Genomic DNA, 245,674 nt, shown 5'->3' with positions numbered 1-245,674 from the left:
TTAACCCCTAACGGGATTTGACTTTATCCTATGTGTACATGGTTGTGACGATTAGGGGTCAAGGGAAAATGCTATCCTAAAAAAGATTTAGTATTGGAGATGGTATTATTGGATCAAAGGTGTTACAGAGTCAAACGTGTTCGTGGGGTTAAATGTTGCATAGTTCAAACGGTTTATGGGGTCAAAAGTTTTATAGGGACAAGAAAAAATGTAATGTTAAAGTTTGTATGTATAATGCAACACACAGCCCTACTATCCAGCACCCGCTTTTTAATTACAACACACACACACACACACACACACACACACACCATCCAGCAACACACTTTTTGATTGCAATAAAAAAAAAACATACCACATACACAATCCAGCACCTGCTTTTTATTACAATCCAAACACACACCCTATTATCCAGCAAACGCTTATGTGATTACAGACAGTCGAAACACAATAACTACAGTCCAGTAACGTTTTTATTTAATTGCAATTCAAACTCACATCCTATTATACAGCACTAGAGATTTTGATTACTATCCAGCACACCACACATACTATCCAACAAACTGTTATTTGATTACTATCCACCACACCACAAATACTATCCAACAAACTGCTTTTTTGGTTACTATCCAGCACACCACACATACTATCCAACATACTGCTTTTTGGTTACTATCCAGCACACTACACATACTATCTAACAAGCTGCTGTTTGATTACTATCCAGCACACCACACATACTAACAAACTGCTGTTTAATTACTATCCAGCACACCGCACATACCATCCAGCACACCACACATACTATGCAGCACACCACACATGCTATCTAACAAGCTGCTGTTTGATTACTATCCAGCACACCACACATACTATCTAACAAACTGTTGTTTGATGACTATCCAGCACACCACACCTACTATCTAACAAACTGCTGTTTGATTACTATCCAGCACACCACACATACTATCCAGCATACTGCTTTTTGGTTACTATCCACCACACCACATATACATACTATCCAACATACTGCTTATGATTACTATCCAGCACACCACAGATACGATCTAACAAACTGCTGTTTGATTACTATCCAGCACACCACACATACTATGCAGCACACTACATATACTATCCAACAAACTGTTGTTTGATTACTATCCAGCACACCACATATACTATCTAACAAACTGATGTTTGATTACTATCCAGCAGACCACACATACTATCCAGCACACCACACATAATATGCAGCGCACCACACATACTATCCAGCATACTGCTTTTTGATTACTATCCAGCACACCACATATGCTATCTAACTGCTTTTTGATTACTATCCATCACACCACACATACTATCTAACAAACTACTGCTTGATTACTATCCAGCACACCACACATACTATCCAGCACACCACACAAACTATGCAGCACACCAGACATACTATCCAACAAACTGCTTCTTGATTATTATCCAGCACACCACACATACTATCTAACAAACTGCTGTTTGATTACTATCCAGCACACCACACATACTATCTAACAAACTGCTGTTTAATTACTATCCAGGACACCACACATACTATCCAGCACACCACACATACTATCCAACAAGCTGCTTTTTGATTACCATCAAAACATGCACCCATAATATCCAACGAAGAAGGTGGCAGTATTTGCACATAACACTTAATACTAATTTATAGACACACTACTCTACCGTCTTACACATACTATCACGTAAAGCAGACAGGGTTAAGGATTTTAAGTTTTAGTTTATGTGGGAAAGGTAAAAACAGCCCACAATGCAAATAAATGTACACAAACTTAAACTTTCGGCAAATATGATTAACATCTCTCCTGTATAGCGATCTGGCTGTCCCTAAAAAATGGCTGTTTGTTTTTGCTGCCACAACACAGCACATTAGTGGTCACTACACCTCCCTGGTCGGGCGACTCAAACCACACATCTTTTTATCCAACTTTAAGTTCAATTACTTGGGAGGTAGAAATTTTGATAGTTATTATTTTAACGACCATACTGCAAGGTTGGATTAATTTGGTCTCTTAAGTCTTAGTTCATATTGAGGTTGAAAAGTTGTAAACTTTTCTCTTTCAAGTACAAAGGTGCATAGTGTATACTTTTTCTCCAAGTGGGAAAGAATATGGGATAGATGTTTTAACATTTATTTCCGAGCTAGAGAAAGAGAAATTAAAACCTTAGTGACCGCGTCGATGGCCTAATGGTTAAATCGTCCGCATAAGATGCAGGATCTTGTGGGTTCGATCCCCGACCGAGTCATACCAGAGACTTTAAAAAATGATACTAACAGCGTTATCGCTTGGCGCTCAGTATTAAGAGGTTAGATTTAGGACTGGTCAGCTTGGTGTCAGGATAACGTGACTGGGTGGGACATCAATCTAAATGTCTGCGGCATGATGTCCCAGTGCTAGACATCACTATAAACTACCACACTACAGACATCACAGCGATATGACTGGAACATTGTAAAGGTACGTTAAAATTCCAAATCACACACACACACACACACACACACACACACACACAAAACCCCTTGGCATGTACATAAAGAATTCATATTTGGACGGTAAGACACTCAGAACAAACATCACCAAGAGGATGATACATACTTCTGACCGAGGTAAATGTATTTTCATTTTACCCAAACTGATGTACCTAATGTTTATTTTACAGGTAGGCACATCGCGTCTGTCATGTAAGTACTGCTGTTTTATCGATGTGTCCATCTTCCAGAGCCTTATATTGCGATCGAGCTTGCCGCAATAACCATGCGATATATTATGTGCATTTTGGTTGCTTTTCTAACCATTACAAGCTAGTATCACACCTCTTAAGGGGCCCCGAGTGGCCGAGTTGTCTAAAGTGCTCACCGTTACGGATCACTACCATCTCATCTCTGCGTGGGTTCTAATCTCGGGCTCGGCCAATGCATGTGAGAAAGCTTGCCGGTAGCTTCTCCTGGGTCGGTGGTTTTTTCCGGGGTTTTCCTGGGTTCTTCCTCCACGATTTGCACTGGCCGCCATGTATAGCATATCCTGTGCTGAAAAATGGCGTTCAACCCTATAACAGCAGCAACAATGCACCTTCGGTTCTTTTCTGTTGGCTATGTTGGCATTGCGTAATTGGGTAGTGCTTACTCACGTGATATGTTTTGGTTTGATTTCAGTAGAAATAGCGTGCATGTTTTTCAATAAATTTTCTGTGCCCGGGTCTGTCAAGTGACTCTGGTAGGAATGAAAGAAAGTAGATGTTAGCTGATTTGATATGTAACGGTAGGTTGAACGATCTGACAAATAATTACCAACATGTCATCATACTGCGTCATATCCAAGTGCCGTCTTGGAATCAGACCAGATAAAATCTTTTCAATATACTTGTTTGTGACGGGTTTGTCAGGTGAATAAGATCATTGTGAAAGGAAGTAGACGACATCTGATTTGATATCTCTGGTAGGTTGAAGAATCTGCCAATATTCACCAATATATTATCATACTGCGTCATGTCCACGTCCAGGCACGCTTGTCGTAATTGATAATTAGTACACGAACATGCCGAAAGAACAACTTTTAGAAGCAGTGAAGCAATGCCACATTCTAGTATCTCAAATAGAGATATACTATCATATTTGCTAAATTCTTACCTTTTCTCTTTTTTGTAATAGTATATGTGAGATGGCATACTAGTTTCTCTGTAAAAACGTCCCAGCTCCGTGTGATAGTGCGTTTGTATACAAGCACTTAAATCCTTTTCGTTTTCTTAGTCTAGGTGCGTGATTGGATATTAATCAAAAAGCATTTTGATGCTTTTATATGTGGTGTGCTGGATGGTAATAAAACGCAAGTGCTGAATATCAGGGTGAGTATTTGGATTGTAATAAAAAAAAACCTTGTGCTTGATAGTAAGGGTTGTGTTTGGATTTTAATTGAAAACGTTGTAACTGGATTGTAGGATGTGTGTTTGTATTGAGTTTTACTCATTTTGTGCACGAATTATTATGACGCTATAACAAATCATTCTGCGAGATATACCGTCATCTGTTTGACTGCAGGTTCAGTTTCGCACGTTTCACAGCAAAGCTTAGCTCGTGGGCTCCGTATGCAGGCCCTATCCTTACTCCTTTCTAGAAACTTTACACGAAAGAAGTGGCAAGAGAAAGAAACTTTATAGTGTCTTATTTACAACACGAAGATCTCTGTAGAATATGTTAACTTTTACATCGTGCGCATTTGGTAGATTATGATAGTAGCAGAAACTTGATGTGTCAGGAGCGAGAGATCTTACCTTTTGATGACGTATATAATTTAGTTCCCATGTCAGAATAACAACGTGGAAAGAGGCTAGAAATTGGAGATGTTGATTTTAAGTGTGTATAGACCAGTTACACTTCTTAACCAAAATGAGCGAATTTGAAAAGTTCGTACACGAGCTACGAATATATATGGACTACTTCACGACATTTCAAAATTAAAACTGTAATAAACCTACAATTTTTTCTGATTCGAAATACCTGTATCAGGATTATCTTCTCTTTTGATTATTTTGTTAATGATGTTCTTTTTAATATTTAGGATATTTGTATATATTTTTTTTTCATTCTGAAGTAACTCAGTTGATATAGTAACCGACATCAAAAGAAATGAATTGTATTAACCTATAATCTTTAATTTTCTTAGGCGTTTTTTTCCATCATTAGTACTGAGTTCAAATTTCAACAAGTATGTCCGTTTTAAATGATTTAATGAACTCTGATATAAACATAAATTAATTATCAATATTTAAAGAACCAAAAAGAGAATAAACAGCAAGGTTTGGAAATAATTTTTTAAAATTCTTCTTCATAATACCCCCCCCCCCTTGTGTGCCTAATAATAGCCTTAAAGGTGCTTTCAGGTGTTAAAGCTATGTAGTTATAACCTTTTGAGTTTAGAATAGTATTAATAAAGTGATTTAAACTTCTTGATCATCGGTGATAGGGCATGATCTTCAAACAGAAACAGACGCACAACATAAATATCGATATGTGGACGATTAACTGACATGCTCATTTATCTTTCATATTGCCGTGCACCCGACTGTTTCATACTAAGAAGTTCTGACTGGACCTCCTTGTTATTTGTCATATGGATACATTGAATAAACACATGCTTTAGATACAGTGTTTTGTACTAGAGATAGGCGTCCCTTACTGATGCCACATTCCTGATATGGTAAAACAGAGAACCGGCTCATTCGGTATCTATGCACGTAATAATGTTTATAGCCATGTCAGTCCAGTTAAGGGTACTGAAATGCACTCAAGAGCTCTTCAAATCCTATTAGTATGTTTCTTACCTTCCTTTCCTTCCTTTTTTCTCTTCTTTATAGAAATAGGCGCACCTTGCGTGGAAAATAACATTGGCAAAACAACCAGAATTCAAACGTTTGGAATGAAAATGTACGGTGTCTGCATGAATAACATTTCCTTTAAAATGCAACCACGTTTTATTATCAAGGTCACTCAGCGTTCGGTTTCAAAATCACCTGATGATTACAAGTATTTAGAACATAAAGTGAGGTGTATGTATGAAGAACATAAGTCATTTAAAATATTACTATTTTGTGCATACAAGGTCATTCCGCTTTCGATTTCGAAATTATATAATACGTTGGCACGACCAACTCAATTAGACAAACTTGCTTTTATATTTTTGTAACGCATTGTAAGACCTTTAGAGAATAGTTTTTATTATAAAATTTACATATTGAAATTTTATTGCATTCGTTTAAATGGATTGTTTGTATTATATACAGAAAACAAAATGCAACTACTATGTAACGTCAAGCTCATGTAATGCACATATGCGTATCTTTCCGGAATTTAGTTTACAAGAATCTGTTACAAACTTTCAATTTATTCAGTTCCTGCTTCGTTCGAAAGGTCGTTCACAGTAATAATACATTTTAATATCATTTCAGAAATTTTTAGTCAAATTTTCAGAAAGGCTCAGAATCAATGCTTGTTGGCTTTAATTCAAATTGAGTTGCTTTCATTGCAAAAGATCGATAAGGAGGGGTTTCTTTAATCCCCAGTTAAACTATATGTCAACAAATGACAGATAAACGATACGCATGTCCTACAACGGCAACCTTGTTTGTTATCAATGTTGATCAAGAGCTTTCGTAGTTCCAGTCTGAATAAATCGCTACAGACAATAGGGATACGCGATCCATTTCAACTGCAAATCAACGGGACATAGGTTTCTTCTGCAATGTCTTTTCTGGAACGTTTAACAGGCTTTGTGACTTTTTTAATCTTGTTTGCATTTATCAGTGGAGAGGTGAGTTGGCTTTAATTTGTCGTCTGCCTGTCTGCGTTTCTATCGTTTTCCTTTTCTCTACCTCACGGTGTTATCTGGTCTGTCCGTCAATCTTCCGTCCGTCTATCCGTTTGTCAGCTCGCCCGTTTTCTCCTACCTTGGTGCCATGTTTCTATTTATTCGTCTGCCATACTCTTCGTTCGTTCGTCTTTTTGCATGTGTGATTCTCAGTCTGTCAATTTATGATTATATCTATTGTCTGCCTGTTTATATGTATTATTGAAATATTTATTCCTCTACTTTTTAACGTAAATAAGGGAAAATTCTAAACGCATCGTTTCAAGTATGACCAAAGTTCAGATGAGAAAACGTGAATCGTATTGTCAACAATTTAAACAGTTTTTCTTAATCTAGCGATATAAGCTGACGTGTATTATTAATTTTTTTACAGTCCTGTACTGTCAGTCCTCAATGTAACTGTTCGTTTGGAAATGTAGAGGAGAAGGCCTGGGGGAATGAAGTTCTCGCAGGTGTTGTAGCTGCACTCGGATCTGTTGTTGTAGCAGGAGCCGGATATGGGGCCTGGAATCTCATTCAGTCCAAACGAGGTCCAGTGGAAGACCTTTACAGTCGGTCAGCATCCAGCATGTCCAATGAATCTATCATGGACCGACGCGACGGAACGAAGGATCCTCCACCCTCACATAAGAACCGTCCCCGGCGCGGCTCTGGGTTCGACCGACCTGACTGCGAATCCCCAAGGAGCAGCGCCGATTTGGACAACACACCACGCACTACGAACATTTACCGAGCCGGGATGAATGACAATTTAAACATGCGTGTCGGAGAAAGAGGAATATCCACTCCACCAGGGCTTTCTAAGAGTGATTGGAGTGTTCCTCATTAGTAAGACGAGGGACAAGAGCAACAATTTGTTACGCTCAACTCACCATTTTTTTATATAATTTCATAAAATTGAAACACAAGCGTTTGCGGGTATTATCTTTTTTTATTGAATGAAAGTAAGACTGTAGAAAAATATTATTTGTTTCTCGGCAATTATTCGAGGTCATCTCACTGACCTTTGATTTAAACACATTTTATTGCTATATCTTATATATCTTACATTAAACAAGTATTATTTAGAGACAGCATTTCAAAGATAAAATGGATAAAGTTGAACTTAATGATTGAAAAGGTATCATTTTCTAGCAAAACAATTAATCCCTACAAATTTATAATCTGGCAGGAACCTTGAAAAATGTAAATATGTGTGCAACAAACTGTAGCATGTGCTACTGCTGAGGAAAAACTCAAAACAAAAATGTTAGGAAAATTCATAAGCATAGACGTTGTTTCCTTTGATTAAAAAGTTTGAACTTCTTGCAAAATACTGACATCTCGAGTTTCATTCCCAAATAAAGGCATTTTTAAATGCATGGGAACTGCTAATACGCGAAAGTAGTTAATATGATTTCGCGTGGTAATATCATCTAATCTGCATTAAAAAAGTAAAATTGTTTAATTTGCTTCAGGAATGCCTCACATCTGATTGACATTCATACGATTTATTAAAAAAATCCATCGTTAAAGATGAATGTTTATTTTGTAGTCGCATATAAAAGAACAAAGAATTTTCTTTCTCATGTCAAGAAGTATGCGGGAATACATTTATTTTGTTTGAAGTAATTTTCTAAGAATGAAGAAGATATTCCTGACTCCTTGCTGTCATGTCGTAATAAATCTGTTCAATGCACCAAAGTTTATCTGAAATTTGGATGGTCTTTAAAGGAATACCATAACTATGTTTATTGCTCAGGTTGAATATTTCGTCTAAATTTTCAGCAGCAAATGAGGTAACGCAATCTTTAATCGAATCTGGTGTGATATGATAAACAATTTTGTAAAAGGTTATTAATTTAGGAGTATGCCTTTGTATTTGTAAGGGTTGCCAGTCATTTTCATTGCACATACAATATGATGTCGAATGTTAACCCAGTTACTATTCTGTGCATATTATTTCTGGACATTTTCTAATATATGAGTTTTCGTTTGACTACATCTATCCCACACAATATTGACATATTTGAATATAGGTCTAACAAAGGCTGTACATATTATGCTTAAACAGTGTGTGCTCAATTTAAATATGTCATTAATGGCAGTCGTTTTGGAAGGCTTTCAGATCAGATGCATTTACTCCAGTTACCATCGTTTCGGATTCATAATCCCGAAGGATTTATTGGTTTTGAGAAATACGACTGGTCTACTGTTATGTTTCATCTTTTGATTATTTTTTCAAATCTGAATTAAAGAAAAGAAAAACAATAGAACCACTTTATGTCTCCGTAGAGACATGTTATTGGCGAACCATAACACTCAGACAATCTTTCATTGATACCAAATCAGAACGATTCAAGAGACCCATATACTGAATTTGACCCCTGGATGCGCAAAAGACTCATAATGATTTTTTTCATAGTACTAGCAGCGTTTTGATAGTTGTAATATTTGCAACAAGCAAACTCGGGTTATTTTCAATGTCCGGCAACATATTTCAATTAAAACTGAAATTTGAATACAAAATATCACCATGTAGAAACGTATAGTTTATGTGGGGTTTTTCAGCTAGCAATATCAGAATTAAAATTAGCAAAATGCTAGATTGAGATTATACATTTAAAGCATTGAATACGTACAATTCTCTAAATTATGTATAAATGTACAATATATGGTTTTAAATATACATCATATAGCTATGTTTCTTGTATTAATAACCAATAGAAATCCACAGTAAACTGCAAGTTTTCAATATTGAACACAACATTTACAGTACTGAAATTAGACATATTCCTGCTATCTCTGTATATTGATGTAATGTTCGTTGAGAAGATCTGATCTTATTCTCTGCATTTTAAAAAAATAAAAGCAATAGAATGTGTTGAATATAAAATTTATAGAAATTTAAATTTGTCACTAGCCTTGTTAAAAAGCAAGCAAAAATGAATAGCATTTGGCTAACATTGGAACACACATATCTGTCGTCTTTCGCTGTAGAAAAGTATGCAAGAAAAATAAATTTCAGTTATAAACATGTTACGGCCAGTAGTAATTATTTAATTCATTAATTTGTTTTAAATTTTGTACAGATTTAAAAAAATGTAAATTACAATAGACATCATGATGTTTGTATAAATGAAAACAGCAAGGTAATATAACAAGGACGAGAACGTCACGTTCAGAATTATGTTGATACAATATTTGCTTTCCATTAATGAAAATGGCCAAGTAATGGAAAAGGACGAGAACGTGCTGTTCAGATTTTTACTAATACTTGATATCTGCTTTCTTCCAAAAATGTTAAATACCTAGTATTTTTCTTACAAAGAAAAACATGTTTCGCATCTTGTATTACTTAATTGGGTAGAATTTGCACAGAACATCGCTCATATTAACTAAGAAACAAGTATTACAGTTTCATGGTATGTCGAAAGAAATATACTTTTTAGTCGTATATTATGGTTAATTTTTTTTTTAAATTGAAGAAACCAATACTGCTTTGTACACGAGGAACCCTTTCTGTTTTCCTTGTTTCTTTGTTTTATATGCTTTTTAAGCAAGATTGGCTATAGTTAAGGCATTCTACCTGTATATCGGTCTTTCTAGTGCCCAAATCTTCTAACTAAATAGCTAAGTCGAAATTTGCTGAATATTGCACATATATCGTTTTTTTTTTGTCCATGTGATAAACATGTGCAGGGAGAATTAACAATATTTGACTCCAATTAATAGGGTGTATTAGAGACGGCCAAAGATCAACGGTGCTAATATTTAAATTACAGTGCCATTTATAATAATAATAATAATAATAATATTAGATCATGGTTTGGGTTGGGTTAACAAAGGTTCATGTTGTAAATAAGTAAGTGGGAAATATGAAAAGTGTAGAGAATCCTGATGGTCAGATATCTAAGTTGCCCTTGTTAAGGAATTCATTAAGGAATTAATTTCCTGATGTTAAGTCGTAATATAAGGAAGATTTGCTGACTTGTTGAATTGTCTTATACCAAAAGTATGCTTTTCTTTCTCTCGGAAGAGTGAATATTAGATCTGAAAAAAGTCATGTATTTGCTGGTGTCTATGATGACAAACATAGATTTAAAATAATAAAACCGTCCTAATCGTTTGAAGCGATTCATAAGGGACGAGTGAAATGCTCACATGCCTAAATAGTCTGTGATAAATTTGTTACTATGATATTTAAAGCACAACTGTCACTGTAAAAGGGACATATCTGATGTATATTATTTGATTTAAAATAAAGCATGTTATTTAGATGCACTACGTGTATTCCATCGTTCCACACACACAGTAACACCTACAAACGCACGCTCACTGCCAAATATGAGGAGAGTCGGATTCTTTATTATAAATACCATACTAACTACCCTACCTCCCTGGATAACACTACCTTTCTCGTCAATATTTATAAATCGTTCGGCTCTTTTCTTGTTTACTACAGCACTATACTTTTTTATTATTCAACCTAAAGCCTTTAATCATATTCTTTACCTGTTCCATATGCACTAGTTAGCAATTCACCCACACCTTCACTAGCTGAACAAATCGCCCACACATTCATATAAACTGTGTATGAATCCTTTACCTATGGGAATTCCATACTATACCTGTACTATATTTTGTTTCTTTATTTATTTTTTAACCCGAGGCCAACCACATTCTTATTAGCCGTTTTGTTTTGAAAACTCCTACACATCCCACCCTTCATTTCAAACACCAATAGAGTACCTACAACACGACTAAAATAATCATTTTCATAAAAAACCTAACCAAACTTACCTATCCTCTGCATTTAAAAGAAATCGCAGGTCGTCTAGCAGCTGATGCTTATAATTTTTTAAAAATTTTATTATCAAAACCATTCCTTAACCTGCCTTGAGTAAAATAATTTTGTTTCTCACAAAAACTCTATGCCACCTACCCACCTATTTTCCAACATTTTCCACTTAAAATCATAAATCACCCATACTCCATATCCTCCAAATGTTTCAAACAGCGCTACGTCAGGAACACTCAGATTTCTGCAAAAGACACCCCCACCTTCCAATCCTCCAAAGTTTTCACAGAAACCGTTGACTAATTCAAAACATTTCTCGACTAGCGATAGTACAATTTATAACACACACACACACACACACACATTCTCTCTCTCTCTCTCTCTCTCTCTCTCTCTCTCTCTCTCTCTCTCGTTTTTCAAATCAGGGTCCTCGTTCCTGACAGATATAGAAGGTATCTCGACTTTTAAACCGAGGGGAGTAATCAGAAGTCTTGTATAAATCACATACCGGTAGTTCAATCTGTTGTGACTGTTCCGATTTCACAGATTGAAAACTGAATGCATTCTCTTATATTTTATATACGAGGAGAAAACTTTCCGAGCAAACGTCATATCAAACATGACCTACCTCCACTGAGCAAAGAGAATCAAAATCAACCTAGAAAATTCTTCGTTCGGTTGGTCCTGAAGATTAGTTTCACATTCCAACTACCCAAAATATGACTCTAAGAAAATTTGCAACGATGGCTTACACTTACCCTGTTAAATTTAAACAGTTCAAGTCCCAGTTGTTGTCATATCTTTGCACCTACTGTTCATAAATTTGTCACAAATATGTGTTGGTACCACACACACGACACATTATTCAAAATTCAAATGAATATTCTTGTTTCGTGTACTCAAATGTTTTAACAGTACTTAGTAATCCACTAAATCTTAAACAGTGTCCTTGACTTTCCTTCATTGCATTTGATGTAACACGGATAATAGAATTCGTGGCATGGAAAGTCTCGCGGTTGATCAGTATCTGACCATTTTAACACTTTTTAAGGAATCGGTAAAACATTCATATACCAGTGATTAAAAGTCTACACAGTTTCGGATGCAATTATTCGTTGCGTTTCACTTGAAAATGTACAAAGTAGCTGTAAAAACGTTTTAGCAGCTCAGGAAGTAGATTCCGAATGCGCTCCTCCAAACTGTCGATTTACAGGAATATCTTCTAACAATTTGAACATATTCAAACTAGTCAGCATTGTTATCGATATAATTCCGATATCAGCATCTATGTGGTTAAGAATGCAACAGTTATTTTTGTCAACAGTCAATATAAACCTCACAAACTTGAAACTTTTTATTATTCATATGAACATGTTACCCACAGGCTCTAGTATAGATATACTCACTGTCAAAAGGTTTTGTTAATAATATTACTACTTTGGAAAAATAAAAATGTTTTATATCATTTGTAATAAAATATTTATTTGTGGTAAGAATCTGGTATTTTTAACCTATAAAATAAATATACTGGCAACTCTGAAGATGTCGAAAGCTTAGAAGGGTTGTGCGTCGAGAAAAAATATTACAAGAATGGATTTGCGACAAAATCTAGTCACGAAAATTTATATACAAAAATTCTAATTCAAGTAAGTAGGTAATATATGCAATTTCTGGAGCACTGCTTATTTCAAATATTGGAATTTAACAGTGAGTCTATAAAAAAGTTTTTGAGCCTCTATGATCTCTAACATGAAAGTAATTTTAAAAATGTCGAAAGGTCTCAAAATATAGACCTCTTTGTTCTCAAAGGTGAAATACAATATAAAAAATGTTCATATCTTTATCATTATAGATCTTTTTTCTCTAACGGGAAATTTTATGCTAAAATAAATACTTACTAACAAATATACTAATCTGAGTGACCAACACTCACTTATCTACTATTCAAAATCCAGCTGTCTACTAACCAACACAAACACCATACCACCAAAAATAAAACTCATTGGAGTGACAAACACTTACCAATACATTAAACACCAAGATATCATCAATCTAACATGTCGTATGGAGTGACTATTATCAAATTGTTTACTATTCATCACACAGTTATACTACATCCAACAATCACTCTTCACCATGAACACTCTGTTGGAGCGATCAGTTCTCCACACTATCAAATACCATGTTAGAGTGACTAACACCAAGTTATCTACTATCAACACACCCACATTTACTTGCCAACGAAAAGGGGCTGGAATATGCACAAACTGTACTTACAAACACATAATTATACTATTATTCCCTTGGCTATGATGTAAAATAAGGGGAATGAAATCACACACACACACACGCTCGCGCGCACACACACACACACACGCACGCACGCACACACACACACACACACACACACACTGACAAGCAAGAGTAGGAGCAATGATACGCGTATGCCTATACAAATATGCAATAGACTTTAACAGAAGAAGGAAATGGTGGCTAAGAACTTGTGTGTTTTAGTCTGGTTGCCATTGTAAATGGTTTTGACCTTTTTGTTTTAAGCTACGCTTTATACATCGCGCTAACCCTCAACCTTCTTTGGGTGTGAGTGTTTGTGTTAAAGAGGAACCTCTCCCCATATAAAACATATGTCGTTTACAAAGACTTAAGTACTCTCCCAGGAATCCATCTACTTTCCAAACGACCACAATATGAAACATTTTGATTCTAATGGATTACCTCCTTTTGAAGAGACATTACTGTGTTTATGAGAAGAAATGCTGTACGGACTTGAATCAATTAATGTGAGAATACAAGGATCATATTCAATTTGACAATATTGCGTTTATTTTCTTCATCAACGCAATCTTGAATTTGCCTTAGAATATTTAGTGACTTGTTTTGATCGACAGTATAATAAAAACAACGAGAAAGCAAAAATGGTGTCTTTTTGAATATTATGGCTATTTTCTTTAGCTCAGAAACGAAGTGTGTATCAATGGTTAAATTACAGGGTAGTAAATCACTGGACTTCTAGTCATAGTCCTCAACACTGTCAACCTTGGTATTTTGTAAATGAAGAGGAAGGTACTTGCCTAATACTTCCTTTTCATAATCGATATTGCAGTGAGCGGAGCATATTAAACAAAAAAAAGTTGATTTATTAAGAAATAGAAAAAAATCTTAGCAAATCAATTTCTGTATGTACCTAAAGCGCCTCCCAAAGCAAACCTAAGGCGTAATGTTAATCCCATACCTACCTAGTAACTCATATTACTAATAATTTATGTTAATATAGCAAATGAATTTAACGACATAGTGATGTATTACACATTAATTTTTGTACCAGATAATACACATATTTGATAAATACGTTTTAAACTTTTGATAATGATAATCCAATGAGAAGCAATAGAACGCAAAGTGATATTTAATCTTCGAAAATCAATTCATCGGACCTTTGTGGATGGCAACATCAGGATGTGGATTATTTTATTATCAGTTATCATATAAGAGTTTATCTGATTTAGTAAAGTCAATATATACTTATCATATATGAAGTTGATCGAAAAGTTATAAAAACAAACGCAAAAACTTCTAAACAAAGCAACAACAAAAAAAAAAAAGAAATAAAAAGTGTTCGTGTTTCCAACATGATGTTATTGTTAAGTTAATGAAGTCACAGACATAGTGATGCCATCTTTCTGCATGTCATATATTAAGAAGCCATATTGCCAATGGCTCATGAATCTGTTTTCAAAGAGAGAGTGACTATCGAATTTTATTCAAAATTAGAAAAGTCCATTACACAGATAAAACCTGACTTGGATGCTGTTTATGGACCTAAAGCGTTTGCTTAATCTAGAATTAGTACATGGAATAAACGTGTTCGACCTTGCAGTGGAATAATAAGGTATGCACAAGGGTTGTGTCCGCTTGGTGACAAAATTGATTAATACAGAATAAAAGTTTATGTGTAACGATCTGGATGCAATTCTTGTACAGCTACAAAGCGGAAGACTATAAATTTTTTAAAAAAAGATCACCACATGTGTCTAAACTCTAATACAATAGTTTGAACCCGAGATGAGGACAAATTAATTGATTGAAGGACATAACTCCGCAATCGCCTATTAAAGCATGCATTTTCAAATCTGTTGGAAAGACTATGTTCTTCAACATCTAATTAGAATTTCTGAATCACATATAAATTGAGAATACCACAGTAAATGGATACAAGTTTAGCTATTTTTCTATGCGTCTTAAGTCGTCCGTTTGGATAAGCATCACCGTATCAAGAATGGGATGGTACAGTTATCAATAAACATGTCGGGTAACGAGGTTGGTGAAATGGTACCTGATTTTAATAAAAGCCGACTCTAAGCGGAGCAGTTATTCGGATTCTGAATTCTGGTGTGTATCGTTGTCGCAGAAGGAAGCTAAAAGAACAGTGAGACAGTCAAGATAATACAGAAGTAATTATGGTAATATGCACGCCAGGGGTGATGTGTCTGAAGAAGGTACTATAAAATGTTATAAAGGAAACAATTATTTTATTTATACGCATAGGCAAGTGGCAGGTCTCGAAGAGATTTATCGGCTACATATACCAGACTCTGGAAAACTGAAAAAACTAACATCAAGTGGGAATGCTCATTACCAAAGCTGTACGTAATTATTGCTGCATACGCCGATCCCCCCCCCCCCCGCCCTTTAGCACGTCACTTAATAAATTGATGGCAGCGGTCTGATTGGAGTAATGTGCTGGTATGTTCATTAATGTATTTGAATGACCCACATGATAATTGGTGGAGTTAGTGGTTATAGTAAAACATTGTTTATTCTAAAGCTGATAAGGACTGATTGCATGAAACCTTTTTAATACATCGTTAATACATTGTTATAATCTGACAATTTTCTTTTATCACCATGAATTAGAGAATGGTAACTCAAAATTAAAAAAAAACAACAAATTAGATAAGTTAATTCCCATAACCCTATCTTCACCGCATCCATTCATAATTAAATTGTTCAAATTTGAGCACTGTTCCGACGTGATCGAGACAAGGGGGTGGGGCACACAACTTAAATGGACTGATAAATACCAGATTTTCTAGTGTCGGTCCGTGTTTGCACAAATACCTTCACTAAAACACACATGTAATGGCTTCCCTCTGGTACTTAGTCATACTTTCGATGTTAAACTTACAAAGAAACCTTTTTTGGTCAATTACAATGCACCCGGCTATTGGTTAATTTGCATTATACACTAAGAGATGCAACACATGAAATCCAATAGATGTCACTAGAACAAAGCAACATTAATCCTGTTCGTTCCGCCAAGGTGTAGATGTGTAGATAGAATTTTTGTTTTATTCGCGAAAATAATTCATCAACTGAAATTTCATTCAGTGCGCAACAGTACCTGCGCCATAGTAACAAAGACGATGTTTAGCAGATAACACAAAAGCTGATGTAGTCTCTCCAAAACTTTAAATGAGTAGTTTCATTTTTCTCCTACAGTACAGTAGTTTAATTTTCTGGTAACAGAGTTATTACTGATTATCTTAATATTTTTATCATTAAATGTAATCTGTAAATCAGCAACATTCCTGAAACAATGTACATCTTTTTATTATTAAAATAAGCAAATCATCATTTGGATTACCTTAAATATTGTTTTGTATAACAACAAGTGTGATAAATCACCGTACCCCAATCTGTGTTGAGACTGATGGACAATATGTTTGTCTGATGTCACCTGTTCATTAAAATGTCAATTTTGCTGTATGTAAATTTGTTCACTCTTTAGACATATACTGGTAATTGGTAACAGTCATATCTAGCGTGCCATTCAAAATGGCCACATGACAGAGGGTTGTACTTTTCCATGTATATTCACAAGTCACTAAATATAGGATTTGCTGGGGAAATATAATGTACATGTCACCCAAAAAAGCCTTCGACCAATGGTAGCTCAACAGCCACGAGAAATACATGTAATAGAGAAACCCTGTCATTTTATTCATATGCACGAATTAAACCGATGTCGATCTGCGATATCCCTAGGTGAACCGATTTTAGTCAAAAACTGGAACACAAGATTTGATGACGCTATGTCTGATTGTCTTCATCCTAAGTTCGCCTTCAAAGTACTTCAGCGACCCAGCTGATCACCAATATTCACCCCCATTTTAATCTAATGGATGCTTTTTTTCTCAGATCCACTTTGCAATAGTGGGCCCACCACTTTTCGTTGCCTCTCGAACCAATTTGTGCGCCACGTGCGAATCTTGTTGTTATTAGATTAGTTATTAACAGAATTTGTCGAATGTATCACAACAATACTTTTGGAGCACTCTCGACAAAAATGGAATTACAAGCGACTTTGTTGAGATTTGAGATTGCTAAGCAAATGTCCATGAAAACCTTCTATAGGATGCAATAAGAACTAACTGGATCGTTTAGTGTAGTGATCGGAACTTCTAGTAGGATGCAACAACACCTGACTAGCTCCAATAGTATATTGACATGCCAAATGTTGTACCTATTTAATATATTACATTTTATGTGTCTGAAGCCAATGAAGCATAATTGAGAGGTATGGATGCATTTACGCCGGTGTGGTTTGCAACGGAGTTTAATGTACGTTACAATACATCAGTTTACCTTAAGTTGTATGCCATCGATTATAACTGTAATGTTCAAACGCAAGGACTCACGTCCTATACTCATCATAGAATAAAGCTTCTTTGATGTTTTTTCTCTAGTTAGAAAAACATTTTTGCATTAAACTTTTATTTCTTTTCTACTGACCAATTTAAATATTTGTTTAACGTGCAATATTTGAATTTTTTCTGATGATGGACATTTAAGCATTTTTTTAACCAAAATCTAGTAATATTCCACCCATCCAAAGGTTGATATGGTATTACCAATCTATCAGCAAATGGACTTAGAGAAAGTACATAACTTGTATGCACCTAAGGTGAATTATAAGAGGTTTTGAGAGCCATGGGACATATTGGAAATTTGTAAAATTACAGAGCTAATAGCTGCCATAAAATGTTCATACACACTTTGGAATCAAACAGAATGTAATAAAATTATTTGCATCTTGTCTTCCAATTGTCATGATTTATTTACACTTTTGAAAATGGCGAATTGCATAATTTAATGACTTTAGAGGCAGATATTTAAGATACTTCAGGCAAAGATTACGTTACAGACAGTGACTCTTTGTTATATCTTGTTTGCTGATGACTGTTCCCTGAATGCTCAATCTGAGTCTGACATAAAACAAGGTATAGACCAACTCTCTCCATATTGAGACAGTTTTTGTCCACCATCATTATCAAGAAGACAGCTGATGCACCATCCTGCGCCAAGAAAGCCTTTTGTAGAGTCTACCGTTACAGTTAATTGCAAAACCCTCCATGAAGTGAACAAGTTCATATATCTCCGCAGTACATTGTCACGTGTAATCCACGCTGATGATGAAACCAGGGCCAGAATTGCCAAAGCAAGTGTGGCCTATGGCGGACTACGTGCTGACCTACTACCAAAGAAGCTCTTCTATGGTGAGTTGAAGAAGGGAATGCGATCTCAAAGTGGTCAAAAGAAACGCTTCAAAGAGTCTCTCAAGTCATCCTTAAAATATTTCAACACTGACCCTGAGTCTTGGGATGATCTTGCACAGAATTGTCTGGCGCAGTTGCAATATAATGGAGTTCTATACATTGTATTGTATTGAGAAGAATCACAGAGACAGTGCAGAAGCACGAGCAGCATAAATCTCAGAAGCTTGGCTCGTCCTCTATTGATCAAGCATCCCAAGCATCATCTTCTGTGCAGTGTGTCATAAACAGTTAAAAGCAGAAAAATGGCCTGATTTGCCACTCTCATACTTACAGAAGCCAAGTCTGTTATTGATGTCATCGATATCTTCAAACTCGAAGGACGAACAACGCCACAGTAACTAATTTATAGAGCATAGATACAAGATTTGAACTAATGGGACTTTCAAAAAATCCATCATACCAACATAAAGTTTGGTATATGTAATTAAATATATTCAATGATATATATCTATTAAAGAAAACCTACTAAACAGGAATTAATGATATATGGGTACCACATCTATCGATGATGCAGACTTAAAGAGGATCTAGTGTTTTAGCAAATAAAAGATTTCTGGATGGAAAAATTGAGGATGATTTTGTAGCAAGGTCTCGGGAGTTACTCCAAAGAATGAAGTGTCTTGAAAGAAATCAACCATCAAATGGACCCTGATACACATCTTCGGAAAATTGCATCGGGTGCCTTAAATATGATGATACAATCCATAATAACCACCTGTAATTAAAGTAGAACATACCAACGGAGGGGCATCGAAATGCAGCGATGCAGGTCAAACAATTCAAACAACATCCATATACAGAGTGGTGACAGTTCCAACTCGTCAATCTAGTTCCCGCAAAGCACATTTAACAGCAAAATCAGCTTACCACCACCAACTAAAAAGCAAATGTTTCCAAGTGAACCAAAATATATGAAATGGAATAAGTTCTTTTCCAAATTTGAAAGAATGTCTAGTATGGTAACATTTTTAGAAAGCTTTAAAAAAAAGAATTTTTGCCTTTTGATATTGGAGATGCCACAATTGCAGCGAGGCGAAAATTGCACCTAAATAAATAGGAGGAATCTTTGAAGGAATATCTTCAAAGAGTGCTCACGGTGACTTAGGTGAATTTGAAAAAAATATAGACGAAATCAAATCCAATAGTAACCATACTGAAAGGAGTGTCGCAGTAAAGATACATCGGCTTGTATAATGAATATTTCCTCAGGAAAATTCATGTGACATTAAAAGATATAGAGTTTTATTGTCAATCTGATATTCTCCGAATTAAAAAAGAAACATGTTCCCAGGAATCTAAAATGACCAGTTAATATCAATTTCTGGTCATATTTATATTAGAATTGCTTTAAATTTTAAATACAATTAGCTCTTAATTTAAAAACATTGAAGTACACACATGACACGATATGAAAGTCACTGAAAATCAGAATAGTTGTCTTCAAGGACAGATAATAACGATCTGATAATATAAAACTATCATCCGTGCACTGCACTAATTGGTAATCCATTTCAAAATAGAATGTATCATCTGAGGTTTTGTTTAGATTTATTGCAAGTTCAATTTCAATTATAAATAAATAGGGTGACAATTGGTGATAATTGGTCTCCCTGGTGAAATCCTATATCCATATTCAAAATAGAGATACATGAGCCTTATTAAAGACACGGTTGTTTGATTTATTGCAAGCTACTCTGAACTAATGACAATTGGATTATCCAAAGTTAAAAGATTTCAGAGCATTTTCCAAAAAGTCGCATTCAAAATAGTCGAAAATCTTCGGAACGTCAATCAATAGGAGAATGTCAGAGTTATCATTTTCCCTCAAGATGTTGCATCAGGTCATACAAAATTCTGGCATTTCACCGACCATTCTCTCTTTAATAAAACTCTTTTGACTGTCGCTAGTGATTAAAAAAGGTCAAAGGTTTTTATTCATTATATCAACATATGCACATCTAGGTGGCAATTAAAGTTATCTTCACTTGACACAAGGATTGGTGACAAATTTCGTGAATATTTTAGTTACTCCTTCCGCTCGTATATAGTAGCATGCTCTCTACATACTGAGAGCCCCTGCAATCCACACACAATCATTCTTCAAGCATTTTTTTAACCTTAAGTTGGAGATGCATCTTCAAAGAGACATATGCTTCTTATAAATTTTCCTTACGAATCCTGCTTTATTTTTTTCACGACAAAGTTGTATGTCCTTCTTTTCAATTATAACCTTGCTGTCCATATTCAAGAAGGCAACTTTGATACGTACCTGCACGGGTCGCTACTGCGTTTCCTCACATTGCTGTGGCTTTTTTATGTGCATGTATTATGTGCTATATAAAACTAAGTTACCTTACTGTATAGATTACGCTGCGGTCGGATATCTTCAGGAACGTTTTCTATACATAGTTTATCCATATCGTTAATTTGGTAGTTATTATAAGCCACGCTTCCGTGACGTTATTTGTATAAGCAATCAACTGGCCTTTCCTACAGGTGACGTTTATTAGAATTGATACTGTGGCTTTCACTTCGTTAGTAATAATAGCGATGCTCCAATACTCTACCTGTATCGGCTGACACGTGCGCCCTTTTACAAGTAAATTGTTATGGTGTGTAGCTATGCATGTTCACTTTTTGTGTTCATAAAATATGACGCCTGCCGGGCTGCACCAGTATATATTATCTACTCTATATTTCTTACGTATTTAGACCACTGACAGGACCAAATATAATCATTGGAAACATTGGAAACACGGACTGACAACCGCGATACACGTGTAGCATGGTTGCCAATCTAAGAACACCTGTCAGACTTGCACATCGTGGATCGAAATCAGCAGGCTGCAGTGCATAGGGACACTAAAGGGGAAGGCGCAGAAGCACAAGTTCATTTTGCAGTATCATTAGTATACTCTCTGACGTCACATTGGTTAATGACCTGCTTCTCGATGGGTATCGCACTCCGCACGTATAATGTCACAATATGGATCCTAGCTATCAAGGTAAGCAACAGCTCCAGCTCCTACATCAGCGCCTGATCCTGGTAAACCTTTCTTGGTCAGAACCGTTTACCGTACTGCGTGCACCACCCAATATCCTTGATGACTAACCATTGAAAGTGATCGCGATCATAATAAACCACCTCGTTTGCTCTCTCGCACTTCAGATGTACGGACCGGCTACTTGGATCAAATATCTCGTACCCCGTCACAACTTATGAATAGGATGACGTCATGACAAATACGATGGTTTCTTTCCCCCACGATCAGACTCTTCCATATGGCTTCCTTATTGCAATGAGCCACCACAACAGTCAATTGTATATTGTTATCCGAACTACGAAAGGCTATTATCCATTACACTGGAGCGAGATCGAGATCAAAACAAATCGATCCAGCTATTATCTAGCAGATCAATTGAATGGACTGGTTTGTAGATCAAATATCCCCATAACGTTTCCAACACAAAGAACATGACAATGTCATGCAAGATAAAATGGCACCGTTTCGTCATAAGTCTAATATCGCAACGGGTCACCGCCACTGTCTTTCTTACAATTTAAGCCAAAATACAGAAGGTGTTTTTCCTGTTTGTCTACTCCAATGGATTCACTGCGTTCTCATGCTTTTGACACTCAAAGGGAGTACTCGCTTAGTTATTGTTTGGAAGTAACTGTATCCCCATCAGGATTTTCGGCTAGCATGGTGGGTCGTCCCTTTAGACAAACTTCTCAAGCTTCATCGCAGAATTCACGGAAGCGTCGGCGTCTCTCCGTACACATAGAGACCACAAACTACATCCTCTTTGCTAGATTTCATTTTGACAAGAGAGTATTCTGACTTCTGAGCGGCAATCGTGGAAGTCTTTCGCTCGTTGTCACCATCTCCTCCATCCCTGTCAACATCATGATCCAGAGTTTCAGCAACTGTTGAGTTTCAGCAACTGATGACAGAATAATCAACAAAGACCAACCGGCATTCAACTGCTATCGCTGCCGAGTCGAATTGTTGACTTGGAGAACATCTAAGAGACATAGCAGGTATGGGATTGACGAATCCTTCATCGGTAAGTACCTACGATACCGGTTTGAACGATGAAAGTAGACACAAATTTTGTAGATTACATATCCTATAACCCGCTCCAGCATAAGGAACCTTACATGGACATGGAGGAAAAGAGTTTCAATAACGAAGTGATTATGTCTATTATGTTGAATTATGGGTTATGGGAACGCTCACATTAATTGGCATTTTGTATGCAGTTCCGACACTGGCACTGGCACAGACACTTCTAGCGCTCAGTCTATCCTTCACAGTACCACAATGGAACACGTGATGGAGGGTAAAATGGTCATTTTCCTTCACGATAGGACTATATCGGACGGCACCAGATCAATAACGAAGATTTTGCCTATGAGGTGAAATAATTGGTCAGAGTACGTTGTTCAGTATCTCGTAAAGTACCACAATCCACTCCACCCAGCTCTCTCCATGGCCATTTGTGCCATACCACCCAGCTAAATGCACTCTTCTAGGAAGGAAACAGTCCTGCAGATCGGATACAAGCTCAAAACCATGGTCCTCGAAAATCAATGGAGATTAAAACAACCTTCTCAAACCTTTGCGTTCTTTTTTGGAATTATGATCTGGTGTCTTTAACGAAAAATCCATGGACAAGTGCGACATATTCCATGCCGACTAAATATAGTAGCGGACTAACTGTAGCGGAAAAATCAACTAGTACAAGCAGATTGGTCGCCTCATTCCTCGGTTTTCACTCACATATGTGACCGTTGGGATTGATCACTAATGGATCTATTGGCCACTAGGGGAATACAACACTCAAAACCTTTGTCTGAACAGCCCCGGATCCGAAGGCCTGGGAAGGTGACACTATTTTCATAGATTCGGATGGCATGGACGCATATGCTCATTCTCAACTGATACAGAAAGTAAGAGAATCTAAATATCGCCTCATCCTGATTCCTCCACTCAAGTGCGAAACAAATCGTGAACCAGCGACCTCGTAAATCCAACGGCGGAAGTCCACCTAAACTTTTATATATTTCTTCACCTACTCAAGTATCCACAACGACAGACGTTCCATTTTCATTGAGACTTGAACCTGCGCGCCTGGATCATATTAAAAAAAAGCCTTCAAGTGGTGGATAGAATCGATCGAGTGAGACAACAAACCACTTTGAAAGTGTGCGAGAGAAATTGAGCATTTTCACAAAATGGCATGAGCCCAAACACAATGCGCCGCTAAAATCATTAAGACCTGAAATAGACCAACTGTTACTTTGGCTTTTGGACAAGAAACAGCACTAATGACGACAAAAAGGTTACCATTACGTGGTCCTTGACGCGCTGACTCATCATGGAATAGAGAATATCAAACGAAACGAAGATCTTTTCGTTATTCAGTCAATTTCTGTTTGCGATCGTGTTGTGATCGGGTAGGTTCATTTCTTCAGTTCATTCATAACAGTTGGTTTATTACTGAGATTCACTAAATTATTTAAGGTACATATTTCAGTTTCGATTTTACTGAAATTTGTTTCTGTTGTTTTGCCTTAGCATGAGAAGAAGTAATTGGTTCTGATTTTATTTTAAAACTTAGAAAAAGTTTAATCGCTGTAAGTTTATTTCGTTCACAATAGTATTCTTCTACTTTGTTGGCGTCTACTTGTTTCATCAATTTAATATATTCATTTTGCTTTAATAGTTTTGATATGAATTTCCTGTACCTTAAATCTCTAGGTAATGCAGATAAAGAGAAATTTAGTGATATTTCTAAATGTCCTATTTTATAGCCAGTAATGATAGGTACGTCCGTACAATTTTAAACAATAGCCTCAGAGATTAAAATAAATAGTCCGGTCTACTCTGTCTCACACGGTAAGCATGTCGCCAAGTAGATACATTAATGTCAGGATTGATTGTTCTCCACGGATCCAGTAATTCAAGATAATTTTTTATGTTCTGGACTGCTGTTTATCTGGAGCGTTTATCATGAAAAATATTACGAGTCAAGCTCCATGTCCGGAACAACATTCCAATTACCACAAGAAATAACAGGGGAATTGCCATTATTTGTAATATCCTCTTCCAAATTTCTAAAAGCTCAGCATTATCATCAATATCAAATATTCACTAGTTCTAATGTCTTATTGACTAATAATTCTAAGAGAATGTATCTTCCAAGGCAATCACGCCTGTTTCTGTGAATAAGAAATTTAAAATTATTTCTAAGCAGGATAGAAACACCAGCACTATTGCTAGATTTATGGCTTAAAATACACTTGTAAACCATTTCAGCCGCCCATTACTTTTCAGTTTTAGCTGTATTATGTGCCTCTTGAAATTGGAATTGTGTAGACCCCTAACGTTCACTGACAAAGTTTGAATCTCAATATCTATTGTTAAATTTAATCTTCACTAAAAAATTTCACAAAGCTTATGTTGCTATGCATTACATAACCAGTATCGTGAAAAACATTCTCATGGCTTTTGGAATAATCTCACACATGCAACCACGAGATGTTTAAAAATCAGGTAAGCAAAGTACACATCCATGCACGACTGGGTACATATATAACGGTACCCAATATAGAGGTTTAAGAGATCTTTCACTATTTTAGTGTTGGTATAGATATAAAATTTTAACATCAACACACTTTTTTATCATCCATTTTCTTGCTTTACAAATGATTTCAAGCCATTACATACGAGTTGTCATTTTTTGGTCTCCTCTATATAGGTATATTGGATAGCGAACAATAAGCCAAATATATGTACTAGGTAAATAAAGCCATGATCAACTCCGTTTTTTAATTAAAAAATTTAATCACAGTTTTGGTGAACAATTTTTCAATTAAAAGCTTGAAACAGGTTTAATGACCGAACTTTAAGGAACCATTGACAATAATTCATCATTCAAATTTTGTTCTTAAATTGAGAGTGTGTCTTTATAAAACGAAGAAAGAAAAATAAAACTTTAAACTTGTCTATTAATTCGTCCACCCATCTGTGAAAACCGATTAAGACTTTATATTTCGTTCTACTTAAATTTACGTCATTTCAATGTACCAACATCGCTCAAGGAAATTTAGATAGTTGATGAATTAATCTGTGCTTATATGTTTATACGGATTATAATATTTAGATGATTAGAAAATGAACATACATACAAATATAACTATTTGAAAATGGCACACACACAAACGCACCACCACTACCACCCCAACATGTCAACAATCACAATAAATGCCACTGGCAACTCACTGCCTAAGAATGTACCACCAAATGTTCAGAAATGAATATGAAAATAGGTTACATGCACAATCTTTTCAATATTCAAACACGCAAATGTTGAATTTTTTCTGCATAGATTATGTGACGATCCTTACTCATTGGCTTTGTCGTTCTACAAAAGTTGCTTTTCTACGTTAGAATATATATATATATATATATATATATATATATATATATATATATATATATATATATATATATATATATATATATATATATATATCGGAAACTAAAACTATACACATTCCTTTTTGTTTCAAAGTTGTATTACCTCCATGTGTATCGAGAATCAAAAGGGAAAAGTATGTCACTTCTGGGTTAGGTTTGACTGTTTCACTGATGTCATCGAAAAAATCAAATTTATACCTTTTAACGGCTTTTATTTTGGTGTAATACCAGGCAGATTCTTATTATGTCTTTATGAATAAATGTGTTCTTTTCTCTTGTATGTTGTATTGTGCAAAATTGAAATGACAGTGAATCAAATCAAAAGCATGACAGTGTCTATACGATATTGTTAGAATGTCGGTTGGTAAACGCTGTGTTGGATAGTTCTGTGGTGGTACCTCTTATTTATGATAAATATTTCCATGAAATATTTGACTACTACGAAACTTAAACAAAGATTACTTTGACAGAGATTCGTACTGACTCGGTATATGTAAATTTGGTTGCTGATATATTTATTACTATAGAATCACATATATTGCTCCAATCAGAGACTATGCATTTTAAGTTTAAATCTTTTGAGACTATTATAAACATAATAAACTTTGGGGAAGACTCTAAGTTCAATTATTGCATATTTAATGGTCTCAAATGTAACAGTCTTGGAAAGATCTCACTCTAATACCAGAAGCACATTGGGTTATGTCAAGGTAAAACATGAGCCACCTATTGAATGTTTTTATGTTGTTGACCCGGTACACTTAAAAACGCGCTCATTTCAGCATTATTTGGTAGTGGAGGATCCAATCATCTGTAAAGTCATAAATGACGCCAATACTTTTGCGACTTTTAAGAAACATTGAGCAATAAGCAGAACAGATTCTGCTTGTAAAATGAGGATGCATCTAGTACACCATGATAGGCTGAAAGCTTGCTTTGATTCCAGTTGTCCATCAGTGTTACAAAGAAGCAGACAGCCTCTTTAGCGCTTTGCTATTAAAAGGGGATGAGGAGGAAGATTATGAAGCTATGACACCCAGCACAGATTACAGCTTTGAACATGGCGAAACTGCAACACTTGTTAGGCAATGGCATGAACAGTGATTAATATGTCGCTCCACTACCATATCAGTTAAGTAATTTTCAGGAAGAAACCATTGTTGTCGGTGTCTCGCTTTTTCAATCTGACCCAGTGATTGAATCTTTGGTACATGACAAAGAAGACAGTACCAAGAGAACTCGTGCTCGACGTCTTGAGTAAATGTATCAGCCAGATTTGGATGTTCTTCGTATGCCTTGTTTTTATGACTTGCACTAGTAAGTGTCTGTCAAGATAAGCTGGTACGTTTTGACTTGACGTGTACTACAAGGCAAAGATCTTTGTCCGTTTGTCAGATCAGACTTGATATTATCAGCATGTACGTTTTAACTGGGCAGCACACTGGTTTGTGGTTGGATGAATCATATTTGTTTTAATTTTTAGGATTATTTTACCTCGTTTTGCATAAAATAAATATAACAATAATTATATTCTAAATATATAACCATTTTTGTATGGTCGTCTTTAAACATTCCTGGGATTGGTAAGAGCAGCTAACTATGCGCCAATGTATTCTGTATCACACATATCCCAAACTGGCCACTGTCATCTTCTAGGTTTCCTTGAGATTGGTGGGAGAGTGTAATGGTGATCCAAAGTATAATCAGTTGTAAACTGAAACTGTCATCATTAGCATGCATTATTCATATTCCACATTTTTACTGATTTCAATTATCTTGCTTGTTTTGCTGATGACGGCAAGCAAATGGAATATAAGTCCAATATTTGTATATCATATATAACAATTGACTAATTTCCATAATCACGTTAACTTCAGTCAGCTAGAGGGTTCTGTTGATCTTTAGTGGGACAACGGAATAGTTCATAATTATGAAATGTTATTCTTATGTCAGTTGTTTAGGCTCGAATAAACAGTAACACAAGAAAATGTGAAAACAACAAGCTTTTAAGAATGCGATAATTTATTTCCCTGGGAAAATTTCTGTAAAGTTGAAAAAAATATGAACTTTCGGTTTTATAGAATTAAACCCAAAAATGATCCAAAAATAATCAGAGAATAAAATGTTAGTAGTCCTAATAACAAAATGTTCTACTGATTTCACGTTCGAATCTCGACGAAGAATCCAAGATGGAAGACGATGACGTATGTTACAATCTATAGTGTTGAAGTCTACAGTTCCTTGTAGAAATAAAAATCATCACTTCGGTTTCTGATAGCTGAATTAATTGTTATAAAAACTGTCCTTGTTCCACAATATTACATGAGCACACGTATTTTCCAGAAAAATAATGGAATTAATCCTTTTGAATCCAAGTAATTTGAAATAGTTCCAAACCAAGTAATTTGAAATAACTCCAGACAGCACAAAATACAACAGTGTAGCAGCCCAGCTTCTACTGATTAATTCTCCAAAACATGGGTTATATGGGCTTTCTAAAACGTAAACAAGGGTCACGTGATCATCTTCTAGACGTTTATAGAACCAAATACTTGTTACAGCTCACGTTTTCCCAGTGTGGCCCTGACGAAAACCAATAAGTTTTACTCTACGAAATAAAAAATTAAAAATTGTTTATATCTTAAGGACAAGGTCCCATCATGACCTTGGAAACAACCAATCATTTTAAAATAAAATAGAACTTGTCTACGAAGGTTGCTACGAATTCTGAAACAAGGTCAGGATTTAGATCAACACCTGGTGTTTATAAACTAACAGTCATGGTCAAAATATTTTATATAAAAAAGTATCATTTCTAGTGAATAGATTTACATTACAATATCATGTAATGAAAAATAAAAAATTTAAAACTAGCAAACAATTAAATTGAAATAAATATATATTAAATCAGATATAATTAAATCATATATACATAGCATTATGTATGGGTGAAGTAATCACAAAGAGGCAGCCGGGATTCATATAGGTGTCAAAACTACCTATGTTACTCCATTCTGCTACTCTTAATCAGCTTGTGTGTTATGTTAGGACTGGTAGGGAGGAACGGAATATGCATGCAACATACGCCCCTGCATGACGTATGTTGTAAATAGTTAATATTTCCCTGTGGGTTTCACATGTGTTATCTATAGGTTATATGTTTGAAACACATACAAATTTTATATATAAGTTCACTGTAAATATCATTTGTGATCCGTCCTCTATGGTTACATATCTAATGAGAAACACTTCAATGTTTTTGCTTTGACCCATAACTTGTCTTCTTAAGATTTATAGAGGTGGAACCTATATCAAAGAAAAGCAATCAGATTTAAAGAATGTAATTTGTGTGGTGTTGAGATAAACACATTATGAGGCACACATTACGAATTCACTTGCCTTGGAATGTGAACCTTGCTTCTACCTGTTCGGATGGCCAGAGAGAAATCTGTGGGGAAAAAAAAACAACTTAAAAGTTTCACAGTAAACATCAGACATTCGAGGGAGAATAATGTACGAATTCTTTGTGTTATTTGATGAAGAGAACTTTATTCTTCAAGAGAAACCGCCTTTACCCTCTATTAACCAACTTCTTTTATATGTGGTTTAATACAAATTTCTAAAATCATCTCTCTCATTTTCTGATTCGAAATGTACCTTTCTTAGGGCTTGTTCCATAATAAGCCATGTTTATCCAGAAAGATGGGTCTGATTGCAGCTCAGGTTCAAGAAAACGCTTATCCCATGGTGTTGATCCGCATCTGGTCTTCAAGGGGACTGCTGTTCGTTTTCTTACAAAAGACATAAAAAATTTGATTCGCGGGTTTCCTCAAGCTGTTTGGATCGCAGAAGTGGGCCTTGACTAAACTTCCATCTGTCGTTGTCGATTATCCGCAATGTTGTTCGTTGCTGGTTTTTTACGGCAACTGTTGTTACTGGTCAGTGAATTAAAAGAAACACATTGATGTTACGTGTCCTGAAGAGGGGTGATGGTAGTTTTGCACGAGAAGTGTTGACACTATTCAAGCAGCTGGAGATGACCAGAGTACCAATTCATCGCCACTGTTTCGTAGGCAATGACGATAAATATAAAGAATGAAGCGCTGAGTAGTTATTTTGGCTTCACAGGGGCTTTACTAAACAGAGATAGCACAGTCTCCGCATTATTGTTGAAGAGAAACCGGAACGACTTACTTCTGGAGACAGATGGACCATATTTACTTATGGGTACAAATATTTCTTCTTGACCATTGTTGGAATATCCATATGATTGCAAAGAAAGTAGAACACTCAATACATCTCTTCAGAAACTTCTGATCGGATATAACAGATATGCTGCTCGATTGTACAAATTACTTATTAGGGCAATACGTTTTCTACAGGTCGTATTACACAACATATAACAGATACGCTGCTCGATTGTACAAATTACTTATTAGGGCAATACGTTTTCTACAGGTCGTATTACACAACATATAACAGATATACTGCTCGATCGTACAAATTACTTATTAGGGCAATACGTTTTCTACAGGTCGTATTACACAACATATAACAGATATGCTGCTCGATTGTACAAATTACTTATTAGGGCAATACGTTTTCTACAGGTCGTATTACACAACATATAACAGATACGCTGCTCGATTGTACAAATTACTTATTAGGGCAATACGTTTTCTACAGGTCGTATTACACAACATATAACAGATATGCTGCTCGATCGTACAAATTACTTATTAGGGCAATACGTTTTCTACAGGTCGTATTACACAACATATATATTTGATAAATAAAGGCATCACTTCAGAACTTTGACTTGTGCTAATTCTGTTTTCATCTCCTCTTTCGAAATGGAACAAGCTTTGCGTTCAGAAGGACATTGACTCTGCAATGCTCAGCTTGTATTCATGTCGTTTCAGAATCAGCGGTAACACAATCATGTTTTATGTGTATCAACTCACATTTCAGAGAAGCTAAAATTTTAATAATTTTGTATCTAATTAAATAGTTTCGCCTGGAGTGCAACTGGTGACAAGGGATGTCCGTTAATCTTTTCATTAATGAAACAATGGTTTGTCCAGATTTTTAAGTTTGGAAAATGCTGAAAGTCGTATTTGTTTGATACAGGTACAGGAATATATAGTTTCGTATCCCAGATAACCTTAAGGTAAACTGTTTTGGGAGTATTTGCAGTTTCACAGTTAAAAGGCTTTAAAAGTGGATAAGGATGGCATCTGTAAGTAAATTAACGTATATGCACTAGAACTCTGTAAGTAAATTAATGTATATGCACTAGAACTAGTTAGTACACATTGTCTTGTTAATAATGTAACTGGACTACTGTGGTTGCCATTCATGTTTAAGCATCGTGTACATGCCCAATTCCATTCTATTATTTATTGTACCACAATGCAATACTCTGAAATGTGTTACTATAGTTTAACCCTTGGTTTTAATGTTTGCATTAATTCTGACTTTATTTTCCATTCTTCTTTTATCACTGCATTCCTGTTTTGGTTTGACTGCTTCATTTTAAACGACACTTCGCTATAATGAAGGCATGTGTAGTATATATATATATATATATATATATATATATATATATATATATATATATATATATATATATATATATATATATATATATATATATATATATATATCGGTACTCATAATATTGCTGCTGCAGTATAAATTGTTGCTTATGTATACTTTAACACGTATATAAGCTTCTATTTTAATCAGCCTGTGTTTTAGCTAAGTGTTTATCATAGGTTTCTTTATATGACTCTTATTTAGCAAAGCGTTAATGTGTGATAACATCTGGTATTTGAGTTAATTTGCTTTTTGATTTCATGTTTTGAATTCTTAGCATGAACTTATTATTTTTTAAATTAATATTTCAAAAGTTATCACTCTTCATTTTTAAGTTGGTAATTCTGTTTTTAATTGTTTCATTAGTGTTTTTGTTTGAAGATTTACCTAGTTCATTCTGTCGTTTGCAAGTTAAAAATCAGCATTTCCCTTCCATATTTGTTAATTGTTTACTGTTCTACTTTGGCCAGAATTCTATAGTTATGACTGGTATTTTCCTTGCTTTGAAAATATATGTAATATACGGTATGCTCTATTACTTTGAAGAATATAAATGATTAACGGAGTTAATAGATGGGATAATGTTACGGCTATAAGCTTATATCAGCTACCTAAATTCTTAGCAACTTTACTATTTGAGGAAAAAGAAAAGGAATTTGTTCTATAATCATATTTTCTCTCCCGTATGGATAGTGATAGTAGAACAACCTTTTGATTTGTAGAAATAAGTATGATTAATTATATTACAAAAAAGTATGTGCATATTCTTCAAAAATTGAGACATGCACGGTTATTTCTGTCAGGGTGAATTCTCTCAAAAGAAGAAATGATTTGTGGCTATAGTGATTTTATCTTGTCATATATACAGCGAACTCTATATAATATAATATAACTATGGAGAGAAAGTAATTTTAAAGCGACCTAAGAAACTTTTAAGATCAATATTATATATATTTGTTTAAAAATTTATTTCCAAATGCCGTGCTCACAGGATCCATGGGGATCGGTCAAAATGATCAAAATCGGGCCCCGCGTTAGCCAAGGCCGTGTGTGTGTGTGTGTGTGTGTGTGTGTGTGTGTGTGTTTGAGCATTAAAACACGCGTGACAGGTATTATTATCTATTGTGTGGCTATTTTATATTTCGCACATGTTTTAACGCTGATTTTGTTTTGCATGATGACACTCATTAAGCTATGTCTCCGTTATCGTATGATTATGTACTTGTCGCAGAATTGCTCAGATGTTCAGAAGATCATGGTCACATGAATGGTAACGGTACCATATTCTTAATTTATGTAAGCATACAGGTTTTCTTGGATTCGACGGGTATATTGGATGTAGTCAGGTATGCATTTACGGGTCACGGAGGATTAAGTTAATCTAGGTTTTAGCGTTTCAGATGCATTATTATGCAAGAATTATTTTAGATACATACACGACTATTTTGTCTGATGATTGTCTAATATCTTTTTAGTTTTAATTTGATTAGTTAGAGAATGAATAACGATGTTAATGTTGATGATAATGCAGTGATATGTAAAACTATGAAAATATGAAATAAAAAAAATACCCGGAACTGAATGTGCTGTGAATTACGTTGAATTTGTAAAAGTGGACAATTTCTTGTGAAAGTTTCTATCAAGCAAGGAAATTGTACAATGTTGTACAACAGGCAGTAATGTAATAGTTTTAAAACGGTATAAAACATCAAAATAATCATCATGCTTGATAATTTGTCTTTATATATTATCAACAAGACAACAGTAGGTCAATATATAAATGGTTCTTTTATTTTCAAACAATTTGAAACGTTTTTTTTTTTTATCCTTGCAAACGTTTAAATGAGTTCGTATTTATTTTGCTATACGGTTTAACTTTACTATCAATAGCTTTTATACATGACAGGATGAAACACGGACTTTTTTCGGCCAATATGACATTTTTTGGAACCAGTAAGCCCATGAAATTAACCTCCGCTTTGCGTCGGCTAATATGGGTCTACTATTTTATAAAAGTTCATATTCCCCTCAACAAGAGGTCAGTCACTGTATATTAGCAAAGCGACTATGTTGAATAATTCACTCGCGTATGTGATAAAGACAATCTCCCATGATGAGGCACTTGTGAATTATTCAGCACAGTCGGTATTACAAACATCTCTGCTGAACTATGCTAATAAATATATAAAAGTAGATAACCTGAAATTTCCTTATAAGCTTATAGCTAAACGCAAACTCAGACTAGTTTATGCTTAAATATAACGTTAATCGCAGTGTTTATGCATTGTCTTCTGTTGGTTATTGATTGGAACTCTCAGCATATATTATATATTTGTAAAACACCTTTTAATTTGCGGAACTAGTAAACAATTACAACCAATTAAGGGGTTCTTAGATTGGTGGAAGATGTCAGTCTGAACATATATGGATGAAATAAATTACGGACAAGCCGTCTGATGACATTTGTATGACTGATACGATTGTGTTCATCCTATGCCCAGTTTCACATTTCCAATAATTTGAATATGCTCCAATAATATTGCCAGATCAGTCCAATAAAGAGCTCTGTACTTTTCATATAATTCAACGAAAGTGGCAGTCCTTGGTGACTTAGGTATGTTCTGTTAATTTAATCTTGTAAAACATCATGCCTCCGTTGTTTGGATCATCTTTGTCAGCCCTTTGAAATGTTAACACCAAAATTATCGATTGAATGTCCCCACTGAGCTATACTTCAATGGTCCAAATTTGACTATCTTATTAACTTTTATAGGTTTGATATATCCACTCTACTTAATCCCATAGTTATCTGATCATCATAGCAAATACCAGTTGTCGTTTGGCCCCGTATGACAGTGCACTAAACTATCACGATGTATGATTCAAAATATGCATTATTTGCTACCAGTACAAATAGTCCACTAGTGGAATTATTTCGTTCATGCAAGGAGATGTTCCAGCAACATAACAGTTGCTGCTAGAATCAAGATTCGATTTTGGAATTTTTCGCATTATTTTCAACACTAACTATATTCCAAAACTGGAATATTTGCGCTCCTAAAATAATCCAAAAATGAATATTTCTCTTAACGGTGTTCACTGATATTACTTATTTAGAATGTTGCATAATTATTTTCAAACATGTATTTGCCAGGATAAAGCATTAATTGCTAAACGATAGACAACATCAAGTCCAAATATTCCATATTTACAAAATCGACTATTATAGCAAATATTGACTTGTTCTCATTAATTCTATATAGAAGCTACTATCTGGTTCGAATATTTTAACTTTCAAATATTCGGGGACATCAGCAATACCAGATTTGGAAAATCTTTAATAAAACAATACAAAGCCTTTCATATTGTCCATTTCTTAAAATATATTTATGAACTACACAAAGAATTAAATTCAGAAATATTGCACTAAGTATTTCTTTATGTGATACATTAGAACTTTGATATTCTACTTTGAAATATATGAAACTAATCCTCGTATGAATTATTGCAAAATGATTTACTATAGAATATACTGATTTGGATATTTCATCGACGTTTCCTTTTGGAAGATACTTTAAACTTCAATATTTTTACTGTTGGGATATCTGAAGTATGTTACTTTCCACTGTTTGCCTCTGTGTGTGTGTGTGTGTGCGTGTGCGTGTGCGTGTGTGTTTGTGTTTGCGTGCGTGTGTGTGCGTGTGTTTGTGTGTGTGTTGTTGTTATAGTTGTTGTTTTCTGTTGACTTTTCTCGTGGGGCGGCATAACGTAAATAAAGACCAACATTTTGCTCTTTAAAGATTGTCTTTTTTTATATACAGCGTATGTTATATGAGCTCCTTGGACTGTAAATAGTTAAGTAACTTAAAAGAATGAGATTTGTTAAAATCTGAAATCGGTCTAAAATATATTGCTTATACCTGAATATCTTTCATAATATCTCAATTAGCCACCCCGTTGGCATATGTGGCACGTGTTAAACGTGTGATTAAATTATCATAACTATATTTATAATGTTCAAAGTTAATTTGTGAAAAAAAAATATTATGTAAAAACAAGTAATTTATTTAATTTTTATGATTTTGTTTAATAATTCAATTTATAACAAGATTAATCGGCTAATTCTGGATATTGCTTGCTGAAGGAAACTACTGAAGTACCGGTACAGTGAAAATATACCGTGATAAGTACGACCAGACAAAAATTAAACCAATATACTGGTAATACCGTGCAATTCTATCTCTTTCTAAATACTATTGTAGTGTTGGTAAGCATGTTGAAACAGCGCCAAAAATGTATGATTCCAAGCACTGCAACAACAACAACAAAAACATTCTGCTGAAGGTAGTTTTGAACCCAATTATTGTATAATAACAATCTCGCACTTTCGCACTTAACTAATTTGTTCGTCAGTTTTGAATTCCTTTAGTCTAACTTTTGAATATAAACGACTCTCGTGTTATACTTTTGGAAGAATTGGTGAAAATTTCATAAAGATAATTTTCTTAAATTTTGATACTCCATGTTTGGAAATTTACGACCACCGCGAAAATTCAGCTGACATATTGTGTTAAGCCAAGCAGGTATTTCACAAGGGATCGTTTTACGACCGCTACTCTTTCTTCTATATTTATAGGTGACTGCATTTGTATGGGAATATATGAACGAGTTTTTTCTGTTGGAAATACTTCATGACCTTGGGAGTGAAGCATATCCATCAGACAAAAGAAGTTCATATAGAAGTTCCATTATATGCTCAGTTTCTTATTCTACCTAAGGCCTAATTTAATAAACAAAATACACTATAAGAAATAAAGTAACTGAATGTATGCCGTATTCCAAACTAAACACACAAGTGCAGATTCATCATTACACAATAACAACATTTTTAATGCACACATAACTCCGCCCAGATAAATTTGAATTTAGTGGTGCGCTAGACATAACTTTCGAAAGAAAATGACGTTTTTGGTCTACTGAAATGTTAAATTTGGAGTCATATTGTGAACGAATGCGCAATGCAATATTTTTGCCATTTGATCTACAATGAGTAGATTTGGGTAGTTTTGTCATTTCAACGAAATTCTGTGATTAAGGACTGGTTTTATCTATACCGTATCTACATGAAGTACATCGGATTTCAGCGGCGATGGAGCAGCGTGTTGACATCTGCAAGTGTGTTTCTGTTCTGTCATTGAATGTTAAAATCATAATGTGGGAAAATATGAAGTTTTTCGATTGCAATTATCAAAAAGACGCTATGGAATATAATGTTAATTTCATTTTGAGTGCAGGAAGGAGGATGTAATTACACATGGAATACAGTCGATATTACAATACAATTTCGAAATGTGTAATCAAGCTTGAGAACCAATGACATGGCACATGTAACTCGGAGTTGCAGAACTAAGAAAAATACATTTTGAGAAAATTCAGGATGTAAAATATTAAATATATTTTTGCCATTCTTATTACCAGCTAAAGAAGGCAGTTCATGCCTTGTCACTTGCATGTTATTTGTAGAAACCCGACAATTTTATGAAATCTGACGTCTATCGCCCTCCTAAATCCGAAACATTGTATCAAAAAAGTTAACACGGAATGTAGCGAAGCAGCTGCTATGTGGCAGTCCACGAAACATCTGCTTAAATTCATTCAGAAACAAATTTAATCAACCAAAATGTAAAGCGCCTACTACGTGGATATACATGATTTGTTTGCAAAGTAATTAGCATGCATCAATCGCTGCACATTTCTAATGTCAGTTTCAGTTGCCTGCTTTGTTGAAAGTTTCTTCTTTGGAGTCTAAATATTCATCCACATTGTCAACGTTGGCATGTATATTTTCAAATGGTTCAAACAGTTCGTTTACTTCATCCACAGGCAAAAAAATCAAAAGTGCTGGCGTCTGCGTCTATTATTTTTATTTTACAGTTAGAAAGTAGTTTCTTTATTCACGTGAGTTCAGTATGAATTGCACGCGAGTTAAATATAGTAAAATCCTGACAATGTAAAGTTAACGAGGAACAAAATGAGCATATAATATACTACGTGATGATTTCCTTAGTTTTGCGATTTATTATGTGTAGACGATAATTGTTTGGTATATAGGTAAAAAGAACCAAAAGATAAAATTCAATGCAGATTGATCACTGATCTTGAAACTTTAAACGCCTGGTCTAACGAATGGCTAGAAAAATGTAATCCTAACAAAACAATGAGGCGCTGTTTACTACTACAGTTTTAATCTAAAAGTTTATCTACACACGATGTCATAAAAATTTGGTGTAATTCACAGAAGTGATGAAAATGATCATCAGATCTATTCAAAGTGGGTAGGACTAATTAGAACACTACAATTAAAGTTAAAGTCTTTCGAGAAAAAAAATACATCTATCATTTATAGGACCACGTTTAGACTATGCTGATGTTGAATGGGAATGTTGTTCTCATGAAAAAATCAGGTAGATTAGACAATAACTCACATTTATGGCATCACAAATTGCCACAAGTACCAAAATGAAAACTTCTGTCGGGAAGCCGGTTTGTCAAGATTATGTGAAAGACGTGAAATTCTCAGAATCTGGACCCTGGATAAAAGTATACTTAGTCAATGCACATTTTATCTTTGTGATATATAATTACCTCTTAATGTCGATAAAACAAGTCATAATCTAAGAGAAAGATTTAATTTCGAAACTCTTCATTGTCTATTCAGAGATCTTTGTGGAACAACCTTTCAGAAAACGTAAGACCTGTCCCAAACTCTTGTCAATTTGAACAACTTATAATAAATTGCGGAACAATCAAACCGCCTCTATACTATTCTTTCAGATGAAATATTCTGTCCTCTCTGAAAGAATTAAATATTTATTTTGTGACTTATATAATTACTATTTTTTTATTAACCATGTCATTCAAGCATCATTATGTAATTGTTCAAGATTTTAGTTCAGAAACCAGATGATTTTCTTGATTTTATTCAGATGTTTGTAAATGAATATTTACAATACCTATGTAAATATATTATCTGTATCACTGATGTATTTCACTTGAGCAGTCTCTCCCTTCCTCCTACGTATTGTACACAGTGCTTCCTATAAACTCCAATGGATTTATTAATATGGCAATAAAATATGATTTTTCAATTCGTCGCAGATAGTTACAAAATGATTTTGGGAATTTGCAGTTATGTGAAAGAAGCTTTTAGTGTTGGTCACATAATCCTATGCGAAACGAGGGGTCACTTTGTGCATGAAAACTAATACATTTTTTATTTGACCTTATAATGTAGCACTCTAGTAACGTTCTTTTATTTACCCTCTTGTTTATTTTCATTTGTTTGAGCATTTATATTCTTTGTAATTCTTCCATTTGTTCCTTTCGTATTCGTCCGTTTGTTCTTTCATTAATTCATTAATTCGGTTCACTTACTCTGTCATATTGGTCTTACGTATGTTTCTTCGTTTGTTTGAATATTTATTGATAATAATTTAAACTTAAAGGATGACATGAAATCGCTAGCTGAATTAGATCATTAAAAGCGGTCCAAGTTAAAACAATTACAACTCAATACTTAAAATGATACTTTCTTGTGTTTTTGGGAAATATCTTGCTAGTGAATTATGGAATACTCAACTGCTTTGTTTGATACCAATGTGCCATAAATACCCTCCTCTCCAAAATAAACAGCCTTTATCCTGACCATTCATGTCTTATTTGTCGCTGAGAACGCGATATTGACCCTTGAACATTTTAATCCTTCTTTAAACAAGTTCTATTTTATTTTAAAATGATTGGTTGTTTTCAAGTTCATGATGGGACCTTGTCTTTAAAATATAAACAATATTTTTTATTTTTTTTTTTATTTCTTAGGGTAAAAATGATTGGTTTCGTCAAGGTCACACTGGGTAAACGTGATCTGTAACAAGTATTTGCTTCCACAAACCTCCCGAAGATGATCGCGTGACCCTAGTTTACGTTTCAGATAACCGATGTTTTGGGGAATTAATCTCAGTAGAAGCTGGGCTGTTAAACTGTTGGTAGTATGTTGCGTTGTTTGGATTTATTTCAAATTACTTGGTTTGGAGTTATTTCAAATTACTTAGATTCATTAGGATTGATTCCATTATTTTTCTGGAAAATACGTGTGCTCGTGTAATATTGTGGAACAAGTACAGTTTTTTTAAAATAAAAATTTATTCTGCTATCAGGAACCTGAGTGATAATTCTTATTTCTACAAGGAACTGTAGACTTCAGCACTACATATTGTAGTGCTTCCATCGTCTTCCATCTTGGATTCTTCGTCGAGATTCGAACGTGAAATCAGTAGAACATTTTTTTTATTAGGACTACTAAAATTTTATTCTCGGATTACTTTTGGATTATTTTTGGATTTGATTCTATAAAACCGTAAGTACATATTTTTTTCATTTTTACAGAATTTCTCCAGGGAAATAAATTATTGTATTTTTCAAAGCTTGTTGTTTTCACTCTTTCTTGTGTTACTGTTTATTCGAGCCTAAACAAGTGACATAAGACTGGCTTTGACACTCCATGATTCCACTATTTTGAAGAATCTTAAGACATCATTAGTAGTTAACTGAAGAGTTTTCAAATGCGCAAACACTGCAAATAAGTTTTCTGTAACCATCTAGTGTTCACACATCACGATACTCTAATAATTTCACACTTCAGTGTTTTTTCTTGTTTCAAACTTGTATGATTCATCAGCAAGCCCTACCGAGCCAAATATTTGTACTTCACGCCACGCAATACGAAACACGGATCAATCCCCTGATACAAGGAATAATTCCTATCACAATTACCAAGCTAAAACCTAAAATATCAAGATAATTAACTATATTAAGAAATAAGGGAGGGTCAATATGACGAAACCAATCCATGTTATCATAAAAAGTCTCGTGAGTACTATACACTATGACTTGAGGTACGCTATATTACCATTATAGGTTTACAGTTGTATTTTTGTCTGTTGGTACGTACCAGAGCACATTTTTACTGTACTTGAGTATTTTCCTTTAGCAAGGAATTACAGAAACTCCCGAGTAATCTTGTTACGAATTGAATGATATTAATAGCACGTTTTAATTTTTCATGATAAAATAATTCAAATAATTACTTTTTATATAAATTTTATTTGTTACAAAATAATTTGGAAGATTATAAATATAACTATATTTTTGATCCTTCATACGTTCGATACGTGTTACATATGCCAACGGGGTGGCCAATTGAAATATTGTGAAAAGATATTTGGCATAAGCCCAATTTGCGGACCCATTTCAGTTTTTAACAAATGTCATTATTTTATGTCATGATTTTAATTTATTAGCTGGCGTATTTTAATGTGTTCATTGGAATACGCACAAAATTTCTCAAGTCCCTCGAAATTTTTTGTTTGCTTGCTGAGAAAGTGTGTTTTATGTTTACTGGCCCTCTCTGATCAATATCTTGTCCATATATTTCAAACATATTATATCAATAGTGTAGCTAGTAAAGTGTAGGCTTCATTGTCAAACCTTCCTATTTTATCAACACGCTCTTTAATGTTTGAACAAAGTCGTTTTCTGCGTGTCGGCCATAGCTTTAGGTTAATCATCCCATTTTAGATACAGTTTTAAGATTACAACTTATTCAGCAATTAACATGTACATCGCAAATTCATTTGCTGTAAGGTACTCAACATTTAATTTTCTGGGAGGGTACGCATATCTTTTAAGCTCAGATATTTTATTTTCTTTTATTTCCAGATAATTATTTTTCACAGATAATATAATGGATATAATATGGTGCTATTTTTCTATAAGTCAGCGCAATATATTATTCCAGCCACTGACAGACGGAAATTTAAAACAGTGTCAGAGCAAGGATTTACGCAATAATCTAATTGAAGTGTCACTGCAGTGGTCAAAACTATTCTATACAGGGATGCTAAATGTAGAATATTTTCGGCGCCGTCATGAATATCGAAGGGGAAAACTGATGTTTAGATACATCTACCATGGGAAAATGTAATGCAATATTCCAAATTATAAATTTCTGCGCTGACCTCAAATATATTAAAACTTGACTATTGAAAGAAATCTGTTATCATGTTTTGAAAGTGGAGTATTGATTGTAAGTTTTGTTGGATTGTACACAATATATCTGTATGAAACTTAATATCGACACACTTATACTATACAAGAAGATGAAAATAAATTATTCGTACAGTTTTATATGTGTACATGTCCCTAGTAATTAGGAAAATATGTTGGTTTTTTAAAGTCTAATACACCTTGATATTGTTATCTTGCCATTGTATATAGTTTGACTTGTGTATTTGTGAAGTCGGTCTAATGACCAAATATTACAGAACTTCATATTGATATGCTTCTTGAATGTAAGAGCCGTCTACACCCATTTCAGCAACATGAAAGTCAAATGGTTAATTAATCAGCATATAAAGATCATATATCTTAAGTATAAGATTTAAAAATTGCTTAAAGTTCATTTATGAATTAATGTTACAGAATTTTGTTTTCAAAGAAAATGCACATGGACAAAAACTAACTCTACTAGTCAAACTTCTCCGCCAGAAATAGGAAGTATTCCTATGCATTTGGTCAAGAAATTTTTCATCGCCTGAATCGCAAAGGGATCTAAATGTTCCTTCTCATGCCCAATTTGTACTCCATAATTTTTGTTTACATTTGATGTTACATAAGTCTAGAAATCCTTCTTGACATGTTTGGATTCTCCACTGAAGTGAGCTTTTGAGATTAGTAAGTCTTCTATCGGTATTTATTCCTCGTTTGTGTACCGTGTTCACCAGTATACGGCAGTACCGTCAGTTTTTACTGATACGCTGAATATAGTTTGCATTTTACATGGAGGCTTATGGGTAATCGATTGGCTTTGTATGATGTGTATGTGTCAATAATTTTCCAATCATATGAGATATAACACAGAAAATCTAAAATTATCGGAATATATTATAGGTGTACTCTCAGTTAGCACGCATTACCACATTTTGGACATGAACTTAAAGACGTCATATTTCAATACCAGCTTATATCAAGAGAAGAAATCAAATTAGCTTATTTTGTGGACATTGTGATTTGTACATGAAAAAGTATCACCTACGTTACAAGTATTGTAAAAAGGTACGAGGCACCGAACAGGTTTGTGATTTGTACTTCAAAGTTCCTACACATTTACCAAGCCAATGAAAAAATCTTTTCATTTGCCAGACTTTAACCAACTCTCTCTCTCTCTCTCTCTCTCTCTCTCTTTATCTAGACATGAGCTGCAGTATCGTAATGGTTAGCATGATGCCGAATTCATGTCCGAAAGGATGATTGTTTGAATACTACCATTGGATCTGCCTGGGTTGGCTATCTATCTATCTATATATTTATCTATCTCTCTATTTTCAGTAAAGTATATCCCTTTCGAAACTCATTTAAAAACAACTCCGTGTCACTCATGTTCGACTCGATTGTAGTATTATGAACATTTGTGTTTAATTATTACTTTTATTACTTAATGCGCTAAAAAAGTAGATTTGTCATTGATTAGCTTTCTTAATATCTCTTCTAACACTGTGTATCCGAAATATCTATTTTCATTTTCAAATAACGATACGGATCTATTTTCCATCTTAATATACTTTCAGAATGGATTGTTTGAAGACAGTAATTTTGTTGATTGCATGTTCCTGGTACCTTGCGTCAAAGAGATGTATCTGTGGTAAAATCGGACAATTTAATGGAGGTTCCTTAAGTTTTATGGTCATAGAAGGAACAAATGGTCCTGAGGTTGTTCTCTCTCTCTCTCTCTCTCTCTCTCTCTCTCTCAGCGTCAAAGCAAACTTTATAGAACTCACGATACGTCGTGTGTTATTTGTTAAAATTATGTCATAATCACTAAAAATCTATTTTTTATTACTGTCAATTTGTATCCATTCTTTTCGTGAATAATAATCTCTGTAAGCTTGTGCTTCTATTAATTTTTCTAGAAGAATCGTATATGCTGGCTAGCTAATAAATAAATAAATATATAAATAAATAAATAAATAAATAAATAAATAAATAATCTTTAGTTGTAATGAATTAGCACAGAGCACAGAAGAGGTTATAATTGATCGAACCTCTATTCTTGATTTTTTTGTTCTGTTCTGGGTATATAAACTCAGCTACGTTTGAGTGAAGCAGGTATTAGGAAACTAATATTTGTCTATCTAGCCGACTTGTGAGGTGTTTTTTCCAATTGAAGATTCGGCTGGATTTGATCAGCGGATGGGTTTTGGGTCTGGGACCATGTGGTCTCAACTGCTCCAGGGCGTCCATAAATTCTGACACCAACGAAACCCGAAAGGAAATTGCTCAAATACAGAACGACGCCTACTACTTTGGAAAATGGACGGTGCAGTACAAATTGAATGGTGGCAGGACTGTCTATACTAATGACACACTGATAAATGATAAAATTTACAACAACATGGTCCAAAAGGTCATCGATGTGAGTGAGAAGGGTAACTGGGAACAAGACTGGATGTTTGTGCGTATTCCAATGATTTCGGGAGCTACGTATATGGATATCATGTAAGACATCAAACTGTGTAGAGCCATAAGTGAAGAAAAGAATAGAAGATAAAGAAAAGATAATCAAATTTAAAAATAAACAATCAGCATAGTTCACTATTTCGATTCCTCTACAATTAGGTAGTATGTTGTGGCAGATTATACTCTTTCAGAGGGTAAATAACTCGTCTCTCCAAAAACTTGTAGCAATTAACTGTTAATCGTTTACCTCACATGCAGGTCTAACATTTATTGTCCAAATATATAACCACGAGCAAATAGTTTCTTGGAATTGTGTGGGCACAAAAGTGGATATGTCAAAGAATCAGGAGCCATAACTCCGCATAAATGATGATGATATAAACACTAAATATCATATTGATGCAGAGTGTCATCAGCATAAATTTGTTCACCGCTCCGGTGGCCAAAGTGGCCTAAGAAGTTTCAGCGTCCGCCTAGGATGCGGGAGGTGTCGGGTTCCGACACCGAACGAATCATACCAATAACTTATAAAAATGGTACTAGCAGTTGCTTCCCTTGGCACTCAGCATTGAGAGGATATATATATATATATATATATATATATATATATATATATATATATATATATATATACATACATACATACATACATACATACATATCATGTAGGATACATGTTTTGTATTATCTCCACAGGAGGATTGTTTTCTTATCGTTCCAAATAAATCGTTTGAAAGTATCTTCTTATCCATACCACTTGCTGCAACCCTTAGAGAATGTCATGAAGTCACAATGCTGTTTTGTTTATAATGGCTGCAAGATCAACTCAATTTCAACTCTAGGCATCACTATTTTGATGCTGAAGAAACTTTTTTATTTCTTCACCAGTCAGATATTTATTATGCGAAATCCAAACTAAGACACTCTTTCAAGACAAAATCGTATTTTTGCTTTCTTTTGATATATGCGTGTAAGATATAAACTTTGTGAATACAAACCGACCTCATAATGCATTCAACCATTCTGAGATCCTCCAATGTTTTCATATCATTCATGCGTTTTACGTCAGCATTATGAAAGTGCCGAACACAGTAGATACTCTTGATTTTCAACGTTTGAACTGAAATGTTCCTTTTGAACTTCATTTACTCGTATATTTGAAGTTAATATCAAAGAATAAAGAGTGAAATTTTTCGTGGCCAATTACTGAAAACTTGAGTACTATTGCATTAAATAAACTTAATTCACTAGACGAACTATTGAAAAAGTATTAATTAGCACACATACCGCTTTTATATGAACATTGCTTGGCCACTTCATTAATTGTGAAAAATAAATAAATATGTTCGAGTCCATGAAACGACGTAGTCCATGCGAATCATCTTGATACAGTGCATGCCAAGTATGATGATATCACAAAATAGTTGAAGTGTTTCACACAACATAAATATATGTAAAATATATACTGAAATATTGCTAGTTTAAAAATATCAATGACGAGGACTTGAATACTTGATTTACCAATTCCTTAGCAGGAAAACAATTTAAAGCTTTTTATTTTGTCTCAGATCTGTAATAAACAACTGAGATTTCAGAAGTTAACCAGTTTTTATCAACTTTAAAATGGTTAATTTAGTGTTGAAATGTTTTAAAACAATCATGTGGCCATCTGCCATTTTTTCTTTAAATAAACAGGCCACCCCATTCATATCCTCTACAATTTAATAGAAAACATAGGCCCATTATTTGGGGTGGGTGGGTGTTTGTTCACCACAATTATTGAATGGATACTGCCCATTTTCATAACTTTTAAGGCCATACGCCCATCACTATTTCATAAATGTTTGATAACCACTAACTTCACGTTTTTGTCTTATAAGGTTTTGCGGACCACTGACTCAGCTTTGTTCATAAATGTTTCAATAACTCTGATGACCACTTGGCTGACATTTTTTCAAAAGTTTTAAAGATCACTGATCAAGTATTTTTACATAAATTTTTGAAGACCACTGACCTAGTACAGCTTTTTGTAAACCTAGTTCTGAATGGAGCGAGCTCTCTTTTATAAATGGATGAAGAATTATCTCCAAGCGGTTTGATTTTGTTTTTGCTTGTTCTTGTTGCTATAACATCTATTTTGTATTAATTGCATGGTTAATAGTGTTTACTGGAAGGTAATAACACTTCTCTTATGCACGAATTTCCATTGCTTATAATTTCAAAATGTACCTATTAAATCATTAAAACATTATGCAATCTTGCGTGTATCTGTTGTGCATTTATGTATGTATTTATTCAGTTTTGAAGGCACGTCATGGAGAAATCTGTCATTGCAAGGTGGAACAAAAGACTGGCATTTGCAAATAAAAGTCTTACCAGACCGGCGTAGCGATACAGGAAAACCTAACAACAGCCCCCAGGTGTTTGGCAGACCTTTATACAGGTACGGATAATGCAATGGCAATTGAAAGAGACATTATTTTGTTTTCGAATGCATTATACATTAAATACATATTCACCTAGGTATTTTATATTTGTTTAATCATTATTTTAGATTAATTGAAGTATTTTGTAGGTGCTTGGTTTCTGCCAACAATAAGGATCAAAATAAGATTTTCTAAGTGAGAGGTATGGAGGTCAGATTAAGACAAGATTATATTCATCTTAGATCTCATTATTTACACAAAGTACGCATATTATTTTATGTCGTTTATTTCCGGCTATTCTGCTTGTCTCAATATTTAAAAAGGGTGTGATGAAACCCTTAATGTACTTATAGCCTTTCTGTGGCTGGCATGAACAATTATTTTAAGATAAGGAGTGGTTCCAAACATATCTTTCATATCTTCTATTTACATAGGGTTTGAACTAATTATAATTAAACAAAGCATTTTCCCCCAACATTTACCATTAAACTTAGGAGCAGTCTCTTTAATGAAAACATTAAGTTACCCATCCTACAAATGCAGCGACGTTTTTTAAATATCGAGATCCATTTTTGGTAATAAATTGCGTCAATGCTTCAGACTTTTCATCTGTAGATTTTTGGTGTACGATTCCAATAGTACTACTGTTAAAGTGTTCTTCCAATTCTCCCAGTGTCACATTGTATATCAGCAAGGAACGAGATTGTACAACCTGGATTACATTTGTCTTGTAACTTTGTGAATTTCATATAATTTCGAGGTGTAATATAGGTTTCTAACGAGAAGGCAAATTTACTCTTATTTTAAAAATCTGTAAAACTGTTTAATCTGAAGTTGTTAATAATTCTCAGAAGTCAAAACACGAACAACTGAAGTTTCTCCATTTGCTTTTAAACTTGTGTACTGACTCTCATCTGCACTGTCACCTAATCATTTAATTACAATGCTTACATTGGTGCTCTTACGTAAGTCTAGTAGGTGATTTCTAAAACTGTTACTATTCTGGCCATGATTAGCACGTGGAATTGGAAGATCAGTAGTATTTACATAGTCTAGCATTATGAATGCAGAGTCATTTTCTAAGTAATTTGCCTTTAGACCGGTCTACTATTAAGACCACCCGCTACTATAATGGTTACCATTATCGTGTGATGACTGACTTCTATCTTTAGCTAACAAAATAAATCGAGATTAAGAAGATTATTTACTGGTGATTGTTCAGGTGGAATATAAACAAAATAAATATAAACATTATCTTCGATACCAAATTTACCATTTTCTAGCCTTAGCCAGGTAATGCAATCAAAATATACAGCTTTTACCAGACTTTTCTTTACATATAATACAATACCTACAATGCGCGTTTTGCCTTTTTCTTAACGAATTTTCTGGGGAAATGATAAAATTGGTAACAACTAAGACCTGTGTGAGCATTTTGTTTAGTCCATGTTTCTAACAACCATATAAGGTCTAATTTCAAAAGAATTAATTGAACTGATTTATTTCTTTTTCTTAACAGATCCTTTTTTCTCTTCGCTCGCCTATTCTTAATAACCGGTTCTCTATGATCATCCTCTTCAGCGTATTAATGACCCCGATTATGTGATGTATTCACGTCATATCCTATGTTTTAACAGTCTTTCGCTGATAAAACTGTTAACTTTTAAGAATAACTACCACTTCAAAAACCGAAACTGATCGAGAACCATCGAACAAACTGTATACAAAATTTGCCCTACTTTTCCTTCGCCTGCGGAATAAACGTTTGGATATAATTGTAACACACTTAACAGCTTTTCCAGTATGGCTTGGTATATGAAGGATTATTGTTTAAAGCAGAAGAAGCTAGACCAAGAATACATTGAAATTTGCCAGTAAAACATGTAAGCCAGTAAAAAATTATATTTCAAAAGTTACCTCCAGTGTAAACTCACACAAGTTTCAAGGTCAAATCCAACGGAATGTTTACAAAGTTTAAATAGTTGAATTAACTTAGATCATTGTAATCATTACATTACAAAGGACTAATTTTACAAATTTTCAAAAACTCTAAATAAACGTGACGATTACTAATTTAACCTTAAAACAAGAGCATAATGAAAGAGGCGGCAAGAAGACCATTTCAAAATTGTTAAGAAACAAATCAGAATGTTTAGATCACATGTTAAATGAGCATGCAATACGCACACGATATTTATTGATAACTATTACTCTTCTCTTTGTTCAATTTGATATTGGAATAATGCCTGAACAAGACTTACATATTGAATAATGTTGATGCGCAAAAGAAAGAGCGATTTCATATCTCTAGATAATTATCGAGTTGCTACGTTCTGGAGCTGTTTAGGAAAACAGTTTGCTTTGAATTCTAAATTAATATAATATGAAAGTGAATGTATAACCACAAGGCATCCGCGAAAATTACTCAACTCAACAGACGATAATGTTTACATTTTGCATATTCCGATTCACTTTCTTCTTTTTCACATGCTGTTGACATTTTGTGGAGGAATGGGCATTGTTATAAACTGATTTTATTCAAAATTTACATTAAATTTCCGAATATACTAGTGAATATGTACTGGCATATCAAGTGATCTGTGAAAACGAGACAGACTTTCAGACAAGGTTGGAACTTTTCCATATTGTATTTACTGTTATTTGTAAACCTCTTTTCTCAAGCAGAATAATGGAAATGTTTCCATGCATTTGAATGAGAAGCAGTGACAATATTTAATATTTAGGTTACATTGGTGTTATTAATGTATGCTGACGACCGATTACCAAAATGAATTAAACCATTTTTAACAATATTGCTTGCATAGAACAAATGTGGCAAAATCGGAAGCATACCTATTTAGTACAGTTAGATATAAAATATCGAAATAATTTGAGAATAATGGTCATTCTTTGGAAATTGCTGATTTCATATTCTTATCTTATAATTCTTTTTTCAGTTCTAATAGAAGTATTTGAAGAGTAAGAAAACTTCCATTTGAGAAAGCTTTGAGAAATTCGGAGTTTATTTCTTATTATAGATTTTCAGATGAAGTTTTTATCAGTCCTGAAATATGCATGTGAAACATGGTTTATTGAAAGCACAAAGTTATTGAAAACACTGTATTTTAAATTTTGCAAACGCATTTAGGCCATTCACCGAATAACACCACTTTTTATGATATTTTGAGAACTAGGGTAATACAAGGAATTGTCTCGATTTGAGGTACGTTATTCTCCTAATCAATAGTATATGTACTGCAAAAAATGAATAAATTTAATTAAAAGTATTTGGAGAAAAAATGACGCATATATGATTTACAAATAAGACAATTTCAGGTATAGTTATATACGGAAGTTGAAATACTATTACAGGACTGATTTATTCAAAGGATTAAGATATAAGATTTTATTCTGTTTGCAGGACAAATAATAATAATAATAATAATAATAATGAGGACTTTGTATAGCGCCTAATCTTTAGTAGCTCTAAGCGCTTTACAACATTAGACAACACCTATAACATAAAAAACATATATAATGATATGATTACAAAAACAAACACCATAAAGTTAGAAAAACATAATAATAAAAAAACATGCTGAAAATATTTAAGGTAGGAAACATTATTAGGTCTTTAAGTTTGTTCTTGCAGTCGAAATAATTGAGTTTTGAGAGCACTCTTGAATGGGATCACTATATGTCTTTGTGTCTACGTTCAGTGGGCAATTCAAGAATATTGAAGACTCCTTACCTGTAATCATATTTTACCCATTGACTCAAGACTCTGACAAACTATTGTTCGAAATGAACGCATATGTAATTTAGCCAACAGTTATCGGCCGAATTCAATATATTCAAATTTTCTTCTTCAGTTAAGATCATTTGAACAGAATAACTAGAAAATACACAGCTTGCCTTAATGCATTCGATTACAAAGAACTGTTTTCGTAAAAATGTTGAAAGGAACTGTATAACCATATTATTTTATAAATAATTGTCCTTTTTTGTATCGATTAGCAAACTTTACTTATCTGTGACGCACTGGAATTCATTCGGATTATTCTATACTTTGGACTTTGATAGAACTTTTAGGGCTTTGGGGATTTAATTCACAATAATGTAAGCTCATTTTAAATCTGTAGTATAGGGAAATACATTATTTATTGAATTTTACCAAACATTTAGGTTTTCTTTTCTGTTACTTACTTTACGACTTACTTTACGACCACAGTGTCTTAAAGTACAGCCTACTTAATGTACACCCTACTCAGTTCTCAGCAACTGGGCAGAGGTGACCAATTGAAACTGAAATTTCGTTTACATGGGCGTTCTGTGCACCCTGCAATTTGAGGCATACTGTTTTAAAACATTTACATTCAAGAGATTTGCTGGGCTCCGTCATTTTAACATAAGGTGTAATTATTTCTTAAATGGTTTTTTTTATCTCTGTTATATCCGAGCATAATTCATGAAAATATTATTTATTTTATGTAATTGCCACCTACTTTGTACACATAAAATTGTCTGGGAAGGTGAAATGTCATTAAATTAGACTAGTGGGTGTGTGTTGGCTGTAGGGAGTTGGTGAGAGGGTGGGTTGGTGAAACACGTATGTTGATGTTGCTTTTTTATTTAAAAAGTAAAGCCATTAAATTTAAATGCAAATTGATTTTTTTACATTTAACTGTATACAGTGTCCTGCAACTTTCTCAAACAAACACCTTTGTATTCATGATGTAACTATCTGTACGTATACTCTATATGTTATAATAAAAATATGTATAAAATGATACGTACAATCAATTCATTTTTAAGCATGTCGAAGCTCCACAGGTACGGTTTAGTGCATTTATAGTCGGAACAAAACAATATTCATTTGCATTTTGAGATAAGTCAGGGATTAGCTTAGAATTTCTCTTATTTTTATATTCAAGAGTTCTTTTAGGATATGAAAAACATATCCGAGTGGCGACCTTGGATCCAGACGGCGACTTTGTCAAATGTAAAATGTCCGAATTTGTTGAAGCCAAGGTGCTCTCTATCCACCAACTTCCAAATGTGACAGTTACAGACGTACGTGCAATTAAAAAATTTGCGGTTTTCAAGTTTTTATTATTATATTTTAGGTATAGACATTTCGTAGAATGTTTCCATTTGTTTATATGACCCCAATCCATTGAATGGAATACGAGGCTGGGCTAGGCGCTTGCATCATTGATAAACATGGCCGTACAGTGATGTAAATTGATGTATTCCGCTGTGTAATTGAAATGCTAGAATCGATAAAGGCTTGAGATTCCAACAGATATCATTTCTAAAGAAGAAGTCGTTACAAAAGTAATGGATTATTGCTATATATCACTAGTGGGACAGCACATCAAGTTAGGGAAAGAAATATTATTGTCAGCTTATTAAGGTGCTATTTCCTTTAAAGTTGTCAGTACAAACTTTGTTCGTGGTATTGTTTATATAATTATAAGCAGCCAGTCCTATAACAATCAGCCTGGTTTTTATTGCTAACACGCAACTTGTTTATATCTCATCATATCATGGCAAATTTTGTAAATTCACACCCCCATACACCTTTGAAAAAGTGTCTCTGTAAAAAAGATTATGGTAAATAGTGAAAGATTAAACTAATATATGTGAACATATTTTGATCAGTGTGTATCTTTTTGTAATGTCTGTTTATTGATCTAAAACATGAATGATCAGTCCATATTTTGTAACGCAGGATTGTATAATAACGGTTCCAGCCATCCGAGGCTTGGGATATTATAATGGTAGCTGGGGTGGCATCGCTGTAACAGTCCGTGACTACAGGGAGTCTATGGAGTCAGCAGCGGTTAGTCTACAGGTACACATTATTTTATGGCTAAATGTGTTGGTTAGCTCAAGTGTATAACGGACTTAAGTAGCAAATTTCTTACGGTAATGTCAGTTGTTTGCCGTTGATGTTCTGCTGTGTTATGTGTATATTCGCCAGACAATGTGAGACGCATCATAAATTCTTTTTCTTCATTTCAGATAAAAATGCATATACTTTACAAACGTAGAAACAAATTCAGTTCATATTGGGATTCATATTTGGTTACCATGCGTGATACATTTACATACCACCACTGCAAAAAGCGAATGATAAAATGGCGGATGAAATTCTTTGGTCATAATGATATCGATGATCATTTGAAAAATGTTCCTGAGTGAATAAGAAATTATAATATATTCGAATGAATTCTCAAGATTTTTCTCTTTGGAAATCACTAATTCATGAGCTGGCATAAAATAATTAATGCATACTTATATAGCAACAACAACAACGTCTGTTATTAATTAGTAAATGTTTCATTGTATGTACAGCACTTTTAATTTATTTTCCAGCGAAGTTAAAGTTTTCCTAAGCAGTTTTTTTTTTTAAAGCTTTCCTCAAGTTATTTCAAGTTAAAAAATCTGAAATAGTTATATAGGTTTTTTCAAGCTATTACCTGCTTTTTCTCTGGTTTGTGATATTGTATTTAAAAGTTATCAAGGTAGCACTTGATGCTGAAATTGATAATCTAAACCTGAAAGCAAAGATCCCATTAAAGTATCTAATTCCATTTGTTATGAAGTAGTTTTGTTTGAACTTATCCTCTAATTAGGTTAAAATGTCAGTTGGAAGATATGTACTCATCAAAGATGTTACATATTATTGGCTAAATATTTCACGGTTATATCCCTGCATGTTGCACTTACTATATTAAGTTGCAGGCTTTTATTATTCCATATTAATAGTGAGTTCTGATGAAAATGTATTGTCCAGTGTTTTCAAAGTTTCCTTTAAGTTATTTAAATATTATACAATGGAGGAAGATAGTGATTAGGTGTCTGATCAACAATAACCATTTCAGTCTCTATTATATAATTGATAATTGGACCATCATTAACTTTTAGCTTCGTTTTCGTGATACATGGATAATCTTTTTTAAATATCTTAAATCATGTTGCTTGGTATTAAAATCGTTCCAAATTAATTAAAATGTAATTATTTGATTGTTGCATTGAATACTTTATCACATGTCAATGGCTTTGATCCTTCCGATGTTATCCTCCACATTGCCCAGTTTGAATGAGTTTGTATAAATTTCGTATAATTTTCACAATTTTTTTGACTAAACCATCCCTATCACATTTTAAAATGTAAGTACCAAAACATGTTTAATGGCATGTATCCATTTTCTCTCTGGTATGTGGGTGGTCATGGGCCTCAGGTTCTATCGTTATGACAACTAGAGTTTGAATGTCAGTTATGCTCGTAGTCCTTTTTTTATAAGAAATATCTTGAATATTACTAAGCCCTTTTTTGTTTTATTGGTTACCAATGAGCACGATTCGTCTGATAAAAAATGTTGCAACTATTGAGCCTGATATTTCGAGTGACATATTTGACTGCTTATGGCCTAGGTGGGTCTGGGTTTTTGTTAGTATACCAACTAATTTGAAGTTCAGTTAACTAAGGGTTTTGTTGTTATGACAACTTTGTTGAAGCCCGCTGGTTTAGATTGCCATGATTTTTAGTCGAATAATAATTACCAAGATTCTAGAGTCGAGGTCAGTGGTTAGTGGATAAAGATCAAAGTATCATATGAGCCAGATGTAACCTTCATATATTTATAAGAAATAAAAGAAGAAAAAAGACCTGGGTCAGTTTCAACGCTGAATGATAGAGGTTAATGGTATAGATCAAAGGTTATAATGTTGAGGTCAATCGTGAAAGGACGGAGATCTTGCCCTATGATATGCTACTAATTCATATTTGCGTGTTTATATATAAATTTTGAAAATGTACCCGAGGAACATCGAAAAGAGTTTTCACATCCACTTTAACTATCAATTTTGAAGAAAAAAACATGTTATTATTATTATTATTATTATTATTATTATTCATTACAAATGATATCATGGCTTATTTCAAATCTTTGTTAGTTTCTAGTCCAATTTCTGGATGTTGTTAACGAACCCAGTTTGATATCCAAGACGCCCGAGGACGGCCATAGGTTCATCGTATATTATGGTACTACTTGGTACGTGCACGTGTTTGCGGTACCGATCTCACCGGCGTAAGTTACGTTGTTTAACTATATAAATAATGTCATGACGTTAGAAAACATTTAGATCATCTATTGAATAAACTGACTACGGTAAATTTTGAATATGTTTGGTAACTTGTGTTATATTTCGATCTTAGGTAGTATTGATTTATCCATTTTCTAGGCAAAGGAGAACATATATGAATACCCAGATTTAGATATATTTATGATGAAGTGTGTATGAGAGGATAACAAGGAATCGGAGTACACACTATTTGAGCAATTAGATTACCAAATTAATTTTTTTTTTAAATTTTAAGTTGAGGACAGCAAGGAGGAAAGTAATAATTTAAGCACAAAGAATAAAGCTGGAAAACGATTTGTTGATGCCGGCCACGCAAGTGACAATTGTATTGAAAATAATATTATGTTCATATGAACTAGCATGCATTGCGCTATTTACAAAATTACTTTAACATGGTATGTGGTAAACTTCTTAGTTAAAATTCAAGAACTGAATATAAATGTTTACACCATCAAATCAAAATACTTCACAAAGCCTACACGATTTGACCTAGTTTTGCTGTCATATGTCCAAATGAATGTAAAGAATGTATAATTTTATGTTGCTTCTCGTTTTTGATCAGAATATCCGTGATGACAATGAAATCTGCGACTGAGATTGTAATATTAAAATAATGACAAAGCTCTTTTATATTTGTAGCCTAATCGATCATTTTTCCTGTGTTGGACGGCAAGGTGAAAACCTGACATTTATTAATATGAAAGACACATTTGATCCGAACTACAAAAACATGAAGCAGGCGACCCTGACTTGGACACCCATTGAAAGCGAAATTGGTGAACATACAGTGTGTGTTAATGTAGAGGACTCAGTCGGGTAATTTTTTATTATAAAGATTCAATCTAAATTACAATAAAGTCTCTATAGAATGACTGAATTAATCTTTTCGAGAGGTCACTAGTTCCTGTAAATGGTGTTATATATGTATACACACACACACACACACACACACACTACCAGGAACAAAGCTCTAGTTCGAATGGTCTCAGGTGTTTTAGCTATGTGCATTCAAGGCAATCAGGTTTTATAGTACTTAAGTAAAGAAGAAAAACATCGGATTTTGCAATACAAACAATGTTGAATGTTTTAAAGTTATAAGAACCAAACATCATTCATGTATTATGTTTTGTTTTATTTGTTCAGCATTTCATTGAACTGTGAGGTAAATAAAGTAAAATAGATTCAACTGTATAATGATCTGGTCAATGTCTTTGTAATTTATAGAAGAAGAGACGAATACATTAACATAGTACACTGCGAATTTATAACTTTAACATCTACTAAAACGAGTGTGTGCAATTGGTTAGGACTAACAACGAAGTGATAAATGAAACAGATGAGTGGAAGAGAGATATGGTTTAGAACCACACATAATTCGTCTAACGCAGAGGTGGGCAAACGTTCCAGTGCAAGTGCCACATAACACAAATTTACACCTTGTCGCGGGCCGCATAGTTCATTAAGTAAAATAATTAATATTTGAAATAGCAAAAACAAAAGGTTTTTCTAAAAAACATCATAATTAATTTTCAGTTGTTAATATGTTGTTAATATTTGAAAACTTAAACTTAAACTTCAAAAGAAGCACATTTATTTGATAAACAGAGTAACATAGAGTCAGTGCGAATGATGTTCATAGGCCGCAGGAAAACCCTTGGCGGGCCGCATGCGGCCCGCGGGGGCCGTAGTTTGCCCACCCCTGGTCTAACGTCTTCAATTTGCAACCAGGCTTCCCTATTCTTTAGATGATAACCAAACAAAGCGCGTACTGTATGGTACGTGCTGGCAGTGTAACATAATGAATAATTCAAAGAGTAAGCCTCAGAAAGAGCAGAATAAAATGTAGACATTTCTTATTTCCCTTGTAGCATGGATTCTTCTGAACCGCGATGTTACAGTATAGCAGTTAAATGTGAGTACAGACATACATACATACATACATACATACATACAAGCATGCATACATATTATTTTCATCCATTGATATATGTGCAGACAAGGCCATATGATTACGTAACACTGGTTAAGATTCGATTTCTATTGCAATCATCTGGTAATTTTAAACATTGTTTGATGACATTCTGTTTAAATTCATTTTATAACTTATTCGTATGTAATATCAAAGACTTTGTCGTTTCATGTCAATTCGGTACGTGTTTTTAAGTTATTCGTATGCAGTATCAACGACTTGTTATTTTCTCTCAATTCGGTACATGGTTGAAGCTTACAACATATAAAATTACCTTTTTATCTTAAAATGTCAAATTCAAGAAGCAGTGATGTCGATGATAGTGAAAAAGACAATGTGAAGGTCTTACAGAAAGCAGGCTTTCAATCTTGCAACATTTCAGGGTTTGATAATTAATTGCGTGATGACAAGAGAGAGACGTGTTTGCATGATAGACGACAAATTACACAAGGAGACGCAGACTTGATTCCCATTTAGGAACAAGTTAACTTTTATTTATTATAAATTCCTTATAATTTCCGCGGATAGGAAGAATACATTTCGTGTGGCCTCCAGCGGTAATTGAAGCCAAATATTTATCATTCAAGGAGAAAGTATATATATATATATATATATATATATATATATATATATATATATATATATATATATATATATTCACAGCCAATCAAAGATATTCATTTTTGTATGAGAAACCTACTTGTAAGCTCACCATCTGTAAAAATGCTGAACGAAGAAATGCTTCTGTCATGTACAAACCTGGATCGCATATACAACATATCGTGCCCAGCGATTGGTGATAGAGAAATTAAAAAGAAGCAAAGCATAGCCATCTTTATTTCCTTATATGAACAATACATTTTGGATATAGGCATGAAGAAGAAAAACAATCACACAAATATAGGGAGTTCTTTCATGAGAAGGAAATAGTGAAAAGTCTAAACAAGGTATATTTAAAACTGGAAACGTCTGTTGGCAATAAGCATATGAAATCGTTTCTGCTTGTTTAACTAGACCCAGTTTCCTCCGTCTAGGAAATAGGTTTTTATTATTTGGCTATTACTGTCCGTTTCGCAGACAGATCGCGATGCTCATTAGGCACGTGCTTAGAAAAATAACATTTGAGAACATTTTTTGTCAGACGTTTTGGTGAGAATATTGCTTTGAACTAAACGATACCATTCCTTGTTTACTTCTTTTAACTGAGTTTTATTTCACTGCATGGCTTTTACATGACACTGTTATGAATTTTTAAAATATAGTGAATCGGCAGTAAGTGAGTAAAAACTTTTATTGGGTGACCGGGTAGTCATCAGTTCTCAAAATGGGATTTTCAAAAGAGGTGCAACCCATGAGCTAATGCAAAAAGGAATATGTGTTGTAATATAAACCATGTTATGTCAGTATGCTGATGTTAAATCACCTACTCTAGATGGTTTGACTAAAAAGATGAAATATACATTTTATCGTCTGTTCTAATATTATAATTATCCAGTCTTAGATTTATATGCAAAATGTGTAGAACAATGAAATTTTTCGCGTTATTTTTTTCGATTCAAATTAAGTAAACTTCACGATGCTTATCAGATCTGTTTGAATAATTTACAATAACTGGAAACTGTCTCGTAAGCTGCACAAAAGTCGACAATAAAATGAAAGAAGATAGCGAAGGAATGAAGTAACGCAAAAGTGTAAAGTGAACCACCACTATGTTAGTGATACTATATATATAGCTAATGACATAGGGTTTGATAAGCGTTGAGTTTCCAGTAAGTTAGAAATAAACCAAATGGGAATTCAAACCATCTGAACAAATATTATCTATAATATAACACACAGGATGGAAAATGACGCGAGGAAAATAAAAACTATTTTCCAACGTTTCGACCTATGAAATATATGCACATAAACTAAAACATAAAAGACGACATTGTCTGAAAAATGTGCAAAACGAAAAATTATATCTTTACAATGATGTAGGTAACTAGAGCACCCTAAATTGCTTGTTGCTACGGAGCAAATAGATTACGTCCTATAACATGTAGCTACTTAATTTTCCTTTCCTTAGTTAGACCGTCCTATTATCTTTGATGGGCTTTCTTCTCTGTGCCAAAATGAATATATTTATTATTCTACACGAGTCACTATTTGTGTCTGTGTGTGTATTTTATTGTTATTATATTCTCTTGATTATGTTATCATTTATGTAAAAGTCTATTTCGGTGTTCGCTAAATCAGGTACGTAGTACTCTCACTCTCTCTCTCTTTCTCTCTCTCTGAGAGCGTCTATTTTTGTTTCCATGCAATGGTAAATTAAACCAACTATTTCAATAGTTGTCTTAAAGTCCATTGTTTGCATTATTGTGTAAACAATGAGTATAAAAAATCACGTAACCAGAAACCATGAGGAAAGCAGCCAAACACATTCACTTTGCCTCAGAGAATATCAAACTTTTGTGTCAGAAATGGAAAGTAATAAAGACGAATTAGAAAAATGACATAGACATGGTTTTGAAAATTATGAGAAAGCCGGAGGGTGGCTCGGAGTCGCTACCCATCCCCTCGTCGACTTCCCCTCAAATAGAGCGCAGATTAAGTGGAACATGTCTTTACAGTTAAATAGTTACATAAACCCATAAAATGAAAACGTTTTTTTTTTGGGGGGGGGGGGCTTTGCATTTATGTGTGTGTAAACTCCATTGGTATTAGTAGAATATTTTCTTTGCTGCAAAGTTTATTCATTTGGCCAAAGTGTTCTAAATTACACCAGCTTCATTGCATTATTAATATGATTTAGTATCTGTTTTAACAACTGTATATGTTTTGATGATCTGCATTTTACGGTATTTTGATTTGTAACGATACATTTATATTTACAGCTCACTATAACGTGACTCAGCCAACAAATATACCAAATGTAAGTAATAAAAAAAACGTTTTGTTATTATTCTTCTCACCCTGTCTTTGAATTATTTATGTGCTCATTATGTCATTAAGGCATTGCAGAGATATTGACGCAAATATCTGCTTATGAAAGAATCCATTAAGTTAATGTATAAGTGTCAAAATAGCTGTTGTTTTAAAATCACAAATAATATTTGAAGACATTTAACACGAGATCAGGAGTGGTTTCATCTGGACTTGTCCTTTTTCATTTGGAAGCAATATAGAAGATACTTTCTTTTCCTACGTTAATACCGGATAAATTTTATCGCTTGGTACCAAAACGTGATATTTTAACGAGTGGCCAAGTTTAGGTACCGCAAGATGAAATATATCCGGTATTAATGTAGGAAAAGAAAATATTCATTTTATTATATTCAAAACTTGCTCCAGAATTGAAGTTTAAAAGATTAGACTCACCCCTTTACGGCACAACATTCTCCCCACCACCAGCCATTCTTCGTAAAGTTACTTTAGTTTCACAGACTGATCATATAAATATATAAGAATTAGGAAAGCGGTAGGATTGGGTGGACTCAATCTGTCGCAAAGAATTACATTTTTGTCATTTTGTAAATTATTGACCCTATCTGAAAACAATGAATGTTCTTATCAGCAATGCATCAATGAAAAGGAAGTAAGGGTTAAAAAAATAATTCAGAGAGACGTGAACGGCGTCTAGTAAATTAAATAAATCAAAGATTCATTTCAATGTCAATAATGTAAGGCAGTTTTAATTTATTTGTTCTAGCTCACTGGGAACTCTTTTGTGTTGCTGCTGGTCATATGAAATGATGTGAAATCTTACATTTTCACATGTGAAAATATAGGAATGAATAAAATATGACAATTATTTCGCCAATAAGTCTATATTTTGCACTTAAGTATATAATAAATAGCTCATATTTTCTTTTCCTACTTTAATGCCAGATATATTTCACCAAAAAACGTAAGATTTTAATGATATTTGGCATTAACATAGGAATCGACCTTTAGAAGATTGAACTTAGTCTTTGATGTAACAAGCTCACCTCCACGATTTATCGTAAAATCGTCTCACTTTCACATATATGGCTTACGAAAGCGGAAGAACTGGATGACTTCCTAATCTGTCGCAGTAACAACATTTTTGTCAATTTGTAAACTATTTGACCCTATCCGAAAACACTTCAAGTCCGATACAGCATTGCATATCACAGCGTGCTTATAACTGTTAAGTAAGTAAGGGGAAATAACTTAAAAGATGTGAAGGGCGTCCGGTAAAATTTCTTTACGAAAGATTAATTTCCATGTTTCAAACGAAAGGCAATTTCTATTTATTTGTTTTAGCTCGCAAACTACTCATTTTTATTGGTACAGGTACAATTTTTGTAGGCACACATAATCATGCTTCGCATGGCATGATGGGAAATCGTTTATTTTCACGTGAAAATATAAGGATAGATTTTTCAGATGTGAAAATATAGGAATGAAAAATTATGAAAATTATTTCGCCAAAAAGTCTATATGCTTCACACTTAAGTATATAATAAAGGAAACTTATTTTCTATGCTTGCAGGACAAACCGTACTTTATCAATATGCCTGACAAGGACATCCTTTGGTGCGACGTCAACGCAACATGCATATTCCCAGTTTATGCAAAGACGCCAAACCCGGGGTAATATATACAAAACATCACGTAACAACTAAACCTTATATATTTTATGTAAATAGCACTCGACTAATTGATCGATAAATTGTTCAAAATTAAACGATAAAGTTGCATCGCATGAAGTCGATAGATAGATAAACGTATCGGTAGGTTGGTAGGTGGTTCAATGGGTGTTTATGTAAATAAAAGCATGATGTAAAATGCTTGAATAAAAAAAATGACTTAAAATTGTATTTTAAAAAATGTGTACTATATTTGTGTATTTATATATAGGACCTAATCAAAAAACATGTAGTCTAAGTCCAAGGCCTTTTAGATACGGCTTTAATGAAATTTTGCAAGTCAAGTGCATGTAGAAACCTCTTTTAGAATACATATTGTGCAGTGTTATGGTCTGTGCGCAAACTTGGTATCATTTCAGTATTCAGCTCATATTTTGCTTTTTCTATTGTTTTGGAGATGAAATAATATTACTGACAAAAGCAAACAATAAATTCTTAGTGAAAGTCTGGAAGCCTTGAAAGTTTAATATCCATAATAAGCATATTATTTTGTCCTGGTAATTTTTGCATATGATCATGCAAAGTAATTGTTCATTACGTGCATCACCAATCAATCGTCAATTTTTTTATATAATAAAATATTATACTTGGTATTTCGAGTCTTAACGGTTGTTTTACGGGATTGTCATTAACATTGGGTTTGACATGTAGAAGATGTTTCGTAGCCTAGAATGGTCTGTTTTGATGTTTTACGGCATGGCAACAAATAAAGGCTTTTTAGTTCATAGGTAGTACATACGGACGGATCAGACGGTTAAATTAATTCATGTACCCTAAATGACGCGAGTCAAACACATTAATAATAATAAATAATATTATTGTGGACTTAGTACAGAACTAATCAGTAGAAGCTCCAAGCGCTTTAAAATATTAGATAACACATAAAAACACATACAACGAAAAGATTACAAGAAAACAAACACCATGAAATTACAAAACAAAAGCATGCTGACAATAATCAAGGAAGCAAGCATTATTAAGTTTTTAAGTCTGTCCTTGTAGTCGAAAAGGTGAGTTTTAAGAGCACCCTTGAATGAGAACACGTTGTCCTTGTGTCTAAGATGTATGGGCAATTCATACCACTTAGCTGGGCCTTGGTAAACAAAAACAAAAAAAAAAAAACAAAACAAAAAAACGTTTTCCGTATGACTTCCGTTTTGACAGAGGGAACAATTAGAATGCTAGTGTCGGAAGAAGAGTGTTAGTTTTCAGATGGAGTGTACACATGGGTGAGGTCAGATAGACATATTAGACTGGAGCCACTCAATGAAATATAGAATAGTGAACATATTTTGTGTTTGACTCTGGATCGAATGGGTAGCGAGTGAAGGTTACAGAGCAGGGGCAGGTATGAATAGTACTCTAAAGATGATCCGAGCAGCCGTGTTTTGAAGTTTCTGTATCAGATACTTAGACGAAATAGATAGAAGTGAATTACATTAGTCCAGTCTTGAAAGTACTAAGGAATACACAAGTGTGTCAGCGGCATCAACCAAATGAAAACTGCGAATAGAGCAAATGCGTGTCAGTTCCAGATATGCAGCCTTGCATGTGTTCATTACATGTTGGTGTGATGAGAGCGTACTGTCGAGTGTGACACCTAAGTTTCGTACTGACTATAAATTTGATGCTGTCATTGATGGTACTTATTGTTTGAGGTAAAGAATGTGAATGAGAAAATCTTTGCGTGGTGATCAGGATGGCTTCAGTTTGATCATCATTCGTCTGCAGCTTGTTGCATGTCATACATGACTTCAAATCGGAAATGCAATTCTCTACGCCTTGGATGGTAGCCTCAGCTTCAAATGGGTAGCTAGGTTTGTATATTTGAGGGTCAGCGTACGGTTGGTAACCGCTGAACCACCTCGGTTCCTTTCTTTATCTTTCCCTGATAATAGAGAAGAAAATAATTCCTATCATTGCACATAATTACTGCTTTTATGCAGTTGCATAAAATATAACGTCATTTCTTACAATGCTGACAATGGAAGAAATCAGAGAACCTACATTAATGTTAAGCTGATATATGGTTTCCTATCAGTAGCTGTATGCTAAGCACGTTATGCGTTCTACCTTTTATTTCTATGTCACTATCAGCAGCTGTACGCTAATCATAGTACGTGTTAGTTATACGTTTTATTACCATATTCATATTAGTAGCTATATGCTAAGCACAATGAGTATTCGTCCTGTTTTATTACTGTTTACCTATAATAGTTGTATTTGTTATACGTTTTATTATTATTTTATGCATAAACAGGTGTCACTGCTAGTATTTAGCTAAACTAAACCTCAATTATTTCTCCCTAGATAATGGTCACAACTTTTTAAGTGTGTGTGTCTGTGTCTGTGTGTTGAGGGTAATGTGCTTGAATACATTTGCACATCGACAGAAGTACTGAAGTATTCAATTTATTTCATGAAATCATACATGTTAATGAACAGTTAAATGGTATATGCAATGTAACTTCAAAGTTTTGCAATGCTCGATGAGTCAAATCTCCATTTGCAATGCTCGATGAGTCAAATCTCCATTTGCAATGCTCGATGAGTCAAATCTCCATTTGCTGAGGATATTTGCAGCAATGATCTATGTGTGAAAACAAGCTACTTGGAAGATATATTTCAAGATACGTAAATATCTTTCACCATTCCACATAGACAATCCGCTTGATTTGTACTATGCCACAAAAACAAAAACAAACCAAATAAAACAATTCATTTAGGATATAAATGTCCCATATCAAAGTCATACAGATGGAAGTGAATCATGTATGACATATAAACGTATCATATTTTATGTAGAAAGAATATTTGGGAACGAGATGGAAAAAAATTATCTCCTGATGAATGTTCAAGAAGATTTGTGAATATTTCGATGAATATGCGAAATTAAAGAGTGTATTTTTGAATACAAATACGGGAAATAAATTAGACATATTACATTAATTTTATTGCAGGGCAAACATTGCATCCATCTGGATAGGGAAATATTTTCTGGAATCAGCAGAGAATGATACCATGATATCAATCATTGGCACTGGTACAGTTAAAATGGATATACGAATAAGACATTCATCAGATGCTTCCCCAAGCTTGTGTCTGCATGCAATGGACTCAACTGGGTAAGTGACGGTCCTTTTTTTTGTTGAGTTTAATTATAGTGGCGTGCGCACAATTGTGCATGTGCCACTTTTTCCTGACTGCACCGCAGTCTGCTAGTTGTTCCTGGGGAAGGGGATGGTGCCACCTTCCCCAGGCTTTTATGGATTCAAGGAACCCTGATAGTTTGGCCTAAATCAAAGGGGTCCATAACGGTCCCTATAGTTGAATGGTTGGCTGTCATTAGTGGGAAGGAGAGCTCGGGAACGGTCCTGCTTGCTTTACATCGCTGGTTTCTTGTTGCATTTGCCTGGTGTTTCTTGCGATTTATTTTTGTTATTTTTTCTTTTTTCAATTTTTTTTTCTTCTTCAAAATGTTCTAAAAGGAGGGGGGATGTTCTATGCTGTTTATAGAGGTTCTTAGTAGAAATCATGTATGAAGAGAGATTTTCAAGGTTATCATGGTATTACTAGTCGAGGTGTTTAGGGTGTGTTTCCTACGTTATGTTATTTATAAGTTTTTAGATATTACCTCTTTAAGTTATTTATTAATTAATGTTTTTAGAGATTGAATGTTATTTATACTTTATTTAGCAAGAGACCGGAGTCCTAGCCGATTACACGGTTCGTTAAGGACATCTAGGACCGGAATCCTAGCTGATTACTCGGTGCTGTATACATTTGCTTCATGTATCAGCCTATATATGCTTTCGTGTGTGGCTTTTTAGAGCATACCACACTAACATAAAACATCCAATATATATGTACTTTCCAAGACATGCGTAGAATATTCGAAACGAAAAATTTAAATTGTTATTTTGTTAACTCACAAAAGTGGGAGTCTTGCAAAAAGACCAGTAGTAAAATGTGTATGTGCGTATGACCTATAAGTTCTAAAGGCTGTTCTTATCAAGTTTTAAAGGAAATGGTCACAGACAACTAATTGTTATCAGATATGGAACCAACCTATATGTAGGGGTATTGTTAACTTTGAGGTAAATCCTGCGGATCACTCCGCGAATATATTTCGATAACTCCCATTCAGACCACATCGAGAAGCTGCTAAATTTTTTATATATTTTCGGCCGTTAATCCAGTCTAAGAAAAGGCTACGGTGGACTTCATATACTGATATTTCATTTACGCGAAGAAATTACTGGAGAACAAAATGTATGATTTTTCTGAACATTACTAAGCCGACATATATCAGACATACATTTTTTCTCAAAAATAACGGGGTGGTCTGGATGTGAGTGTGTGTGTGTGGGGGGGGGGGGGGCTGAGGTCGACAGGTTGTATTAAAACAGTATTTAAACATTGAAAGTAGTTGACTGGGTCCAAAATAATAACAACAAGTATTAACATCATTTTTCTGAAGTAGCCTACGTGTTTGTAATTATACGCAAAATTAGGCTTGAACCCAAATCTATTTTCAATATTTGCTGTCGCCCCACGTGTACTACTGAATCTAAATGAGGAGATCTCATTGGGGCTGATTTTGATAGTAGTCAGCTGCAAGGAAATGATTCTCTAAAAAGATCTATGCAGCATATTATTTTCATAGTTTTAGCCTGTTCATCTTGGATACAGAAGTATCAAAATAGACGTTTTGGACCGGGGTTACTTATATATAGGTCATCGTCTTGTATGCTCCACGACGTTACTAATTTGACCGCGCTCGTCACAGGCAAGTATGTTTTATAAGCAAGCGTGCACGAACCTGTGGTGAACCTTCACAGGTGTGTGAACATGTGAAATTACTAGAGAGATGCCGCTGTCAGACCAATGCAGGGGAAAACATATTGGCAGATAAATCGATATACAGTGGTCAACGGTTACTCAAATTTGACTGCTTGTAAACCAAACATATATTTGGCCGCTAACGTCTCGGTTCCGTATCTGCACACGAAGTTGTCAGTGATTTTTAATTTTTTTTATTATCTTGGATAGTCACGGAGTAGAGTCTACTAATTGTATTGAGACTACTTTGGGCGGCAGAGGGAAGTTCAGAATAAGCAAGAATTGGCGAATGTAGTATATCGAAGTTATTTTACCAGCTCCTACAATAATTCCGATCAGTGTGCCTATAATATAGTAGCTCTTGTTGCGATTCCCGCCACACTTAGACCAACCAATGTTGCCACGGCGATTCGGCAAATGTCATCTACAACCACATACACACGCTGGTATTTCACCAGTAGCGCGTTTGTTTTTTCTTTCTCGTGATTTCATCGCACAATTTCTTTTTCCGCTTTGACTATTTTCTAACTTCGATTACGTTGAGAGACCATCGCGAAGTAAATTTTTCTATTGTGGCTGGTCTTCTTCGGATGCAACATACTCACGCACTTTCAACCAATTATTCTTTTCCTACTGGCAACACTGTCATACAATCATAGAACATATCTTTCTTGGGAATAATACAATTTCTGGCGATTAAGCATTTCTGAGTCTTGGCATTTTGTTTATAATAAATCATATAGATTACGCATTAGTACCATAGTATTGATGAGATATCGCTTCTCTTTATCCGCAAGCCTTTGCCACTCAAAGGGAGCCGTTTCTTTCGGCGTCACTGTATCTAACTTGGGAACTTTTGAGAGTTTAGTGATCAAACATCTTCGACATTCTTCTGCAGCAATTTCGCAGGTTGCACAAGAGAAATCCACTTCAACACTATTATCCAAAGACTTAACAAGTTCCCTCGTCGTTATTAGATGTTCTTTGACGCGCTATGATTAATGCTTACGGTATAAAACTGTAGACGTTTTCCGACTACTGCCACTGGAGTTCTGTCCTCCACCTCCCACTACAACGACTATCTGGTCTAAAATTCCGGCATCAGTTGACTATGGACTAAAAAAGAATAACCTACTTTCAAATTACTACTACAGTCTAGCAGTTACTGACATTATGGGCTGACTTTTTAGCCAATTACAAGACCAATGCTTCAATTGAGTCCTTTTTTTCTCTCGCACGGACGACTTCTATCGAACTTTAGTCGGCGGTACCATACGTCCCAAACACCAGTTTTATATTTGCATACACCATCAGTTGACCGAGATATCGCAGTTTTGTAGGTGACAAACCATCATATGTACGCATGGATAGTAAGTCCTTTAACAACACACAGCAGTTGTTATGCCATCTTGACCGTGGACTCTAGTTGGATCTAGTATCTTTGACAACCTTTCAACAGGCTGAACACAGCGTATCTTCTTCAACTACGAACCCCACACGATATGTAGCAGCAGCTACGAACATAAAACAGATGGAACGAGATGCAACGCTCATTACCTCCATCTTTCTTGAGATTATTATAGAGCCAAGCATAGCTCGCATCATTTATTACCTAATCTGCGCTTTAATTGGTCAAGTTGACGGAGGTCGGCAGACAAGGCTCCAAGAAGACCAATTTACCTCCCTCACAGTCTCAGCAACAGTGGAGGGATTTTCAAGACAATGCACAAAATATTGGATGGACGCCCCTAGGACACAATCCACTTCTACCAAGTTAACAACGGTCCAAAAATGACATTTCTCCCAAACAGCAGCGGACAAGAGACAGAAAGAGGGCGATCGTTTTCGCCAGCGTTTAATTTCACGAGAGCCTCGCTATCTAATAAATGGCATTATCTCGACGTCGTCCTTATCGCAGATCCCGGTAGGGGGAAGGATCCACTGCTTCGTTGCCGAATGGAACAAGATCCATGACCCCGAAAATGACTCATGAACATTTTCAGTACAGTTCCTTCTATGTCCAGAGTTCCCTCAGTTATAATACAAAACACATCACTCTTCACCCTGTCATCGGCCTCATTTTATTCGCTCCCCTGTGCGGACGAGTTCTAAATAGTAATGGAGACTACGCAATCAGCGTGACAAGATGCATATGTTCATTCTCCCATTCGTATGGCTTCCATCATGTTCATTCGATTACAAAGACACGATATCAGGATAATCACACTTGGACTCAACATCATTCCTTGGGGTTTCAGTCGATTGATGGACCTGGAAATGGCTTATGCTGGAACCATCACCATAGCAACAACATTAACTACCTGGACTACATTCTACAAGGCATCAGGTAAGTTATCTGTTGGAGCAAGACATGGTATCCCTTCATATTCTCCTTCTGAACCTTAGTTATCTTGTCAACAAGGACGAATTCTTACCTTGTAACATCTCAACATTCTGTTCATCTATGAATGGATTTCAGCACTCAAGTAAACATATTATGTTTCACTTAGGAACGAGCATTGAAAATCAGTACAATGGTGGCTTCCTTGCTTATGCGGGACGATCTAACCACCCGATAATTCCTTCGAATGCTGAGTTTATTCATTGCGGCAGCGGACCTCTTAGTCCTAGGTCAACTATTTATACGCCCATTACACTGGACAACAAATTTTTACAAAAGTCATGTTACTGAAATAAAATTAGTCAATTCTTATCAATTTTTATGTGCTGAACACGAATATGACAGTCAAATTGCAAAATTGGCTCTAGTTTTTTTGTAATCTGCAAGAAATTAATGTTTACATAACGAAATGCATTCCAATAGTAAAAGGTCAACTGTAATAGCCTACCTATAAAAAATCAAGTCATTGACTACATCTTAGATTTCTTCGCCTGTCTCTTGTACAGCTGTTCGGGAGCATCTCTGAGGAGTGTCCAGCAGTAGTCAGCCAGCATTGTAGTGGACCATTTTCCCTGGTATCTTTGTTCCATTGTTGCGATATCTTGATGAAAACGTTCGCCGTGTTCATCACTAACAATACCACAGTTGCTAGGAAAGAAATCCAAATGGGAATGAAGGAAGTGAATCTTTAGAGACATATTGCAGCCAAGTTTCTTATACTTCATCAACATGTCTTCTACTAGTTCCTTATAGTTTTCTGCCCTAACATTTCCGAGGAAGTTTGTAGAAACTAGGCGAAAAGCATTCCATGCTTGTTTCGCGTCACCTTCCAGCAAGTTGTTGAACCGGTCATCTTTGAAAAGCTCTCGAATCTGAGGACCCACAAAAACTCCCTCTTTAATCTTTGCTTCGCTGAGTCGAGGGAATTTTTCATGCAGGTATCGGAATGCTGGCAAAGTCCGGTCAATGGCTTTCACGAAGTTCTTCATCAAACCTAGTTTGATGTGAAGGGGTGGTAGCAAGATTTTCTGAGCCTCAACCAGAGCTGGGTGTTGGATATTCTTCTCTCCAATGGCTACATTCTGCCTGTGAGTCCATTCCTTCCTCATGTAGTGCATTTCCCTTGCTCGGCTATCCCACTCGCATAAGAAACACATGTATTTTGTATATCCTTGCTGCAGTCCCATTAAAAGGGCAACTACCTTCAAATCACCACAGAGGTGCCAGCTGTACTTGTTATACTCAATGGAATTCAGTAGCTGCCTTAAGTTATCGTATGTCTCTTTCATGTGGACAGCATACGCTACTGGAATAGATGGAAGAATGTTTCCATTGTGCAAAAGCACAGCCTTGAGACTCAGTTTCGAAGAGTCCACAAATAGTCTCCATTCTTGTGGGTCATGAGTGATTTTTAAAGCATTCATGAGGCCCTCAATATCGGAACAGAATATCAGATTACTTTCCTTTCTGAAGAAAGGCTCCAATTGCTGGTGGCGCTTTCGATATGCAGTAATTGTGACATCTTCTTCTAGAAGATTCCATTGTTGGAGTCTTGATCCTAGCAATTCTGCCTTGTTCTTTGATAAGTCCAAATCACGAATCAGGTCATTTAGTTCTTCCTGTGTTATTCTGTGTGGGGTTGATGATGCACCACAGTGAAAATCTGGATCACTGCATGCTGATGGACTAGGAGAAGAACAGGTCGACTCACCTTTGTCTTCGTCAGATGAATCAAGAGAATATTCTGCTGGAGGTTCTGGAATAGGAAGTCCCTCACCATGTGGAACTGGTCTCAATGCAGACGGAATGTTTGGGTAGACTATTCTCGACTTCTTTCGCTTCGTTATTCCGCCGGAAAGAGGAGGAACCAAGCAGAAGTAACAGTCATTTAGGTGGTTGCTTGGCTCTCTCCACACCATTGGGACTGCAAACGGCATTGATGACCTTTTGCAATTCAACCACTGTGAAAGCTGTGTTGTACATGTAGCACAGCATATATGCGGAGCCCAAGGCTTGTCTTGGTCACCAACCTTGCATCCGAAGTAAAGATGATATGCCTTCTTCACTTGAGAATTGATACTTTTCTTCTGGTTGGCAAATGTCACTTCCCCACAAATATAGCAAAAATTGTCCGCGGTATTAACACACTTTCGAGGCATTACTGTTCTTTATTGTACGTAAATGGATAAAAAAATAAGTTTTATGTAACAGTAGCTTGAACTGTCTCGCACAACGTCTAAAATATTTTAAATGCTGAACCTATCTGATTGGGCTTTATATAGTACACTGCTTACGTCAGCTTCAGCAGCCGCCTGGCATTAGTATAATAGGCCTAAACATGTATAGTACACTGCTGACGTCAACTTACTTCAGCAGCCGCATGGCATTAGTATTGCATTGCATCAGAAAATGATGCAATCAACTGTGGATGATGTGAGCATGATGGTATTATGCAATGTTACATCATTATTCCGGATGTTGCTGCAGTCCTACTGGAGAAATTTACACAGTGAAACATAGAAAATGAGGTATATGAATATCTTCAAAACGAGAGCCAATACAAATTTTTCACGGTTATATTCGTGTTCGGCACACCAAAATACTACAGATTAGGGCCTTTTCAAGTCAGTAATGATTTCACTGTTGACCAGTGTTACAAATGATTCTGTTCTCCAAATGGAGGCCGAGAAGTTGCTCATTGAACCAACTTCTCACATTTGGCGCAAACATGAGGTTTCATCTCAGGAGGGGCAATTTCTTTTCACCCACTTCGGGTATACATCTGCCGTATAACCTGCGGTAATCACAATCTTTATAGGTGTAGCACATAGCGATGGAGGTGGGGGGAGCACCTTTTTCCATCATTACTGAAAGTCATTGAAGTGTGGCTCCCTCAGTATCATCATTTACATATATAAAATTCTTAGATTTGAAAGCCGTATCGAACGATTCTCAATGGTGGCACTTGGGTCTACATGATAAGGGAGTTCTTATACTGTCCACCAGTTCCATTGTGGTGACTCATCTCAAACTGAATGGTGGAACCCAGTCCAGACCTTTGCGTTCTTCATTGGGATTTTCTATTGCTTTGTGTTGAACGACAAATTAACATCTAAGTTTGTCGTGTTTCAGGTGACTAAATGTATTAGCGGACTCATTGTCCCAGAAGAATCAACTAATACAAATGGAATGGTCTCTTCATCCCTCAATTTTTTCCGTGCATAAGAATCATTTGTCCTCAGAAATCTCTTCTGACCAACCAAGAACCGTTCTTGGCCTGATGTCAGCCACATATTGTGTAGATTCGATCGAGATGGCAGCGCTGAGTGGGGGCTCATGTGCATATTATAATTTTTACCGGTAACTAACCAATTCTTCGCCGAATCTCATAATTTATTGATATGATGTTTTATATACCCGTGAGACAGTCAGCAGTATCCCATCGTCTGATGAAAACATAAACAAGTTCTTTGCGAGAAGACCATGGAATGGTTGTGGTTTCATATTTGACCAATTTTAATTTAGGCGCAATGATGTTAGTGGGATATCAGGTGTGCGGGATCGGTAAGGCAATGTCACATAGACTTCTAGTTCCGTTGATGAAGCTGTGATTTGGATTTTACTTACAACATCACGCCGCATTGAGACATAGATTTAGTATAAAACAAAACGTGTTTCAATGGAAATTGTTTTTTGAACTCATTATCATTTTCGTAACATATACATCACCAATATCTTCAAGTTGTTCTTGCATTAACAAGCTAATTGTCGCCGGTCCATGATATCATTGGTGATCAAACGATGACACATCGAAGGTCCCTCATTAATAACTAGAGGTGGGTACCACGAAATATTTTGTACTGCGGTATTCCGCATTTTAGTTTAACATACCGCATTACGTACCACGGTATACCCCAATTATATTTAGGGATCATCAATTTAATGTACATGCCTGACACGTTTTAAAAAGATTTCCGTCTTTCTAAAATGGAAAAATATATACCTCTGATTTATAGCAACAACAAAAAAACGCCATGTTATATCCATTATATTATTTGAAAATATATTTTGATACAAAGCAAAATAAAATATCTCAGCTGGAAAGAAAATCGTCATCTCCCAACCCCCGAAAATTAAATAGTACCTTATAGCAGATGCATTTGATAGGTGTATGTTAATTGTATTTGATAGGTGTATGTTAATTGTTATATAAGTTGTCATCTAAAAACTGTAACTAAAGCTTGTTTATTAGGCTTCGACCATGTAAAAGACGTGCTGCCATATGAGAGTTTGTTGATAAAATAGAAAGTGTTCACACTTAAGCCTACGATTCACTAGCAACAATTGCTGTACTAGGCAGGCAGACTTCGAGAGGGATGCCTACACCTGGGCAATATATTTATCAGAAAGGGCTGGTAAATATATAACACATTTACTCAACAAACGAAAAAATATTTTTGTACATCAATATTTAAGTAATATATTCAAACAGAAAACAACTACTCTCTTGAAAATCTCTGGATAATTCGCATTCTTAAAAGATATACACATACTTAACACATTTATATACGATAGTAGATAACTTAAAATGACGCTATTTAAATTCGAAATTCACTTTTTATTTTGCCACCACAAAAATATGGTTAAAGTATGATACATATCTTTATATTTTTGATGTTCAAAATTAATTTATGACAAAAGTCAACTGTTTTCCGAGAATTAATTTAAAAAATTTGAATTATCATGTCACGAAAAAAGAAACTTGCTATTAATACTAAATTCAAGATTACTCATGAATTTTCGTCCATTTTTTTCTAGAAATACCATTAGAGTGAAAAAATACCACAATAATGACAGTCGGATAAAGGTGCCTCTGTAAACCAGTATACCGTTAGTACCGCGCACCTCTATGAACGACATATGGTGCGTTTTTGCCCGTGCGAACCGACTTCACTAGTTTTTCCGACCGACCCACGTGTTCATTAACTTGTTGTTGTTTTCTTGTTGTCCACGGACAAGCATTTTAACCTGGACACTAGGTGTTAGCGCCAGGTTAAACTTTCAAACTTTTCTGAGTATAGCATTATAACCTGCACAGGAAATTTTATGTTACCAAACATGAGTTCATTCAAAAATTCTTGGTATTGTCGAGGCTAATCCGTCTGATCGCTTATGGGATAAAAAGCGAGCACCCATATAAATATCGGTTGTCATCGTTTTCCAGACCGTGTCGGAACATATCTTGGTATTGGTATATAAATCGACCCGCTAAATAATATGTTTGGAGATTATGCATCTGAACTTCCACGCATTTGTCCAGAGTGTATCCCGACCCAACGTCGGTGTATTTTTCCAACATCTTGAGAATATTTCCAAAGCCTTTGTTGATTTCATCATTATCAGACTCGGTGTCTCTATTGTTCAAGATCATAAATGGACCACTACGAATCAAACATTTACGACTTTTAAACCATCATTGTCTGATGACTTGCTATTAAGCGGCATAGACAAAATGTACACCAAGAGCAATATATCCTTTAACTCCGGGTGTGTTAGAGCGTTGTAAAGTTGATACGATTCCTGGACGCATCCTTGCTTGAACGATTCCCTAGCGTCACTGCTTAGTGCATTTGGGCTCTTTGTCGATTTGACGAACATTTTCCACTGCCTCAGCGGAGTTTGTGCCTGCGATGCGACGCTAGTTTTCTTAATCCTCGACTGGATACGTAAAATCTGCCGTCTTGACGCAGACAGAAATTTTTTGATATTAAATCATGCTTCTTTTGCACTCAGCTGTCTCATAGTCGGACATAGTTTGACCAAGAAACCGAACTGCGGTATTAAATCTGTTTCTCTTGCACCACTTGGTTTTTTGTATTCCACATTCTCGCGTGGATGGTTTTAGTTGTACTGTTAACGTTGCCTTTACATCCGATAGTGGTTTTTCTGGCGAATTAGTTGCATGTACGATATTAATTTCGAACAGATTCGCATGTGCAGCAATGCTGGTTACGAGACTTTACTACGAATAGACATCGTCAAGCACTTACACCAACACCTGACGCGACCACATGGGGTTTTCAATATTCGTACAATATTCTTACATTTTATATATATATATATATATATATATATATATATATATATATATATATATATATATATATATATATATATATATATATATATATATCTGTGTGTGCATATAGCAGATTGTTGTCTCAAGCAGACATCATCGTCAATGTTCTCGATTTATTATTCAGGCATATGTAATCGTCAGATATATAGGGTTGTCGAAATACTCTCAGTGAATAGTATTTGAATATACGGCCATTCACTGTAAATTACTTTTCGTCAGTGATAGTAATTTCCAAACTCAAGACGGTTGGTCGTAAACAAATTTTGAGACTAGGTTGCATCAAAGATGGAATACCGTCAAATATATCTTTATTTGAATATATTTCTCTTCAGTTTTAAAACAAATTCCAAATAATTGCACCTTGATCAGCACAAAAGTACTATACCAACTCATAAATGACCGCAGCACGTACAATGATATTGGATGACATAAAATGTCATGCTCTTCCTGTATATTAGCTCCATAGAGTATGTGTCTTTGCAAATGAATCTCTTTTATGAAAAACTCCAGAAATTTCATCTGCCGCTTAGACTATTCATCTTTTAGATATTTCTTATCCTCACGTAGAAGTGCCGTTGATATTTCCATACATTTTAATGCTGGTATAGTCAACGTTATCAGCTTCATATTTTTTTGCACATTATCATACAGTATCTTTTCGTGCTTTATAACATAAGCGTGACCAAGTCTACACCGTTGTTTCTCCATTAAATTCATACGTTTATAGTTTGTCTAGATGCACAGGAAAACAAAATCCGCATAAATTATTTGAAGATGTATAGTTGTGATAAAAAAACAGAGGTAGGTAGCTGGCCTGACTGCGGCATCTCTTTAGTAATTTCACGTGTGCAGACACTGAGGATGGCTCACCACTGGTTCATGTGCGCTTGCTTAAATTATACACTCATGTGCGATGAGGACAGAGGTTAAGTAGTAAAGTCATGCGGTGCTGAAGGCGTTGACCCGAAGCAATAAGCCTCATCCAAAACGTCCATTATGATGCTACTGATAGACTGGCCATATAACTATAAATGTGATTTGCAGGTTTTTCCCATAGAGTAAATATTTTTATTGAAACATTAACATTAAGAGCTATGAAAATTGGATTAGTTTCTGTGCCAAATTCTTGGATATTTTATTTCTTCCCTCTCCATTTGCAAGAAGCTTACGAGGACATATACAATTCCTACTTGTAATAAAATCCTACTAAAAAAACAGTTATAAAAAGGTAATCTACACACCTCGCTAAAAAAGAATCCTGTTTAACAAATTGCAAGTATGCAAATGCACATATATCAGCATTTTTACATGGACAAATATACACATATTCTGCAATATTTGCGTTTGTGTATTATTTAATATGGACATTATTCATTTGTCAAAAGTAACTGAATAATCTGTTCACAATGGAATCGTATAAGATGATTCCAACTCTGCTTGTTTAGTTATAGTAATCTTCATTCATTGATTTATCGGTACCATCTCGCATTATAACAAGTACATCCTTATTTTTAATATTAATTTCTTTACATTTGAAGTATCACAGATAGTTTTATTCCTTTGCAGTGCTGAAAGCAATGAAACCTGCATAAACCCCAGAATTATGCCTCCAGGTATTGTCACCACTATTATATTTCTTTATTTGTAAAACCACTCGCCACTCAAATATGTTGTTATGACCTAGATACAAATTTAAACTTCTACAAATGTACATTTATCTTTCCGTTTCTATGTAGATATTTTATTGGTTGAAAAACGTATTATATAAACATATCCCACTGTTTTTCAAAACTAGCTTTGTCCGACTACTAACATTATTCGTAATATTTTAATATAAATAAATTTCACTACCTGTTTTCATTAGATGCATATTATGGTATTATGGATCTAATTTGCAATTTGTATGGCATTTCATTTTCATCTTTCACAAAAAGAGTGCTTGTGTAGATTCACAGGTAGTTAATCATTTGTAACAAAAATAGTTTCAGATCATATGTGCAGGTATTTATTTAATCGCTAGCCATATGCTTCTGTTTTTTCAATACATTCGGAATTACTTCTTCACCAACGCAAGCACTTTAAAACATATAGCATGGAAATGCTGACAATAGTGATCAATTGGTGTTCACGCGAATCTAAATCAGTAACCGTTGAGTTGGACCCTCCAGACTCTCATCAGTCAACTGATGCTAGTTAAGTTGTATTTCAACAGTATTGATGACACCAGTAAAAAGAGAACTACACAGCAAATTTATATATGTGGTTAGGACCATGACCTCACGCAGCGATTACAGCTATGTTAATATATTAATGATATTATCATTTAATTGAAATTACCGTTGTCATACGTATGTATAAAGTGTTCGATGACAAGCCAAATCATGATAAATATACAAGCATGTAAGGGGAAGCTGAATTACTTGTAATTTCTTTTCCTTCTTACCTTGCTTACATTGGATTTTTACGCCGATATTCAAGTATATTTAATTAGGATTTTTTTCCCACTAATCCACAGGGTCACCATTTTTTTTACTGTGCCTGCCAAAATTTCATGATCGTACTAAAATCAAACAGACGCCAGTTTAGTTTCTAATGCAAAAGTTACTATTCATTAGCAACAACTCCAAACAATAACAACTGTATTTCACCATCAAGTCTCACGAAAACTTGAAAGTTCATATTCATTTTCTATATCGAATTCATCATCAGATTTATATGACACAATATGATCTGCTTCTGCGGACCCAAGTTTCTGTTATCCCTCTCCATTACATGTAGGGAGCTTACATTCTACATTCTAGGAAGCATTTATGAAAATGTGTAAACTCATCAACGAATGATCTACTCCGCACAATTTCGTATTTCTCTGAATACTTCGTACAGAACTGGCACAACATCTCTGCCTCTGTTACGTTACACTTCAGCCATTTCCATTAACATTATGGTACTTAGTCTTCCTTGTGGTACTATTTGCGATCGCGCTGTCTCTTTTCGGCAAATAATCCCTGATGTTTCGGCGGCGGCTGCATACTATGCAGATACTTCCACATATTTACAATGTCACCACACAATGTATTGCATATTTTTCAACAACGATACTAAAACACACTGTTCAGTATATTTCTGCATTATTAGTAAAGTTCGCAACGCGATCATTCCCATTGGTTAACATTAACCTAAGACTCTAAACATTTTGTTTACACCAGTAATGAAATCTGTGCTTCGTGGCAGTACACCAGGCCTGTTCCACATGTGCGAAGACTGTTTGGCAATAATCAAACTAATTTCCTTGAATAGTGGATTTAAATCTGTCTATTTGCACCGCGGAGCATTTATGGTACCTCGTCAGTTGCAGAATGTTGGTAGGTACTCAGCACAATAAACAGACCAGTTAACTATTAAAGAGAAATAACTACTCACGGAAACTTCTCGACTGTTGTTATAACGAATGGAGGTATTTTTCACTATCCCAACGGTGTGTGACTGGTGGGTTTTAGCGATTCTTTGATAAAATCACTAACAGCGAAACAGCACATTGGCGTTGATTTCGAACCATTATGTACGTTGCTTTTATGCTATGCATGCATTCCATCAGTACGCACGCGACTTTGAGATTCCAACAAATTTAATTTACACGTTAATCCTGTTGTGTTTCTTCTCTATTTGGTTATACGAATTCCATTGGCGTAATAATATATATTGCGTAGCTATGAGTATGTCGTACCACATCATCAGTTTTTTAGCTATGTAAAATGTATTGGAAGTACTTTTTGCTACCCTGATCTTCTCAAAAGTTTTTGTTGCAATATATTATATACATATGATTTAAATATATGATGAAGGCGTTATTGAAAATACCAAAGACAATTCGTTAAATTTACAAAGGCCCTTAACATTATACTTTATAACCTTATATACGCTTTTGAACACAGTTTGTCACGATTCAGCTTTGCAGAAGATATCTGGAAACAGGTTAAGATAGGTGTAATATTGTCACTCTGTTCTCTAGGAGAAACAAAAGGTCGAAAGAAATTGTAGCTCACTGTTTAGAATTGGTCGAATGTATGGTAAGACAGAATGTATGTCCTTTTAGGCAAAAGGAATAATTACTGTCTTTAATTCAGCAGCACCAGTCAGGTCTGTCTGAACAAATTGTAAAAAGGAATCTTGCAATTATATACCAATATACCATTTTTTGCACCTCTCCAAAGCCAATATTGAACCGAACCTTCATAGATAATGTTTCAAGAGGGTAATGTTTTATTTTTTCAAACATTCGGTAAATTTAAATATTAAAATATGAAGACCGTCTACATGTTTATAAAGAGATGCTCATACAATCATAAAAGTGATCGAAAGCGCCATTGATGATATAGGTGTCGTAGGACGAAACAATGTGTTATTTAACAAAGATTGCAAAAGGATAGTTAGAAATAGATACTTTAAACATGGAATTGAGAATCAGAAGAATGAAGATATCAAACAAAAAGACAATTTAGGTAAAGAGGAATTACGTAAACGAATGGCATAAACAACCAGACAAGCAAGAAATCAAATTAGTAATTGTTTTTTAGTTGAGCTCTACAATTTTTTACAATTAATAAATATTGTTCAATTTTAACGAACTGCCAAGCTGTAATACTGCAGGTAATAAACGCATTGCACAAATATGTATAGAGATAACAATCTGCTACACGGGAAATACCTTTCAAGTAGGAGCTATTAATTTCAAAATTACGCCCTTACAGCAATTATAAAATGAGCAGTTGGGGTTTTTGATGTTTTAACGACAGTTTTTACTCTTTTTGGATGCATCATGCAGAGAACATGGGGTCTAAGTGCTTTTTACTGGGAAAAACCGAATTATTCGACTCCGGTTGTCTTTGATTAGTATCGAACCTGCGACCACTTGATTATGAGTACGAGGCGTTACTGGCTTATTACCCTTTCTCTCACATTTTATCAAGGTAAATTTCATTCCTAAATTGATATATAGTTTTGCTGTTTACTTTCAGATATGAAAAGTGTTGTATATTGGCAAAATATTACATTCCGATGATCGAGCCTTATATCCAGCAAACAATTGTATCAATCCATACCAATGTAACCTTATTTGCAATAACTTTATCAACTCGCAAAATCATTATTGGTGATACGTCAATAGAGAAGTGCATCTTTTTTATAATTTGACTCAAAATATTTAATTGTACATTAGAGTAATGGACAACTTGAACCAACTAATATGCTATGTGATTACAAACAAAATTCTAATTATGTTGATGGAACAGTTAAACACTCGAGAAAGATAAAACATTAACAAGTCATGAAAATTATGATTTATGTACCTTTTACGTAAGATAAAACAAGAAATATGTAGATTAAAACAAATTATTAGGTCTTATGTGATATGTATTTTAGGTCAACATGTACAGTATATAGGATGTAAAACAGACAAAAGTGTTTGAAAAAGTAATCCTGATGAACAAGAATAAAGCTGAGATGAGAACATTACAAGAAGAATTCAGTAATATATTTCAGAACCAATAGTTAGACAAAACAATCATATTAGGGCTGTTTCCTATGGAAATGGTGATGAGAAGCAAGAACAATTTTAAAAATAGTCATTAACTACATTTAATTTCGGAATTAATACCGCAGTAAATGCCTCATGTAGCAATGAATGTAATATCAGCAGTTGACACACATTTTGTAACATACGACACAAGATAATATAAACAGGAAAGACGAAAATGGCAAGCGTCTTGTAGTCACAGCTGCATGGCATACAGCTGAAACAGCTTGTGGCTCTAAAGACATAAATAAGGAAACAATAAGCATTTATAAATGCGCATATCGTTACCCTTATTTTTCAATTTTTTTTTATTCTTGTCGTTGTGAGATGTAAAACTTTTAATACAATGCCAAATAAGTTAATGCCAAAAAGACATAATCTCATGACAAGCATATTTAAAAAAACATTGTCCAGTGTTGTTGTTGTTTATTTGTAGTTGGCATTACTATTAATTCCTTTTATAACTGTGGCAACAAATGAGTTACCTTTATCACTATATTTTGACAAACCTTTTAAAATCTTTGCTATGGTTAGACCAAGAATTGCTATCATATGCATAGCTGTAAAATTCGCAGCATTAGTCACGCCATTCTTACTGAACAATTGTTTTAGCATTTCGCCTAATGGAAATCTTTATCCTACTTAAAACCTTTCTCCTAATGGAAACCTTTCTTCTAATTAAAACCTTACGCCTAATGGAAATATTTCGTTGACTTTGAGATTTATGTTATTAATATTTTCATCAAACTTTATTTCTCAAGCTGTTGAATAACTCAGTAAATGTAAACCTTTGCTTGTATATTTTTCAACTCTTCTTGCAATATACCATGTTTAGTTGCATCAATCTTTTGCTGAAGTCCTTATTTATTCCCTCTATCTAATTTTAATACAGTGCAACGTTTGATATCATCGGATGTCAGTTTGATTTGAATACCACAACAGCAATCACGTAACGTCCTAGTTCTCATTATTCTTGCAGCGTATATAAAATAGCAGGATAAATTTTCAAAGGTGTGTGGCAATACTCCATTATAGCGGCTGATTCAGTTACTTGTTGTTCCAATGTTGTTTACACAACTAACGGCCATTTCGGAATTGTTTCTTCTGATGTGTATGGTTGTACATTAGAGTGGTACCATCATCTTTATGTTTGTTCTTATTGGTTACTCCGGCTAGAATTAGTATTGAGTTTTTACACCGTCTATACTTTCTTCTGTCTTTTGCGACTATTGGATTTTATAGTTTCTATTTAGTCACTGAACCCAGTTGACAGTTCTGGAGGAGGTTGAAATAGTCTTACATATAACTGATAGTTTTTCGTCATTTTATTGAATGGTGTTTATTAAACAAATACACTTTAGCTGATATGTGGGTAGGAGTAAATTAATAATTGCCAATAGTGCTAGCCAGGTACCCATCCTCATCTAATTATTACATGCTTTTGTTATCATAGAGGATATAGAAATCTCGTAGTAATATGACTAAAATTGTTAAAACTGTTAAAATCCAAACTCTCTCTCTCTCTCACACACACACACACACTCGTTTTCTCGACAAAAATCGCTTTTAGTGCTTACACATATCAAAAACAAGCACGCGTGTTATTATCAAAGAAAGGCAAGAGAAAGCCTGCAAAATATATTGACCTAAATGTTCTTAATTTTATTTAATCGTAAGCAGATTTTAAAACTGACCCTGAAATCGAAGCATAGATAATGATACTGAAAGATATTGACAGACCTCTAAATGGATGTTGTCGTAAATTATCTTGCTTACAGCGAGGTGATGGCTGTGTGTTGAGTGTGAAAGTCCGCTGCCATTTGCACTAAATTTAGGTTTTGCTAAATGTTCTCTTTACGACGAGATATAGTGTGTCAGAGTTCCTTAATGGGGACATTTTTTGTAAAGAAAAAGAAGATATACTGTTAATGGATGCCAACAGGACCGACGGGGGGGGGGGGGCAACCGAGAATATATCTCCGGGGTCGGGACATGCAAGGGGGCCTTGGAAGAACAACACTTTTTAATTTATAAAATAACTTTTTTTTTAACAAGAACAGGGAGAGGCCCGGGTGTTTCTTACCCCAGGGACCGTGATCACTCTCTGCAGCCCTGGATGCCACCAATGACAGTTTTGTGACTTTTAACCTAGGGCTTTCTGATCCCCCCCCCCCCCCCAAGTTATCTGGGAAGGAAAGCAACTGCTTTTTAACAACCGAAAATACCCGTCTTATTCTTACTGGCATATCATTCACTCCGTAACGACCTCTTTGGATAATTTTTGGAGCCCCCCCCCCCCGCTCCCAACGCACGGAGCCACCAGTAAGCACGGCATTTGAAAATAAACTTTTAAACAAGTTTAATATGATATTGAACTTAAAATGTTCTTCCGTATCTATAAAATTACTTCTTTCTCTAGATATAATTTTAAAAAGCATTAATGCGCGGTGCACCTCTCAGCGCTTGGCCCGATTGGGCAAATCGGTCCGATCGGCCTAAGGCCGGCCCTGCATTCACTGCACAGCCTGATTTATTCTTCATGGCATAAATTCAAAGACTGCATATTTCATGATAATTAAACGAAGTACTGTTTTTATCTGATATTGGTTTTACATAAATTTGGGTTTTTGTACTACACCTTGTTCGTTATAAAATTGGAGGTTTTTTTTACATAGGCAGGGACCATGCCGTATTCTAAAGCTATTCAATGGTTCCTTGGTATAACAGAAAGCACAATGAAAATCAATTAAAATGTATGCATGGTAAAAGCACGAGTACGTACAATTATTTTAATAGAAGGAATTATGCTTTATTTGCTTATGTTCTATACATGGATTTTCAGATCCATGCCTAAGATTACCCTGCGTACATGGTACTTGCAAGCGAAATACCGACGATTTGAGCCAGTTTTATTGCCAATGTGTCTCCGACCATTTTTATGGCAAATTGTGTGAGAAAGGTATTCTGCTGGAATTACTTTCATATACATTTCAATGCTAAGCTTCAGTTTCAATTGAATGATTAAAAAATAGCAACTTAACTCATTTTGCTTCAGAGCATATATTATCTGGTTTTTATATTCTTATTTTAAGGCAACACATCCACCAAATCACGTCATCTCCCTACCTGTGTGCGTGCGTGTGTGTGTGTGTGTGTGTGTGTGTGTGCATACAACCCTATTTCGCTTTATCTATCTGCAGCTACATTTACCTTTCTGTTTTCTTTAAAATATTTATCCTCTTAAAATGAATGATAGAAACTGAATTTAAATATGAGAATTTGGTATCCATTTACGAAATATACTATATCATTCGAACGAAATCTATAATTAAAGAAATTTAATATTGTTTACGTCGATTACATTCTTAAAGTATTCTATCAATACACAAAATTGATTGTACCCAGGAAATCTTGACTACTTTTACTGATGTATATTTACACCATGAAAAGACTATATAACTTGACTACTTTTACCGATCTATATTTACACCATGAAAAGACTATGTAACTTGACTACTTTTACCGATGTATATTTACACCATGAAAAGACTATATAACTTTATAACTTGACTACTTTTACCGATGTATATTTACACCATGAAAAGACTATATAACTTGACTACTTTTACCGATCTATATTTACACCATGAAAAGACTATATTACTTTATAACTTGACTACTTTTACCAATGTATATTTACACCATGAAAACACACACACACACACACACATATATATATATATATATATATATATATATATATATATATATATATATATATATATATATATATATATATATATATATATATAAGAGCAGGATGATTGTCCTCCAAATCGATGCCAACATGGGAGCTGCATGGATCTTCCTGGACCAGCGTTTCATTGCACATGCCCCGCTGGTTGGACCGGAAAACTCTGTGACAACCGTAAGTTTAATATTAACAGAGCATAAATGATCACAGTTGAGCAGAAACTGCTCATTTCGATTCCAAACGTCATGTACGAAAACACAATCTTCGGCACAACGTTCAAAGCTACCCAAACGTGTTTATTAATAAATGTTCGCAGTGTCAAACTGTTTATTGCTAACGTTCACAGCGTTGAAAAAGACAGATTAGACATATTCGAAGGCAAAAACAATGAAAAACCACGGCCCGTCTACATCTTTATTAGTTAGGTCTGTGATAACTTAAGAGCCAGAAAATGTCAAAATAATGTGATAGACCGTCTGAACATTGCTATGCTTGCCACATGTCACATGTATTTTTAAATTATGTGCGGTTTTTAAAAACAATTCATACCATAGTGAGGATGCCACCATGATATTTCCAAAATTATGTTAATATTTTTCACAAAAACAAAGAAAGTTGCCAACCCAAATTCGAAGAATGATTTTAAGTTTTTTCCGCCGGTTCCCAACAAACTTTCACACGTCATATTCCATTGTAATATATTTATAAGGCACTTAATATAGAAGCTACAACTGATTGTTCGCAATTCAATTCAAGTCAGCCATAACTTAATAATTTTCCATTTCTTTTGGCCAAGCATCAGTCTTCTTTTGATCCTTGAGTAGTTCACTAGAAACTGGAAGTTGGTGGAAATCGAAAAGCCGTTTGGCTTCCTTATTTCAAAGTGCATCTTCGGGACAGTTTTCGTGAGAAAAGTAATAAAATGCTTATATAAATAAATGCTGGCATCCTTGTTTTAGAGTGACAATATATCAATAAATCTGCGCCCTGTTGAAAATACTAGTTATCTGGGGTACACGTGATACTGTTTATCTGAAGAGAAGGAAGAAACAATGATGTTATATCCTGGCTCTTTAACTCCCCGCATGTCGATTTCATAGCTCGTTGAAATGCAAAACTTGTCCACATTGAAATGATACCTGGATTACTTTAATGTGTTACAATCAATGCGAGACCATGAAACAGCAATTTCTCAAGTTACAAAACCGTGTCTCTTAATATATACATACTTATCTATGGGGCCAAACATTACAAGGGTTCTAAAATCGCCGTGTTCACTCAGAACAATACGCTTTTGCGATTTGAGCCCATTTTAGTATCAAGCTTTCGTCGCATGCCTCTGTATAGTAAGAGTTAAGCAGCATGGTGGATAAGCGCACTGGGTTCAGTAACTTTGTGACAAGGACAAGAATCTGTTGAATATCAATGGACTAGTACTTAATTATATTTCCCCTCAGCTTTGCTAAGGATATTAGCGTAGTCAAAATTCGATCCATTGTGTATATATATTTGCACATTCATTTTTATTGTTGTTGCATCGAGCCTTATCAATGAAATACATTTACAACTGCTGTATTATTTTCTGACAAACATCTCATTATGTGTTTTGTGTTAGAACGATTTTCTGAACTATTAAAGAGTATTATTTCTTGTTTATAAGTTATTTGTGTGATATGTATTTTATTGGCCACACTTTTTCGGTATGACCTGTGTCTTTAACTATGATACGAATTAAAATTTACTCTGCTATGAGACTTTTGCAACTTCTCAAATTATACTCTCAGAATACTGTTGCTTCGTACCGCAATACATTATTTTATAATTACAAGAGAAACTGATAGGAAGTTTTGTTTAATTTCTTTTAGCTTTAAGTAGTTGCAGGCCTGGTTACTGTAGTGGCCGTGGGGAATGTAAAAATGAGGGTTATCCTTACTACAGCTGCGACTGTTTCCAGAGATTCGAAGGTCCCAATTGTACAATCGGTAAGAATATATTATATAATCATACTAGTAGGTCAAATCAGTAAGTTTTATTTCAAAGACCTATGAATTTTAAAGCAATATATTGCTACAAAATCATTTTTCCATTTGTTATAACAAACAAGCAATACTAAATAAGGAAGTGAGATAACATTAAGTGCCCTATAGTAGAGACCATACAAGTAAAATCTAGCCTATGTATGATAATAGTTTTCTGTATCGATTTGCTTTCTAATCGAACGATTTGTTTTATACACAATGATATATTTCAGTAATGAAATTGAGAAATGAAATATACTTCTAAATTATTATCGGATTGCCGCTTCATACGTCTGGTCCATTATAGTAGTTACAACTTTTCGCCTGCTACAATATTATTTCAAATTCGTATATGGTGGTTATCTTTGTATCTTTGATTTCTATTTGATGTCATGAAATAAAGCGTTAAGCAGTTCACAATTGCTTGGGTACCATAAGGTTAATCCACACAAATCTTCTTGTAATGATATATAGATAGATAGATAGATAGACAGACAGACAGACAAACAGATAGATAGATAGATAGGTAGATAGATATGTAAATGTTCGATTGATTAAACGGTCATTTCAAATGCTGTTGCTCTCCACCCTTCTTGCAAGATAACGCAGTGTTTTTCACAGCGGGGTGAGGGTGGACGGAGTGGATGGGCATTGTACCAGCAAACATCGCAGAACGAATGAACGAACTAATGAACTTATAAATGAATTAATGAAACTGTTGAATAATAAATTAATAGATAAATGATTTTGATCAAAACAAGCATAATAAATAATCATATGGTTGAAGGAAAGAAATATGCCGTTAAAGAGAAAGGTATAAAACTGTAAAAGCAATTGAAGTGAATTTAAATGTGGAACAAGAATGCTCTTTTATTTTCTTTCAAAAACCATCTTTGTTGCTTTAAATTTAGATACTTTCTGTAAAATTGAAGTTAGCATCAACAACTTTTTTTAAAATTGAGTGATTAAGAACTGTTATAAACTCTTGGATCTCCCACCAAATAAAAGAGATATCATCTCTTAAAGACATGGTTGAGGAGAGAGCTGTTTTTCTGCAAAGATATGTTGACTTTAAAGCATCCGTCATCAAAACTATTGTAATGTGTAAAACCATACGTTCTGTTAATTTTGATGCTGAAAATGGCACAAATGAATGTTATGTAAAAATAAAAAGTGTACGAGTGACTTGGGGTATTCCCAATAAGGTTTTCTTAATTAATGAGAACGGACCCTTCAGATGTTAAGTTGATGTTGATAATAAACTAAACTGGGCACTAATATAAAAACATTTAACATTATTTCCTCCAGGACTAATGCATCATGTTCATTACTATCCGCAATCATACTTTTATGACGATTTCTCTTTTTCATTTATAGGTCTCTCAGTCTGTGAAAGCAACTTTTAATTTTGACTGCCAGTAATGCAATTAAACAATGCTCTTGAAAATTCATCTTTCAGTCATTTAGTTTGTATGAATTGCACAAAGGAATGGAACATTAAAAAACGAACAAAACATTAAACAGACAGAGGAAATATGTAAGAGGTGGAGTGGGTCATTAACTGTATTTGTACTTTCTACACCAGATATATATGTATACAGTAAAGTTCACTTTGCTGCAGATTATTGTTGCTCTTAACTTACAATCTCTAATGGCCTTGGGCAAGTTTGCTGAAGTTGCCCTCAATCGAAACATCGTAAATTATCGCTGGATATACAATCACGGGAAGGATCGTGGATATGCACACAGAGAATGTGAAAAGAGTCTTTTATAATCCATATTATAATACAGTTTCTCCCTCTTCGTTACAGATAAGTGTCCCCATGCATATCGAGATAATAGAACATGCAACGAGAAAGGTAGGTTATGGATTCTTTGATTGAGTGAACATGTTTGTTTATCTATTTAATGTTGATTTGAAGGGAAAATGGAGATAAAAATTGCGAGAATCAGTCTCACACTGAGGTAACAATCTAAGTATCAAATATATCTTTGACTTTTTATGCATGCATGTATGTATGCGTGCGTTTGATTGAAAATTTAATATTTAAATTTTTTTTTGAATCATTAGCATTCGTTCAAGTTAATCTAGCTTAAGTTTGAAAATAAGTAATCTTGGTTGCACGGTTTCAGGCACAATTTGTATATTTATCTCACTGACGATTCCTTATCATCATATTTTGATTAACCATGATTTATCTAGACGATTATTATTATGAATATTAATATTATTATTATTGCTGTTACTATTATTATTAATAATTTTCTCTGAAATTAGCAATGCACACACATTGCTTCAGTATTTGCTAACTGTTGTTCCGACAATAGAAATCCACCCTACATCAAAATACGTATTTTGAAACATTACACATCTACAAATATATCCTCCATCATTCGAATAAAAACGCCACAATTGTGCAGATATTTGAGTGAAAAAAGATTATGGTTATATCCCCATATAGTCCCTTATAACATTTAATTTACAAAACTGGAACTTGAAGCACTGAGCATTAAACCTCACCTTCTTTGAAAATAACTTTGCAGACTATATTCAACCCTCAGTTCTAATAGAGAAATATAAATAATAAAAGTAATGTTTATTAATTAATTGAGGCTTAGAATCCAGGATTTCGTAATAGTCTTGTATATTTCTTTTACAAAGAAATCAGTTTGCTTCATTCTATTGATTTCCAAACAGGAATTATATATACCTTTTATTCTTGTAAATTGTTGTTATCTTGCCGACATTAGTGAGTATTTGTAAGGAAGATTGTGAATTCCAGAAGCTATATTTAACGAAAGAAAGGTGTACGTAAACCTTCTAAAGTTTATTCAGATATTAAGTTATCGTTTCATGGTAGTTTATTTATCATTCTCAGTGAAGAATACTTACATTTTAAGCATTTTTTAACAGATTTTCATTATTCTATGCTGTAATAGCTATAAAGGTTAGCTGGCAATTTGCAACCTGGACAGTAATAAACATCCATTTTATATGGTTTGATACTTTAAACTGATTAGATAAATACATGCTTGATTATGATATGAACAAGTTATATATGTATGTATGGATGGATGGATGGATGGATATATATGTATGGCAAAACATATAAACAAATACAATCTAAAATCGCTTGTGAGATTAGCAGCTACCTAAAAATTTTAAAAAATCATATTAGTTATCTCAGTTTCTGAATACATGAACTGAGTAGTTATTGTCTGACAAAGTACATTGCAGCTATATTAGCAGGCCAACAGGCGAATTACAGATTACAAAAACCTTAAAATTCAATAACTTACAGCATCTATTTAATTCTCTTAATTTGATAAACTCTTTTGCGTATCCTAACGTTGAACTAATTTTAGACTTTATATAAGTTTAATTGCATTATAATATTTACATTTTTATAGTATAATTTGTTTTGCAAAGTCATTGTAGAGAAGTTTGGCAGAGTGAAGATATCCCAAAGATATACTATAAAGACAGCTGCAAAAGAATCGACAAATTTGTGTCGAATGTGAATAATACCTCTAACGTATCTCACACGTTTTCATATTTTCTAATTTCAATGAGAATAAGTGTTTCTGTTGAAAACACGGACGAATATTTAACTTAACGTTAAAAATGTCAGACTAAGGCTTGTATTATTCTCACGCTATTTTTCGCCACGAATATGTTTGACCATACTATTATACTATTATTATGCATGTGCAACCAAATACACACTACTTAACAGATTCCGAATTAATTGCCTTACTACAGATGTGAGAAAATATACCCGTAATTTCATAAAATATTTTAAATTTTAAAATAGAATTAATTTAAGATACAAAAATCATTTAAAAATAAATGACTGATGACTGAACCGTCTGTAGAGTGAAGTCAAGAAAAATATTTGAAGCATACCAATAAATTGTGGGAACATATTAAAGGGGATAAAAATTAGGTATGGTTGAATTTAAAGAATGGTTAAACGAGCGATCTACCAACGTATTTCAAATGCAAGCAAGAAAAAGATTTCCTCTCAATTTGGGTCGTGTTGGTCACGTGGATGATGAGTGTCAAGCATACATCTTACATTAATATCAGCTTATAACAATAAATACCAACACATCATGACGGTAGTATATGTCTTATCAAACGATGTTTATGCTAAGGAAATTAAGTCTAAAGTTGGTGATGACATATAAGACGCACATATGGAAATCGTCTGTGAGTAAAAGCCAGAATGATACAATTCGATGAAAGGAATGAATTTATAACCTTAAAGGTTAAGGAATTATTGGAGAAAGAAAAGTATTTTTAATATAACACTGAACACTAGAATGCAGAAATATTTCACTAAAATTGCAACTGGAACATGGATGAATGAATTGCCGAAACTTATTAATGGATAAAACAATACTGATCGAGACAATAGATCTATAATAGGTTCATGTTGTTACTTTTGGAACGCTAAAATATTAAACCAGTGATACGGTTATGATGTAAAAGATATTATTATATGCTCATTTTTTTTCTCCGTTAACTTTACATTATCAGATTCGTTCAATATCTTACGATATTGCACACCTTCATATTGCACCCACGCGCTGAACACGTTTGCCCAATAGTGTATTAGGAACTACTTTGTAAACAAGTCATGTACATTCGCATAGTAGACGCAATACGTTTTGGTTGATTAAATTTGTTTCTGAATGAACAAAACCAGATGTTTCGTGGACTGCAACATACCAACTGTTTTGCTATATTCCACGTTAACCTTTTGATACATTGTTTCAGATTTTGCGATAGACACCAGATTTCATAAAATTGCTTGGTACCTACAAATAACATGCAATCTATAAAGGCATAAACTGTCTCCTTTAGCTGGTAATAAGAATGGCAAAAAATATACTTAACAGTTTTACATCCAGAATTTCCTCAAAATGTACTTTCTTAGGTCTGCAAATCCGAATTACATGAGCCATGTCACGAGTTCTCAAGCTTGATAATCAAATCTATTACACATTTCAAAATTGTACTGTAATTTCGACTATATTCCAAGTGCAATTACATCTTCCTTACTGTACTCAAAATGAAATAAACATTAAATTCAATAGCGTCTTTTTGATAATTGCAATTGAAACACTTCATATTTTCCCCACATAATGATTTCAAATAGTCAATGACAGAACAAACAGACTTGCATATGTAAACACGCTTCTCTCGCGCCGCTTCAATCCGATGTATTTCATGTACAATTTGCACAGATGAATCCAGTCCAAAATCACAAACTTTCGTCGAATCGAAACAAAATACCAAAGTCTATTCATTCCAGACCAAATGGAAAAGTTGTTGCAATGCGCATTCATTCACAATATGACTGCAAGTTTCAATTTTAACTGGACACGCCATTTTCTTTCTAAAGTTATGTCGAGCGCGCGACTAAGTTTAAATTTATCTGGGCGGAGTTATGCGTATTAATAATGATGTTGTGTAATGATAAATCTGCGCTTGTGTATTTAGTTTGGAATGCGTCATACATTCATTTACGTTGTTTCTTGTAGTGTATTTTGTTTATATAATTAAACCTTAGGTATAATTAAAAAAATGAGCATATAATAAAAAGGTTACTGCATTTGTATGAGAAAATATGAACTCGTTTTGTCGGAAGGATATACTTCGCTCCCAAGGTCGTGCAGTATTCCATCCCAAAACTCGTTTATATTTTCCCATACAAATGCAGTAACCTATAATTAATCACTTTGTGCAAAAGGGTCTGTCTTATTTTACATAAGAGATATTACAAAATCAGGCAATTATTATTTGAAGACCATGCTGCACCTAAATTGGAAGACTTTAAGGGTGAGAATACTAAGATGGTATTTTCTGAGGAAGGGTTATCTCTATATGATAAGCAAGATTTTAAAACGTTTGAGGAAGAACAAAAATGAACGGTACAAAATATATATTCCTAAAATGGAAAGAATATGACGAATATAACAGTTGGTAACTTACTCTAAATATTGTCTTGGATGAGCAAACAGAACTCCTCATTGTCGAACGTACAAACTTCACAAGGTTAAACTAAGTATGTAAAATTATCCATCTAAAAATTTAAGAATAACCTAAATATACAAGCAAATAAATTATTCTGAAGACCAGACCTATTGACAACATTTATGATTAAATTATTATAAAAAGGTCTCAACATGTGTGCTGCTATTGTAGCTAATTTAAGAGGACTAAATAATTTCAGTCAGCACCAATAAGACTGGATATATCTGTTCAGACATTTGGGAGTAGACAATGATTGGATTGCGAGACAACATAAATATTGCAAAAGTGCACATTAGTTTCAGAATGAAAGATTCCACATTCTGACCTCAAATATTACATAAATTAGCATGTGTTTCATATTTGGCGAAATGCGCGGAATGCGAATTCCAGAAACAGGTTTCAAAACATGAAACGAATCATAGGAGATTGTCATCCCTCTTATAGTAAACAAACCTGAAAGAGATGATCTGGTACTGAGCCATTCTCGTATCAGGCATACATACCTGACTCACGCATTTACCTGAAAGGTGAACCCTGACCATAATATCTCCTCTACCAGTCTCAACTAACTGCGGAACACATTCTTGTCTATTGTGTCGACTTCCACCACGTGAGACAGAAGACAGAGAAAACATCAAATTCGTATGTAGAAATTGCAGGTAGCATAAATGGACAGCATGACATATTTCGATGTGGTGAAAAAGACCAGATGGAACGTCGAAACACACTTGAGTAAATCAAATCTGCATCTTAATAGAGGAATAATAAGATCAAATAAAGCAAACAAAATAAATGATATGCTAGTATGTAAACTGTTTCAAATGGATCGATGTACGAACACCAAAAGAGAACATTTCATAATAATTTTAATTAAAATTATACTATAATAAATGGCTTTATTACTTGATTAATAATCTCAAAACCTGAACGAAGAAATTTCAAACACCTTTAATGTTTTTCACCAAAAAGGGAAGTTATTAAACAAGATGAAGATACAATAATTCCAGATATTCTGCACAATTCGTTTAAAATTGCTTTAAACGAGTACATATTTTATGGGGAAAGCAATCAGGCGCTGTATTTATTTTTATGATATAAACCATACTTCAGAAACAAAATTAGGTAGGAAACTCAGAGAGACTTGTTGTGTAAGAATCCAACCTAATTTAACACTTGAAATCAGAAAGATAATAGGTGATACATGATCTAATAAGAAAAGGTTGTCCCACAACAAGGGTTTTAGGCCTCATGAACATAAATAAAGGGAAAGAGTCATTGATTTGTTTGTTTGTTTGTTTGGCATAATACACGAATAACTTGAAGTATACAGTATTGAAATGATGATAAAGAAGTTGTCATGCGGATGACAAACAGACTTCTAGACAGCTAACAACATTCGAGAAATAGTACTATAGTATCGGACATACCAGATGATGGTTACCAGCATGTTGAAGATTTTATGAAATATTTTAAATTGAAATTTCTTCGTGACCTATTCGAGTACTGCTTGAAAAAGATAATGTGAATGCTGTGAGACATATTTGAAGATTTTATGCATTTTTGAATGAATCATAACAATTTTATACTAGACCTGAACAGTGTTACAGTGCACGTGTACTAGCTCATGATGCTAGTTTGAAAAGAAGTAAAGTACAATTAGAATTACTAATAGATAATGATATGCACTTAGCAGATTAATTATCATTGTATACAATGGATATATTAAAGCAAATTGGGAGTACTACTTAGACGAAGACAGACATTTAAAACATGATAGAATATGCGTTAGGTCAAGGTCAAGATTTTATTTTATGTACCTAAACAATAACACTTTGTCTGTTTGGGTCATGTGCCAATCAGTGCTTGCAAATGACTTTAACTGCGAAACCAAATAACTAATCAATGTCATCGAAATGGTGAACAAAGTTTTGGTTGTACTTTAGAGGTAGCGGTACCGACAAACCTACGCGACTGCATGTATTTGCAAGACTACTCATTAGACCATGAAACAAGAATGTGAATTATGAATATTACAAAATATTTTCATTTGTGAGAACAAGTGTTCAAATATCTTAGTACATATGTATTGCGTACACGAGAGAGAGAGAGAGAGAGAGAGAGGTTATTCTTTATTATAATATGAATTTGCATTTGCATTTAAGTTTAAAGCTAAAGTAAATACATAGCATCCTGTTATTCCATCAAGGACCGTGCCTGAAGTCTTGCATACCTTAAATACTACTTTGAGGCAAAATTTCAACCACTGAAAATGATAATCTTCAATCTCTTTACGTATTCAAAAAATATATTTTAAAATCTACGCAAGAGAACGAATATGAATACATATGCTAAGGAAGAGAAAGATTGTGTTAGTTTAAAATTTAAAAAATGATATTTTAAAAATCAATTTATTGTAGATTCACAGTGCTAATGATAAAGGAGATCTCAAGTATGACTTATACAACAACTTTAAAAACCAATATGGTGACACAATGAGGCTATTAATGACCGCTACAGATTCACTAAGTTGACGCTGCTTTGCACTATGACATGTGGACGAACAGCTTCATTATAATTATAAATAACTACTTGTTTGTATGATCTTTGTGTATTAAAATAGTGTAGTTTTGGTTTCAACAGTTTTATCCTTCTTGCATAATTTAGTCCTTACCCGTGTTCCTTTTTTGTATTAATTTTTCTGTTAGTTTACAAATTGCTATAGAGTGTTATCAGCTGCAAGCAGCATAGTTTTACTACGTCGGTATTTGTAGCAGTGTGTCATCCAAGTATACAGGTATCTGATAACTGCGCATCCAAAATCAGCTTTTAAAACAACATTTTAACAGTGCTTAACAGTGGGAAGCAGACTGTGTAACAAATGTTCACTATTAAACTTGAGCATCTTAACTCCATATCACTTTGAGTCTTTTTCTCTAGCTTAGTCTTGTTCCTTCTTCTGTTTGAACATGGCAATCATCAATAAAGTATTTAGCTTTTCCATATATATGTATGTCCAGTCATGGTTTGATAGAATACTAAAATTGTCACAGATGTTTAACAATGCTTTAGATCTACATTGGTGCCATTTGAATTAATGGTTTGTTCGTCGGGGAACAGTACTGACTATTCAGACAACAGTCTTAGTATCTGAAAGTATCTTCATTCTGCTTTTGCCAACCATGCTGACCACAATGGTTGATTTGCTGGAAGTTCTTTTCACACTGTACCATGAATCTGTTCAGTGAACGAGCTTTGACAAAACTGACAGTGTATTTATTTTAAAAATGTTTAATATCTTGCATGTTATTTATTTTCTATTTCATAGATTTTTCTTCAGTTTTCTCTTTACTGGAGCGTTGAGGTGAATTGTTCGTTATTGTCTATTAATTTCTCTAAAGCATCAGGTGCTCATTATCTAATTATCACAAATGTTCGTATCTGCTAAATCATAAACATTAATCTCTCATAGTTTTGCAAGTAAATTAGTTAATGTTGATAATATCTTTTGTTGTCTGGTATAATTTTCAATATCATTTTTAAGTTTTAGGCTTCTGGTCAGTAAGTTCGAATGTGCTCCTACTGTTCTTATAACACGAATCTTCTTTACTCTACTATCTTTGCAATAATCATATAACGGCTGATATTGTGGTTCTGGGCCGTGTAAGGTTTGCAAAAAAATGTTTTGAGGGAGATTAAGTTTCCGTGGTGGGGAAATTGCAAAAATAAATATGGAAATAGTGTGGCTGAACATTTAGTGTTTAAAAAATTGGGTTTGAGTAATGATACAAAGGTTTGTGTTTGGCCAGAAAATACCGTCGCAATAATACTTAGACAGCTGGCTCCCCAATAGCACACATATTGCACTGTTGTCATCCACAGCAGTGAAAGCATGGCCATTTGTACCAACTGATTACTACAGAGTACGAGTGAGGATGGGTCAAGAAAAATTACAATAAATATCTGTGTTTCATAAAATTATTGATATTATTCGATATCACCAGAACGATAATTGAAACTGTAAGCATAATAGTTTCCTTTTACAAAAGGACACTATTGAGTCTCAAAAAGAAAGTCTGATTATACCAAATATGATATTAACTTGCTTTCTTGTCAATTTATCAAGGTTGCAGTGCTACTTCATGCTCCAACCATGGGCTGTGTACAGAAGGTGGCATTTGCCACTGTAGTCTCGGTTTTGAAGGTTCATTGGATTGTACAAAAGGTAAGTATGGGTGGAGACTTCCAGTTTGCATTAAGTTCTTTAAGCATGAAAGCACATAAAAACACACAAACACACACATACACACATACACACACACAAACACTGATCTACATTAAGCTGTGCATTGACGGAGATTTATCTCTTCACAAATGTGGTTTTACAGCAGTTTTCTTTGAAACTGTTGAATTTTTACTTTTTATTAGCTTCTATCTAAGTTAATATTGATTCCATAAATAAAATAAACTCTTAAGATTAAAACATGAAATTTGATTTAAAATTAACCTATTTTTTAAAAAGTGAAACATTGAATTCACATCCATTTGATCCAGGTGAGTATGTCGAGCAACATGTGTCAAACAAAATTACAAACAAAACATTATGTAGTTCAGAAATTTAAAATTATTTAAAGTTATTCCAAGTTAGTATTTGTACTGCCCAAAAGATCTATTTTTTAAACTCGCAATCTCTTTTTCTCTTTATCAGTACATGTTGTCTTTCTACCGTCATAAATCCATCGATCGATCAATCGAGAGAGAGAGAGAGGAAACAACTTAAAAAATTCAAACATTTTAATTAGTCTGTTTTACAACCTTGTTGTTATATACTTTTTTTAAATGGACGAAATACATACATAGCTTAAACTGACGAATTTACAAATTAGTCATCGATTCGCCAGCTTGTGCCTTTTTTATGTCATTGATATCGTGTAACACTATAGAAAATTCAATGGAAAGTGTATTCATTATAAATACTTTGTAGCTAACAAGTTCAAGGTTTTCATCAAGTTCAAAGTGTTTTCATTTAGGAAGATGTTTCTCTTTTATTTTTGTTTTGGCAGGCAGTGTACGGATGCAATAAAAAGATTTTATAAATCTAAGTGATAATCTTATTGAAGGCGTGTTTCTTAAAATTTTATGACGAATACCTGCACATCGTAATTAGATGAAAAGTATACACACAATATTGCTCTGTGTCTTTCTTAGTTGTAATTAATTTGCGCATTTCGGTCCTATCCAATCTTTTTAATTTTCTCATTTTTTTTATTTCTTTAACTGAAATTCAATTCAATGGTAGACTATTTAAAAAGTTGGTTTCTTGACCTCAAGAGGATCGGATTTCAGGCCCACGTCTTAATGTGAAATAGTGAGATACATAGAAAGCGGATTTATTTAGCACACGGGGATAAATGTTCTAACCTAGTTCACATTGGGATCCATGGTAATTAGTAAATTTATGAAAATGCATTGATAGAAGTTATTTTTGAAAGTAGAATTATTGCCCACACAAGGATAGGAATTTCTGGTCAACTTGTAATTGTAATGTCAAATATATCCATGACATGACTGTTCGGAAAATCACAGGTTCTTGAAAATTTGCGTATTACAGCGTGAATAAACTTAAAATCTTGTTTACGGGTACAGGATCGATTATTGAAAAAGTCAAAACTAATGCGTGAAACAAAATTACTATATAGTGCATGAATTAACTTACTTGTTTAACTATTGAAATTGTGTTTTAAAAATAGTATCGATTGTCTTGCCACAGGCAGAATTTTATGGGATCACCATCATCATGTCAACCATGATGGGAAGTTCAACGGCGAACAAAATGACAATATCGGCTAAATAATTTGAAATGTTCTGAATAAAATAGATATAATTAAAACGTATATTTACATACTTTTAGTTAAATAAATCGATGATGAAGGCGTTGATACTAAATTAGCTGATTCAAAGGCATGTGGGAAAAACGGACATATCCTTAAATACGGATAGCAACTAGAAAAAGATGAAGATAAAGAATTGTTAACAAATTCACCACTAAATATTTTAGAGGCCTTACTCAAGTTCCATTTAAATGCGTACAAAATTTGTGAAGGTACACGCCCAAAAAAATAGCAATAATTTGAAGGAAAAAAATCCACAGTTTGGTTATGTGGAAGTACATCTAGAATTAATAATCAGATATATGAAAAGACCGACTGAAGTACTCAAAGTTGAATATAGCGATTTTTTCACCACAGAACAATACATATGAAGCCATTGAACAGAGATAAAATGGATCGTGTCACTAAACATTTATTTGACATTTTGCATAGCGATCATCAAGAGGAAATGAGCTAACGTATGACATGCATGTTTGACATGATTGAACATTTATAATTAATTGCTCAGAAGAATTTTATATGCAGATTTATCTGACTGGGTTAAGAGGTAATAGCTTGCACGTACAAAGAAGAAATGCTACTTTTAGGCACTGGAATCAATTTTTTAATACTCTTGAACACACTTAAACGACTTACTGCTGCTTTTTTAACAAATACACAAGTTGGTTCATTAGATGTTTAATGAAAATGTAAGACATTATCTAACTGAGAAACGAATTTGATATATGATTTGGTGTATCTGAGGTATATTTTAGGTGAAGAGGAACAAAACCAACAACGACTAACTCCATATAGGAAAAGAAAGAAACAACATTAAACCTGTTAGAGTACCACAGACAGATCAGCTAAGACATGTTCTGATGTTGACCATATTTAATTAAAGCGTTCCTAACCATTTCAAAGATGAACCGTCTAGTCACGATGGAATTAAATATTTATCCAGTTTGTTGTCATGACAAATATATATATATATATATATATATATATATATATATATATATATATATATATATATATAATGCAAACAATGGTTTAAAATGTATTATGTTTTAATATGTTTTAATTTATTGGAGAAAAAGAGACTGTTATAATGTAAATAATTTGACATACATAATTTCTTAAACGGGATCAGTTGTCAACATTAGAAATTACCATCAGTTAAAACGTATGTTTTTATTACTGTGATTCTATATATATCATCATGCAGGTGGCATTGTGTATCGTTCTTGGAGACAATGCAAACCATTAAATACAGTTATGTTTTGCATGTACCTCAAATGCAATATTTACATGGGTACTAAATGCATTCATTTGTTTTACAACTGATTGGATAGATTAATATAGATTATGTTAGAGATATTGAGATCAGAAATGAAAAACATATGATAATGTTTTCTTAAACTTGAAAATAATTTATGTATGATTTGCTGACCCCAAAATAAGTGTGAAGGTGACATTTATGCAAATACAATGGTCCTCTAATCACATATAATTCTCTATTGATTTTGCAGTCTGACATTTTCATTTATTCCATTGTAATGCAAGATTAATCATGTTTCTTTCATGTGATCTTTGCATCTCTTGTATTTTATTTTTCCAACTCCTTTACCTGTTGCACTCTGTTAAATTTGTAACATTTTACAACTACTGTTATCTCTTCATTGGCATACTGGTCTCTCATGCCAATGAAGTGGATCATACATACAGCTGGTTGAACCATTTATTTGTACGACTGAATCTCAATTACTACAGATGATTGTAAAACAGAATCATCAAAATCTGCATACTGTTTTAATTTTACTTAATCAAAATTGTCCACAATTTTTTCTGATATCAGCAGCTTTTGGCTTAATCATATGGTAATCCTTTGTGATCAAAGCTTATATAGTATATAATATATGCTTTATAATAAACTGAACATGGGAAATTTTTTGTTGAGGAATAATGCAGAATTGATGGAATATTTGTGTGAATCGATACTACGTTATTTGCCTAAGTATTAATATTAAGTCAATAAAGTTAGTGTGTCATCCATTTAAAAATAATGTTTAATATTCTGAAATTCTGACTGTTTCTTCAATTTGGAATTTAGGACTTCCAGATGTATTAGTGATCATGTAACCAGATAAATTGATCCATTCTTGTGACCCATTTTCTTCCTTGCTCACTTTGATCAGCGTCTTGTCTATTTATGTCTGATGAGAAATATTGTAACTATAAATTAGTTTTGTCAAAACATCAAACCATTTTGATGTTTAAGTTTAGCTGTAATACTTTCACATTCTAGTCATTTTGGTTCTGTTAAACAAACCAACTACAGATGCTTTTGTGCCACCAAGTTAAGAAGTACACAATTTCCCTTTTCCAGCAACTTCTTAACTTTTTTTATATAACTTGTTTCCTGATGTTACTTTGCATAGGATTTTGTTTAGAATTTTGTGGGTATAACACCACTTTTCAGCACATGATAGGCTATACATAACGACCAAAATATTTGGTGGAGGATGAACCCAGAAGACCCCAGGAAAAAAGACCACTGATATGGGAAGCTACTGGCAAACTTTATCACATACCCACATTGGCCGAGACGAGGCTTGAACCCATGTGGACAGAGGTGAGATGTGAGTGACTTTTATAGACAAATGCCTTAAACCAATCGGTCATTCTGGGTCTCAAACTCTGCATGGGACTCAGTCATCATGCTTTGCATAATATAGGCAATTGTAAAAAATTGCACCTCTTGCAAAACTGGTGATATTTTAGTTATTATCACTGTTTCAGTAGCTAACTAGTGAACTAATTGCATACACGAGTTTGTACGTTTTAGTTCATGCAGTAGTATGTAAGTGTTCAGCAACCTGTTATGTGCGATTAAGAAAACTCTTTTATGAAAGAAATGATTTTCATAAATTTTGCAAATGGGCCAAAAACTCAGACACAAATGCTAAAAGAGTTAAACAAGCCTATCACTGTGTGTCTAATATATCTTCTTTCTAAACATCTTACTATTTTTATCAACAAAAGGGACAGAAATCTGATCTGTGGTTAAGAAACTCACTTTTCAAACACTCTATTGTTGTTTCAGTTTATATTTGAAAAAAAATTAAAAGGACCTGTGATATGCCAGAAGGCACCAATTTAATACTAATTGTCATAATTAGCAGTAATTAAAAAATACATTTTGGTATTATTATTATTAGTAGTAGTAGTAGTAGTAGTTGTAGTAGTAGTAGAGGTAGTATATAAATTGTTCATTTAAAGATAGTAGCTAAATAAAACAAATATTAACTTTGAATGCAGTTTAAGATTTTTTTAGTCGGCTAAGATATGTATTCTATATTTTGTTAGGTAAAGGTGACCTCTCTAACCAACAGGTAACTATATTAAAATAAAAACAACTTTCTTATGCTTTAAAAAATATCTATTATATGCATATAATAATTTTGATGTAATGTTAATATGGTATCTGTAAAGTCTATAAATTTCTTCAAATTTGGTGGGTTTTATTTTATTTCTTTAACATGTACTACATGTATTACATTTTGTAACTGATGTAAACTAATAGTGTTAACTAATCTGAGAGCCTTTAACCTGAGATTACTCTTTCATTACAAAATGTCATGACAGAATCGTATACTGTGTTTGAAGCTCAGTTTTTTCTGACCACTGCTAGTATATTTTGACTGCAGAGTTGTTATTTTTAAGACCTATATTTCAGAAGTAAAACAGAGCATCCATGGTTAGACTGTGTATTCATCATCAACCTCAGAAATGCACTATCAGAAACTGATTTGATTTTTTCATATGAATCACATGAAACTTAAATGGTGTTACTGGCATTAGTGTGTAACATTTCAAGACGGGGGAGAAGGAGGATTTACTGATATGCCTTATTATCACTCTAACTGTTCATGTACCTACTTAGTTCACTCGTAAATACATGCCTGATTTTCTTTACAAAAATACTACAGATGAACAATAATCAGGTGGTTTGGAAGTTCTGTCTTTGATTCTACTGTTGGTGGACATTTCCTTATATATATATATATAAGGACAAAGGTCGTGCCACTCACAGTTGAATATGTATTTTAATATGACTATATTAATTAGAGGTACTGTGTAATTATGTATCTCTGCAATGTGATGCACCAAAGAGTCCTCATATCATTTTTCATGTAGACAGCAAATGCTCAGGTCTGGGGTGAATGATTCTAACTACCTCTGACTTCTTTCCTCTCTTTGGTACTAGGTGAATTTTGTTGAGCCAACACTCTCAGAAGGCAGTGTTATCACATGCTTCAACTCAGAACCCTGCATGTTCTCTGTATTCATCGCAGGCGGGTATGTATTTCTTACCTTACCATTGTTTGAGTGTGCAGTATGTTTTATGGGGGTAACAATAAAGCAAAAAAGGATAAAAATGAAATTTCAAGGATTATATTCCATGGAAGGTCATCCTTAAATTGTTCTTCATTACAATTTTTAGAATGATCTGTAAGTGATGATTTGTGTGTGTGTATATTTCCTAATTGTCTTGCATATTACCTTTCTTGTGAGAAACGTAGGGTAGTGGTCACTCAATCCAACATTCAGTACATTAACATATACCACATTGTCTGGTAGGTTTGTAAAAATGTGGTCAACAAGAGTACATGATATGTCTGTTACCCTTGTGGGTTCTTTTACCAGCTGGACAAGGCCTAATGATTCAGTAAATTCCACCCCATTGTTCATTTGAATATTGAGTAAGCCTTTATTTACATCATCTAGTATATATGTTTCTTTCTCCTGTGCAAGAACATTTTCTATTTGTTTCAAAATGTTATCATTCATTCCAAATTGCTCTGGAGGAAGGTGACCTATAAATGAAACCATTTCACATTATTCAGAGAAACCTCCTCCCAAATACTAGCAATTTCTTGTGACAACAAGTCAGGTTGCCTTTATGCATTTACATCCTCCCTGATCTATAGATTTAAAGATCTAATATAATTTAGGGCACTATGAAATACAAAAATGTTTGTAAATGGAACTTATTTGTAAAATTTTCAGATAAAACAAAAGAACTATCTTCATTTACAAAATATTTAATCACAAAATGCCCTTCCTAAACCAATCTCAGTAAAATAGATATGTTAGTCCAGTTTTAAAATGATTGCAACATTGATACCTGGAGAAAATCTTCCTTGTTGCAGACTTTAATTAATTGAATTTAAAAAAAATTGAGTGCAATCATACAAATTTACTGTTTTTTCACCTTATAATTTGTGAATATTTACTTCAGAAAAGATAAACAAAATCATTGACATAAGAAAAAGAAGCTATCATTTTATTGGTCCATCTTTACCTAGTAGGTTTAATTAATATTTAAACAAATATACATTCACCATTTTCATACTCCTTTCCTGTAATAAAGTATAATGATATTAACCATTTTTGCACTCCTTCTTTGTAATAATGGACAATGAAATTTCTTTTTTTTAAACTTTGTGTCTAGATCCATTTGAAACAAATTTCTAGAAAAATGAATTTAGTTCTTGTGTAACTTTTTGAGGAGTATTTGGTAATGCAAGCCAAATATGAGTTAATATAATAGTACCCAAATTGTTATTTTTTTCAAAGGGCATTAGTAATCTACTCATGACACTGGAGTGGAAGATTTTAAATTGTTCTTCTTATGTGATCTTATTCAAGAGTGCTCTTAAAACACGCATTTCACTACAAGAACAATTTTAAAGACTTAATAGTGTTTACTTCCTTAATTATTGTCGGCATGTTTTCATGTTGTAATTTTGTGGTGTTTGTTTTTGGAATTTTGTCTTTGTATATGTTTTTATATATGTTATCTATGTTTTATGTGTTATCTAATATTGAAAAGTGCTTAGAGCTTCTAAAGATTAGGCACTGTACTAAGTCCACACTATTAGTATTACCTGCAGCTTTATCATACATATATGTAATATAAATCCAATATATGTTGTATGCCTATATTTGAGTAAGAATTCAGATTATATCATGATCAATCTCTAGTACCTCTTTTTTCCCCAAACCAAAATGCTTTCATCTTTACAATATTTAATTCAAATTTAGAGAACTTTGCAAATTGATATGTGATAAATCCTATTCTAGAGATCTTTGCAAATTTATGTATGAAATCTAGTCCAAGTACAGAGAACTTTGCAAATTGATATATGAAATCTAATGCAGATTGAAGATAATTTTTTACTGACATCTAAAGTTAGTTTGGTATCATCAGCACATTGTTATTTACATTTTCCACCTTTATCCCCTTAGTAATTGAATGATTTTTATCAAATGTTAACTGTTTGCACTGAGGCAATCTTTGTTAAAGCTAATATACTACACCATTATCTTAATATACATGTTAATCACATATTACATTAAGTTGGCAGTGCATCTGATTCACAATCTAAGGGTTGCAGGATTGATACCTACCCAGGCCAACCAGGCTTGACTGTATGTGTCCTTGGGAAAGGCACTCAGCTCCCAATTCCAAAGCATGGATTAGTCAAATAATTTTCACAAGTGATCCTGAAAATCCAACAAGCAACCAACAAAACCTATTATTTTGAAACCAATTTAATTTAAAGTATGTTTCATATTCTTTAAATCAATGCACGCTTCTATAAAATTATGTTAAATCACAAAAACTGCTGCCAAATATAAAAGTTTCAAGTAACATAATAAGAACCATTGAACTTAGTGTTTTTTAATTGAAATTTCTTTTACCTATTACATTTGAGCAGTTTATCAGCATGGCTGCTTTATTTCATCAGACTTGATATACATATTGATTACATGCCACTTTTGGTATTCTAAACTTAAATAGGTGTTGATTAAATGTTGTGTTTGGTACTGATATTCTACTGTACCAGACTTAATATAAATGTTAATTACAGGCTGTTTGTGGTATGGCAGATATACATACCAAACTAAATATAATGTGTTGATTACAGGTTGCTTTTATGTATGGTTAATATGTATCATACTAGACTATATATATATATATATATATATATATGCCAGTATAATTTCTAGCACAATGACTAGAGAAAAACTAAACATACATGGTCCAAACAAAACATGTAAAACAGATAATGTCATTTATCTCATCAGAGTATATCAGAGAAACTTAAAAGCCACACAAAAGGATCAACCTTCATAGATCTGATTGTTTGACAAAGAAGCTGTACAGAAGCCCGGTCACAGAATACTTCTCCTCCCCTGGTCACACCTTCAGTGATAGAACACTTATTGCAATTTCTCACAGTTCCAAAACCAGGAAAGAAAAGGAATCTTACTGGATATGCTGCTTTAGAACATTGAAACCAAGCGGTTTAAATCTTGAAGACTAGAAAAAGACAGCCATGCACAAATAAAATTATCTTTTTGCAGCCGACACATTTTCTTTGAAATAATTCTCTAAATTTGCTGAATAGCCTATAATTACTACTACAACAATGAAATATCAAGGATATAATTTGCGCTTACATAAATTTATATAAAATAACAGATGTTATTATGAATCATCAATTTCTAGGTCAATAAAAAAAATTTCCCAGCATCTGCACCAGGCTGAAATAAGCTAGTTTAAACATAATAAATTTAAAGGTTTAATTCCTGTAGAAACAATCATTAAAGTTTTGCAAACACAATGGTTCTTCTGTTTTATTTGTTTGTCTTCTCTATGTTTTGTATTTGCCTTTGAAAAAGACTCGTTAAGAGTCAAAAGTGCTCAAGCTACTTAGATACTAGTTTTGCACTGTTCACTGTCCTCTCCTTCTCCTCCCCTGGCAACACTTTCAGTGATATAACACTTATTGCAATTGCTCACAACCCCAGCTAGAGTTCCCAGACCAGGAAAGAAAAGGAATCTTACTGGATACGCTACCTTAGAACATTGAAACTAAGCAGTTAAACTAAGAGGACTAGAAGAAGAAAAAACATGCACAGATAAAATTATCTTTTTCAGCCGACACATTTTCTTTTAAATAATTCACTGAATTTGCATAATAGCATATGACTACTATAACAATAAAATATCTGGGATATAATTTGCACTTGTATAAATTTACATAAAATAACAGATGTCATTATGGCTCATCAATTTCTAGGTCAATACAAATATTTTCCAGTATCAGCAAATAAACTAGTTGAAAGATAATAAAGTTAGAAGGTTAAATTCCTGTAGAAACATCCATATAAAGTTTCGCAAACATAACCATTTTTCTGTTTTATTTCTTTGTCTTGTGTATGTTTTGTATTTGCCTTTAAAAAAGACTCATTATAGAGTCGAAAGTACTTGTGCTAGTTAGATACTATTTTTGCACTGTTCATTGTCAGTTTATTGCATTTATCTTAATCAATTCCTGACACATGTGATCCCTTGCTGGATCCAGTGCACTTGAAAGGATTGTTATGTGCCATATGATTTGTATTCTTTATATATATATATATATATATATATATATATATATATATATATATATATATATATATATATATATATATATATATATATATATATATATATATATATATATTACAGGCATTTGTAAAACATGTTTATTACAGGACATTTGATGCATGGGTCTCCAACTTATGCAAACTATACTTGTTTTTCATAAATAAACTTAATTCTTTTTCATTGAGGCTTCAATAGAACAAAATTCTGGCCTTCAGAAATTAGTGCAAATTTGTGTTTTAAACAACATGATCTTTACTTGACAGGTCTGATCCAAAAGTTGGAATTCAGCATGTCTCTGATGATCTGAAACACATTTTGAATGTGTCAACACCAGTTGTAGTACAGTATGTTCCTGGGATACAGAACATGTTCGAGTCACTCATCAATATATATGCACCACCAGTGAATACATATTTGGGGCAGCAGTATGTTTGCCTGGAGGCCCATGACAGGTTTTTCTTGTCAGCTTTTTATGACACATTTTTAATCAAAGGTCACATGACACTTTTGCACACTGATCCAGTTTAGATGTCATCGCAAAATAATTCACTTTTCAACATTTCCTGTCGTAGCAATTACTTAGACACTTAGAAAAACAGTATTTACAAGTATCCAATCACATTATACTTCTGAATACAAATGCATGTTGATCTTACAAATTACCATCACATTTTTCTCAGCTTAAAGGGAGATAATAATAATAATAATAATAATAATAAGCAATATAAGTTTGTATTGCAGCACAACCCACTTGGTTGGATCTTCCCGTAGATGTTTAAACATTTTCTACATAAGTAATCGTAAGTATATAATATATATGATTCATCGAAAACTAAAAAGTCTTATTTGCATCAAAAACTATACAAAATTATGCTAAAATACCCTTTCTTAAAATATATGGTAGCCATTCTGTGTATGTCATTTCTTTTTATGACAGTAGGTTTAGGCATTTCCCCTTGCTTCTCTGAGAACTTGTCCCAGAATAGTGTATCTATGTGAATGATGGTATAATTCGTTCATTTTGTTAAAAACTTGTTTGTGTATTATATTGCAATCTCTCTATTTTGCAATGTAGCTAAATTGAATGTCACTAGTTATAATGTGTTACTTTGAGTACTTGTCTTTATGAAATTTATGTTGTTGAATTTGATAAAATTGAGGAAAATGAGAAAGTTTATTATAAATTAATTTTTGACATCATGTGAAGGTAGCCATTTTAAAAAATACAACAATTTCAAATGGAACATATACCTGAATAAGGATAAAAATCATGCCAATGATCTTCTATTTTCACATAATATTTTTGGTATATATTGTAAACACACATTCTCAATTTATTTAAAGCACGGATACGCCATACTGAGAAGGTGAGTAGATTATATGAATGGACACAAAATGGTGAAGATTTATTTCAATACTGTTATGTTCACATAGGAATAATTTGGAGGTGGATGAGAGAGAGAGAGAGAGAAAGAGAGTTCATGACATTTTGACTGTAAGATCACTAAAATGGCTTTAAAGTATTTAAGATATGGTACACCAAACTTTGAGGCCCCCCATGCCAGCTCAGCTCTGTCTGCATGGGTTTGATTCTCGGGCTTGGCCAATGTGGGTATGTGAGAGAACTTGCCAGTACCACCCCATGGTTCAGTGGTTCTTACCATTGTTTTCCCTGTTTCTTCCTCTACCAGTTGTACAGGTCACCATGTATAGCCTATCCTGTGCTGAGAAATGACTAAAAAAAACAAAAACATAAACCAGACTTTGAGTAGGGACCAACCATTTAATTTTGCAGGGGGTGGTAAACACAATATTTTGTCACTATGAATGGTCACAATGCATACATCGTAGTGATATGACTGAAAAAATTGCTACAGCTATGTTAAAAATTTCAATCACACACACACGCCAAACAAAAACAGCTATGAAATTTTGTTTTTCTCACAGGAATCACAGAGTGTATGATAATTTGATGAAATAAGGAATTTTGTAGAGGCTTCAACTTTTTTAATGGGTCATTAACCACACTGTTTCAGGCTTGAATCAACTCACAACAGACTTTATATTTGTAAATAAAACCATATGCCCCTTGAGGTGCACATACGATACATACACAAAAATCATATGTGTGGTTGTTTTGAGTTGGCAGAAAGAACAGTCATTTGATATGGTGTTGAGGCTTTCATTCATAAACCTTATCAAAAGAGTTCTTTCTCGTGACTCAAAAGAAAAGATTAATGTAGCTTTGTGTTTATTACATAACCCCTTTATTACATAACCTGTCTTTTATGCTTTCTAAATAATTGTAAAAGTTTACAGTATATGGAAATATGGATTCAACATCTGTATTGAATGTAGCATTGCTAGCCTCCTAGGAAGATTGTATATTTCAGATCCAATATTATCTTATTCAGCTCCAAATGTTTCTATATTATAAACACTCATTGATAATTACCATTAATGCATAGTTTAGTTATGTGGCCATACTTAAAAGTATAAGTCAAGCATATGTATATATATTAAGCACCAATTGTAGTATATATAACATCAAAGTGATACCATTATGCATTGGCATGTGAAATGTTCATGGTTTCAAAATGTATTTTCACTTGTTTGTCTCTGTTTTGCAGTTCAAATTCATTAATCCAACACCCAAAGCTAATTCAAGATTTGTGTGTGAAGTCAACAAAACATGTCATTTATTTGTGTATACAAATGTAGACACTTCTTCCCAGTGGTAAGTATTTACAAGTTTTAGGTCTTCTGTAATGCACCCAAAAGGGTCCTACAAAACCTATTGAATCAGACAAAATCATTCCCCTTTCCTTTATGCTTAGTGAGAAAGAAAAACACCATTGGCGACAGAAAGAAAAACAGCATTGGAGCATAATAATACAAAATTGAAATCAATATAAATGATATTAGTAGATCAAGTCACCATTGTTTCTCACAAAAAAGTAGTATAATCAATGGGAAAAATCTGTTTATGTCAATATCTTAGGTAAACTAGTGAGAATTGTGAGAATTGATTTTGAAAATATTAAATTTTGTCCTTTAATATTTTTAGGTTTGGATTGATAGGGATCAGTAGTTTATAAACAACTTATTTTTAAAACAAAAATGTTGACCACTGAACCATTACATTTGTAATATGACTGTGGTTCTAGTTTAAGTCATTTTTTATTGTTTTCTTAACTCTTCATCATTTTCATATTTCTTAATAAATTTAAAGCTAAAATTACCATGACCTTTATGTCAATATTTATCTTATCAAACATAAATGGTTCATCAGGCAGATATTCTAAAGATATACATAACTAACATATCTTTAAAAGCAGTTACTTTTGAGTCTTCATCAATAATTTTAGCATTTAATTTGTTTATAGTACTTTCTGTTATTGTCTATATAGACAATTAACTTTGTATGAAATCACCATCTAGACAATTAACTAATCATATGAGATGAAATCACCATCTAGACAGTTAACTAATCATATGAGATGAAATCACCATCTAGACAATTAACTTCAGTTGAGATGAAATCCCCATAAATACATTTTTAACAAATAGCCACTCTAATATAGAGAAGGACCCATTACAATAATTCCTTTAATTCCTATATACACTGCATAATTATTACTCAAAGTTATCCAAATTTGAGAGTTATGTTTGTATCATTCAGTATCTATATGCTTTCTTCTTTGTCATCATTAGCAGTCATTCCTTATTTAACTTTTATCATGTACATTTCAAGATATTCAAGAAATATTCAGGTATTGATATGATCAAAGTTTTATTCATATCGTTTATATCATAGAATATCTCATCATTTGAAATACTGTAATAACCAACTTCAAAACCTATTCTCTCTAAAGAAATGTCAAATTTGCAATCTCTGTTATCCCCCCCCCCCTTGGGATTTGAAAAATATATATCTTTCATTGACTGATTTGCGAAAGTAACATAGCTTGGCTGTGCCATTTAATGAGAATCCTTGTGAAACAGCTCTGATGACCCAATGCAGTCTTGCAACTATTTCTTTTATTCATTAACAACCATATTAAATTTGTAGTGACTTATTTCCTTATGGCTTATTGCATTACTCTTCAATGTTATTCAGCCTAGTTATCACAGAGTTTACACATTTACTGTATTTTAAAACTTTTGTATATATATACGCTTGTCTTTAATATCTTTCTCAATAAACAATTGTAGAGTTGCACCAAACCGTGTAAAAGCTAGAAGAAAAATAAATCCGATGGCACAGATCACCAAACCTCCTAAACTAGCAGCCATGATACCCTTTCTAATGAAAACACTTGCCGTATCAACCCCTATAAAGTTTACAAATTTATAAACTATATGACATCTTTTCTTCACAGTTCTAAAATTCCTTCTATGTAACTAATCATTCTTAATATCACTGATTGCCATCACCTGAAAAATTAAGTCCATTTTCTTATGTTAATTGCACTTAAATATTTATTATTTTGTCTTTTGGTTCTTGTTGATACATTCTTCCATCCATACATATATTTTATTGCATGATTTAATGATAATGTAATGAATATCCATTATTCAAATGATTTTGAAATGGGTGAACAAACAAACACCTTGTTAGATTTTGGGCTCATTATTTGATATCATCTGATCATCTGTGGTATTTACTGGCATTTATAACATTTAAAGTGTCTTCTGCAGCACTGCCAATAACTCACAATTTTAGGAATTACTTTTACTGGAGTTAAGATAGTTACATAAGAAAATGACACCAGTAAATGTCATATAACAAGTTGTATATGTGATGTCACTGGTAAATTTCACTTTGGAGATTCAGTGGCATTTGTGACATCCACGGGGTCTACATGGCTGTGTTTTTAATCATTATTGTTTCACTTCAAATTTCAGTCATGCAGTTGTTTCCTTCTCTGGAGTTTTTGTGCAGCCAGCAATAGTAAATGGATCTAACTGTTTCACAGATGTTTCGTACAGTTTTTCACGAGAAGGACATCGCACTGTGTGTCTGAATGCAGAGTAAGTTTCGTACAAATTTGTGAGGTTTATTTTAGAATTTCTTTCAAAGAAATATTCAAAGAAACATTACACAATGACCTATAAGATATCAATAATGCAGAGGAAATCTTGACAGATTCACCCAAAGTAATTTTACATTAAAGTATTTGATGATTTGACAAAAAATGAAATCATTTTAAAACAGATTAATTCAGTGATTACTCATTCGGAAATAGTGCATTAAAAGAAGTTTATGCAATATATCTTAAGAACTAATAAAGTTCTCAGATACACTTTTCTTTGCTCCTGCCTGATTTGACATTGACTCAACTCGCACAACTATTTGACATATTTTAATGCTGTTGCAATCCTGTTTGCAAGTGAATATGCCCATGTGTTCTATTTAGAAAATGGCAGTACTATTTTGAGCATTTTGATTCTGCAAAATTTCTTTCATAATTTGTCAAGGCATGTTTTTTATCAGCCTTTGCATAGAAAGACTTTTGGGTTATATTACCAACATCTTAACTGAAGTTATAAAAAGTAAATCAGATACCTCTACAAGGCAGACAATAGTCAGTCTTTATACACAGTGTTATGACTCTATGGTCTTAAACTAAGTAACAGAAAAAGCAAAAGCATGAAGTTTTATAAATTTCAACAAATAATTTATTTTCCTATGTTACATAGTAAAACAGTAAGAAGAATTTGCAGTATTGTGACTTAAATCCCAAATAAACTTAAATTTTATATCCAAAGTCCACAAGTGCACAGTATTCCAAATGAATTCCAGTGTTGTTCTGAATGAATTCCAAACTTGAATGTGCCTTTGTGCCAAAAGTCTTGATGTATCACAATGATATAATCCAGAATGACTTTGAATGAATTCATAATATTCATAAAAGCGTTTTAGTCCAAAATGTCAATTAGCACTTTGTAATTCAATGAATAATTTAAATAAATAATTCCTCTAAATTATAACCGAACACAACTAAAACTGAATCCACTATGATATTAAAATAGGAATGAATAGTTATTTACTTGGTCATCCTAACTGAATTATGAAACAACAAAATGCCCTGGACCTAGGCCATTTCCAGTGTAAATTTCCATCAAATTCATAAACAAAGTCAGGTCTCTATGGTTACATTTTAGAAAACAATCTGACAAAAATCATGTAGACCATAGCTTCAATTCCAATTAAACATTCTGTTTACCAATGATCATTATCTTAAAGTTAAACACACAATATAGATATACACAGCAGTACATAAATGTTATAAGTGGTGATGAGCATAATTCAGATAGATTTGGGTTTCTGTTACATTAGTAACACTGTTACGAATTTAAAAAAAAGTAAGTATTATCATCAATTTTGAATGTCAGCAATAATTTACCTGTTATTCAGCTTTACCATTCCACAGTTGAAATACCTCATCCATACTAGGTGCACTAGGCTTAACTCCTTGTTCTATAGATTTCTTAATACACATGCATTGACCCAGTCTGGCCAACATCATAGACCTGTGCACTTAAAGCATCCCCATTCTTTTTCGGATGATCATTGAATTAGCACATGGAAAGAAACATTATGAAGAGGTTCAATATCTGCATGTGAGGGCTTTGCTAAATTTCTGGTTTTGAGATTCAAACTTCTTTGTAATGAAATTATCCTCTGCCCATACCTATCAAAAACAATTATTGTTTGGCATAATAACATTAATAATTGTGTAATTCTGCTTTGTCACATGACAAAGATACTTACCTCCACTCTTCTATGTAGAGAGTGGGACGTTATGATAGGAATATGTAATCAATATCATGGCTCCTTAACAAATATGATGGTTTACAATTGACATGGTTCCAATGTTAATGTCATTATTGTTATTAATATACAATACAAAATATCTCCTAACAGTCACTTATTAGACAGCTTCCAGTCACCATAAATGTTTTATTAATGTTTTTATAATATTATTGCAACTCAGCAATGATCCTCCATGTGTCTATAGTTTGTAAACTTAACAAAATAAATAAACTCTGACATTCTTGTTCATTATTAATGCATTATTAGTTATCATATTTCATCTGTAATTGTTTAAAAAAATCATATTAAGGTTTCTTGCACCCAGAAACTTTGCTTACAAATGTACACAAGTGGATGGATGTCCCATTTATTGTCAATAGTCAGATGACGTTTTGGACATTCGTGAAAGTTAGCACACATATATATGAAGAGGAAGGCAAGATTTGGCAAGATTGTGTGCCTATCATAAAGGGCAAGAAGCTTGATAGGTTCAAGTGCAAACCACCCAGCTAAGAAGGTCAAGCACAGTAATATCCCTGTGACTACCCTTCAGGAGAGGAGCAAGAGTTTCAGGATGTGGGTCACAACTTTGCTTCCAGAACATTCAAAGTTATAAATAAGGCTAGACCTTGAACTCAGATATTAGTACCAACTTTTTTCTAACCTACAAGCATGACACAAGTCACTTACACAAAACTCTATCCTCAATCATGGACAAAAGCCAAGCACACGATATAAATTAAATATACATAACACCTCCTCTCATAAAGAAAAAGAAAGATTTATACATAAGAGCCAAATGTATTGAAAAAAATGAGGTCACACTATAATTTATGGGTTGATGATGTAGGCCATACTGGGATAATGCACATATTCAAAGAAATCCCTAGAAGAGGGTGAGATGTTTACATTTAGCACGGAGGAGTCACTTGTGAAAATTTACTAGCAACAACACTAAAACTTTACACTGACTAGTCTTTGCATCTATATTTCATGGGCATTGGCTGCTTCATCACAAACGATATCTACCAAATTAATTCAAACATGTATTGGAGGCAAACTAATGGAAGAAATTAAAGGATTTCAGGGAAAGGAATGGAAAAAGCATTAGTCGAAATTCATTTAAGTGAACAGTATTGCACAAGATTGTGAAAAATGTTTGGAACAATAATAATCTCCCTTTACTTGCTGGTTCAAGTTCAATTTATGAATGAAAGTCCCCATTATACTAATATATGTCAAAAAGGTAACAAGTGTTGAGATTTGAAATGACAATGATGTTGACTTGTGAATGTTTTGTATGCCCTTAATGCCCTTAAGACAGATCCTTCCATCTAACTTGAAGTAATTGGATCCCAGCAATCCAGATTAGCTGAATGATGCTGACATGTTTACAATGTTGTATAATTATATCGGAATTAAATATCACATGTCCTGTTTGATGAAACAACCTAAAGATATTATAAGTGATCTCTTCAATGTTGCATTTTGTTTTTCCCCAGACATTTACAACTTCACCTTTTTCTTTAATACCCTCTTCCACTTTTATAATGACCTCTGCTTTAGTCAAACTTGTATAAGCGCATAGAAGAAAAATAAAATAATAACTCAAGCAAGAAAATGATGCTAAAGTTATGAATTTATTGTGCTTAGAGTTTTGACTTACTGAATGGGGTATACATTAAGACACAGTCAATGACTTTAACTGAGTGCATATGTTTTCCTGGTTCTTTAATTAAGATGTGATACAGAACCACTAATGATCCAAAACAGATTCATAACAATGTTTTAATCAATGAAACTGACATTATTTTCAATGATCTGAATGATTAGAAACAATTACTAGATTAAAAGAGACAACCTGAATTCATTTCCTTGCTTATTTATTAATTACAATGTATGTTTTTAATAGCCTTGTAATGTTCTACTTACACACAAACTAAAGAAGAGATTGAAAAAAGGTATAAAGAAACATTTCTGAAGTAACATTTATGAATAAAAGAAAATCTAAGATTATACATGTGAAAAAAATGGGGAAAAATGACAATGGTGAAGAAGTGTTTCAAGCATAGTAAAGGAGTCATTTTTCCCTCCTAGTTCAAAGACAACAATTTACCATAATTCTCTCAAAACTTTATCTCAATTTATATTCTTTTGGTTCTTCACACAGAGTCATTGACCTCAACATATTAACATTCAATTGCATATATATTAATTGTGAAAAATGTCATCTTTGTGCTTTGACCAATTCTGTTTCATATTTATTTTAGTGACAGAGATGGTGAGAGCAGATGTTTTATAATGGATATAATTGGCCCTTCTAGTGGTAAGTATTCTGTTTCTTTTGATCCACATGTGCATGATTATGTTAAATGCTTGTATTAAAATATTAGTTCAGCTGTTACTGTACAATACTTCACTTAAAAATATTATGCTCTTTTCTTATCTTGTAATTTTTATATTATTCACAGTTTGATGTATTGACTTGTCAAGTTGTATTACAATTATTTTGTAAAGAAAGTACCAGTAACATAAAATGTTTGTAAACCTTTTTGTGCACTTGTGATTTTGTTTCAGATCCTTGTCAGTCCAATCCATGCCAAAATAATGGCATATGCTTGCGCAAAGATAATTCTGCTTTCATGTGCATATGTGGGAAAGAGTACCAGGGCTCCAAGTGTGAGAGAGGTGAGTAAACCTTTCATTAAACAGCAGAATATTTCTTGCACGACTATTTAAATTGCATTCATAGGCAAAGAAGAAATATCAGCCATTTATCAGAATGGATACAACACACTGGATTTGTAATAGCATCGACAAGTTAGTACAAGGGACATAACTTTGTAAATCAGCAAATACTGCCAAGTCTGATATCTTTGGGAGAAATAACGTCTGTGCCTGAAGGGTAATGGATTTTCTGTGTATTACTCTGGCTGATAAAAAGGTATTCTCTTCTTGCTGCAAGAACAAATTCTATAGTCACACAATCAAATATCATGTAACTTGAAGATTTATCTTATATTTTCACATCTGAATATATAAGCATATATTTTTCACTTGTGACAAAAAAGAAGAGTAAAAACATACAAAAAGTATATCACCAGTAATTTTGTATATTTCACACTTGAGTATATTGATATTACCAACCTTTAAACATTGGTTTTTGTGAATTATTAAAATTTATATTTACCTCTCTTAGATGTAATTTTAACAATTTATTATTTTTAATGTACAGTTCAATTACCCCATACATAAAATGAAATAATTACATGAACCTCTGTTTTCAGCTTGTTTGGAATTAGGAACATGTCATTCATATTTTATTCTTTTGTTACTTTTCATACATCTGCCACTGTAACAAGTGCATTTAACTGATTTAGAGAATGCTAGTGCAATCATAAAAAATGAATTGTGAACATTTAAAATATATCATTTAAAATATATGCATCGCATTTAAATAACTAATCAAAAATATTTGTTACATATATCTTATGTTCAAAAACTACTAATATTGGAAGAAAATTAGGCCATGCTGATATAGTACATTAGTATAGGCTATGTCTTTCTCAGTATTAAAAGCCTGTGTCCACATGTCAACACTGTAATAAAATAAGCCTGTGTCCACATGTCAACACTGTAATAAAATAAGCTTGTGTCCACATGTCAACACTGTAATAAAATAAGCCTGTGTCCACATGTCAACACTAATAAAATAAGCCTGTGTCCACATGTCAACACTGTAATAAAATAAGCTTGTGTCCACATGTCAACACTGTAATAAAATAAGCCTGTGTCCACATGTCAACACTGTAATAAAATAAGAAAATACAGTTATCTTTATGATCTTTTTAGTCTTAAGATTAAAACATTATTCAATAATTTGTAGGAGTTCTTTCCTAAGAACCAAAATAAATTGAACTTTATGCATTATATAATTTCTTCATTATGGGATCATAAGTAGATAGCAATATGTAATTCCGTCTATATTGGACAATAAGTAGATTGTATTATAGAATTTCTTCTATAGTGCACAAGAAGTATATTGCATTATATAATTCCTTGTCTAGTGGACAAGAAGTATATTGCATTATATAATTCCTTCTATGTCGGACAATAATAAGCAAATTACATATGTAAGAGACCAAAGAAGGATTATTTTGCAAGAAATGGAATTAAAAAATTATGAAGATCAAGCACATGCCTAATAATTATCTCATATAAATATTAAGGTCCCTGTCTCTCAACGGATTCTACATGCCGGCATGGATATTGTGAAGTCAATGACAGAGTTCAGACCTGTTTCTGCCCACTTGGATACAAGGGAACAAAGTGTGATATTGGTAACATTTGCCAGTTATTTTCCTTTTTCTATTAAGCAAATTCAGCTAGCCATAGCTATAGAGCAATCCATCATGCAAATTCATTGCACACTTATTAGTCTGTTTATTCGTAGTTTGGCTGGTAATTATGGCTGAATATTGTAACCAATTGGAACATACACATTTTCAAACTATGAGAAATATCAACCCATATTCCATCCTATGTATTGAAGGTAAACATATAGCATCAGAGTTCAATTTCAAGTCCATGTTTCCATTTACATTAAATATATCACATACGTTGCTGACAATGACTGTACATACAAAATCCTACTCATGAATGCAATCGATAATGAATTTTCAAACACTGTAATTTACAAGATCGGTTTTTATGCTGTACATTTTTTGGCTTCATGCAACATGTAATTTTATTTTATTCAGAATTAAGATCCACAGATACAAGTTAAACAAATGAGTACTGTATATGTCATACTTTGTCTTACTTTCCATTTTAGCCATTCCAGATGAAGTCAAGGATCCACATAATAACATTGACGTTGTAAGTAGACAGATATACCAACAGGTGGATAAATAATTCTCAGATTAGGCAGATAAATTTCAGAAATGAAAGTCATTTTAACTTTGTAGCTATTATTACAGGGTGATTGGTATTTCGTGTAATATCAAATTGAAAGACAGATACACTGTATGAGGGTATATTTACATTACAAGACTTGGAACTGTCATAGAAAATTTGCCAAGCATTTTCAAGAGTCCAAAAGTTTAGACTTTTGTATGCAAATGTTGTCAACTTGTCATGATTTTTTGGGTGTGATTTATGCCACTTTTTATTCTGTGAATATGTTACTCATAGAAGGTCATCTTGTATGAACTCTGTAAATTACTGAAAATGCTTCTATTGTGAGGACAAGTGAATCTGTGTTGTCTTGGATTGAATTCCAGCATTATTTATTTCCTGTTAAATATTGACAATACAGTCATGTACAGCTACCAAAATCTATTTCAATTTGAACTTAAATTAATTAACATACATGGATCATAAACTACATGTGAGATTGCAAACACTTAAAGTGGAAGTTTTCAGTCATCCCATTTTTTATCCAAATTATGTATAGTATGAGGCAGTGAAATCATTACAGACTTGACCTGTTTAGAATATCTTACAGCCCACAGATTTTGTATTTGCATAGGCCCAGCATCTTGATAACTGATGACTGACCAATCTTGTACCTAAAATTGTGCTGAAGTTTAAAGGGGAAATTTTTTAAGTACTATGTATAAGAAAAACTGTTATAAAAACAGGGTATCAAATCCATTTCATGCCAGGGACTTCTCTGCCATTTAGTAAATATTAAATATAAATTAAGTCATGTAGTAGAGAAAAAAACTTAAAACATGTTTAATCACCAATTATCAAAACACAAACATGTATGTATGTGACATGTTTGTGTTTGTGTTTGTAATCCAGTGTCATTTTTATTCACAGTCAATCTTTACGGATATGTTCATTCCGAAAGAGATGGTGTGTGTCAAGAGTAAACCTTGTGTTGTTCCATTTGTTGTGTCAGGAAATTATCCTTTTCCAAGCAAGTACGTCATTTAATACAAAATACTTCTCATTTCATTTGTATGCTTTTGGACGTATTTCCTGACAGTCATCAAAATATTTAGCCTGTACAAAGGCTTATTACATTTCCTTACAGTTGTGATGCCAACACCACTACATTTACCATTGTTGTATACTTTTTAAGCTCTTTATATTTAAAGCAGATGATTAGTTGGCCCCAAGCAAGTTATGTGTGCATACAAAAATCTATCCCTACATCAAGCCAAGTTCAAATAATAAAAAAGTGCTTTGTCGAATTGTACTTAAATGTTCATATTATCCTCATAAAACAATGTTCAAGATTCTTCATATTTTCTTGTTTTGTTTCACTTAACAAATTTGGACCAAGTTTGAAGATAAATTATTGACTGGGAAGCATTTTGCATCAGGCTTCATTGATGAATTTTATAATTAAACACATTAATTAATTTTTGTTCTTTTTTTATAAATGTCACCTCAAAATAAGTAACTTATATCTGTATGGAACTATCAATTAATTTAATCTTTAATCCTCCCTAATTAGAAATGAGATATCAGGTTAGGCTTCCAGTTAGAGGTATGATTACAGTTGTGTTGATTATCTCAGGTTAGGCATCCATTTGTGCACAATAAAACAATACTGAATTGTACAGAAATGATTTAATACATATTGTAAGAAATGTATGATACATGAGTATAGGCATTCATCTCTCATTCACTCTCTCCTTTTCTCTCAAACATGCCACTATTCAATACCAATGTTCTAAAACATCAAACTCCTAACTAAAATAACTTCAATACTTAATTTAAATATTTACAAATATTTGGCTCTCTCTCTGGGGGTTATTCATGGGCTAGAATCTGAATGTAAAAGACTGATTCCCAATGAGTGCAAGGCTGATTCTAGCATTACAGTGTATTCTGGGCTGATCCCAGCATTACAGTGTATTCTGGGCTGATCTCAGCATTACAGTGTATTCTGGGCTAATCCTAGCATTACAGTGTATTCTGGGCTGATCCCAGCTCAGGTAGATTTGGTGTTAGGCTGATTCCAGCCCAGTGTAAAAGATTGATTCCTAATCAATGCTAGGATGATCCCAGCATTACAGTGTATCCTGGGCCGATCCTGGTTCAAGTAGAATTGGTGTAAGGCTCATCCCAGCTCAAGGGAATATGTGCTAGGCTGATCCCAGCATTCAGCTATATTCTGGGCTGATCCCATCTTCAAGCAAATCTATGCTAGGCTAATCCCAGCATTATTGTGTATTCTGGGCTGATCCTAGCTCAAGGGTAATTGGTGCTAGGCTGATCTCAGCATGAAAGTATAATCTGGGATCATCCCAGCTTCCATAGACTGTGCTAGGCTGATCCCAGTTCAAGTAAAATCTTTGATGGGCTGATCCCAGCATTCAATTGTATTCTGGGCTGATCCCAGCTTAATTAGACTATGTGCTAGGCTGATCCTTAGTGTGCTTATGTATTCTTGGCTGATCCCATCTTAACTAAATCTATGCTAGGCTGATCCCCATATAAGAGTGTATTCTAAGTTGAACCCAGATTGTGGAATAGAGCTAGGCTGATCCCAGCATGAAGAAAATATTCGTATATTTTTCCTATTTAAAACTAAAAGAAATGTATTTAATGGGCATGACCTTTACATTATTAGTAAGTTTATGAGTATCTGATTGGGGAAAAATATCCTCTCCCATGGTAGCCCCATGTGCACGAATGACGTAAGGGTAAAACCCATGATGAATTCATTTATGAGTGATGATTGGGAGGGCCAGCACAAATCCATAAGAAAACTTTGATGTGGAGACTCTAAATCCCTTGTTTGTACCTTTGAAAGCCAGAGAGGTGAAACTACATTTATTGTCTGTACCTTTGAAAAACCAGAGAAGTCACTGATAGCATGGTACTCTATATGATCATGCAATGTTACGTAAGATTGCCTAATTTGGTTGGCTCTTTGAATTCTTCTGCCAATGCCAACCAGTAGGAATAGTTCTGCTCATACCCCCATAACCCTCCAACAGGCGCCATGAAGACAGCAAGTAAGAGGCTAATAAGTCTCTTGCATAATTCCGTGTCTGCCTCTCAGATTCAAGGTACATGTACATAACCCCTATCCAAGTGTTAGCAACTGACTAAGCCTTATAATTTGGCATTACATCATCTTACCACACCACCAATTCCTCCCTCAATGGTCTTTATCAGACAAGCCCCCATTGCAACACTGGCAGTGTGTACCTACAATAACTCAAGATCATCAAGTTACTGCATAAACTAAAATTTGATAAATTATGATTTTAAAAGTACATGTATTATTACATATTGTGTTGGAATCTCATATTACATATTACATATTGTGTTGGAATCTCATATTACATATTACATATTCTGTTGGAATCTCATATTACATATTACATATTGTGTTGGAATCTCATATTACATATTACATATTGTGTTGGAATCTCATATTACATATTACATATTGTGTTGGAATCTCATATTACATATTACATATTGTGCTGGAATCTCATATTACATATTACATTTTCTGTTGGAATCTCATATTACGTATTGTGTTGGAATCTCAGCCAAGAGATATGATTATAAATTGTGTCGCAATATTTTTAAAGTACACAAGATGCATTCAGAAATAAATTTATACATGTATGTTTTATTCAAGAAAATTGCAGTATTTTATCAGTACTAATAAATGCAAATCAAAAGTATGCTAATAACACCTGTAAGTAAGCAATATTTTGATGGCCTACTGCAAAATGCACATGAGCTCTTTATAAGTACTGTTTTTTGTATAGTTGTGTTTTGTTTTATTTGTAGACCTACTGTCGATGTAGGTTATGTAAATCCCTCAATAGAAATCAATAGCATTAAGCCACTGGAGAAGATTTCTACAAATGGAACATACACTTCAGAGATAATGTTTATGCCAACTGTACCTGGATACCAGATAATGTGCCTACAGACACTACGTCAAAACAGGCAAGTTTATGCAACACATATTATAAATGCAATAACAGCAACATCTTTGTTTCTCTTGCTCGAATTTTAAATCAATATAAATGCCATCTTGAAATCATAAAAAGAAGTCAATGAAATCTGTATTCATCATAGCTAAAATAAAATATGCAGTTGTTTGCAAGAATTATTCTTGTCAGATACTCATAAAAAATAGCATTTATTCACTATAAAATTATTTTCTTATCAACTGGTAATATTTGTAAGCCTATTAAATGTTTCCATGCCATTTAATTTACAAACTAACATATGGTCAAAAAAGGGTATTTTCAGCATATTTAATTTGCAGTTTTTATGTTTAGATCATTGAAGAACTCTTAAGGGATGATTTTAAATTATGGTGTTAAAACAAAGTTTAAGATATAGAATACAGTATTTTTATTGCATACCAAAGCCCAGAATTATCTGGGAGTATGAAATTCAGATATACATGAATTTCAATGGTGGTAAGACTCTATGGAAGAAATGACACGAAGTATGTTCTGGAATCATGGCTGTAGTAATTGTTATGACTCCAAGGTATTAAACTAATTAACAGAAAAACTAGCAAATTTTGTAAAATTCAAAAATTAATTTATATGCCTAGAATAGAAAGTGAAATTTTGAAAGCACTAAGAATATTGTTAATGATATCCCAGATTGTCCTAAAAGTTCTATCACATATCCAGATGCATAGAGTTCAAAATTAATTCCAGTGGCTTTCCATATAAATTCCAATATTAAATGTGCTGATGTGCCTGCAGTTTTAAATGTGCTAACGTGCCACTGGCCTGGAATGTGGCAAAGAGTTAACAGTCTTAATCTAACACATTAATATAATCCAAAAGGTCCTTGAAAGAAAATAAAATAATTCCAAAATAATGATTTAGTCCATGAAGTATTAATGAGCACATTGTAATTCTAATGAATTATTTAAATAAATCAAACCACCCACATTAAAACCTGAACACAGTAAGACTGATTCCACTTCAGATGTTAAGTTAATAATAAATATTTATGAAGTAAACAGCCTTAATATAGAAAGTTAAGACACAATAATAGAGCAAGTGTGTAGGTCTCTTTCCTTTCTAAAGCATTCAAAGTTATCAACAAGAGCAGAAATTTGAAAGTGAGAAACTAATGTCCTGCACTCATATACAAGTAAAAATGTTACCTCCATTAATATTGATCTGAATATTTCATCTATATCCATACGGAACTGTTAGCTGTATATTATTATATATTATGACGTTTGCAAAATAAAATGTCACTAGCAAGGTAGACCACTATCATTATCTTAGAAAAAGGTCTATTACAAAACACAGATATATATTATGTCAAGGAAAACTATCATATATATATATATATATATATATATATATATATATATATATATAATGTTTCAATTATAGCTCAAAGGACATTTTTTTGCAGGATCAACTATGATGAAATCTGCTTTAAGATGGATGTGAAACCTGGTAACAATATACAGAGGCTATCAATTTCTTTTTCTGCTAATTTATTTTAAATGTTTTACAAATCTTCCATTAAGGAATATATAGAATGGGTGAAATTCTTAATATTATTATTATTATTATTATTATTATTAGTTGCTTCATTTCAAAAGGTCAATCAACATTTACTTAATTTAAGCATTTCAGCCACAGTTTTATATACCATATCTTATAATTTTAAACAAAAACATCTCCTGTAGAGATCTACATGGATCTTAATGGTTATACTTGTATTTTTTAAAAAGTAATTAGTGCATGAGAGATTTAGTAATAACAATCTCATAACACAAGAGAACCAGATTAATATTAAATAACTGTTGGCTGTAACCTTCTGCTTAGCAATATATATATATATATATATATATATATATATATATATATATATATATATATATATATATATATATATATATAATCTTCCTTTCCAGATGCATTCCTTCTATATGGTGAAAAGGTTAGCGATTTTATATTTTAAATTTCCAATTCAGTCATGCAACATTTGATTGATGCAATTCCATGTAGAATTCAATCTTTTTAATTTGTATATATTTAATAATAGAGATATAAAAAAATAAGTAAAATTATTCTCAGGATAACTAATTAGATTTTTTTTCATTGTTGCTTTAGCAGCACACAGCTATAATATGATTTAAATTTAAATTTACATTTAGTATGCCTGATATTGACAAATTCATTATATTTCACTGATAAAATATATCTTTGTAGCTTTTTACAGTCAGTCTTCATCTTGTCTGTGTGTTTCTTTTTTTTATTGACATAAGATCACAATGATAATTGATACATGTGATAAATATTGGTTGTTTTATATGCAAGATTTTACTGTTGTAGGACAAACCACATTTTACTCCACCCAGTATTCCACAGTATTCCACAGTTGTGTGTAAAGTTGGGGTAACATGTCACATGATGTTTACAGTGTCTTCGGGAAGGTCTAACATGAATACCTGGTTGGTATATTGGTTATTGTAAAGTCTGAACTATGAATCAGGACCATAAGGTTTATATTTGTCATATATTTTGATAATCATTTATAAGTGAACTATTTTTATTCATATCAAACTGCAAGGAAAGCTTGGGCGTAAAAATGCCTAGAAGTGTGTGTGTGTGTGTGTGTATGTGTGCACACATGTGCATGTACATGTACTTGTATTTGCATGTGTATGTTTTCTTACGATGAAAGACACATCGGATGAATCATAGGCTAATTAGAGAATATTTAGGCATATATAAAAGCCACAGGCTAAATATAGAATAATTAGGCAAATACAAAAGCCACAGGTTTTATAATCCTAGTATGTTTTCTACTTGATTTCACTATGGTTTATAACTATTAAACTATGTGCATTTTTTGTTAAAAAAACACATCAACATCTTTGTGGTCAATTCTGATAGTTATTTATTTCCATGAATAGATATGTCTGATTCCATGTCAGTTTAATGTACATGTACTCTTCCAGTTTTTAAATGGTCCCTCCATATTGAATGTTATTTTGAAACATATCCTGATAAATATGTGAAAATTTTGAATGTATTTTAATATAATTTGCAACTTGTACAACACCATATAAACAAACATACTTTTATGTGTTTTTGATAATCACTTTAATATTTATGGAAAACTTTTAAGTATGTCATCAATAGATATAGCTTATAATCTAATTAATTAAGAACCTCATGGTATATGTTTGTAGGGTTTCAGGTGGCTGAGTGGTCTAAAGTACTCTCTCTCTCCCCACAGACTTCCCTGTGTTCTCTCCTTATGCATGAGAAAGTGAGAGGGAGATCAAGGGGAAAGCACAGATAATTTTGATCAAATTGTTTCCAATGTTTAATTCATTTAGAAAACAGGGATTATTAATACTTGTTATTTCATTATTTTATTACATCATTAATGATTAATCAGTGGAAATTCATCACAGATTTAGAGAATATAGAAGCGATGAACTACTGTTGAAACATAACCTAATTTTGAAGCAATATTTATATGTGCATACTGAGGCATAGTAGGCAGATAACAGTCTGAGATACTTCCCGGGTTCCTCCTCCACCATTTACACTGGGTGTCATGTATAGCCTATCTTGTGCTGAAAAATGGCATTAAAACCTACAACAATAACAACAACACACAAACACATTGCAATTTTTTTGTGTGTGTAATTTGAAAGCTTCATGCTTCATTATGATCTAAATTTTCTTATGTTAACATCTCAATGTGAGCAGGCAATCGAGAAAAAAATACTATCTTTATATTAAATAAAAATGTATATAAAAACACACACACACACTGCAAGTGTATTATATTGCTGTTTGATGTAAAGTTATCTTTAAATTGACCCTTATATTTCTTATTATCTAGTTCATCAATGAAATTAGTGGAGGGTCTAACGGAAAATTATCACATCTTCTCTGATTGTGAGAACTGTATAGATGGGCCAGCAGCTGTTAATAATTGTACAATGGACTTAGTTTTCAACCCAACAGCTTCACAGTTGACAAATCACCACCTGTGTTTGGAGGCCCAGCTCAAGTGGTGGGTACTCTCGAGGTGTTGTTTACAACTGCAAGATACATATGAAAACATCACCTCATACCTAGAATTAATTGATTTCTGATTAATTTCTCAGCATTTACCTAGTAATTAGTATTTATTTCAATGACAATTAATCTTATTCAGTAAATGATCTTAAGATATTTCATATTACAGGTATTTTGTTTCAACAAATTATTTAAATATGCAGCCAAAGAAACTGTTCTGGATCAATCACAATGTGTGTAATGTATTTTATCAGGTAAGCAGATTTTACTTCACAGTAACCATAAATTCACTTTCTTTGTGTTCAAAATCATTTTTAAACTTTAACATTATCGTCCATGAGTAAAACATTCCTTTTTCCATGTTTGTATTAATTTTTCTTGAGTGACATATTTAAAGTATTTTTAATATGATGATGTTACAAATTTTAATAAAACATTCACAGGAGAGAGGTAATGGGAGAAATACGTTGCTTTGATATAGAAGTGGTCAGTGAAAACTTCAATTGTAAGTACATGGTTCTGATATTCATGTATTTTTCTCTTGTTACAGCAATTCATGATCATTCAGTAATTTGATAGTACAATCAAATAGTCAGTGTCGTCAGTGTCATATTGTTACTTATTGGTACGATGATTCTTTTAAAATATTTGTCAACCCTTGGATTGATTTGAAGGATTGAATTGTTTTGGAATCTACTTTCCTTTTATAAAAACAACTAGTATACATTTAGATGTCATGCTGAGTGTGGACTGATCTAAATAAAAGTGGTAAATGAAACCAGTCATTTAATGACTTTGATAAGACAAAACAAATCATTTAAGGATTGAAGAATATATAAAAATTTATGCAAAACATGGACAAAGAGATAGTCATTAAGTTTAGGAAAGTTTCACAACCTGCTAATGAACAAAAATCTATGCAGAATGCCATTTAACTACACATTAGATATATCATTCAGCACAGGAATGCAGGCACAGACAGTCATTACAATGCCATCAGTGTGGTAGCTTTGGACACAAAGCCAAAACTCACACTAGATTTATGGAATAGGAAAAGAGCAATGAGGCCATCTCAACTCCACAGGAAGACTCTATTCAGTGGGAGGACCAATCTTTCTATCAAAGACTGTCATATACACCAGGCATCCCTTGTCAAAACAAATTTGATCCCCTTGCTGATGGATGTTCTGAATGTGGAAACTTATGAGCTACTTGTACATATTCAAATATGACTGATGTTCAGATTTATACAATGATTATAAAAGTAGAAAATGTAGTTGTAGAAAAATTAATTTTTATACAGTAATGATAGTTGTAATGATGATCAATGTGAACAGAGTTTTAATACTTTTAATGTCTCCTTGAAAGCCTCTAATAGCATTGATATTAATCTCATGAATTTATGAGTTTCTAGCAAAGGTTTACACATAGATCATTTAAATATTCAGGGTTTTTGTGGAAACATTGATCAAGTGAAGTTCCTGCTAATCTCTCCAAATAATAATATCTATTTATTTTGGACTCTCAGAAACAATGTTAAAGGAAAATCAGGGAGAAAATTTCTTGTATATCAATTTCTTTGACAAACCTTATTGAAAGGATAGGAATGGAGGTGGTGTTGGGCTCCTTGCGTATGTTAGAACCGAGATTATCTGTAAAAGACGGGAAGACCAAGAAGCACAGGAAATAGAATCCATTTGGCTACAGATCACTCCAGGAAAAGCTAAGCCCTGTTTAATAGGTTTTGTATATAGACCCCCATCATCACATACTGGTTGGTGCGAATTTTTTTAACTTCAAGTCGATCAAATTTCAAATGAAGAGAAAGAATTTTATAATTATAGGTGATATAAATAGAGACCTTCTCAATGATCAAATAATAGGAATTGGATGAATTGTAAATGAACCCACCAGAGTAACTTCTACCTCTAAAACACTTATAGATCATATTTATACTAATACAAAAGAAAATGTTTTGGAAATAATGGTTCCAAAAATTGGTATAAGTGACCACTTTGCAATTTTTCTAACACGTAAAGTCAATGGCAAATCAACAAAAAATAATATCCATAAATCCATTACTTATAGATCTTTTCAAAACTTTGATACTGTTAAATTCCTAGAAGATCTGAAACAGATTCCATCGAATACAGTCCAAGTCTTTGAAGATATTGATGATGTTTTTGATACATGGGCAGATCTGTTCATCAGTATAGTGAACAAACATACCCCTTTAAAAACACACAGGATAAAGAAAGACCACCAACCAGGCTGGACCTCCCCAGAAATTTTAAAAGCAATAAAGCAAAGAGATCAACTAAAATCAGTAGGAAATCAAACTGAATATAGAGTTTGGAGGAATAAAGTTAATAAAATGATACATCAAGTCAAACAAGCACACTACAAAAAAGTGCTGGATGAAAACCAAAATAACCTGAAAGCTATCTGGAAAGTGTTTACAGGGTTTGGTGCAGGCAAATGTAAGAGTAAAACTGAAATGTTATTCCTCAATCATGACGGCATTTATGCTAATAATCCAACTGACATCTCAAATATTTTTAACAACTTTTTTGTTCAAGTTGCTGAGAAACTTAAAGAACCTAAAACTTAATCTGATCATCTGGAATTCAAACATTTTTGTGCTAAAAAACTACAAAATAATATAAAATTTTGAAATTCCTGAAATGAGTCCAGAATTTGTGCTGAAATATGTTTAAAAAATGGATTGGATTGGACCAAGGTTACTAAAGCTAGTTGCACCTGCAATTGTAGAGAGTATAGCTTTCATTTGCAATGAAAGTATTAAGTCTAATAAATTTCCACAAACATGGAAAACTGCCATGCTTATACCATTGCATAAAGCAGGAATAAAAGATGATGTGAATAAATACAGACCCATCTCTATTCTTCCTTGTCTCTCCAAATCACTAGAAAAACACGTACATGATTCTGTTTGAACACTTATGATCTTATTCGCCAGAATCACTCCTGTGAAACTGCACTTGTATCTTTGATTGATAAATGGCTGAAAGCATTAGATCAAGGAGAAATGGTAGGCAATATTATGGTTGATTTTTGTAAAGCTTTTGATCTTGTAGACCATGAAATTTTGCTTGAAAAACTAAAAATCTATCAATGCAGTGAATACTCCCTAAACTGGTTTACTTCTTACTTAACTGATAGAGTGCAAAAAGTATCTTTAAATAGTCAACTTTCTGAAAGTAAAAATATTAATTGTGGAGTACCACAGCGCTCTATCCTTGGACCCCTGTTATTCATTCTGTTTATCAACTATTTACCTCTTAAGATTAGAACTTCAGTTTCTTCCACTGACCTCTATGCAGATGATACTACACTGTCTGAGATGGGTAAAACCAAAACAGTACTTGAAAATAACTTACAAGATGCTTTCAACAGACTTCAAGTATGATGCAAGGAAAACAGTATGATCATAAATACAGAAAAAAACAAAAGCCCTACTAGTTACAACACAACAAAAACGAGCAAGGCTAGATAGTGACAAACTCCAGGTTCTGTTTGACAATGTGAGCCTCAGTATGACCTCTCAAGATAGAATTCTTGGTGTATTCATAGATAACAATCTTACTTGTCTATTCACATTAAACATGTTTCAAAAAAGGTTAATTCTTATCTTTGGCTACTGAGGAAAATCCAAACATACATTCTTCTTCAGTATAGGGTCATCTTTTATAAAAGTTATATCTAGCCATATCTGGACTACTGTAATGTAATTTGGTGTAATACCTCTAGTTTAAACATAACAACACTTTTAAGACTCCAAAAGAGGGCTTGCCATTTAATTCTAGATCAATGTATAAACAAGTTTCAGGATGCAATGAATTATATAAAGATTTTAACAATACATGTAGAATATTTCTTAGAAAGGGCAAATTGATCTATAAAGTGTCCAGAAAAGACATTCCTGTCTATCTATAAGCAATGTCTTTCACCACAGAGATGCTGATGGTACTCCAAATTTAAGGTCCATAAGAAGTAAAAGTTACATTATACCAAGGCCAAAGAAGGAATTGTTTTAAAAAAGTTTTCAATATAATGGTACACTGGTATGGAACAACATTTCCAGTGACATAAGGCAGGCTCCTAGCATTTCTTCTTTTCATAATCAATGTCTTAAATGGATGAAATCTTTAGAAAATTGAACAGTTATAGTACAAAAAAAGACAGCATGCATTTCTGTAATTTTGCATCATTTTAATGGTTGAATTTTTCAATGCAGGATGATATTTTGTTTTATATATGTTTATGTTTTCACAGATGCCTGTGCATGTATTCCAGGCTTGATAATTTGAATTTTAAAATTACTTAATTCTTTAGTGTCATGTTGTATATACTGTATATATTGTACATAACAGATAGAAGGCCTCAAGGTAGATTTGTTCTGTAACTGAGCTACCTTCTCTAAATAAAGTCTTTATTATTATTATTATTATTATTTCCAGTAAAGGGCCCCTGTGCCACCCTGCACTGTATCAATGGTGGATTTTGTGATGCAGGCAATGCTGGAATTGGATACCCCGTTTGTCATTGTCCAATTGGATTCTCTGGGAGAACATGTGAAACTGGTAATCCCCAAAATAATAGCATATCAATGCTTTGTCTGTCATTTCTCATGCAAATAAAAGTATTTCCTTTAGAAGGGTCTCTGTCATTAGTTCTCTCTATCTGCAAAATAATTTAGCTTTCCTAACATGCAAATATGAGAAGGAAAATTTGATATAATCTTATTTTGTAATAACCAATAACATATAGGATGAAAACTGCATATTTTTATTTGATACCAAACCTTTCCATTTCAGATTTTGCACAATGTGATCAGAAATAAAAGTTGTCATAAAATGGAAAATAGGTCTACTGATGGAAAATTCATATATTTGACAAATTGCACTTTTGTTTCAGTTGGATCACCTTCCATTAGTAATAATACAAACAGGGTAAGTATCAATCCTATACAATAATAATAATAACTTATGTGCTGGCTTGTAAGTAAAGTGAAACTGTCAACATCCAGATCTGCCATAGCATAAAGCAGGGTCTATGTTGCTTGTTCTACTGATTACTTCAAGTCAACTGGACAGACCCAGATTGGAAAGCACATTATTCAATGGCAGATCTGGGTCTGAGCAGTTTGTAGTTGGACTCATCTTATAAGAGAGTATATACAGTATTAATAATACAGTAATAATAATGTGGACTTAATACAGCCCCTTATTTTTAGAAGCTCTAAGTGCCTTGCAATAATAGATAACACATAAAAAACATATACAAAAACAAAAACCATGAAATTACAAACAAAAAATTAAATCAATATATTTATATTTGACTCAAAGATAGAAAATCTATAAAATGAAAAACAATAATATGTGTTTCTCTTTAAAATAGGAAGCACCCTATTTGCACACAAAGTTTTAGGGATGTAAGAATAAAATCTTTAAACGTTCATAAAAGAGTCAAAAGTTTATTATAAAAAATATAATAAATGCTGAGTTGAATATGTAACAAATCACCATTCATTGTAAAAATTATATCTCCTTTACACATTTGTGAAAGTAAATAGTAACTGTTTATTTTGCAATGTTTTGTACATTTGAGAAGATTTTTGTCCTTTTACCCAATCTACTATTTTTAAACTAATCAACAATCACTGTTTAAATTAATCAACTTTCAGGTGTTTTGTTCAGTTTCTAAGTAAAATTAGCCATATTTCTAATAGCAGAAATTATTTTGATGCAAAGTTGATTTGTTCATTTAAATCATTAAAACAATAATTATTATTATTATTATTCGTGCATAGTATATGAAATGCTTATTATTTGTTTTACAATAGATTCCTGGAATAGTTCTCATCATCATCATCATTATCATCATTATCATCATCTATGTGAAAGATAGGCTAGGCATCTGACAGTAAGGTATATTATTTAAACTTTTCAACAACAGTAATATTTTAGCCGTATTTAAACATTTGTCATGCCACTTCATGCAATACAAAATATAACATTTTTTAAATGATCTGTCCTCTAACATATTATTAGATTCATTGCTTAAAATGCTCATAAAAACTCTAGACACGTACAGAATCCAATAAACTATAGTTTACCAGTTGGAGAGTTAAACAAGTACAGTTGACAGACACAAGGTCTGGAATAATTTTCCACTTCCTTTCTCTCTCAAAAATAAGAAACAACAGAAATTATTTAAAGAGGAGACAATTTTGGCTGTCGGAGAGATTGTAAATTATTTGAATGTGTGTGTGTGTGTGTGGGTGTGGGTGTATAAAACACAGAGTTGATATGAAATTGTCAATGGAGTTAAATAATTCTACATGAAAAGATGAAAGGATCAACACAAACAAATTGCATGCATGTTATATTTTTCATACAACAATCACTGGACAGAAGTAACTTTATTTTGGTGTGTAAGAAAATAATAGGAATTTTGAAAATTAGCAAACTGAAAGTTAGAAGTTTTAGAAGAACAATACTTTCCCTTGTAATAAATTAATTCAACACACACACACTTACACACACACATCTTAAAACGTTATTTCAAACATGCAGTGAAATAACAAAAAACTTCTTTAAAAGGAGACAGATATTTTGTATTTTTTTTCTTTCTAGTTGTGAGCTATTACATATGCAACTTGTGAAGCCATGACATTCACTATATTAAGCTGTCTACCCTTTGATTTAAAGATGGAGATTGTTGAAGAGAAATTTTCTTCTTTTATAAGGGTTTATTTCTACCCAAACTTGCATAGTTAGACTGAGGATGGTCTTATTTAAGTACACGTCATATTTAAAAAAATAGTCTGAAGTGGCAGATGTATAAGAAAGGTGCATATGTGGTGGGGGTCTGATCACTGCTGGTGGATCTCAATATAGACTAACTACATTTTAGTTCGCAGATCGCTGACAAGCTGTGACAGTTTGACAGTATGACATATAAACACATCTGAAAATGGCATGCACAATTTTCAAACCATTTTAAATAATTTACTTTAAATGTGTGTTTCTTTGAAATATTTAGAATAACATTAAATACAGAAAAATGACTTATGGTAGACAGGTCAGTATGCATAACCTAATTTTAAACCCATGTTAGTACTTTGATTTGTAGCTGTCAGTTGGGAACCTGGCGCTACCAGTGGAAATCAACTGTGACTATAATGAAAGCTGCTTTATTCCTTTCCTACTACTTGGACAGTCACATAATATGTGAGTTATTGAAAAGTAATTTTAAATAATTGCTTAGAATCTGATTGAATAATTGCATTGTTTTATTTATTGTAGAATGTGTATTTTCAGATTAATTTTAAATGATGTCAGCATATAATATTCATAAATTGCAGTGGGTTCTTAATATAACAACCTTGTCTATGTCAAAACATCATAGTCACCATGTTATTACAACAATCTTGTTTATGTCAAAACAATGTAGAGTGTTAGCATGACAACCTTGTGCATGTGTAAAACATAATTACAGTGTTAGCATAACAACCTTGTGTATATCTAATATATTTACAGTGTTAGGATAGAAACCTTGTGTATGTCAAAACATCATAGTTACCATGTTAATGTCATAATCTTGAATATGTCAAAACATCATAGTTACCATGTTAACATAACATTTTTGTGTATGTCAAAACATCATAGTTACCATGTTAACATAACAATCTTGTGTATGTCTAAACATCATAGTTACCATGTTAACATAACAATCTTGTGTATGTCAAAACATAGTTACAGTGTTAATATAACAGCCTTGTGTATGTCTCAAACATGTTTACAGTGTTAGGATAGAAACCTTGTGTATGTCAAAACATCATATTTACAGTGTTACCATAATAACTCTTGTGTATGTCTAAAGCATCATATTGACAGTGCTAGCATGACAACCTTGTGCATCTCTAAAACATATTTACAATGTTAGTATACCAACTTTGTGTATGTCTACAAACCATATTTATAGTGTTAGTATAACAAGCTTGAATGTGTCAAAAATATCATATTTACAGTGTTAACACCTTTGTGTATGCATTAAACATCATAGTTATAGTGTTAGCATAACAAGCTTGAATGTGTCAAAAACATCATATTTACAGTGTTAACACCTTTGTGTATGCATTAAACATCATAGTTATAGTGTTAGCATAACAAGCTTGAATGTGTCAAAAACATCATATTTACAGTGTTAACACCTTTGTGTATGCATTAAACATCATAGTTATAGTGTTAGCATAACAAGCTTGAATGTGTCAAAAACATCATATTTACAGTGTTAACACCTTTGTGTATGCATTAAACATCATAGTTATAGTGTTAGCATAACAAGCTTGAATGTGTCAAAAACATCATATTTACAGTGTTAACACCTTTGTGTATGCATTAAACATCATAGTTATAGTGTTAGCATAACAAGCTTGAATGTGTCAAAAACATCATATTTACAGTGTTAACACCTTTGTGTATGCATTAAACATCATAGTTATAGTGTTAGCATAACAAGCTTGAATGTGTCAAAAACATCATATTTACAGTGTTAACACCTTTGTGTATGCATTAAACATCATAGTTATAGTGTTAGCATAACAAGCTTGAATGTGTCAAAAACATCATATTTACAGTGTTAACACCTTTGTGTATGCATTAAACATCATAGTTATAGTGTTAGCATAACAAGCTTGAATGTGTCAAAAACATCATATTTACAGTGTTAACACCTTTGTGTATGCATTAAACATCATAGTTATAGTGTTAGCATAACAAGCTTGAATGTGTCAAAAACATCATATTTACAGTGTTAACACCTTTGTGTATGCATTAAACATCATAGTTATAGTGTTAGCATAACAACCTTGTGTATATCTAAAACATCATATTTACAGTGTTAACACCTTTGTGTATGCATTAAACATCATAGTTATAGTGTTAGCATAACAACCTTGTGTATATCTAAAACATCATATTTACAATATTAACACCTTTGTGTATGCATTAAACATCATAGTTATAGTGTTAGCATAACAAGCTTGAATGTGTCAAAAACATCATATTTACAGTGTTAACACCTTTGTGTATGCATTAAACATCATAGTTATAGTGTTAGCATAACAACCTTGTGTATATCTAAAACATCATATTTACAGTGTTAACACCTTTGTGTATGCATTAAACATCATAGTTATAGTGTTAGCATAACAAGCTTGAATGTGTCAAAAACATCATATTTACAGTGTTAACACCTTTGTGTATGCATTAAACATCATAGTTATAGTGTTAGCATAACAACCTTGTGTATATCTAAAACATCATATTTTACAGTGTTAACAGTCTTGTGTATGTCTAAAACATCATTTCATTGTTAGCATTAACATAACAACCATGTGTATGGTTAAAACATGTAGTTATAGCATTAACAACCTTGTGTATGTCTAAAACATATTTATGGTGTTAACATAACAACCTTGTGTATGTTTAAAACACAGCTACAATGTTAGCATAACAGTCTTGTGTATGTCCAACATATCTCAGCTACAGTATTATTTTTGAACGTCTTTGTTCATTGTGTATGTTCCAAAAGTGTTACTCATACCTTCACATGGTTATTTATCTGACTCAATCATGATAGAATTTCTAATGACATGTTTGTGTACAGCCCCATCATTCTAAATTTTCCAATGATTTTGAAACATCATTATGTTTTAGTCCCTTTGTGGGACGTGGGCACGTTCCTCCAACCATTGCTGTGGAGAAACTAATCATTAACAGCACAGACTCCATGGGTAAACAGTTTCAGGGGTATTTGCAAATCAGACCAACAGGCAATGCTACTCAGCCTGTCTGCATTCAAAGCAAGGCAAACAGCAGGTGAGTTTAACTTCCATAATTCAGTATAAACTGACCTTATCACAAAATATTTATAACTTCTTAAATACTCTTATTTATTTACATTATCCCTAAATCTGAGATTTTTAAGTAGTTGTGCTTGATGACAATTAGTTCAGCGTGTAAATTTAATAAATTTGGTAATTATCTATACGTTTTACTTTCTTTCTTATTCATGTTCAAAGTTATCATATAGCTCATCTTGAACATGATCATTTGTCTTTGTGTTTAAAACTTGCCGAGTTAATAAGGTCTCATCAGCAGTCACTGGTGAGATGTGATTTGTCAGTTCTGCTATTAAAATATCTCTTTGTTTTTTGTGCACTAAGTGATAGAATATACAGTTATTAACCTTTTGTCAAGGTGTGTTTGATGAGTGTGCATGTTAATTTTATAAAGGGTACTAAGGAAGTTGAAACCATTAATGACATTGTGATTTGCATGCACATTGGCTGTGGAAGATTTACTGGCATGTTAATATCATAAAGTACTGAAACAGCCATACAAATATCATGTAACATATTTGTAATGGCTGTTAATGTGTACTTTTTGTCTCTTTTCATGTTTAATTCCATTTTTTGTTTCATTCAGCTCTATGTAAATTGCTCTTCCTTTCCAGTACTAGCCTTGTGTTGGAAGAAATTTGCTTCAAAGTGCGAGTAGGCGAAGGTTAGTAAAATTCTTTGTTCAAATAATTTATTTGCTGCAGGGATTGCCATGTCAATGACACAGTTGTTTTGTCAATTAGTAGGTTGTGTATGTGTTCATCTATCTATACATGTGAAGGAAATAGTTTTGTTGCATGTGAATACATTCAGAAGAATATTTTGTAAGTTGCTCTTTTTCAGTTTAGTATTTTGGATACACCCTATAACAAAGTGAAAAACTTTATGGGCCAAATTATCATTGTCATTTACAACTGCTGTTTTATTTCAAGTGCAGAGAACATCATCAGGTTCTTCCAGTGAACATGGAAATTAATTCTAATATTCGGAACAAGGATCATTTCTACATAGAGAGTCTTGTGCTATAGATTGATTCACTTTCCATAAATACTTTTTAGAACATTTAGCAGCATTGAAAACCTGAGATATATTTGATTTGATCCCATGGTATGAATGAAAAAGCAATGAGTAGTAAATGAAAATAGTTGGGTAGGGATTGCTTGTGGTGCATTATTTTTTGGGGGGATTGCTTGTAATATGTTATTTCCTTTTCCTTTTGGTCTCATGCTTTGCATTGTCTATTTGTATTGCATTGCAGGACAATTTTATGGACCTCCAGTAGACAAGGTAATTCATTTCTGCTTGATTTCAAGAATCGGATCCAATAATAGTCAGGACTGGATTGTAGAATTTGAAAGAAATTAACAGCAATAGGTATTATTTTACAAAATATAAGTACCGGTACCTCAGATGCTTAGATAATCAGTTCTTTTTTCTGTTGGATTTTTCTCTCATATTCTCTCCCACCTGCCATGTGGTCAAGTCCAATAATGTAAACTGATGCTCATTTATCCTGTTGTAAATTATTTCTTTATATTTTGAACCAATAGTTCCATTCATTGTCATATAAATATTGAAATATATTGTATTCCATTTGCACTCTCATATATAAATAAATTTAAAAAAGTTTGTGACCATTTTGGATTGTCTTTCAAAAGTGCATACTATCAATGACTTTGGTTGACTCAGAGCTTGTCCCATTTCAACTACTCAGTTTCTTCATTCCATATTGATATATAATTTTAAGATGTTTGGCTGGCATCTATATCAGAAAGATTACAACATTTTAATAAATTATGCCAACAATTTTTCTTTCAGTCACGTCCATACTACATTGACCCAACACTCCCAGATAGATCCACTGTCCTGTGTAAAACTGGATCAGAGTGCCACATTTTGATGTATACATCCAAGACAAGTTCAAATTGGTACAATCTATTAGTTTTATTACAGAAAACTATAGTGTACTTACAAAGTAACATGATTATAGTTGGGGATAATTTTTAATTATATTTAAAATCATGTATTGTTAAAAGTTACCTAACTTTTTAATATTTGTAACTGTATATAATAGTTTTATTTCAGCTTTTCAAGAAAATAATGAAGATTTTTTCTATTCACTAACATGGAAATAAATCATTAAGCTAAACTTTTAAGAAATGATCCAACAATGTCAATATAAAGAATGTTTCTTACTGTATTTTGTTGTTTTTATTTTTATTTTTGGTTTTCTCCTTTATACTTCTTATGAAATTCAAGGGGTGGGGAGTGAAGTGGAGAAGTTAAAATAATGATTCAGTTTGTCAGAATATGCTAAAGCTGTTCTTAACGAAAACAGGGCAATTGTGGACTTTGAGATATTTGTTAAAATGAAGAAATTTATTGTTGAAAACTGACTTTCAGCCCAACTGTGTCTGAAACACAGGACTACACAGATGGTCTGCACATATTTTTAGCAGCTTCAAGGAATGGACATGACTGTGTAGCAGATATTTCCTACATTCCACAAAAAAACATCCAGGGTCAAAAGAAAATATGTCTCCAAGTGTCATTTCCTGGGTTAGTAAAGATTAATTAAAATAATTATTTAGGGATTAACAGGGTGTTTACTAATCATCATTTTAATTAATTAATTATTTCAGTTATTAAATATATAAAATTAATTAAAAAATAATACAGATTACAATGAATAAATAAATAAATAAATAACACACTAGTTATTTGCAATAAAGTTCAGTGTAAAAATATTTTGCCAAAGACAATATATTCTAGCAAGAATAAGGCAGAATGTAATATTTGTTTAAAATAATCTCTTATTCCATACTTTTAAATAGAAAACATACACAAATTTTCAAGAAGTTTATGTATTTCAGATTGAAAGGAGAGGTTAGGTGTTATGATGCGATATCCCTTGAAAAAGCTAACTGTAAGTTTGATAAACAAAATGGCAAAGTACAAACCACATATGCTTTAAAATATATTATTGTTAGCATGTTTTATATTGCATGTTCTTTTCTTGATTTATACAAGTGTGTGTGTCTGTGTGTGTGTGATTTGGATTTTGAATGTAGCTTTAACAATTTTTCAGTCATATCACTACAATGTCTGCGGTGTGGCAATTTATAGTGATGTCTAGCACTGGGGCATAATGTCACAGACATGTTGCATCAAGTACCACCCAGTCATAATATCCTGACACCAGGCTGACCAGTCTTAATGCTAACCTCTTAATGCTAGCAAGGCAGCTGTCAGTACCATTTTTTATATATAAGTCTTTGGTATGACTTGGCCGGGGTTTAAAAAATGTGACTTCCACATCCGAAGTGGATGCTCCAACCACTAGGCCACCAGAACAGTATGTATACAAGTAGATAGTTGTTAATATATAAGCATATAGTATGTAGTTTGGACAAGTTTTGTTGTTATTTGTTGTGAATTTCATTACCTATTATGAAGCTGGAAAAAATAAAAGTAACTGCTAGGAGTTAACACCAAAAATAACACTTCCATTTGAATTTGCAGCATTGCAAAAGTAATTTTCCTGAAGTCAAAATTTAGAAAAATAAGAAACCATTCTCTAGGAGGTGTACTGATCTCTGTGTGGATATTCCTGATATAGTAAGAAGTGTTACAGACACATTATGAACTGCTAAACATACTTAGCATTTTCGATTGTAATTTTATAATCTTGATATGACTGTATTTTTATCACTGTTTGTATAATGTATTATGTCCTATTTGTTGTCTAGAGCAATACATAATCTCAATTGGACCTTGTGCCATCTTATTTTATCTTAACAGTTTCTGTTCAAAATCATGCAACCATTGGACAAAATCAATAATTACACACACATAAGACCATCAAACTCAGTCTTTTCTGTGCTCAAATCCATTTGGATATCTTTTTAATAGTGTCATCAGGCCTGTGTATTAACAAGGAGTGTAACAATGGTGGGCATTGTAACTCCAATTCCCAGGAAGCTAGATGTGTCTGTAGAGTTGGCTATGGTGGAGACTTGTGTACAGGTAAATAGCTTATGTGTCAATCAGTTCTGATACAAATGCATATAAAAAGAGATGCATAAAAAACCAATATAGATGAAAAAGAGCAGTTGATTAAATGATGTTGGATTGTGCCAGAAAGTTTTAAAATGATTGACAATAATGTGTCAGCAGTCTTTATCATTTAAATTACTAGATGAAACCTCACTTCTGACCTACAAAGTGTAAACTGACAGCACCTCCAAATGGCTTGACGCATATGCAACAAACACCACTTAAAAAAGATAGCCGTCTTGTTTGTAAAATATGCATTTTAAATGTTTGTGTTTTCACTCAAAATACTGCATATGTGGAAGCTGATATACATTGTGTAAATTAGGCTTTCACATAGATGCAAAGAAAAGAAGAATGAAGAGATTTTTAGCTGTGAAAAAGATGTTTAGTAGAAAAAAGATTCTGGCATTATTAATTAAGTCGAATAAATATTTTCATCTTAATTTGTTTTTACAATATATGCAAAAGATTACATTGTGTTTATTGATTGTATTAAACAAAATTTACAACTCTGAAAACAACCATTTTACTCACAAACCATTAAACATGTTTATTACTGCACTTTAAGGTGTGACAGTGATGACTTCATTAACATACAGAGATTTTTATTGGCGTTTAACAGACTAAATAAATGTCTACTTTCAAATGCAATAAGTCTTGTCTCAATGTATACTACCTTTATCTGGTCTACAGACATTGTGTCAGATAATAATAACATGAATCTAAAACAATTTTAAATAGTTTTAAATAACTTTAACATTCCTCCTCATTATAGTTTGTGATGCATAAATGGAAAAATCAAATGGATATTAATAATAATAATAATCATTGGGAATTAATTAAGATGTAACTACTGAAGAAAATATGATATAACTGATTGAAATTTCATAATTGGAGAATGGATAGTAAAATTAAAGATGTTTGCTGGACTTGTTTTCTTTGCATGATAGAAATGGATTAACTGACAAAGGTATGCATGATAGCTTATATACCCTTGAAATGTGTATGAACAAAGTTGAAGTAAGTATAACAGCAAATAATGATAATGAATTAAATATTAATGTCATGTGCTTGCAATATTATTCATCCATTAATACCATATCTGAATTATAGAGTCAGTAGACATAGAACTATACAGGTATTTATTGAATCAGATATAGTTTGTGTCTGTTTGAAGCCAAATGACTTGTAGATTTCTACTTAATCAAAACAATAATAAAAAGTTACTCCGATGGCTGCTATACATGTTTGCCAAACTGTCTGACTGTTGTTTATTTGATTTTCACGCACTATTAATGGTCATTACAAGCAAATGAAAATATAGAGATATTACAAACTGAATTAAACATGGAAATATGCATAGTGTGTCTTTTACTTGGGAATAGAATAAATGTTAATTAAAACTGAATTCATTAATTATGTGAATGAATCTATACCCCAGGTTTAAATTTATTTTTGCCTTATCAACAGTTTATAAATGTATAATACAAATACTATCTAATTTACAGTAACAAAGAAATCAGGCTTATTCACACTATATTCTGTTGTTGAGGATTTTTATGATTGAAATTTAAATTAGATTTCCATGAAAACAATCAATTTTTGAATCAAAGCTAAAAGATGAAGACCATCTTTACAGTTTCAAAAGAATCCTGGACATACAGTCTATACAACTACAATATTTCAAATTTGGATTTAATGTACTTGACCATGATACTTCACATATGCACGATGAAACCAGGAAGTAGTGTCAAAATTTGATACAGTTTAAAGAATGTCAGCAACAGCACAGCAGCAGTATTGAGAAATAATGTCCAATCATCTAGCATTTTGTAGGAAATATCAAATAATCTCAAGGGTAGAAATAAATAAGAATTATACATTATAAAACAATAAAATAATACTAGAATAGCAAAAGAAAGCTTTAGTGCTAAACAAGAAAAGAGCAAAGCCGCTCAATTACCAAAATATAAGATCAATTGCACAAGGTTCGGTTACTCGGTATAATAATTTGAACAATCTTTCTGCTCTCTATTTTTCCACTCGTACTGATTCTACTTTGTAAAAAGAGCTAACCAAACCTCCTCCCACAAAACAAGAACAAAAATCTCCAAATAACCCAAACATTTTGATTTTGGCCTGCTTTCTGATGTGAAGAAAACTTGAATATGTATCCTAAGCTTTTCGTTTCTTGGTAGTAATAATTTTGTTGTCTTCTATACATGCAATTTCATTTTCACAGTATGTCATATGTTGATTTAATTAAAGGTATTTTATCTTCTTGTACAAACATTATTTCTGCAGCTGTCATTGGTCTAGGTTGTTTATAAACAAACATATTTTTTGTGTAAATGCTTAACAATGCAGTATTTTCTTCATTTAAATCCTGATGGAATAAGTTTGTCATTTCTCATAGTCCATGAATGATTACCAAAGTAATTGATTGTAAAAATGTTTTCAGAAAAATACTTTTTAGCTATGTTCTTGTTGAGGAGATATGAACTTTAATCCCATAATAATGATATTTTTATCCAACAAATTAAATTAATATGTTGGTCTAGTTCTCTTTCTGTAATTTTAACTATTCATATGATGTTTCATTCATCATTTATGTACCTTAGCTCTTTGCACTTAATGTAATACATTCATTTAATATGTCATCAACATTTGTTGATATATCATGATATTTTTTAATTTATCAATATATGTCACCTTGATCTTCTCTCTTACTGGTTCTCATTTATGCGTAACGTTAAGTACATGTAATCTCTTTGATGTACTAAGTGTAATAGATCACGCACCTTACTAAGTATTTGTTTTTGTCTGACCTCTGTTGTGTTGAATGCTTTGGTTCTGTGATAATAGTTTTAGATATTGATAACTGTGTTTCTGTTGCTCATATTTTTAACTGATTAGTCATTCAAAATAAATCTATAGTTCAAATTTTAACAAACCAGACTTTTTGTTTCCTGTACTTGTCTTTTCCCCAAAATAATGCTTCCAAACCACTGAAAAATTTGTACAGCCTGGGAATTTTTCCTTGTAAAATCCATACTCATGTAATCTCTTATTATAAAAGTCTGAAGATATTTTGCTGTTATTTCATTTTATACTCAATTTTATAAATCATTCTTTTTAAAATTCTATTCCAGTTAGAAAACATTTTGAAGATAAAGCTAATTTTAATATTACAGTTATTGGGATTGGTGCATCAATTAGCATAGTCAGTTGCTGGCATTGGTGCATGCATCAATTAGCATATTCAGTTGGTGGCATTGGTGCATCAGTTTGCATAGTCATATGTTATGCTCCTATTGGTTTCAATTGATAATTCTTTTATTATTCATGATATTAATAATATTCACATGATTTGAGGTGATCATTCAATGAACCTTCTGTAATGGTCTCTCCACATTCATGTGCAAGTTTCTTTGTATTCTTTATCCTGTGATGCTATTCCCTTGTTATAATACATGTACCTGGTTGATTCCAGCATAAATGTATTTACAGATCTTTTACAGAATCCGTGCTTTGTCTTTTTTTCTTCTATTAGATCAGTCACTTTTCAATGTTACACATATAGTATTTGATAGTAACCATTTCTGTTTCTTGTATCTTTTATAAATGAATCTAAAATAGGATTGTCTTCTGAAATCATTGTATCATAAATATCATTTCCATTTTATAAGTCATCAATTATTCTGTTTATTTATTGTTGCCATCAGTAGCACAATCATCTATGTGCTATACATTCTATTTTACTTTGTGATAACCTAACATACATGGATAAATTAAGTAGTGAAATAGACACTATATCGGCTATAATTGTAGGACATCTGTGAAACAGTCAGACTATGCAGATTTAGATCATCAACAAGTTTGCACTGACATACAAGTGACAGAAGCAGGATTTCACACCAGTAGAATTAAAAAAATTTGATAAGCAGATTGACTTCTAAACCAGTTTTTAAGTGCATAAATTGTACATTGTTAAAGGGAACTTAAAACAAAACACGTGCATTTTTGCCATAATATGTATTCTCTTTATATGATAATAAAACAGCAAGTTTTGAGCATAAATCATATTCAGATTCTGATAACAATGTGGCAGTAATAATGAATACGAGTCAATATATTGTCAATTAATGAAAAAGAGAGAGATGCTTATCCAAAGTACACTGCAAAGATTGTTTTAAAACATCTAATAACATTTGTAGTTTTCTCTGCAAGAGCACTGTCTGATGACATTCACTGTGATTAATATGCTTCAGACTTTACAGGCTCTACATAGATTTCTGGTTCACACTTCCCACTGGATCACTTCTTATTTTGCAAAGAATGGAGAATGTCCTCTAAGTATTAGCATTAGACTGTTGAAATGACAGGATAACAGTGCTCAGATTGCAAAGAAGTAATATTTTCAATCTTCCTGTCACTGGGTTTGTAATATTGCTGACTGCTTTCCAATACTACACCACATCACGTTCACCCCACTTAGGAAGCTCTTCATTTGGATTTGAGACGTATTACCGTCCCGAGTCTCATCCTCAAAAGTTTCTTTCTCTTCATGGTCCAGATCTAAAAGTCTGCTGGCAGTTTTCGACACTGTTATGAAAAAAAAAAATAACATTGTGTATTTATGCTTTTATGAATAGTTTTTCCAAAATTTAATTATCTTGTGATATAATTAACTTGCATATTTCATTTACCGTAGGTCTTGAACTTAATTTACGCGCATGAAAAGTTAAAAAAAGTGAATGAAATACAAAATATGCAAACCCCTGAAACACACAATTCAAACTCAAGATCTTTATTACTTGTTTGCACATTCTTAAAGTCTAATATTCAGTCATTCATAAACTTATAACATTTCTTAGCCTGCAGGTTATTAGCATTGTTAGAAAGGATACGTTTCAGTATTGTGCCATGAATTGAGCAAATATGTAAGAGATATCCTAATGTATTCCTCCTAAAATAATCTTGAGTAATATAGTAACAATTAAACATGAAAAAAATATCAAAATACTTAGTCAGTTTGTCTCCGTCATATCTTCCTCCATCACATGTCTGCCAATTTTTATCAAAGCATCAGAAGACATCGTGACCACCTTTTAATACACCATTCAGAACGCCTCAAAAAACATCCCACATTTGGCCTTAAACCTCCTGAATTCCATCAATATGTTTTTTAATTAACAGCTTGATGTGTATACAAGTCAATTGTTATTGAATAATCTAATCCTAGGTGTTCTTCCATGCATCATCCTACCAATTGATTTACTTTTGTAACATTTCCAGTCACAAGTAGACTGGTTTTAATGTTTTCTTATGTGTTCATAGAACACATACAAATACCATTTGTTGTTTTAAAAATAATTTTAAAAATCCTTTGATTTTCAAAAGTGGTAGTTTTACCTATAAAATGATATAAGTTGTAGATGACCTTAAAAACAGTATTTTTGGCCTATCACCAGTAGAATCCCATGTATGTGCTGATTAAAAATTTCCTAAGCTTCGTTTTTTTTTACAATGCTCAACAAATATGATCCTATCTAGATGAGAAATTAATGATAACCAACTTCAATTTTGTTGTACTTAATAATACAAATGTAAAAATCCTTTTATAGTTCTGACAAATCTTGTATTTGACTGTTACATCAGCTTATGTTAACTGTCTGCCTATTATGGATCGAAGTGTCTGATGCAATAGGACAGATGAGTGACACTGTTTTACTTAATCTAGATATACTAATGCAGAAATTGAGAAGTTGACATCGATAGAGTGATAAGAGTGTGTGGAGTCCAAGCACAGATCATTTATTACTGTATATGTGCAATGAAGTGTCTGGATAATGCTACAAAGTCCACATATGTTTGGCATAAGGCATGCTTAAAAACAATTTATCTAATTCCGACTCAATTTGTATGTGAATGATTTTTTCTTGTAGAATTACAATGGCAGTTGCCTAGAAAATAAATACATATTTTGTGAGTTTTGTATGGCATCCTAGTAGAAAATAATAATTTATAATTTTAGAATATAAAAAACATTATAAAAAAGTATTGCTCAAAACTCACTTTGGTCAGGCATTCAAGGTAGGTATGTTTTCAAGTATTATTTTTTAATGTAGCTATAAAAAATGCTGCTCAGGTTGTTTGAATATACAACTAAAATTGTTTCAAACATCTTCCTAGAATTAAAAGAAATATTATATTTTTGCAGGCAGTTCCAAATTCATTGAGTCTCTGGATGCTTCACCCATACCGGTAAGATTACTTTTAAGGTGTCTATGTTAAAATGGATCACGACAGGTAGTAATGGATGGATTAATGTATTACCAAATGTTATTTCATAATGCTATTATAGACATTAAATAGCCACATTAATTCCAGTCTTCCTGATGTGTCTATCTATGCATGGGTCAGTTGAATCATAATAAATATATGAAAGAAGAATCAATTATTGTATGAGTACAAAATATTCACTATTTTAGGGAAATCTCTAATTTGGAACATTTTCATTACTTTTGGTCATGTATTTAAAAAAATCTACCGAGCTCTATCAAATTCAGAGGACAAAGCTGTTGAATATTAATTGTAGATCATTAAAAATAAGATGTCTCATCAAATCTGGATAAACTTATTTAACTTTTCATTTTTAAAATCCATTTGTAAAAATGATGCAAGATTTGTGATACTATTTTCATCGAGACATTGGAGTTAGGTTATTCTAAACATGTCAACGTTGAAGTATCATTCTACTAGAAAGAAAATAATTCAACATCCTGATTAACTTATTTCCAGTACACTTAAATGTTTAAAATGTATGTTTTTGATAATGAAATGCCAAGATGAGAGCGAGAGAGAGAGAGAGAGGGTGGGGTGGGGGCAAAGAGTGAGATTTAGAAACGAGTATAAATTTGGTTGGTTATGTTGTCGTATCATAATATGCACTGTTGTATGTGCTGTTTTGTTTCATAGTGCTATTTCTAATCTGCATATCAGTGATTGTTAAGGCATCATTATCATTCTATTAAATATATTGTTATTTTCCTTGTTGTTTTTGGTGTCTTACAAGATAATATGATAAATACATTTCATTAATTTGATTACATAATGATGATCTGTCAAACACAGATCTGACAGTACATTCTATCGATCTTTTAATTGAACATTTACATTACAGCTTTTTCATTATTAATGTGAGTGAAAAACATCATTCGGAGCATATTGTTTGTAATGATGACTCTTGCCAACATTAAACACAACACCTTATCAAATAGATTACTAAACATAAATGGATGAGAGATTCCAAAGGTCAGTAGAACATTAATCTTTATCGGTAGTGTCATAGCTACTACTTACAAAATTATCTCGATTTTAATCAGACTGAACTTTCATTCGCAGATGCACGACTGTCATGGGTAGAACTTGACTTTAGATAGATTGCCACACAGATTACTTGTCTGGAAATCAAGTTTGAAATATTTGCCAATTACCGTCCGTTTCCATGCATTATAAAACGTGTGTAATGGAGCAAATTTAACATTTGTGTGGCAGGTCTCATATTTCAGTGTCTTATCGTCCATTTAGGAAGAAAAATATTGCATATGTAGTTATCATGACTGGCCATCATCACTTTCAGAAATTATTATTCTAATCCCTTAAATATTTGTCCAAACTGCACATTTAAACCAGTTACCCAAACCAAATTCCGAATTTCGATACTCATTTTGTCTCTTGCACCTAATTCTAAAGATTGTTTACCTCTAATCTCATGTCACGGCTCATCAAATTCCATCTACTACAAAACCAATAGAAAATAAAACCAAAAAGGGAAAGAAATAGCCCATACAAGAAATGTTGTGAACTGAGATTGAAAGTAAAATAACTAAGTTGATGTAACTCAGAAGCTGAGTGAAAAAAGGGTATTTTGGAGAAATATTCATGTAGGATCAGACCAGTAGCTATCTGGAAATGAAGAGTAGTGTCCATGCTAGCTAGATTGTGTCTCATAAATGATTGACAAACGTTAGAAAACTCCTGCCGTCAAACAAGTTTACTGATATCGTACTTCTCCATATGATGGATGTGCACCACACTCTATCTTTGAAATCTGCATTAATAGCTAACAATAATATGGATTTTCATGATAGAGGAAACTCAGTCTACTACATGTCTTGAGCAGTAAATTTTTCAATGTTATTTGAACAAAATTATTGCACTAGCGAAATCTGTTAAGCCAAATTTACCACAGTAAACTGGTATAGTGGTAATAAAGCATACCTCTAATCCATATTATTGTTATTCTAATGATATTACATACATGCATGCATACATACATACATACGCCAAGTTATATACATACATATACAGTTGTCGATTTAATCTTCTTTAATGTATTTCAGCTGGTTACAGATTCTCCGGTTTTCACAGATTTGGCCATTCCAGATACGCTGATTTGTTACATCACATTAGAATGTTGGCTACCCATAATCGTCAATGGAAAAATCAGTCCTAACAAGTGAATAAGTGTATTAGTAGTAGTAGTAGTAGGTGGTGGTGGTTTTCTTAGTGTTGTAGATGTAGCAGTAGTAGTGTGTTAGAAAAGCCATTATATTCTACATGTAGAAGAAGATGTACTTGTAGCAATGGGAGTTACAGTATAAAGAAGATGTGTTCTACAATTGTATATACATTGTCCGTAATTCAAGATGAATTAGATCAAGCTAATTGTTCATAATTTAGTAAAATCATGATTGATCGATATCAGTAAAGAAATGTAGTTCCAAATAATATTTAAGAATGTTTTATATCAGGCCCACTCTTAAGTTTGGTTATATGGACCCTACCTTGACACCACAAACACCTATACTAGATGGTGGAACAGCCAGAGGAGTTTACAGTGGGAACGTGTCATTTACACCCACAGCTCTTGGACATTATCCTCTTTGTGTACAAACTGCAGATCCTGTCAGTCAGTAAGTTGTTTTAATATTTTTTGTTTATTTGTTTACAAAGGTAACTATTATCATCTGAATGAAGACAATGGTTCTTACATGATACATTTTATATGTGTGTATAATGTATGGAGGAGAACAGTCATTTTATCTGCCACAACTGATACCTTTGTGTAGAGGTTGCATGATACCAACAGTGTTAATTCCATATTTTGATGACACTAACGAAAACAAATGCAATAAACGCACATGTGTACAAGTGCATGAGTATGTCTGCCAAATATTTTACCTTCTTTTCTGGTAATTTAAATACATCATGTGCAATTTTAAAGTTTGTATTTATTTTCTTTATTTTCTGCCGAAGTTTTTTTTTTATTAAAGCAGAGTATCATTAGCAATTGTTTTCTTCCATGCAAGTATATTCTTATCCAGAAATATGTACTGACAAGATTGTATTTTCAAGTTTTATGCTCACGCTCATCATTAACAGCAAGAGGGCACCACTGTGGTTAAGGTCACCATTTTCACATAAACATAATTCCTACTTGTACTAAAAATCATTTACAAACATGGACAATCTATTGTTGTAAGTTTATTATATTTCCTTCTTTTTTATCCTAATTTTGGTCTAAGAATCGAAATGAACAAACTTTCTCTAATGATTATGAATAAATTGCCTATTGCCATGAATCACTTAGTTGAATCATTTGCCTCATATTAGATTATTTTACCTTTCTTTCAGACACAATACAGATGAAATATGCTGTACTGTAATGGTTCTTGACTGTAAGTATACGCATCATTGAAATAATATTTCAAACTGTTTTGGAATTCTGTAAGATTTTGATATATCATTTGTGTTTGAAACATGCTCATATTTTTTACTTGAGTCGCTATAGTCACACGCTTTTACTAATTAATGACAATTTTAAATCATTCAAAAGAGATGATAAAATCTTTAACGATTTTGAATATGATGCATGTACCATGAATATAGGCTTTGTGTGTTAAAGTGCCTTTTTGTGCTAAAATGCCTTAGTAAGGTTAGAAGGAATAGAAAAGACAGTAACACAAATAAATATGATGAAAACATTATTCAAAACAAAACAAAACAAAAAGACGTTATCCATTCCGAAATCTTGAAGGCTCAAGACCTGAAAATAGACAATTAAATTCACATAGAATTTCTAAAGCAGATCATACAAATTAACATAGAATTTCTAATGCAGATCATACAAGTTAAAATCGAATTTCTAATTCAGATCATACAAGTTAACATCGAATTTCTAATTCAGATCATACAAGTTAACATCAAATTTCTGATGCAGATTATACAAATTAACATCGAATTTATAATGCAGATCATACAAGTTAACATCAAATTTCTAATGCAGATGATACAAGTTAACATCGAATTTCTGATGCAGATTATACAAGTTAACATCAAATTTCTAATGCAGATTATACAAATTAACATCGCATTTCTAATTCACATATTACAAGTTAAAATCGAATTTCTAATGCAGATCATAGAAGTTAACATCGAATTTCTAATTCAGATTCTACAAATTAACATCGAATTTCAAATGCAGATCATACAAGTAAACATCAAATTTCTGATGCAGATTATACAAGTTAACATAGAATTTCTAATGCAGATCATACAAGTTAACATCAAATTTCTGATGCAGATCATACAAGTTAACATCAGATTTCTGATGCAGATCATACAAATTAACATTGAATTTCTAATTCAGATCACACAAGTTAACATCGAATTTCTGATGCAGACCATACAAGTTAACATCGAATTTCTAATTCGGATCTTACAAGTTAACATCGAATTTCTGATGCAGATTATATAAGTTAACATCGAATTTCTAATTCAGATCTTACAAGTTAACATCGAATTTCTGATGCAGACCATACAAGTTAACATCGAATTTCTAATGCAGATCATACAAGTTAACATCGAATTTCTGATGCAGATGATGCAAGTTAACATCAAATTTCTAATTCAGATCATACGAGTTAAAATCGAATTTCTAATGCAGATTCTACAAATTAACATCGAATTTCTAATGCAGACCATACAAGTTAAAATCGAATTTCTAATTCAGATCATACAAGTTAACATCGAATTTCTGATGCAGACCATACAAGTTAACATCGAATTTCTGATGCAGATGATGCAAGTTAACATCAAATTTCTAATTCAGATCATAAAAGTTAAAATCGAATTTCTAATGCAGATCATACAAGTAAACATCAAATTTCTGATGCAGATCATACAAGTTAACATCGAATTTCTGATGCAGATCATACAAGTTAACGTCCAATTTCTGATGCAGACCATACAAGTTAACATCAGATTTCTAATTCAGATAATAAAAGTTAAAATCGAATTTCTAATGCAGATCATACAAATAAACATCAAATTTCTGATGCAGATCATACAAGTTAACATCGAATTTCTGATGCAGATCATACAAGTTAACGTCGAATTTCTGATGCAGATCATACAAGTTAGCATCAAATTTCTAATTCAGATCATAAAAGTTAAAATCGAATTTCTAATGCAGATCATACAAATAAACATCAAATTTCTGATGCAGATGATACAAGTTAACATAGAATTTCTGATGCAGATCATACAAGTTAACATCAGATTTCTGATGCAGATCATACAAATTAACATCGAATTTCTAATGCAGATCACACAAGTTAACATCGAATTTCTGATGCAGACCATACAAGTTAACATCGAATTTCTGATGCAGATTATACAAGTTAACATCAAATTTCTAATGCAGATTATACAAGTTAACATCGAATTTCTAATTCAGATCTTACAAGTTAACATTGAATTTCTAATGCAGATCATAAAAGTTAAAATCGAATTTCTAATGCAGATCATACAAATAAACATCAAATTTCTGATGCAGATGATACAAGTTAACATAGAATTTCTGATGCAGATCATACAAGTTAACATCAGATTTCTGATGCAGATCATACAAATTAACATCGAATTTCTAATGCAGATCACACAAGTTAACATCGAATTTCTGATGCAGACCATACAAGTTAACATCGAATTTCTGATGCAGATTATACAAGTTAACATCAAATTTCTAATGCAGATTATACAAGTTAACATCGAATTTCTAATTCAGATCTTACAAGTTAACATTGAATTTCTAATGCAGATCATAGAAGGAAGTTAACATCTAATTTCTAATTCAGATCATAGAAGTTAACAGCGAATTTCTAATTCAGATCATACAAGTTAACATCGAATTTCTAATTCAGATCATACAAGTTAACATCGAATTTCTGATGCAGATCATACAAGTTAACATCGAATTTCTAATTCAGATCATACAAGTTAACATCGAATTTCTAATTCAGATCATAGAAGTTAACATCGAATTTCTAATTCAGATCATACAAGTTAATATCGAATTTCTCATGCAGATCATACAAGTTAACATCGAATTTCTGATGCAGATCATACAAGTTAACATCGAATTTCTAATTCAGATCATAGAAGTTCACATCGAATTTCTAATTCAGATCATACAAGTTAACATCGAATTTCTAATTCAGATCATACAAGTTAACATCGAATTTCTCATGCAGATCATACAAGTTAACATCACATTTCTAATGCAGATTTTACAAGTTAACATCGAATTTCTAATGCAGATCTTACAAGTTAACATCGAATTTCTAATTCAGATCATAAAAGTTAACATCGAATTTCTCATGGAGATTATAGAAGTTAACATCGAATTTCTAATTCAGATCATACAAGTTAACATCGAATTTCTGATGCAGATGATACAAGTTAACATCAAATTTCTAATTCAGATCATACGAGTTAAAATCGAATTTCTATCTACAAATTAACATCGAATTTCTAATGCAGACCATACAAGTTAAAATCGAATTTCTAATTCAGATCATACAAGTTAACATCGAATTTCTAATGCAGATTATAGAAGTTAACATCAAATTTCTAATGCAGATTATACAAGTTAACATCGAATTTCTGATGCAGACCATACAAGTTAACATCGAATTTCTGATGCAGATGATACAAGTTAACATCAAATTTCTAATTCAGATCATACAAGTTAACATCGAATTTCTGATGCAGATTATAGAAGTTAACATCAGGTTTCTAATGCAGATCATACAAGTTAACATCGAATTTCTGATGCAGATTATACAAGTTAACATCAAATTTCTAATTCAGATCATACAAGTTAACATCAAATTTCTAATGCAGATTCTACAAATTAACATCGAATTTCTAATGCAGACCATACAAGTTAAAATCGAATTTCTAATTCAGATCATACAAGTTAACATCGAATTTTTGATGCAGATTATAGAAGTTAACATCAAATTGCTAATGCATATGATACAAGTTAGCATCAAATTTCTAATGCAGATCATACAAGTCAAAATCGAATTTCTAATGCAGATCATAGAAGTTAAAATCGAATTTATAATGCAGATCATACAAGTTGAAATCGAATTTTTGATGCAGATTATAGAAGTTAACATCAAATTTCGAATGCAGATGATACAAGTTAACATCGAATTTCTAATGCAGATCGTACAATTTAACATCCAATTTCTAATGCAGATCCTACAAGTTAACATCAAGTTTCTAATTCAGATCATACAAGTTAACATAGAATTTATAATGCAGATCATACAAGTTAACATCGAATTTCTAATGCAGATTTTACAAATTAACATGGAATTTCTAATGCAGATCATACAAGTTAAAATCGAATTTCTGATGCAGATCATAGAAGTGAACATCGAATTTCTGATGCAGATCATACAAATTAACTTCGAATTTCTGATGCAGATGATACAAGTTAAAATCGAATTTCCAATGCAGATTCTAGAAATTAACATCGAATTTCTGATGCAGATCATACAAGTTAACATCGAATTTCTGATGGAGATCATACAAGTTAACATCGAATTCCTAATTCAGATCATACAAGTTAACCAACATAGCAAGTAGAATTGCGATTATAAAAAGATGATGAATAATACTGAGAATGAATTTCTTTAATATGTTAAGTAACTACTTAGCTTACAGTTTTTATTAAAATATTTTGCTTCATAACGTTTATATGTTTATATTTTGCTAAAGAACCATGATATAAAAAATTATAAATTTCTAGCACAAATATCTCAAAAAGACACTTTGGAGATGAGATCGCCATAGCGATGCAGTGAATATGACAAAGTGAAACATGCATCTAAACAGTATTAGGAAAATAGGTGCATGACCTGACCATTTTTTCCAATAAACTGAAAATTCTTATGTGTGGCGTGCCCTAAAACTGCAAATGACTATATATCAGAATTTAAAAAAAGTAAGGGCAGGTATGGGACATGAACCATTATTCCCCAAAGAAGATAGTTGTACAGCATTTCTTCCTTGGTAATATCAGGATTTCACCCTGATAAATTGTTCAGACTGAGGAGGTTGAGGTAGAGCTTATTATCAGACAAATGAATTCTTAGTAAAATATTGCTAAAAAAATCAGATAAACAATTAAATGATATTAACAAAAAGAATGGATGGTGCGTGACCTGACCTGTTATACCCAATAAGAGAGCAAAAATGAACATTATATTAAAGAAAATGAAGGACACGTCCTTGGCTTGGTAGCTTTTACACCAATAATGGCAGATAACCATGCATGCATGGAAGAGAGTGACCGGCATGCGAAGTACCTGACCTACCATACACTATTAGGGCAGATAATTGTTATTTAATGTAAGCTTAACATAGCTATGGAACTAATGAATAGATGAGTAGGAATCAATTTTTTTATCTCCAACAGGCAGATAAGTGCAACTGTATTTGAAAGAAATGTAGAGACAGGTGTGCCACCATACTTCTTGTTTGCCAGTTAGTTAGATTATACATGGGTTACTAGATATGAAAATAAAAAATCAGCTCATTCAGTTCGATTTACTAAAATAATAATAATGTATAACCTTTAATTGTCCCCAACGAGTAATAGCACAATGTATGGAGACTTTCAACTTCACCCATTTTGTAGTTCTAAGCCCTGCCTACCATATAAAATATTGTTATAACAATAGGGCCACCAACCCAATACCCCTATGCACTTAGTCTTTGAATATATTCACAGCCATTAAAGTACATAATTAGAATCATAAACCCACCAACAGCTAGTGCATGCCATGACAAAAATGTATTCATTCTCTGCGATTCTATAAACCAAGTAACAGAGAAATAATATTCCATCAAGTATCATCAATTTGTATGACTTTCAACGTCACTATGAAAGGATGTTTGAATAAGAAATAAACCAATTACCACCCACAGGCTGCATCTAGTCAGCAGATCACTTTTCCTATTATTGACTATACAAGTTTTGTGCTCCTTTTCATTTGCTTACTCTAAATTCTTTATCATACTTTATAATACATTGGTCATGTTATTTTAATTGTTTTTCTATTCGCATACATTAAATTTTGTGTCATGCTTCATGATATCTTATCAGTTTTTTTCTTCGAAAGATATTTTATAGATCTTTTTTTGTTCCTGAGGAGGCAATTGGATCTGCATTTTTTATGTAGCTGGCTTTGGGTATTGATGTCAACCCCCAATTATATATTGATAATATTTTAGGCAGAACCTGAGTTCTAGCATTTAAACTTTGGTTTACAAGATGGCTGATTAGAATGATTATGTCATCTCACTCAGATATGAATACTAAAATGCATGGCCTATAAATAGATAGAATACATGTCCTGGCTGTTTGCAAGCTGAGACGAGTAACTTTTTAAAATTAATATCTGAAGAGACGCAGTTCTAGCACAGAAATCCCATCTTATACTATAGTTTTATGCAATTTTATTTCTCTGCAGCTCATAAATAAAATCTATAAAGCCTATAAAATGTTCTGAATGTAACGATTTGAACAGTCCACTCATGCGATATATGAACAATCCAAAACATGTTTCTATACCGAAGAATTTGTGAGTCATACACATGATCTTTACAAAGCAGATACACTTTAGTTACAAGCATATACCAATTATGCTGCTTATATATATATATATATATATATATATATATATATATATATATATATATATATACAAAAATATTTCATTTCACAACAATCCTGAGCTATGAAAAAAGTAAAAGCAAAAGGATGACTGATATGCATCATGACTACAAAAATAACTGAAAAGATACGGACAAAACCCAAGAAAAATACAGTTTGATAAAGGAAATTAATTTACATAAATAACATTATTTAATTTTTGGAGAATACTTTTTCTCCTCATTCAGATAGATAAGCATTTGTAGTAGAAAGATTATATCACACGCTTAAGACAAGAATGTGCAAAGGGAAAGCGACAAATCAAGAAGTATAAAAAGTACCAAATATTGATGATGATGATGATAAGGATGATGATTTAAAAAGAACAGTCAAATTTCTATATAGTAATACGTTTGTGGGCTAATAACTAGAACCTCTTGGTAAAAATATAATGGATCATAAGTTCACAGAAACAGTATCAAAGTTTAGTGTATCTGAAGACGTGAATGGAAGTGAAATTTTCGAGTAAAGATATGTATAAAATAGAATAAATTGATTCATTTTAAAGAAATCGAGCCACCATAAGTGGATAATGTTTTTTAAATAAATAAATCAGTTAATGAAGATGCACAGAGGATGATTAAGAATAAGCAAAAATATTATGAAACATTTCGAGCTAAATTCTCATTTTAGTCTTCGAGACTACTAAGTAAATAAAGATATTTTAATTCTTTGTGATAATTGTTTACAATTCATCTCCATGTGCAAATAATTACAGACTTGACCAAGCACATTACTTTGGTGTACCATGATTATCGTGTTATGCTAGTTTGAAAATAAGTATGATAGTGCAAACAGATTATGATATGTTTTAATGATTGAATCCGGAATCAAAGGAGGAATTAGTATGATACTTATTAGATACGCGAAAGCCAATTGTCAGTATTTTAAGAAAGTTAATGATAGCAAAACACGAGGGAAGTCCTGATTAATGGTGTATACATTACATTAAAGTCAAGGTCTTATAGTATGTACCTAAACACCAACAATTTGTTCATGCAGTGTGCAGAGCAAAGGCCATTAGAAACTATAAATAGGCAGATGAAGAAAAACGAAACTCAACTGTAGAAAATTTATGTTTTGGCATTTGAAAATGCATTTGGTAGAATGCAAAATGTAGGTTCAAAAATAACGACAGATTTGTTATTTTAAAGATTATCCTTAGACATCAGAACAAAAGACTTCCGAAAGAGGATGATTTATCTTGATAACAAAGAACATTGACAGAACCAAACAAGGGTACAAAATTGTCACTTCCCTAATCAATATTTCTTTATAAATCACAGCAAAATATGTTATTTACCAACATGTATGGTTACATCTTCGGTTATAGTTATGAATAAAACTGAAATCGATACATAGAGCAGTTACATTCAGTCAAGAGCAGTGATTAAAATCATACAATAAACTAGGCATGCCTTTGAGACAAAAACAACCATTGACTTTCAAAAACGTGTTTTCTTTTAAATTAATGATTAAAGCTGTCTTTGAAACAGGTTGAAAACTTAATTTCTTGAAAAAGAAGCAAACTAAAATTAGATACTGGCAGAAAGGAAATATTTTAAGCTTCAAAAGGATATTTCATTAGCAGGGAGAATAATAACAGATGAAGACTTTGTACTAGTTTAAAGAACCAGAAAATGTTAGAAAGCACAATTGTTGCTAGAAGTAAACAGCTGATGCCTGAATTTTATTACAACAAGCTAAAGATTCAATATGAAAAGAAAACAAAAATGTTAATGTCTGGTATAGACTGGTTGTGTATTAATGTTTAAACTGACAACTTAAACAATGATATGAACAAAACAATATTTTATGACACACATGATTGCGATGATGATGACATATATTGGATACCATTAGCCAATTAGAAAGTTGTTGGGTTTGTTTAAAGGTGAGTCGATTGGCGTACCATGCCAGAATGTTGTGGCCTTACAAGTAACATGTATGGCTTCAGAACTGACAAGGATAACACATTATGCAAATGTGTTAAAATTATGTTGGATAAACATCTCAAAGTAGATATTCATAACGATTATTTACCCAAACAATAAATAAAAAGGAAATCAATTTAGTTAGGTCTTACTATCATGAGATATACATAATAAATAATGTTGACATTTTACCCTTTTGATGGTTAAATCATTTAATTGTTATCTTATGGTTATTTGATTAACTAGTTAATCTCTGCAGCCTTGTAAACAAACGAAGATAGAGTCTCATTAAAAATGCATTTCTTTGTTTTCTTTTAACGTTTCAAATGATTCAGCTGTTATAATTGCTGGATCTATATCACTCTCATTAAACATGTGTTCATACACTTTTTAATATTGGTGCCAAAGACACTATAAATCAAACTTTTTGACAAAGATCTTTAATGACAAGGTTTGTGATGCATTTGTACCCATAACACTATTCCATAATGCCTACAACTGAATACTAGCTTGGTTCATTGTATTGCTTTCTTTTCTAAATCATCTAAACTTAATCATTCACATATAAAAATACAGTATTAGTTTCTTGGTATTCACTAATTAGTAATTGTAACCAATTTCCAATTTAAACCAAAACTTTTTTCCACTTATTCTTTTGTTTCTAAAATTCATTTTCTGTTATACGTCTTATTGTATATAAACTGTTGAATAGATAATTACAGTAAAATGATTTCCAATCAAATTTAGTATAAACATAGTATTTCCACTATTATGTAACACGTTACATTGTAATTATTTTATGTACATTTATTAAGTGTGTAATAGACTGTCAGATGTTGAAATATTTAGAATAGATATAACAGTTTATTTCATTGTTTTCAATAATTTATGCACATCAGAAACAGAATATACATTTCTTGTGCATCTACATTTCCTTTTTGTTTATCTGTGTGTACTTGTTGAACTTAATTCACCTAGTGCATTTCATATTGTTCCATGCAATTAGTTGTCATGTGTACTTCTAAAGTCCAGCTATAAAAAATAGTCTGAAAATTTATTGCACTATGGGAATCTTTTTTGTTCAGCGCAGAAAAGTTAGTCACTTATGTAAATTGTTGGCCTAACATATACCCTTTTGAATAGGAAATTTTAGAAAATTCTTTGACAGTAATAATTACTCTTTCTATTGGGGGATAGAAATACTTGTTAGGATCAGTTTCCCTGTCCTTATTGCTGCGTATTATATCTTTTTTAAGCTTTATCCTGGTGAATGAAGTATTATAGGTGTAAGGTCGTAATAGCAGGTTTATCAATAACTCTCTCTTATGACCTGACCCTAAAAAAGGAAAAATTAATTTCCCTGTTTACTAAATATCTTGAAAATCATGTAATCATTCAGCTTACAAATATCATCACTACTGTTCTGAAAGCTAATGTTCATAATCAGCATTCTTTCAAGATTAATTAGAACTGAACCCTCACATCGAATACAGAAAAAACTATGTCAACGAATTTAAACATTTTATCCTAGCCTAGGCATTATAACTTGTAAGTGTTGCTTTGGTTTTCACTATGTATAAAGTGATACTATCGTCTGGAGTAGCAGAAGAATACAAGGAGAAATAACCTTGATCCAAATTATATAAGGCCTGACTAACCAAACGCTGATGTCTTAAGTTTTCAGTGTTTTAATAAACCATATTTCCTTCTATATCTACATTAGTTTAAATAACTGAAAGACAAAATAATTTCCTGTAATTACCAATTTCACTGCCCCCATATTATTATTGATTGCTGATCCTACCATTTGATAAAATTACCAATCCACTCTAATTATTCTTTATTTTTACTTTTTCATTTAGTATCTGGCAGACCTACTCAGGTAAGTAAATGAGCAAACATTAGTCAAGTTTTTATTTTATAAAAAGATCCAGCGCAGAAAAATAATGATATTATGTGGTTCAAATCATAACAAATGCACTTAAACCGATTTTCACATTAAATACAGTTGCTATGGAACAAAATCTTGTTGATTTTCACTGTAGTAGCAGTAACATATACCTTAAATTTTGCAGTTATTAGATAATCTGAACAATAAGTTAGCATACAAACATATAACCTGTAGTAAGTTAATCAACAAAGTATGCAATTATTCACAAATGTCTACGTAGTCGATATAAACTAGAATGTAATATTCAGTGGTAAACTGCAAAGAAGGATATTCGAATGCATTTATATTTTTTAATATTAGTCAGTTCCATTTCTCCATTTCCTCTGAATTCTTAGAGTTCGACATTTTCGGTTGTTGCTGGATTTCACAGATAAATTACTGTTTCTTTTTAAATAAAACGATTCTGTTTTATTTATTTACACCCATTTATCACCTCCATCTCATTTTTCCATGTACTTATTTTCTTAAACACCAATTCCTAACAAGATTCTGCAGATGTGAGATTAGAACAATTATATATTGTAAACACAGAACAGACACAAGGTCAAGCTAAAAAAAATCAACCGTCTGATGTTTCCTGTCTATTTTGCAACGTTTTTACCTTAATTAAACACGTTTAAAAGCATGAACAACATTAGCAAAATGTGCATTTTATTCATTATGACAGAATATTATCTTTTGTTCCAAATTTTAATGGTTGTGTCTGTATGTTTCACCTGATTTTCCCCCCAATTCTAATGTTCAGAAAATAAATACTGAAACATTCCCCAATTTTTATTTAGAAATAAAATGAAATACGTGGAACACTATGAATGCTATCGATAAATGTGACAGTATGCATGTATGGGGCCTTTGCTAACTTTGTGAAGTTAATGATCCTTTTTCCTCCAGAAGATGATAATCTGACATCATATTCATAGTATATATATTCTTTCATCTGGAAATAATTGTTTTACCTATCAAATTTTATTAACAAACTGTTTGTTCAAAATATATTATGGGAATTTACGAGAAGGTATAAAGAGTCACTCTGCCTATTGTTCAGTTCTCAATTAAATGCAGCTTAGCATCGGAAATATTGTGTGGCCATATTGGAAGCTTGACATAGTGATCACTTTTAGCGTCGGTGTTAGTGTTCGTTTATATATACGTCCTTAAACATCCTAAGTTATGGTTATTGTTAAAGTTTGTAAGATTTAGCTAAATGTTATATTTATTTTCTTTTCCATTTAAATAAAAGATGAGCTTGATAAAAAGGGAGTTTCTTGTTTATCAGACATGCTGTGCAGAGAGCTATTGAAATGATATCACTCCTTTCATTAATTTCTGCAACAAATGCTGCCTTACATTGTAGGTAAAAAATGTAATAAAATATGCATTGATTTTTCCAACCATGACTTGATCCCAGAACTGATATAATTTTGTTCCTTTAAAATATTTCCATTATTATGATTATTATTATTATTATTATTATTATTATAGCCACCTTTCCAGACACCGACATTGAATGCCAACTCAACTGTAAAGTGCCAGATTAATACAACTTGCCACATCCTCTCCTATCTGGTTCCGAAAAATGGACAATGGTGAGAAGAGAAACTGCTGTGACCGCTTTTCAAAGCTGCCACAGTGAATAGCTTGAAATCAAAGAACTCGAATATGACGAACGAAATGAAATAATTTTTAAAAAACTTGACTAAATTATAAAGTTAATGGTATTCAAGAATTTCAAGATGGTTTATTTCTGCTGATCTTGAAATCCTGTGAAAGTTATATCGCTGAATGCACCTTTCCTTCCTGGATTTTTCTGGATAACAACCATTTAAGTCCATTCGTGACATATTGACTCGGTACCGAGTTTTCTTTTCTTCACAAAAATGTTCATTTAATTTACTGATTGGATATGAAAGGTCTAGTCAGTATTCTAAATCAATTTTAAGAAATGATGTAGAAATGGTAACACTCTAGCAATACCACGTAACTGAATGAAACAGGAGGATGGAAGAATTCAAATAATAGAAAGGGTGAACATATATAAGTAATGAAGGTCGAAAATAACATTTTTATTTTCAATGGCTTGTTCTGATATAAATTTCGCTCATAAGAGCATTAGAGTTATAATAATTTAAGAAAAATAAAATTATTGGAAAGACAAATTAATTAACATCTAAATCTATTTACAATGTATTAGTTTTTGCTGGTTCTGTGTATCTTGCTTTGTTTAACACGTTTCTATATAAGAAATAATATTTTATTCAGCAATTGCGACGTAGCACGATTATCCTTTAGAGACACTTGAGAGCAATTTGCACTGACTTCAACAATTAATATTAGATGCGCTCTTCGATTTTCTTTCAGAGAAACTTCTCTAAACACTAAGTAAGATTCATTCTTGAAAAGCAGAAATTGATCTAACAATGAATTAAAAAATGTTTAGTGCAATTAATTTTAAAACATGTTGCTTTGCAAAAGGCAAGGTTATCTATACACTGATGCTCCGTGATTGTGCTTTGTCGCCTCCTATATTGGTTTGGTGCAATACACTGGCGTTATTATTCTCTTTTATCATTATGTTTTTTTTCTTTTTTGTTGTGCTCTGCATATTTTTTCCTTTGGGACAAATAGCTCTATAGCGATTTGAGACAACTTTGGTGCAAATTCATTATTCGCTTTAGTGATCACATAACCATCTACATTTTTTAATAGTTATAATTTTTAAAACCTGTTGTATTTCAGCCCGGAGCTTATTCAGACTAGTGTTGTTGAAAATATCTTTGTCTTTTCTCCGGTCATGACAGAAGGCAAATGTGTTATTGATACTGCCTTCATCCCTTCTAACAACCAGATGGGTATGAATACAATATGTTTGAGGACCAGGTATGAATACTAACCATCTTATTTTTATTTTAGAGTAATATTTTTCACAACGTTATATTTGGTCGCAACAAGTCTCATACTGAAATAGTAATAAAGTTGAACATACCCATAACCATTTCATTTTTTTCTTCATTTTTAGATATGATGAGTCTTTTGCTGTGAAATATTGAATGATAACGTACCCAAAGAATGGGAAGAATCTTTACAAATTGCTTCTGAACAATAGACCAATATGAGCGTTGTTTATAACTTGTTATGCACATAAGCCATCAGCATTCTGGGTTTGTAAGTCAGACTCGTGGGAAACTAATTTTAGATTTATTTTGTACATACATGCGACCCTACACTTCTCAGAAATTCTATAAATGCGGCAAACTCCTAAAAGCATTATAAGTGTATATCACTGAATTGTTCAACTCGTTTTTTAGGGTGTATATGAATCAGTCTTTCTTAAGAGAACATCCATTTTTAAAATATTCATATATAGTCTTTTGTCTTGTCAAGGAGATGTATATTTCAACACAGTGAAATGTTCCATATTATCATAAATTTTGTCGATTTCAGAAATAGTGATAATACACGATGTACAGATGTACGAGTGGTGGAGAAAATATATGGTAATATATATGTTGTTACTGTTTACATTATAATATAAATATAGACCAGATACATTTTCAATGCGGAAGACACGCATTTTCAGAGACCAAATTGCAAGCAATCCTGAGTGTTTTATGGACACTAAAGAAAAACTATTACGCCTTCCCTTTAGTGTGGTTTCTAACACACTTTATCAAATATACTCCTATATCGGAAACCATTTTTTTTAGAGTGCATATTGTTATGCATTTGCTATTTACTAACCTTCATCATCTTCTGGATCATGAGTTTATTCTTCAAAATAAGTGTACTTAATAACAGATATTTTAACCGTTTGTGCCCAAAGAATGATTGTTCAAAGTTAAACAAATCATATATAAGAAGCGTCAAATATATACTACAGTTTTAAAAAAGTCAGCATGTTTAAGGGAAACTCCAGGCCAAGATAGTATATAAACGTTATCTATTGAGTTTAATTGATTTATTAGATTTTGTATTTGAGCACCTTAGCATCGTTAGTTTGAGAGAAATAGTCCCTTAATTTGTAACTTTTCCGACAAAGGAGGTTTGCAAATATTTTATAGAAGTTGCAGAATCTGTGATGTATAAATGGTACTTTGGTTATTTCGGGATGACAGGCTCTATTGGAGTTGGCTCGATCGGCATGTGTGTGTGTGTGTGTGTGTGTGCGAATGTGCTACAGTGAAAGTTAGTTGGTCTGCTGCATTTTCAGGAAACTGTTTTATTAAAGATAAATTGTCTGTACATAACTTATGGTAACGTAATCATGTAAAGTGACAAGGTCTGTTATTTATCTAGCTTGTGAAATATGATTCAGCATCATAGGATGTAGTACTCCGCACTCTTAATAAAATGAAAATTCACACAGAAACATATTATTAATTAGTATTTGCATATTTGTCATGTATAAATGAACATATTTTTCGCTATATAATATGCCAATACAAATACACATGCAAAATGTGAATGGGTACAGGCATATTAAAGCAGTCTGAGCAATTTAGAGAAACACCCCTACCATTATTACAAATCATATGTTCTGGAACGATGTCACCGGAAGAGAATTCGGACCATTTTGGATCACTTGTATAGAGTTAAACATGGCGAGGTCCCTTGATAATTGACCTACAGCCTATGCAGACATAACCACACCTTACTTATTAAAATAACCTACCATATAAAATGAAAGAATTTTATCATGACATTTATCCAGTGTTAAGTAGTGTTCATCTATTAGTAAAACAATTTCATGATAAATGGTTTAAACATGCTGAAGTTATGACAATGCAAGTTTGGATATGTTATATAGTGGCAGTTAGAGATGTGACAGACATTACGCCTGACAGTCCTTCAGCTGCCAGTGAGCCAGTAAAATCTAATGATGCTCACTCCTTTGCCAACATAAGTATTGGTCGGTGAATTTATGCTGAAATGCTAAATGTGTATGCAAAGTTTATATGTTCAATTTCTTATTGACCGCATATGTTGTAAACTTTACCACAAGAGATCTAAACAAGTCAAGTCCATTTTTATCGGCACGTGTTAGGATATAACTGGAATAGGGCAAAATATTAATTACATTTCAGCCCAGATCTTGATTATCTGCTTAGCAGAACGGTTACAAATTTACTAAACTTTGACATTAGTGATGTATTTAGGCAACTGAGGTTAAAGAAGTAGACATAAAATGAAAGAAATACAACAGGCAGCGCTAAAGCTGTCTCCGAAATGTAATATGAAAATCGGCAAGATGAGATTGACAAGTGAAATGCAGTTTGCCAATGGTGTTAGGAGAGTTACAGAACAGCTTGTTTGACATTTTACTTACTTGTTACACCTTTACTATGTAAAAAGACAGACTGAAACTGAATGATAGAAAATTGTAATGCCATAAAGGAGTGTATCAGAAATGTTTACTAACAGAGTGGATCCAAAATTTATTTCAAAGTCAAATAAAATGTCCGCTACCACTGACGATTTAACAGGTAGAAAAATAAATAAACATAAAAAGGACATGTAAAGCAATGGCTATTTCCAAGTAATATGAAACCAACATTGAATATTCCAACAATATTCAAAAATAATACTATTAGAAAACGAGTTGGTTAAGAGAAAAGTACAAACACAGCAGAAAGATTATAACAAAATTGGTGAACCGTCAACAGGTAGCACACAAAGAACAGCTGAAAGATTGGCTATAGCAAAATTGGTAAACAGTCAACAGGAAACAAACAAAAACTACTGAAAAACTGTTTATAACTAAAACGGCAAATAATCAACTAGAAGCACACAAAAACAGCTGAAAGATTGGTTATAATTGGTAAATAATCGTCAGGAAGCACACACAAAGCGGCTGAAAGATTGGTTATAACAGGAAACAGTCAACATAAAACACGTCAAAACGGCTGAAAGACTCTTTATAATAACATCGGTAAACAGGCAGCAGGCATTGAAAATCAAGACAGATAGAAAAAGTGGAAAGCCTAAAGGTGGTGGATGAAATAAGTAAGAAAGCAAACAAAACACAGACAATAGATAATACACATGATGAAAATGCTGTTTAAAAAGATCGGATAAATTACAATAATGAATGTGATCTGAAGTAGAGGGAAATGGCAATCAGTAATTTAAATAATTTTTTCCAGCAACCTACCATTGCTAATCGGGTATGATTTAGTAAACTCCGATATTGACAATGGCATAAGTAATTTTTGACATCTCCTCCACAGCGACTTCAGACAGTATGTCATTTTTTCACCCAAATAACTCTGTTAATGACATATTGTAGGTAATCATAAAAATGGAATACAGCCCATGCATGATAAACAGGTTCCTCAACTGACATTTAGATGATAAAAACTACATCATGGAGGGTGTGTGGTTGTGATGCTGTATGGAAACTTCTTGTTTTGCCTGTTGAGGTATAGCTTGTGTAGGGTTTAGGTAAACAAACCTGGTACTGAAATTTGCATTTACCATTCTAACTTGTAAATGATGTAAATCATTAAGGCGATTATTAGGTGATTTGTATCCAGCTTGTAGTTGTATTTTATATTGTACACCCAATGTATACAATTTTTATATGGACTAAATCTGGCTTCTTAAAATAGCATTTTTTTATGAGCAATCAGAACAAGGCTGCTAAAACAGGCATTTAGGTCTCATAGCAAATCTTATTCGCTTGCCTGAAACTATATTGCATCAGGTTAAGAGGTGAGATATCATAATATTCAAAACATATATTATTAGCAAAATGATCGAAATAGCAAAAAGAGACGTTGAAGAATATGTCATGGCAGATGAAGGAACCAAACTCAAACTATTTGATATAGTGGCATACAGATCGGCAGTTTACAAAAATGTCTGAGGGCTATATTATGTGCATTAAGCAAAGCGTATTGCAGACCTGATGAGGCTGAGAATACGGTTAATGTTTTAATAACCTATTCCAAATTAGTATTCTATTTTAAATTTAGTAAATTACGTTTCTTTAAAACGTCTGTTGCATTAATACCAACTGTTGAAGTTTATACATTTTGGCTATAATGAATTTAATCAATATTTACTTATCTGTACTACATTGTAAAGATACATCTGTAAAAATTTGTATTTAAAATCCAAGAAATATATATAAATTTAGAACTTTCCTTCAAGCTTATCAGCTTCATACATTTGTATAATTTCTGCATTTTGGAATGTTATTAAATTTAAAATAGAATACTAATTTGGAATAGGTTACTAAAACATTGCTCTTTATTACTTAAATAATATTTATTTCCAAAGTAAATCTAAACCTGAAGTTGGTAGCGAATTCATCTTTTCCACTAATAAATATAAATGCGAATGAATATAAATTCTTTTAAATAATTAGACATTCCATTACAGTATAAGCGAGAGCTCACAAAAATGTTGCAAAAATATCAAGTCTAGATTAAACTTTACCGTGAACATCTCAAACATTACAAAGTCCCTATTCTTTAAAGAAGTCTACGAACACAGATGGAAAGACAAAGTCTTCTGCTTCTCAATGAATGAAGGACCAAATATAGACATTGGTCAAGGTACTTGGTATTCATTCATTTTGAATCAGAACGACTTTCCTGTCTTTCTTACTGAAAATGTCCGCGTCTGTGTACGTCATCAGACAGACACTTCTGCTGCATAGCTTATTCATTTTTAAGAAATGCGTGAATCTTATATCCTAGTCATCCAAAAGGAACTCGCCTGTCCAGCATCGTACAACAGAGTCTAAAAATTGCCGACTTTTGGATACAAGAGATATGTATTTCATAGTACAAGAGTTTTGCACTTGCTCATAAAAGCGCAATCTTTATTAAAATAGTATACAGTTGTAGTAGAGAAATAAAAAAATTATTCTCAATATGTCTTTGTGGAAACTTGCTTTCAATATAATTTAATGAAAAATTACTTTTAATACAATTTAGAGAAAATTTCAATCTTAATATATTGACACAGAAATTATGTCCTAATAGTATTAATGATTTATCACTCTTTTAGTTTCCACAAGCAGCCCGACTACAGAGATGACAACGTCAACCACGATGACAACGACGCCATCAGAAAGTCAGACTACAACTATTTTGATAACAACATCACCTTCAACAGAAGCAACATCTGAGCCAGCATCAACAACAACAGTAACATCTACAACAATGGTTACATCTGAGTCAACATTGCCAACAACTCAGTCAACAGCAACTACGTCTCCTTCAACTACAGTAACGTCTCAGTCAACTTTGACAACATCCCAGTTGCCATCAACATCTGCTTCAACACAAACAACACTTGTGTCAACAGCAGCATCTCAGCAAGCAGCAACATCTACAACAATGGCTACAGCTCAATCAACATCTCCTGCAGTACCAGTTAAAATTTGTAAGTCAGCCAGTTGTACATCATGTTCTTCGGATCCTCCCATATTCCAGATCTCGACTAAAGATAAGAAACACATCATCAACGTCTGTTAAGTCATATATATTTTTCTTTATTGTTGTATTCGTAATAGACCGCTCCGGAGGCCTAGTGGTTAGAACATCCGCCTTGGATACAGGAGGTCATGGGTTCGATCCCCGGCCGAGTCATACCAAAGACTTACAAAAATGGTACTAACAGCTGCCTCACTTGGTGCTCAGTACTAAGAGGTTAGTGTTAGGACTGGTCGGCCTGGTGTCAGGATAATGTGACTGGGTGGGACATCATGCTACATGTCACCGGCATGATGCCCCAGAGCTAGACATCACAATAAACTGTCATACTGCAGACATTGTGGCGATATGCCTGAAAAAGTGTTAACGCTACTTGAAAAATCCAAATCACACACTCACACACGCGTATTCGTAACTTTGCAGTCTGTTTTTCTCTTTATGTTTTCTGTATTCCATTTCTTCACAAATTCCATGTTTGATGTACATTATATTATCTTTTCAATATGTTTTCTCCAACAGGCCGATAAATGCAACTGTATTTGAAGAAAATGGAGAGACAGGTGTGCCAGCATACTTGTTGTTTGCCAGTTAGTTATATTATACATGGGTTACTAGAAATGAAAATCAACAAATTCAGCTGATTTAGATTGATCTACTAAAGTAATCATAATGTGTAACCTTTAACTGTCCCAACGAGTAATAGCACAATGTATGGAGAGTTTGTACTTCATCCATTTTGTAGTTCTAAGCCCTGCCTACCATATAAAATATTGTTATAGCAATAGGGCCACCAACTCAATGCCCCTATGCACTTAGTCTTTTAATATATTCACAGCAATTAAAGTACATAATTAGAATCACAAACCCACCAACAGCTAGTGCAGGCCATGAAAAAAATCTATTCATCTTTATCTGCGATTCCGTGTTTTTTCAAAAAAGTTCATTCTATAGGCCAACTAACAGAAAATAAATTCCATCGAGTATCATCAATTTGTATGACTTTCAAGTTCAATATAAAAGGATTTTAGAATAAGAAATAAACCAAATACCACCAACAGTGGGTAGGCTTCATCTAGTCAACAGGTCATTTTTTCCTATTATTGATTATACAAGTTTTGTGCTCTTTTTCATTTGCAAACTCTAGATTCTTTCTCAAACTTTATAATACATTGGTCATGTTATTTTAATTGTTTTTCTATTAGCATACATTAGATTTTGTGTCATGCTTCATCATACCTTATAAGGATGTATTTTTCTAAAGACATTTTATAGATCTTTTTCTGTTCTTGAGGAGGCAATTTTATATGCATTTTTTATTTAGCTGGCTGTTGGCATTGATGTCAACCCCAATTATATACATGTATTCACAATATTTTAGGCAGAACCTGAGTTCTGGCATTTAAACTTTGGTTTACAAGATGGATGATTAGAGTGATTATGTCATCTCACTCAGATATGAACACTAAAATGTATGGCCTATAAATAGATAGAATACATGTCCTGGCTGTTTGCAAGCTGAGACGAGTAACTTTTTTAAAATTTAAATGTCAAGAGACGTAGTTCTACTAAAGAAGTCCCATCTTATACTATAGTTTTATGCAATTTTATTTCTCTGCAGCTCATAAATAAAATCTTTAAAGCCTATAAAATGTTCTGAACCTAAAGATTGGAACAGTCCACTCGTGCAATATATGAACAATCCAAAATAGGTTTCTGTACAGAAAATTTTGTGATGCACATAATCTTTACAAAACAGATATAATTCTTTTACTAACATATACAAATTATGCTGGTTGGTTATATATATATATATATATATATATATATATATATATATATATAAAATTTAATTTCACAATAATCCTGAGCAAAGAAAGTAAAAACAAAAACAAGATGACTCATATGCAGCATGACCGCAATAATATCTGAAAAGATACGGACAAAACCCAAGAAAAATACTGTTACAAGTCGATAAAGGAAATTAATTTATCTGGATAAGATTATTGAATTATTGAATAATACTTTTCTCCTCATTTAAATAGATAAGCATTTCTGTCGAAAAATATAATGTCTCTCTTAAGACAAGCATGTTGCAAATACTTTGCTGAAAACAAAATCAGAAAATAGATAGATTTATTCCAACACCTTATTTCCGGAAACAATGAATCATATCGTTTATCTCCAAACATGTCGCAAGTTGAAGTATGCCCGGAGATAAATTGCTATTTAGCATGGATGAACTTATTCTGATATCTTAATCTAGTCTATAAGCCAGTAGATAAAACTTATAAGGACATTTATAATAATGGAGAGGGAAAGAGACAGATCGAGAAGTATAAAAAAGTACCAAATATTGATGATGAAGATGATTATGATGATGATGATGACACTAATAATAAGCATGATGATATAGATTCAAGGTGAAAGTGAATGTTCTCAACAGGTTGTTTTAAAAAGAACAGTCAAATTTCTATATAGTAAAATGTTTGTGGGCTAATAACTAGATCCTCTTTATAAAACCTAATGGATCATAAGTTCACAGAAACAGTATCAAAGTTTAGCGTATCTAAAGTCATGAATAAAAGTGACATTTTCCAGTAAAGATGTGTGTATGAAGGAATAAGTGAAGATGAGATTGACAAGTGAACCGCAGTTTGCCAATGGTGTAAGGGGAGTTACAGAAAAGCTCGTTTAACATTTTACTTACATGTTACAGCTTTACTATGTAAAAAGACCGGATGAAACGTAATTATAGAAAAGTGTAATGTCATAAAGGAGTGTATAAGAAATGTTTACTAACATAGTTGATCCAAAATATATTTCAAAGTCAAATACAACGTCCGCTACCATTGACGATTTCAAAGGTAGAAAAATAAAAATAAAAATAAGATGTAAGGCGATGGTTATTTCCAAGTAATATGAAACCGAAATTGAATGTTCCAACATTATTCAAATCTAATACTATCAGAAAGTGAATTTGTTAAAGCAAGTGTTTGGAGAAAAGTGTAAAAAGAGCCGAAAGATTATAACAAAATTGGTGAACCGTCAATAGGTAGCACATAGAGAACAGCTGAAAGATTGGATATAGCAAAATTAGAAAACAATCAACAGGAAACAAACAAAAACTACTGAAAAATTTATTACAATTAAATCGGTAAATAATCAACTAGAAACACACAAAAAAGCTGAAAGATTGGTTATAATTGGTAAATAATCGTCAGGAAGCACACACAAAATGGCTGAAAGATTGGTTATCACTATTTTAGTTGCCACAAGCAGTACGACTACAGAGTCCACAACGTCGACCAAGATGACAACGACGCCATCAAAAAGTCAGACTACAACTGTTTTGATCACATTTCCTTCAACACAAGCGACATCTGAGCCAGCATCAGCAACAACATTATCTCATACAACAATGGTTACATCTCCGTCAACATTGCCAACAACTCAGTCAACAGCAACTACAAATTCTCCTTCAACTACAGTAATGTCTCAGTCAACTTTGACAACATCCCAGTTGCCATCAACGTCTGCTTCAACACAAGCAACACTCGTGTCAACAGCAGCATCTCAACAAGCAGCAACATCTACAGTAGTGGCTACAGCTCAATCAACATCTCCTGCAGTACCAGTTACAATTTGTAAGTCAGCCAGTTGTACACCATGTTTTTCGGATCCTCCCATAATCCAATTCTCGACTAAAGATAAGAAACACATAATCAACGTCTGTTAAGTCGTATATACTTTTCTTTACTGTTGTATTTGTAATAGACTGCTCGAGTGGCCTAATATTTAGAGCGTCCGCCTTGGATGCAGGAGGTCATGGGCTCGATCCCCGGTCAAGTCATACCAAAGACTTACAAAAATGGTACTAAAAGCTGCCTCACTTGGAGCTCAGCATTAAGAGGTTAGTGTTAGGACTGGTCGGCCTGGTGTCAGGATAATGTGACTGGGTGGGACATTATGTTACATGTCTCCGGCATGATGCCCCAGTGCTAGACGTTACTATAAACTGTCATACTGCAGACATCGTAGCGGTATGTCTGAAAACGTATTAACGCTAGTTGATAAGTCCAAATCACACACTCACACATACGTATTCATAATTGTTGCAGTCTGTTTTTCTCTTTATGTTTTCTGAATTCCATTTCTTCACAAATTTCATATTTCATGCACATTATATATCTTTTCAATTTGTTTTCTCCAAAAGGCAGATAAGTGCAACTGTATTTGAAGAAAATGGAGAGACATTTGTGACAGCATACTTTATGTTCGCCAGTTAGTTATATTATAAATGGGATACTAGATATAAAAATCAATAATTCAGCTGATTCAGATTGATTTACTAAATTAATCATAATGTATAACCTTTAACTGTCCTCAACGAGTAATAGCACAATGTATGGAGAGTTTGTACTTCATCCATTTTGTAGTTCTAAGCCCTGCCTACCATATAAAATATTGTTATAGCAATAGGGCCACCAACTCAATGCCCCTATGCACTTAGTCTTTTAATATATTCACAGCCATTAAAGTACATAATTAGAATCACAAACCCACCAACAGCTAGTCCAGGCCATGACAAAAATGTATTCAATCTCGGCGATTCAAATTGTTTCAAAATAGTTCATTCTATAGGCCAACTAACAGAAAATAAATTCCATCGAGTATCATCAATTTGTATGACTTTCAAGTTCACTATGAAAGGAGTTTTGAATAAGAAATAAACCAAATACCACCAACATGGGGTAGGCTGCATTTAGTGAGAAGATCATTTTTTCCTATTATTGACTATACAAGTCGTGTGCTCCTTTTCATTTGCATTTGCATTTGCATACTCTAGATTCTTTATAATATTTTATAATACATTGGTCATGTTATTTTAATTGTTTTTATATTAGCATACAATAGATTTTGTGTCATGCTTCATCATACCTTATCAGTATGAGTTTTTTCTAAAGACATTTTATAGATCTTTTTTTGTTCCTGCGGAGGCAATTGGATCTGCATTTTTTTTTTTTGTATAGCTGGCTTTGGGTATTGATGTCAACCCCCAATTATATATTGATATAATTTTAGGCAGAACCTGAGTTCTAGCATTTAAACTTTAGTTTACAAGTTGGCTTATTAGAGTGATTATGTCATCTCACTCAGATATGAATACTAAAATGTATGGCCTATAAATAGATAGAACACATGTTCTGGCTGTTTGCAAGCTGAGATGAGTAACTTTTTTAAAAATTAATATCTGAAGAGACGCAGTTCTAGTAAAGAAGTCCCGTCTTATACTATGGTTTCATGCAATTTTATTTTTCTGCAGCTCATAAATGCAATCTTTAAAGCCTATAAAATGTTCTGAACATAAAGATTAGAACAGTCCACTCATACAATATATGAACATACCAAATATGATTATATACAGAATAATTTTTGAGTCATGCCCATGATCTTTACAAAGCATATACACTTCTTTTACGAGCATATAAAAATTATACTGGTTGGTTATATGTATATAAATTGACAAACAGATTTCATTTGACAATAATCCTGAGCTAAAAAAGTAAAAGCTAAAGGAAGATGACTGATATAAATCATGACTGCAATAATATTTGAAAAGATACGGACAAAACCCAAGAAAAATACTGTTACAAGTCGATAAAGGAAATTAATTTATATGGATATGATTATTGAATTATTGAAGAATACTTTTTTCTCCTTATTTAAATAGATAAGCATTTCTAGTCGAAAAATATAATGTCTCTCTTAAGACAAGCATGTGCAAATACTTTGCTGAAAACAAAATCAGAAAATAGATTTATTCCACCACCTTATTTCCGGAAAGAATGAATCATATCGTTTATCTCCAAACATGTCGCAAGTTGAAGTATACCCGGAGATAAATTGCTACTTAGTATGGATGAACTTATTCTGATATATTAATCTAAGTCTATCAGCCAGTAGATAAAACTTATAAGGACATTAAGATTAAAGGAGAGGGAAAGAGACAGAGAAGAATAAAAAGTACTAAATATTGATGATGAAGATGATTATGATGATGATGATACTAATAATAAGCATGATGATATACATTCAAGGTGAAAGTGAATATTCTCAACAGGTTGTTTTAAAATGAGCAGTCAAATTTCTAGATAGTGAAATGTTTGTGGGAAAAGTGTAAAAAGAGCCGAAAGAGTATAACATAATTGGTGAACCGTCAATAGGTAGCACGTAAAGAACAGCTGAAAGATTGGATATAGCAAAATTAGAAAACAATCAACAGGAAACAAACAAAAACTACTGAAAAATTTATTACAATTAAATCGGTAAATTATCAACTAGAAACACACACAAAAAAGCTGATAGATTGGTTATAATTGGTACACAATCATCAGGAAGCACACTCAAAATGGCTGAAAGATTGGTTATCACTATTTTAGTTGCCACAAGCAGTACGACTACAGAGTCCACAACGTCGACCAAGATGACAACGACGTCATCAAAAAGTCAGACTACAACTGTTTTGATCACATCTCCTTCAACACAAGCAACATCTGAGCCAGCATTAGCAACAACATTATCTCATACAACAATGGCAACATCTCCGTCAACATTGCCGACATCTGAGTCAACAGCAACTACAAATTCTCCTTCAACTACAGTAATGTCTCAGTCAACTTTGACAACATCCCAGTTGCCATCAACATCTGCTTCAACACAAGCAACACTCGTGTCAACAGCATCTCAGCAAGCAGCAACATCTACAGTAGTGGCTACAGCTCAATCAACATCTCCTGCAATACCAGTTACAATTTGTAAGTCAGCCAGTTGTACACCATGTTTTTCGGATCCTCCCATAATCCAATTCTCGACTAAAGATAAGAAACACATTATCAATGTATGTTAAGTCATGTATATTTTTCTTTACTGTTGCATTTGTAATAGACTACTCGAGTGGCCTAATATTTAGAGCGTCCGCCTTGGATGCAGGAGGTCATGGGCTCGATCCCCGGCCAAGTCATACCAAAGACTTACAAAAATGGTACTAACAGCTGCCTCACTTGGAGCTCAGCATTAAGAGGTTAATGTTAGGACTGGTCGGCCTGGTGTCAGGATAATGTGACTGGGTGGGACATTATGTTACATGTCTCCGGCATGATGCCCCAGTGCTAGACGTTACTATAAACTGTCATACTGCAGACATCATAGCGATATGACTGAAAAATTGTTAACGCTACTTGAAAAATTCAAATCACACACTCACATACACGTACTCATAATTGTTGCAGTCTGCTTTTCTCTTTTTGTTTTCTGTATTCCCTTTCTTCACAAATTCCATATTTCGTGTACATTGTATATCTTTTCAATTTGTTACCTCCAACATGCAGATAAGTGCAACTGTATTTGAAAAAAATGGAGAGACAGGTGTGCCACCATACTTTATGTTCGCCAGTTAGTTAGATTATAGATAGGTTACTAGATACGAAAATCGATAAATTCAGCTGATTCAGATTGATTTACTAAAGTAATCATAATGTATAACCTTTAACTGTCCCCAACGAGGAATAGCACGATGTATGGAGACTTTGTACTTCATCCATTTTGTAGTTCTAAGCCCTGCCTACCATATAAAATATTGTTATAGCAATAGGGCCACCAACTCAATGCCCCTATGCACTTAGTCTTTTAATATATTCACAGCCATTAAAGTACATAATTAGAATCACAAACCCACCAACAGCTAGTGCAGGCCATGACAAAAATGTATTCAGTCTCGGCGATTCAATTTTTTTCTTCAAAATAGTTCATTCTATAGGCCAACTAACAGAAAATAAATTCCATCGAGTATCATCAATTTGTATCATTTTCAAGTTCACTATGAAAGGATTTTTGAATAAGACATAAATCAATTACCACCCACAGGCTGCATCTAGTGAGAAGATCATTTTTTTTCCTATTATTGACTATACAAGTTGTGTGCTCCTTTTCATTTGCATACTCTAGTTTCTTTATCATATTTTATAATACATTGGTCATGTTATTTTAATTGTTTTTCTATTAGCATACAATAGATTTTGTGTCATGCTTCATCAGACCTTATCAGCATGTTTTTTTTTTAAAGACATTTTATAGATCTTTTTTTGTTCCTGAGGAGCCAATTGGACCTGCACTTTTATGTAGCTGGCTTTAGGTATTGACGTCAACCCCCAATTATATATTGATAATATTTTAGGCAGAACCTGAGTTCTAGCATTTAAACTTTAGTTTACAAGTTGGCTGATTAGAGTGATTATGTCATCTCACTCAGATATGAACACTAAAATGTATGACCTATAAATAGATAGAATACATGTCCTGGCTGATCGCAAGCTGAGATGAGTAATTGTCTTAAAATTAATATCTGAAGAGACGCAGTTCTAGGAAAGAAGTTCCGTCTTATACTAAAGTTTTATGCAATTTTATTTTTCTGCATCTCAAAACAAATAATCTTTAAAGCCTATAAAATGTTGATACAATATATAAACAATCCAAAACATATTTCTATACCGAATAATTTGTGAGTCATACACATGATCTTTACAAAGCAGATACACTTCTTTTACAAACATATAAAAATTATACTGGTTGGTTATATATATATATATATATATATATATATATATATATATATATATATATATATATATATATATATATTGACAAATAGATTTCATTTGACAATAATCCTGAGCTAAAAAAGTAAAAGCTAAAAGAAGATGACTGATATAAATCATGACTGCAATAATATTTGAAAAGATACGGACAAAACCCAAGAAAAATACTGTTACAAGTCGATAAAGGAAATTAATTTAGATGGATATGATTATTGAATTATTGAAGAATACTTTTTCTCCTCATTCGAATAGATAAGCATTTCGAGTAGAAGCATTTCATCATACTCTTAAGACAAGCATGTGCAAATACTTTGCTGAAAACAAAATCAGAAAATAGATAGATTTATTCCACCACCTTATTTCCGGAAACAATGAATCATATCGTTTATCTCCAAACATGTCGCAAGTTGAAGTATGCCCGGACATAAATAACTCTTTAGTATGGATTAACTTTTTCTGATATATTAGTCTAAGTCTGTAGGCCAGTAGATAAAACCTATAAGGATATTTAGAATAATGGAGAGGGAAAGAGACAGATAGAGATGTCTAGAAAGTACTAAATATTGCTGCTGCAGCTGATGATGATGATGATAATAGGGATGATGATATAGATACAAGGTTAAAATGAATGCTCTCAACAGGTTGTTTTAAAGGAACAGTCAAATTTCTATATAGTAATACGTTTGTGGGCTAATAACTAGAACCTCTTGGTAAAAATCTAATGGATCATAGGTTCACAGAAATAGTATCAAAGTTTAGTGTATCTGAAGACGTGAATGGAAGATAAATTTCTAGTAAAAATATTTATATGAAGGAATAAGTGGAGATGAGGGTGAAATGCAGTTTGTCAGTGATGTAGGGAGAGTTTCAGAACATCTTGTTTGACATTTTGCTTACATGTTACAGCTTTACTATGTAAAAAGACCGGATGAAACTGAATCATAGAAAATTGTGATGTCATACAATAGTTTATCAGAAATGTTTACTAACAGAGTTGATCCAAACTTTATTTCACAGTCAAATAAAATGTCCGCTACCATTGACAATTTAACAGGTAGAAAAATAAACATAAAAAGGACATGTAAAGCGATGGTTATTTCCAAGTAATATGAAACCAACATTGAATATTCCAATACTATTCAAATATAATACTGTTAGAAAGCGAATTGGTTAAAGCAAGTGTTTGGAGAAAAGTGTAAACCTGCCCGAAATATTATAACAAAATTGGTGAACCATCAACAGGTAGCACACAAAGAACAACTAAAAGATTGGCTATAGCAAAATTGGAAAACAGTCAACAGGAAACAAATAAAAACTACCCAAAAATTTTTTATAACTAAATCGGTAAATAATCAACGAGAAGCACACAAAAACAGCTGAAAGATTGGTTATAATTGGTAAATAATCGTCAGGAATGACACAAAAAACGGCTGAAAGATTGGTTATAACATATTAGGAAACAGTCAACAGGAAACACGTCAAAACGGCTGAAAGACTCGTTATAATACAATTGGTACACAAGCAACAGGCATTTAATGTCAAAACAGATAGAAAAAAAGTAAAAGTAGCATTTGAAGATATGGATGAAAGTGGAAAGCCAAAAGGTGGTGGATGAAACGAATTAAGAAAGCAAACAAATCACAGGCAACATAATACGCATGATGAAAATGCTGTTAAAAATGATCGGATAAATTACAATAATGAATGTGATCTGAAGTAGAGGGAAATGGCAATCAGTAATTTAAATAATTTTGTCCAGCAAGCTACCATTGCTAATCGGGTATGATTTAGTGTACTCGGATATTGACAATGGCATAAGTAATTTTTGACATCTCCTCCACAGCGACTTCAGACAGTATGTCATTTTTTCACCCAAATTACTCTGTTAATGACATATTGAAGGTAATCATAAAAATAGAATACAGCTCATGCATGATAAACATATCTCTCAACTGATGTAATGAAGATAAAAACTATATCATGGAGAGTGTGTGGTTGTGATGCTGTATGGGAACTTATATTTGTGTCTCTTGAGGAATAGATTGTATAGGGTTTAGGTAAACAAGCATGGCGCTGAAATTTACATTTACCATTCTAACTTGTAAATTATGTAAATCTTTAAGGCGATTATTAGGTGATTTGTATTTAACAACTTGTAGTTGTCTTTTATATTGAACACCCAATGTATGCAATCTTTATATGGACTAAATCTGGCTTCTTAAAATAGCATTTGTATGAGCAATCAGAACAAGGCTGCTAAACAAGCATTTAGGTCTCATAGCAAATCTGATCCGCTTGCCTGAAACAATTGCATCAGGTTAAGTGGTGAGATATCATACTATTCAAAACATATATTATTAGCAAAATGAACGAAATAGCAAAAAGAGACGTTGAAGAATATGTCATGGCAGATGAAGGAACCAAACTCAGAACTATTTGATATAGTGGCATACAGATCGGCAGTTTACAAAAATGTTTGAGGGCTATATTATGTGCATTAAGCAAAGCGTATTGCAGACTTGATGAGGCCGAGAATACGGTTAATGTTTTAATAACCTATTCCAAATTAGTATTCTATTTTGAATTTAGTAAATTACGTTTCTTTAAAACGTCTGTTGCATTAATAGCAACTGTTGAATTTTATACATTTTGGCTATAATGAATTTAATCAATATTTACTTATCTGTACTACATTGTAAAGATACATCTATAAAAATTTGTATTTAAAATCCATGAAATATATATAAATTTAGAACTTTCCTTCAAGCTTACCAGCTTCATACATTTGTATAATTTCTGCATTTTGGAATGTTACTAAATTTAAAATAGAATACTAATTTGAAATAGGTTACTAAAACATTGCTCTTTATTACTTAAATAATATTTATTTCCAAATTAAATCTAAACATGAAGTTGGTAGCGAATTATATCTTTTCCACTAATAAATATAAATGCGAATGAATATAAATTCTTTAAAATAATTAAACATTCCATTACAGTATAAGCAAGAGCTCACAAAAATGTTGCAAAAATATCAAGTCTAGATTAAACTTTACCGTGAACATCTCAAACATTACATTTACCGTGAACATCTCAAACATTACAAAGTCCCTATTCTTTAAAGAAGTCTACGAACACAGATGGAAAGACACAGTCTTCTGCTTCTCAAAGAATGAACTGATTTTGCGCAAGCTTGTTCTAAATCTATATGCAATTTTGAACGTATCCTCAGGACCAAATATAGACATTGGTCAAGGTACTTGGTGTTCATTCATTTTGAATCAGAACGACTTTCCTGTCTTTCTTACTGAAAATGTCAATGTCTATGTACGTCATCAGACAGACAATTCTGCTGCATAGCTTATTCATTTTTAAGAAATGCGTGAATCTTATATCTTAGTCATTCAAAAGGAATTCGCCTGTCCAGCATCTTACAACAGAGTCTAAAAATTGCCGACTTTTGGATAGAAGAGAAATGTATTTCATAGTACAAGAGTTTTGCACTTGCTCATAAAAGCGAAATCTTTATTAAAATAGTATACAGTTGTAGTACAGAAATAATAAAATTACTCTCAATATGTCTTTGTGGAAACTTGCTTTCAATATAATTTAATGAAAAATTACTTTTAATACAATTTAGAGAACATTTCAATCTTAATACATTGACACAGAAATTAGGTCCTAATAGTATTAATGATTTATCACTCTTTTAGTTTCCACAAGCAGCCCGACTACAGAGATGACAACGTCAACCACGATGACAACGACGCCATCAAAAAGTCAGACTACAACTGTTTTGATAACAACATCACCTTCAACAGAAGCAACATCTGAGCCAGCATCAACAACAACAGTAACATCTACAACAATGGTTACATCTGAGTCAACATTGCCAACATCTCAGTCAACAGCAACTACAAATTCTCCTTCAGCTACAGTAACGTCTCAGTCAACTTTGACAACATCCCAGTTGCCATCAACATCTGCTTCAACACAAGCAACACTCGTGTCAACAGCAGCATCTCAGCAAGCAGCAACATCTACAACAGTGACTACAGCTCAATCAACATCTCATGCAGTACCAGTTACAATTTGTAAGTTAGCCAGTTGTACATCATGTTCTTCGGATCCTCCCATATTCCAGATCTCGACTAAAGATAAGAAACACAATATCAACGTCTGTTAAGTCATATATATTTTTCTTTATTGTTGTATTCGTAATAGACCGCTCCGGAGGCCTAGTGGTTAGAGCATCCGCCTTGGATACAGGAGGTCATGGGTTCGATCCCCGGCCGAGTAATACCAAAGACTTACAGAAATGGTACTAACAGCTGCCTCACTTGGCGCTCAGTACTAAGAGGTTAGTGTTAGGATTGGTCGGCCTGGTGTCAGGATAATGTGACTGGGTGGGACATCATGCTACATGTCACCGGCATGATGCCCCAGAGCTAGACATCACAATAAACTGTCATACTGCAGACATTGTGGCGATATGCCTGAAAAAGTGTTAACGCTACTTGAAAAATCCAAATCACACACTCACACACGCGTATTCGTAACTTTGCAGTCTGTTTTTCTCTTTATGTTTTCTGTATTCCATTTCTTCACAAATTCCATGTTTGATGTACATTATATATCTTTTCAATATGTTTTCTCCAACAGGCCGATAAATGCAACTGTATTTGAAGAAAATGGAGAGACAGGTGTGCCAGCATACTTGTTGTTTGCCAGTTAGTTATATTATACATGGGTTACTAGAAATGAAAATCAACAAATTCAGCTGATTCAGATTGATTTACTAAAGTAATCATAATGTATATCCTTTAACTGTCCCCAACGAGTAATAGCACAATGTATGGAGAGTTTGTACTTCATCCATTTTGTAGTTCTAAGCCCTGCCTACCATATAAAATATTGTTATAGCAATAGGGCCACCAACTCAATGCCCCTATGCACTTAGTCTTTTAATATATTCACAGCCATTAAAGTACATAATTAGAATCACAAACCCACCAACAGCTAGTGTAGGCCATGAAAAGAAAATCTATTCATCTTTATCTGCGATTCCGTGTTTTTTCAAAAAAGTTCATTCTATAGGCCAACTAACAGAAAATACAATTCCATCGAGTATCATCAATTTGTATGACTTTCAAGTTCAATATAAAAGGATTTTAGAATAAGAAATAAACCAAATACCACCAATAGTGGGTAGGCTTCATCTAGTCAACAGGTCATTTTTTCCCATTATTGATTATACAAGTTTTGTGCTCTTTTTCATTTGCATACTCTAGATTCTTTCTCAAACTTTATAATACATTGGTCATGTTATTTTAATTGTTTTTTCTATTAACATACATTAGATTTTGTGTCATGCTTCATCATACCTTATAAGGATGTATTTTTCTAAAGACATTTTATAGATCTTTTTCTGTTCTTGAGGAGGCAATTTTATATGCATTTTTTATTTAGCTGGCTGTTGGCATTGATGTCAACCCCAATTATATACATGTATTCATAATATTTTAGGCAGAAGCTGAGTTCTAGCATTTAAACTTTGGTTTACAAGATGGATGATTAGAGTGATTATGTCATCTCACTCAGATATAAACACTAAAATATATGGCCTATAAATAGATAGAATACATGTCCTGGCTGATCGCAAGCTGAGACGAGTAACGTTTTTAAAATTTAAAGGTCAAGAGACGTAGTTCTATTAAAGAAGTCCCATCTTATACTATAGTTTTATGCAATTTTATTTCTCTGCAGCTCATAAACAAAATCTTTAAAGCCTATAAAATGTATACAGTTGTAGTACAGAAATAATAAAATTACTCTCAATATATTTTAGTGGAAATTTGCTTTCAATATAATTTAATGAAAAATTACTTTAATACAATTTAGAGAAAATTTCAATCTTAATACATTTACTAAAAAATTCTGTCCTAATATTATTAATGATTTATCACCCTTTTAGTTTCCACAAGCAGCACAACTGCAGAGACGACGACGACGACCAAGATGACGACGCCCTCAAAAAGTCAGACTACAACTGTTTTGATAACAACATCTCCTTCAGCACAAGCAACACCTGAGCCAGCATCAGCAACAACAGTAACATATACAACAGTGGCAACATCTCCTGCAGTATCAGTTACAACTTGTAAGTCAGCCAGTTATTAACCATGTTTGTCGGATCCTCCCATATTCCAGTTCTTGACTAAAGATAAGAAACACACAATGAACGTCTGTTAAGTCATCTATATTTCTTTACTGTTGTATTTGTAATAGACTACTCCGGTGGCCTAATGGTTAGAGCATCCGCCTTGGATGCAGACGGTCATGGGTTCAATCCCTGGTCGAGTCATACCAAAGACTTTAAAAAAATGGTTCTAACAGCTGCCTCGTTTGACGCTCAGCATTAAAAAGTTAGTGTTAGGACTGGCCGACCTGATGACAGGATAATGTGTCTGGGTGGGACATCATGCTATATGTCTCCCGCATGATGCCCCAGTGGTAGACATCAGTATAAGCTGTTATACTACAGACATCGTAGCGATATGACTGAAACATTGTTAACACTACCTGAAAAATCCAAATCACACACACACACAAACACGTATTCGTAATTGCTGCAGTCTGCTTTTCTCTTTATGTTTTCTGTATTACAATTGTTCACAAATTCCACTATATATCTTTTCTGCATTCCGTTTATCACAAATGCATTATTTCATGTACACCATGTTCCATATTATTTGATTAGCTCACATAAATGTTAGAGTTTTTCCTGATTTATTTCAAGAATGAAAGAGTCTATTGATTCTGCCACAATAAAACTGAACGTTTCTTGTACTGAAATTGCATCGTATTGATTTTCTTGAGTTTACATTACTATTTCATTCCAGACATAATAATAAACAACTGTTTGTTTACACTAATTTTAATCTTTTGCTTTGGCCCAGTACTACACTCATGAATAAATATGTTCAGTGTGATTACAAAAAAGTAATATGGAAATTTGCAGAACAATTAGTTGCTGTTGCTGTTGTGGCGTTTAACGCCATTTTTCAGCACACGATAGGCTATACATGACGGCTAGTATTAATGGTGGAGGAAGAACCCGGGAAAACCCCAGAAAGAACTACCGACCCACGAGAAGCTACTGGCAAGCTTTCTCACGTACCCACATTGGCCGTATCCAAGACTCAAACCCACGCAGACAGAGATGAGATGGCAGCGATCCATAATGGACAGCAATTTAGACCACTCGGCCACTCGGGGCCTCTCAGAACAATTAGTACCGGCATGTGAAAGAATATATATTTGCAGTGGATTCAATGATATACGTGTGTAAATAATTGCACAACAAAATGTTTATAAACAAGTTACCAGGAAAACTCGGCGCCTAGTAGGAAATCCAATTTTTTCATCATATTGCTGATTCACTTGCTCTCTTTGTTATGATTTTGCAGATTTGCTCTCTCAAATACCCCACCCTAACCAACTATACACACGCTGCCACCTACAATGTATTGTTCTATTTAAATGTTACTTTACATTATTCAAAGATCACCACAGCAGAAACATAAATGCTACATCATCTCCTTCAACACAAGCAACATCATAGTCAGCAGGAATAACATCTACAACAATGACTACATCTCAGTCAATATTGCCAACATTTCAGTCAACAGCAGCTACTTCATCATCCACAGTAACATCTCAATCAACTTTGACAACACCCATCATCAGCAACATCTTCAATACAATCAAAACCTCAGCTAGCTGAAGCACCAACAATAACACTGATAAAAATGGTTACAACTCAGTCAACATGGCCGACATCTCAGTCTATAGCAACTACAAATTCTGCTTCAACCACAATAACATCTCGGTTAACTTCGACAATATCTAGGTTCCAGTTGTTGTCTCCACCATAAAATTTTCATCCTGTATCATAAGTACAGCATCAAGATTGCCAAGATCAATTCCAAAAACACACTCAGATAGACTCAAATAACACCATCCACCTTCCAGACTACATTCAGGACTACCATATTTCTTTATTCTTACAGAGCAAGCTTTCTTGAAAAGCCACATTTATCCAACAGTACAACATATTTGACAATTTCAAACTCAGCAACTCTGAATTTACTACATTCTTTATTTTAGTGGCAGCTGGTATAGCTGGGGGAGTGGTGGGCGTGACGGTGGTTGCTGGAGTCGGCACCTTTATGGTCAAGAAGCTAAGAAAAAAGATTGGTGTAAATGAGCTGTCATCTCCAAGATCAACATCTAAAGTTCACCCGGAAACTCTTCCATCATAAATTTTTCTGTATCCATAGAGGCTCTCCTTTAGCGAAAGAAACTTCTATTGTAGATCTACATGACTGACTTATAATTTTGCATGTGTTTGAGGGCTGTTAACTGCATGATTCTGTATCTGACACAATTTGTGTTAAAAACAATGAAATACTTTAATGAAATCTATGTCTTTCGTCTAGTATAAGAAGTCTAACAATGTGTATAATTTGATCTTCTGCGAGTATATTAGGAACTTAATTTTCCTGCACCATTACAGGAACGACTTTTATTGCTAATACTAACGGCTTTAGGGCTAACCTTTTGCATGAAATAACGAGAATAGCAACAAAATTGTTAACTTTTCTTAATTAAAAATGTATTTGCTTCAGTTTCAACATTGTTTGTGAATTCAGAAAATGTTCTAAGAAAAATGAAAAAAAATCTAAGGAAACAAATAATTAAAAGTGTACATGGTCTCCTGTTGTAATTGCGGACTACGGTACACCTCCATGTTTGTTTAATGATTATAAATAATTTGTTGGACACAAATTGTAGTGCAGAGGACTTTACATATGTTTTGACGTTTTAATATTAGTACAAATGCCTAATACAAATCAACCCTAACGAAGAAACTGACGTCTGTATTTGTGTTACAGATTGCCTTAGTATCTTAAAATAGACTACTATTGTATTAGTTTTTTGTTTTTTGTTTCCGATCACACGTTGTCTTGTATGAGTTCATGACATAAAGCGATATCTTATGGTAAACTCGACTTGAATTATTTGTAATACAAACCAGTGATGTAAGAAATGTGTATGGATGATATGAAAACCTTATTACTCAGTGTACTATAAATTTACTGGAAAAGGAAAAGGAAACAATCTCTAGTCTACATTTTTCCGAGTTGATTTTTAAACTTCCAACTCATTGTTTTTGGATGTTAATATCGTAGGCAATAGATTGACATGGTTTGAACCTTTTGTATGGTCTTGGCAATTGTCTTGTATCGTTGAATAGGGATTATACTTGGTATCTGGTATCGAAACATTTTCATGAGCAAGAGTGAAGAGCAAGACCACAAATGTAATTCCATGTCAAAATCTGAAGAGCATTATCGATTTCCTCATTCAAAAATGAGCAAGTAAGTACAACAAAACAAGTTTTTATGTTTAATATTTCCTGAACGAAGGCAAGAGAAGCCAACTGTTTTTTTATGCTTGCAAAGAGCTTTCATCTAACATTCAAGTAATATTAGCACATAAAGCAGTTTTTTTTAAAGAACATAATAAATTGTAGTGTTGCAAATTGTGAAAGGGTTTAAGGTGCCATATGGGACAAAAGTTGATATAACGAGAAAATGGCAGTTGACATTTCAATCTCACATGTCGAGACTTCAATTTTCACACATTGAATTGAAATGTTGATGTTAAAAATTCTAATTCAATTGTTGCTTTTTCCAGTTTTATCTATTGAATTAAATAGGGGTTGAATGGTTCATGTTCTACATAAAGTGTTTACATTTTATCAGTTGAATTATATGGCGGTGGTTGAAATTTTAGTGTAGCATATCGGGAATTGAAGTTTCACATGTTGAATCAAATTGTTTGCGTTGAAAGTTCCATTCCAGCAAACGAAACTCTCAACAACCATAATGTATTTCAACTGATGAACCTGCAAAACATGAAATATAAAATGCAACTCTCAACACCAACAATTTGACTCAACCAGTTAAATTGAATTTCTTGACATATGACCGTGAAATTTCAAATGTGACTGTCTCAGTTGAACAGCTTTTGTCCGCTAATGTGGCTTACAAAAAGACAAAGTTTGTTGTAAATCTGAATAACATGATTTTATTATTATTAACTGTCCAATTTTTATGTACAGTAAGACCTACAACAGAAACTTCTTTTTAGAGAAGATAATGTAGTTTCAATTTAGAACCTGGTGACAGCATAGATAAATGGTTTACATTACCTTATAGTGTGTACCAAGGAACTTATTCTTTGTTTCTAGTACTAGATTGTTTGAACCTCTGGGATGGAAAAAAGAAGGCAACCAACCGAAGCAAATTAGCATTCAGTCGCATGTTATTTATAGTTGCAGAGTATTTCCTGATGCAAAATAAAAAAATCTTTTATCTTCATAGAAACGTACTGCAACCTTATTTAATGCAATATCATATGTCCTATGATAGTGGGGTCCTATGATAGTAGTATCTCATTAAATTCATTTTGTATATCTTTGCATACTTTTTTTTATCTTTGTCAGTTTTTAAATCATAAAGGTTACTTCCAAAACGACAAGATTCCAATAAGAATACATAATTCAATTTATATTTTAAAAATCCTTGTACCTTCTTATACATCCGATGAATACCATAAACAGTATCTTGTTTATAATCACTTGCACATGAAACTCAATATATTCTTTCATGTCATTACAAAATTATCTTTCTCTACATAAACAAACAATGGGACAGCATCTGTCATATCTTCTTAGTGGATGTTGAGTTTGTTTAAACGAAAGTTACAACATAAGCAACTTAAGTGAGTCTAGCACTGTAAAGCCACAATAATTGGTTTATTAAATTTTACTTTTTTATTCTGTAAACTGACATCTTAGCCTTTCCCATAATGGTTCTCCTTGCAAATGTTATATCAGTTCAAACAAGTTTTCTTTGTTTGTAGATAATTTGACATTTCTTCTTTCTTAAATTTTCCAGTTGGTTTCAGAAGACAAAATTAATGATCAATTAAAACAAATTTTTTTCTAAGTTATAGGTTGTTTTAGTCTACAAGATGTTTTGAAGTCAATATAAGATTTTTGTAGAATAAAAGTAGTCTTTGCATCCGATTTATTTTTATTTTAACTGAATATACAACCTGAAATGAAGATAGTGGATAACACACACACACACACACACACACATGCACACAGATAGATAAATGTGAGCAATAATGTATATATCTTTTAGAATCTCTTCTCATATGCCACCTGTGAGTGGCCCTAGAAATATTACAAGAAATTTCATCAATCCATGATTAAAGTTCTGGTCTGTCTAGTCTTCAATGTTAAGCAGGTAATAAATGGACGGATAATATAATCCGTTTAATCACTCTGCAATAATTGAGCACATAGATCTACACTGATAGGAAATGTCCATGTTACGTTGTGGTTGCTATACAGTTTCATAGTCGCCTAATAGACACAGATCTAATCAATGATGAAAAAAAATCATACATGTTGCTGTAATGGCTGCTATATGGTTACAAACACATTCACACAATGGCTAAGATTTTAAAAGAAAAGAAACTGGAAGACTGGCTTTGACAAGAACAGGAAACTTCAATGATAGTTTAAAAAGTTGTACCAAAAATAACTATAATAGATTATACTGGATTCTTTTAGCATGTCATAAAATACATTGATTTCAACTTTAAAAATGCCTATCTGATTTTATTTAAAGTTTGGGTCTTGGAAAAGATTTTTTATTCATTTTTCATCTGAAAAACATTTTATCATATCCTCAAGATATGTAATCCATTTTACCAAATGTTCACCAAATGCTGATGCTCTGTAAGACATCTCTATAGCGAATTCACTGTCAAGTCATATCTTCACGATCACCTCAACAGCATGCATGGGTCTTGCTCATTATCAAATCCACCTGAAACCTTGGTGATACAAGCATATAATCCAAATGTGATAAAAAATGAATCCTCCAGCATGGTTACAAACTCTGCCAGTCACATCTCCACGATCACCTCAACAGCATGCATGGGTCTTGCTCATTATCAAATCCACCTGAAACCTTGGTGATACAAGCATTTAATCCAAATGTGATAAAAAATGAATCCTCCAGCATGGTTACAAACTCTGCCAGTCACATCTCCATGATCACCTCAACAGCATGCATGGGTCTTGCTCATTATCAAACTTGATTCCGACCTTAATGATATAAGCACATATTCCATGCTTGATTAAAACTTGACCAGAAATGAAACCTCCAGAATGGTAACATGCTCATCCAATCAGATACAAGATCACTTCATTAATATTTATGGTTCTCATTATTTAATTCATCTGACATTTTGATGACAAGAATCCATATTCCAAGTCTGATTGAAATCAGATCTTAAATACAAACTACAGGGTGGTAATTGTTGATGCAATGGATGTATGACTGACAGATGCAGGACTTTACCACAAGCTCTCTTGGCTATACAGACAGGTGAGATAATAATCATAGCTAAATATCCTTCTTAGTACTTGCCTTTGGTCAGGCCTGACTCAAGGTGATTTGAATTATTTGTAGTTCCAGCATAAGACTTAATGATGGCTTGCAGCAATTATCTGATGAATTATTCCAAACATTATTCCAGAGTTAATCATGATTGCATTACAGGGTTCTTCACTATGCTTGCATTACAGGGTTCTTCACTATGCTGTACACAGGGCCCTGTGACTATTTTTATCAGGATGCTCAAATATGCTAAAACAATATACTTTTCTCCCTCTTGTTATCTTTGGCTATGCTTGACAAATGCATTGGCTTGTAGCTCAAAATAAAGGCTAATCAGCAATAAATGACATCAAAGTGCTTGTTCATTAACATTTATGCAGAAATGCTGAGAGGCTTTTATCCAAAAGGGGGGAACTCCTCCTTGTCACCAAAACATGGGGAAAGTAGACAAAAAATGAATAAGAGGAGGAAACTGCCATAGTTCAACACTTACTTAACACTTCAATATCCATCTCTCTCTTCCTGCTCCACACTTTTAAATCTCTAATGAAATGAATATCTTTGAAACCTGTTGCATCTAGTTGTATAAGCATTAATCTGTTCATTGTTTCTGAGCTTAATCTATTTCTTATTTGTATGAATATTTCTCAGTTCTGAGAAACCCACATTCAGTTGGCTGTCTAAAAGGATGTATACATAGCAAGCTAGCTTGCTTTAACACGCTGGGAAACTCTAGTTTACGATTGTTAGTACAATTTTCCACAACATACTGGTATTATTTTTTGGATACTACTGCTCCAAAATCCAACATAAGCTCTGCCAAAGTTTTGCTTTCTTGAATCAGTGCTTTATTGTCTACTATGCCAAATTTACCATCTGTTCCATAATGCTGTATTGGGATTTTGGCATCCATCCATGCCATCATCTGCTTGTTCAGACTGGTATTTTGACCATATACTTCTTAATTTCATTTTTTTAAATTATTATTCACTCAAATTGTCTCATCCCGTATCAGGTTCTATAATTCTATAGCACAAAATCCTTAGAGCAAAAGTGTTAATGCAAAGAAATGAAAACTGAACTCCACTTCTAAAATTGCTGTGTTTTAATTGCCTTGTCTACATTTAATTTCAAAATACAACTAAAAAGACGTTGACCAGCATGCCACTTTTTTTTTGTCTATTAGTGTGCCCATCAGACATATATTGAACACCATTTTCTGGCTCAAAATCTTTCTGGCATCTCCAAAACACTTTCTGAGCTCCAATATTCTGATTTACTTCACAAGTTTAAAAATCATTGCAATTACATGTACCACTATCATTAGCCAATATTTGCCTAATGAACTCACATTATGATGAACAGTGCTTGGATTCAGCCTTTTTGGTTTCCGAGGTAGCCTGTAATTTAAACATACATTTGTAAAACTTCCATGATGCAAGGTTCAAACTACATCATAGTACTTTTTCCAGGGCCCGATCTGCCAATCAAATTTAGTTTAACAGCCAGTCATGTCAAGCTGAAGAACCTAGATGTATAATCAGAGGCCAACCTAAAAAAAGATAGAAGTTATAACAAGCGCTATGATTTATCTACTGATGTGACACAAGCACTTTAAGGGGAAATGGTAAAATGAAAACTGTGTCCTGTGCAGAATTCATTTTCATATGCACAACTTTAAATTAATTTGCATGAGTTCTTGCATGTCAATGCACTCCAAGTGTGTGAATTCATAAAATATTAGCAAAATTTGCCCTGGCTGCATCTCTGTTCACATAATGGCTGCTTCTCAGTAATAAAGATTCACCATTATGGAATGTCTGATTACCTTTTCTGAAAATATGCCTTTGTCAACTGAAAAATGTGATAAATACAAATATGCTGATAACATTAATTTTATGAAAATAACAGAGTTTCAAAAGAATATATTTCACATGTTATACCAAAATCATATTATACCAATATAATGAAATAGTACTGGAATATTTGTATTGCTAGGTTCAAAACACACTATACCAATATTTAATATTCATGTGCATCCATACTATTTTTTGCATTATCTGATGAATGTCCAAATGAACTGAGGTCTTACCAGCCAATGCATTCAGGGCAGATTTATGTCAAGAATATGACTTTATTGGCCCTGTGTATCCAATTATGTCATGACTAAAATTAAATGTAGCTTAACATATAAAGTAAATTTCTTCAGTGATAACGGAGCCTATTCTGCGAACCTCATAAATATGTATTGACTAAGTTCAACTATATATATTCATATAAAGACAAAGAAAAAATGAACACTATTGCTTCTTTGACTGTTTAATTGGCTGTCTTCTATAATTCTTGATCTATATGTGTGAAAGAATGTTAGTAACATACCAAACATGCACTAAAGAGTCTATAATATATTATTTTCAATTTTATGTCAGAATGGAGATGGAAGGTTAAATGTAACTCATATTCAATTCTATGTACCAATAATACAATACAACAGTTCAGTAACTTATATCCAATATCCCACTTGTGTGTAACAAATGATAAAAATGTAGGTTTAAAAAAAAAAATCCAGGTTAAAAAAAAAACTGTACAGGGACTAATACAACTGGTTTCTTTACAACTCCTCTTCGCTCACAAACTCTTTCTAAACCAGATATACATTAACTGATGTTGCCACAAAACATACTTTTCTAACTTGATTGATTTGACGATTTCCTAAAAAATAAATTATATAAAACATTTTTCTTCTCTTTTTGCAAAAAATACAATTATACTTTATATATACAAATATTAACAATAAAATGGATTTTTACTTGCTGTACTAACTCACCCAGTGAGTGCTTATGGAACATCCACACTAAAAAAGCAATAATGTGACAAAGCCCATTCTTGCATGTGACAAATCTGTCATGATATAAATGCATAACAAGCTTCCTGAAGATATTCTTAAATGGTTGAAAATATATTAACTGTCATTATAGGTTACTGCATTTGTATGGGAAAATATGAATGAGTTCTTTTTGGAGATTGACAATGTATTACCTGTGGGAGTGAAGTATCCATCCAAGAAACCAAGTCAATATTTTCCCTTACAAAAGCAGTAACCTTTTTATTACATACTCGATTTCTTATTCAACCTAAGGCTTAATTATACAAAAATACACTATAAGGAACAAAGTAACTGAATTTATGCTGTATTCCAAAATAAATACACAACCGTAAATTCATCAGTTCACAACAACAATATTAATGCACATGCAAGACCACCCAACGACCTTGGAACTTAGTCACAGACTCTACATCAGTTTAAAAAAGATTTGTCATTTTGGGTCTATTTGAAATTAACATTTAGAGTCACATTGTGAATAAATGCACACTGGAACAGCTTTTCCAGTTGGTCTGGAATGAATGGATTTAGTCTGATGATTCTACTCAATTCCACTGATTATGGACTGGATTTATTAGCTGTATCAATTCCACAAACAGTGTCTGTGATTTGAGCAGAGAGGGATGAGTCTTGATTCAGCTGCATGTGTTTCTGTTCTTTAACTGAATGTTTGGAACATAATGTGGGAATAATATATGATTTCTTTCAATTGTAATTATCAAAAAGATGCTATGGAATGTCATGTTCATTTCATTCTGAGTGCAATAAGGAGAATGTTATTGCAGTTCGAAATGTAGTCAAAATTACAGAACAATTTCAAAATGTGTAATCAAGCATTAATACCCATGACATAGCTCATGTAATTCGATTTGCAGAACTAAGAAAGAACATTGTGATGAAATTCAAGATACAAAATTGTAAATATATTTGTTTTGCCATTCTTATTATCAGCTAAAGAAGACTTGTTTACACCTGGTCGTTTGCATGCTCTTTGTAGTGACCCCAGCTCTATTATGACCTGTATGGAGTCTATTGCAAACCTAAATCTGAAACATTGTAATAACAAAGTTGACACAGAAAATTGCAAAGCAGCTGGTGTGTGACAATTAAATCAGCCAGCAGAAATAAGAATTCTTTGTCATCTTGGCTTATTGGCTCTGAGGGCCTTACTTTTCTACCAAGACATTCAGTTGCAATTTTTTGCACGAATTTAGTACTTTCACTTAAAAATGGTACATGTCTAATAGACGTGTGATAGCCCTTGCCCTCAGTATGCTTTACTATGCTATTTTTATATACCCTAAAGAGCACCGGTCATGGTCTGAACCATTCCATTAACAAAAGTTACAAACATTACTCCTAAATAACTATTTAAATAATGAGAATGTTATTTTCAATACTGCGCCCGTCACATTTGTTGTGGACATTATGAATATCAAGTTCATTCATTTGCTTGTTGTAAAGTTTTGTTTGAGATTTAGTAGACTCATCCACACTGTTCGGTTTATCATTTCTACTTCAAACAGATGAAACAGCTGCTTTAGTTCATCCACAACAAATCTAATAAGCTAAAACATAAATTTTCTACTACATGAGTGGACGTTTTTTTTTATAAAGTAGTTGCTAATACACTATACTATTTTTAGGCATGTGCGTGCAATATCAAAGTGGTCAGTATCATAAAATACTGCATAATTCTGACACTAAAGTTAATGGAGAAAAAAAGGAGTGTATAATAACAAGTGTTATGTACTAATAACAAACACCAATTAAACAAAGGGGGATAACTATTAAAATACAGATAATCTTTTACAAGGCACAGTCTAGTCAAGATACAATAGCATACCACATTTTATGGAGATAACTCAGTTATGGTGCTATGAATTCTAAATGCAATTTTTAAACACAGGGAGATAACTCAAAATTATTTATAGCTGCCAAACTTCAGACTCGCATTTAGTGAAAAGAGGGATAAACTTCATGAATTTCGAAAATAATTAATGAAAAAATATCTTCACACTGCTGTAGCTCCAATCACTTTGATGGTCAATATCATATTATATAAAAATCCAAAAATAAAACTTTAAATATCTCATAAATTCCTACACATATCTATTCCAAAGATAGCCAATACTGTTTGCTATTAAAATAATCTATTAAGTTTTTGTAAAAAAAAGGGTTAAACCTTGACTGAATGACAAGTCATGTGTCTTCAATAAAATAACCTATATATCCAGCGACTCCAACAAAAAAGCACAAATCTGTTTATGGGTATTTCCAACAACTCTTTCCCATATATAATATTCTCATCTTAATCAAATTCTTTGAAAAAGCTGTCTTCATTAATTGTTTGTTTAAAGAAATAACAGTTGTAATGTAGATGTGACATTTAAAAAACAAATTCCAGTTTGGCCCCTGTTTTCTTCACATACATTTGTGAAACCTCTTTTATCGATACAGGTTTAAATATGTTAAAATGATTGCTACAGGACAAACTCTATCAATTGGATATACTTCTACTAATATTGCTATTAGAAATACAGGACTGTTATTGGCACCAATGCTGATATTATGATTATTATAATTGAGTCATGAAATTCACACCAAATTCTTGACGAGTGGTACTAATTAGATAAAGATGAACCTTCCATAGCACACAAACTCATGCCATGATACAAAGGGATACGAAGTTTGAAAAAGATATCGGAAACAAATAAGGCAATATTAACAGGTAAAATGTGTGGTCATGAGATGAAAGGACAGTTTGTAAAAAAAAATATTAATCAGACAAAGTCAAATCTTGTATGGAAAACAAATGATTATCACGATAAAAATAAATACCAAGTTTTATGAAAATATCTTAAATGATTCAACAGATTTTAACTGGGCAAGAGTGGAATGGTGAGACAACCAGATGGACAGAATTTGTAATAAAAATGAGAATTTTAAAATTGCTTACCATTTTTTTTTACAGTTTACAATATCAAGTAATGATATAAAATCATACAAAGTTTCATGAAGATATTGCAGAGCATTAAGGAGATATTAAGAAGTGTGGTATGGATAGACATGCTATTCCCATGTGTGTGTGTGTGAGTGTAATAAAAACCATAATACTTATATTTACCCTTATTACTTTCAAATTTTTGGAATGAACTCAGTTAAAGTGTACAATGGATGATCAAACCTGTGCACACATGTGAGGATACTTACAAAATGTTATCTAAATAATGGTACACATTTTCAAAATGACTGAAATAATCTTACATGGTAAGTTTTCATAGACACAGTATCAAATGCCCAGTATTGACAATAAATGCAATTTCAAGCATTTCTGTATGTTTTGTGAAAAATACTTGCCAAGAGAAAAATTAATTCTGGCAGCTATTAAAATACATTCAAAGCAACAAAACAAGACAAAACAAATAAACAATATAGTTAAAAGACTGAACTATACATAACAAAAGCATGATCTACATTATCACTTCCATGACAGTATTAAATGCAGTTGAAATAAAATCGGATACAATGAAATATCTGAATATTTTTCAAACCATTTGTCTAAAATTTCAAACATTAATCCGATAAAATCTGAATAATGTGCAGAATATTTTATAATCATCATGTGTTTAACAGCACTGCAAATACATACAAACATGTATGTATTATGCAGAAAACATATTTCTTTATATGTATGTAAACTTGATTGTTGACTTCCCGACTACACCAACAGATTCTTATTTTACTTTAGTTGCAAACAATTTATACATGCTGATTAAGATATGCAGCTAAACTCAACCTGCCACCCACGCAAAAAATTCACTCTTGTGTTGCAGTGTGGTTGATTTTAACTTTTTAATCCCAAAAATGGAGCTGTTATAGCTCAGTAGTTAGCATGCCACACTTGCATCCAAAAGGTTGTGGGTTCAAATCCTAACATTGGACCAGCCTGGGTAAGCTATTGTGGTGTGTCCTTGGGCAAGGCACTTTACTCCAACTGCCTCAGTACTAAATAACCTACTCATGCTACTGTGATGCAAAACACCTAACCAAACATCCCATAAGCAAAAGGTTTTTTCCTTGATCCATAACCAAATTATTAGCTGTCATGTTCAAACCATTCTTGTCTTTGGTTTGCTGTCATATTAATCTTCAGCCATTAAGTCTCAACATCTAAAGCTTTCTCCTTGAGATGACACCAATCTGGCTGGAAAGTTTGGAGCAAGAAAGAAATCTGTAATTTATAAACTTTACTGAAACTATTTTCCATATGTGTGCTTGGGGTACACTGACCTTTAACCCTTAAATAAATAGTTCAAAGTGCAAATCATCATGAAGTTTTGTAAACATACACTAGCTAGAACCGGACTTCTAATACAAAAATCATTTTGTTTGACCCACAGTGACCCTGACCTTTGACATTTTGACTCCAATATTAACTGTCTTTTTTTTTCTCCATTTGCCTCAGATACAAACCATCAATGAAGTTTGGAAAGTACAGTTTGGCTTCAACTTAAGCTATCTAAGCTGAAACAACTTTTACTTCTTGCTGTAATTATAATCTTGACCTTCAACCTTTCCACCTCAAAGTCATCAAAGATGTCCTTCCTGCTCCAAGAATATGTAATTCATGACGTTTGGTTATACTGAATTGAACTAATTATAAGTTCTCATCCAAAATCCTTTTCTTTGAGTCAGTGTGACATTTGACCTTTTCCACCCAAAACTAAGAGATTCTTCCCACTCAAAAGTGCAGTATGCCTACAAAGTTTGGTCACAGTACGTCTGAACTAAAGTTAATGCTCAAAAACTAAAACTAACAGGAGAACAGTGTAAATACATACTAAGCAAACACTTCTGTCAACTGTGATGGAAAATTATATAAGAAACAAAACCTCAAAATCTGACAAAACGTAATGATTGACTGAAATGTCATTCCAAACCATCATGCCCATAATTAACAACATACATTAATGAACCAGATAACAAGCAAGATTTTGCACAGAATTGCAAATAATATCAAAAATACAAATAATGAAACAATTACAACTATTACTAATCATTGTAGCACTGTACAAGTAATACATATTTTAGTATTATTTATTACTAATTATTATAGTACAGTACTGGCTATAGGTATCATAGCATTACCTGTTATTAATTATAGTACAGTACTGCCTATACATGTTAGCATTATCTGTTAATTATTATAGTAAAGTACTGGCTATACATATCTTAGCATTATCTATTACATGTACTAATTATTATAGAACAGTACTGGTTACACATATATCAGCATGATCTGTTTCTATCATAGTACAGTACTGGTTATACGTATCTCAGCATTACCTGATAGCAACAGTAGTACATCCAACACATCTGCCATCTGAGTCAATTATCTCAGAAATAACCAATAACTATATAAGATCATTTGAATAATATCAGCTAATTTTAATTAATACACAATTTGTATTTTAGAAGTCAAATGTGACATATTACATTCTCCCAATTTTTGCAGACATAGCCTTACATATACATCTTAATTATCTGAAACAAATCATAATCATAGGCCTACTGCAGCAATATATATTTAATTAAATGGAATGACACAAGACAAAAACTGGTGATGATGCAAACATCAACATGTCTGCAGTACTTTCACTGGCAAAACAAAATCTGATGCTATTCTTCTGAGATCACTAGTGATCATCAATGTGTATCTTACTAGTGATCATCAATGTTTTTCTACTAGTGATCAAAGTTTCTTACTAGTGTCAGTAGTGATGATGATATTTCTTAATAGTGATCATCAATGTGTTTCTTATTCTTACTAGTGATCATCACTGTTTCATATTCTTACTAGTGATGATCAATGTGTTTCTTTAGTTATCATCAATGTTTCTTACTAGTGATCATCATCAGTGTTTCTTATTCTTACTAGTGATGATCATGTTTCTTAATAGTGATCATCAGTTTCTTATTCTTACTAGTGATGATCAATGTGTTTCTATAGTGATCATCAGTGTTTATTCTTACTAATGATGATCAATGTGTTTCTATAGTGATCTTCAATGTGTTTCTTACTAGTGATTATCAGTGTTTCTTATTCTTACTAGTGATCATCAATGTTTTTCTACTAGTGATCAAAGTTTCATACTAGTGTCAGTAGTGATGATCATGTTTCTTAATAGTGATCATCAATGTGTTTCTTACTAGTGATCATCAGTGTTTCTTATTCTTACTAGTGATGATCAATGTGTTTCTATAGTGATCATCAATATGTTTCTTAATAGTGATCATCAACATGATTCTTGCTAGTGATCATCAATCGGTTTCTTTTTTAATACATTAAAAAAGGGACCTTTCTTCATCTTCTACCAAACAGGCATCAGATATATCACTAAAATACTTAAAATTAAGCGAAATCCCCAATGTATTTCATCAAAGTTCAAATGAACAAAAGCTGAAAATTCAGCTGAAATATGCAACAGAATTTATATCACAAAATTCATGCTACATCTGAAATTTTCCAAAATTTTCATACTTATCATAATTTGTCAGTGTTATTTAATTTTGAAATTCCTAATATAGGGCAATTTACATCTAGTGTCTGCTACGCAAAAAATGACAACAATGCCATACTATAGAAAATGGTAGCATATAATAAAATCAACACTGCTTGATGCGGATAAGGTCAGTTATATTTCCTGTTGCTTCAAATACTTCACAAAATTCCAAGATTAACCCTTTACCTCATAGAGCTTAGTGACAAAGTGCAGCACGCTATAAATAAAACACCTGTTACCTAGCAGACCGCATCCGCATAGGCATGCCTGTGAATTGTTAAGCAATGTAGTGGTGTTACGTTTAACAGCAGTTTTAACCATTTTACGTTTTAGGCAGACATTTATTATATGTGGAAAAATTGAAGAGTAAAGTCCGATTGTTATAGCTGTGTAATTATTTTTCACAGAAGAATATTTTATGTGCTATAAAATTGAGAGAGAACTTGTTCACCGTCAGGTCAGTGAGGCTGCGTGATCGACCGTAGCTGCCATCTCCCATACTCGAAATTTACACGTTTTTCGTCTGTGTCTACATCACTAAGTCATCTGAATTTGACAATCAATAGAAAACTAATTGCTGCTTGCATAAATATCATAGCCTTTACCAAGGTTATTGAATCTTTCGTGTTTGTGATTCTACTCGTGAAAACTTCGTAAGTACTGAATGAAATCCTGCCTGTGAACTGTTAAGCAATTTAGTGTATGTTACATTTAACAACAATTTTAACCATTTTACATTTTTGGTACACATATATCATATGTGGAAAAATTTAAGAGTAATGTCCGATTGTTATAGCTGTGTAATTATTTTCCACAGAAGAATTTTTTTATGTGCTTCAAAATCTTGAGAGAACTCGTTCACCGTCATGTCTGTGAGGCCGCGTGACCAACCGTAGCTGCTATTTCCGATACTCAAAATTTACAAGGTTTTCGTGTGCGTCTATATCACTAAGTCATCTGAATTTGATAATTTATAAAAACTAATTGCTGCCTACATCAATATCAGAGACTTTACCTAATTTATTGAATCTTTCGTGGTTGTTATTCTAATCGTGAAAACTTCGTATGTACTGAATGAAATCCGCGGCTGCCATTTTGGAGAGTGGAGATTACAACCCAGTTACTTTAAATAGCAGATATCGACCAGTGCATGAATAGTGTCCACGTGATCTGCCGTAATTGTCATTCGCAGAAATGAATGTAGTATGTAATGGGGGGTTTTCCCCGAAGGTGGCGCTACGAAAACTAGCTCAAAATGGCTGATTTTACCGCAGGCGTCAAAAGGCGCTTCTATGCGAATCTTGTAGAGGCGTCAAAAGGCGCTTCCATGCGAATGGAGTAGAGGTGTCCAAAGATGCTTGTATGAGGTAAAGGGTTAATGTTCTGATACTAAATGGATTTAATAAATCTGGAAAAATGGGTAGTACATTTTACTGGTTCTTTCCTTTTTTTATGACATTCATCATGAATGTGTATGATGTGCAAGATCAACAGGATCAGAGACTTAAGATGTGGAAAAAAACGATTGGTCCCGTAACTCTTATGATGCAAATGACTTCCCATACATTGTATGAAAATAATTGAGAATAGATCATTTATTTCATTCCAAGAACATTGGCATGATTCTGAACATTTGTTATGCCTTCTCAGCATCTTTAACAGCATCTTTAATGTCAATAGTCACTCTCTTAATTGTTTAGTTTTTGGATTTAACGCCATTTCGCAGTGCAGGATAGGCTATACATGGTGGCCAGAATAACTGGTGGGGATTAAACCCTAGCATAATCCTAGTAAGAACCACTGACCCATGGGAAGCTACTGGCAGCTTTCTCACATATATACATTGGTTTAGCCCAAGATTAGAACCCATGCAGACATAGGTGAAATGACAGTGATCAATAATGGTGAATGCCTTAGGCCACCCATGGCACCACCACACTTTTGACGGGAGCTGGGAATTATAATCATAATGGACATAATAAAATTTCAGTTTTTAATTTTATTTTGCTTAATATGATCAATTATTAAGTTTGCATTATTATATCCCTCTTGTTAACTGTAAATTACATAAGCACAACGTCAAGGTTTGTTATTGGTACTTGAGATGCTAACATTCTTTTTATAGTTATAACACTATTTAATAACTTAAAATTCTGTATGATATAGAAAGAAATTAATAACACCAGATTACATATGAGAGAGAGAGAGAGAGAGAATGTGCAGATCTTATATTCATTTATATAATAAAATATGACCATCTTAACTATCCAACTTCTACCTTTCTGATCCTTTATCAATCCTCATGAATGCAACAAGATACCATGAGAACATATGATAGCAAACAAGGTGCCATCTACTAAGTCAAAAGATGTGTATGTAGATAACAACGAATAATGAAGTCAACAGCTGCCGAAACCTTTTGGAAATATTTTCCTAAAGATATGCCATATGAACACATCAGAATCATCATAGTCCACAGGATGATCTAGCTGCCTGTAAAACAAAACACAAGCATGTAATCTTGCATCTGATGATGAAACTTTTCAAAAAAATGTGGAAACTGTTTCAGTTCTTAACTAAAACTTCGGCCAAAAAGTGAGATCTAAATATTGTTTTCAGTAACTTTAAACGTGGATGCCATTATCCTCCTAAATGAAATCTCACCCACTTTTTATTCAAATGGCTAATGCCGTTACATGTTTAACACCATCAAAAAATGGAAGTGTGAGTGTGTGTCTCTGTATTTGCAACTATGAAAAAAAGTGGTTGTCAAACTAATTAAACCAATTTTTTCTGGTAAAAGATGTTTCTCAATAATACGTACCCAAACATAATATCTTAGGAGAACTACTACTACCCTGCAAATCCAGCCCTATCAGGTTAAAACTTTTGAGTTAAAAAGCTCAAAGTTAATTGCCCACCTTGGTGGTAGTTCAGTAGAATGATCTCTCCTTGATACTGGTATGTATAGGTGCCAAACCCTGTGACTTTGTCATATACTACTTGAGTGGAAGGCATGCTCTGTCTATGGATGTAACTGTAGGGAGGCTGGGAGGGTATATGATTAGGTACATATTATCGAAGAAACATATTTTACTAGAAAAAATTTGTTTCTTCTTCAAATATGTTACCCAATCATAATACCCCAGGAGAATAGGTAAGAGGTGGAGGGAGATTCATCCCCTTACCCTTGAGAGATCATCTAGGCTCCATCTGTCATGAAGTGGCTTCAAAAGGGGAGACAACTTCCGATCCAATGGAAGTTGTCAAGCCACATCTTTATGAATCTGTTGAATGACCTGAAAAGGCGATATTTTTCACAATGGATAAAAGTTCCTCCAAATCGAAATGAGCCTTACAGGATCAAATATCTCTAATAAATACTCAGATCTCCATTCCACAGCATGGATAATTAGAGCTAGAGAACAGTTTCACATCCAATGTTTGTGGCGAGTTGTCCAAACATTATGAGCCAATATGTGCAGCAAATTCATTGGAGAAGGTTTAGTCAAATATGTGGAACAGATAGCCGACCTTTTTCAGGATGAAAGTGCCAATGTTGATATATCATCCTTCTCCTCTTTTGAAGGCAAAATGAGGCATAATCTCCCTCAATGCAATGGTTTGGTCTTCCTGAAATACCACTTCTGAGATCACACTGGCTCCTGTAGATGACCTTTAATGAAGTGTCCAGAATAGACGTGAATTACTACCAAAGTCAGATTACCCATGAACAGTAGCCTGTTCTTGTCAGTGAAAGCATGTTGCTTCATGAGTGATACTGATCCACCTTGCCAGAACTACATGTAGATGGGTTCCCAATAGGAAATGTATTCAGTAAGTTTGCCCGATGATCACAAAAGCAGTGAAGAGGCATGACTTATAGGAGAGGTGCACTATTTAAGTTGAGTGTAGTTCAAATGGTGTCTTGTTCAACCAGGTTAATATCCATGAAAAATTTCACTTGGGCTGGGATCCAGTGTCACTGGCCAGGTGAAATCCAAACTAAACAGAATATCAGATAGGTCTTTGGTTTGTCCGATATCCTCTATCCATGATAACATAGTGTGTTAGTGATGATGGAACAGTAGTTTAAATTGTGAATGGTGCTAACTATTACTCATTAAAGAGTCATAAGAAATTAGCTACTGTGGTATGGGTGCCTACACTGGAATAAGCACTCGAGTGTTCCACTAAGAATATATTCCATTGCCTTTTTATGCCTCTAAGGTAGATGGCCGTCTCACTTGAGGGATTCCCATCACTTTTTGTGAGAACCGTTTCTTCCTATGGGCATATTTTGATAAGATCCAGATGTGTAGGTTCAGTAACTCTGGGTTGAGATGAAACACCTGCCACTGTGGTTGCTTAATGCTGATTCCTGGTGATTCTGTTCGAGATTTATGGGGTTGATCCAATACTCCTATTTGAGTGGAGTAATCAGGATGAGGAGACATTCCAATTCTTTTGATTTCTGTATCACTTTCAAAACCTGAGGTGTTGGAGAAGTGTTTACATTTGGCCATTCCAATCTACAGAAAGAGAATTGATTATCTTAAGCTTTTTTGGAAGCAGAATTGGTGAGACAGGTCCATGATAGGTCGATCACACTGAGCATCAATCGAGTGAAACTAAGGGATGAAGAGGCCATTCTGTTTACATTAGTTTCTTCTTGCAGGGCAATGAGTTCTACCAATACATTAGTCAGCCTAGGATATGTTGAACTTAAATGTGGATTTGTTGTTGAGGGCACCACGTTAGAAATGCCACATAAGAATGCAAAGGTCAGGGGAATTGGTTACACCTTGCTATTTGAATTAATTCACCACAGTGGAGTTGTTGGGCAGAATGAGAACTCCATTCCCATGTAGATTATCCAGTCACCAATGAAAAGCTTGATTCCAGACCTAGTCTACCAAAACTCTGAATGGGTAAGAGGTCAAGAGATGTCCTTATAAAAAAGGACATTGAGAACAGAAGGAGGGTTAACACATGAAATTCATCTTGCTCCAGAATATAATTATCCTGCTTTTTGCAGCCTGTTGTAGCCAATTCACAAAACTTCTGGAAGCCATGCAAATGGGAACATGAAGAAATGCCTCTTGGTCCAAACTGTTTGCATAGTCTTTACAATGGATGGTATTAGAACCAGCTGTTGCATTACATTGTGAATACAAAAGCGCAAAAGGTTGACAAATAGATTAGTGCTGCATAGTAGCTGAAAGAACTCAGGACAAAGGCTTAGGAGGTGCACTGAACTTGTAGGGTCCACATGTCATCTTGAAGAGTCTTCCCTATTAGTAACACAGACTGGAGTCTTCACCATAGCAAGATTTGTGATGGGGGGGACAATGAATGTATGTCATTTACGATTGGGAAAGTCTCATGGAATGCTGGTGAAAATGATCGACCTCCATTGGACTCTTCCACTTATTTTGGAAGAACTATAGTTTTCAAAGGTTGCAAATTCAGTAGGACTGCTTCCCAGTGGCATGTGCTTGAGGGATATCACAGTGACTTTTTACTGACTGCTTTGCAAATCTCTCCGCTGTAGCAGAGACTTTGTGGGATGGAAGGAATGTATATTTGGTCGCTTGCTGTGAATTCTGTCAACCTAATCTTTTCAGAAAAGAGGAGGTAGCATCGAGTCTCATTCCACCTGTTGCAAGTTTACAGCCATGGCCATAGTCTATTTGGCCTCTCTGTTACAAAGTACCCCATTCTGTAAACATGCTCAGATAGAAGTTGGGTAAAAGCTTCTTCAGTCCAAGCCTGCAGTTTCACTCATCACAGTAAGATCTAATAATGATGAGGGAACTAACCTGAGAACCAGTTTTTGAATTCAAGGATGGCAGTTCACTACACATGCAGCACATTATGAAAAATATTCCCTTACATCTAAGGGGTCACTAAGTTGTGGCTTATTTTGGCTGGCAGAGGCTTAAAGGCCAGTGAAGAGACATTTCTTAGAACTGAGGCTCAGAGAAGGACATCATATGCTGTAAGTGACAAGAGGTGCTATGCAGGTTAAACTGACTGAAGAGGGTGACTGCAGACTTAACAAAACAAATTCTATGACTTTTCCAAAATGTTTCCAGGGCCATTTCACAAAACTCGAGGACTACAATATTTTGCATTGTCAAGTAAATTAACATAAAGAAAGACCATATGAATTTTTTTAATAAAACACAACAGAAATCACGCGAGATCTACTTTTAGGTGAACTTACTATGGTTATATGAAATGAAACTATTCTTCAATTGTACAGTGGAACCCTGCTAAAACACAATAATTAGGGTCCCAAAATCTTGGATTGCGTTAATAGTGGGGTCGCATTAACGCGGGGTTTATTCATGTCTAATGTATATCATGAATAGGATATCAACACCATATACTATCGTGCCATCAAGGCATGCAATTCATCCATAATGCATGTAATACCATTGAAAAATAGCACAAAGATTTAAAATATTTGGTAATTTTGTGACAGATCATTGTCTCTGAATTCAACATCTAAGATATACCATGAACAGAGTATTAACACTGTTTACTTACTGTCTGATAGTGTACCATCATGGCATGCAGTTAATCCATAATACATGTAATTACACTGCAAAAAATTGTATACATATACATATTTAAACTATTCAGTAATTTTGTCACAGATCATTATGTGTATGAATTCAATGGGAAAATTAACAGCAAAATTAGGTTAAGACGAATCACAAGTATGGTTCATTACCTTCCAGGGTGTATGAATGGTATCTGTACAAATTTCATACTGTTAAAATTTTCTCATGTGTTTCCTTGTACTTTTATCCATTGTAAATTCCCAACAATTAACACCTGTAGGCCTATTCATTTGAACAACTACAGCATTAATAATTAACAAACAACACATGCTTTCAGCGTGCACATAACTTTTACTTCAGATTTTGTGAATATCAAAAGAAACATGTGAAAAATACTTTTATAAAGATTTTTAAGCTAACGCATGTACAATTTCATACCCTTTCAATTTCCAGCTAATAAAGTGGGTATTATTTACCGGTCAACTGATCGCATCTAATAACACCACCAAGCCCAGCAAACATGTTGGTGGCTTTCATTTTTTCATGTTTATTAAATTGTGAAAATCTTTTATCAACCACTGCATTGTTGTCTGTTGCTTGCTTGTGTATGCAGTTAATGAAAAAACACATGTCGGCTATTGTTTGAACAATGATTGTATACAGAATTAACTGAAGACAATCACAAAGACAACTTGCTGGCTTTACTCATGGATCAGTAATAAGTAACATTTCTGATAATGTTTATTTTGGCATAACACTTCAAGAACCTGGTGAAACTGTTAAATTTCAGAAGCCATGCCATGATTGTATCATATTCAAATTCATATGTGAACTCTTAAAGGATGATAAACATTTTACACACTATTTCTTGTACTTTTAAAAACAATTTTTTTTCCAGGTACAAGAAAAATACATGTACATGTATTTAAAAATTCAGTAACCATGCCACGATTGTATTATATTCAAATTCATACACAATCTCTTCTGCAAAATGATAATACATTTTTATACGCTATTTCACGTACTTTGTGAGCCATGCCACAACCGCATTACATGTATATCCAAATTCAGAGTTGCACTGTAACTCTGTTGTGTTGGAGACAATTTTTTTCATCGGTGCTCAGTCTTTTTGAAACATGAGTTCTTATCAGTTTTTTAAACTCTGCAAAGTTTTGAGAAATGCCACGACTTTTCAAGGCCCTGAAATTTAATTTTTAAATTCCAGCACTTTTTCAATATTCCAGGACCTGCAGGACCCTTGGTACCTATATAAACTGGACGCTGTCCATATAAGTACCTGGTTAGACTGATCCATGAGAGTGCCTGAATAGATTGTGTCAGTGCAGGAAGTGCACAGCAATGCCATATAGGTTGGTCTGTTGTACAACTGGTTTCACAAAGTGGGTTCTTGGGTACTGCGGCACCAATCTGGGCACTGTACACAGTAACTGCTTAGCAGCACTATGCAAGTTATGGAACTGGACAAATTTGTTTCTGGTGGCTGATACTGTATGATTAATTGTGGCCATGGGCCATTGCAATCAGAGTTATATGGCTGAGACTGGTCATGAAAGAACATGCTCATCTTGGCTGGCATGATGTCTAGTTCTTGACGTTGAGATGGGGTATGGGGTAATGATCCATGTATCTAGTCCATAAGTCTGATATGTGAGATGTTTAGCTGAGTCTTCTGCTGATCTCAAACTCACTTCATAGTAAATGATAAGATACTATAGAGCAGATATATATATATATATATATATATATATATATATATATATATATATATATATATATATATATATATATATATATATATATATGTGATGTACAGTGAGTGGTTTATGAATTAATGAGTGTCCATGTGGAGTTACCCACTATAATAAATGCAGGGTACATGTGGCCTGTACATGTAGAGAATTCGAGCATCGCTATTAATATTCGCAGAGTGAATGCTAATTAATCAATTCTAGTAATGAGCAACCTGTGGGAAGGTCAATTTTGACTGCCTATACATGTAAAATCAATGAAGTGTTGATTATAGTAACTATATGTATGAAGTGGAAGGCAAATGATCAACTCTAGTAACAAATTACCCTCAAAATTCCAAGTTTTACTGCCTATACAGGTAAAATCAATGAAGTGTTGCTAATAATAACTATCTGTATGAAGTGAAGGCAAATAATTCTAATAACAACTTTCCCATAGGAAGGCCAAATTTTGACTGCCTATCACTGAAGCATCTCTTATAGGAGTATCATGCAGGGCCGACAAGGGGGGGGGGGGCCAGTGATATATCCACGGGGCCTGGGCTGAACAACACTTTTTAATTTTATAAAAGAAAATTTTCTTTGAACAAGAACTTGGAGTGGCCTGGATGTTTCTTACCCCAGGGAATGTGATCACCCTTTATGGCCCTGGAATCATGTATGAGCTGGTCACACTGAGTAAACCATGTATAGAAAACTTACCCGTACTTATCTGATCAGGGTGGAAGCTAAACAGTAATTTAAACAAGTTTTCTATATTACACACAAAAACCTACACATAAAAATGGTAATGAAGCAACCTTATTAATCATTACACAATGTTACCAAGAGGAAAAGGCCCGATGACAATCTATACACAGACATGATTTTGGGCTTCCATAAAAAAAGCTGAAAATCCGAAAGAAGGGTTTGGGGGTCATCCCCCAACGGGGTTTCGAGGGGCAGTGCCCCCAATCCGGGGGTGCAGGGGGCAGATGGCCGGCGGTCAAAAATGCATTTTACACTCATGAAAAGCTGCTTCCGGTGCAACTTATGATCATAATATATAACAAAATAATCATTTGAAAAACTAAAAACTTGCCAAAAATTTTCAACTTGAATAATTTCACAATCAATAAACTTTATTGTCACATGAATTTTTTCTCCAATACTATTGGTGCTTAAGTTATTTCATGTGTATGTCAGTGTTCACATCGTAATTAAGTCAATAATTAGGCATTTTTTGCTGCCAACATATTACACTTCTCTCTTTTCATAATAAATCTGTAAAATAAACACCCAAGTACATCCCCTATATACAAATAATCCCATATATTCACTTGTCTTTTTGTCCACTGGACAAAACCTGTTGATATGCCAGTCGAGATTTTTTTGCGGCTTTATCAAAGATTTCTTTAGCCTTCAGTTTCTGTCAACAATGATTGTGTTGGCTCAATGTGCAATCATTTTTTTTTTCCTTCTCAACAAGAGCCTTTTTCCTTTCAAGCCCCAGCTTGTGTTGGCGACATGCAGTGCACATATTCTGACAGAGGGCTACATCTGTTCCAGACTCTTCCAACCACGACTTCTGTAATTTATATCTTTATTGCAGAGGTCACAAAATGCCAGTCCTCTAGTGTTCAGTTTTCTTATAAACTGACCAACTAATTTTCCGTCGACTTTTTGCTCCAGCCATTCCCATTTCCATACATTTTTTAAACCTTTATCTAAACTTCTCGTGTCATGGTCTCTCTCAACAACTCGGGACGCCATTTTTTGTAAGCATGCTTCTTCTTTTCATTGCCATCAGTTTCATTTACACAAAAATTCATTGGATGAATTTAAACTTTTGACCAATCAGAATATTCTTTACGAGAGTCGTGGGCTAACTAATATATGCAGCGAATATGTTACAAGGGTCGTTGCGGAATGGGACCGAATAGACCATTTAAAAACTGGATCGGACATAATGAAAAATAAAACGGACTATATCAAGAAAACTCGGATTCAAGTCAGGAGAAAAGCGGAATTCCGCTTTAAAACGGAGAAAAATCATGTCTGTATAATACAGTACAATCAGTAAAGCATCACACATACAACTAAGAATTAGATGTTAAGACAAGATACTGTAGAAGCTGAACTGTATGTATCCTGGCTTAGTGGAAATTATACAGCAATATTAAATGAGGTATTTATATCACCAGACATGCACTTATTAATATGGTTACAGCAATATGAGGGGATGCCATCATGACCCATGCAGCTATGTACCAAAGGCACCTAATTCTATAAAGAAGGCAAAGTGACAACATATAAAGTTAGCAAACTTTGTTGTTGGCAAAAGGAAGAAAGAAAAATTGGAAATTTACAGAGTATCATTCCCTTTGAAGATGTTTTGAGAACTTTCATGCCGCTTGTATGGATTTTGTGAGGCCTCTCTGTTGGTAGACAGTGTGCTACTTGGCAGGAGTGGATGTAGTGAATGTAGCAAATTCATGGGATTTTGTGCCAATCCTGGCATCAAAGGGAGATCACTCTAACTGCTACATAGGTGGGCAGATAACTTTAAGCCTTTTAGCAAAAAAGTTTTAAACTGGAAGGGCTGGAATTGTGAGGTAGTAATAGACCTCTTAAGATATTATGATTGGGAAATGTATTTGAAGAAAATACCATGCATTGAGTCTAACTGCAAGTTACACATAAAAAGATCTGCCATCAAATAATGCACCAGCTGATCTGGATCTATGCAGTTTGTTAGTATTAATCAGTAGAACATATAACACAGACCCTGCTGGTGCAGTGTGTGACATCAGATCATGCTCTATGTTGTCTGCAGTTGGACCTGACTTACAAGCAAGTACAGTAACTTTGCAATGTTCTATCAGTAACAAATCTTTCCTGTACAATCTATAGAAAATAATAAATATATGCATGAAACTTTCATCTACATGGGTTATACTTTGTAATTTTCTACAGGAGACCCAAATGGGTCTGTATTAAATGGGGGAATTTCAGCTCTAGCATTTTCATAATGAGGAGATTTTCAATTTGTATCAGGGAAGACAGTTTTTATATGAGAATAGGATCTATAAAAAGACTCTAACAGCATGTTTCAACAAATGTGTGTGATCAACATTTTTTAGTGACATAAGATGAAACGTATCTTCATTATTAGCTTGGCAGCAGTGATCATGTATAATGAAAATAGTACTATGTTGCATTCATTAGTACGCAACAGTTGTGACACTGTCACTTAAAATTATAAACTCCATGCTGCCATTTTACAACCTTGCCAAGTGCAACTGGTAAAATGCTTTTTATTAACTAAATAATCAATTAAAGTGTAGCTGGTAAAATGCTTTTTATTAACTAAATAATCAATTAAAGGATATCATTGCTCACTTTCAAAAACTCATGAAAACAATACTTGCTTATGGTGGTTTATGCAGAAGTGAAGTTCCTGCATGAACAGTCTGAGCTTTCTTAATACTAATTAATTGTGCTCATGGCAAATACGCTACATGTGATTTTCACATTAGTTCATTTTGAAGGAGATAATTAAGCAGGGATTCATGCATCCTGGAGAAAACACTACTAAGGTACCTCACCTAGCTGACATCTGCCTACCAGCCATCCCTAACCTAGCTGACATCTGCCTACCAGTCATCCCTAACCTAGCTGACATCTATCTACCAGCCATCCTTAACCTAGCTGACATCTGCCTACCAGCCATCCCTAACCTAGCTGACATTTGTCTACCAGTCATTCCTAACCTAGCTGACATCTGCCTACCAGCCATCCCTAACCTAGCTGACATCTGCCTACCAGCCATCCCTAACCTAGCTGACATTTGTCTACCAGTCATTCCTAACCTAGCTGACATCTGCCTACCAGCCATCCCTAACCTAGCTGACATCTGCCTACCAGCCATCCCTAACCTAGCTGACATCTGCCTATCAGCCATCCCTAACCTAGCTGACATTTGTCTACCAGTCATCCCTAACCTAGCTGACATCTGCCTACCAGTCATCCCTAACCTAGCTGAGATCTGCCTACCAGTCATCCCTAACCTAGCTGAGATCTGCCTACCAGTCATCCCTAACCTAGCTGACATCTGCCTACCAGCCATCCCTAACTTAGCTGACATCTGCCTACCAGCCATCCCTAACCTAGCTGAGATCTGCCTACCAGTCATCCCTAACCTAGCTGACATCTGCCTACCAGCCATCCCTAACCTAGCTGACATCTGCCTACCAGCCATCCCTAACCTAGCTGACATTTGTCTACCAGTCATCCCTAACCTAGCTGACATTTGTCTACCAGTCATCCCTAACCTAGCAGACATCTGCCTACCAGCCATCCCTAACCTAGCTGACATCTGCCTACCAGCCATCCCTAACCTAGCTGACATCTGCCTACCAGCCATCCCTAACCTAGCTGACATCTGCCTACCAGTCATCCCTAACCTAGCTGACATCTGCCTACCAGTCATCCCTAACCTAGCTGACATCTGCCTACCAGCCATCCCTAACCTAGCTGACATCTGCCTACCAGCCATCCCTAACCTAGCTGACATCTGCCTACCAGCCATCCCTAACCTAGCTGAGATCTGCCTACCAGTCATCCCTAACCTAGCTGACATCTGCCTACCAGTCATCCCTAACCTAGCTGACATCTGCCTACCAGCCATCCCTAACCTAGCTGACATCTGCCTACCAGCCATCCCTAACCTAGCTGACATCTGCCTACCAGCCATCCCTAACCTAGCTGAGATCTGCCTACCAGTCATCCCTAACCTAGCTGACATCTGCCTACCAGTCATCCCTAACCTAGCTGACATCTGCCTACCAGCCATCCCTAACCTAGCTGACATCTGCCTACCAGCCATCCCTAACCTAGCTGACATCTGCCTACCAGTCATCCCTAACCTAGCTGAGATCTGCCTACCAGCCATCCCTAACCTAGCTGAGATCTGTCTACCAGTCATCCCTAACCTAGCTGAGATCTGCCTACCAGTCATCCCTAACCTAGCTGACATCTGCCTACCAGCCATCCTTAACCTAGCTGACATTTGTCTACCAGCCATCCCTAACCTAGCTGACATTTGCCTACCAGCCATCCCTAACCTAGCTGACATCTGCCTACCAGCCATCCCTAACCTAGCTGACATTTGCCTACCAGCCATCCTTAACCTAGCTGACATTGTCTACCAGTCATCCATAATCTAGCTGACATCTGCCTACCAGCCATCCCTAACCAAGCTGACATTTGTCTACTAGCCATCCCTAACCTAGCTGAGATCTGCCTACCAGTCATCCCTAACCTAGCTGACATCTGCCTACCAGCCATCCCTAACCTAGCTGACATTTGTCTACCAGCCATCCCTAACCTAGCTGACATTTGTCTACCAGTCATCCATAATCTAGATGACATCTGCCTATCAGCCATCCCTAACCTAGCTGACATCTGCCTACCAGCCATCCCTAACCTAGCTGACATCTGCCTACCAGCCATCCTTAACCTAGCTGACATTGTCTACCATCCATCCCTAACCAAGCTGACATTTGTCTACTAGCCATCCCTAACCAAGCTGACATTTGTCTACTAGCCATCGCTAACCAAGGTGACATTTGTCTCAAATTTTATTCAGATTTTCTTTTTTGCAGTTTTCTTTTAACAAACTGTTTAAAGAGGGTGTTATTTTTTTAGCACCTGCTGCAATGTGTGAAGACTGTTTGCCATCATTTCTCATCTTTTCAGTTTGAAGGTTTTGATCTCAGAATTCTCTCTGAAAGATGTGGTCAAATCCTGTTTCATTTTTTTAACAATGAAGTCACTGGAAAGCGTTGCTGCTTTTATTTATTCTACAGGATGTCAGTATTACTTTCATAAACGTGAAAGACCTTCATGCCAAGAAACTCCATACCAACTTTGTTTGAATTCTGTTCAGTTTAGAGAAATCAATTTAAGGTGCTTCTATTTTCAGTACTGAAGAACATATCTGAAGTCAGACTGGTATACTCGCACATCTTGAAAAGCCAAATTGTCATGATGCTCCCTGTTGACTACAATTTTATAGTATTGGAAAAAAGATAAATTGAAAAAGTTTCTTTATTTCTAGAAAAACAGCCATATTTGAAGACAGATGGTCATTACTTTTAAAAACCTGAAACATGTTAACAGCTGATTTCTTCCTATTTCAATTTACCTTAAATGGTCAAACTTGTTTATGAGATATAACAAGTTTACTGTGAACAGCACAATAAACAACCACCCCTGTTTAATAGTACTCAATAAAAATAACTGAAATTTGCACTGTTCTTTTTTCAGCAATTATGACATTCACCTTTAACCTTTATTTCCAAAAGGAATAGGCTTCTTCCTTTCCCCAAGCGTAAGCCATCCACAAAGTTTGGTCCAGAAATGAGATCTAAAACTAATACTTATGTGAGTTAAAAAAGAATTCTTCTTTCAGTCACCATGACCTTCTCACCCAATATATCTAACTAATTTTATCCTTATCTCAAGTGCAAAATATCCACAAGTTTGGTCCACATATGTGATACAGACCTAATAGTGTTGTGTTGAACTAGTTTTACTTCAAGTCACCATGACCTTTTGACTACAAACTCAAGCAGGTTCATTCTTACCCCAAGTACAAGGCATCCATAAAGTTTGGTAACTTGAGATGATGGAGAACTTAAGTTAATATATGGTAACCAATTCCTTCATTCAGTTAGTGATCTTCGCGTTTGACACCAAAATCAATTGGACTCTTCCTAACTTAGGGTTTAAACCATTCACAAAAGTTGGTTACTGCAGATGGTGTCCATCTAGAGTTATTGTGCTGAAACCAAATCAGTACCAAATGGATAGGCTGAGAGACAACATCATATGTTCTGCCTTATGGTAGGCATAGAATAAATAAGAGATACTGATGAAAGACAGATGGGCAGATGATGGATGGATAAAACATTATTGAAAAAAAAGTACTGCCATTAGCTGAGATATGGACTTTGGGTACAAATGCACGACTAGCATGATACAGAAAATGTTTTAAATAAAGCTTTATGAAAATTTCAAATAAAAATTTACCTGATTTAAAGATCTGAAGGAAATGTAAAACAATCCTAATCATCTTGGGTAGTCTTGATTGTAGTAATTTCTTATGTCTCTCTGTGTCCCTAGATCCTCCATGTATCCTGAGAGTGGTCTCCCTTCTCTAGAATTTGTTGCCTCAAGGTAACTTGCCCTACGATCAGAGTACTGAAGGTAGGACTGCTTGGGATGTGGAGGTCCTGAGATCTGTTGGGGAGCTGCAGTGTTCATGTAGGTAGCACTGGAGGACCTGGTGGGCTGGAAATGTGGCTCAGCTGGAGAGGGGTAGTTCTGGTAGTCATGTAACAAAGCCTTGGAGGAGGCAGCAGTTTGGCTGAACACTAAAGGGTTGGCAGTTCTTTGTGAGACAGACGTCTTACTGGGTGGAGATCTGGACATGTTAAACAATAATGATGCTGATGCACTGTTTTTGGGATGATCTGACCTTTGTCGCTGAGAGTATTGGTAGGAAGGGTTATTTTGAGGTGGATAGTTCTGCTGAGGATGACCCTGGCTAACAACTGAATGCTGGTTGTACCCTGGCTGCTGACTAGCAGAAGCTGGCCCTGCATCAGTCTTCTCGTACTTGGTTAGATGGGCCAGCGATTGGTCTGAACTGGTACTGTGGTGGGGATGTTGCCGTCTATCATGCGAGAGGTACTGAGATGAATGGATAGGCTGTGGTATGCTGGCCTTTGATTGTGGGTGCTGGAGGTCTGGTCTGGAGACGGACCTATACCCTAATGGAGGAGGAGGCTCTAATGGGTGGGAATGTTCTCCTTTTGCATGGGTTTGTGGAGGTGGTGGGGGTGGGAGAGTTAGACTCGATGGTTTACTATGAGGTGAAGTGGTCTGGTGAGCCTGGGAAAGGGGTGCACTTCTGCGACCAGAGTTCAGGTTTTCATAAACTGGGTGAGGGGTGCTGTTTTCTGATCCTCTTTCAGTACCAACATCACCAAGTTTTCGCCAAACCACCTGTTAGACAAAATATAAATAAATATTAAAAACCAGTAAATTTGAAAATTATGATATCTAAGCTAAAATTGTATGTGTACAGGGGTGCTTGGCTTAATATAAATACAGTTATTACAGAAACAAGAAGCCAAAGTGAACCTGAGATTGATTACTTAGCTGAAATGTAACTTAAAGCCAAATGCTGGGCAAACTGCCAAACTAGATTTGTGCTTGTAAAACATGTTGACCCTCAATGTCAATATGCAGACAAAAAGTCTACCAGTAAGTCCAAAAAGTACAAAACATTTTAAATAAGATAAGAGTTCCTTGATGGGACTGTTGCTCAACTGACCAACAATCTTTCATAACAGTCAAACTAAGTATACTGTTGGTAAAAAAATTTCAAGAGACCTGACACCCCTTCCAACATTTTATACAATTAAACAATCAGCATCATCGGTAAATTTTGAAAGGCACTTATGCAAAGATGTTTTGTGTCAAACTTTGTTATATTTTTAGTATTTCTTTTAAATCCCACTGTGCAAACATGTTTCTACTTTTAATTGCAGTAACTTTATCTGATGGTTGAATTTCATCATCTTCATTTATTTGAAAGTCATTCAACCTATGACACCTTCAATCTGTCAAACAGTCAGATTCTTTCAAATCATTATTTAGAAGACTTTATTGACAGTTTATCTATTTCAAGTAATGGCAGCCATATCTGATTGCAGACGAGCATTATTTACCCAAACGTGAAAGCTGTTAATTTCAGGATGCTTTCTGTCAAGTCAAAATCTATCTGGTCAGCATGGTGTGTGTCATTAGGATTTTCCAGTCATATTGCTAAGATGTCTGCAGTGTGGCAGTTTATAGTAGTGTCTAGCACTGGAGCATCATGTCGCAAACATGTAGCATGATGTCCCACCCAGTCACATTATCCTGACACCAGGCCAACCAGCTCTAACACTAACTTCCTAATGCTGAATGCCCAGCGAGGCAGCTGTTAGTACCATTTTTGTGAGTATTTGGTATGACTCGGCAAGGGATCGAACCCACGACCTCCTGCATCAGAGGCAGGCACTATAACCACTAGGCCACCGAAGCGTTGATGAGCATGGTAACGTTTGTTTAAAGATTTTTGCTATTTTTGGTTACAGTATTTACTGACAGTTTGGCATAATTTATGAAACACTGAACGGTCTTCATGCCTAGATACTTTGAAGATGCCACCAGAAATTATTTTAAAAGTGGGAGGACCATGTTATAGCAGGGTCACACTGTACTTTAAAACAAGCATTTAATGATTTTGTGTCGTTCCTTTGACAATGAAGGTATAAGTTTGTATCTGCATACCTAACTGTTGCTCAGCTGTTAAATATTCTTCACTGCTTTGCTTTGCAAACTGAAAATCATTTATTGGATCTCACACACACACACACACACACACCCACACACACACATATATATATATACACTTTAGTACAGTCAACAATTTATTTACTGCTTCAGATGTAAGCCCACAGGCATTTTAAAGTCCATCAATGTGTGGAAACAAATTATTTCCATTTATTTTGCTTCATTTCATTCTTGGTTATTTATTCTGACATTTTCTCACTACAGTGATAGAGCCTCAAAGGTCTGTGGTTAGCATATGTGAATTTTGCTTTGAGAACTGAAGCCCATTTTTATAAAGGCAGAACCACTGCAATTATGCTCAGTCTAAACAGACTGGGGAACTGGTTTTTCTAAAATCCACTATGTACTGTATGAATAAAAAAGACCTTGTAAGAGTAAGAAAAATGAATGGACAGCAAATTATTTGTTTTTTATTTCTGACATACCAAACTATCCTTTAAATCTGGATAAAATGCTTACATTACACATCTCCCGTACAATAGCCTTCTCCTTGTCATCTAGATTCTCCTCTCCAAGAGCTGTATGAGGTCGCTCTAGCTGCTCATGCACTTCAAGAACCTGCAAAATTACTGAAATTATGTACTGCCTACCCCACTCTGCACTGCAACATTCCAAAATTATTAGAATTATCTATTGCATACTTTACCCTGCAACGTAACATACAAAAATTATCAAAATTATGTACCGCATACTTTACTTCGCAATGTAACATCCAAGTTTATCACAAAAATGTACTACATACTTAACTCTGCAATAATGAGACATATTTATAACTGATTTACAGTTTATCATAAACCCTTCAGTAATGTAAACTATGTGTTTTACTCAAAATGTCACTGTGAGTGTTTGATTTATTCTTCGGTCTGTAAGATGACTTCACAATGAATATTTTGAAGAAAAATCTTAAGATAAAGAGGTCTGTAAACTCTTGAATCTATTTCATCAATTAGTATGCCTCCCGAATGAAATACTTATATCCAGGGGTTTTAACTAATAAAAAGAATTCTTTTGAGAAATAGACCCTCTAGGATAAAAAAGCACAGGTAATGCAAATTTAAATCATTGATTGAAAAATTGATGTGGAATTTAAAATACATTACATAAGCTGACATCATTTGTTTCATGTGCTTTATAGTGAGCATTTTTATTCTGGAACACCTAGATATAATTAAGAAGTCTGCCTGTGAAAATCAATATGATCATTAATTCTTGAAGAGTAGCAAAAAAATAAGATATTCAAGATATGATGGCAGCTGTGGTGGCTATATGGGTTTCAGATCAGTATCATTTTCATTCAAAATTAACCAGACACCATTTTTCTGATGAAAACCATGTGTCTATACAATCTTCCATTTAGTCAGTATAACAAACATTTAAAGATAGCTGCCATGGAGGCTAAATTGGATGTCAGATCAACACCCATTTCATTTCAGACCAACCAGACATTAAGTCTTTCAACAAAAATCCAAGTCAATATGACTTTCCATCTAAATTTAGTAGCCATAACAGGATTTTCAAGAAAGCCACTATGCTGACCATACTGGGTGTCTCACTGGCAGTTATCATTTAAGATCAACAAGACACTGAAAGAAGTCTTCCAGTTATAAGCCAGGATGATATGGCTTCCTGTTCAAGAGAAAATGCAATAACAAGATTTTCAAGTTGGCCATACTGTGTGCCAGATCAGCACATAGGAGTCCAGAAAATCAATATAACCCAGTGATAGGAATAATAAATTGAACTGCATAGGCAAGAAACACAAGTTGGACTGATAATGCTCATCTGTCTTACATAACTTATCAGCTGACCATTTCACATAGCAGGCTATCTCATAAAACTATTTTTTTACCAATAATACTAACAGTAGATAACAATTATTTCTAAAGATAAAGACATAATTAATAAATTAATATGCAAAGTCATCCATTATCCTGATAATAATAAAACTAACAGATCAAAACATGGCTTCAGAGTAGTAACAAGGTCTGATGATCAGATGCAAGATCACCTAATTAGTATGCATAGAAACCACATGAATTAGAAACTGCCCAAGAGCTTCAGGGTAAATAAATCAGACCAGTATTATCATTTCCAGTGCAACAATAAGCTCAAACACTCACAAGCAAGATTACTTCATAAATATGCATGGATCTTACTCATCCCTGAAACAGTCCAAGAACTTGATGATATAAACATATATTCCAAGTCTGATCCAAATCAGATCACAAATTATGGCTTCTAGTGAGGTAACAAGTTCAGCCAATCAAATGCAACACTACCATTAATATGTAGTTTAGTGTGTGTGTGTAGGTGGGTGGGGGGGGTAAAGTATTTTAATTAAGTAATACTTACATGGCATTACTGCATTTCTATATTATTTCTTGGCATAAATCTTTCACTTAATTTTGAACCAAATCAAGATCTTTGACAAGCCCATATTTCAAATTAGATCAAAATCGGATCAGAAACCTGACCTCCAGGGTGATAACCAGTTCAGCCAATCAGATGCAAGATAATCATATTAATATATGTGGATCTCTCTCATTACTGAACCCATCAAAGAGCTGGATGATATAAACCAATATTGCAAGTTCAATCAAAATCAGAAAAATACTATGGCCTCCAGAGTTGTAACAAGCTCAGCCAATTAGCTTCAAGATCACCTTATTAATTTGTATGGTTCTTGTTCATTATAAAACTCATCTGTTATTCTGATGACATAAACATGGGCCTGTGTTGGATTTATACAGGCCTTAGACATCCAGATATCCTGTTTTTGGAAAATTTAAAGATGTGTAAGACTCTTGTGGACCTAAGCATACTATCTGTAGTCAGACCAAGGCATACAAGCTGTACATACATTTTGGATTCTGGATTATCCACTGTATACCATGACTGCAGACACAGGGATGAAGAGATTAAGCAGATATGGGTGTCCACTCCACTTAGTGGACAACCACTCTTTAAAGTGAGACTCCATTAATTTTTCTGTAGCTTTAGTGGCTTTTATGGTCAAATGTTGCTCACGACTTTACTGAACCAGCACTGGGGTTGACTCTAAACAAACAAACAAACGTGAGATACTCTGATGACCCAACCAGGGCAATTTACAAATGTATGACATATTATTCATAGCATACATTTTAGGTCAAGTACAAGGGACATACAGACATATACATGTATGTGATAATTCTTTCTAAAGCCTACTGAATAAAAATAATGTGGAATCATACATTAAAATAAAAAAGAATGCTGCACTTTTGTGTCAGGAGTTAAACACCTTTGTTTCAGGGTCTGTGAATCACAATTCAAGACAGACTGAAGCAGGTTTGATCAGAGACATGAGGAAAGATGCAGCTTAACATTATGCCAAGCACTGTAGATGTTTTATTCACACTAAAAATACAGTTAAGAAAAACAAAATTTGCAAAAGCATATTCCCTATTAGTTAAAAACAAAATCACTGGTTTCAGAACTGCAGTTTGTGTCTGGATTCTAGACTTCCTCTTATTAGATCGAAGCAGACTGGTCCAACACAAACAGATAAACCTTTTAAATAAGGACAGTGAGTCTAAGACAAGGAGAAAATGGGGGCTCTGGAAGAAAAAATCATAAATCCAATAGACAAAGGTACAATTTTCATATCTACTCATGAACCAGTGAAAATGACCAATCTAAAAGAACTTCTTTCATGTGTAAGCCTTTAGTAATATGAAAGTCTCCCTGAATCAAAAGTGCTTGGATTCTATAGAAAGTAACAAGCAAACTTTTGATTCCTAGCTCCATCTAAGGTGAAAATGAAAATAATTTCTAGCGTGCAATAAGGTAAGGTTGGATTAACACTGCTTTTAACTCAACTTCAGAATCCAGTTTGTTCATGTAACTTTAAACTTACTTTTGATTCCCAAACATTCAACTAGAAATGCTTTCAGACATCTTTTTTGTATGATGGGGAGGTCCCCCATACCAACTGTATCTATGGAAGTAAACATGGATAGAGAAAAAAATGCAGAATGACAGCTGAAAGGTACAACATGAGCATTTACTGACCATGATGCATTTCTTTAATCTTGTGTATCAGTATTATAAAGTACTGGAGTATCATTTATTTTTGTTGGGTTCAATTTTCGTGGTTTTGTGAAACAGGGCATTGTCATGGGTACTTACATTTGTGGTTTTGCTTGTCAAAGTTTGCATATTTGTTGGAATTTAATTTCATGGTTTAATCTCAACAAATACCCAAAACAAAGAATACAAAAGAATAAACCTATGCAAATGCAGAACGGTGGACACTTAAATGTTTAAAACAATACTGCCACCTGGGTGAGCACAAATCAAAAACCTGTTAAGTTCAATACTTACACTGTGTTTTCAACCAAGTGAATAACATCAGTCAAAGCTGATGTAACCAACAACACTAAAACAATACTTATATCTCTATGAGCACAAATAAAACACCTGTCAAGATTAATCAAATTTGCGATGTTTTCATTTGAGTGCTCAACATCAAAGGAAGCCGACGCTGCCAACAACACTAGGCCAAACAGTAATTAAAGAAGAATTAAAGTCACACTTCCACAAGTTATATGCTAAACAGGTCATGGACGCCATTGCCAAAAAAATGTTACTGTCCATAAAAACTCATCCAGGATGTCCAGACACATTGAAATTCTCCATACAATATGTTGATTTTATTATATGAACAAAAACAAGTCTTAGGGGTTTATGCTACTCTCTATTACCTGCCTAGTCTAACAGCCCAAAAGTGGGTCTTGATTAACAATATAGTGGACATGTTAGGCCCATTTGCGGGCATTACCGAGGAAGTAAGTGACAGCCAAAAACCAGTATCCATAATTCTTCCTATGCTGAAAATGCTCTGAATGTTGCTGGCTCAAGAGCGTGAAGCAAGTCAAGGTATTCAGACAATGTGCCGTGATATGTTGACGTCAATGAACATGCGCTTTGCTGACATTGCTGGCAACAAGAGGCTTGTCTTGGCCACTGTCTTGGATCCACGATTCAAACAATGCCTATTCAACAAAGATTTACTTGTGACCAGATCCAAAGGATGGCTTAGAGTAGAATGTATCATAGTTGTGTCAGCTGACATGCAGGAGGAACTTCCCGACAAAAAAAAGAAAAACTGAAACTGAACAAATGCCACTGGACCATCAATGTCGCGTCCCTGGGATTTGTTTTATGTGGCCTGTGATAAACCTGTCTGTACCATCAACGAAACAACCCAAATGGCTGACAATGTTGATGCGATGCATGAATTGTATCTGGCTAGCCCTCTGTTGCCACAAGAAGAAGACATATGGCTGGTTTCAGTTATCCTACTTGGCCATATTAGCTAGATGCTATTTGTCTGCACCAGCTTCAAGTGTGCCAAGTGAGCAGCTGTTTAGTGGTGCAGGCCAGATTTTTTCGGATCGTTGTGGATTGTTATTTGATGAGAAGGAAAAAAATGTTACTGTTGCTTAAATACAACCTACCTCAACTAGGCTTTCAGTTTTAGCTGCAGCCAGCATACAGTGACGTCTAACTTTTAGTCTTAAAGCATGCATATTATCAATTGGGCTATTGCTATTAACATTTTTTTTAGCCATTTACTGAAATCTAGTAATGGCGATCTGCATCACTGAATGTAAGTTAAAGGACTAGCTTAATACATTTTCATTCATTTATGTCTTGAATTGGCAAACCATAAGTTTTATCAGTGTTAGTTTTAAAGTTTTTAAAGTTTTATGTTTGTGTGATCATTGTTTTCTATAAATAGAAATCGGGTTCTGTTTGTTGTTGTACAGAAGTTCAAATTCACTTGCCATATAAACACCCTTGTAATAACTTACACGGCAAAATGCATGCTTGCATTACACTAATAGGTTTATGTTTCTGAACCAGTCATTGTTATAAAACAAATGATAATAAAATAATTGGTCTATATAATCGGTATCGGCAATTTTAATAATCAGCTATACGTGGTATCAGCATAATCGGCCAAAAAGTGACATCAGTACAGCTTTATAATTATCAGTGGTTTTGACAAAGCTGGGTTTGTTTAATTCAGCAGTTTGGGGATTATTTACCTGAGAAACTTTTGTGAGTACCATGATACTTGATTGACAGAATGTTGATACCGTGGCTTTGTCCAAAATCTGTAAAGTGTGAGCTTTTATTTTCTGATGTAATTAGTGTATATACATAGTTTTTCATTAATAATAGTGTTTCAATAAATAGTTATAGTATCATACAGGGTTGTTGTTCTTTTGGATTAAAAATGCATGAATAAAATGAAATGTGCTTCCAGAAGGATTTTAATATTTCAACAATAGTTGTACTCAAATGAAGGATCGATCTGAATAAGTATTAAATTTAATTGTCATATATTGTTATATTGTATTATTTTTTCATTCATTTTCAGTATTACTATTCTTTGAGTACCTTATGCTTTTTCAAAATTTTCTCTCTATCCTTACTTATTTCACATATTGATTTAAGGCAGTGAGTGTAAAATTACAGCTATTTAGACAGAAAGAAGAATGAATAATTTTGTTGATTCTTACGGATGTTGTACGTTTTTGTTGTTATCTGTAAAAAATAGTTCCAAACAAAGTTGAAATAGTAAAAGTATATATTTTTGCTAACTATAAATCAAAGAATAAATGTCCATCCAAATAAACTGAACATTTTACAATAGACAAAACATTTGTCATTATTCTTGAGAAAAGAAGATTACTGGATGCAGAAATACACATATTTACTTTGATGTATTTGTGACTGGATATTTGCAGTATTTGATTTGGAACATTAGACTGTTCAGAAGATATAAATAAACAAATCTCTTTTTAAGTCGGACTTGCATCACATATTTACTGCATAAATATGCTGTAGCTGGATAAAGTTCTGTTAGCTGCGGAGACCATTTATGTTTACAGTCTTCTGTGAACAAAGGTGAGATTATTTACTTCAGTAAGTTCACATTTAAACAAAGCTCGTATATAGGGTGGATTCCATGTTACTGATACACCGCCCCTCCATCACCACCCCCACCCTCACTATACTCTGAGCAATACCCGTAGTTTTACATGTTATTTTACTTGTTGTTATTGTTCTGGTCTTGGGGTTTTTGCCATTTTTCATGTTATGATACACCACTCCCTCGATAACTCGCGCACATCGGGGTCCAGAAACAATGACCGCACTATAAGCGAGGGGCGAGTTATCGAGGGACCTATAAAATAAGCCCAAAACCAATAAAGTGATTGACGACATAACGGAAAAATAAGGGGGGGGGGGGGGTAGGCAGATTATACTGTTGAATACTCACTTTATAATCGTTCTGAGATTAACTGTTAATAAATATCTCTTCATAACGGTGTACTTTATTATTTTCTCATAGGACAACATTAAAAATTTCAGGATAAATTACAGTATATGAGGCGATCATCGAAAACATTATTTCACGTGGTTTCCGTTCGCTGAACATGTGTACCACTTCACACATTGTGTACTACGTCACTAAGTTTTATGTTGAATTGTATACATTCTAGTTTTATTGTTTGAGCCAAATTAGAAGTTTTTTATACACAAAAGATCGACTCTTTTCGAGAAACAGTGTCGATCGAACGATAGATAGATAGATTTGAATGCGATAGAAGTAAAATGGAAAAAAAAAAAACAAGAGTTAATCAGTACTGACATATTTAATTGGTCTACAAATTTAAAACAACGTAAATTAGAACAAGTTAATACTTGCCGTTTGTGCCACGCTTGACAAATATCAATTCACTTTTTGAAAAAATCAGTTAATTTTTTCTGTGTGTGTTACTCCTTGGTTTCTCTGCCGCCGAGCAAAATCCCTCAGATTTCTCAACTGCATGAGCTTTACGTAGTCAACATTTTGGGTCTCGAGCCACCTTATGGCAATATCAAAATATTTGCTTCCTGTGCAGAGGGGTGGGGGTGCAACATCTGTGGCTGCATCACTTTCAACACTTGTGTTACTCCAGTTAGAATCGTCTTCTGCTGCAAATTTGTTCGCTATAGAAATAATTATAGTTTCATCTGACATGTATTCGGCTGTAGGGCAATCATTGTCAGCACAAATCCACTCCTCCATCAAGAGAAACGCCCATCTCAGGACCATGAGTCTGTACTAATTTCTCCCAAACAGCCTCGGCATTAACGACATCAGTTTCACTGAAACATTCGAAGTCACTATCGTCGTCGTTGTCTCTGTTACTGTTTTGCTTTACGTCAAAGGCAGCTCCAAGACCCTTAATCCAGCACCCGAGGTCTCTTGTAATCGATTTTTTTTAATGCAACAAACACTTCCCCAAGCTGTTGATCAAAACAAAGCCGGTATGTACATGTAATTAGGTTCTCACTGAAGTACTCACGGGTTTCGATGTGACGGTCGATTGACTCTTTTCATGTTTTCAATGAACAGACTATGTTGTGATTATAATGTTTACACTGAAACGGAATTAAAGGATTAGAACGTGACTTTCACACAGGAAGTCGTTTAATTGGTGTTTATTTCATTCTCTGTTGCCACCTGTTAACATTTACCAGAAGTTTTCATTGATCGCTATTTCACCAGACTGTTTATTTACAGTATAATGACAACTATTTATCCTAAAAACTTACATAATATATGATATCTTTAAACAGAGGTCTCGCTAGGATTTTAAAACTGGGTCTTTCTGCCTCTGAATTCAATCACTAAATATCAGTATATTTTCTCACTCGGCTGCCAAGTCAAAGCCTTTGAACTAGCCGCCTAGCTGTTGCATCATGTTCTTTTTTTTTTTTAATGTACTCTTATGAAATAGCAACAGTACATCAAAGAGTCTTTCATTCACTGAATTCTGTCATTGTAAATATCAGCACAGTAAACTGATCAACACATTTTCCCACAAAGCAGGTGGCTGAAACAGGACCGGCAAATCTTTGAATTTTCCCGCGCACCTATTACATGCGTACGGAGGACTCCCGCCTCGGTGATTTTCTGCGTCCCAGATCAAAAATTGGCGTCCAAATACGCGTAATTAAGCGTTTTCGAGATCTCTGAAATTAATTCTTCTCTAGAACTTGCAAATTGCAAAATATGGATTATATTTTTACGGGCATTAATCACCATTTTCGATGATAAAACGAGCAATGTATCAAGGTTTAATTTATCAATTCTTATCGTAATTTTTTTCATGTTCAGCATATTTTAAAGATATTTTAAATACATTTTGTCTGGAAAAAATTGGGAGCCAAGACGGACACCGCGTTATAAGCGGGATCGCGAGTTATCGAGGGAGCGGTGTATGTTGCACATGACATAACAAACCACTGAAGGGATATATTGGCAATATTGAAACAGATGAGACCATTTTCCCCCATTCCCTTTTGTGAGTTGAATCAAAAAATGACGGCCAAAAATGTTCAATGAAAACAAAAAAATTCCAGAAGGCAGGGTTTTAAAAAGTTTCCCATGATCGCAGCCAATCAGTAAAGAGAATACTGAACAATAATTTCAGGGGCTTATTTGGACCAATCAGAATCACATAACGTGATACATTCACATGTTATAATATAAAATCAACAATCCAAAGGCAAAGTGTACCAACTATGTGATAAATTTGTATATATAATACAGTTTCCTTGCAAATGTTCATCCTTGTTTCTTCTTCAAATTGTCTATAAACAGAAAATCTTTACCAGAACCCATTTGATCTCTCTAGCCATAGTTATTACTGTGTCAGATGTTAGCCTATGCCTCATAATACAGTGAACTGTTTTTAAAACTGAATTCCTTCACACAATCAGCTGTTTTGTTAGTAAAAGGAAGAACCTTCACAATTTTTGGCTAGTTTTATTAAATTAGGGAACTTGTCTTCATGGTATCCAAAAATAATTTTCCACAATTCATAATTCAGTTAAAAGGTTAATCAACAATTTTTCAATCTTACATACCTGGAAACACAATATTCACTGTCAGTACAAATTTATGTTGAATTGTTTATGACTGATTGTATTTAAAAGTAAGACTTGCACAAAAGTTGGTACATTGTGTAGAGATGTTACACAAGAGATGAACTAGAAGATGTATACTAGAGATCAGTATGTGTATTTCATTATGTGGGAACCCATTCAACAAATGATTGTAATATGAGTGGCCCAATAAAAAAGATCATCATATTTCTCATATTCTTTCTTTTATTAACAAAATGCATCGTGTTATGTACATTTAATTTAATTATTTGTTTGTTATCTATATCAAAAAATGTTTTTTTCATTACATGCTATTGTAACATAACAATGTATACCGGACTTGACCTTATCCAAAACAGAGTTCATTTCTGCTTGATATAATTGACTTTTTTAAAATTTTCTTTTTATTTCATTTATGTCAACAACTAATACATAGCTAAATTATTCTCTATGTGTATGAGGTTAATGTCAAGATTATTATTCAGGTAAACAAAAAAGATTAAAAATGTTGATTTGACTCAGGATTTGGAGTTTCCTAAGTGAATTTTACAGGTTATTGTGTTGTAAATAAACAAGGCTCATTAGATCATTCTAGAAGGTTATTTTTCATTAGGTAATGGGGTTTTATATATATAGAAAATGCAAATTTTGTGACCTGAGGTCAAGTAGACAAATATATAATCTTGTGATTGTGAGGATTTGGTCATTCCTGCTTTAACATCTAGCACCTTCAAGTTGTATTATGTTAAGACTAGTTTTGGCTGAATTTTATTTTCTTCAAATTATAGAATTCAAGTGATTATTTTCTCAGGAATTACAAAAGTGCTCTGGTAAAATTCTTGGATAAAGACATTCCCTGGTATTTATAATATATTCAACATGGAATTATATTACTGTGATACAACAATAGAACACTGACACATGAGCACTCCATAGGCTATAACAGACACATCATTGCCTTCAGATTTGGATCTCTTTGGGACTTGAACTGAATTTTATTCAGGACTTTTTATTTTTTAGGACTTGTGTCTATCAATCTTGGATTATTTTGTGATTTAATTCACAATCCCAAAAATGTTTAATTTTTTAATTTTCACTTTGTATTCTAGGGAATTAGACTATTTGTTAAATTTTACAAAGCTTGTTGTCTTTCACTCTTTTCTGTTACTTATTTTAAGAGCATATACTTTTAACAATCGTTTCCAAAGTTTTCTTGTTTCCTAACTGCATTTGATAAATTTGTATATAAGTGTGTCACCCTCATAAGATAAAACTGTATATTTATATTTATTAATTATTATTATTCCATATTATTCCAGGTGGCTTCAACACTTCTTTATTCAAGTCAAACCATTCAAGATTATGTTTTCAATACATGAAAAGCAGAATCTTTATCTCTTGTAATATTCCACTAAGCCATGGTAATTAAAATATGTATACAATTATAGTTTTAAATTTTGGAAAGTACCAAAATATTCTCGTACGATTCTTTGTTAGAAAATATTTCTCCTTCATGCAAAGTAATACATATTAATGACTTTTTGTGGGTGTATCTTTTAGAATTTTAAAAACGAAAACTGTAAAGCTTAGAAAGAGCATACCATGCTGGCTACTGTAATTCCCCTTATAGGATGCATATCATATGATGAAGTGGGCAACAACCACTACACAATTATATTGCTACAACTTTCTGGCAGTAAAACTTAATTAATCCACTACTTGCTCTAACAAAATCAGTCACAATGACCACAATGCCAGGTCCATGGTGGAATCCACTGCAACAGCACTGTTTTTCCTTAATCCAGTTTATATTGTATCTGGTTTCATCAACAACAACAAAAATAGAAAAGAAACTTTTTATATAAAAATACAGCCTCTAGTGAAGAGAGAAATTCTAAGAATCAAACATCAGGACACCCCTTACTTGCATGGATCTAGCAAATTCATTCTAGTACTGGTTAATATTCAAATTTTGGGGAAAACATCGGGCCAATTTACTACTGAAGCTATAAACATGAATTCAAAAGTCTTTTAGAAATAAAACCTCTAGCGCCGTACAGTGACCATATAAAAAGCAATCTGCTGCCCTTACATGATGATGGGCAACATAAAGATGAAAGAAACAGGATCACATCATCCTAAAGTTCACATGGCCTGTGGGAACTCATGTTTGGCCTATTTTCATTTTCAACGCCTAATATGTAAAAAAAATTCCATCAATGAAACCATTCTAGAGACCCTCTCAGTCTTTTTAATTTATACAACATAACACATCTAGTGATTTCTGAGAAAGGCTCCATACTTTCCTTTTAAAATGCTAATTAACCAGATGATACCTTCATAGCATGGACCACTGCCTCAGGTTTGGAGGGACTTGTTCCTCTGACAGGTGGAGTCAAAGATGTACCCTCAGAGAACTGAGTTCCTACAGGCCGCTCTCTTCTTGCACACTGTAGAAAAATGCGACATTTCAACAACAACAAAAAAAAACAAGCAGAGCTGTGAAGTCTCACCACTGCAAACACTTCTGTGCTGCTAAATTCTAAGCCTTTCAATGCTCACCTCCCACCCCCAGACTGCAACTGGGGTTTTAATGCAAATTCTGTTACATATATGATGCACCATGCAGCTACAAATGTGTATGTATGTATGTGTATATATATATATGTACACACACACACACACACACATATATATATATACACACACACACACACACACATATATATATATATATATATATATATATACACATACATGTATATACATATAATTACATTAATTTGGTTAAACTTACACTTCTCAATTTCCATCATTACTTCAACATGCTTTCACAATATCATGACAAACATTAATTGCAACACATTTACATGCTAAAGCAAGCAGTGGTAACCTTAAAGTGTCCTGCAGAAAGACAATTTTGCACTGATCGTCTATACTACATAGATGGTTTCTTTATTCCATTCTGAGTCCAAAAAGTCATTGCTGAAAGTTATTTTTTAAGACTTCATATTCTCATTATAACTTTGAAGGGTAAACAAATTCTAGAACAAAGATGAATATAACACATTTCATTATTTTTTAAATCTGTTTTGAGCAATCTTATGAAGAAAAGTGAACTTTATCTTTGACACATCCACGTTTGTATTATTTCACAGATGGTACACGTTACCATTACCATGGCAATTTCAACTGCTGTCCTTCAAAAGCTAAAATGTGTTTAAACATCACTAAAGTACACTGAATTTTTCAGTGAAACTAAACTTTGTATGCTCTAATTAGTGTGCGCATGTTTCCAATAGATGTTCTGCAATTTTTAAAGTCAAAACAGTATTCACAAAGTGCCATTTTGTATTTAGGCCCTCGTTTTTCTTTCAGAAATGTGAGAAAAAGAATCCATCATTATGCTTCTATGTTGAGAGGGAATTTCCACCCTTTCAAATTACTGCATCTGACACTCGGCACAGCAAACTTCTATCGATTTGGTGTAATTTTCCTATCCAATACTGATGCAAATGATGGATTCAAGTATTCCTTGACCCCAAGGTCAAATTGGCAGCATCAGAACTACCGTATTTACCGTATATGTTGGGACACTGTATTTGTTGGGACACCATAAATTAATTTTAAAAGTAATTTTTTTGTGCACTGTATGTTCTGGGACACATCGTTTCTTTTGAGTCGTAAGTTGTGGGACACCATTTAAATCATTCGAAAATTACATGTTGGAAATTGCACTTCAACTGAAATTTTATTTTAAAAAATATAAAACTGTATACTTGAAATAAAACTCTTCAATCCACTGCAGCAGCATCTCATCAACACAACCCTTCTCCTGCACAAGTACGATCTATTCTTTTGGTACATTAATATATTTTTAGCTTTCTCATACCGTGAAAAAATGTTAGAGACAACACACCACCTGAAGCGGAAACTGCAAGGACAAAAGTCAGATGTTTTCAAATCTGCACTAGTCTTGCTAATTCTCACACTTCTGACGCCCATCTTATAGTCAGTCCATCCAGGAATGCGATCAAAGTACACTAGAGTTTTATCCATGTTAATGATCATATTGTCGGCGAAATGATCTATTCATCACATGATTTTATTTTGCTCCAAATCTTCTGGATGATGCTGGGTCATCGATGTTCACGTACGAAGCATTATATTGTAAGCTTTAAAAACTGTTCCACTGTTTCACTTTATTTTAAAAAATGTCGTGAATACTGGAGAAAAGAAACCCAAGTTAGCTTCCATATCTCGGCTGTCTTTGTTTATTTGAAGATAAAATATAAAAAATCGACACACGTAAAAGAATCCAAGTCGGCTTCTGAGGTCAGCTTGCTTTGCAATAAAATAATCTTTGTATTGACATCCATTAAAAAAAATTCGGCTTCCAAGTCCAAAGTCGGCTTCCGACGTCTGCTTGCTTTGTGATAAAAATAACCTTTGTCTTTGATGTCATGTCGGTAAGTTCAAAGAAGAAGTTTACTGTTGGCTGCCAGCTGTGTTTATTTACCACCAGGGCTTCTATGTGCTTGGCATTTTTTGTAGTAATTATTATAAAGGTGCACTGATGTCTGCGGATAAATAGTAATGATACTTTTGTAACCCGCGCCGGCGAAAAGATTTTCACTTGCACTCAAGTGAATGTGTTTTTAAATAATTATTTTTTTTGCGAGATACTGTCATACAGTAGACCTGGATAAAAATTATTCTTGGCTATTTTGAACCTAACACCGTGCAATGCGTGAATGGCAGTTGTCTTCAATATATCGGTTGATTATTTCCCTCTCGTTTGCAAATTCATCGACATATGTGCACAAAGCACTATATTGCGTCAAAATTTGTTGAATTGTTTCAATTTATTTTCAAAATTCCCGTGAATATAATTGAAAAGAAACCCAAGTTTGCTTCCATATCTCGGCCGTCTTTGTATAATAAACAACAAAAAAAAATGTATAAAAAAATCAGCTCACTTCACAAAATCCAGTCAGCTTCCGATGTCGGCTTGCTTTGCAATACAATAACCTTTGTATTGATATCCTTTACCAAACAAAATAAAAGTAACCAAAGTCGGCTTCTGAGATCGGCTTGTTTTGTAATAAAAATCACGTTTTGTCTTTGATGTCCTGTCGGTAGGTTCAAAGAAGGAGTTAACTGATTGCTGCCAGTCATGTTTATTCACCACCAGGGCTTCTATGTTCTATGTGTTTGGCATCTGTGGTTACAATTAATACAAAGTATCACTGACGTCTGCGGGTAAATAGTAAGGATAATTTTGTAACCCAAGATGGTGAAAAGATTGTCAATTACACTTAAGTGAAATGTTTTCAAATGATCATTTTTATTTGCGACATACTGTCATACAGTAGACCTGGACATAATTCAATCTTGATTATTTTGCACCCATCACCGTGTCATCTGTGAATGGCGTATTCAAGATATCGGTTGACTATTTCCTTCTTGATTGCGATTTTGTTGGCTCCAGTTTTCAGTCGGATAACATGTTCAAACTTTGGAGCACAATCACACACAATTGCTTCTCAATGTTCATGTGAACAACGAGGTGTGTGGTATCGGACATAATTGATACACGCTACAGTATAGAATCCTACGCTTATGGATTTTGTGGAAATATTTTATTCTTAAATGCTCATGTTGAAAAAAAGGAATAAATGATAACAACACAAGGTTAGTTTCTTTCTTTTTATTATCAATTCAATGTTTTATTGATCTATTTTATTGCAACGTGCAGTGGGGTGGGGGGGAAGCACAAATGCAATACAATTTTATTTCGTTTCTTAAGTCTTGGGACATATGACCAAAGTGAAAAAAAAATTTCACAATAAGTTCTGGGACAGGAAAAAAAAGAATTATTTTATCATGTCCCAACATATGCGGTAAATACGGTATTTAAATATTGGAAGGCATCCTTTAATGAAAACCCCAAACAAAACCATCTTTCAAGCAAGAGGATCAGGAGTAGTGATAACAAAATTCTGGAGTTGGCTATGATACCATGTTCGAGATCAAACATGGCCCATTTTTATGAAACTAGCTACAGAATGTTTGAGGGTCACCTTTTTTTAATTAAGACTAACAAGACGTCATAAAAAGTCTTTTAGTTAAAAGCCCATTTGATATGACCATCCATTCACCAGTAGTAGTGTTAAAACAAGATTTTCAAGACTGTTTCATGGTGGCCAAACTAGACTGGTACCAATTTCACTTAGAACCACCTAGTCATCATAAGCAATATCTCCATGTTTATATGATCATTCAGGAGTAATACTAGTAAGATTTTCAAGATGGCTGCCATCATCACCATGCTGGATTCCTGATTGACATTATTTTCATTCAGCACTATCTCATAGCTGCCAACCCCCTAATTAAAAAATACTGACTTCTTGTGACAAAAATACTGATTTTCAGGAACAAATACTGATTTTTAAAATTTTAATGTATATGTAACTATTTACTACATATACAACCATCAGTAAAGTAGGACAGTGCTTTACATAATTATTTAATGTCAAATATGCACGTGTTGTACCATATTCCATTCGGGTGCCCATTCAGAAGGTGCACGAGTGCAACACACTCAGACACATACTTTTTATAGTAGCATTTTCCACACCTTATTTTTTTCCAATCATTATCAATTTGAATGTATCAACTTTCATTGATGATCCCAATTCTGTGTGATTTTCTTATTTAACTGTTTTCATTCTAGCATATGAGTAATCCTTTGCGATTTTACTGTCTGGAAAACGTGTGTGAAATAAATCACCAGCAACACTAGTAACTGAAACAGGAAGGTTAATTTCCAAAAGAAATTTAATAAACCAAATTTCGATCAAATTACATCAAGGTTCTCTCTGGTATTTATATACATCGTAAGTTCAGGCTGAGTTGTGTATGATGAAACAGCAAGCTGATGTTTATTAGCTTTTACGTACTCTTTATTTCATAGGTACCCAATAGCGAAATCATGTTACACAGCTTGCAAACCATATAGTTTTCTCCTTTACTAGATGGTTTCACAAATCTAAACAAGATGGCACAATTGTCCTTCTAGTTCTGTTTTTGTGTCTTTCCTGGAGAAAATTCTGAATATTCTGCTTTCCTATTCAACATGATTAGAAGTTGAATATTACGAAAATGAGATACAGTGACAGCAGTAACTGTTTATGTGAAATCCAATATGGCAGATAAAGACAGGCATTGTAGCCTCGATTTCGAATGAACCAATCATATTGTAGAACTGTATTCCTATATATATGCGACACATTTCTTTCAGAATGGAACCGAGTGCCCGTTCTAAACTGAAAATTGCAAGGAATTTTTTAAATATTTTTTTTAAAAATAAAAAACGCATTATTTGCCAAAATAACATACACCCGTATTCAGGTCGAAAATACGGGACAAATACGGAAAAAACGGGACAGTTGGCAGCTATGCTATCTAGGCATCATAAGAAGTCTTGCAATGCAATCCTCTTGTAAATACAACCATCCATTCTAGCAGTAGCGATGAGGAGATTTTAAAGTTAGCTTCTGTGGCTGCCATAATGGATGTCAGATTGAGCACTGTTTTCTTTTAGGATTGCCAGACATCATATGAAGACCTTTAGTAAAAACCCTATGTCAATATTATAATCCATTCTGATTAGCAGCCTTAAGACAATTTTTGAAGGTGGCTGCTGTGGTGGCCATATAGGCTGTTCTATAGATTCCATTTTCATTTAGAACCAACTAGTCCTTCGAATGAATATGTTTGGTGGCAATTCTACCAGTACTTTAATATGAATAGTTTTAACAAATGTTTGCTAATGGATAATGGATGAAAGGCTAAAAATGAGTTTATATTTTTTTAAACATCCAGTTAGTTATCAAAGCATTCATAATACTGATGTGGCCAAGGAGCCATAGTGGCTCTGTCGTTTCCATGCCAGATTCATGACCAATATGGTGCTAGTACAAACCTTACCATCAGATCTGCCCAAGATGCACAGGCACGGCACTTTGCTTCAATTGCTGCAGCATTATACAAACTACTTGTTCTGCTGTGTCATAAAACACCCCCCACAAAACAAAACCCAAAAAATGTAGCCATTAGAAGAAGTAGTGGAAAATATAAAAGAATAACAAGTTTTGTCTTCTGAATTCAATGTGTCATCAAGTTGATGAACTTTGTGAATAAAATAGCAGTAGGATCTAACAAATTTCAAAATCAAAATGATAAGCAAGCAGAAACTTGGAAAAGTATCTGGTAGACCAGCTAAATATTAGTCGAGCAGAAAAAGTATTTTGACATTAAAAGAAATTCCTTGATGACTTGCCCTTTCCCTTGTTATGCCTCATAAATACTTAAAAACCTCTTTGTGAAATACTTTTATAGCTAGGTTTTCAAACAATACAGAACAAAATCATGATATCAAGCCTGGATTTTGCTCATTATGAAAAGATCTTGATGACATAATCACATATTCCAAGTCTGATTGAAACTAGATCAGAAATATGACCTCCAAAGTGGTCATGAATTCAGTCAATCAGATGCATGATGCATTAATATTCAAGGTTCTTACAAATTATTGAAGCCACCCAAGATCCTGATTTTAAAGTCCATATTTCAAGTTTTACCAAAATCAGATCAGTAATGTGGGTTCAGGAGGCATAACTAACTCAGGCAATTAGATGCAAGATCATCCAATTAGTTATCTGTTTATATTGCTCATTACTGAAATTATCATAGATCTTAATTATAAAAGAATATGTTCCAAGTGTGATAAAAAAAAAGAGTTGAAATATATCTGTCACGGTGGTAACAATCTCAGCCAATCTGATACAAGATAACCTCATTACTCTGGATGGATCTTGTGTATTATCAAAAACATTTTAAAGTTATAAGCTTATATTTCATCTCCAATCCAAACTGGATCACAAATTGAGCATTCACAGAGGTAAAAAAAAACCTCAGCCAATCTGATACAAGATCACATAATTATTATGTATGGATCTCAAATTCACCTGTGATCTAAATAATATAAGCATATATTCCATGTTTGATAAAAAAAATTAGAGCAGAACTACTGCCTCCAAAATAGTAATAAGTGCCACCAATCAGATGAAAGATCACTTCATTAGTATGCATGGATTTTGCACATTATTAAATGCATCCAGGATCTTAATAAAATAAGCATAAATTCTCATTTGACAGAAATAGGGCCTTCAGAGTGGCAACAAGATTAACCAATCAGATGAAAGATCACCTCATTAGTATGCATGATGTTAAAAATTATCAAACTCATCTGAGATGATGATATAAACCCATATTTTAAGTCTGATTAAAATCAGATGAGAAATATGGACTTCAGAGTGGTAACAACCAATTGCTCATGGATGAACACAAAACACATAATTAATGATGCAGAACAAATTCAGGACCATGCCTTAAGCTCATACAGCATATGAGCTAAAACTTAACAGACTTTGTTACTTGTGTCATGATTAAATTATCTCTTGAAGACTTGTAAAATTCCTTCTTACCTCTCTGTCTGTTAGTGGGCTTGGCCCTAATTCTGCAGCTTTTTCAGAAGTGTAACCATCAGCACTATTTCTTTCCACCCTCTACCAATAAACAATTGTATTAAGTGTTACTCATTTTATCATCATCTCAACCATTCTTTTTACATTCATTCTAAAAAATACATCTACCAATAAATGAAACAAGTATCAACACAAAAAAATGCACAGTGAAAGCTGCCTAAGTAGACACTGTCATATAGAGGACACCTGTCCAGAATGAAAATTAAAGACTGATGCCCTAATGACTGAAAAGATTTCCTTTTAAGTGCAGAGTGTTGAAACCATGTTTGATATTCTTCAGCAATAACAAGATTTTCAAATTAGCTTTTGTGGTGGACATACTCGATGTCAAATTGGCACCATTTTTGTTTAGGACCAACAAGGCATCATAAGAAGTATTTTGGTAAAAAACCCATGTTGATATCACTTTTCATTTTGGAGGAGCTATGCTGATACAAAAATTCCATTCAAAAGTAGTCATGAAAACAACATTTTAAAGATGGCCACTTTTGCGATAGCCCCAATCTGCAGCATTTTTATTCTGGACCAACAAGACACCATAAGAAATCTTCTGGTGAAAACCACATAGCAATATTACTTTACATTAAGAAGGAATAGCAATAAAACAATTTTCAAGATAGCTAGTGTGGCTGCCATTTTGAACATCAAGTCTACTGTTGAAAACCCCATGGCAATATTAAATTTTCTTCTTGAGAAGTATCAATAAAAAGATTTCAAGAAGGCCACTCTAGTGGACATACTAGCTATCAGCACCATTTTCATTTAGGACAAACTAGACATCATTAAGTCTTTCAATGAAAACTTCATGTTGATGCAACCGTCTGTTAAGATGTAGCAATAACATGATTTTTAAGATTGCTTCAACTGATGCAGTACCATTTTAATTCTGCACAAACTAAACCATGGAATGAAAGTAAATGTAAAGTTTCATGGAAATCCTACAAGTAGTTTAGAGTGAAAACAAACTTGTGCAAATGGTCAAAGGATGACAGACCATCCCATAAGCTCTTCTGGACCAGTACAGCTAAAATTTCTAAGAACATTAAATATGTCCATACATCAAATACCTGAGCCAGTAGGATCTTCTCCTCTTCCAGATGCTTTATTTTCTGCTCCAACAATTGAATATACTCTGTTGTGGTATCTGTAGAAAAGCAAAGATCTTTGTAAACTATGTTTCTCTGAGAATACTTGACCAATCACCAAATGTTAGGATGGAAGCTTCTTTACCTCTAAAGCCCAACAGATGAAAATATTGTCTTTTCCTTCCAAGTAACATTAACACAAACAGATGAAACCATTACCCATTACATCCCCTGACCACTACTTTGGTGACTGGATTTTTACTCGGTTGTAGCGTTCAGTGGTATATCTTTAGGGATGCTCACATTTGCATCTATAATTATATCTCAGATCAAAATTTTCCATTCAAAAGCAAGGTTTGAAGAGATAACTAAAATTTCATGAGCTGAGATTTCAGTTGTTGTTGTTGTTGTTGTAGGGATTAATACCATTTTTCAGCACACGACAGGCTATACATGGCCGCCAGTATTAATGGTAGAGGAAGAACCCGGGAAAACCCCAGAAAGAACCACCAACCCACAAGAAGCTACTAGCAAGCTTTCTCACATACCCACATTGACCGAATCCGAGACTCGAACACACGCAGACAGAGGTGAGATGGCAGTGATCCATAACAGAAAGCGCTTTAGATCACTCCGCCCCACCCCCCGAAATTTCAGATTACATTGAATGTATGAAGTCTTAAGTCTTGATATAAGGGCTTGTGAAGTTATATCCACTTTCTCACATAACCACATTGGCTGAATCCGAGACTCGAACCCACGCAGAGAGAGCTGAGATGGCAGTGATCCGTAACGAGAGCGCTATAGACCATTCGGCCACTCTGGGCCCCACATAAGAGAGAAACTGCAGGCAATGTGTTTGAAAATACCCAACAATGGGCACCAATGCCAGTATGTTGGAGGACAAAATAAAAAACCGCAAACAAATTTCACATAATTATTTACAAAATAAAAAATTATTGTAACATGTAGTCAACACAATGGGTGAACAATACACCTTGTCACATATAGATCCATTTCACGATACACAGCATATGATAAAATACAATATCAATGCACAATATCAACTTGATGGTCTTTTCATCTTTTGAAGGTCTGTCAGTTGTTGGGTGATGCCATTTTATATCTGTTGAAATACTGTTTGTATTTCAAGTAGACAGATTACAGAGATACAGACTTGTCATCTGTTTCGTATGCCATTCTCATTCTTAACACAAAAGAAACCAATACTTCCAAGCAAACTAACTGTCAGCTCTCAGTGATACTTCTATTGATTTAACCCTTTAGGCCATGACACAAAATAATGCATTCAGTTAAGTTCTTACTCAATGAAACTGTGATTAAAAATTTCAAATACTGTATTACAAATTCAATTATTTTTGTAAAGTCATGAAATTTTCATCTAAACCATTAGGCATATATTATTTAGAGTGTCAGTAATACCTGCAATTTTAGGTTTTTAATTCAATGATTTCAAGTATGACTTGTCTATGATAACTACTCTGGCACCAGTCAGACCTCTTCCTAAAAGGCAATTTAAATAAATGACCAATAAACATCTAACAAACATTAAAATTATTTATTAGAAAAGTATGTATCTTTGTGCTCAGAAAAAACATGCATAGCATTTAAATTCAATAACCACATCTATTTAAGATACCTCTACTTTCACTTGGTGCTTCAGATAGTTGCTCCTCCTGTACTGAATCATTGCCATTTAGAGTCTCCTCATTGCCAGCATTAGTGCTGTTACTACTACCATCACCCTCGTCTCTCATCTGTGTGAAACGGAGCCTCTCTTGATCAAGGTACAAACAAAGCTCCTTCAGATCTATATTGTCAGAAATCAGTTCATTTTGTTTGGTCTCAAGATCCTTTAATTTTTCTTGGTATGCTGAAACTTCACTGCGCATCACACTTGAAGTGTATCTACCAAACCTTTGCCATTCCTTGGCAAGCTTACGACCTTTGTGCCTATCATCATCCAAGAAGAGACAGAGGTCTCTCAATTCTTGATTATCATCCTGCAAATTCTGGTTGATTTCCTTTAGGTTTCTGATTTCAAAAAGCAATATCTGGTTTCTCCTGTTAAAATCTTTCATGATGGCATTGTGCTCATTCAGAAAACTCTTTAACTCGGCCTCCAGATGTCGAACGATTCTGACAAGCTCATCTGGTCCCTTTTGCTGAAGCTCTTCATCCCCAAGCTTGGTGAGAGAGGTGATGGAGGCACTCTGCCCAAGTGGCTTGTAGGAGCTGGGAGGAACTGGTGTACTTCTGGCACTGGAACCCGAAACACTAGTGGGTGCTGAAGGAACATTCATCCTGTTGGCATTGTCACACAAGAAGCAAAAATTCTGAAATAAATAAACAAATAAATAAGTTACTTATATTGCCCGCCTTTTCAAATCCAAAAGGTTTTGATCATATTAACCAACCTTTTTTTGCAACGTGGTGTCTTATGACCCTTTAGACTATAAATAAAAATTGGTTACATATTTTACGAGCCACATTTACAGTAAGTTGGGTCATGAAATTTTGAAAAATATTCCAATAACTGACAATTTGTAACACATGACCTTTGACCCCCTGTAAGAGACCCAAATAAAGATGCCCAAAATTGATTTCTTTTTAGACAAATTTATCATAGATAAAAAGATATTTCAAACTATCAAATTTAAAGAAATTTGCATTAATTTGTAAAGAGGAAATATGATGACAAATATATTAACAGACAAATAGCAAAGTTATCACAATATTACCTTCAGCAGGTGTAAAAGCATGGTAATAACAAAAATGTTTCTAAATACTGATACAAAAATATATCTCAGCTGATTAAACCAAAATATTGAGGTTGGGACAAAATATTGAGGTTGGTGATTTCTGGTGATGTATACTTTTTTTGCTTTGTTGGTAAAATGCTGAATACACCAGTACTTTATGGTTTGAGACTAGTAAAATAACTTGTCAGGGATGCAGATCTTGGGAAAATTAAAATTATATATTTAACTAAACTAAAAATCACTATTAAGCTTTAAAAATTTAAAAAGTTATTTAACAAATAAAAATATCACTACAAATCAATTCATTATAGTAAAATGTCATTCTCTTCATTTGTTTTGTCTTAAAAGGTACGACTTACAAGACAATTTGAAATAATCTACAGAGGTCTCACTAGGATTTTAAAACTAGGAGTCCTGGACTCCCATTTTGGTAAAATTAGGAGTCCCACCATCAAAAGTTGCAGTTTTGATGGTGGGACTACTATTTTTACCAAAATGGTAGTCCTGGAATCCTAGTTTTAAAATCCTAGCGAGATCTCTGCAAATTTATGGTTTATTTATTTGCAAAAATACTTGTAGTAAGTTTAGGCAAATAAATAGTATCTGATTTGCTGTTTTTTCCCATATTTTCGCAAATACATGTCAAGTCAGAAAACAGCTTAGACCTTAAAGCGCATCTCGCAAATTCCACAACATAGCATTGTCCCATACATTTGTGACCTAAATAATTTGCATTTTAAAGTTAAATCTTTAATAAAATAATACCTAGGCTTTGGTTTCAATGATTTGTATATTTTTTCTGAATATATTTGCCTGATCATTTAAGGAAACAGACAATCTAATAAACTGGTACATCCCAGACTTAGCGAAGTCCGCCATTATTTCCTGTTAGGCCTACTGGTTCACTTACAGTTTCAAAAGTAATTTTATGACGAAATAGTGTACAAGAGGCAGTTAATATATATCCAGATCATCGATTCTGATCTTTAAAACACAAGTCCATATGTTTAATCATCAAAGGATAGCATGCAGGAAATTGATAGGTGCTACCTTACTCGGAAAAGAGTTAATGGTCAATCAGCTATCAAAACATAATGCTTGTGAATGGGCAAGAGTTTGTTTGTCAACATAATTGATATAAAAACTAGGCCTAGCTACTGATACCTTGATGAATACATTTCACTACAACTCTAGAACTAACTGGGCTGAGGCGAGGGGCATTTATAAAAATAATGGTATGGTCAGTAAATGTACCTCTTAAATAATCACAGGGCGAAGTTGTTTTTGCTTTCCTAACAGAAGGTGAAGTTTACATTTTTAGGCAACTTGTCACCCACTTACGAATGGCATTTTGTCTAAGTCTCAACATGTCTTGATTATGAGGTCACGTGCACTGCTTATTCTGCTACATTCGGAAATGAACACAATAACGAAAGCTAAAGTTGTTTATTTGATGTCCTTTACAAATGACCACACCTACATCTCTGAGTCTTTCTGCCTCCGAATTCAATCACTGTAAATATCAGTACATTTTCCCACCTGGCCGCCAATCAAAGCCTTTAAACTTGCCACCCAACTATTGCATCATGTTCTTTTTTATGTACTCTTATAAAATGTCAACATGTATGTACATCAAGGGGTCTTTCAGTCACTGAATTCTGTCATTGTAAATATCAGCACAGCTAACTTATCAACACATTTTCCCACAAAGCAGGTGGCTGAAGCAGGACTGGCAAGTCTTTGAATTTTGCCGCACACCTATTACATGCATACAGAGGACTCTCGCCTCAGTGATTTTATGCGTCCCAGATAAAAAACTGGTGTCCAAATAAGCGTAATTAAGCGTGTCCGAGATCTCTGATCTAAATTTGAACAGTTCTTGTCAAAACAGGGTATCAGGTTCCAATCATTTATGGTGTTACACAAGAAAGTTGTAAAATTTCATTTACTGTTCATAGTGGCAATCACTATTTTTCACAAATCTTTGGCTCATGCAAAATGGATATTTCTCATGAAGAAATAAATAAGCCAAAAATAACCTAAAAGAACATGATTTAGTCTTGTCAGTCTACTTGATCTTCCACATTTGACTTTCCCACACTATCATTATCAAGTTCATACTATCTAATGACTGATCTTAGGTTATAAATCTTACTCTAAGCTATTTTATAGTCTGATTATGTGGTTTTTACAAATTCCACAGACCATAAAGAACAGGAATAGTATTAGGGCTAAACATGCTGCTTCTGTATTTTTCAATGACAACATTTTTAAATGTTTTAAAACTAAGAATACTGGAAAATATTTACTGTTTAGACAAAATTTATTGTATACGGAAGTGAAGTGCCACTATAATCAGATTCACACATGTCAACCTATGTTTACAATCACAAGTAGTAAAGGAGATGTGCTACCTTAAATTCAATTAAAAATCAGCATAGTGACCAGACAGTTTATACAATATCATAAGTTAATTAATCTGCAATTATGCGTTTTTCCATGTATTTCAAGAGCAAAGTAAATGACCACTTAAAGAAACATACAATGATTAAAAAATGAAATGACCATTGAATAAAAGAACATTACATCCACATTACTATTATAAAAATCGTGGGACAAGCTTGTTATAGGGCGAATTGGCTAAGTTGGTTATAGGCTGAGAACATTAAAGGACCAACTCTGCTATGTGCCAAGTTGTCATGGAATCCTTGAAAACTCTTAGTTAAGAAAATAGTTCATAAACATGCATACACACATTTTAAATTAAAATTCTAATGCCAGTGATAAATGAAATGAATATTGATAAACTTAAAGACTACATTCATTAATAACATTTTTAAAAAATATGAAAAAGTGCTAAATAGTGAAATCAGTTAACATGGATTCAACTCCAGCTTTAAACTAAATTTCATTTGAGAACTACATCGATCATCACATGATCAGTAAAATTATTATTAGGATACATTAATAATATTTGACAAAAATATAATTTAAGTTTTGTTTAAATACACAATAACACAATACACTTTTAATATTAAATATGATGTACTTGAGTGTATTTGGGTATATCTGAGTGCATTTGAGTAAAAAGATGCACCATGATTTAGAGACAAGTTTGCAACCAACGATACGAATCCCTGTGGTTTCCTGTTTTGCTCTTTAACAATTTTAATGATATACAAAACAAGAAAGTTATTTCTCTGGGAACTGTCCCCAAATGTCAAATATTTGTCAGGGCTACTACATAAAATATGATCTAAACTGTGAATTTGACAATCAGAACTTAACTTTTCCCACATTTATAAAGGTGTGGACATTAATCATATTTTAATTGAGGGTCGACCCTCGTACACTCCAAAACATTTCTCCAATATTCATAAAAGGAGCAGGAATGGTCTGAAGAAGAAAAAAAAACACGGACTTAAATCGCATCAGATACTTGTGCTGCTGTGAGGATTAAAACGTCAATGAGTCATGATGAACCAAACATATTTGTGTTGCTTTAAACACTTTATACAGGGTATATTTAAATTATTTTGTATTGCTGAATTCTGTACAGAGCTTTTCTGATTAAAAAGAATATGTACCTTCACCAATTACAAGTGCTATAGCCAGTTATTCTTACTTGGTAAACGAAAATATGGTTGTTTTAATATCCATGTCTATCATGGCTCTTCCACGTTTCCGGTAGTTTTCATTCGGACCACTTCGACTAGGCTCATGGTCATTCCGTACCCAAGTCGTTTATTAACCAGTGGAAATTGGTCGTTTCGTACCCAAGTAGCTGGTTGTTTCGTACCCAAGGTGCTAGTCTTTTCGTATTTGAGGTGCTAGTCGTTTCGTACCCAAGGTGGTGGTTGTTTCGTACCCATTAATTTACAAGGTCAAATATACAGTATTGTCATATTTACCGCTCCCTCTCTAGGCCTAATCGTTTTCATTCCTGAAAAATTCCATGAGCAAAGCATATCCGGGCAAAAAATTAACCAAACGCAAATAATCAAAGTAATTGTATTGTTTTCACTGTATAATAGCATCTATGTGCAATAAAGAATTAACAAAAATTCACATTGCCATGAAAAAGAAAACGAAAACGTTGGCCATTTTTAATTAACGTAATAATTCCATTCTTTTTTCTTAAAGCATGCATAAATCTGCAGAAAATTTTGGCTGCACACATCGGTGCAAATGTTTATCCTATCAAAGCAACTAGAAATTCTGCGATCTTTTTTAAACGGGGCTGAATGCAGATGAAACAGTATTGCTTGATTAAGTTTCTCTTCTCCAGGGACCAATACTGGTGTTAGTTTCAATTTTTATCGCGTGATTTTAAAGGCGTTGAACGTGGTATTTTATACGGACCTCAAAGCCAGTTTTGGGTACACTGCTGGCCGCATTAGCATACTTGTGCAAAGTTTTGGACACTTTCACCGAGCACAAGAAACTAACAAGTTAGTGGCATAATTGAAATTCTCTCTGTTTTCAACTAAGTATAAATATTAATATTTTCTCATGGCAAGTTAAAACTTGTTTTCATTGTTTGGCATAATCTGTTTTCTTTTGTTATCCTCCTAAATATAATGCACATAAATAATCGCGCAGAGAGAGAGAGAGAGAGAGAGAATT

General features: G+C 33.5%; 3 protein-coding genes across 13 annotated transcripts; 2 read left to right on the top strand and 1 right to left on the bottom strand.

Moving 5' to 3' along the window:
- Positions 1 to 6,190: 6,190 nt before the first annotated feature.
- On the top strand, positions 6,191 to 7,334 carry LOC149805379 (uncharacterized). Its single transcript, XM_089936173.1, has 2 exons — positions 6,191 to 6,365; positions 6,796 to 7,334. Exons 1-2 carry the CDS (start codon positions 6,297 to 6,299, stop codon positions 7,249 to 7,251), a joined length of 525 nt encoding a protein of 174 aa, XP_089792299.1. The 5' UTR covers positions 6,191 to 6,296; the 3' UTR covers positions 7,252 to 7,334.
- Positions 7,335 to 42,773: 35,439 nt separating this feature from the next.
- Positions 42,774 to 187,884, top strand: LOC149805378 (uncharacterized). Of its 9 annotated transcripts, none has more exons than XM_089949826.1 (60): positions 42,774 to 42,853; positions 43,603 to 43,744; positions 44,202 to 44,530; positions 46,791 to 46,934; positions 51,852 to 51,990; positions 52,652 to 52,774; positions 54,883 to 55,016; positions 55,711 to 55,887; positions 56,940 to 56,983; positions 59,920 to 59,957; positions 61,542 to 61,642; positions 64,659 to 64,823; positions 76,647 to 76,693; positions 83,495 to 83,611; positions 84,467 to 84,580; positions 86,272 to 86,388; positions 88,236 to 88,283; positions 96,591 to 96,689; positions 101,704 to 101,729; positions 102,605 to 102,696; positions 107,107 to 107,295; positions 107,585 to 107,643; positions 108,188 to 108,210; positions 109,474 to 109,580; positions 111,752 to 111,877; positions 115,934 to 115,989; positions 116,241 to 116,351; positions 117,893 to 118,003; positions 118,498 to 118,541; positions 119,490 to 119,593; positions 122,436 to 122,597; positions 124,047 to 124,090; positions 124,555 to 124,580; positions 124,976 to 125,094; positions 126,504 to 126,677; positions 127,126 to 127,187; positions 131,164 to 131,286; positions 131,621 to 131,655; positions 133,841 to 133,938; positions 136,429 to 136,590; positions 137,228 to 137,277; positions 137,872 to 137,900; positions 138,432 to 138,541; positions 139,017 to 139,172; positions 139,487 to 139,539; positions 140,526 to 140,639; positions 146,893 to 146,936; positions 149,078 to 149,193; positions 149,489 to 149,650; positions 150,372 to 150,415; positions 160,607 to 160,626; positions 162,178 to 162,281; positions 163,432 to 163,572; positions 164,137 to 164,189; positions 168,709 to 169,086; positions 172,403 to 172,780; positions 175,577 to 175,951; positions 181,504 to 181,884; positions 183,765 to 183,950; positions 185,960 to 187,877. In XM_089949826.1, the coding sequence occupies exons 1-60, from the start codon at positions 42,825 to 42,827 to the stop codon at positions 186,112 to 186,114; spliced, it is 7,209 nt and encodes a 2,402-aa protein (XP_089805952.1). In that variant the 5' UTR covers positions 42,774 to 42,824; the 3' UTR covers positions 186,115 to 187,877. The 9 variants fall into 9 exon arrangements, with proteins under 9 accessions (XP_089805952.1, XP_089805968.1, XP_089805970.1 ...); XM_089949841.1 differs by lacking the exon at positions 42,774 to 42,853 and adding an exon at positions 42,877 to 43,090; XM_089949834.1 differs by lacking the exon at positions 42,774 to 42,853 and adding an exon at positions 42,877 to 43,108.
- Positions 187,885 to 201,150: 13,266 nt separating this feature from the next.
- LOC149805377 (uncharacterized) lies at positions 201,151 to 244,746 on the bottom strand. Of its 3 annotated transcripts, none has more exons than XM_089949813.1 (8): positions 244,674 to 244,746; positions 239,926 to 240,622; positions 238,239 to 238,324; positions 237,121 to 237,201; positions 229,906 to 230,019; positions 218,039 to 218,137; positions 215,204 to 216,181; positions 201,151 to 202,281 (listed from the first exon to the last, which is right to left on the bottom strand). In XM_089949813.1, the coding sequence occupies exons 2-7, from the start codon at positions 240,587 to 240,589 to the stop codon at positions 215,243 to 215,245; spliced, it is 1,983 nt and encodes a 660-aa protein (XP_089805939.1). In that variant the 5' UTR covers positions 240,590 to 240,622; positions 244,674 to 244,746; the 3' UTR covers positions 201,151 to 202,281; positions 215,204 to 215,242. The 3 variants fall into 3 exon arrangements, with proteins under 3 accessions (XP_089805939.1, XP_089805931.1, XP_089805942.1); XM_089949805.1 differs by having other exon boundaries at positions 244,636 to 244,720; XM_089949816.1 differs by having other exon boundaries at positions 238,248 to 238,324; positions 244,636 to 244,720.
- Between the last annotated feature and the right edge of the window lie 928 nt (positions 244,747 to 245,674).

Source organism: Sinohyriopsis cumingii, chromosome 2 (assembly GCF_028554795.1).
Source record: "Sinohyriopsis cumingii isolate HCF-2022 chromosome 2, ASM2855479v2, whole genome shotgun sequence".
NCBI classification, from domain to species: Eukaryota; Metazoa; Mollusca; class Bivalvia; order Unionida; family Unionidae; genus Sinohyriopsis; species Sinohyriopsis cumingii.
The sequence above is the reverse complement of the archived record's forward strand: the minus strand, read 5'-3'. Positions and strand labels throughout refer to the sequence as shown.

Coding starts and splice junctions, on each gene's coding strand:
- LOC149805377 (XM_089949813.1), bottom strand. CDS start 240,589: ATGAATGTTCCTTCAGCACCCACTAGTGTTTCGGGTTCCAGTGCCAGA. Junction 238,325..239,925: donor AGCACCAAGTGAAAGTAGAG/GTATCTTAAATA, acceptor GCTTTTCTACAG/ATACCACAACAGAGTATATT. Junction 237,202..238,238: donor TACTGGCTCAGGTATTTGAT/GTATGGACATAT, acceptor GTTTATTGGTAG/AGGGTGGAAAGAAATAGTGC.
- LOC149805378 (XM_089949826.1), top strand. CDS start 42,825: ATGGGTAATCGATTGGCTTTGTATGATGT. Junction 102,697..107,106: donor TCTGTATTCATCGCAGGCGG/GTATGTATTTCT, acceptor TTTACTTGACAG/GTCTGATCCAAAAGTTGGAA. Junction 139,173..139,486: donor CTCCAAGTGTCATTTCCTGG/GTTAGTAAAGAT, acceptor TATGTATTTCAG/ATTGAAAGGAGAGGTTAGGT.
- LOC149805379 (XM_089936173.1), top strand. CDS start 6,297: ATGTCTTTTCTGGAACGTTTAACAGGCTTTGTGACTTTTTTAATCTTG. Junction 6,366..6,795: donor TTGCATTTATCAGTGGAGAG/GTGAGTTGGCTT, acceptor ATTTTTTTACAG/TCCTGTACTGTCAGTCCTCA.